Genomic DNA, 277257 nt, shown 5'->3' with positions numbered 1-277257 from the left:
CAACAGCGATAAGACAGAATTCCTCCTCATAGGCTCCAAAGCCACACTCAGCAAAATCAATAACCCCACTCTCACCATCGACGGCACCACTGTCTCCCCATCTCCCCAGGCCCGCAACCTTGGCGTGATCTTTTATTCCACCCTCTCCCTTGAGCCTCACATCCGCCATGTCATTAAAACCTCCTTCTTTCATCTCCGCAACATCGCCAAACTCAGACCCTCTCTCACACCGCCTGCTGCTGAAAGACTCATCCATGCCTTCATCTCCTCCCGACTGGACTATTGCAACTCACTTCTCCTTGGCATCAGCTCCACCTACATCAACCGACTCCAACTGGTCCAGAATGCAGCCGCCCGACTCATCACCCACACCAAATCCTGGCATCACATCACTCCAGTCCTCAAAAAAACTTCACTGGCTTCCCATCTCCCACCGGATCACCTACAAAATCCTGGTCCTCACCTACAAAGCCCTCCACCATCTGGACCCCCATATCTCACTGACCTCCTCTCCCCCTACCAATCCTCACGGTCCCTCAGATCCACATCAGCCGGTCTCCTCTCCATCCACAAGTCCAACCTCCGCAGTTTTGGGGACAGAGCCTTCTCCAGGGCAGCTCCCAGGCTCTGGAACTCCCTCCCCCAACTGATCCGCAATTCCGTGTCCCTCACCATCTTCCAGTCCCGCCTCAAGACCCATCTCTTCACCTCTGCCTATCCTTAGCCCCACGTCCCCGTCCCTTTTCATCTGTGCATTAATTGCCTCATACTGTGTTTTGTATTGAATTCTGTCTTTACTTTGTGTACTGGTCATGTCTCTACTATTTATTTCATTCCCCTTACATGTTTTTCCTCTACATGCTCAATTTTTGTAAGGTGTCCTTGAGACTCTTGAAAGGCGCCCATAAATAAAATGTATTATTATTATTATTATAGAACAGATGTCATCTGCCTCTTGCTCCGCTGTATTATTGTTAAACATTTGTTGCACAGGCAATGTTGTTATTGTACTTAATTTGCCTCTTTATTTCTTCCTTGACGAGAAGGTCCTCTCTGTGTTGGATGCAATTCCACAAATACTTATGGTCCTGGAAAGAGATTATTTAAAACGGCAAACTTTTATAAATGAGTTGAGCTTTAAAAATAATGAAGTAACTGTTTTAACAAGACGTAACCAGATTTAATAAACTTAATTCCCACCATGTTTTGACGAGTTTAGTAAATATCGTGTAGTTTTCCAGTTTAAACCCGTAGACTAAGATTACTCTAAATGACATAAGCAGTGTTATAGACAATAGACAATAGATTTCTTAATTCACCAAGTAAAATAAACCAGACACAATCAGTGAGGATACATGACAAAACAAAATCATTTCAACTTTTGGGTTTTATCTCAGGAGTTCCTTAGGGTAGAATCCCAGGTCTTCAGATGCTTTATCAATTACTTTCCTTCTATCATAAGGGTCAGAAATAGGTATGCAAATCCAGGCCATACTCAGACATGCTGATGTAATAATATGAAGGCAGTGACGTTTTTCAGCAAGAAAGTCTAAATGCCTGTCCTTAATATTCAGAAAGGTATTATTATAAAGTCTCCCACCTTCAATATCTTGAGTCAAAGGTCGTAATCTCATTTGAACCAGCCACATAAGTACTGTGGCTGCAAGAGAAGACCAGAGGCTAGATATTCTGTGATGAGTAACCTGGCATGCTTAAGGAGCTTGACATCATCTTGGACTACATACCCATATGATAGGGACATGCTGGCACAATAGGTTAGTGCTGTTGCCTCACAGCTTTAGGGACCACAGGTGTTATTTATGTGGAGTTTTTATTTTCTCCCTGTGAAGAGACTTCATGCTCCATTTTTCTTTCACCTCACAAAATGAAAGTGAAGTTGATGGGAATTTGTAAGAGAATAAATTATAAATACGCACACAAATATTGTGAGGGAAATGGGAGTAATAAAGTTTACTAGACCAAGTGCAGACCCGTTTGCGGGGGGGGGGGGTGAGGAGGAGGAAACGGGATAGATTTGGGAGGGAAAGGAGAGCGGGGTAGGGGGTGAGAGATGGGGAGAGAGATGTGGGGGAGGGGGGATGGGGAGGAGGGAGGATGGGGGAGAGGGGTGGGGGAGAGAGGGGAAAGAGTGGGGAGGGAGAGTGGAGGGGAAGGGGGAGAGAAGTGGAAGAGTGGGGAGGGAGGAGGAGAGGGGTAGGGGGAGTGATGGAAGAGGGATAGGGGGAAGGGGGTGGGGGGGAGAGGGAAGGGGGTGGGGTAGAGAGGGAAGGGGGGTGGGGGAGAGAGGGATGGGAGAGGGAGAGGGGTGAGGAGAGGGGGAGGAGAGAAGGGGGAGAGAAGTGGAAGAGTGGGGAGGGAGGGAGGGGTAGCGGGAGTGGTGGAAGAGAGATGGGGGAGTGGTGGAAGAGGTACAGAGGGGTAGGGGAAGGGGTGGGGAGAGACTGGAAGGGAGAGGAAGAGAGAGGGGTGGGGGAGGGAGAGGGGTGGGGTAAGGGGATAGAAGTGGAAGAGTGGGGAGGGAGGGGTAGGGGGAGTGGTGAAAGAGGGGTAGGGGGAAGGGGGTGGTGGTAGAGAGGGAAGGGGGGTGGGGGAGAGAGGGATGGGTGGGAGAGGGAGAGGGGTGAGGAGAGGGAAACAGAAGCATAGAAATTAAGTGCAGGAGTAGGCCATTCGGCCCTTCGAGCCTGCACCACCATTCAATATGATCATGGCTGATCATCCAACTCAGTATCCTATACCTGCCTTCTCTCCATACCCCCTGATCCCTTTAGTCACAAGGGCCACATCTAACTCCCTCTTAAATATAGCCAATGAACTGGCCTCAACTACCTTCTGTGGCAGAGAGTTCCAGAGACTCACCACTATCTGTGTGAAAAATGTTTTCCTCATCTCAGTACTAAAGGATTCCCCTTTATCCTTAAACTGTGACCCGCTTGTCCTGGACTTCCCCAACATCGGGAACAATCTTCCTGCATCAGACAAATGTAATTCAGGACTTTTCTCTTCACAAGCAAAGTCAGAATGACGGTTAGTGAAGAATTCGAATAATCGCTGAGCGTTCAGATGCTGCGCGCGCCTCCTGCACCAAAGGGGGGGGGGGGGGGGGGGGAACGTGTGTCGTCACACACAAAGATCTTGTAGCGGAGAGCTCCGCTATAAGATCTTTGGTCACATACTAAGCACGCGCCTCCACAAACAGATGAGCGTCTTCTTGAATGGAGAGCGCGTGGCCGCCTCCACAAACAGTCACACACACTGAGGACCCGCCCCCACAAAAAATATTTTGTGAGGAAGGGGAGGAGGAGGGTGGAGAGGGAGGGGGGGAGGGGGTGGAGAAGAGGGGGAGGAGAGGATGGGGGAGAGAGGTGAAGGGGGGGGGGGGAGGGGTTGGAGCGGGCGTGCATGAGTCGAGAGAAGAGAAAAGGGCAGAGAGAGAGAGGCTGGTACAACAACAAAAACGCTGGATAAACACAGCGGGTGCAGCAGCATCTATGGACCGAAGGAAAAGGGCAACGTTTTTGGCCATTCAATTCGCTCCATAGATGCTGCCGCACCCGCTGAGTTTATCCAGCTTTTTTTATGTCTACCTTTGATTTTCCAGCATCTGTAGTTCCTTCTTAAAGACAGAGACTGTGCACGGTAAGGGAATGAGGAGGGAGAGGGGGAAGAGTGTGGAGGGAGGGGGAGAGTGGAATTGGAGGGGGAGAGGGGTGGGGGGAGAGAGAAGTGGAAGAGAGGGGAGGGAGGGAGGGAGGGGGAGAGGGGTAGCAGGAGTGGTGGAAGAGGGACAGGGGGAGTGGTGGAAGAGGGACAGAGGGGTGGGGGAGAGAGAGGAAGGGAGGGGTGGTGAGGGAGGGAGGGGTGGGGTAAGGGAAGAGAAGTGGGAGAGGGAGGGGTAGGGGGAGTGGTGAAAGAGGGACAGAGGGGAAGGGGGCGGGGGAGAGAGGGAAGGGGGTGGGGTAGAGAGGGAAGGGGTGGGGGAGAGAGGGATGGAAGAGGGGTGAGGAGAGGGAGAGGGGGAGGAGAGAAGGGGGAGAGAAGTGGAAGAGTGGGATGGGAGGGAGGGGTAGCGTCAGTGGTGGAAGAGGGACGGGGGAGTGGTGGAAGAGGGACAGAGGGGAAGGGGTGGGACAGGGAGGGGTGAGGGAGGGAGAGGGGTGGGGTAAGGGGAGAGAAGTGGAAGAGTGGGGAGGGAGGGGTAGAGGGACTGGTGGAAGAGGGACAGAGGGGTAGGGGAAGGGGGCGGGGGGAGAGAGGGAAGGGGGTGGGGGAGAGAGGGATGGGTGGGAGAGGGAGAGGGGTGAGGAGAGGGGAACATTGAAACATAGAAATTAAGTGCAGGAGTAGGCCATTCGGCCCTTCTAGCCTGCACCACCATTCAATATGATCATGGCTGATCATCCAACTCAGTATCCTGTACCTGCCTTCTCTCCATACCCCCTGATCCCTTTAGCCACAAGGGCCACATCTAACTCCCTCTTAAATATAGCCAATGAACTGACCTCAACTACCTTCTGTGGCAGAGAATTCCAGAGATTCACCACTCTCTGTGTGAAAAATGTTTTTCTCATCTCTGTCCTGAAGGATTTCCCCCTTATCCTTAAACTGTGACCCCTTGTTCTGGTCTTCCCCAACATCCGGAACAATCTTCCTGCATCTAGCCTGACCAACCCCTTAAGAATGTTATACGTTTCTATAAGATACCCCCTCAATCTTCTAAAATCTAGCGAGTACAAGACGAGTCTATCCAGTCTTTCTTCATTTGAAAATCCTGACATTCCAGGAATCAGTCTGGTGAACCTTCTCTGTACTCCCTCTATGGCAACAATGTATTTGAGCATTGGGCATTGTGACATCACACGATGGAACGTTCACCAGGGGCTGGGGCTCCTGCAAAGGCATATGTAAATGGATCCATTCCGATTGGACATATGTGAACATTGGGCATTGTGACATCACACGTTGGAACGTTCACCATGGGCTGGGGCTCCTGCAAAGGCATATGTAAATGAACCCATTCCGATTGGACATCTGTGCGCATCAGGCATTGTGACATCACACGATGGAACGTTCACCATGGGCTGGGGCTGGTGCTGCTTCTATGGGTGAGAAGCCAGTTTATTTTTGAAATATTGGGGGGGGAAGGATTTGATTAAAAACGTGTACTTAAACACGACGAAATGTAATGGGGAGCGGATACTTAGAAAGAAAAGTGAAATCTCTACCGAAATGGAAAAGATGTCGGCGATTCTGCGTCTGGTTTCGGAGTTGCAGTGCATCAAAGGAAGAAATGCAGCCGGAAGCCGTACATGTAAATGGATCCATTCCGATTGGACATCTGCGAGCATTGGGCATTGTGATTGGACATCTGCGAGCATTGGGCATTGTGACATCACATGATGGGAACGAATCAAAAGGCAGAAAGGCAGCCGGATGGACGGCAGGCGACAGGCACAGAATTTTATATGATAGACAGACAGACAGACAGACAGACAGACAGACAGACAGACAGACAGACAGACAGACAGACAGACAGACAGACAGACAGATAGATAGATAGATAGATAGATTTCCCCCCTGTGAACTGGCAAAACCCTGAGGTGCAGAAGGCCTTCTCCAATCCTGTTATGTGTAGCAGGTGCCACCCTAAATATTTATTCCCTCTACCATAGGTGCACATTTCTGTAGGGTATATCAATAGCAGAATGCACTGTAATTACTTGTCAGGGCTCATTCAACACTACTCTCCAGTCTCCTAATCGTTGCCACGAAGAAGGACAAGAGCAGTAGGTGCATGGGAATACCACCACCGACAGGATCCCCTCCAGGTCATGGACCATTCTAACTTAGAACTAAATTGCCGTTACATCATTATTATTGGGTTAAATGCTGGCTTCACACCAAATAGCACTTGAAGAACCGTCACCAGAAGCATCGCAGCAATTCAAAAAAATGGCTCACCACCTTCTTTTCAAGGGCAACTGAAGTTGGGCAATAAATACTGGACTTCTCAGCAACATCCTGAAAAATATGTAATACAAACTTCTTATTGTCTGGGCATTCCCTTTTAACTGATAATTAAACAAAATTTGATAAAGCGTTGAAAGTACATTTTCTTCATTAGGAAATTAATAACACGTTGAACACCGTCACTTCCAGGTATCCCTCCAATTTGTGCACTATCCTGGCTTATTTATATTTGACATGGAGACAATAAATTACAAGTGGTGGAACCTTGAGCTGTAAACAAAGTGTTGGAAGTTACTCAATTTGTCAGGCAGTATTTGTAGAGGGAATGGCAGATGACGGGACATTTCTTTGGACTTATACTTTACCGTTTTACCTTTGTTACTTAGGCAAAGTTTTCCAGTCCCTTATACTTATACAGTAATGGGAGAATCCTAATCTTAAGAATGTAGCAGCTGAAGGAGCAGACAGAACCAAATTCTAAGGGCAGCTGGTGATAATCAAGGAATGAGGTCTTAACAGCAGCACCCACATGCTGATAATGAATAAATTACAAAAAGTGCATTCCTATGCTGTGGCAGTAGATGGAGCTTCTTCCCCTGTACCATGGAACACGTATGTATTGGATACTCTTAACAGGAACAGTCATAAATTCGCTACCTCACGTAAATGATTTTCCTGGTACATGTATTGTTTTCAATGGACTTCAAATTGTAAATATCCTCTGAATATCCTATAAACTTAATTTGCGCTATTAACAGCTTTCCCTTTTGGCTGTGATATGGCAAGGATTTTATCCTAGAATCTGTTTTAAGATATATGTGCCTCATCACTGACACTTAAAAACAGATTTTCTTTCATTTTATGTTTGTCTTTTTATCATGAAATCTAATTTTACTTCTCTGATCTCTGTGCAATCCTGGGTTGCGCTTTCTCTTATCAGCTGTGCATCAAAATGTGTAATGTGGGACTTTATCTCGTATTCCCAAACTATATCTCTATATCACCGTCTATATCTCTCGTTTCTCTTTCCCCTGAATCTCAGTCTGAAAAAGGGTCTCGACCCGAAACGCTACCTTTTCTCCAGAGATACTATCTGACCTGCTGAGTTACTCCAGCTCCTACAATAATAGTAAAGTTAGCTCTTTCAAATTAGCTGGAATTTTATGTCAGCAGTGAGATTTTATAAAAGGACCAAAGATCTAGGAGTATTTTTTTAAAGGTTGACCAATTAAAATGCATTAATTCTGCCGTATTCCAGATTTCAGTTAGAAATTCAGGACACTGGAATATATTACAGTGACTTCCAGATCTCCTCCATCATTTATATCCATACTTCTCTGCGAAGAGAAATTTGAATATTCTATCTCGGAAAAATAATCTTGTTGATATCAATGAAATACATATCCCCATGGACTCCTCTGTTCAAATGATAGCTGAGACAGTCTCTTTACTTGACGAAAATTCTTTAATCTTGGCAGCATTGCGGTAATTCTCTCTTGTATCCTCTTTTCTTCTCCAGTCCAACCATATCCTTAAAGGTAGTGTCCTGAACAGCATGCAGAGCGCTAACTGTGATCTAACTTGTGTTCCCTTCTTTTAAACCAACAGTGTTATGTTTACTACTATGGCTTGGCCAAAAAGTGAACGTATCTTCTTAATAATCTTTCTCTTCTGCCATGCTTGTCCTCTGGGAACTGCAGACATAAACTACCATTTACTGCATATTCCTTTGCTGCATTTGCTCTCCCTAAATGCATTATCTCACAGTTCTTCAGATCAAATTCTTTCCCACCTGGCCAGTCAATTGATAATTTCCTACAGCATTCTTCCTCACAGCTAGCTTCTATATGATAAGATTTTGTTTTAAGATCTCCAACGTTTCAGAGTGATACGGTAGTGGCCTGGTACTGAGTCCATGGTCAAGTTCCTTCAGTTACTAATACCCAAAGGCCTTTGCTTCCCACCTCAGAGTCAGTTTTGGATTCCTGCCTTCAGTTTTGGATTCCCACCTTCAGTTCCTATGGATCACTTTTCTGATCATTCTGCAAAGGGGACTTGACAAAACGCATGTAGACTACATCACACATATTTCCCTAATCAACCCTATTTGATACCCACTAAAAAAAAATCAACCATTCGCCAGATATAGTTTTCCCTTAATAAATCCAAGCAGACTGCATTTAATTTACTGCATAAATCTGAGAAATGTTTCCAATAATTTCTCCACACCAGAGTTCGACTAATGATGTGTAGTTACTTAGTCTATTTCTTTCCTACTTTTAAAACAACAGTTATGTTAGCAATCTTTCAGTCCTCCAGCAAAACACCTGCAGCCAAAATTAAAATTGGAAATTAATAGTCGGTGCTTGTGCTATTCTATCACCTTCCTATCCACCCCCTCCCTTGCTTATCTTAACAGGCTGGGGTACATATTTTCTGGACCTGGTGAATTGCCTCATGTAAAAGAAGCTATGGTTCTGTATATTTCCTTTGTCATTATGATATGCTCAAATATATGCTAGATTACCATCTTTCTTAAAGGCAATATTTCAACTGTTTGGTTCCATTCACTGTTTGAAGATATTTATCTGTTAGTCTGTCTTAAGTATCTTAAAATAGTAAGTCTTTGAAGAGAGAGTGGCTTCAGATCACAGACACTGAGAAAAAGAAAACTATTTGGTAAAAATAACATTTTTATGATACTGCAGCAGAACTGCTCCAAGCTGTATTATTTTGTATTATAAATGGAACTAACTGAATTTAGCAACTGGTGTAAAAATATAAATTGTGTTCCAACTTCTATTCTTCATCAGATTATGTAACACCAAACACAAAGTCAAAGTGTTAATCTGTAGCTTTCTGAAGAAGAGGAAATGTCAGATTGCACATTAAAACCAGCAGTGAAGATAAAGTGAAAAAATATTAATCCTGTTCCTAGCGTGATATACTAAATAGTTGGAATGAAAGCTCAACTATAAATACTGAAATTGAGAAACCAAAAATATTCAGAATACAATGTAAGTGAACTCCGAAAATAATACAGGCCTTTTTGAGGAGATGGAACAATATAAGATAAAGCCATGTCCCAGGCTTTCTGTTAAATCCAAAAGCAGGGTATCTGCGTTAAGGGTCAGTAGTAAAAATGACAGATATACATGCAAAACTCAATTTTGCTTGTATCTACTGTATGAACACTGCAGGATTAGAACTACCTGAAATGTTTCCATGCAGAATATTTTGCTTTGCAAATGAATTAGCAGATTTAACCAGGATTGTTTTGATAAAACATTAGCTAAAATATCACTTGATACAAAGAAATAATTTAAAATTCCAGCAATATATAATTAAAAAAGGAAAATGTAGAAACAGAAACTAAAAACACATAAAGCATCAGGTTCAATAACAGTCAAATATACCTGTAGTAGAAAAATATTCAAAGGCCTGCAAAACAGTTTCAATTAATGAGTATAATGAATAAAGTTATTGGATTAAAAAGAATTATTGCCTGTGGCATAGGAACATTTTGCATATTTTAATGTTGGGCCACCAAAAGGTTAACCTTTATTCCAGTGAATATGTTCATGGTATATTAACAATTGTTTTATTAGTCTGCATCATTTTCTCTTTTTGCTAAGACTTGGTAGCTCAGTAGTAAGCGACTTTTAACTTGATGGATAATGAATGAACCCATGTAAAAGCAATGCCTGGCTTTCTGCATATCTGTATTCTGCTGGAAGCATTGGATAGATGGGACAGAGGTAGGAAAAATGACTTTTGTGTCATTATTCTGCTAGTAAATATTGCTGTTCTAATGTCAAGTGTTGATTGGCAACATGAGTGGCATCACAAACCATCTCCTCTTTTTCTGCTTGGAAGTGCAGATGACCTGCACTTTCTGACTTGTTCTTCCCACGGGTCAAACCTTGGTACTGTACCATGTTGTATGGTATGTGCCATGGTCATCCTGCAGTCCTTGGGCGGTGCATACTAAAGAGCATCTTAAGATTTGTCTGAGTATGTGAAATGCACGTTGTTAGATTACATCTTCGGTCATTTGACTTTCATTACAAATGTGTTAAGATTCATTGATCAGGTTTCTGGCATGTGATCAACCAAATTTGAACTGGATTCCCCTACCAAATATAAGTCTGTTTGCAGATCTAAATAGTTTGCAGACCTTGAATTTTAGCTAGTTGAAAGTCATGGAGACCTGCCCAAGAATTTAACATTCACTGGCAGAAGTATATTTTTGTGATTGTATACCAAAATGCACATTGATGGAGAGAAGTCCATTGTTGTACATGAATGTTCACAATTGAGCCAGAGGTACACAGATTGCTACCGATGTCAAGATGTTGACATACTGCATCAATTGGAAGCCAGCCAGAGGGAAAACCATTTGCTCCCTGTTCCTTTCACCAGCGAAAGTGATATAATTGCCAGTATTGGCATGTCAATAATAATCAATGACTGGCAGAGACAATAACTATCACCTTTGTTATAAGCAATGGTGATATGGAGGGAAGGAGGTGTCTGTTAATATGGCCATCCATTCAGCAGAAATATTATTTTCTTCCAGGAGGCTTTAGCTGTCCTCTGCTATCTGATGTCACCTCTGACGTGTTGAAGAAATTCAACTTTCACCCATGTACCCTTGCAGCTTCTCCTTCCAACTCTATTGTTCAGGAGCAGGAAAAAATGACTTATTTCTATAGTACACAAATCCAAATTTACAGTTTCTTCAGGTTAAAATATACCTTTGAAATTGTAACCCTGATCTTTTGTTCTTTTCTCAATAAGAAGAGGAGACAGCACAAAATGTTGTCGTAGTTTCACCAGATGGCAAATTTCCTAAATATCCAATGATGGCACAGCTGTACCCAACTAGATTACATAAATAGAAACATCTTTCAGTCCATTTTGATACCATTGGCCTTTCATTATTTTGCTAAACTTACACAAGTAACCCTGGAGCAAAATGTACATCCTGTGGCAAAGGGTAGGAATATGAAAAAAAAAAGGAGATAATGTGTGACAGAAAACCTCTACGTCTATCGTGGGTTGATTCAAGTTTTATCTTGATCTGGAACTCAGCCATACACAGACTCAGTTCATTGCTGAAAGCTAAAGTAGTCTTATATACATCCTTCCCTCCAATGCAAACATCTGTGTTTTAACCACCACAAATGCATCATTGTATCCTGTTTTAAGATTATCTTCTCCAGAGAACACCCAGAACCAAATAAAATATAAAGTGAAACCAGCTAATTTCCTTAATAATGTTCTGTCCCTGTACTGTTAATGTTTGCTTCCCTGATACTTCCCTATGGTGGTAACAAGTTGCATGCCTTCTGCTATCTGACCTGACCAACTGAGTCTCTCATGAGGGAAAGTAGTAAATGAGTTGGTAGTTACTCATCAAGACTCAATAAACTTCTGTATTCAAGTATTTTAAATGAATTTCCATTTAAATGTCTACTTTATCTTCTTGGCAAGTTGAGCATGATTGGATTAAAATGTCTATCAATTACCCAAAGATATTGCTGCATGTTGGGAGAAAAAATAGATAGTTTATGAGGTAGTTTGCCTCTGCTAATACCCTTTTCAGAGAAAATACACATTTCTTCATTAAAGTGGACAATACAATTTTCATTATTTAATTGGTCATCTGGTACATTTCTTGGCCATCCAGACTGGGAGCAACGGCACTTAAGTGCTGAAATTTGCAAATTAATACAACCCTTACAATAAATTGCACTCTTGCTCGGATATAAAATGATTATTTAAATAATATTTGTGAGCTTACACTGACACTAATAAAGTCACAACAGGAGCATGACGACCTTGAAGTGGTCCTTTCATGAGCTCAATTCTAAAGAATTATGCTAAATGAGACCATTTAAATATAGATTATGCATGTAATAGTACTAGTGAATTTATTTTTATGGCCAGCTTGATTACATTTCATAATGTGACTCCTTTTTATACAGAAAGCATTTGCAAAGGCATGATTGATGAACATTTGCTGGATTCCTGTCTTAATGATTTGAAATTAATGCAGGGAATTGTCTCTTTTGAGCTAAACTTAATTTTTACAGCTATTATGGTCTCAGCATTTACAGAGTGGGGTTGGGCAGTTTGGAGGGGCAATGGGGAAGCCCTTAATGACAGAGGAACCAGTTACAGCCGGGAAGTAGTGCTAATGGTCTTTCTTTTATTCTCTTTCCTATCCAGAAGTCGGACAATTAGGCAGGACGTTGTGGTTGGCAATCCTGAAGTCATCTGCACAAACATAAACTCGGTACAGGTATAATGAACATTTTGCTTGCAGTAACATCATAGGCATACAAACCCAGACAACACACAAAAACATAAATTATACATAAATTATTCATAAATCAGACATAAATACTGCAAGAGTGAAAAAAAATAAAACAACGACTCCAGTAAACCATTGTTATAATGGACCATGATGGTGGTGGTGGGGGGCTACGATGAAACCATCCTCACAGTACATCTGTAGAGGTTTGTTGGAGTATCTGACGGCATGATAAATATTTTCAAACTTCTAAGACGACGCGCCTTCTTAGTCCTTGCCTTCTTCGTGATTTCACCCATTAATTTGGAGGGACGGGATGTAGATTGGTACTGGGAATTTGTGGGGATCTAATGGGACTGGCTCGAGATTGGCTTGGGGAGCCTTGGTGTGGTTGGAGAGAGGGAGGGAGGTTTTGTCTTCCGTTCCACTGCTGAAAAAAGCACTGCTGATATCCAGGACAGAGGGATCTATTAATCAAACCTACTTCTTAGCTCCATGCAAAGGAGGGCTGACTTACAAACAGTGACGCGATTCATTTGAAAGAGGTTGCCACACCTCTCAAAAAAAGTATATGTGGGTAATTGAATAATTAAATAGTTTTATATTCAAATTATATAAATATCTTTTAATAGTTCTTAAATATATCTGGTTATTGACCATATCCTATTTAAATGCAGTAAGCTGGTACTGTTAAAGCAGAGGGCATTAGCATGTCTTAAGATTCATTCAGATTAAGTATTTTTAACAGCACAATTAAGTAGCAGGTCAATATTACTGGGTAAAAGATTGCAAAACAGCCCAACAATAGTTGGTAACTCATTCTGAGTTAAATAGTTAATTATTTTAATATTGAAAGTATGCAGCCTGTCTTGCTATTGTCATGATTACTCCATTAACCAGGTAACCTGGGTCCTGGCATTCCAACAGCTATCAGATCTGCCCTCTGATTGAACTATTGAGGAAAGAACTCAGATCGGAGAGATATAACCACTGATGTTACTTGTCTTCTACAATATGAATCATCTCAGGTAAGCACTATGCTACAAATTTGTTTTAAGTTGCTTGTGAGCAAGGCCAGCATTTGTTGTCCATCCTTAAATGTCAATGAACTAAGCAGGCGGTTAGTTAGTGGCAGTGACTCACATGCAAACCAGACTGGCGAAGGATGACACATTACTTCGCTGAAGGGCATTAATGAACTACATAGCTGTTGATGGTAATCTTGTAATTACTGTGGGGATCATAAAAAAATGTAAATCATGAGTTATTTAATCATTTAAAAAATTCCCTACCTGTTATGATGGGATTTAAACTCAAAACTCAGGCTCAATGGACCAAATCATTGGGCATTAACCACTATTCAACTGCAACCCCTCAAAATAGACAAAAGTTCCCAAGCAGAACCAGGTGAGTTCAAGTTTCTTGCAGCTTTGTGTAGGAGTATGCTGCAATAATAAAAAAAATAATAAAACATTTCATCCTTACTTTGATGTAAACATTGTAGCACCTTACTGAAATGCTATGTACACATAACTTTTTCCTATGTGGGAGGATTTGTTGTTGCTAAAGTTCACTGTTTGGTTTTGTCACATCCTGTAAAAATGCATGATGATGTGTGTCCCTTTCTGTGTAGCTGATATTCTTTCGAGAAGATATTTAAAAAATAGATAAAATAATGTAAAGCAAGAGATCATCATCTGTATTTTGAGCCAGTGTAATAGTATTTCCTTGGTGGTTTATTTATGCAACTGTGTCGAATTGTCCATAAAGTAACTAACACAAATACTTTTTCCATTACATTATTGAAATTTACATAGATGTAAAAGCTAAATGTGTGCTATCTAAATGTGAATGGTGAGCTTGGAAATATTCTCATAATAGGTCACGGAAATCAGAAAGAAATGTCATTTTGGCATTGCCAGATAGTTAAAATGCAGAGTAAATGTGAAGTTGCGAACAGTCCACATGTAAGAAAACCTTAATGTAAAATGTTTATTTTTCTATCATATGTTTATTTAGCTTTGTATTGACTAACTCCATGCCAATTGTTTCAACAGCTCCCTGTGCTAGCCTGTTCCACATTCTCACTATAGCCTGAAGACCCTTTTGAATCTATCGTGATACATGATAATCATAAACTACAAACTCATGCTTCACAAGTAGAAATATCTTATTTACATCTATCTTATAAAAATCTCAAATGGCAGATGATTTGAGATTGCCCTTCAACATTCTGAAGAAGCTCAGACAACTAAGACTTTGTAACCTCTGTTTTGTTTCATTATAATAAGCCAAGTGAATATTGATATTTTACTGTGAGGAAATGGGATCTAAAAGTGGGGAAGTCTTTTGACAACCATTTTTGGAGAGGTGACACTTAGAGGACTGTGTGCTGTTTAAGTTGCTTTATTTAAGGAGGGATGTGATGGAAGTAATCCACAGACGTTTCACTAGGTTGATCACTGGGATGAAGGGTAAGGATTGTCATATGAGGAAAGCGGATTGGGCCAAACTTTAAATGGCTGAGAGAGCTGCCAAGTAGATGATAGTAGTGTGTTTCCCATTGTGCAAGAATCTAGAACCAGGTGGATCATTTTGGAATAAGAGATGCCCATTTAGAAACGTAGAAAATAGATGCAGGAGGAGGCCATTCGGCCCTTCGAGCCAGCAACGCCATTCATCGTGATCATGGCTGATCGTCCTCTATCAATAACCCGTGCCTACCTTCTCCCCATAATCCCTTGACTCCACTAGCCCCTAGAGCTCTATCTAACTCTCTCTTAAATCCATCCAGTGACTTGGCCTCCACTGCCCTCTGGCAGGGAATTCCATAAATTCACAACTCTCTGGGTGAAAAAGTTTTTTCTCACCTCAGTCTTAAATGACCTCCCCTTTATTCTAAGACTGTGGCCCCTGGTTCTGGACATGCCCCACATTCGGAACATTTTTCCTACATCTAGCTTGTCCAGTCCTTTTATCTATATTACTAAATCTCTGATCTTGACCGCTTTTGGCCGACTGTGCTGCAATTTCCGAGAGAACACCGCCACCTACGGCCGTCATTTTGGCCACCTCGCTCAGAGCCCCCCTCCGCTGTATGAGTGCGGAGGATTTTTTCCGTCTAGGAAAAATGAGAGAGATATTAATGTTTTTACAAAATTCCCCATTCTCTCTGCTCCCCCGCTGGCAGCAGGGGGAGGGACTATAAAACCAGGAAGTGTCGTGCCTCACTCAGTCTCTGCCAGACCCAGGAAGCGAGAGGGTCACGGCTCTCTGACCTGCGAATAACACTGAACGCACGTCTACTCCACGGTGAGTCCCCTCGATGCGGCTGTAAAGTGGCTGCAGCCCTTTGTAAAAAGTTTGTGTTCACAAAATGAATTTTGGTTGTCGGGTGCCTGCAGCCCAATTGTTTGCCTTGTCTTTTTAACAAGTTTGTGTTCACAAAATGAATTTTGGTTGTCGGGTGGCTGCAGCCCAATTGTTTGCCTTGGCTTGGCTTTTAAAATCGTTGCAACAGTTGGATGCCTGCCCAAGCATCCATACGGCCCACAATGTCTATACTAGCCCTCTGGAAACCAGTACCTTCAGCCCGCAACACCCATACTAGCGCAACAGACAGCCCCCCCCCCCCCCCACTGGCGAGCAGTATTGGAATTGGTGGAGAGGTGGAATATTGCGTTGGTGACCAGCCCTCCCGTGTGATGAAGGCCAACATTCCATTAGCTTTCTTCACTGCCTGCTGTACCTGTAAGCCAACCTCCCCCTTACCTAACCTAACCCCATTGAGATAATAATCTGCCCCTTGTTTTTGCCGCCAAAGTGGATAACCTCACATGTATCTATTATACTGCATCTGCCATGCATCTGCCCACTCACTCAACCTGTCCAGGTCACCCTGCAACCTCCTAACATCATCTTCACAGTTCACACTGCCACCCAGCTTTGTGTCATCCGCAAACTTGCTAGTGTTGCTCCTAATTCCCTCTTCCAAATCATTAATATATATGGTAAACAGTTGTGGCCCCAACACCGAGCCTTGCGGCACTCCACTCGCCACTGCCTGCCATTCTGAAAAGGACCCGTTCACTCCTACTCTTTGCTTCCGGTCTGCCAACCAATTTTCTATCCATATCAACACCCTATCCCCAATACCATGTGCTCTAATTGTAGTCGCCAGTCTCCCGTGCGGGACCTTATCAAAGGCTTTCTGAACGTCTAGATACACTACATCCACTGGCACCCCTTCATCCATTTTACTTGTCACATCCTCAAAAAATTCCAGAAGATTAGTCAAGCATGATTTCCCTTTCATAAATCCATGTTGACTTGGACTAATCCTTTTACTGCTATCCAAATGCCCCTCTTTAATAATTGACTCCAGCATCTTTCCCACCACTGAAGTCAGGCTAACTGGTCTGTAATTCCCCGTTTTCTCTCTCGCTCCTTTCTTGAAAAGTGGGATAACATTAGCTATCCACCAATCCACAGGAACTGATCCTGAATCTATTGAACATTGGAAAATGATCACCAATACGTCCACTATTTCTAGAGACACCTCCCTGAGGATCCTGGGATGCAGACCATCAGGCCCAGGGGATTTATCATCCTTCAGTCTCATTAGCCTAGCCAATACTATTTCTCGCCTAATTAAAATTTATTTCAGTTCCTCTACCCCCTTAGATCCTCTGTCCTCCAGTACATCTGGAAGATTGTTTGTGTCTTCCTTAGTGAAGACTGATCCAAAGTACCTATTCAACTCTTCTGCCATTTCCTTGTTGCCCATAATAATTTCACCCGTGTCTGTCTTCAAAGGACCCACATTTGACTTTGCTACTCTTTTTCCCTTAACATATCTAAAAAAGCTTTTACTGTCCTTCTTTATATTCCTGGCCAGTTTCCCTTCGTACTTCATCTTTTCAGCCCGTATTGCCCGTTTTTATTCCTTCTGTTGTCCAATGAAAGTTTCCCAATCCTCTGGCTTCCGGCTACTCTTTGCTGTGTTATACATCTTTTCTTTTAGTTTTATTCTATCCCTAACTTCTCTTGTCAGCCACGGTTGCCTACTAATCCCCTTAGAATATTTCTTCCTTTTTGGAATGAAATGATCCTGCGTCTTCCGGATTATGCCCAGAAATTCCTGCCATTGCTGTTCCACCGTCATTCCTGCTAGGATCCCTTTCCAGTCTACCTTGGCCAGCTCCCCTCTCATGCCTTCATAGTCCCCTTTCTTCAACTGCATCACTGACACTTCCGATTTAACCTTCTGCTTCTCAAATTGCAGGTTAAAACTAATCATATTATGATCACTACCTCCAAGCGGTTCCTTGACCTCGAGTTCTCCTATCATATCTGGTTCATTGGACAACACTTAAATCCAGAATTGCCTTTTCTCTGGTCGGCTCCATTACAAGCTGCTCTAAGGCATTCTCGGAGGCATTCTACAAATTCTCTTTCTTGGGATCCTGAACCAACCTGATTTTCCCAGTCTACCTGCATATTGAAATCCCCCATCACCACAGTGGCATTACCTTTGTTACATGCCAGTTTTAACTCCTGCTGCAACTTACACCCTACATCCGGGCTACTATTTGGGGGTCTGTAGATAACACCAATTAGTGTCTTCTTGCCTTTACAATACCTCAACTCAATCCACAGTGACTCTACCTCATCAGTCCCTATGTCTTCCCTCGCAAGGGACTGAATTCCATCCCTCACCAGCAGAACTACCCCCCTCCTCTGCCCACCTGCCTGTCCTTTCTATAGGATTATAACCCTGAATATTAAGTTCCCAGGCTCGATCCTCCTGCAGCCACGTCTCAGTAATCCCCACAATGTCATTTCTACCAACCTCTAACTGAGCCTCAAGCTCATCTACTTTACTTCTTATACTTCGCGCATTCATATACAATACTTTTAATTCCTTACGCATCTCACCTTTCACATCGATCCCTATTACACTTGGCCATATTCTCCTATCCCTTTGTGAGCTCCCTTTCCCGTTAATTCTGGGGTCATTAACTATCCCTTTACTCTCTGTCCCTCCATCCTCGACTATCCCATTTGACACCCGACCCCCCTTATTCAGTTTAAAACCACCCATGTAGCAGTGGCAAACCTGCCTGCCTGAATGCTGGTCCCCCACCTGTTAAGATGCAATCTATCCCTTTGGTACAGTTCCCCCTTACTCCAAAACAGATCCCAGTGATCTAAGAATCTAAATCCCTGCCCCCAGTACCAGTTCCTCAGCCACACATTCAGGTCCCTTATCTCCCTGTTCCTGTTCTCGCCAGCACGAGGAACTGGAAGCAAACCGGAGATAACCACCCTGGAGGTCCTGCTTTTCAGCATTTTTCCGAGCTCTGCAAAGTCACGCTGCAGAATATTCATCCCCTTCTTTCCGAAATCGTTTGTGCCGACATGCACTACCACTTCCGGCTGTTCACCTTCGCCCTTGAGGATTTTCTGCACTCTGTCCGTGACATCCTGGATCCTGGCACCAGGAATGCAGCACACACATCGAATCCCGTCTGTTGCTGCAGAAACCCCTGTCCGTACCTCTCACAGTGGAGCCTCCAACTACAATGGCAGAGATCAAGAGGAATTTCTTTACTTGGGGATCCTTGGAAATTGCTATGCCAGAGAGCTGTGGTAGCTGAATATATACAACAATGAGATAGACAGATGTTTCATCTGTAGGAGAGTCAAGGGATAATGGAAACCAGTTTGAAAATTGAACAGAGGCCAAGATCTTAATAAATGGTATGAGGCCTATCCCTGCTCCTATTTCTTATGTTCATTGCACACCAGCAGTGCTTCTGTATACTTTCAGATGGTTTTGTACAATTGATTCACAGGAGACTGGCAATGTGAGTGAGAGAAGGATCATCTGGCGATGATACGATACGATAGAACTTTATTTATCCCAGGAGGGAAATTGGTCTGCCAACAATCATAAAACACACCAAGATACATAAAACATGAAATTAAAGTGATGAGTGGAAAGTCCAGGATTGGGAATGTATAAAAATTGAGGTGGGGGGAGAGATGCGAGTCAGTCTACCCCACGACAGAAGGGGAAGGAGTTGGACAGTTTGATAGCCTCAGGGAAAAAGGATCTCCTGTGGCGTGCTGTGCTGTGCTGCATCTTGGTGGAACCAGTCTGTTGCTGAAGGTGCTCCTTAGGTTGACCAGTGTGTCATGGAGGGGGTGAGCTGTATTGTCCATGATGCTCCGACAGCGAAGAAGATGCCGCTGGCCACCACTGATTGACAGAATGTGTTAATGTGCAACTTGCCTGAATCATATTAGAAGACCAGTCACAATATATTTCCATGGTCTGTGAATTGAAGGACAACTTGTTGATGTCCCTATAAATTCTCAGTTTTGAAGTTGCTGTTGAAAGAAACCCCGTCACAAATTACAGGATTGAATCTTGTAAATAATATAACTTGCAGCTCTAATGAACTTGTGGCGGAGGAGGCACAAGTGTGGTGAATGGGCTGATCAAATTGAATGCTTTGTCCTGGATGGTGTGGATTTTCCTGATTATTATAGGTGCTGCACTAATTTGATTAGAAAATAAGTTTGTAACTCACGGCAATCTACTTAATTTATAATCTGTTCCTGAAAGTGCAGTATTTATGTATTATGTGGCAGGTCCGTTAAAGATTCTGATCAATTCATATCCTTCCTAGATATTGATGGTGGGAGACTTGAACATTGTAAGGTTGTTGAAAATCATTGCCTGGCACTCGCATGGTGCAGATATTACAAGTCATTTATCAGACTATGACTAAATGCCATCCAGGTCTTTTTACAGCCTGATTTTTTAAATGAAGAAATAGGAATGCAAACATTCATATACATGTCTACATCTGATCTAATGATGAGGGAAAATAATGTTATTTCACTTGAACCCCTAAGTTTTACAACACTCCCCGAAATACAACATCATGCATTTATCTGAATTAAACTTCATCTGCCATACCACAAGTGTGATGTGTTGCACTTTGAGAGGTCAAATGTAAGGAGAAAATATTCAATTAACGGCATGACCCTTAACAACATTGATGTACAGAGGGATCTTGGGTTCCAAGTCCATAACTCCCTGAAGGTGGCAACACAAGTAGATAGAGTGGTAAAGAAGACATATTGGATGCCTGCTTTCAAAGGTCTTTTATTGTCACATGTACCCAGGGGTAGAAATCGCTATCAAAACATGCGGGGGACCCAATTACCTGGTGGCCGCATGCGCTCGCGCGCGCGCACACACACACACACCACACACACACGCACACGCACACGCGCACGCGAGGCTTCGGCTGTGGACGATAACATCGGGAGCTGACCTGGTTGGTGACAGATTCCGAACTCCAGAAACAGCAGCTGAAACCGAATCGTGGGGCTTCAATCGGCCCGTTTGTGGGGCCTTTCATCGCCCGGCATGGCTTAAAACCGGCCACGGGATCTTCCATCGCCCGGCGGGGGTTTCAACATCGGGAGCCTCAATCGCCTCGATGCAGCAATTTGACCGCGGGTCAATGGAAGATCCCGCGGCCAATTTTAAGCCACGCCGGACAATCAAACGCCCCGCGAACGGGCCGATTCAACCTCTGCTCTATGATCTTTGCTACACCAGGACGTCTCCCTCCAATCACCGCGCTCTATCCTCAGTCCCACCCCCCTACTTCCGCCTCTCACCGACACCTCCCTCCTCCAATCATCGTGCTGAATCATCATGACCCCCCCACTGCCAGCTGACCGACGTCTCTCTCGTCCAATGGGCACCCTCGATCATCAGTCCCACCCCCACTGTCTCGCGGAAAGCGGAGATTTTTAATAGATTTTTTTTTCACCGAATTTCAAAATCCAGATTACAAAACATGGAGGGGGGGATTATCCCGCGGCCGGGATAATCGTCCATGCATGTACCAATTAAGGTACAGTGATATGCGAATTACCATATAGCCATACGAAAATAAAGCAACAAGACACACAACTGCATAAAAGTTAACATAAACATCCACCACAGCGGATTCCCCACATTCCTCACTGTGATGGAAGGCAAAAAAGTCATAGGTCGGGGCATTGAATATAACAGTCAGGAAGTAATGATGCAGCTTCATAGGACTTTACATTTACATAGGACAGCATTGGGAGTATTGTATGCAGTTCTGGTCACCCCGTTACAAGAAAGATGTGGAGCTTTGAAAAGGGTGCAGAAGAGATTTAGCAGAATATCTGGATTAGTGAATATTAGCTACAAGGAGGGGTGGAAGATTGCAACCTTCACGTGGTCCGCCCTGTTTTGACTAATGCAATCAACTAGACGTGCACAAACGGAAGATCAAATAGAACAAGTTGTCCAACAACTTTAGGAGAAGAAGGAGAAGAAGGAGAAGAAGGAGAAGGAGAAGGAGAAGGAGAAGGAGAAGGAGAAGGAGAAGGAGAAGGAGAAGGAGAAGGAGAAGGAGAAGGAGAAGGAGAAGGAGAAGAAGAAGCTGCTGCTGCTGCTACAAGGAGAGTTGGACACACTTGGATTGTTTTCTCTGGAACACCAGAGTTTGCGCGAGACCTGAAAGAAGTATCTAACATTATGGGAGGCATAGATAGGGAAGACAGTCAGAACCTTTTTCCTAGGATGGAAAAAAAAAATACTAGAGAGCTTAGCTTTAAGGTGAAAGAGGCAAAGTTTGAAGGAGATATGTGGGCCGTTTTCTTTTACAAGGGTGGTGAGTGCCTGGAACATGCTGCCATGAGTGGTGGTTGAGGCAGATACAATAGTGGCATTTAAAACCCTTTTGAATGTACATATGGATATGTAGAGGATGGAGGGATATGGATTATGTGCGGGCGAATAAGATTTGTCTTGGCATCATGTTTGAGGCAGACATTGTGGGCCGGCCCAGTTGATCGAGGTTCAATTGCAATCTTAGATGGCCTACTACATTGCCCACCTGTGGGTCTGGGTTTAAGTTATAAGGAGAGTTCTATAGGTTTAGTCCTTTATCCTGGAGCATAATAACCTGAGGGCTGTAAAAGCACCCTTGTCAAAATGCCAAAAGTTAAATTTCAGCCACTGAAAGTATGTTTACTGATTATTAAGCTTTAACTTTAGCTGCATTGTTCAAATGGGTTGTGATTTGAAAGGGAAATGATCGTGCTAAGTACCCCGTGGGACTGGTCATCTTTTGTTATGTTCAAGGATGGCCTGCAGAGAATCATTGCAAGATACATGTATCATGACAGTTGGTTGGGTGACCTGAACAAGTTAAATATGTCTCTTTCTATTATTTCAGCAAATCTACACTATATGTATTAGTTCTTTCCTGTTCACAAGGGCATCTGAATAGTGCTTGGGTGATTTCAGGGCAGCGCGTTTGCTGTCAGTTAAATTCTGGATATAAGCTATTGTTAGAAATTGACAAGTTCTTGTCGAGTAACTTGCTTAATGCATTTTCTGCAGATGGGGAGAATTGGAACAGAGCATATTTAATATAACCCATGTTAAAGAAGTCTCTTTCTGAAGACCAGAAGGCCGGTTGCAAAGACTGACGATGTCAGCTTACCTATTCAATTCAATTCAATTCAATTCAATTCAACTTTATTGTCATTGCACAAATACAAGTATAGGTACAACGAAATGCAGTTTAGCGTCTGGTCATAGTCATAGTGCAAGATAGTAGAAGTAAAAATACAAAGTTGGCATACATTAAAAGTTAAAAAAAATACTGGTTAACAATGTGTGGATTGTGGATGAATTAAAACTGATACATAGGCAGATAACTGTATATAAGTGGGAGAGTCTAAGGATGGCTAGCGTCGGGACTCCGAGTTCAGCAGTGTAATGGTGTTGTTAAAATACACAGCCGCCTTTGATGTATGGCTATTAATCTGGATTCAAGAACTTGACACTGGATCTTTAAACTCTTTGTGCTGCCTGTGGCTTGGTAAGGGCAGCAGTGAATTTTCTCCTTTAAAACAATTTTAACTTTTGACTAATCTATTAGAATCACACCTATATTTTTGGATGCCATTTCTAATGAATATCACTGTACCTTAATTGGTACGTGACAATAAAAACTCTTTGAAACCTTTAATCGCATTCTTTAACAAATTTTTTTTCCATTTGTTTTCACTTCCTCTCACCTTCAGACCCAGAAAATTAAAAGAGGAATTTTAAATAATTGTACTTTCTCTACACTACTTTAAAAATGGCCAAATATTATTATGTAATATAAATATAGCCAAATGTTATCCCAGAAACACTCTTATTCACATTATTAGCATATTCACTTTATTTGTAACCTAAAGTACATTTGGATTTTTCTTCCATAAATAGGATTTTGTGTAATATTGAAAGTTACAATTTTTAAACGATTTTGCTGCCAAAGGTTAAAGCACAGGTGAGGAAGGTGGTGGTGGTGATGCTGGGAAGGGATGTTGGGTGGTGGACTTATTTGAGTGAAAGAGAACTTCTTGTTTCTAAAGCAGTTTAATTTTAGCAATGCATGTAATATTTCTACTCAAATTCGTGCAGACTTCCAGCACCTGGATTTTTCCAAGTGCTACTCTCCTACTGATCACAAGAGACTTCAAGATGGTGGCAGTGACAGATGGAGAAATAGGGTGTTGTCGGTGAGCTAACTGGAGGCTCACCTCCCACATCCTCACAGGTGCTCTGGGTGCTCTGAGGTCAGCTGCGGCAGGCGGCAGTCGCCAGGGCACAAAGGTTAAACAATGGCCACGTGAGGCAAGGGACTGTGTGTTCGCAGTCCTACGTGCCCAGATCGTAGCGTTGGTGGAGTGAGTCACTGGCGGCCCTGCTGCAGCTTGGGGCTCGATTAAATTGAGTGCTGCTCCAAGAATGCGCAGATTGCACATGGCTTGCAGCATCTCAAAGTGGCAGTGGAGGGATTGGACAATAATGCCTGGTCAGACCAATCCTGCAACTCCAATCCTGTGCTGCCTCTGGGACAAAGGGCCAAGTTGAGACTCTAACATTTTTAACAACTTTGAACTTGAAAGATACAAGATGGTGTCAGATTTTTGTGTACTGCCTCAGTGTAATCTACTATTCTTAAATTCATAAATCATAGGAGCAGAATTAGGCCATTTAGCGCATCGAGTCTACTCCACCATTCAATAATGGGTAATCTATCTTTCCTTCTCAACTCCTTCTCCTGCCTTCTCCCCAAAACCTGTGACACTCTTACTAATCAAGAATCTGTCAATCTCCACCTTAAAAATTCCCAAAGACAGCCTCCATAGCTGTCTGGCAATGAATTCCACAAATTCACCACCCTCTGACTAAAGCAGTTCCTCCTCTTCTCCTTTCTAAAAGTACGTCTATTTATTCTGAGGCTATGCCCTCTGGTCCTAGAATCTCACACTAGTGGAAACATCCTCTCCATATAGACCTTTCACTATTTGGTAAGTTTCCTCCTCATCCTTTTAAACTCCATAGAGTACATGCACAGTGCCGTCAAACACTCACCATACGTTAACCCAATCATCCCCGGGATCATTCTCGTGACCTCCTCTGGACCCTCTCCAATAGCAGCACTTTCTTCCTCAGATACAGGGCCCAAAACTGCTCACAATACTCCAGATGCGGTCTGACCAGTGCCTTATAAAGCCTCAGCACTACATCCCTGTTTTTATATTCCAGTCTACCTCAAATAATTGCCAACATTGCATTTGACTTCCTTACTACTTATTCAACTTGCAAATTAACCTTTTGGGAATCCTGCACCAGCACTCCCAAGTCCCTTTGCACCCCCATTTTCTGAATCCTATCCCCATTTGAAAATAGTCAACACCTTAGCAAGATTTTACACTTTGTACGTTGTATTCCATCTGTCGCTTCTTTGCTCACTCTCCCAACCCATCCAAGTTCTTCTGCAGAACTTCTTTCTCAACACTCTATTCTTACACTCATGTACTTGAGTATGATTTACTGAACTGTATGCAAAAGAAGGAATTTCCCTGTACCTAAATACATGGGACAATAAAGTACAACTGAACCATTGGAGGTTCTATAGAACAACCCTGGTCATCTAGTCAACCGGTTAGAAATCTGGAATTTACATAGGAATCTACATTCACGAAAATTTTATTTTCTGAGAAGGTGAGAAGGTTTGGTTGTGAAAATACAATTTGCTTCTTAATCAGCCACCAATCTTGTCCTGGCCTGTTCTCCAGCAATGAAAGGGTGCCAGATGACTTAAATTCAACGATATTTACCTCCAAAGATAGACACACAATGCTGGAGTAACTCAGCGGGACAGGCAGTATCTCTGAAGAGAAGGAATGTGTGACATTTCGGGTCGAGACCCTTCTTCAGACTGATATTTACCTACACTCAGGCTGTTAAGATTTGCCAGTCATTTCCATTCAACTCCATTGTTTCACCAATCTTCGGATTGTTTACCTTGTCGTGGTGAAGAGGCTTGCGTGCCCCCATCATTCCGAGAGCGATGCCGTCGGAAGCACCAGCTTCTGGTAGGGCCACCCATGGCGGCAAGGTCGAGGATGAGGGTCCTGACTAAGAACGATCCAACCTACAAGACCTCAACGGTGGACCAGGCGGACAAAGTTATCTTGAACTCAACGGCTGTGAAGGCGGATGAAGGCTGCAACAGATCTATCACCTCCATTCGTCTTGACTCCCTTGCCATTGGAATTAGTTGATTGATTTGTGAAGGACCGTGTGCTTCTTGGAGTGCAACATCAAGTACACGTTAAATAAACACACGGACAGGCGTCTTTGTCCTGTGAGCAGCACAAAACTTCTCAAGAGTTTCAGCAATCGGGGAAGGGTGACGGGAGCAGGCCACATGATGGCTGGAAGCTCATAGTCTAGAACTGGCATGGAAGCAGCGAATACTTGATTCAATCATTCAACTTTGGACAGAAGCAGGAAAGTTGTTCGGTAGCAGTATTTATGTCTGAGCAGCTCTATTTAGGATCCACTCTGCTCATCCTGAACTGGGAAAGGGCTAGAAAAGGTGCCCTAAAAATAGTCTGCTTCGCCTCGTCCTGTCTGGAAAACCGCGTCCAGAGGGATCACCATAATATGGTCGAAAACTATCAAGAAGCGAAACTATGAAACTTGGAACTTGGAATATATGAACTCTGATGGACAACCCAAACTCAGACCGACCAGAGAGAAGAATCGCCTTTGTTGCTCTAAAACTCCAAAAATTCAGCTTTGACGTCGTTGTTCTGAGTGAGACCTGCAGAGCTGCAGAAGGGCAACTAAAGGAAGAACAAGGTCAATACACCTTTTTCTGGAAAGGCCTTGATCCTGAACAGCCGATGATTCACTGAGTGGGTTTTGCCATCTAAAACAGCCTACTTCAGAAGCTGACAGAGCAACCACTGGGAATCAACGAACGTCTTATGACTCTATGAATCCAGCTCGTGAAGAACCAATACACCATCATCAGTGCCTATGCTACAACTCTGGACACTGAAGACGAAGTAAAGGAGAACTTTTACCCCCAACTTGACGACGTCCTTTCCTCTGTTCCTAACGACGACAAGATCATTCTCTTAGGAGTCTTCAATGCCAGATTCAGGAAAGATCATAGGCTCTGGACCAGAAAAATCGGCAAGGAGTTGGCAAAGTCAACGCCAATGGAACACTCCTCCTCATCAAATGTGCTGAACACAACCTGGTGATTACAAACACCTTATTTCGCCAGAAAAACAGGCACAAAGTCTCCTGGCAGCATCCACGTTCCAAACACTGGCACCTCATCGACTACATCATCGTACAATCCCGTGACCAACAAGATGTACTGAAAACAAGAGCCATTACTGGTGCCGACGAGTGCTAGACAGACCATCGTGTCATCTCGTCCACCATGAGAATGAAGATTTGGCCCAAAAGGAAACATCAAAACCAGAACACCTTCAAGAAATTCATTGTTGACGTCCTTCAAGACATCGACCATGTACAGAAGTTTCAACAAAAACTTCAAGAACAACTGCCTCAACAAATCCCACCATTTGTCAAAGAATACTGGAATCTATTGAAGTCACTTTCAAGTCAAGTCAAGTCACTTTTATTTATATAGCACATTTATAAAACAACTCTCGTTGACCAAAGTGCTTTACATTGGTGGAGGTACTAACGTTATACAACAGTGGTTCATAGATTTACATACATAAATACATACATATAGCCCTCCCTCAGAGGACGTCAAGAAAGGCTTGAGAGTAAAGATGAGTTTTAAGTTTCGACTTAAAAGAGTCGATGGAGGGGGCAGTTCTGATGGGAAGAGGGATGCTGTTCCACAGTCTAGGAGCTGCAACCGCTAAGGCGCGGTCGCCCCTGAGTTTATGCCTAGACCGCGGGATGTTCAGTAACCCCAAGTCGGCCGATCTGAGGGACCTGGAGGTGGTGTGGTGGGTAAGCGGACTTTTAATGTAGGTGGGGGCAAGCCCGTTAAGGGCTTTGTAAACATAAAGAAGGATCTTGAAATTTATTCGGAACGCACAGGGAGCCAGTGGAGAGAGGCCAGAATCGGGGTGATGTGGTCCCTTTTTCGGGTGCCCGTCAGGAGTCTCGCTGCGGCGTTTTGGACCAGTTGCAGGCGGGACAGAGAAGATTGGCTGATGCCAGTGTAAAGGGAGTTGCAGTAATCGAGGCGGGAGGAGATAAATGTGTGGATGGTCTTTTCGAGGTCGTCAAACTGGAGGAATTGTTTTATTTTATCATCCGAAGCTGGAAGAAGGTAGCTTTTACCACGGCATTGACTTGTTTGTCAAATTTCAATGCTGAGTCAAATATCACGCCAAGGTTTTTGACGTGAGGTTTGAGTAATGGGGTAAGGTTTCCAAGTCTGCCTGCTATCGTTTTGATTGAGTCCGAGGGGTCGAGAAGGATGACCTCAGACTTACTCTCGTTTAGTTGGCGGAAGTTCTGGGCCATCCAACACTTTATATCCTCGAGGCAGTGGATAAGGTTGATCGGTTGTTGAGCTTAGCAATGGAAGGAAATGCCGTGCCTTTGAATGACTTGGCCTAAGGGGAGCATATACAGGGAGAAGAGAATGGGGCCAAGGATGCAACCGTTGAAGAACATTATCATCGCAACCTGCAAGGAAACAATTGGGTTCAGGTAAAAAAAACATCAGGATTGGTTCGACGATAATGAAAAAACAACTCCAATAACTCATCGATGAAAAGAGAAAAGCTTTCATCACCTTAGAAAATGACAAACAGTAGGCTACCAAAAGGAAGTGCTATGAGGAATGCAAGGCTGCAGTCCAGAAGAGCACCCGAAACCTGAAAAACCAATGGTGGAGGAAGATAGCTCAGGAAATCCAACAACTAGCAGACGCCAACGACCTCGAGGCTTTTTCAATGCAACCAAAGCCATTTTTGGTCCATCCACTCACGGTCAAGCCCCTCTCAAAAGCAAAGTTGGGTCAACCATCCTGAAGAGCAATGCTGACATCAATTCTAGATGCAGGGAGCACTTTGATGATCTTCTAAATCATAGCGCCTCATTTGACAGGAATGTGATCAACAACATTCCAAAGCAGCCCATTGACGACTCCCTAAGCATAATACCCTCACTTGAAGAAGTCAAGGAAGCCATCAAAACCTTGAAAAACAACCCGGCAGCTGGACTCGACAGAATACAAGCCGAGGTCTACAAAATTGGAGGTAACCTGCTACATTACCAACAGCATCAACTTCTCATCAAAATCTGGATAAATGAAGACGAACCAGGAGACTTTAGAGACTCAGCAATCGTTACCATCTACAAAAGGAAAGGCGATCGATCTGAGACTCCTCCACGATGACATGCTTGCCAGTCATGGCCAGCAACAGCAACTGTGAGCTGTTTCAAGTCAGATCAGGAGCGAAACAGGGATGCGTGATTGCCCCAACACTGTTCACCATCTTCATTGCGACAACCATCCACATCATCAAGGACATCCTATCCCCAGGAATCAAAATCGTCTTTAGATCAGGTGGCAGACTTTTCAAACTTGCCCGTCTCAAGTCCAAAACTAAGACATCTATGAGCTCCCTCATCGAGTTCCAATACGCAGACAATACGTATTGCAGCTCTCTCAGAAAATCATCTGCAACAGATCCCATACACGAAACTTGGACATCAACTCCAAGAAGACTCAGGTTATCTACCAATCATCAACAACTGAGACAAATCGGAAAGAACCATCAATTCAACTTGGCGAAACAACCCTGGAAAATGTGGATCACTTTTCGTACCTTGGAAGTCATCTCTCCTCCAATGTCGACCTTGATGACAAGATCCAACATCGTCTTAAGTCTGCTGGAACAGTTTTTGGACGTCTTCGAACGAGAGTCTTTCAAATCGTGACATTCGAACAGACACCAAAATGTTAGTGTACAAAGCAATGGTGATTCCAATGCTCCTGTATGCATCAGAAACCTGGACAACATACCGACGGCATCTGAAACGTTACATCAACAATGCCTTAGAAGCAGCTTAAATATCAGCTGGGAAGACAGAAGAACCAACGTCAGCGTGCTGAATGAACAAAAACATCTAGCATCGAAACCTTCGTCATCAAGAACCAACTAAGATGGGTCGGTCATGTTGTTCGGATGGAAGACGAGCGTCTACTGAAGCAAACCTTCCTCTCCCAGCTTTAAGAAGAAGAAAAGAAATGCATGAAGAAATGTGAAATCGACATTGACAGTTGGGAAACCAATGCCAAGGACAGGAAACTATGGCGAACCATCATCCAAGAAGGAACAGCGACCTTCGAAGCCAAAAGATGCGCAGAATTAGAAGAAAAGAGAAGAAAAGGGAAAGAGAGGCAGCAACAACCAAAGCCCGATCTGCCATCTGGAATTACCTGTCTTGAATGTCGAAGAACTTTCAAAGCCAGGATTGGACTCATAAGCGACCTGAGAGTCCATAAAAACAATGGAACGTAGACCATCATCCTTGACCATCATCCTTGACCTCGAGGGATAGCCACAACGGCAGTGGACAGGTGCTATAGACCAGCACGGGAAGATAGATGCTCCCGCCCCCACGAGTCTCGGGCAGATGGGGCTCATCAGCCTGGGCAAGGCAGTCCATCTAGGAGAGGGAAAACTGATTTAAAACCTCCACTGCCTTGTGGCCATATCCAGTCATGGAAAAGGCTCCAGGAGTAAACCTCAAGAAAATCCGGAGTCGCAAGCCCCTAAGGCAGTTCGTCGTTGTCTACAACCTTGCTCTGGCAGCTCCTGTGACAGTGCTGGTGCCAAACTGTAACGGCCCTGCTGTTCCTTTGGATCGATCAACGAAGTGGAGAGGGGGGACGTGCTGCATGGGCAACAGCCTGTCCTCCATATGACATCGCCCAGGCTTGCATCCAACCAGGATGCATCACCCATGGCCAGTCATGACCGAAGGGGGTCTAACTACTAATCCTGCAAACAGTGGTCCTTGTCTTTACAATTGCAAAATGTTAGAAATCTATGAAAGAATCAAAGGGTATGGCGCAATAATATAACAGTACAAGTAAGAAGAGAAAAAAAAGACATTTATGGAAAACTAAAATAAAACTAGGGACCGCTGGAATATTCACCAGGTTAGTCAACAGAAGTAAAGAGGGCAGGATTGGACATCATAAATTATTAATAATGTAGCATAACAAATATCAAGAGAAATGAGTTGGAACAGAAGGACAGCCATAGACAAGATCAATAGTACAATTACAGGAAGGTGGCACATGACTTCAAAAATATTAAACTATACTAACAAAATATACTAAATGGCTTTAAATTAATAGAAAATGCTCAAAATACTTAGCAGCTCTTGATGCATTTGTAAAACATTTGTAAAACATAATGTTTTGGTTTGATAACTGATTAGAACACTTGAAGCTGTATCTCTAAACTAAACCTACCTGAAAGACGTTGAAAATAATCTAATTTTAAGATGGATAAAGATGAGAGAGTAAGTGTATGATAGGGTAGAATGCATGAGAGATTAAATTACAAATGGGGTAAAGGTACTAAATGAAGCAAGTGGCTGTGCCTGTTGGATTTAATGTAAAATCATATTGGCTTGAAGAATAATACGACACTGACAAATTGAAATTTTAGGCATGGCTTTGTCAAGATGCTCAGAATGGTGGATCAGTGTATGGTGATGTTGCAGCAAGATACTTTGGGAGCTGGGTAAGGTTACCTGGCCGCCAAGGTATCTTTCAGCCGATTCATAGGGAGTCACAGTCTTTGGAGTCCCTCAATAACTCATTTATAAAAGCCAACCACATTTTGTTTGGAAGTGGAAAGAAATAATAGAAATTGCATTAATTTCAATGTGTAAAAAGAGTTGAGATACTGCATTATAAGTTTGCTGCATGTCATTGTGGTATATATCATGTCTTGATTTAGTTTGTGACTTTATTTGAAGCAGAAATAATATGTGAATGCTTCATTGAACATAATTCCGACGGGTAACTACGCACTTCGTCCGAGCACATTATTGCACGTGTCTCTCTTTCTCCCACCCCAACTGTCGACAAAGTCTGACTGAGAAAATGCTCCCACTCATATTACGGGTTGGCTCCGTGTTTGCCCACTCGTTGGGGCAGGCGGCGCCTCCTTCAAAGAGAGCGAGAACAAGTCCCGTCAGCTGGGGAGTTGTGATCCACTCCTGAGTGAAGCCTCTAGTTTGGCTATGGTTCAAATGGCTGTAAATTCTCATAGTTACCTGGACCCGGCTCCCAACTATGTGCCCTGACAGACTGTAACCTACCCCAGAGGTTAAAGTGATAGCATCTTTATTTAAGCTAACCCAGCTCAAAAGTTCAAATCCAGCCTGTTCGAATCCAATCTGAACTTTCCAACGAACCCCCCACACAGCGCATTCTCATTTCCTTCAATCCAGGAAGGTTGTTTCGATAGGAATGTAAGGACTATCTCAAATTGGTTGACCACACAACTTATAATTTGTGTAAATCAATATTGAATTTGAATGGCTGTGACTCAGGCTAATGCCAGGGATTTGATAATTGACAGGTTTGTTCCAGGCATTCTTGCGTTTTCAAGGCTGGTGCTGTATAGGGATGTTGCACGGCAGTACGGTTGCTACGCTACGCCAAATGGAGTACACGCGATGAACTGCAGGTAAGGGTCACAGTTTAAGGATAAAGGGGAAATCTTTTAGGACTGAGATGAGAAAAACATTTTTCACACAGAGAGTGGTGAATCTCTGGAATTCTCTGCCACAGAATGTAGTTGAGGCCAGTTCATTGGCTATATTTAAGAGGGAGCTAGATGTGGCCCTTGTGGCTAAAGGGATCAGGGGGTATGGAGAGAAAGCAGGTACAGGATACTGAGTTGGATGATCAGCCATGATCATATTGAATGGCGGTGCAGGCTCGAAGGGCCGAATGGCCTACTCCTGCACCTATTTTCTATGTAAGCACTTACCATTGTTTCCAGCGTAGCGGGAATTGTCAATTTTTGCGCTGTAAATAATTATGGAAATCAGGATAAGTGTGAGAGACATTTAGCCTACTTCAGAATTCCAAAAATGAGGTGAAATGACGGTAGAGGCGAGAGCTGAAGGGACAACAACAGCCAGAGTGCTTGGCGAACATTGGCCGTTTGCTCACTGCATTTCATCATCTAAGGCATTATTTTTGTGTTTTCTTGATTCCTTTGGCATCTAAAAAGTTTCAGAAGTAATAAATCTGGCTGTAAATTTTTTAAATCGCCCATGGTTCTCAAGTGTGTTTTTACATACAAAAAGAAAACGCCTCTGAAGCAAAATTTACAGCCAGATTTATCACTTCTGAGACTTTTTAAATACCAAAGGAATCAAGAAAAAACACAAATAATGCCTTAGTTGAAATGCAGTGAGCAAATGCGAAAATTCCCAATATTTTCAATTCCGATATCTGCACTGCCAATGTTCGCCAAGCACTTTAGCTGTTGTTCTTTCAGCTCTCGCTTCTCTTTACCTTCATTTCGCTTCACTTTTGGAATTCTGAAGTTGGGTACATATCTCTCACGCTTGCCCCGACTTCCACAATTTTTTACAGCGCAAAAATTCAACATTCTGGCGGTTTTTAACAGGTAGGAAAGTACGCGTTTCGTGTATTAACAACATATACCGGAAGCTGCGATGTCCTCCAGATGGATTGAGCGGTTCCGTGCGTCAAACCCTATGACCCTGTGACCTTACGTGCAACCCCCCTATTGAGTCAATAATCTAAATAGATACAATTGTGGATTTGTGCAGCCTGCAGTACGCTGTGGCCTACTGCTGACATATTTGTCAGATACATTTATTTATAAATCTCATTGAAATGAATACGCAGGTCTGTACACACACAGCTCTGCTGGCGAGAATATTTATCCCAAATGACCCATGACTTGGGCATGCGCAGTTGAAATACCGAACTCGCTTATTAAGGTGCAACCCGTCCCTTTTGTACAGGTCACCCCTGCCCCAGACAATATCCCAGTGATTTAGAAATCTAAATCCCTGCCCCCTATCTCCCTGATCCTACCCTCACTAGGTACTGGCTACAATCGAGCCATTTTCAGTGTAGATACATGAGGAGGGAATAAGTTTAGTGCAAGGTCGGCGTGGACTCGGTGTGTTGAAGTGCCTGTTTCCATGCTGCATCTCTGAAAATAAATGCTTCATTCATTCATTAATGGCCAGGCATGTGTCACTCACGCTCTGGGAGCGCACTGCCGCCGGCCGCGCGCGTCCGCACTCACTCACTCACTCACTCGCGCGTGCGCGCGCGCCCCTTCCCTGAGAGCGAGAATGCCACGTGATGGACATGCGCACAGGTAGTTGGGAGAGCTGGAGGCGGCCGGGGGAGGGCGAAGCTGCGCGTGCGCGAGTGGAGGATGTTGGCGTCCGTGCGCGACGGGGAAGGTTGGCGACTGCGTGCGCGTGTCCGGCCGCTTGGTGACCTGCGCATGCGCGTCCCTCTGGTCCGGGAGACATGGCGACAGCGGCGGCCTGAGCATCTCGCAGTGTGTGTAAGCCGAGAGCAGAATGGCGCGGCATAGAAATGTTCGCGGGCTCAAGTACGATGAAGGTATTGAGCACTAGGAGTGTCGTGGGCTGATTTGTTCTCCCGATTGCCGGCTGGCAGAGGCTGGCAGAGGGTGGTGGCGGCAGCGGCTCCGGGCCCTGTGTCCGTTTTACTCGAAGTGGGAGGGGAAGCTCGGCCTTGGGTTTTACATCCAGCACTGATATGTGTAATTAAAGCTACCTTAGTGAAATGCTGCAAAGTAATAATTGATTGAATGAAATTATTTATAAAACCTATCATGAGGGGATGTTAAACACATTTCGAACTCGGTTTTGATTTTGTGCACAACAAGTAAAGTTGTAAACCACATTTTCCAAGTGGTGGATACAATTAAAGAATTGCTTGCATATATCACTTTGATAACTAATAGGATAACTGCTTTTGAGTGCAGTTCATTTAATTACTGGATACTCTATTTGCTAATTCCTGCAAAATCTGTTGGGACTTGACAGCATACTTTATTTCTTAATTATGATCCTTCATAGCACTGAAACTTATTCTGATGTTTAAGGTGTAATTTTAAGTGTAAACGCGTGTTCAGTAAAGTGATACTTTACTTTTAAAAAAATGTACTCTGCCAATGATAATCTCAGTGTGGTACCTTATTGTAAGGGTGCTGTGAAGTTGATTACATTTCCACATGTCACACAAATGTTCTTAAGTTTGACTCAACTACTCAAACAACAACCTAAATGAATCAATATGTATCTATGTTTTCATATGATTGCACTTTAACTGATGGCCTTAACATAGGAAGATGTCCTGAATGATGATGATAATGTCCAAAGATGTATACAAGCAGAGTATCTTAGTCAAGAGTGGTTAATTGTCATATGCATCAGCAAAGTAACAATGAAATTCTTACTGCATTTTATAGGTCCAATAATGCACAAGTAAATATACAATAATCAATAACATAATAATAATCGGTAAAACTGAACAACCAAACTGTAATAGTGCCAAACTGAAGGATAAAGTGCAACCAAATCAAAGTCCAAGCAGATCATTGTTGTTGCTGAGGTAGGATTGTGTTTAGTGCTGTGCAATGTTCAAGAGCCTGATGATTGCTGGGAAGAAGAAGAAGTAGTAGTGGTCATGATTATACCTTCACGATGGAAGAAGTGAGTGTGGTTCTTTGATGTTTAGAGATGCAAACTGGAAACAAGCCCCACAGCCCACCAATCCATGCTGACCATTGATCACCCATTCACACTAGTTATCCCATTTTCTCTTTCACTCCCTACTAGGGGCAATTTAGAGGCCAATTAACCTACAAATCCGCACGTCTTTAGGATTTGGGAGGAAACCGAAGTCGACGGAGAAAACCCATGCAGTCCAGGGAGAATGTGCAAACTCCACAGAGACAGCACCCGAGATCAGGATCGAACCTGGGTTTCTGGCGCTGTGACACCGTTACCAACTGCAGCACAGTGCTGCCTACTGTATTAGCTGCCTTTTTCAGGCAGTGCTTCCTATCAATGGTCGGGAGGTCAGTACCGTGATGAACTGTGCAGTGTCTACCACTTTTTGCAGCCTTAGTTCTGAGCGTTCGAGTTACCGAACGAGACCATGATACAACATGTTCTCTATCTTCAGGCCAAGTCCACACACAAGATTAGTTGTTTAGCCAGAGCTGCATACAATGGTGTCTGTCTTGTGCTTCTTGTGCGTGGTGGTGGAAAGGGCCGCGATGTGAATGCTCTTTCCTTCACCCCATGTTCTCTATAATAGAGAAACAAGGAACTGCAGATGGTGGTTTACAAAAAAAGGCACAAAGTGCTGGAGTAACTCAATGGGTCAGGCAGCATCTCTGGAGAAGAAGATAGGTGACTTTTCGGGTTGGGAAATCAAAATGTATTGTCTTTCTCCTGACTGGTTAGCATGCAACAAAAGCTTTTCACTGTACCTCAGTACACGTAACAATAAACTAAACTGAACCAAACTGAACTGGGATCCTTCTTCGGACCGATCGTCTTCAGAGAAAAATTGAAAAGAATATCGGTGCCAGAACCGTGAAAGACAGAAAATACTGGTTCGTGGAAATTTGAAATGAAGAATTCTGCAAAAACCCATTGGCTCAGGTTACATCTGTGGAGTGAAAAAAATACTGAGTTGCATCATAAATAGTCAGGGATTACAAGGCAAAAGGAATCTGAAAAAAAAGTATGCTGGAAACACCAAACAGGTAAAGCAATATCGTCAGTGAGAAGAATAGAATTAGCACTGACTGTCAGTTACTCCAAACACAGGGCTCCGTGATGAAATATCTTTGATCTGAAATGCTGACTATATTACTGCTTCCCAAAGATGTTGACCTTCCCACTAAGCGCACCAGCATTGCCTGCTCTTGCACTGGAACTAGCCAGGTCTGACACTGGAAATGATGGTTAGATGAATTGTTGAACTCTTAATCTCATGAGATGAGATTGTTATTCTTCAAACTTCCTTTGGGATTCATTGGAAAAAAAAGTTAAGATGCCAAAGTTTGGTTCAGAGGGTACATGAATCTCGAATTCTCTGACCTACAGTGTCCTCCATAATGTTTGGGACAAACACCCGTCATTTATTTATTTGCCTCTGTTCCACAATTTGAGATTTGTAATGGAAAAAATCACATGTGGTTAAAGTGCATTGTTAGATTTTAATAAAGGCGGCTAACCAGTGGTTTGCATCTTGCAGTGTAGCCTCTGTATTTCTGTTCATGAAGTCTTCTGCGGAAAGTGGTCATTGACAAATCCACACCTGACTCCTGAAGAGTGTTTCTGACAGGTGTTTGGGGATTTTTCTTTATTATAGAGAGAATTCTTCTGTCATCAGCTGTGGAGGGCTTCCTTGGCCTGCCAGTCCATTTGCGATTAGTAAGCTCACCAGTGCTCTCTTTCTATTTAATGATGTTATAAACAGTTGATTTTGGTAAGCCTAAGGTTTGGCTGATGTCTCTAACAGTTTTATTCTTGGTTCTCAGTCTCACAATGGCTTCTTTAACTTTCATTGACACAACTTTGGTCCTCATGTTGATAAACAGCAATAAAAGTTTCCAAAGGTGATGGAAAGACTAGGTGCTGAGAAATCTCTTATACCTGCATGAAGGAGGCAATTACAAACACCTGTGAAGCCATGTGTTCCAAACATTATGGTGCCCTGAAATGGGGGGACCATGTATAAACATAGCTGTAATTTCTACATGGTGAAACCAAAATGTATAAAAATAGCCTTTATTAAAATCTGACAATGTGCACTTTAACCACATGTGATTTTTTTTTCTATTACAAATCTCAAAGTGTGAAGTACAGAGGCAAATAACTAAATGATGGGTCTTTGTCCCAAACATTATGGAGGGCACTGTATCTTTGGCCTCAAAGATGAAAGGCAATTAGAGCTCAGGACTGTGGAAATGTTCTACAAAGAGTTCATTCAATTCTGTGTTTGGGGGATTTCTCCAAAATAGAGTAAATCACATTGTGAGCACTGAAGCGGAAGGGCTAATGAATCACCCCTTCACCCGTAAGCCGTGTTTTGGTCCATGGATGGTGTAAAGGAAAGAGATAAAAAAAGTCCGGGTTTACATCTCTCACGGTTGCAAGGGAGTGTGCCTGTAGAAGGGGAATGGTTGTTGGCGGAAGTGGAAGAGCGAACCAGGAGTTGGGAAGGAAGAGTCTTTGTGAAATGGGGGGGATGGGGAGGGGGGGATGTCATTGCAAATTTTGGAAATTATTGATTTGCATGTGGAGGCTGATGGGGTGAAAGGCAAGAGGAGATTCTTCTCTTGGTCTAGGTGAGATGAAAGAGGGTGAGAGTAAAAGGTGTGGTAATTTGAACAGACTTGGTTAATGCCCTATCTGGTGGAAGGAGACTCTTTTATAGAAAGCGTTTTCATTAGATCAAATGTGATGGAGCCGTGGAAAATGGAATGGAGTCTTCAAAAGGAGCTGTGTATGAGGGAGTGTCAAGATATTCTAACAGGAAGCAGGGTGGGAGAAGATTACATTAGCTTTTAGTTGCCTGTCATTTTAATTTTCCAACCCACTCCCACTCTGACCTTTGGCTTTCATTTCTCGTACTGTTCCAATGTAAGCACGAAAAATAACAACTCATCTGATGGTGAGGTTTACTATAGCTTTCACGGGTCAACAAATTCAGCTATTTCGGATAATTGTCCTTTCCAGCTTGTTGGAACTGACCCATTGTAGTGTAAGTACAGGGAATGTTGGCAGTTTTCGAGGGATGGATGCCAATTTTGAGAAGGAATGATGGGTTGGCATTTGGGGTCAATTACCTGTTTTGGTGAGTGGGGTCACTGGCTCTGTTTCTCCCTTGATGGATGCTGCCCAGCTTGCTGTGTGATTTTAGTATGTCCCTTTTTTCAGATTTGCATGATGTTGTAGATTTTTGCCTTTCAAACTAACATATGTAACCTGTCCTGCATAAGCTGTATTCTGTATCTCACACATTTTCGCTTGGTTTCCATTTATCACAGACCTTCCCTTTGTCTCTCCACTCCTTTTCTTTCACTGACAGGAAATATACCTGCATTTGTTTACCCAGTTCGGATGAAAGGTCATTGGAGGCAATCTTGCCGTAAGAAATCTATTTTCTTGTTTTATCCGTGATGTGCCTTTCTAAATGAATAATTTATAATTGATTCTAAAAATTTCCCTTCCTCTAAACTAACTGACTTGTAATTACTTGGTTTGATGATTTTACCAGTCGTCCAGTTATAGAACATAGAACAGTACAGCACAGGCAATAGGCCCTTCGGCCCGCCCACAATGTTTGTGCTGAACATGATGCCTAGCCAGGGCTTTCACTTCACTTTTTTTCCCTGTTGCCATCCGGGCAACCTTGGCAGCTTTTTAGGTTGCCAAATGACAGTTTAGGTGGTCATTTAAGACGGCTTGCATGACGCGTGTGATAATGTGCTCGGACGAAGTGCATAGTTACCAGTCGGAATTATGGTCAATGAAGCATTCACATATTATTTCTGCTTCAAATAAAGTGGCAAACTAAACAAATTCACCAATCAAGACATGATATATACCATAATGACATGCAGCAAATTTATAATACAGTATCTCAACTCTTTTTACACGTTGCAATTAATGCAATTTCTATTATCTCTTTCCACTTCCAAACAAAAATCTGGTTGGATTATTCAGCATATAATCAACCTCGATGAGATCAAGTGCAGGCTTGGCGATCGCTTCGCACAACACCTCCACTCAGTTCGCAATAACCAACCTGATCTCCCGGTGGCTCAGCACTTCAACTCCCCCTCCCATTCCGAATCCGACCTTTCTGTCCTGGGCCTCCTCCATGGCCAGAGTGAGGCCCACTGCAAATTGGAGGAACAGCACCTCATATTTTGCTTGGGTAGTTTACACCCCAGCGATATGAACATTGCTTCTCCAATTTCAGGTAGTCCTTGCTTTCTCCTCCGCTTCCCAGGTCTCCCTCAGCCCACTGTCTCTGCCTCTTCCTTTTTTCTTCCCTCCCCACCTCCCCCCCGCACCCTCACATCAGTCTGAAGAATGGTCTCGACCCGAAATGTTGCCTATTTCCTGCGCTCCATAGATGCTGCCTCACCTGCTGAGTTTCTCCAGCATTTTTGTCTACGTTGACAACGTGCAACCCATTCAAACAAGTTCGGTTATCCCACTTTCCTCACCCACGTCCTGCACATTAGGGGCAATTTTACAGCGACAAGTTAACCTACAAAGCCAATGCATCTTTGGGATGTGGGAGGAAACCCACATGCTTGCAGGGAGAATGTGCAAATTCAACACAGTGCCCGAGAACAGGATCAAACTCAGATCTCTGGCGTGTGAGGCAGCAAGTCCACCAGCTGTGCCACTATATTTTATTTTCCAACACAAATTTTAAGTTGATAACTTTGGTTACTAAAAAAAAAGAAACCATCCATTTTCAGTCTTAAATCTCTAAGTGACGCTATGTCCCCCTTTACAGCTACTGTATGTTTTAATTCAGTTCAAGACTATGGGGCAATACATAGACCATAAAGTTGCGGCCTAAAATTGCCAGAGACCCGGAATTGTACTGAATAACACCACGCTCCATTTCTCATCAGTCCAATCTTTATATTTCAAGGCACATGGGTGTCCAACACTTAAGTTGCTTTTTTCATCGGTCTGGCTATACAATTGGCTTCATGGTCTCGACCCGAAACGTTGCCTATTTCCTGCGCTCCATAGATGCTGCCTCACCTGCTGAGTTTCTCCAATGAGGCCCTGGTGCATGGTGCTTGAGCTTATTGAGACTCCTGCTGCCTCAATCTATTTTCAGGGCATCACTTGTCTTACTCAGATCCTTACTTTCTCGAATCAGCAAGGCCTAATCTCTTGGCGGTGTCTTCTTTTGCATCTGATCAGCCCATCCTCTTGGGCATAAGTGATCTGGTTTGATCCCTTGCATGACAGCCCTGGATACAGAAGCTTAGTTCGCCCCCACCAAATTTTTCTATTTCTGTTGGGATTCCTTCATTTACAGTGTTCTGATTTGGTGCTGTATTATCTACACATTACTAAAACTATCTGTTTGCTTGTGTGCGTGAGTGACGTTGCAGAACTCCGCCAGAACGGTACACGATAGCGCTACAATTTTTGGCCCACCTTACTTGCCGTTGTCCTGGGATGTAAAAGAGACAAGTTTTGTTCGGATTGATGTTATATTTTACACGTTATTGACAATTGAAACTTTACAAAAGCCACTTTTCAACACTTTTCCACTTGCCATGCCCTTCAGCCGCGTCACAATGACGTCACAATGGGATCCCGAATCTCATTTACTTAAAAAATCTCGATTTCCAAAAAAACTCAGTTTTAATCAAATTCTTCCATTTTCATTCATGTTTTGGTTTTTAAAGAAAAAATGCGATTTTCATTGAGAATTCCATTTAAGAAAATAACGTGATTTTCATTGTGGGTAGGTGGGATAGGGGGGAGGTGAGGTGTGGAGGAGCAAGAGGATAGAGGGAGAGGAGGGGGTAGGGAGGGGAGAGGGGTTATGGAGGGAGTGACTGAGGGTAGGGGAAAGGAGAAAGGATGAGGGGAGGGAGGATGAGAGGGAAAAGAAGAGGGAAGGTAAAGAGGCCTGGCATGGGCCGACCGCGCCTGCTCAGTTAGGTGAGTGTTACTGGGGGACTATTGCGTTGGGGAATGGGACCCCGTTAAAAAATTAATAAATACTAGACCAAGTGGGCCAATACTAGACCTGTTCCCCAACGCGTCCCACTTGGATGATGCAATCTTGCATTATTCATCCAACTGAAGTGAAATTTCACATCAATCACTGGTAATGAATACCGAGAGAATGAAAAATGACTACAAGAACTTTGTCAGAGAAGTTTTTAGAGATTCAGACAAATGTAAGAATAAATGGTAGGTTTAGGAACTCATTATATGAAAAAAATAGCAACATCAGCCTGTGTTTCAATTAATTTGTACAAAGATGTATTTGTATAGACTCAGGATCAGTTCCTGTGGATTGGAGGGTAGCTAATGTTATCCCACTTTTTAAGAAAGGCGGGAGAGAGAAAACGGGGAATTATCGACCAATTAGCCTGACATCGGTTGTGGGGAAGATGCTGGAGTCAATTATAAAAGATGAGATAGCCGCACATTTGTATAGCAGTAACAGGATCGGACCGAGTCAGCATGGATTTACGAAGGGGAAATCATGCTTGACTAATCTTCTGGAATTTTTTGAAGATGTAACTAGGAAAATGGACAAGGGAGAGCCAGTGGATGTAGTATACCTGGACTTTCAGATAAGGTCCCACATCGGAGATTAGTGGGCAAAATTAGGGCACATGGTATTGGGGGTAGAGTGCTGACATGGATAGAGAAGTGGTTGGCAGACAGGAAACAAAGAGAAGGGATTAACGGGTCCCTTTCAGAATGGCAGGCAGTGACTAGTGGGGTACCGCAAGGCTTGGTGCTGGGACCGCAGCTATTTACAATATACATCAATGATTTGGATGAAGGGATTCTAAGTAACATTAGCAAATTTGCAGATGACACAATGCTGGGTGGCAGTGTGAACTGTGAGGCGGATGCTATGAGAATGCAGGGTGACTTGGACAGGTTGGGGGAGTGGGCAGATGCATGGCAGATGAAGTTTAATGCAGATAAATGTGAGGTTATTCACTTTGGTAGCAAAAACAGGAAGGCAGATTACTATCTAAATGGCGTCAAGTTGGGAAAAGGGGAAGTACAACGGGATCTGGGTGTCCTTGTACATCAGTCTATGAAAGTAAGCATGCAGGTACAGCAGGCAGTGAAGAAAGCGAATGGCATGTTGACCTTTATAACAAGAGTAATCGAATATAGGAGCAAAGAGGTCCTTCTGCAGTTGTACAGATCCCTAGTGAGACCACGCCTGGAGTATTGTGTGCAGTTTTGGTCCCCTATTTTGAGGAAGGACATTCTTGCTATTGAGGGAGTGCAGCGTAGGTTTACTAGGTTAATTCCCGGGATGGCGGGACTGTCATATGCTGAGCAGCTGGGTTTGTACACTCTGGAGTTTAGAAGGATGAGAAGGGATCTCATTGAAACATATAAGATTGTTAAGGGCTTGGACATGCTAGAGGCAGGAAACATGTTCCCAATGTTGGGGGAGTCCAGAACCAGGGTCCACAGTTTAAGAATAAGGAGTAAGCCATTTAGAACGGAGACGAGGAAACACTTTCTCACAGAGAGTGGTGAGTCTGGAATTCTCTGCCTCAGAGGGTGGTGGAGGAAGGTTCTCTGGATGTTTTCAAGAGAGAGCTAGATAAGGCTCTTAAAAATAGCGGAGTCAGGGGATATGGGGAGAAGGCAGGAACGGGGTACTGATTGGGGATGATCAGCCATGATCACATTGAATGGCTCGAAGGGCCAAATGGCCTACTCCTGCACCTATTGTCTATTGAATAAGGATACCTCTCATTCTAACTTCAATAAATACATATGTGATCAGTATGTCCAATTGGTTATTTTGTTAATATTTTATTGGATTGGATAAACAATGAGTGCAGCCCAAAAAGTTCGAATATTCGAAAGCCTTTTGCTTCTTTTTAACAGCAATGGTGTTTGGATTTTTCATCCGAGCTATATTGTATGTTCATGTAAAGTGGCAAATGTATTTCTGGGACTAACCATTACTGCTAGGAAGGTGATGCCATTACATCAGCTATGGTTGTCATAGGTTGGTTGATAGCCCTTTGGCCTTTTGAGTCAAAAAGTTGTCGACTTGAGTTCCACATCGGATGCAGAGGTAGAAATATCTGGTTTGACACTTCTTCACTGAAGGAGTCCTGTACAGTGAAGGTGTCATTTTTTATGACATCTTAAGCCCCATCTTCCCTTGGGTAGTTATAAGTTCCAATAACACTCTTTGAAAAATAACAAGGATTTATCTCCAATTATGTAATTATGTTCTGGGTCATATTTATCTATTAATGAATTTACCCCCAAAATATTGCAGTGATTATTATATTGTTGTTTGTGCAAACTAGCTCCGGTCCTTTATTTCCGTGCAGCATTCACAGAGGCCATTTCAGGTCATCGCGCCTATATTGCCTCAAAGGTCAACCCAAAATCTGCTTATTTTCACAATAACATTAAGAGTTTCATTATTCTGTGTTTGGTTCATATGACAATTCATTACTCTTGACTCTTTTATCTCTATATTTCTTTCAACTTTTTATTGCCCATCCCATATTCCACCACCCCATATGTAGGGATAAATACAGTGGTGAATTAATCAACCACATGTCTTTGTGGAGGAAACCCTTGAGATCACAGGGAGAAGATACAAACTCCATGCAAACTTCACAGCTCAGGTTTGTATCAAGTTTGTGGAACAGAGGCAGCAGTGTTCCTCCCTTTGTTGTTTTGTATCCTGTCTCTCTACTTTTGCTTCTTGTATTATATCTAAGGCTCAATCATGGCATATTATGTTCCTATACTCTGACACTACAAATACAAAAGCAGATTAAAAATGTACCATATTTTGTGGGAGTAATATTGGAAAAGACAGTAACTATAAGATGGAGAATGATGGGAATAAACATTTGATCTTTCAGCAACTATAAAAGGAAAAGTCAAATGTTGGGACTGAATTTGAAAAAAGAGAATAATATTAAAACTATTTAGACGTTTGTGTTTTCTGTGGTTGGCAGATTGGTCAAACGTTTTTACCCAATTAAAAAAAAAAAAATTTTGTATCACTTTAGCTTGAAAATTAACCTGCTTATTTTCAATTGAACATTTTGTTCAGCAGTTGATAATACTGCCAGGGTATTTTATTAAAGCTAGATCATAGGTTTAGATCGAATATTCCAAAGCAGTAATTATATAATTCCATGTCAGGATCATTTATAACGTGAATAGGAACCTGCTGGTGGCAGTGTTCCTGCACAACTGCTGCTATTCTCATTGCAAGCAGCGATTGTGGGATTTTAAAGTTGCTGTTAGAGCTGTCTAGGTGAAAAACAGGAGTACGTGGAAGAAGCGAAAGTGCTGTATGGTTGACGAGATAACAGCTAAGTGGACTGCTTTGTCTTGCATGACATTGAGGCTGGTGTAACTGCACTCATCTGGGCAAGTGGAGAGTAGATTGCGTTGTGTGTAATTGCTATAGATATACTAAAATTAGGAAGAGAAAATATATATCTTGGAAGGGGTGTATAGTTGGTGTACTTGTTGGAGAGACCCTATGAAAGGATAGATTGAAGTAGTAGAAATTTGAACGGGGAATATAGATACTTTAGCGGTGGAAATGTGTTTGCTGCTGACAGTTGAAGTGGATAGAAATTGGGAGAAAGTGATTTGATGTTGAATTTGATCGTGGAAGGTGAGGACAGGGAAATTGGTGCATTCTCTTATTTTGGCATATTTGCTGTATAACTAAAGGTGCTGTGGTCTACAGGTTCTTTGGTGTTATCATTGCAGATTGTAAGTCTACCCAACTACAGCATGCTGAGTGGACAGCACACAACAAAAAACATTTCACTGTACCTCAGTACATGTGACAATGATAAACTAAACTAAGATATCCAAGGTTATGTAGATTGTCAGTGGACAATACATTAAAACATTTTCTAATATCCCATTAGTAATTTATTTTCATTTTTTTCCCTAATTCTAGGCTGAGCAACCGGGCATCCTCGTTCTAAAGAAAAATATGGTGCGCAATCAAATTGCTTGATTGCGCACCAGGTTGTTCTTTAGAACGAGGATGCTATGTTCCATGGTATAATATTACTTATGTTCTGGAAAGAACTCTTCACTTTTATTGTTGCGGAGAGGTTCAATTTCTCATGATTCAATAAAATCTCACCTGACAAGAGTTTATAAATTATGGTCTCCCCCGCTCAGCAAACATTATTTTAAAATGAGAGAAAAAAAACTAGAGTACACATCTTCCTCGGGCACGTAAATTTCAGCTTGTATATTTCAGGTTGTCTAAACAAGCACAGTTTGCTTTTAATTTATCCTCACTGGGTGGAAATTCAAGTTCAAGTGAGTTTATTGTCATGTGTCCCTGTATAGGACAATGAAATTCTTGCTTTGCTTAAGCACACAGAAAAATAGTAAGGCATTTACTACAGTACAGATAAATGTGTCCATACACCATGATATAAATATATACACACATGAATAAATAAACTGCAAATAAAGTGCAAATAACAGAAAGTGGTTGTTAATAATCAGAGTTTTGTCCGAGCCAGGTTTAATAGCCTGATGGCTGAGGGGAAGTAGCTATTCCTGAACCTGGTTGTTGCAGTCTTCAGGCTCCTGTATCTTCTACCTGAAGGTAGCAGGGAGATGAGTGTGTGGCCAGGGTGGTGTGGGTCTTTGATGATACTGCCAGCCTTTTTGAGGCAGCGACTGCGATAAATCCCCTCGATGGAAGGAAGGTCAGAGCCGATGATGGACTGGGCAGTGTTTACTACTTTTTGTAGTCTTTTCCTCTCCAGGGCGCTCAAATTGCCGAACCAAGCCACGATGCAACCGGTCAGCATGCTCTCGACTGTGCACCTGTAGAAGTTAGAGAGAATCTTCCTTGACAATCCGACTCTCCGTAAACTTCTCAGGAAGTAGAGGCGCTGATGTGCTTTTTTGATGATTGCATTAGTGTTCTCGGACCAGGAAAGATCTTCAGAGATGTGCACGCCCAGGAATTTGAAGCTCTTGACCCTTTCAACCATCGACCCGTTGATATAAATGGGGCTGTGGGTCCCCCTCCTACTCCTTCCAAAGTCCACAATCAGTTCCTTGGTTTTGCTGGTGTTGAGGGCCAGGTTATTGCGCTGGCACCATATGGACAGTTGCTCGATCTCTCTTCTATATTCTGACTCATCCCCATCAGTGATACGCCCCACGATGGTGGTGTCATCAGCGAACTTGATGATGGAGTTCGCACTGTGGTTCGCTACGCAGTCATGGGTATAGAGTGAGTACAGCAGGGGGCTGAGCACGCAGCCTTGAGGTGCTCCCGTGCTGATTGTTATCGAGGCTGACACATTTCCACCAATACGAACAGACTGGTCTGTGGACGAGGAATTTGAGGATCCAGTTGCAGAGGGATGCGCAGAGACCCAGTTCTGCGAGTTTGGTAACCAGTTTGGAGGGGATGATTGTGTTAAATGCCGAGCTGTAATCAATGAATAACAGCCTGACATATGAGTTTTTGTTGTCCAAGTGGTCCAGTGCGGAGTGGAGGGCCAGCGAGATCGCATCCACCGTTGATCTGTTGTGGCGGTACGCGAACTGCAGTGGGTCCAGGTTTTTGTCGAGGTAGGAGTTGATTTGCTCCATAATCAACCTCTCAAAGCACTTCATCACCACCGGCGTTAGTGCCACTGGTCGATAGTCATTGAGGCACGTCACCTTACTCTTCTTAGGCACCGGTATAATTGATGCCCTTTTAAAGCAGGTCGGGACCTCAGACCTCAGAAGTGAGAGGTTGAAAATGTCCGTAAAAACTCCCGCCAGTTGGTCCGCACAGGTTTTTAGAACACGACCGGGTATACCATCAGGGCCAGGTGCTTTTCGGGGGTTCACCCCTCTGAAGGATTTCCTGACTTCTCTTCTGACTTTTCTGACCAACCATGGTAACTGGTATCCCCAAAGAAAAATAAAGCTTTGCTTGGCGTGAGCATTTGCATAATGATCTTTAGTAATCCTATCTCCTAATCCCTTTGTTATGGATGAAGGCTTGAAGCGGGATAGTTTTTGATAGTAGGTTTATGTTGAACATGTTGAGCTTGATTAAAATCATGTGGGAAGATTAGGTCAGAATGGGATGGGGAATTATTGACATGCAGCTCGTCGCTCAGTGTATGTTTGCAGACAGAGCAGGCCAGAAAGAAATTAAGGGTGCCTCTACGTTTAAATATTTTAAGTGTTATGCTTTGCATGACCTCAAACACCCATTTTTAACACTGACACAACTCTGGCAAAGTATGGAGTCTTATTCCTTAGCATTTTATTATTTGTAAAGATTTTAAAATTATAATTTTACTGTTTACTTCCCCCTCTATTATATTATGTCACTACCTCATTGTTTTTTTATTTGTTTTGCTTTTTGGATTTGAATTACTATTGGCCTGCACTTACATATAAGATAGAAAGTTCCAGGCAACAATTTTCTCACAGCACCAGCTTCTCCATCAAGCGGGTACCTTTTCAAATTCTACCTGCTATACCTATTCATGAAATATCGACTGTGTTGACAAACCTGATATTTATTGCCATCACTGAATGTAGGACCATCTACCTTATTATATTATTAAATGCCTGACCTTGACCACTTCCTATTCTGTATATTGATTTTAGAAAAAAACGCTGCCACTTACGGCTGTGATTTTTGGCCATCTTACTTAGAGTCCCCCTCCGCTGCGCAGGACAAGAGGATTTTTCCCATCAATGAAAAATGAAAGAGTTATTAGTGTTTAAAAAATGTTGAGAATCTCTCTCCTGAAGGCCACGCCCCATCCGGAAGGACTATAAAAATGTTGAGTGCCTCAGTCAGTCTCTGCAAGATGGGGGAGCGAGAGGGTTACGTCTCTCAGTCTGAGTTTTGAATAACACTGAACACATGTCTACTAAACTGAGTGGTTTTACTGACCTGTCAGTGCCCTTAATGTGGTTTGAAAATATGGTTTGGAAATGCTAAAGCTGTGTTGCCTTTGGTTTGGAAATGCTAAAGCTGTGTTGCCTTTGGTTTGGAAATGCTAAAGCTGTGTTGCCTTTGGTTTGGAAATGCTAAAGCTGTGTTGCCTTTGGTTTGGAAATGCTAAAGCTGTGTTGCCTTCTGTTTGGAAATGCTAAAGCTGTGTTGCCTTTGGTTTGGAAATAACAAAGCTGTGTTGCCTGTGGTTTAGAAATGCTAAAGCTGTGTTGCCTAATTAAAGTTGCCTTGCCCAATTAAAGTTGCCTTGCCTAATTAAAGTTGCCTTAACTTCTGTATAATTAAAAGTCTAATCTTGACCACTTATTGTTTGCGCTTTATATTGATTTTAGAAAAAACACTGCGACATACGGCTGTAATTTTTGGCCATCTTACTCCGCTCATCAGCTGCCAATGATTTTTCCCATCGATGAAAAATAAAGGAGTTATTAGTGTTTTTAAAATGTTGAGATTCTCTCCTGTCAATCACGCCATGAAGGCCACGCCCCTTCTGGTGGGAGGGGGGAGGGACTATAAAACCCAGAAGTGTGGGCGTGGCTCAGTCCCTGCAAGATGGAGGAGGGAGAGGTCACGACTCGCTGTCTTTAGCGGCCTTGCACCCTGCTTGAAATGGTATGAAACTGCACTTGAATTTGGTGGCCTTGCACCCTGCTTGAAATGGAATTTCAAGAAATAGCCGTGAGTCAACTGCCAGCCCACCAGCCGTGAGTGAGTGAGCTGCCAGCACAACAGGCTTGAGTGATTGAGCTGCCAGCCCAAGAATCCATTCGGCCCACATTGTCCATACTAGCCCTCTGGAAAGCCCCCCCCCCCCCCGCCACTGGCTGCCAATATTGGAATTGGTGGAGGTGGAATATTGCGTTGGGGGACCAACCCTCCTATGATGCTGGGACCCAACGGATCCCACTTAGTCTAGTATATTACTAAAACTCTCATCTTGTTTTTTTGTTTGTTTGTTTATTCGTATGTATGTGTGTGAGTTCTGGAAACTGCGCCAAAATGGTATTGTCCTGGGGTGTGCATTAGCCAAGTTTCGTTCAGATTGATGTCATATTTTATGTTATTGACATTTTAAAATTTACAAAAAACACTTTTCCACTTTGCCCGTCAGCAGCGTTCAATGTCACAATGACGTCACAATGGGATCCCAAATCACTTTTTTTTAAATTATTGCGATTTTCATTTACATTGATTTTATTCTAAAAGAAAAACCTTTTAATCAAATTCTTCCATTTTCATTAACAGCTAACATTGTGCTTGGGTTATTTTAAAGAAAAATGCAATTATCATTGAGAATTTCATTTATATTTAAAAAATCGCTATTTTCATTGTGGGGGGGGGGGGTGGGATATGTGGGAGGTGAGGAGTGGGGGAGCAGGGGGATAGTGGGAGATGAGGGGGGTGGAGAGGGTGGGGGAGGTGAGGAAGGAGAAGAGGGGATAGAGGGAGAGGAGTGGGGGAGGTAGGGAATGGGGATAGAGGGAGAGGAGGGCAGTGGGGGAGGTGAGGAGGGAGAGTGGGGAGGGTGGGATAGGGGGGAGGTGAGGAGTGAAGAAGCAGGGGGATAGAGGAAGAGGAGGGGAGTAAGGAGGGAAGAGGAGTTAGGGAGGGAGTGACGGGGGGAAAGGAGAGGGAGGGAGAGGTGTGGGATGGAGTGGAGGAGGAGAGGGGAAAGAAGAGGGAGGGGAAGGGAGTGCTGCGGGATGAGGGGGAATGGAGGAGGATAGGGGTAGGAAGAGATGGAGGGTGGGGAGAGGGAGAATAATGGAGATGGGGAATAGGGGATTAAAGAAGGAGAGTGAGGTGCATTCTCATTGATCTTATATTTTAGAAGTTATTGTCATTTCGAACTTTAAAAAAGTTGCAGTCAGGCCCCGACTTGCCGGCCGCGCCTGCGCAGTTGTGGGAGGGTTGCCGTGACCCGCATCACAACGGGGATCTCTGGCGTCACAACGGGAACCCGTCAGCCGTGCCTGTGCAGTTGTGGGCTATGGGTCAGTGGTGGAATATTGCGTTGGGGGACGGGGCTCAACAGGTCCACACTTGGTCCAATGTAGGGGTCGACAACCTCTTCTGCCAAGGGGCCAGGACACGTGTGTGAGCGGATAGCAGGCACATGGATCCCGCCCCGGATGGCAGGCATCATACTCACTTGTTCCTGGCCTACTGACAATCCCGATCCCGACAGCGAAGCCCAGACACAAAAGGTGCGCGGCCGTGCCGGCGGCTTTGCACAGGATGCGGTACCGCCAGAGCTCGGCACTCGTCCATTGTGGCCACCAGCGCAGGTTTCCTTGGGTCACCGCGCCTGGGCCGGGAGGAGGAGCCCGGCCTCACGCAGGGCGATGGGCAGCACTTTTTCAGTGTTTCACCCGACCCTTGGTCCAAAGATCACCTTCCAGGTACCGGAGGTAAAAAAATATGCTGGAGAAACTCACTCCAGCATTTTTTTCTACCTTCAATTTTTCCAGCATCTGCAGTTCGTTCTTAAACATTCCAGGTACTGGAAATGACGGAAGTCTGTGTACCGGATGATTGAGGATAAAAAAACGCCTGCGGGCCAGATGATTTTGGGTTACGGGCCAGATTTGGCCTGTGGGCCGTAGGTTGCGGACCCCTGGTTTAGTGTGTTAATCGAGTGCTGCCCGAAAGCTCTTAACATCCTTGTAATGGCTTCATGAGCATCATCTTTTAGTCTACTGAGGCCGGAGGGGGTGGACTTGTAATTACAATGTCAGAATTCTGGAAATAATATTTTTTTGTCATTGGACTCTTTACAACATTTCTGAAAATGAATGCTGTTTATTTTTAGACTTTGAAGATGATGATGTCTATGGCCAATCAGTGGAAGACGACTACTGCATTTCACCTGCAACAGGTTTGTCAATATTATCACCTATCTTTGAATTGTAAAAACAGGGTAAACCTGATAGTCATTTTTCTTTATAACCAAAAAATAAGTCTCTTTGCTAGCATATTTTCATATGTATGTTTGTGATTACATATCATTTAAGATACTTCTCGTTCTTTTTATTTTGAAAACTTTGATATGAAACAATTGTTGTTAGAACAAGAAATCAGACAGTTAGAGTTGGATAATGCCAAAGATTCCACGACAGATAAACACAATAAGATAATATTACTGAAATTTAAACTTAATCGAATTTTATCGGCAAGAGTAATAAGACTATTCCAAATTACAAAACAGGAACATTTTGAGTTTGGTGACAAACCACATAAGCTTTTAGCTCGCCAATTGAAAAAACAAGAAAAGGAAAATACTATAACCAAAATTAAATCAGAGAAAGGTGAATTACTAATACTACCTAAAGATATTAATAATAGATTTGCCCAATTTTACCAAAACTTATATACATCTAAAATTAAAAGAGAAGATAGTAAAATAAAAAAATTCTAGATAACTGTAATCTTCCAATACTGGACCTTTTGGAACAAGAGGAACTAGGAGCTCAAATTACAATCAAAGAAATAGGTGAAACAATAAAATCGCTGAAAAATGGTAAGACACCGGGACCAGATGGTTTTAATAATGAATTTTATAAAAAAATTCAGGAGATAACGACCCCTTATTTATTTAATTTATACTCCCATGCTTTTAAAGAAAACAAACTACCTGAAACACTAACAGAATCAACTATTACGCATATTCCAAAAAAAGATAAAGATTTAGAAGATCCGGGCTCGTACAGAGCTATATCACTTTTAAATACAGATCAGAAAATTTTAGCAAAGATTTTAGCAAGAAGATTAAGCAAATATATTAGTAAATTGATAAACCCTGATCAAACGGGGTTTATACCTAAAAGATACTCATTTAATAATCTGAGACGCCTGTTTAATATAATGTACTCGCATAAAGTAGAGGAAGAAGATATATCAATTATTTCTTTGGATGCAGAGAAAGCATTTGATCAGGTAGAGTGGCAATACTTATATAAAGTACTACAAAAATTTAATATGGGAGAGAATGTTATAACATGGGTACAATTATTATATGATAAACCGATGGCAAGAATTTTAACTACTAACATGTTATCTCAAAAATTTCAACTATCAAGGGGTAATAGGCAGGGATGTGCACTATCACCCCTGCTATTTGCTCTTATGATATAACCCCTGGCTGAAAGTATAAGAATTCATCCGAATATTCAGGGCTATAATACCAGGGACTCAAAGAATAAAATCTCATTATATGCAGACGATATACTTTTATATATTACAAAGTCACAAACGAGCATACCAAATTTATTAAACTTAATAGAGGAATTTGGGTCTTTTTCTGGATATAGAATAAACTGGAATAAAAGTGAAATCATGACATTAAAACCTCAAGAACCTACACACTTACTGAAGTTCCCCTTTAAAATCGCAACAGAAAATTTTAAATATTTGGGTATTCAGATTACTAGAAAATATAAAGCATTATTCAATGCTAATTTCATACCTTTATTAAATAAACTTAATACGTTGATTAAATTTTGGAAAACACTTCCCTTATCATTATTAGGTAGAATAAATGCAATAAAAAATGATCTTCCTACCACAATTACTATACCTATTTCAATCTATACCGGTATATATACCAAAATATTTTTTTTTAAAATTAGACTCTAATATTACTAATTATATTTGGGACTATAGATCACATAGAATCACAAAAAAACACTTATGTAAACCAAAAGAGGTCGGGGGACTTTCACTTCTGAATTTTATGTATTATTACTGGGCAGTGCATATTAAGAATATGATTTATTGGTTGGATAATTCTACCCAACAGACAGAATGGATAAAAATGGAGAAGGAGGATTGCCATCCTTGTAATATAGGAACGATCCTCTTCTCCCCAAAAAAACTGAATAACACAATATATAAGAAGAACCCAATTATATATGGTACAATAAGAATTTGGAAACAAATAAAATTATCTTTAAAATTAAGAAATCTATCACTGTTAATGCCAATAGCGAATAACCCTTTATTTAAACCATCTCTTATTGATAAGACATATAACCAATGGGAAAGTCTCGGAATTAGAAGGATCGGGGATATGTACGAAATGGGAAACCTATTATCATTCCAACAATTACAATTAAAATTTAAATTGAAAAACAACCAATATTTTAAATATCTTCAGATTTGCGCTTTCGTGAAAAAATATATACAAGGATATCAAAAAGTAACTCCTGACTTATTGGAAGAAGCAATGAATATTGAAGCTGACTCACAAAAATTAATATCATACATATAATAGTATTCTAAATATAGACCTACCATCGACAGAGGTACTTAGAGAAGAGTGGGAACGGGAACTAATGATAAAAATTACGAAGGTTAAATGGGAAAAATACCTGATATATATTCACAAATGTTCAATTAATGTAAGACATAATCTAATTCAATTTAAAATTGTACATGGATTATATTATTCAAAAACAAGATTGAACAAATTTTATCCAAATATATCTGCCACTTGTGATAAATGTCTAGCCCAAAAGGCAACTATAACACACTCCTTAGTTTCCTGCATAAAACTTTATAGATTTTGGAATTATATTTTTGAAATATTTACAAAATTATTCAAGACAAGAATGGAACCTAATACTGAAACGATTATATTTGGTGTAATGGAAGATGGGAATAAATTGAACACATCTCAAAATCTATTCCTTAACTATGGTTTAATAATAGCAAAAAAATTAATACTTAAATTTTGGAAGGACACATCAATACCAACGCTTAAAATGTGGATTGCAAGTATGTTGGACACCGCTCATCTTGAGGAAATGCGATTCCTCCTAATGGATAAATCAGACCAATTCATAACGAGTTGGTCTCCATTCGTCGTTTTTTTGGAATCATATGGTGCAACACAATTGTAAAAAATAACTGTTTCAGGACTGGACGAGGGTTGGTCAAGATTATAAATAATGATCACCTTTTCTTTTTTATTTTATTTTCTTTTCTCTATTTTCTCTCTCAACTTTCTTCATTTACTCGTTTTCTTTTTTCACACACTATATATTTCACATCTTTCTATCCTTTACTATCTAACTTCTTTTTCTTATTCTAATCTTTTTTCAATGTAACAAAAAAAAAAAAAAAGAAGTTGTACATAAAATGTATTATGAAAATATATATTAGGCACTTTGGTGCCATATGACTGTACTTACTTCTAATAAAATAAAATATATAAAAAAAGAAAAAAAAAAGATACTTCTCGTTTTAGAAGTGCCCTGACTAATCTATCTAACTTCAACATATACTTAAAAGTCTGATCTTGGATGTGTGTGTGTGTTTATTTGTTTGATCACATCTTCTCGAAAAAACGACGCACTAATGGTAACATTTTTACATATTCCGGTAGAGATTTTTCCCTTGGAGTCCGAAATCGCCTTATCTGAAAATTTCTTGCTTTATTTCTCGAGTTATTTCTGAAAATGTTCAAAAATCTGACAAAACTTTGAATTTAAAAACAACTGTCTTTCGCTGATGACGTCAAAATGGGTCTGTATGCCCTTCTTCCTCGCGCTGCGAGTGACGTCACCCCCCCTCCGACCTCTCAATCCTTCCCCCCCCCCCGTTATTCAAGACACTGCCCCCGCTCCAAAAGACGCAGAAAGTACGAGCAAGTCGGGCCCGCCCCGCTCGCCGAGTCCATGTCCCCCTCTCTCTGCCCTCATTGAGGGGACGGGACCGAGCTGTCGAGTCCTCGGGTCGGGTCCACTCTCTGCCCTGCTTCTCTCTGCCCTCCCTCTCTCTGCCCTCCCTCTCTCTGTCCCCCCTCTCTCTGTCCCCCCTCTCTCTGTCCCCCCTCTCTCTGTCCCCCCTCTCTCTGTCCCCCCTCTCTCTGTCCCCCCTCTCTCTGCCCCCCCTCTCTCTGCCCCCCCTCTCTCTGCCCCCATCTCTCTGCCCCCCCTCTCTCCCCCTCTCTCTGCCCCCCTCTCTCTGCCCCCTCCACCATCTCTGCACCCCCCTCTCTCTGCCCCCCTCTCTCTGCCCCCCTCTCCCTGCCCCCCTCTCTCTGCCCCCTCTCTCTGCCCCTCTCTCTCTGCCCCCCTCTCTCTGCCCCCTCTCTCTGCCCCCTCTCCTTCTGCCCCCCCTCCCTCTGCGCCCCCCTCCCTCTGCGCCCCCCTCCCTCTGCGCCCCCCTCCCTCTGCGCCCCCCTCCCTCTGCGCCCCCCTCCCTCTGCCCCCCTCCCTCTGCCCCCCCTCCCTCTGCCCCCCCTCTCTCTGCCCCCCCTCTCTCTGCCCCCCCTCTCTCTGCCCCCCCTCTCTCTGCCCCCCTCTCTCTGCCCCCCTCTCTCTGCCCCCCTCGCTCTGCCCCCCTCTCTCTGCCCCCCCCTCTCTCTGTCCCCTCTCTCTGCCCCCCTCTCTCTGCCCCCCTCTCTCCCCCTCTCTCTGCCCCCCTCTCTCTGCCCCCCTCTCCTTCTGCCCCCCCTCCCTCTGCCCCCCCCTCCCTCTGCGCCCCCCTCCCTCTGCCCCCCCTCCTTCTGCCCCCCCTCCTTCTGCCCCCCCTCTCTCTGCCCCCCCTCTCTCTGCCCCCTCCCCCTCTCTGCCTAACCAATTTCCTAATTTGTTTTCCATTTCATAAGTTTTAATTTAAATGAACACTCGTAAGATGAACTTTAGTAATGCGTTCCAAATTGGCACTATGAATAGCTGAAAATCTTAAGGTGTGAATTTATCCTTTCCTTATTCATAAATCTCCATTAAAGATAATTGTGTACGTAATCAGGATTCATTGTTGGAGACATTGATCTGGGAGAGATCGATGATCCGAATGATTTAGAGGATATTTATGAATAGTCATGTGCCACGTGCCTGATATCGTACTCCAAAAATGGACGTTATATTATGAGCCCTGACAGAAGAAAAGGTTCAGAGATACACTAACAACATTGAGAAAGTGCAATATCCTCACTGACTCTTGGGAATTCCTGGCGCATAGAGTCATACAGGACAAGAGGAGACTTACCATGTCCACGCCACCCAATGTATCTATCTATATTATTCCATTAAAAGTTCATAAGTTATAGGAGCAGAATTGGGCTATTCGGCATTTAAACTACTCCGGCATTCAATCATGGCTGATCTATCTTTCCCTTTCAACCCCATTCTCCTGTCTTCTTTCCATAACCCCTGGTACCCATACTAATCAAGAATCAGTCACTCTGCTTTAAAAAATGACCTCCACGGCTATCTGTGGCAATGATTTCCACAGATTCATCACCCTTTGACTAAATAAATGTCTTCATCTCCTTTCTGAAGGTATGTCTTTATAATCTGAGGCTGTAGACTCTCCCACTAGTGGAAGCATCTTTTCCACATCCACTCTATCCACCCCTTTCATTATTCGGTAAGTTTCAATGAGGGGCCCTCTCATCCTTCTAAACAACAGTGAATACAGGCCCATTATATTATTCCATTAAGGTTGCTGAAAGTGGAGAGGGAGAATTCAGGATAGTATAATGTTAGGAGATGAAGCATTCTGACAGTGTGGAACCAAGGATGGTCCCAGTGGCGCAGCGGTAGAGTTGCTGCCTTACAGCGAATGCAGCGCCGGAGACCCAGGTTCGAACCCGACTACGGATGCTGTCTGTACGTAGTTTGTACGTTCTCCCGTGACCTGCGTGGGTTTTCTCCGAGATCTTTGGTTTCCTCCCACACTCCAAAGACATACAGGTCTGTAGGTTAATTGGCTTGGTAAATGTAAAATTGTCCCCACAGGGTGTAAGATAGAGTTAGTGTGCGGGGACTGCTGGTCAGCGTGGGCTGAAGGGCCTGTTTCCGCACTGTATCTCTAAACAAAACTAAAGTTGACAACGTTTTGGGTTTGCCGCTTATTAACATAGAATATAGAAGAACAGAACCTTTGGCCCACTATGTCTGTACCGAACATCATGCCAAGACCATCACTTACCTACCTACACATAACAATATCCCTCTTATCTGCCTATCCTGATGCCTATCCAAAAGTATTTTAAATGCCACTAGCATATCTGCTTCAACCACCATCCCCAGCAGCATGTTCCAAACTCTCCCCACCTTTGTATGTATAATTAAAAGGAAAACATGCCCACACATCTCCTTTAAACCTTTCCCTTCTCACCTTAAAGCAATTGGAGTCATACAGCATGGAAACAGGCCAACCAACATGTCCCATCTATACGAGTCCCACCTGCCTGCATTTGGACTATATCCTTCGAAGAGGAAGAGGCATATAATTTGGCAAGAGGAAGCAGCAAACCGGAGGACTGGTAGAAATTTAGAACTCCACAGACGAGGACCAAGGGGTTAATAAAGAGGGGGCAAAAAGAGCATGAAAGAAAGCTTGCAGGGCATATAAAAACTGACTAAAAGCTTTAGATATGTAAAAAGGAAAAATTAGCGAAGACAAATGTAGATCCCTTGCAGTCAGAGACAGGTGAATTTATAATAGGGAAATAAGGAAATGGCAGAACAGTTAAATGAGTACTTTGGTTCTGTCTTTACTAAGGAAGACACAAACAATCTCCCAGAAATACTAGGGAACCGAGGATCTAGTGGGAGGGAGGAACTGAAGGGAATTCACATTAGTCAGGAAATGGTGTTTGGTAAACTGTTGGGACTGTGACATCTCCAGTTTGCAGATGACACAAAGCAGGGTGGCAGTGTGAGCTGCGAGGAGAATGCTATGAGGCTGCAGGGTGACTTGGATAGGTTGGGTGAGTGGGCAGAAGCATGGCAGATGCAGTATAATGTGGATAAATGTGAGGTTATCCACTTTGGTAGCAAGAACCGGAAGGCAGATTATCTGAATGGTGTCAGATTAGGAAAAGGGGAGGTGTAACGAGACCTGTACATCAGTTACTGAAAGTAAGCATGCAGATACAGCAGGCAATGAAGAAAGCTAATGGCATGTTGGCCTTCATTGCGAGAGTATTTGAGTTTAGGAGCAAGGAGGTCCTACTGCAGTTGTACAGGCCTGGTGAGACTGCACCTGGAGTATTGTGTGCAATTTTGAAGAAGGACATTATTGCTATTGAGGGAGTGCAGCCTAGGTTTATCAGGTTAATTCCTGGGATGGTGGGACTGACATATGATGAAAGAATGGGTCGACTAGGCTTGTACTCACTGGAATTTATTTGGATGAGAGGGGATCTCATAGAAACATAAAATTCCTAAATGATTGGACAGGCTAGATACAGGATGTTTTCAAGAGAGAGTTAGATTTAACGCTTAGGGCAAAAGGAATTTAGCTCTTGGGGCTAATGGAATCAAGGGATATGGGGAAAAAGCAGGAACGGGTACAGATTTTAGATGATCAGCCATGATCATATTGAATAGCGATGCTGGCTCGAAGTGCCGAATGGCCTTCTCCTGCACCTATTTTTCTGTTTCTGAACCTATCTTATCCATGTACCTATCTAAATGTTTCTTGGACGTTGCGATAGTACCTGCAAATGTTTTTAGCAACCATAGAATTATAATCATTTGTATAAAAGTTATAAATTCACTTTTGCTATATTATTGAAAACTATGCTTTTGCATCTATTTTAAATTGCAGCTGCGCAGTTCATTTACAAAAGAGATGACTACAACAACAGAGCCTTTGCAAAGGAGCCTCTGGAAGAAGGTGTAGAGTGTCTAGAAGAAACGATTGAAGAGTCTTCCCACAATAACCAGCCTACAAGCACAGTTGACCAAGGTACATTAAATAGATTTTAAATGTGTTTTTAATATTTCAAATATGAATACTATGTTGTACTTTTAAACATCAAGTTAAGTAAATAAATGAAAATAAAAATGCCATAAGTCTTAGTAATGATACCAAATTGAATATGTGCATTCAACTAAGTTGAAAGCATGGAATAATCTCCACCCTACTATAGTTACCCAACCAGATGCAACTAAATTTAAAGTAGCTCTTTCTTCCCAATAACCCTTTCTGGCTTAAGTCCTCCCTCCACCACCTCCAGTTTAAATTCCATTTGGAATATTTTGGAGGACTTTACACTCTTATTGGGGGATTGGTGTGCTGATAATCTTTAGTGGGGGCTCAGATTCTCATTATATCTGAATTTTATTCTAACTCGTGCATGCATTTTGGCTAGCCACAAGAAAGGAATAGTAGTGGTAAAGAAGAAGGACTATGAGCTCCTGGAGTATACAATACATTCTAGTCCTTCTTCCATTATTTGCGTGGAAACTGGCCCTTCGGCCCAACTTGCCCACACCCAGCTGCACTAGTCCCATCTGCCCACATTTGGCCCATTTCCCTCCAAACCTGTCCTATTCATGTAACCGTCCAACTGTTTCTTAAATGTTGGGATATGCCCTGCCTTAACTACCTCCTCTGGCAGCTTGTTCCATACACCCACCACTCTTTGTGTGAAAATGTGACCCCTCAGATTCTTATTTCAATCTTTTCCCCTTCACCTTAATCCTCTGTCCTCTGGTCCTCGATTCACCTACTCTTGGCACAATACTCTGTGCATCTATCCGATCGATTTCTCTCATGATTGTATACGCCTTTATAAGATCACCCCTCATCCTCTTGCGCTCGAAGGAATAGAGTCCCAGCCTACTCAACCTCTCCCTATAGCTAGGACCCTCTAGTCCTGGCAACATCCCCATAAATCTTCTGTGAACCCCTTACCAACTTGACAACATTTCTATAACATGGTGCGCCGAACTGAACACAATATTTTAAATGCGGCCTCACCAACGTCTTCAGATTCAGATTCAAACTTTATTGTCATTGTGCAGTGTACAGTACAGAGACAACGAAATGCAGTTAGCATCTCCGTAGAAGCGACATAGAATATGAGCAATAAATAAATATATTTACGTGCATTCAGTCATAGTAGTGCAATTATTTTTTTCCTGGTGGAAGGAGTGTCCGGGGGGGGGGGTGCTTGGCAATCATCGAGGTACAGTGTTGAGTAATGTAACAGCCGCAGGGAAGAAGCTGTTCCTGGACCTGCTGGTCAGGCAACGGAGAGACTTGTAGCGCCTCCCGGATGGTAGGAGGGTAAACAGACTGTGGTTGGGGTGAGAGCAGTCCTTGAAGATGCTGAGCGCCCTTCGCAGACAACGCTTGCTTTGGACAGACTCAATGGAGGGGAGTGAGGAACCGGGGATGCATTGGGCAATTTTCACCACTCTCTGCAGTGCTTTCTGGTCGGAGACAGAGCAGTTGCCACACCATACTGTGATACAGTTGGTAAGGATGCTCTCGATGGTGCAGCGGTAGAAGTTCACCAGAATCTGAGGAGACAGATGGACCTTCTTTAGTCTCCTCAGGAAGAAGAGACGCTGGTGAGCCTTCTTGACCAGAGTTGAGGTATTGTAGGTCCAAGAGAGGTCATCGGAGATGTTGACCCCCAGGAACCTGAAGCTGGAAACACGTTCCATCTCCGTCCCGTTAATGTGGATGGGGGTGTGCGTGCCGCCCCTAGACTTTCTGAAGTCTACAATGAGCTCCTTGGTCTTCTTCGAGTTAAGGCCCAAGTTGTTGTCAGCGCACCATGCTGCTAGGAGCTGGACCTCCTCCCTATAGGCTGACTCATCGTTGTTGCTGATGAGCCCAATCGCAGTTGTATCATCTGCATACTTGATGATGGTGTTAGTACCATGTGCAGGTCACGGGGAGAATGTACAAACTCCGTACAGACAGCACCCGTAGTCTGGATCGAACCCGGGTCTCCGGCGCTGCATTCACTATAAGGCAGCAACTCTACCGCTGCACCACCGTGCCGCCATTGAATTGCATTGAATTTTCCACTCCCTTGTCTCAGCTCTCCTTATGATTCCCCTTTGGTCCCCCCATCTTTGTTTTCCCACATCCCATCCTCCATCACCCTTTTTTGTTTCCTCTCTCCCCAACTCCCCCCCCCCCCCTCCCTCCCCACCTTCCCCCATGCCCAGGTTCCATCCATGCACTACCCAGTCACACACTTGGGCTCCTGTACTACCTTCCCCATTGTGGGAGCAAGATGAGAACATGGTCAAGGTGGTGCAGATATTTGTTATCAGTTGCTGTCTTGAGCCAGTGCTTTCCGTAGATCCATTTGGTGGGTAGGTCAATACCCATGATAGAACAGACAATGTCCACCACCAATACATTTTTACTCACTTTTGTATCGAGATGTTCACTTTGCATTATTCTGAAGAAATCCGAACCAGAAACTTTTCTGAACACACTTCTATATTTCAGTTCGTTTGTATGCCTGCCTGGATAAAATGCGCGAAGTTTTGGGAGAATCTGTATTGGAGCAAATAATGGTGGATGCTGTGCTGAAATGTCAGTACGATGCGTGTAAAGCCCTTGACCTTGTACTTTCTGAGGAATGCAAGCCAACCCCAGAAATAAAGAACCAAGTTGCAGCCCCTTCAAAGAAATCCACAGAAGGTATGTGAAATATTGGGTTATTTTAGTTTGTGATTTTTTTAATGAAGTGCCTTACTGACTTAAATTAGTAAAGTACTAAATCGTATCATTAAGTTGTATACCGTGTGATGAAGAATGAAACTGAACTTATTTCAATATGAATATTGTTATCACAGTTAGTGTTATTTCAATGTAAGATTGTGCCAATGCATGCTATATGCAAGTGCATAAAATAGGGAATTAATCATTCCAATTATTTTTGCTCAAATTTCAATTGATTAGATGATTATGATAATGAGCATAGTCGAAGGTAGAGTTTTTGTTACCTAAATCCATACTTTAGCTAAATGTTTTGAATTTTGTTTTGTGGCTCCTTAATGGCAAAGGAGTGTGTTTATACTCTTGAGACTGAAGTGCCATGAATTGGGATCAATTGATGAGATTCAGATTCAGATTCAACTTTAATTGTCATTGTCAGTGTACAGTACAGAGACAACGAAATGAGAAGGGACGTGTAACAGAATGCATGTGTAATAAAGGCAACATTTGAATTTATCAGTCATACAGCATGGAAACAGGCCCTTTGACCCAACTCGTCTGTGGCGACCAAGATGCCCCATCTAAGCAAGTCCTGTTTTGCCCATATATCCCTATAAAAGTTTCCTACGATGACCTCTCAAAGTGTATTTTTAATGCTGTTATAGTATCTGCCTCAACTACCTCCTCTGGCAGCTTGTTCCATATACCCATCACCCTCTGAGAGAAAAAGTTGTTCCTCGGGTTTTAATTAAATATTTCCCCTCTCACCTTAAACTTGGTTGCACTTGGGACTTTGGACTTTATTTTGTTTTGTACCATATTGTTTTTTATTTATTTATTTAACTTTATTTTGTTTCTTTATTATCCACTGAGTACTATGTTTACAAACCTGTTGTGCTGTTGCAAGTAAGAATTTAATTGTTCTATTTTGGTACATATGACAATTAAACACTCTTGACTTGAACTCTTTCTTGCTTAATGATATCCTTCCTACAGCAGGCTGACCAAAATTGAACACATTAATCCAAATGCAACCTCACAAACGTCTTATACCACTGTAACATGATGTCCCAACTTATTTGCTCAATACCATGACTGATGAAAGCCAATATACCAAAAGCCGCATTTACCACCCTATGTGACATCCCGTTTGAGGAATTATGTATCTGTACTCTTTGATCCGCTCTACAACACTCCCCAAGACCCTACCGTTCAACGTGAAGGTCCTGCCCTGTTTTGACTTCCTAAAATGCAACACTTCGCACTCATCTGCAATAAATCCATTAGCCATTCTTCAGCCCACTTGCCCAGCTGATCAAGACCCTGCTGTAAATTTTGATAAACCATCATCACTGTCTAAGATATCACCTAATTGCTTTGAACTCTCACCATCACACTTTTATAAGCATCCCACTATCCCCCTAAACTTATCCATAACTATTTTAAAGCTAATAGAACTGTAGACTTTTACCAACTGCTTTGATATCTTTTAATTTATGCCATTCTTTTTCTTTTAAGGAATTTCTTTAGGCTCAGTACAACTGCGAGTGCATTGATTTTTTTTTGCTTTGGCATAATCATGATTAAAAACCTCACTAATCATCATTAATCAATTTCCAAGATGTTTGCAGATTTACTGAATAAAAACTTGATAGTAATTATTTGTAACTATATTTGCAATCAAACATATATTTTCCGCTATTGTTTGTAGTGCAACAATATTATTCAGTTCTCAGTATTAGCCATCAGTTTCTGACATTTTCCAGGTGTTTCATTATGTCAATGTTGCCATTGGGCATCAATTAGCTTTTAGAGAGAGATTTGCAGGCTAATATGCAAAACTTTGTGTCAGAGCACAAGTGTGTTATCAAATCATCAATATTAACACCACACTTCAAAACCCTCACAGATACTTTAAAGATGGCACCACCAACATGACATCAAACAATTTTCTTAGTTGGACCTTGTTTTGGAAATATTTGTTCTATTTGAAAACTTTGGCACTTACACCATTAGTAGTTTTCCAAAAGTTCCCAGTTCTAGAGATCTAGAACATAAGTCTTGACAAGCTTGCAAGTTGCAATCTTGAAATGTAATGACAAAAGTGAAATAAATATTTCCAGTTTCTATTGAATGATAGTGGGAGCGAAGGTGATGACTTGTCATAGCTCGTTTAATCTAAATAAATGGGTGGACAATAAAGCAGTTAACTTTTAAGATTGATGAAAGATCATTCATTGACTTAACTTTACAATTTTGGCAGATGATGTCTGACATGAATTTACAGCATTTTTTAATTTACATTGGGCACATGAACTTGGATTCTGAGTAGCACATTGTTAGATTTGCAATGAGCAGAAATTCATTGAAATGTTGTCATGTCATTTTCTGTAGCATACTTCAAATTTTCACTACATTTAAGAGACCAGGGCCTCATGTTGCACTTTTTAATTAACTCCGAATACAGATTAGTATAAAAATGAAGCAGTGGAGTGTTGCTTTACAGTTGAATCATTTCATTGTATCATGTATGTCATAAAGATCGACTTTTATGTATTAGATGGTTGTTCATGATTTTTGTGTGTAAAACCATTACAAGGCTTTTATACTTGGGCAGTTACTGAGAGTAAGCCTGCATGTGTTTTCTGCTATAGGCATCCAAACCATTAAAATAGTTGTCTTGAGTTTTTGCTTTTCCTTTGTTGAAGGCAGCTGCCTGTTATGAGAACTTTGGTTGTTCTGCATTTGGTAGATATTATTAACTGGGGACTAGGTAGTTAAAATTATTAAGTATTCATTGCTTATATTGATAGGTTGTAAATAATTTTTACGAAGGCTCCAGTCATTGAGGCATTGGTCAATAGAATAAGAAATAAGATGCCACTGTGCATTCACCTGCTTTACTTCAGCACTTTGTTTTTCCTTTCTGGGTAGTTCTGTTCCTTAGTAATCAAGTTTTATTCCTTATTTTGTATATTTGCCTGGAGGGTGGGATGAAGCGGGGATGTTAGCTTCATATTAGAACATTAGATAACACCAGTATTACCAGTGCCCAAGAAGAGTAAGGTGACATGCCTCAATGAATACTGACGGGTGGCACTAACATCTGTGGTAATTAAATGCTCTGAGAGATTGGTTATGGTGTATATCAACTACCTTAGCAAGAACCTGGACCCACTACAATTTACGTATTGCCACAGTAGATCAACGGGTGATTCGATCTCACTGGCTCTTCATTCTGCACTGGACCTCATGGATAATATAAACACATTCGTCAGGCTGTTGTTCATCGACTACAGCTTGGCATTCAATGTCATCATTCCATCCAAACTTGTTACCAAGATCAGGGAACTGGGTCTCTGCACACCTCTTTGTAACTGGATCATTGATTTCCTCATCAACAGAACACAATCGATATGAATTGGCAACAACACTTCCTCCACGATAACCATCAGCACCTCAAGGTTGTGTGCTCAGTCGCCTGCTGTACTCTCTCTAGCCTACTGTGGTAGGTTCTCAGCTCATTTGAGAGAGCAACTGTTTGGAGATTTAAAGATCAGGCAACTGTTAACAAAACAAATCTAGTGATTAATTGATTTTAAATTGGGGTGAAGTTGGTATTTCCATTAAAAATTTTGAGAAATATTCCATAATATTTAACTAAGTTATATGTGATAACAGAATGTTTTATATTTAATTGGATTTTAGACTTTTTTAAATACTAGATTAATAACAAATGCCTTTTCCTTTTGCTTCCCTTGTGGCTCCATCTTCTTCCAATCTGATGAAATTGGAAATTGCCATTGGGCTTCTGAATTCCTATTGGGTTTCTTGTCCATCTGACCATTTCTGGCTATCGTAAGGTAAGGAGACCTATTTCACTCATCAAAATTAGTAGCTCAGAAACATTCAGATTCATGTTTACCAATGACATTATTAGATGATACTGATAATTCTTCAACGTTTGTTACTGATAATTCTTCAACTTTTGACTTGAGTATTCTACTATCGACTCAGTCTGAGCCAAGTTATACGTCTGCTCCCATGATTGCTTGCGAATCTATTAATAATGAAAGTGCAAATGAGGGTGAGGAAACCCGAACACAGAACATTTCATTATTGGAAATGATCAAAAAATCCCCAAATGTGTTGCAGACACATACAAGGGCACAAAATGGCCCATTTGCTGACCAGACTACAATAAATTCACACCAAAGGGGTATTAATCTTGCAGACCTGATTAAAGATTGTGAAGGTAATAACAAACAAAATTTGAGTCCAACTATTTTACCTGTAATGCCTAATGTGATGAACTCTGTTAAGCCTGTCACAGACATTGCACAGTTGTCTTTTTTGGCACAAAGTAAGACTGAAGGAATCTTGCAACCTTCCCTCACAGAATTGCCTTTTAAAATAGTGGATCCAAATTATAGCCAATCTAGCTATTTAACTTTGTCATCAGAAAACCTTGGCAATCTACCATCTTCACTTGAGTGTTTGCATCTAGCTGAACAGCTAAACCAGAAGAAAAGTAATGATCTTCATGATACACTTGATACAATAGATCAAAGCAGTCTGAAAGGTGTAGTAGAAAAGCATAAAAGCTTGTCCTTTCATCCATTTGGAAGTCCTTCACTAGCAGATCTCATCGAAGAACATAAAAAAAGTAGTTCAAGCATTTCTAATTCTCCCTCGGTTCCTCATTGTAGCTCAACGGACAGTGTAATATTACCATTAGGGTCTTTATCATTAGCACAGTTAGCCGGTGAAAGTCAAAATAAAACTGCTGGGCCTTTGTCATCTTTAATAAAATCGAAACCTTTGAATACTTCTGAATTGGGAAATATGTCACTCTTTGATTTAACAGAAAATATTCAACAGGTATCTGAAAATTCAAAAACACAATGTGTTCATTTTAGCTCATGTAAAAGTCAGCAATCTAAAGGAAAAACTATTGGGCAGCAATCTACTGATTCAAAGGGGATCGTCAAAAAGAAATCCTTGAAAACTACACTTATTGAAAACTCTACACTCCAAAGTAAAAAAACAGCAAATTTGTATAAAGCATTCAATGGGAATGTGAGCATTCGTAATCGTAAACCTTCAAAGAGGACAAGGACCACTTCATGGACAAAACGTTGTTGTGCTGAGCCATCTTGGTTTGCTCTTGCTATGTGTTTTCAGAATCCTATGAGGAAAAATAAAAATTCATTGCTTATTCATAAATCATTTTTATATAGCAGACAAGTTCCAGAAAGAATAGGAAAAGATCAGGATACTTTATTAGAAATACAACCATTTGACTTCAGTACACCTTCTCCAGATGATATTGTAAAGGCCAGTCAGAAAAAATCTTTCATTAGAGAATAGGATCAGCATAACGCTGCCTCACTTTGTATTGATATTGAATTGTGAACTGAGTCATCAGAAGGAAAGATTTGAGCATCAAATGATTACTTTTGATTCACAAATATTGGCCATATTTCAGGATGTTAATACAGATTGAATAAATTTTCCACTGTAGAACATTGGATGTTATTGGAAAATCTTCCGAATAGTGAATTCAACCAGTAGTCATTGCCTGTACACAGTGTTGAACGTTACCTCAAAAGCTAACAAAGTTTTAAAGTAAAGCTTTGTTCTTCTGAAAATATGGTTACATTTCTCAAGACCAATCTTTATGAAGCTTAAAAAGTTTGTTTTTATTTTTCTAACATTCTTGGGCATATATTACAGAAGTGCAGTTTCTATGTATTTTTAATCTTTGTATATGTTCAGTTTTTTATTGTAATAGCAAAAAAGTTTCCCAATTTTCAATAATTTATTTGGTTTAAACTGGCAATAATAAGAAAAGATAGACTATTATTGCAGAAAGTTATTTGTAGTTGCTTTTTGTATCAAGAACACTGCATCAGACTTTAATTGAGCTATTTATTTATTTAATATTTTTAAACTAAGTAAATAAAACCAGCCAGAAGAGTGCAGCTTATGGCATTTTTGGTGATGATAGTGAAGGGATGAACTGGTTGTGTTTTTCTGTACTTTTCCTATTTAAATAGGATTTTTCCTATTTATATTACAGCTGATGACCACGCAAACATATTTTCACTGACAGTATTTTCTATGCAAGTCTAGAGTGGTTATTTTTAAGATCATCACTTAAATTTGTGGCAATTACTGTCAGACTTTCAATTCTAAGATGACTGTCACATTGTCATACATCTTGTGCTCAGTTTGAGATCATATTAAATATTTCGTTTTATATCGGTGCCATTTGAGCCTGTAAAGAAAATGCTGGTATATGTACTATGCATGTCCTAGCTTATACCATTAAAGAGAGATGAATCTACTTATTAGTAACAGTGATCTAGCCTTCTCCTGTTTCTCTCCAGTCAATTCTTAAGATGTAATTATGGGTGAAGTAGATTGAGCTCTTAAATGTATGATTTCCTCCTGTAATGCTGTGTTTACTGCCACTTTTCGTATGCCATATGTCATTCCACTGCTTAAAATTCTCATTGGACCTAATGTATTTGAACCTGAAAGTTATTCCAAACCTGAGATTTTAAGCTTCAACTCTTTTTCCTGCTGTTGATCTGAGCATATGTTATGCTTCAGTCTTAATGTATTGACAAAAGGAATGACTTTTGATGAAAATTGGAAAACTAAGAAATAAATATTCATAGAACAATATTTTTAAATACATGCACATTTGAAAAGATTTATTTCACTTGCTAGTATGTGTATATGTATATATTGTGCATTTATAAATGTTAAATGAGTAAATTCAGATGGTGATCTTTTTCTTCTTTGCATTTTGAAATATTTTAATTCTAGTGCAATTGCAATCAGCCTTTTTAATTCTGGATTGAATGAATAAATTCAATTTAAAAGAGAACCAGCATTTGTGTGGGAATAACGATGAGGCTAACAGTAGTTATTGTTTTATCTGGTGTGTGTGTGTGCGTGTGTGTGAGGGGGGGATTCAAGAATCAAGCCATATTCGTACAAATAAAGCGCTGCTGAGTTGCCAACAGGTACTCCAAGCAGACACCTCATCAATTGGATGTAGAAGAAATCTGTATAAATCTGTGGTACATAGCAAACGTAGAATGAGTGCATGTTCAAGAAGGCTGGAAAATCGAAGGTAGACAAAAATGCTGGAGAAACTCAGCGGGTGCGGCAGCATCTATGGAGCGAAGGAAATAGACAATGTTTCGGGCCGAAAACCTTCTTCAGACTCTTCTTCAGAATTCAGATTCAGAATGAGCGCATCCGTGTAAATGATTTTTAAATTGTAAAAACAATTACAACTTTCTGGTCCTGAAACTTTAACCATGCAAGTAGAAAGCCTTGTTTCTTGAGAACGTAGTATTGGAGATTTAACAAACCTTTCTGTCAATTTGTTTCATTTTTCTTTTTGACTTCTTGTTTTACTGATCTTTATTTCTCTTTTCATTATATGATTTATGTCTGGTTTATAATTAGTTTGGAGTGTCAGTGTTTATGATTAGTTTGGACAGTAAATTTCCTGCTAAATGCATATGCCACTGGCCCCCTGTAGATAGTGTTGTACCGGATTAGTGAATCAGTGCTTGCAAGAATGAGAAAACACTTAAATAACTGTCAGTGTGATTTATCTTGTATCTACTCTTCTAATACCAAGCTATTGTTGTTTGGGGATTTTGGGGATGAAATTCCTCCTCCGTTGTATGAGCTATACGTCGATTGCCATAACGAGATGTGCCTTTTGCTCCGCTTCTCAAATTCACTTCCTTTGGCTTCAGTGGAACTGAAATTTGTTGGCTGAATTCAATGCACAGCTGTTACTATATTTCACATTTACCATCAATTACTAATTTTTTAGTTTCAACTATTAGTTAACTAAGAAATTTTTTTTTTTTTAAAAGCGACTTTGTATGAGATCAAGGACTTGCGTATATGTAATACACTACCAGGTACAATGAATCATTTCAGGAAGGCAACCACCAACTCCACCTCAATGAGAATAATTGCCAACCCCCAGTTACCCACATCTCAGATAAATAAATCTCAAAATGCATACCTAACAGATTATGTGTATCTCAACATTAGTCTGTATAAAGATTTTGTAGATTGGTTTATTTCCAAGCTGTTTCTAAAATAAAGAAAAACAGGTGCCCTATATCACTAGCACAGCATAAATCAACGTTGTTAAGCTTCTAATGCAGGGGCCTCGAAACTTTTCAGCATGAGGGCCACATTAAATATCTGGCGCATTTTTGCAGGCCGTAGGAATAAATAAAGAGATCACACGCACACGCTCACTCACAGACACACACACAGACACACACACACGCACACACGCACACACACACACACGCACACACACACACACACACTGACACACACACACACACACACACACACACACACACAGACACACACTGACACACACACAGACGCACACAGTGACATACACACACACACACACACGTGGACTCCCACATACCAAAACAGACACAGAGCCGCACACCGACACCAACACAGACACACAAACACAGATTCACACACAGACTCACACAGATTCACACATACAGCCTCTCTCACACTTTATCTCTCTCTCCCTCTCATACACACACACACATGCACTTTGATCACCCCTCAGGCATATTAACAGACCCACGCATGCATAATGCTCACCCATCGGGCACACACTCACAGAGCCAGCTACCGATCCGCTGATCTCCGCAGGGCTGGCGAGAGAGAGGGAGGGAGGGAGAGAGAGAGAGGGGGGGAACGACAGAGATGGGGTGAGAGAGTGGGGAGGAGAGAGATATAGAGGAGGGGAGGGCAGGGGAGGATTCCCCTGGCCGCACCAGCACGCGTCGGCAGAGACCCGGTCAAAGGGTCCAGGTCAGTGTGTCGCCCCGGAGCGGGAGCTGTTCACGGGTCACCCTCATGGGGGGGGAGACCGCTACACGCCAACTAGCTCACCCCCCTCCCCCTTGCTCCACTCCCCACCCCATGCTACCACCTCGCACAACTTGCCTTTGCAACACAGGAGCAGCAGCACGGTGGTGCAGCAGTAGAGTCGCTGCCTCACAGCCAGAGACCCGGGTTCCATCCTGACTACGGGTGCCGTCTGTACGGAGTTTGTACCTGCATGGGTTTTCTCTGGCTGCTCTGTTTTTCTCCCACTTTCCACGTTTGCAGGTTCATTAAATTTGGCCTGAGTGTGTGTGGGATAACGCTAGAGCGTACAGGCATTGCTTCGATGGGCTGAAGGGCCTGTTCCCACGCTGTATCGCTAAAGCTGCGCTACTAAAAAAAACCCGCCCGTCGCACAGAACGTGTTAAGAGCTTGCTGCAGGAGCAGGCCAGATAAAATCTCGTGGCGGGCCGGATGTGGCCCGCGGGCCATAGTTTGGATACCACTGCTCTAATGGAACAAAGAGAACAAGGGCATCATATATAATTACATGGCATTATTTGTTTGTGTGCAAATCTTTGGTTTCAACAAATATTTACTTTCCAATTGAGAATATTGCATGTAACATAACACTAATAGAATTTCTAACCAAAGAAAAATAATTCAAACACAAAATAGGTGTCTTTAAAACAACTGTCCATACATAAATATGAATAAGACAGTTCCTTGAGGAAGTTGGAGACCAATGAATAAGTAAGGGAAATTAAAACAAAAATTATTCGGCTTGTATGATCGTGTACTAAACTTTTCGTAAAAGCTTATATTTATCATGAAGAGAGATGACTAAAGGTTTAGCATGGAAAAAATGAAAGTAAACCCCAGAAATGTTGAGTTCTGGTGTTTTAATTGTTATACTAATTATATTTAAAAATACCCAATGTAATATTTGGATTTCTATTCATGTGATAAGAAATCACAAGTTAAAAATCGCTTTGTTGAGCAAATTTGTTGAGCAAATCCTAGATTTTCCTGAATTATGTTCATTTGCTGTTGGTTTCCGAATCCATGTAATTTAAGTGTATTTTCGAGAAAGAAAAAGCTGCTGCAGCTTGCATTTGATTACAATGCTTTCTCTGACTTTTTTGTATTCCCAATCCTTGTCATTACCTACCTTCACCCAATTGTGGCAGCTCTGGCTCACTGTCCATTCCTTTTATTTTCCATGTCATTGGAGCAGAATTAGGCCATTGAGTTTACTTCACCATTTGATCACACCTGGAGTATTGTGTGCAGTTTTGGTCTCCAAATTTGAGGAAGGTCACTCTTGCTATTGAGGGAGTGCAGCGTTGGTTCACAAGGTTAATTCCCGGGATGGCGGGGCTGTCATATGCTGAGAGAATGGAGCGGCTGGGCTTGTGTACTCTGGAATTTAGGATGAGAGTGGATCTTATTGAAACATATAAGATTATTAAGGGTTTGGACATGCTAGAGGCAGGAAACGTGTTCCTGATGTTGGGGGAGTCCAGAACCAGGGGCCACAGTTTAAGAATAAGGGGAAAGCCATTTAGAACGGAGATGAGGAAACACTTTTTCACACACAGTGTTGTGAGTCTGTGGAATTCTCTGCCTCAGAGAGCGGTGGAGGCCGGTTCTCTGGATACTGTCAAGAGAGAGCTAGATAGAGCTCTTGAAGATAGCGGAGTCAGGGGATATGGGGAGAAGGCAGGAACGAGGTACTGATTATGGATGATCAGCCATGATCACATTGAATGGCGCTTCTGGCTTGAAGGGCCGAATGGCCTACTCTTGCACCTATTGTCTATTGTCTATTTTTCCCCCTCAGTCCCATTCTCCCCGCCTTCTCCATGCAATCTTTGATGCCCTTACTAATCAAAAACCTGTCAATCTCCACTTTAAAAAATACCCAGTGACTTGGCCTCTACAGCCATCTCTGGCAATGAATTCCATATTCACCACACCCTGGCTAAAGAAATTCCTCCTCATCTACATTCTAAAGGTGCATCCTTTTATTCTGAAGCTGTGCCCTCTAATCCTAGACTCTCCCCCCCCCACAGGAAACATTCTCTCCACATCCACTCTTATCTAGGCTTTTCATTATTCGGTAGACTTTAGGGAGACCCCCTAATTTTTTTCATCTTCCCCTCAATACCTTTATTCTCTTCCTCTAGCACTTTTTATTGGACTGCTTTTAAACTAGTTTGGCACGCAGATAAAAGCCTCAAAGGGAATTCGGGAAGGAGAAATGCAAAACTGGAAGGGGAAATTACAAAAACAGTAACTGAAAGAAACAAATGATAAAAACAAAGAGGGTGAAGGTGCAATAAAATGTTGAAATAGTTAGCATTTAAAGAAATAATGCATGAGTTGCAAAACAAAATATATTTAAGGCACAAGAACTAACATGTTACAGTTTTGGGTCGAGACCCTTCTTCAGACTGATATGGGGGGGTGGGGGGGGTCAGGAAAAAGAAAGGAAGAGGCAGAGACAGTAGGCTGTGGGAGAGCTGGTGAGGGGAAGGAAGGAGAAAGCAAGGACTACCTGAAATTGGAAAAGTCAATGTTCATACCGCTGGGGTGTAAACTACCCAAGCAAAATATGAGGTGCTGCTCCTCCAATTGCGGTGGGACTCACTCTGGCCATGGAGGAGGCCCAGGACAGAAAGGTCGGATTCGGAATGGGAGGGGAAGTTGAAGTGCTGGGCCACCGGGTGATCAGATTGGTTAGTGCGAACCGAGCGGAGGTGTTGGACGAAGCGATCGCCAAGCCTACGCTTGGTCTTACCGATATAGAGCAACTGACTCCTAGATCGGATGCAATAGATGAGGTTGGAGGAGGTGCAGGTGAACCTCTGCTTCACCTGGAACGACTGCTTGGGTCCGTGGATGTAGTCAAGGGGGGAGGTAAAGCGACAAGTGTTGTATTTCCTGCGGTTGCAAGGGAAAGTGCCAGGGGAGGTGGTGGTTTGGGTGGGAAGGGACGAATTGACCAGGGAGTTACGGAGGGAGCGGTTTCTGCGGAAAGCCGAAAGGGGAGGAGAAGGGAAGATGTGGCCAATGGTGGGATCCCGTTGGAGGTGGCGAAAATGTTGGAGGATTATCTGTTGCGTACATTTGTTGAAGTCAATGTATTTGCATGTATATGAATTGGAAATGAAGGACTGGATTTGCACTAACTGAAGGATTTTTTTAAATTCACAATAAAAGTAGTAAATTATACACAAAATTAGCAATTTCAGATGCGAGTGCTTTGCTTGGTAGTAAAATTTAAGTGACAATAAGCTGAATCTTCGGTTCAAAACTAAACAATCTATGCCACCACCCTCTTTAAAAAATGAACTTGTTGAGCACCTTTATAAGGTTTCCTGCTTTAGTCAGAGGGTGGTGAATCTGTGGTCTTTAGTCAGAGGGTGGTGAATCTGGGATTTTTTGCCAAGTCAGTGGATATTTTTAATGCAGAGATGGATAGATTCCTGATTGGTACAGGTGTCAGAAGTTATGGGGAGAAGGCAAGAGAATGGGGTTAGGAGGGAGAGATAGATCAGCCACGATTGAATGGCGGAGTAGGCTTTGATGGGCCGAATGGCCTAATTCTACTCCTATTCCTTATGACCTTATAAGGATTTATTTTATTTCAAAGAGAATAATAGAGGAGTGCACAGAAGGATAGCCAGTGATCCCATGGAGATTGTGCTGCTGCAGAGGAACACGTTTTGAGGCTGTATTATATTCATACCTAGTGCAGGAAAATGGCACTGACTTAAGAGATAATGTGATCTTTTAAAATGATAGACCGCTTCGCTCTTACCATTGCTTATTTTCTTTGATCTATTATGGAATTGAGGTATATGAATTATGTGCAGGAAGAGGAGATTAGTTTATCTTGGTATCATGTTCGGCACAGATATTGTGGGCCAAAGGGCCTGTACCCATGTGTACCTTTCTATGTTTTATATTCTGTACACATTCATTCACTGCAGACATTATCTTGGAATTTGATTTGCAACGTGCACATTTTGTACAATGGACTATTGCATGGAACCAGATTTGAATGGTCTTTAAAAACTGAAACAAATGTAGAAATGTTATGCATTGTTAAAATGCATTTGATCAAAATATTAATATCAATTTTTAATCTCTAACCATTAAGTAATTTATGCTACTCATTGAGCACCAAATGTTCTAAGTAATTTCAGTCTTTGAATCCAAACTATCGTGTCATAATGTTAAAAATAGGGTAGAGCAAAGCACATAACTATTTTTGCACAATCAGTCACACTTCTGATTGTTATTGCACAATATTGCAAGATAATTTCGGGCTCCTCCTCCTTTTTCCTTTCTTCTCCCCACCCCCCCACCTCCCATCAGTCTGAAGAAGGGTTTTGGCCCGAAACTTTGCCTATTTCCTTCTATGCATAGATGCTGCTGCACCCGCTGAGTTTCTCCAGCATTTTTGTGTACCATTGCAAGATAATTGTTTAGTTGGTAATTAAAACCTTTCAATTCATATTTCAACTTCCACATAGTTTCTCTTTGAGCATACTTGAATTAGTATTTCATTTGTATTATTTTCAGCTATGTAGTGTTGTAACACATGCTACTTTATTGTTAAGTGACAGAAATCAGCCCTCAACCCTCATTTCTGAACCAGATTGACAGAATGTTGTTCCTGTCCGGAAATTTGGCCACAAACTCATTTCATTTCAAGTGAAAGAGTAGGTGGATCTTATGGGAAACATAGCAGTGGTTATTAATTTATATGCTGGGCCTGATATGGACTTCCATTTGCTGTATATAACAAACACCATTCTGGTTGTGCACACATTGCACCGTTCCCATGATGAATTGCCACTCCTTCCTTTCTGTTCTCCAATTCGTAGATCCTTGGCTGATGCTCTCACGTTGGCCAGCTGCAAGTATTCTGCAGGTGTTTGGAGTCAGAAGTCTTTTTAGGTTATTAAAAACATGTCCAAAAATATCCTTTAGTGTAGTTGCTGGGACTATAACAATTAGATCAAAGTGATAGGGCTCAGTAGAACTGTTCCTCTTAATGTCGTCCAAAATTGTACACTTCTGTTTATTTTGCTGGAAGGTGAAGGTAACATCTCTGTTCTTCATTTGCTTGTTCTGCTGTGCAGTGGATCCATCTTTAGCAGACCACTGATGTTTACCCTTATCTGAGGGGGTATTACAACTTGGGCTCTTCTGATTGTTAGGTAATAAAATGCTTATTTAGTAAAACACAAAACGTTTTGTTCTGGGAATGTTTCTCGCTGGTCCGGCTGCAACTCTGGAGAATATGGATGGGCGGCGTTCCGGGTCGGAATCCTTCTTCATACTGCAGTTCCTGTGTCTCCAAAATATTTATGTACTTGATCTGACTGACATGTTCTTTGTTGAACAATACACCCTGGTGTGAACAATTTCTTCATTATAAAATTGTCCAAACTATGTTACTGTAGATAATATTTTTCCCACCAGCATCTAATAGTGAATTCTCAGTTGCTGTATGTGTCATTTTTTAAGGTTTATGTCTTAAGTTCCTGGGCAATTGATTTAGCACAGCAAGGTGGGAGAAGGCAATGGAATTAATTGAATCTTGGTGTTCAGCCTGTCTGGGTTTTTGTTCAGGAAGTGGTTCTTCAGATTCAAAGAAAAAAAAGTATGCCATTGACACATTGTCACTTTACTTTTTTACACCTACATCGGAAAAAATGTAACACTAATTTTGGCTATTTTTGGAAAGAAGAAACAACTGACGCAGACGAGGTCCTTTTATGAATCCTTGTACAAGGTTTGTTTTGTTGTTGTACTGGAACTGCACCACTGAATTCATTGGAACTGAATTGATCTTAATCTGCTCAGGAACTATGTTGTGGACAACTTAGTTTTCACTTTAAAGTCATAGACACAGAATAATTCCCCTGTAAGATAGGATCTGTTAAAAGTTGAACATAAAACTTCCGTGTGTTCAATTTAAAAACAAAGCATGCAATCTTAGAATATACTATGCAAAGAAAAATGAAGCAAAGTGTGAAGAAGGAGCTTGACCCGAAACGTCAACCACTCCTTCTCTCCAGAGACGCTGCCTGAGTGGCTCCAGCATTTTGTGTCCACCTTCGATTTGACTCAGCATCTGCAGTTCTTTCCTACACAAGTAGATTTTTTAAGTTCTTGGAAATGGCACCGCACGGTGAGATTTTTATGCCGCCAAATACAAAAAGTGTGTGTGCTGATATGCCAGCTAGGAAGGTAGATAATATGTTGGCCTTTAGTGGGGAGGGCTTGTCCCCGAACACAATATTCCACCACTCACTCATAGGTCCCTATACTCACCACTCCCGAGAGAGGGAGGGGTGGTAGAGAGGGAGGGGGGTGTAGAGTGAGAGGGGTGGAGTGTGACGGGGGTAGAGAGGGAGGGGGTAGAGAGGGGCAGAGGGAGGGGAGTAGAGAGGCAGGGGGAGGGGGTAGAGATGGAGAGGAGCAGAAGGAGGTGGGGTAGAGACCCTATCCCATCTCCCTCCTCATTTCCGTCATCCTCCCATCTCTCTCATTCCCTGCCCCAGGACCTACCCAGGTCGTAGAGCATTGCCAGGGCCTAGAACTCGGCCTGGTTCTCGCACTCGACCCGGCTCGGGCCTGGCTGTAGACCCAGGCTCGTCCTTGGTTCCAGCAGCAACCTCCAGCCGTCAGCTCGGCCGCCGCCTGGGCTACAGTGCAGATTCCGACTTCACCATCTCTGACCCTGGACCCAGGCTCGTCCTTGGTTCCACCAGCGGCTTCTTTCTCGGCCCCGGTCACGGCCCCATTCCATGCCCCGGGCTCGGCCCTCACTTCAGCTCTAGGCTCGGCTCCAGCACAGGCCCAGTCGCTGGGCCCGGCCCCGCGGCAGCAGCCTCCCCACCAGGCACCGGGCGGCCGGCAGCCGCCTCCAATCCTCGTTTACTGTGACCGTTGGAGTGCCACTCCCTCCTGGAGTGTCCCGTCCTGCCTTGCGAGTGCATCGTGATGTCAATCGGGTTTTTTTTCCCTCAAAATGTGTGGGTTTGGGCTGTTCAGAAATATAGGTGGAGGTGCGACAGGAAGATGTTTATCACACACACACACAAGAAGAGTTTTAGTAATATGCAGAGATGCTGAGAATGTTTGTTTAGGGTCGTAGGAAAAATACGGCTGGTCACTTGTATGACATCACACTGAAGCATTATACACTGAATTTTAAAAAGCTAGAATGTTCATATCTTTAGCAGACATGCATTATAGTTCTATAGGTAGGAAAATAGCAATGAATAAGATTCATCTTTTACAAGAAGTTTTAATGTTGTCTTTTCTGGTCATTTCAAGTCGACTCATCCATATATCAAAATTCCCTTTATCTTAATTACACAATATATTTTCCTCCTTTCTGCAGCTTTGGTGCAAATGTATCTGCAGCCTTACCCAAGGACATAAATTTGTACAGATGCCAAACTTTTTATTTTGCAATGCCCCACTGAAATACTTGAGATGTTTTACCATGTTTAAAACACACTTAATACACTTTTTTATTGCTGTAGATACCACACGCCTGTCCCACTTAGGTGATTTTTTTCGGCGACTGTCAGCGACTGTCACATTCGTAGCAGGTTGCCGAAAAAATGGCGACTGGACTACCCCCTACGACAGTGTCTACGACAACCTACCACCTAGTCGACGGCAAGCTACCGACAAGCGGCGACCCAAACATCGTGACTTAGGACGTCCACCTACGACGACCTACCACCACACAGGCGACAACCTACCACCACCGAAGTCAACCTACTTCCACAAGCTACAACAAGCAACGACTGTGTCGGCGACAACTGAAGACAAATCAGTCACCGGTACCTGCCGCCGCTTGACGTAGGTAGTCGCCAATGGAATTCACTGAAGTCAGCACCGACAACCAACGTCACCTGGCATCATCCTGGCGACAACCTACTACAGCACCTACGACAGGAGAAGACAGGCAACGTCAAGCCCACTGTCGCCGAAAGGCTTTGAACATTTAAAAATCTAACGGCAACAAGCAAAAAGTTACGACACTTGAGGAGACAACTCACAACAATACAGGCGTCACCTCGCGACCATGTGGCGACAGCCTATTTTCCGGCACTCACCTAAGTTGGATAGGCCGTTTATGTTCCCTATCACACTGATTTAATAAATCATTGTTGTGTCAAACCCAGTACGGCTACAAAGTGAACACTAACTATCTTAAAAAATATGTAAATTGATTCCAACATGTTTTCAGCCTTATTGCAACAAATTAGCCGCTGAATTTCATTGACGTGGGAGAATATGCTAAACACTAAAATGCATGGCAATGAAATGCATGGCAGGTCATAAAACTAAAATATCTCTTTCTTTGAATATTACTGAAGCAGAAAGGATGATTATGATCCATTTAAAAGGCTGGTGAAAAATGGTCCATTTGAACAGGCTAAGTTGAAAAATAGTATTGGTATTACTTTATTATTGTCACGTGTACTGAGATACAGTGAAAACGTTGTTTTGCATGTTATGCAAATCATACCATACATATAGTAGGTAGTGCAGAAGAGAAAATAAACAGTAAAGAATATAGGTGCAGGCATAAAAAGTATCAGGGCCACTGTGAGCTAGATTGGAAGATCAGGAAAAGATACTTTGCCAATGAGAAGTCTGATCAAGAGTCTTTAAAAACAGGGATGAAGCAATTTTTTAATCTGATGGTATGTGCTTTCAAGATTTTATATCTTCTGCCTGACAGAAAAGAATAGAAGTGAGAATAGCTAGAGTGTGAGTGGTCCGACATTCTGGCAGGCAGGTTTGCTGGTGCTATTCAGGTGGGTTTAAACAAAAACGGGGGGGGGGGGAAGAGTGCAGGAAAGGTCACGATTAAACTAACGGGGCAGGGGGATGGGACCCAATGCAAAGAGACAGAAGGCCATAAAAGGAGGACAGAAGCAAAAAGTAGAAGGAAGAAAAGAAAAACAAATATGAAAGCTTTGTGCCTTAATGCGAGGAGCATTCAAAATAAGGTGGATGTATTGAATGCACAGTTAGTAGTTAAGGGATATGATATAGTTGGAATTACGGAAACATGGCTCCAGGGTGACCAAGTCTGGGAGCTAAACATGAAGGGGTATTCGATTTTCAGGAAGGATAGACAGAAATGAAGAGGTGGGGTGGCATTGCTGGTTAAAGAGGAGATTAATGCAATAACAAGGAGAGACATTAGCTTGGATACTGTAGAATCGGTATGGGTAGAACTGCGGAATAGCCAAGGGCAGAAAACGCAGGAGGGAGGTTGGGGGTAGCATAAAGCACAAAATTAGGGATTTGTGTAACAAAGGTACAGCAGTTATCATGGGTGACTTTAATCTATATATAGATTGGGCCAACCAAATTGGTAACGGTGCTGAGGAGGAGGATTTCCTGGAATGTATACGGACACTGGATTTCCTCACCAACAGACCACAGTCTGTTAGGATGAACAACCTCACCTCCTCCACTCTAACACTGAATACAGGGCTGTGTGCTCAGCCTTCTCCTCTACTCCATACTAAGTATGGCTCCAACGCCATCATAAAATTTGCCGATGACACCACGGTGGTAAGACTGATCAGCGACAACAACGAATCAGCCTATAGGGAGGAGGTCCAGAACCTGGCAGCCTGGTGTGCCAACAATAACCTCGTCCTCAACTCTAAGAAGACGAAAGAAATAATTGTTGACTTCAGGAAGAACAGAGGGGGCAGACATACCCCCATCCACATAAACGGGACTGAGGTGGAGCGCGTCTCCAACTACAAATTGCTCGGGGTACATATCTCAGAGGATCTGTCCTGGTCCCTCAATACCACCAAATTGATCGAAAAGGCGCAGCAGCGCCTTTACTTTCTGAGGAGGCTCAAGAAAGCTCACCTGTCCCCCCAGATCCTGTCCAACTTTTACCGCTGTACCATCGAAAGCATCCTGACCACCTGCTTCACGGTATGGTACAGCAGCTGCACCACAGCTGACAGGAAAGCACTGCAACGGGTGGTGAAAACCGCTCAGCACATCATCGGTGCCCCGCTCCCTGCCATGGATGCCCTCCACCGAAAACGGTGACTGAGACGGGCCGGGAAAATCATCAAGGACCCCTCTCACCCTAACCATGGACTGTTTGCCCTCCTCCCATCAGGGAGGCGGTACAGGAGTCTCAGGTCTCGCACAAGCAGGCTGAGGAACAGCTTTTTCAATAACACCATTACACTGCTGAACTCGGAGTCCCGACGCTAGCCATCCTTAGACTCTCCCACTTGTATACAGTTATCTGCCTATGTATCAGTTTTAATTCATCCACAATCCACACATTGTTAACCAGTATTTTTTTAAACTTTTATTGTATGCCAACTTTGTATTTTTATTTTTACTTCTACTATCTTGCACTATGACTATGACCAGACGCTAAACTGCATTTCGTTGTACCTATATTTGTATTTGTGCAATGACAATAAAGTTGAATTGAATGTCTACAATATGTAGAGGAGCCGACTAGAGGGCAGGCCATCTTAGACTGGGTATTGTATAATGAGGAAGGATTAATTAGTGATCTTGTTGTGTAAGGCCCCTTGGCCAACAGTGATCATAATATGGTGGAATTCTGCATTAGGATGGAGATTGACACGGTTACTTCAGAGACTAAGGTCCTGAACTTGAATAAAGGAGACTTTGAATGTATGAGACGGGAATTGGCTAGGATAGACTGGCAAATTATACTTGGAAGGGTTGACAGTGTAGATGTAATGGCAAAGATTTAAAGACCGCATGGATGAGCTCCAGAAATTGTTCATCCCTGTCTGGATAAAAAATAAAACAAGGTGGCTCAACCGTGGCTGACGAGGGAAGTTAAGGATAGTGTTAAAACCAAGGAAGAGGCATATAAATTGGCCAGAAGATGCGGCAAAACAGAGGATTGGGAGAAATTTAGAACTCAACAGAGGAGAACAAAGGGGTTAATTAAGAGGGGGAAAAAGAGCATGAAAGAAAGCTTGCGAGGATTATAATAGAAAATAGTTCCAGGAGTAGGCCATTCGGCCCTTCGAGTCAGCACCGCCATTTAATGTGGTCTCACTAGGGCCCTGTACAACTGCAGAAGGACCTCATTGCTCCTCCACTTAACTCCTCTTATGAAGGCCAACATGCCATTTGCTTTCTTCACAGCCTGCTGTACCTGCATACTTACTTTCATTGACTGATGAACAAGGACCCCAGATCCCATTGTACTTCCCCTTTTCCCCATCTTGGCACCATTTAGATAATAATCTGCCTTCCTCTTTTCGCTACCAAAGTGGATCACCTCACATTTATCTACATTAAACTGCATCTGCCCACTCACCCAATCTGTCCAAGTCATCCTGCATTCTCATAGCATCCTCCGCACAGATCACACTGCCACCCAGCTTTGTGTCATCTGCAAATTTGCTAATGTTACTTGTAATCCCTTCATCTAAATCATTAATATATATTGTAAATAGCTGTGGTCCCAGCAGCGAGCTTTGTGGTACCCCACTAGTCACTGCCTGCCATTCTGAAAGGGACCCGTTAATCCCCACTTTGTTTCCTGTCTGCCAACCAATTTTCTATCCATGTCAGCACTCTACCCCCAATACCATGTCCCCTAATTTTGCCCACTAATCTCCTGTGTGGGACCTTATCGAATGCTTTCTGAAAGTCAAGATACACTCCATCCACTAGTGGACAAGTGTACAAGGCTCTCCCTTGTCCATTTTCCTAGTTACATCCTTAAAAAATTCCAGAAGATTAGTCAAGCATGATTTCCCCTTCATCCATGCTGACTCGGACCAATCCTGTTACTGCTGTCCAAATGTGCCGATATTTCATCTTTTATGGTTGACTCGAGCATCTTCCCCACAACCGATGTCAGGCCAACTGGTCTATAATTCCCTGTTTTCTCTCTCCCGCCTTTCGTAAAAAGTGGGATAACATTAGCTACCCTCCAATCCACAGGAACTGATCCTGAATATATAGAACATTGGAAAATGATCACCAATGCATCTACGATTTCTAGAGCCACTTCCTTAAGTACCCTGGGATGCAGACCATCAGGCCCTGGGGATTTATCAGCCTTCAGTCCCATCAGTCTACCCAGCACCATTTTCTGCCTAATGTGGGATTTCCTTCAGTTCCTCTGTCACCCCAGATCCTCTGGCCACTAGTACACCAGGAAGATTGTTTGTGTCTTCCTTAGTGACGACTGATCCAAAGTATCTGTTCAACTCATCTGCCATTTCTTTGTTCCCCATAATAAATTCACCCTTTTCAGTCTTCAAGGGTCCAACTGACAGTAAATCGTTTCTTTAGGTATGTAAAAAGGAAAAGATTAGTGAAGACAAATGTAGGTCCCTTACAGGACGAGACAGATGCATTTATAAGGAATTGGCAGAACAGTTAAACGAGTACTTTGGTTCTGTCTTCACTAAGGAAGACACAAACAATCTGAAATATTAGGGGTCCGAGGATCTCGTGGGAGGGTGGAACTGAAGGGAATCCACATTAGTCAGAAAATGGTGTTAGGTAAATGGTGGGACTGAAGGCAGATAAACCCCCAGGACCTGATGGTCTGCATCCCAGAGTACTCAAGGAGGTGGCCCTAGAACTCATGGATGCATTGGTGATCATATTTCAATATACAGTTAATACAGAAAATATACAGTTAATAGCAAAACCCTTAACAGCTTTACAAACCTGAAACATTAGTACAGAGGAATCTTGGGTCCAACACAAGATGGAATTTCTTTAGTCAGAGGAATTCAGTCAGAAGGCTGCGGAGGCCATGAATGGATATTTTTAAGGCAAAGATGGATAGATTCTTGATTAGTACAGGTGTCAGGGGTTATGGGGAGAAGGCAGGAGAATGGGGTTGAGAGGGAGAAATAGATCAGCTATGATTGAATGGCGGAGTAGACTTAATGGGCCGAATGGCCTAATTCTGCTCCTATCACTTATGAACTCCATTGCTCCCTGAAAGTGGCAATACAAGCAAATAGTGTGGTAAAGAAGATATGCTTTTCTTCATTGATTGTGGCATTTGGTATAAGGGTCAGGAAGTTATGATGCAGTTTTACGGAGCTTTGTTACGCTGCATTTGGAGTATTGCGTATACTTTTGATCATCCCATTACAGTCTCTGGAGGTTTTGGAGCGAGTGCAAAAGAGGTTTACCAGAAATCTGTCTGGATTAGAGGGTATTAGCTTTTAGAAGAGGTTGGACATACTCAGCGTCCGAGTACTAAATGGCTTTATTTCTCATTCTAAAACTGACTTCAGGCTCTTGTCTCATTAGTCAGCGCAAACATCCTTGTTCAACCAGCCTATTGATTCCTGTAAGAATTTTGTACATTTCAATGTGATCTCTCTTTAAATTCTGAAGAATGCATCTTGTAACAACATCTCAGATATTATAGGAAACAGAGGATGAATAGAAAGGGAGAACTGAAGGATATCAATACTGACCAGCTTGATTTTCTTCATCAAACTCACCATTTTCGCAATCAGTTTTGTAATAAAGGCCGTCACACATTTGTCTTCCTGATCACTTGCTGACGTGGACGTTAGCTCTCAGTAGTTTGCTTACATCAACGCTTGGTCCCTTTGTATTTTCCAATCTCTCGCCATTTAAAGAAAAATCTGTTCTGTATGTCCTTGGCCTAAAACTCGGTTTATTTGTATACTCTTGAAACTACTTCACATTATCGCCTCTCTCATACAGCGTGGAACCTGACCATTTGGCCCAACTCGCCCACACTGGCCAACATGTCCTAGCTACAGTAGTCCTACCTGCCTGCATTTGGCCCATATCCCTCCAAGCCTGTATTATCCATGTACCTGTTAAGCTATCTCTTAAACGTTGTGATAGTCCCTGCCTCAACTACCTCCTCTGACAGCTCGTTCCATACACCCATCACCTTCTCGCCTAGTTTTGTGTTTGCGTTACATATAACCAATACATAATGCAATATACAGAACAAGGTGGTCCTCAGCTAATGAATCAAAGCTCTTCAATCCTTCAACATTGTGTCATCAGTGATGGTGGACAGTCAAAGAGCTAGTGGAAAAAGGTGATTCCAAGAACATTCCCAGAGCTCATAGTAGATCATAGTTGCAGAGGTACGGTTATGGTTAGTATCCTGAGTGTTAAAGAGCCTGACAAGAAGTTTTTCTTGAATCTGGAGGCCACACTTCTTGGGCTCCTGTTCTTTCTTCTTGATGGTAGTAGCAAAATGGCTTGGGTGAAGTGGAACTTTGTTGATATTAACTGCCTTTTTGAGGCAGCCAGTGCCTTCTGTCTATCCCCATTGTTGGGGAGGTCAATAAGCATGCTGGACCAGATAATGTTTTCTACTTTTTACAGTCTCTTTCATTTTTACATTTGATGAATGTGGTCACAAGGAACCCTAGTAAAACTAAAGTCAGTAGGCCTCAATGGTTGAGGTCATAACTCAAAAAGGAAGATATTTATGTCAGCTATTCCAGACCCAGAATTTCCGAATTTGCTCATGATATTGTTATTCACCTGCTTCATCAAGAACCTTATCATCATCATGTCATAAAGTAGGAGTGTTTGTTAGTGATTGCACAATTATCATTTTGAGCACCTCTTAAGCAAATGAGGCAGACCATACTTGCATTACTAAGGGCCAGACTACCTCAGGCACAATTTCCCTGTGCCATTTCAGCCAGGTCATTACCATGTACAACAATACACAATCTCACCACCCACAAATCGGTCACCCCCTCCTAATCATCATCATCTGTGATGATGAGAGTGTGTTATCATTGATCAGAAATGCAAACGGACCAAGCTGCATATATACTATAGGTACACAAAATTGCTGGGGAAACTCAGCGGGTGCAGCAGCATCTATGGAGCGAAGGAAATAGGCGACGTTTCGGGCCGAAACCCTTCTTCAGACTGCATATATACTATGGCTACATTAGCAGGTCAGATGCCAGGAAACATTCAGTGAATGTTTCACCTCCAGACATTTTAAAGTTTATCTGTAAGGCACAAGGATGATCGCTTCTTACCTGGATGAGGTGTTGGAATGGCTTAATCAGGTGTTAAGCTTTTCTGTGACAGTTTTTTGGGATGTAGCTTATTAAATCTCCCATCTCCTAAACCTGGATAAAGCATCATGTCACTTATATTGCAAAAGCAATCATGCTGTGCAAGGCCTCATTGTAGCAAGTTTGGGTTGGAGAAGGAGGTCAAAGTCAGAAGTCAAAAGCATGCAATACTGAAACATCATTCCATTTGTCATTTATTTTTGCACTTCAGTCTGTTGATATATTCGACAGTGTGTAACTTCCTCAACTTAATCATACTGGCAATTCTCATAAGTATTATACAAATAGTTGATTTATACAATGATAACTGTTGTGTAGCAGTTAAATTATTGTACCTATAATTTAGAAGTCTGGCCTTAAAATAGGAGGTATGTTTAAATTAATTTGCATAATTAAAATTGAGCTTCAATAATTTTGAAAATGCCAACACCACTCAGGACAGTTTGAATAAGGGTTTCGGCCCGAAACGTTGCCTATTTCCTTCGCTCCATAGATGCTGCTGCACCCGCTGAGTTTCTCCAGCATTTTTGTGTACCACTCAGGACAAGACAGGAGTCTGAAGAAGAGTCTCCACCCGAAACGTCACCCATTCCGTCTCTCCAGAGATGCTGCCTGTCCTGCTGAGTTACTCCAGCATTTTGTGTCTACCACCCAGGACAATGCAAATAACTGGATTGGTACCTCGACTATTAATCTAAATATTCACTCTCACCTTGACTCTACTTCCTATGCTGCAGTGCTGCCATCTAAAAGATGTATAGTAATGAATCACCAAGGCTGTTTTGACAACATCCTAAACTTGTTCTACATAGGATAGCAATAGTAGACACAAATGGCCTCTGCTACCTGCAAATTCCCCTCTGTCACACACCATCAAAACCATGCCACAGGTGAGAATTAGGATATTTGCTGATTTTTTGAGTTAGCGTGTTGCTCATCTATTTCTCCAGAAGCTATATCATTTAATTTTATTCTTCACTTTGTTCCATTTTCTTTGCTGCCACCACTTTGTAGTAGTACAGCCATTAGTATAATTCAAGTTTCTTCTTAAATACTTATGCAATTTCTGATTCAATTGTTGGTGTTTAGATCATCCAAACACCATATTAATATCTTTACTAGAAAGTTTAGTGTAGTTTACACTATTACACCTTCAGGGTTCTCACTTAATTTTTTTTCCCTGTTGCCAGCCTGGCAACCTAAGCAGCTTTCTAGGTTTCCAAATGACAGTTTAGGTGGTCATTTAAGATGGCTTGCATGACGCGTGCGATAATGTGCTCGGACGAAGTGCGTAGTTACCAGTTGGAATTATGCTCAATGAAGCATTCACATATTATTTCTGCTTCAAATAAAGTCACAAACTAAACATATTCACCAATCAAGACATGATATATACCACAATGACATGCAGCAAAATTATAATACAGTATCTCAACTCTTTTTACTCAATCGCTCAGACCCTTCGTCACCCCGCACCTAGTATCTTTGCCCCGCAATACAGCCGCCGCCGACATGAAACGTCACGTTCCTTTTCTCCAGAGATGCTGCCTGACCCGCGGAGTTATCTTTGGTATAAACCAGCATCTGCAGTGCCAAGCCGGACAAAATGACTCGGCGTTTAGGTTGCCCGGCGGCACTTTAGGTGGTCATTGGCACCCGGGCAACCGCTAATTTCGAGCCCTGACCTTATACAAAACGGTATAAGGTACACTAAACTTTTTAGTGAAGATCAAAATACATTTTCTCACTGTTAACTGCTGAGGCAAAGTGGAAGAATAAGATACAATTCGAGTATGTTGTCAAGCTGGAAAGGGTACAGAGATGTTTTACGAGGATGTTGCCAGGACTGGAGGGTCTGAGCGATAAGCAGAGGCTGAGTAGGCTGGGAGCCTATTCCTTGGAGCGCAGGAGGACGATGTGTGATCTTATAGTGTATATGATCACAGAGTAGGTGAATCGAGGACATAGGTTTAAGGTGAAGGGGAAAAGATTGAATAGGAATCTGAAGGGTAACTTTTTCACACAAAGGGCGGTGGATGTATCGCATGGGTGGAAATCCCGGGCGGGGGTTGTATCCCCCTCATGTTTTGAGAGGTGGGGGACAATCCCCCCCATGTTTTCTTGTATGTCGAAAAGTAACTTAGGCCTATTCTCTGGCCCCTTTACCCCCCTAAGCGCTCACACCCACCATGGAAGGAAGCTAGCGCTATACTCTTCCCAATTAAGCCAGTGCTAACTGCAATTACCGTATCGTACGTACGTATGTGTACATCAGAGGTCTCCAAACTATGGCCCCCCAGCCACAACAGGCCCGCCACGAGATTTTATCCGGCCCGCAGCAAGCTCAGCGCAGGACGGAGCGTGTGTCAGGCGTCGAGTTGATGCGAGTCGGGGAGCACGGCGGCCTGGACGTGCTCTTAGTGTTGTTACCGGGTAGGTCCCTCGAATTGTCAGAGCCAAGCCGTCACAGGGCCTCCGTGAAGAAGGGTGCAATGTGGGGGGGAGGGGGGGGGGGGGTTCGGCGGCGGCCAAAATGGGTCGGCGGTGGGAGGGGTCGTTCGGCGGCGACGGTCAGAATGGGTCGGCGGCGTGTTATAATGTGTGATCGTTCCTCTCTGCCCTCTCTCTCCCTTCTATGCCCTCTTGCTTTGTGTCTCCCCCCCCCCCCCCCCCCCCCCCCCCACATGTTTTCAAAGCGATTTCCGCCCATGGTATGGAACAAGCTGCCAGAGGAGGTAGTTGAGGCATGGACTATCCCAACATTAAGAAGGGGTTAGAAAGGTAGTACATGGATAGGACCGTTTTGGAGGGATATGGACCAAATGCTGACAGGTTGGACTAGTGTAGCTGGGACATGTTGGCTGGTGTGGGCAAGTTGGTCCGAAGGGCCTGTTTCCACATTGTATCACTATGACTCTATGTTGAAGGCGAGTGTCGTTGCAAACAGTAAGGTTTTTAATGCACATGTGTGTTTTAATTTTGTAATGAGAAAGAGAGGCCAAACGGTACAAAAAAGCAGTTCAAGTCCATGTTATCATGACTACTGCTTGGGTGGAAGTGTGGATCTAAAGACTTGTTTCCAAGCTGCTATTTCTAAATAACTACACATTGTTTAAACTTTCTGATATGGATGTTTTTGCTGTTATTTATGGTGAATGGTAGAAGCAATGTGTAAGCATCCATATATTGTATTTTAAACAACAGGAAAGATTATTTACCAGGTGTCTTTTTTAAATATTGTATATATTCTCACAACTATTATCTTGCCTATTCAGTTATGGTTGGATTTAGCATGGCCTTTATGATGGTAAGGACAAATTCTGAGGACTTACCAAATTGCTGACAGGGACAATAGTCTTAATGCGTCATAAATGTCATAATTTTAATTGTTATTTGCCAAGCTCAAAGAATGCAATTTGTGAGGAATCTTCCCAAGGGGGCCAAACTACTGAAGGAGAAAAAATTAAAAATTCCACAATGAAATTGCAATCTGAATGTGCATTTGGAAATTATCTTTCTTGTTGATAATTATAAAAAAAGTGCTCGGTACAGTTAGAAATTTGTAGATTCTATGCGAACAGTATGATTGCAACTTTATAGGAACTGAAATTATTTTGGGGGAACTAATTAAACAGGTGTAGTGATAAAACGGAAATATGTGTGGTGTGGTTTGTCCATTTCAGACTTATAACCACCCTTATGTAAGGTTTGTAATACTATTAAACGGAGATGTGTGTTTAAATCTCCAAAGTTATTTATAAGCATATTTAACAAGCTACAGAAGGTTTCTGAAGGTTTGTTTTTAGTTTCTCCCAAAAGTATTTTCATTCTATAGACTTCACCTGCTTTTTCTGGCATAATGATGTGGAAAGTACTCATTCAAGTTTTTTTAAATTCATTCCAAGTACAGAGTAAATGGCATTTGTCTTTTTTAAGAGTAAATGCCTTTCGATAGACTTGAGTGTAGATTACACCTGATGTTCAGGAACAACACCTAGGGTTTGCCATTTCCCTCATAATACCATCACAGACAGGCCATCGAAACAACTCTGGTCCAATGAAAAGCACAAAAGGCTGTCAGGTGAACCTTTGGAAAGCATCTGGCCCTAATCATATTCCTGACCGCATTCTTAAAAGCTGCGCAGAATAAATAGCTGGAGTTTTTACAGGCATCTTCAACCTCTGACTACTAATGTCCAAGGTCCCTACCTGCTTTACAAGGAAATTCATAACCAAGAAGAGCAAGGTGATATGACAACTGATAAACTCAAGATGATATTTATGGTGCTTTGAGAGGTTGGTTATGATGTATATTAATTCCTGCCTTCATAAGGACCTGGACCCACTATAATTTGCCAATCACACAACAGATCAACAGTGGATGCGATTTCACTGGCCCTGCACTCTGCACTGAACAACTTGGACATAATAAAATGCACGTCAGGCTGTTATTCATTAATTACAGCTCAACATTCAACACCATAATTCCCTCAGCAAAGAACTATTATGAACTTTGTTTACGTTGCTCTACATACTTCAGTTTTGCACTATAATGGTCTAAAAACCCTAGTATTAATTTATTATATCTTTGATCATTGTACATTTATTTGTGTCATTTGCATTAATGGGCCCGTGAAGGTGCAGCAAGGAAGGATTCCATTGTTCCATTACCTAGTAGTAGTAGTGCGCCCCCCTCGGTCATGACTGACCATGGGTGATGCATCCTAGTTGTTGGCTGCTTGCTCCAAACCTTGGCTAGAGCAACGTCGCTTCTGGCTGAAGTGTCATTTGCATTAATGGGCCTGTAAAAGTGCAGCAAGTAAGAATTCCATTGTTCCATTACCTGTATGTATGACAATTAAACACTCTTGACTTGATCAATATTGTCAGGTACCTGGTGAAATCGCTACATAGGACTTGCTTGTGTGCAAAAGCAACATGTACAGAGCTAAAGATTCCACAACCGTCAGACCAGCCATGTAATATCTAATCATCTAATCATAAATGGTAATGCAAGAGACTGCAGATGCTAGAATCTTGAAAGAAAAAGATCAGTTTGAAGAAAGGATCCGATTCAAAATGTCATTTTGTCCATTTCCCGCCTGACCCATTGACCCACTCCCCTACAGTTATTTTTTCAATCGCAAATAGTGATGGACTGTTAAGCAACTGATAGGAGGAGGTTGTTCCACAAATAACCCCATTCTCAACAATGTTAGTCAATGTTAGTGAATGAGAACAGATAAAATAGCTGCGGGATTAAGCCACATGGCCTCTCAAGCCACCTTTGCCATTCATCAAGATTGTTTGCTGATCTTTACCTTATCTCCAGTTTCCTGTGCTATCCCCATATCTCCTGATTACCTTAATATTGAGAAATCTATCTGCATCTGCTTTTAATTGACAATTTAACTGAATATCATAAGGAATAGGAGTAGAATTAGACCATCCGGCCCATCAAGTCTACATTCAATCATGGCTGATCTATCTCTCCCTCCTAACCCCATTCTCCTGCCTTCTCCCATAACCTCTGACACCCGTACTAATCAAGAACAGGTACTATCCATAGCTCTACAGGACAGAAAATTCCAAAGACTCACCACTTGTTGCATGTAAAACAAAATCATCTTGGGACTTAGCAATCTTTCCCTTATTCTGAAACGTTTTAACTGTTAGTATACACTTCAGCCAGGGGAAACATCCTTACAATATCCAGCCTCCAATGTCTTGGAAGCATGTTGTCACTTTCAGTGAGATATTCTCTCATCCTCTCAATTCCAGACAGGCCAAATCTACCCAATTTTCTAAATGCCAGATTTGCCAGCTCTGAACCCTGCTAGTGCATTGTTGCAGCACTCCCTGTTTGGCAAGTATATCCTTCATAGGGAAGGAGCCAAAAACTGTCAATAATACTCCAGGTGCAATCCCACTCTCAGTTATCAGGAAAGTGATTGAAAATGACCTTGACTGTGATATCAACTGGCATTGATTCACAGATAATCTGCCTATTGATGCTTAAATAGGACTTGCCAGGACAACTGGACACCAAAACTCTTTGTAGCCTCAGTGCAGTGCCCTAGCTCTTATGTAGAGGTTATTTGTGTCTTTTGTAATAAATATTCTGCAACTCTGCATCATTGATGAAACATGCAATAGTTGCCCATCCTGAATTGTCCTTGAGAAGATGGAGATTAATCACCTTTTTGAACCAATGCAGTCCATAAGATGAATGTGCCCTTACAGTGTTGCTGGGCAGGGAATTCCAGGATTTATACTTGCTATCTTTGTTCCAAGTTATGTGTTTCCAAGTCAGGATGATGAGAAACCTGGTATTAGTGTTCACACTTGCTCGGATTAAACCCCATCTGCCATTTCTCTACCCATTTCTGTAGCTAATTTATATCCCGTTGTATACTATGACAGTATCCACCTGTATACTGCTTGTAACCACAATATTTATATATTTTGTCCAGTTTAGTTTCTGGTCAACGATGACCTCCAAAATATTGATGGCATGGGATATGAAAATGGTAATTCGTTGAATGCCAAAGTTAGGTGGTCTGATTCTTAATTATTGGAGATGGTCTTTATCTGGCATTTTGTTGTATGGATATGCCACTACTGTTGTTTAGGCCTTTTTGCTGGCAGGCATAGGCCATGGACTTGCAAATACAACAAATATATGGAATTGAACAAGTGAATTGAATATCCAGTAATGTATATATAATCAACACTTAAACATCCAAAAGGTTTTATTTTGAACCACAATAAAGATTATTTAGCCACAGCCTTTTCTAAATATTAATAATTGTTCCCTAATCTCACAACATTGGTCTTACCTCTCCAATTTTGTTTGCATAGCTTTAATAATGATAAGGACAAAGTCCAAGTATTTATCAAATTGCTGAAAGGGTCACTGCAGAGTAGACTACTTGGAAGGGTAGATTGCATGGGACCCAGGGAGAACTAGCAAACTGGATTTAGAATTGGCTTCACTGTAACTAGTAGTGTGCCTCGGATCAGTGCAGGCCTTCTGCTGTTGGTCATCTAACTCAATGATTTGGATGACAACAAATAAAGCATGATTAGGACGTTTGCAGATAACGCTAAGATAGAGGGTATCGTTGACAGTGAAGATGGTTAGATTAGATTAGATTAGATAGCCTTTATTGTCATTCAGACCGAAGTCTGAACGAAATTGAAGCAGTCATACATACAATACAATACAATAAAAAACAACAATAAACACATATTAACATCCACCACAGTGAGTCCACCCAACATCTCCTCACTGTGATGGAGGCAAAAGTCTTAGGTCTCCAGTCTCTTCCCTCCTCTTCTCCTTCTGCGCTGAGGCGATACCCCCCGGGCGATGTTACAACTGTCCCGTGGCTCAAACACGGGGTGGTCGAAGCTGCCGCTCACCAGTCCTGCTGACGCACCTGCTGACGCACCTGCTGGCCCGCGGCCGAACCCCGGACTCAGGCCACCGCCGCCAGAACACCGTGCAAGCCACCGGAGCATCGTTCCAGCCCCGAGCCATCAAGAATTACAGCGGGATCTTGATCAGCTGGGCAGCTGTGGAGTGTCAAATGGAAACTAATTCAGGTAAATACGGGTTGCTGCATTTTGCAAAGTCAGGCCAGGGCAGGACCTTCACAATGAATAGTAGGATCATGCGGAGTGTTGTAGAACAGAGTGATCCAGATGTCAAAGTACATAGTTCCTAAAAAATGGCATTGCAGGTCGATAGAGTGGTGAAGAAGGCTTTTGACACACTGCCCTTCATTAGTCAGGGAATTGAGTACAGAAGCTGGGCCTGTACTCGCTGGAGTTTAGAAGGATGACGGGGTACCTCATTGAAGCTTACCAAATAGTGAAGGGTCTGGATGGAATGGATGTGGAGAGGATGGATGTTTCCACTAGTGGGAGAGTCTAGGACCAGAGGGCACAACCTCAGAATAGGATGTACCATTATAAAGGAGATGAGGAATTTCTTTAGTCAGCGGTGAATCTGGAATTCATTGCCACAGACAGCTGTGGAGGCCAAGTCATTGGTTATTTATAATAGACAAGAGACAATAAGTGCAGGAGTAGGCCATTCGGCCCTGCGAGTCGGCCCCTGAGCCCCTCAATGTAATCATGGCTGATCATCCACAATCAGTACCCCGTTCCTGCCTTCTCCCCATACCCCTTGACTCCGCTATCTTTAAGCGCTCTGTCTAGCTCTCTCTTGAAAGCATCCAGAGAACCAGTCTCCACCGCCCTCTGAGGCAGAGAATTCCACAGACTCACAACTCTCTGTGTGAAAAGGTTTTTTCTCATCTCCATTCTAAATGGCTTACCCCTTATTCTTAAACTGTGGCCCCTGGTTCTGGACTCCCCCTGAAAGAGCTAATAGTCAAATCTAATAGTCAAATCTAAAATGGAGTCATTCTTCTACAAAAGCATGGACTAGTAGAACAAAAGAATGGCTCAGTGCCAAGTCTGAATGACTTTGTAAATTGAATGAACACAATATGGAGGACAGGTTATCTTTTCAATAAAGACATTAAGATGGCAGCCTGCAGTAATAACATGTGCTTCTTTTCAAGGCCATAAAGAAGCCATTATTGAAAAAAATAGCTGACGCTCCAGAAATAAGTAATAACTTGTTATTGGATGAGCTTGATTTGGACCCAGCTTTCCTATTTTGTGAAAGGCTACAGAATCTTTCAGTCATGCCATATTCAGACTTCGCAGGAGTGTTTTACTGATAAGAAAACATTATAATTGTGCTAACTAGCCTTTGTTCTGAGAGTGGAAGCCTGAGAAGCACCGAGCAACGTTTGTGCTCATTATAGATCTATTGCCACTCCCGTCTGACAAATCAATTAAAGATTGCCATGGTTTTACCTTTAACAGTTTTTGTTGCTATCTGCTTTTAAGAAACAAACTTTGACATTTGGCTGGAGTCGGCAGGGATCTAGGTGGGACCAGCAACAGATGACTGAGTAAGAGGGTGCAGTTGACTGGGATCTGAAGGGGAGAAAACTGAGCTCTAGTTGGACCCTTTGAGTCTGGCCTCCCGAAGAAGCGCCCGGTAAAAAAAACTAAGGTCCCTCTGAGGTTGGCCTGGTTCCAGAAAAGATCCTTAGAAGCAGACAGCGAAGGTAAGACCACGTGTAAAGGATTGGCTTGTGTGTTAGAAATGAGTAAAGGATTGGCTTGTGTGTTGGAAATGATTAAAGGATTGAACACGGCAGACTACAAAGTTTTTGTCACTAATGTGTATTGGAAAGACGAGGTGTCTTGAAAAAATGTGTATTGAAAAGATAATGTGTCTTGAAGAGACAGTGTTTTGAAAAGACTTGTGAATTTGCTACCAGAGAGAGTAGCCAGATTGGCCTTTACAGACTGCAAAGGTTTGTTACAAATAAAGGATAGGGCTTAACAGGCTGAGAAAAGTTTGTTACAATTTGTCTACTAAATTGTGTACTAAGAAGTGATTGGATAAACATGGAAATAATTTGGATAAGAGTGACGGAAAGACGGCTGTACAACACATGTGTTATTTGTTTCATAGAACAAGTTTTATAGAATTTTGAATTAAAAATTGACCAAACGTTTGAGTAATATGTCTTGACCAGTAGGAGGCATATGGAATGTGGAGACTATTGAAGGCAGAGAGAGAGAGTGAGGCAGAAAAGAAGTGGGTGGAAACGCGAGATAGTAGTTAGATGGATTATGCTTGTAAAAGAGGAATGGAATTGTGGAATAAAGACTACCAATAAAAGAATGGAAAGTACTTCAGATGGAATGCCAGTGGGCAGAGGAATAGCAGATAAGGGCTAAGGCAGAGAAAGAAAGCGCTGATAAGAGTTCAAAGAACAAAGCCGGTACCATTAAGTCTTCTCGAGGTCCTCTCGAGACCCTATGTCTGGCAATGGCGACCCTGTCTATAGAAGAAGGGGGAGGTGGCCAATCAGTTGTACAGGGTCTTGTACTGCAGTTGTACAGGGTCTTGGTGAGACCACACCTGGAGTATTGCGTACAGTTTTGGTCTCCAAATCTGAGGAAGGACATTATTGCCATAGAGGGAGTGCAGAGAAGGTTCACCAGACTGATTCCTGGGATGTCAGGACTGTCTTATGAAGAAAGACTGGATAGACTTGGTTTATACTCTCTAGAATTTAGGAGATTAAGAGGGGATCTTATAGAAACTTACAAAATTTTTAAGGGGTTGGACAGGCTAGATGCAGGAAGATTGTTCCCAATGTTGGGGAAGTCCAGGACAAGGGGTCACAGCTTAAGGATAAGGGGGAAATCCTTTAAAACCGAGATGAGAAAAACTTTTTTCACACAGAGAGTGGTGAATCTCTGGAACTCTCTGCCACAGAGGGTAGTTGAGGCTAGTTCATTGGCTATATTTAAGAGGGAGTTAGATGTGGCTAAGGGGATCGGAGGGTATGGAGAGAAGGCAGGTACGGGATACTGAGTTGGATGATCAGCCATGATCATATTGAATGGCGGTGCAGGCTCGAAGGGCCGAATGACCTACTCCTGCACCTAATTTCTATGTTTCTATCACAATCTGGATCACTGTCCAATCACAGCTCAGACCACTCCTATTTTGAACATTAGCCCACCCACCATTACATTGAACTACTCCCTTTGTTCATTTTTAATTCTCACTCCAACAGAGGACGACTTTTGCAATTTAAAAGCATTGCAAGCCTTAAACCTCCCAGTCCTAGTTCACAAATTCTGCAAATTGGTTCCCATAGAAACAAAGATTCTTTTAAACAGAACGGCTTTTGTCAGATAAGGGAGGGGAATGTCAAATTAATACAGAGAGACGTCTCTAATGTTTTACACAAATTTTTTTTGGAAACGAGGGGGGCTACGCCACTTTGGCTAACTGCTCTCGGATTAAATTTGTGTATTTTGCCTGTTTTTTTTGTACTCGTTTTCGTTCAATGTTCGAAGGGTGGTATGTTTTCAAAACCAAAACCAAATGCTCTCTAAAAAGGTATTTTAAAAGGTTCTTTCAAGTTGTCACTCATCCAAGTTCTGGCTCTTATCTGATTACTCAGATCTCCATGTTCTTTCGAGTTGTCACTCATCCAAGTTCTGTTTCTTATCTAACTAGAGTGCTCAGTGTTCTTTTCAAGGCTATGCTACCAAGATACTAGCAGCTTCATTTTCCTGTGTTCAGGATTTTGCTGTCTGTTTAATTTCTCCCAAAGCCTATCGGGATACTTGACATTGAGTCCCAGGCTATATTTATATATTCATATATATGTCCCTTTTGATGAAATGGTCCGTCAGATGAAATAGGATGTCATTGAATGAGCTTGCAATCTATGAAAATTAATTGTTTATTTTTGTTTTCTCTTAACTGTAAGTTTTTTTTTCCTATTTCTTATCTTTTGAATTCAAATAGAGACCTGAATTCCACAATGGCCACGTGGCATACAGCTAGATGTGTTAGATGAGATTGGAGATGTCTTTATCTCAGAACAAAATCTGTTAATTTGAAATTGTAAATTTGGGGAGATAGATTGGAACAATTGGGAATATTTTAAAAAAAAAATGTTTTTAAAATAATGATCTATTTTTAAAGAGTCAGCCTTCTAGATAGTTAAAGAGTGATCTCACATCCCCCACCGCCCGTAGAATTCTGGATTAGTGGAGGGAATGAAATGGACACTTAAGAGTGTGGAAGTTAGTTATGACCTACAGGCCTACAGCAATGAATTAATTACATATGAACAGCAATTAAGCGCAACCTTGACAGTCTTGCATTGACAGAGGTTGAAAACGTAGAAGCCACTGCCAGTTGAACACAGACGCAGTCCATGCTACTGGGATCGGACAAAATTGGGACTATGTTGGAGGGGACTGTACCAGGTGCTACTACAACACCAACCGCCGTGAAGATTGAAGATTACTCCCGTTGGGGACATCTGATTGATTGACTGTAAATGGAGGAGAACCCAGAAAGGACAATGGGGCTATTGACCCTACTTTTTATCCTGAGGTTGGCCCATGATGGGCTGGACTTGGGGAAACAACCCCTGCACCAAGAAGTCCTGAATAAGGCTGACAACTGTCCTTACGTTTGTAACACTGACCACGATGGATCCATTACCACGGGTTCTTGAAATAACCAGAAAAAGGTGACAGCTTATCCCGGAGCTACAGACCGAGCTGAAAAAGATGAGAAATGTGCTCGCCAATGCCCAGTCTGAAAATGACCATCTCGCTTCCATCACACAGCAGCTGAAGGAGAGTAATCAAGTTGTGGAGGTGAAAAGCCTTGATTTTGGAGTGCAACTCAGTTATAGAACTGAATTGAGGTAAATCCCAGGCGGGATCAAAGCGAGGAGCTGAGTTGGGATGAAAAAACGACTACATTTTTGAAAAGAAGCTACATTTGTGATGAATGTGGACAGACTTTCAAACAGCGGAAACAACTGTCAGTTCACCAAATGCGCCATACTGGAGCAAAAACTTTGCAATGTGAAGTTTGTGGTTTCCAGTGCAGGTAAAGAGACATCCTTGAAATACCACATGACCAAGCACATGGCAGAAGCTGAACTTGAATTTGCTTGTGACCAATGTGAGAAGCGGTTCGAGAAGGCTCACAATTTGAATGTTCAGATGTTCATGGTTCACCCAGAATACAGATAGATACAAACCTATTGAAATTGAATCGTCAGCTAAGTTTGGAGACATTAATTAAGCAGGAACCCAGTTAATAGTTATTCAACAGCTAAATGATGAGTCTAAAAAATCTTGCACCTTTTTTCAATGTCAGCATGACACAAAGGATTAACATGAATAAATGTAATCAAGCCAGGCTCACCTAAAATAGGTAGAGCAAAGGAAAGGTTAGTGTGGAGAACATAGTTCTGAGCATTATAGCATACCAGTTCCAGAGACAAAGTCCCATGTCTGCAATGGGGTGGAGGTGCATCAGGCAGAATACTAGCAATTGGAAGGACTGTTCAGAACTCTGATAACAGAGGGCCACAGTTACATCCTAGACATGCATTTAAATCACAGCGTTATTTTGAATGAGGGACAGTGCGCATCCAGTAGAAATAAGGACTCAAAGGGGGGAAGTTCTGGATGGTTCAATAACCCTTTCACATTGGAATGCTACAGTGACTGAAAATGGTGAGGGTGATAATGTTACGAAGCATCAACCTGTCCCAGTGTTAGCAGCCTTTCAGCCTTGTACATATAATGGAGCCACTTTGCGGCCGGTGGATGTGGACAACTGGGAATCCCCATTGAAGAAGGATATGATCCTGAATATACAGAGTGCTCTTGGGAAAAAGTTCAGGTACAAGATGTAACATCCATTAATTGTGAAAAAAAAAACACAGTTAACTGCAATGAAGCATCTTGTTCTATAAGAAATGATGTTGTGGATGGATTGGAGTCCAGTGATCTTTCTGAAAGGTATTTATCAAGTGAAGATGACAGAGAAACAAAAGTTAAGAATGGCCCTTCATATGAGTCTTTTCAACCATATTGGAAGAAGAAGAGTAAGTTACCAGTTAAGAAGTGCAATATTAAGGATGTGCAGAAACAATCTGGACAAAAACATGTCCGGAAACCAAAGTCAAACTTGGAAAGGGTAGATTTCCCCACCGTGTATCGATGTCAGTATAAGGGTTGTGGTGCTGTTTACAGAAGAGTTGACGGACTTAAGAAACATATAAAAGAGCAGCACGAAGACGTGCGTGAAAGACCTTGCCCCCACCCAAGATGTATCAAGGTGTTTCTCATTGATCGCTACCTGCAGCGCCATGTAAAGCTGATCCATACAGAAGAAAGAACATCTTTACAGATCAGGAGGAAGTGCAAAGCCTTTGGTCACAACTTCGGAAAGGCAAACCACATTTGATCAACAATCTTGAAGCATTTTGAGCTCTATCGTATGAGAGTGAGAGGGTCTAGAGAGTGAGAGAAGCTGGACATTTTGAAACAGATGGACCTCTTGAAAGAGATTATGCCTAATCCTATCCAGGAAGACAATCTCAGACCTGGTGGGTAATCAGTGTGATGACAATCAGGACATTGATGAGGATGGCAATTATGGCATTATTGACGTTTTGTTCCCAACCCCGACCAGATCGATGCCGATGGTGACAGCAGAGGAGACACCTGCAAGGACTTTGACAACAACATCCCAGATATCTATGACATGTGCCCCGAGAGCAGCGCCAACAGTGAGACTGACCTGAGGAAGTTCCAAAGGATACGATACAGATCGTTCCTTACTGGGTAGTGCGCAACAAGTTACTGCAGACCGCCAACTCTGACTCTGCCTTGCTGTCCGATTTGAGGAGTTCAACGCCATCAACTTCAGTGGCACCTTCTACATCAACACAGACTGCAATCTAGGCAGACTTTGTCTTTGGCTTCCAGTCCAGCAGCCGCTTCTACATGGTGATGTGAAAGCAGGCCACCCAAACCTACTGGGAGGAGATGCTGTCCAAACCCACGGATACGCTAGCATCTAGATCAAGGTGATGAACCCACCACAGGACGAGAGGGGAGGGCGGGGGGGAGGAGCATCTCACCTGTGTAACGATCTACGAAGAGACTGGCAACACCCTCGGACAGATGCGAACTTTATGACACAACCTCAATATCAGCCGAAAGGATTACACCACCTACACGTGGCACCTGATCCATTGACCCTAAACAAGCTTTATCAGGATGGTTGTCAATGAAGAGAGTGAGAACTGGTTGCCATACCATTGGTTTGATGGACTTTGGGGTACTATTGAACTGGTAGCCATACCTTTGATTTGGTGGACTCTAGGGTACTGTGATACATTATGGCTCGATCATTCAGCTAATCATTGCTCTAATACTTGGGACCATTATGTGTACCTACCGAGGACTGTGAATGTTATCACGTTTGATAAAACAGAATGAAAAAGCTAATAGTCAAATTTAATAGTCAAATCTAATAGTCAAATATAAAATGGAATCGTTCTTCTACAAAAGCATGGACTAGTAGAACAAAAGAATGGCTCGGTGCCAAGTCTGAATGACATTGTAAATTGAATGAACACAATATGGAGGACAGGTTGTCTTTTCAATAAAGACATTAAGATGGCAGCCTGCAGTAATAACATGTGCTTCTTTTCAAGGCCATAAAGAAGCCAAGATTGAAAAAAATAGCTGACGCTCCAGAGATAAGTAATAACTTGTTATTGGATGAGCTTGATTTGGAACCAGTTTTCCTATATTGTGAAAGGCTACAGAATTTTTCAGTCATGCCATATTCAGACTTGGTAGGAGTGTTTTACTGATAAGAAAAATGTATAATTGTGCTAACTCGCCTTTGTTCTGAGAGTGAGAGCCCGAGAAGCACTAAGCAACGTTTGTGCTCATTGTAGATCTATTGCCACTCCCGTCTGACAAATCAATTAAAGGTTGCCATGGCTTTACCTTTAACAGTTTTTGTTGCTCTCTGCTTTTAAGAAACGAACTTGGACATTCCAATATCGGGAACATGTTTCCTGCCTCTAGCATGTCCAAACCCTTAATAATCTTATATGTTTCAATAAGATTCCCTCTCATCCTTCTAAATTCCAGAGTATACAGGCCCAGCCGCTCCATTCTATCAACATATGACAGTCCCGCCATCCTGGGGATTAACCTGGTGAACCTACGCTGCACTCTCTCAATAGCAAGAACGTCCTTCCTCAAATTGGAAGACCAAAACTGCACACAATACTCCAGGTGTGGTCTCATAAAGTAGAGATTGACAGATTCTTTATTAGTAAGGATGTCAAGGATTATGAGGAGAAGGCAGGGGAATGGGGTTGAGAGGGAAAGGTAGATTAGCCATGATTGAATGGTGGAGTAGATTTGATGGGCTGAATGGCCTTGTTCCTATGATGTATGAGCTTACAAAGTGATCTTGTGTATAAAATCATGATGGGAATAGATAGGTCTTTTTCCCAGGATAGGAGAATCAGGAATTACATGGCATAGGTTTAAGTTGAGCGGGGAAAGATTTAATAGGAACTTGAGGGTCAACTTTTTCACGCAGAGGCTGGTGGACATATGGGATGAGCTGCTGGAGGAAGTAGTTGAGATGGGTACAATAACAACATTTAAAAGACATTTGGACAGGTACATGAATAGGAAAGCTTTAGAGGGATATGAACCAAACACGGGTGCATAGGACTACCTTAGATAGGGCATCTTGGTCAGCATGGGCAAATTGTGCCAAAGTGCCTGTTTCCATGCTGTGTGACTATGGTCACAATATAAGTTGTGGCAAATCTTTACAAGGGGAAGAAACTACTGAAGGAGAAAACTTTTAAAAATTCCAGAATGTGATTTGCAATCTGAATATGCTCTGGAAAGCCATCTTTACAATTAATAATTGTAGAAAACTGCTTTGTAGGGTTAGAAAATTGTGAAAATCTGCAGATTTTATCTTAGCAGTTTGATTGCATCTTTACAGGAACTGAAATTCTTTTGGGGGAACTAATTAAAAAGGTATAGAGATCAAACTGAAACCTCTATGTTGTGTGGTTTGACCATTTCAGACATTACTATCATCCTCGTAGGTACACAAAAATGCTGGAGAAACTCAGCGGGTGCAGCAGCATCTATGGAGCGAAGGAAATAGATAACGTTTCGGGCTGAAACCCTTCTTCCCGAAACGTTGCCTAATTCCTTCGCTCCGTAGATGCTGCTGCACCCGCTGAGTTTCTCCAGCATTTTTGTGTACCTTCGATTGTCAAGCATCTGCAGTTCCTTCTTAAACACTATCATCCTTGTGTATGGTTTGTAATGCCTAAATTGGTGGCCATTGAATTCAGTTTTACAAGACACTTTGATGTTGCCATTGGTCAAATGTAGTCTTGATGCCAGTCTCTAGAATTCAGTTCTCTGATCTGTGGTGAGGTCTGGAGCCAAGTGATCCCGGTGGCTGCCAGCTGGGCTGAGTAGTAGGTTATTGATGTTTAAATGCCACTTGATAATACAGTGGATGCCAGTGTGGTAACATGATTGGAAGCACTTGGCTTGCAGCACTGTTAGTTCTGAAATTCAAGTCTTTGGTGCTACAGCTGGGACATTGCCTGATCCCATAGCCTTTGTTCTATCAACTCTCAACAATTTCTTGATGCCACTCGGAACGAATCAAATTGGTTGGAAATTCTGCTCAATGATGGGTCTCTTTAGAAGAAGCTAAGATTGAGTTTATTGTCACATGTATCGAGGTACGGTGGGGAAAAAATATATATAAATCATCAGTTTGGCACTTCAGACCAAACATAGTTGCAAATCCTTCACCTTTTCTTTGGTACTCAGTTCAAAGGTTCATTTATTGCCACACACCAATTGGTGTAGTGAAATTCAAGTTGCCATTGCAGCACATTAATAAGAATACAACATAACGTTATAAAGAAATTTAACATAAAACATAAAAACATCCCCCCACAATGGTTCCCACTGTGAGGGAAGGCACAAAGTCCAGCCCCCATCCCCTTGTCCACCCATAGTCAGGCCTATTGAGGCCTCCGCAGTCGCCGCTACGGGGCCCGATGTTTCAGGCCCTTCTCGCCGCGTGATGACGCTCCGGCGTCGGGATAATCCTCAGCGGCTTGGGATGCCTGGAACGGCCTCTTCCTTACCGGAGACCGAGGCTTACGAAGCCGACAGGCTGCGCTGGACGGAGCTCCACCACTGGTGATCTCGGCGAGAGATCACAGGCTCCTGATGTTAAAGTCAGCTGGCCGCTCCACAGACCCGCAGCATCGCGATGTTTCATCGACGGTCTCAGCATAAAGTCAGCTGGCCGCTCCAGCACGGCGACCCGGGCAAGGCATCGCCCGCTCCGCGATAGCGCTCCAGTGCTGTGCCGCCGCCGAAGAAGTGGTTCTGGCCAGTACCCTCAGGAAAGGCAGCTCCGGACCCGATGGTAGGCCGCGAGGACGGGTTGAAGATGCTGCTCGGAGGAAAGCCGCCTCTCCGCCCTGGTAGGGATTAGGAAAAGCAGTTTCCCCCTTCCCCCCCCATTCCCCACATAAAAAGACTAGTCCTCCAAAAACAAAACACTATTTAACATACTAAAATTTTTAAAAAGAAGCGAAAAGACAGACAGCTGCAGGCAGGGCAGCCATACCCAACTGGACGGCGCTGCCATTTTACATTGAAAAAATCAGATAGAGATTGAATGACTATATTGGAGATCGTCTCTGTTCAGTCAATATGGGTGATATTAAGCCTCACTGAGTTGAACGTCACTTTAATTCTTCACCCCATTCCCCCTCAATGTAAGCTTGAATCATTTTCTATCTGAGAACATTGCAGCCTTGTGCTCCAATATTGAATAGAAGGGATCCGATCTACAACATCACCTTTCCATGTTCTCCAGAGATGATGCTTGATCTGCTGAGTTACTCCAGCCCTGTGTCCTTTTTTTTGGGATAGAACAACATTTGTTAACTAGCCTTTTCCAGTTTATTTCAGCCTAGATCAAAGAGACTGTCAATGTTTTCTCAGTGTTTCTGTCACAACAGACATTACCAGGTAAGCACTCATGATAAATTGAAGGATTTGCAACCATGTTGAGTATTTCTTACATTCTCTTTCCTCCATTCCCCCCATTTGCACAATCTACATGAACCCTTAACAATCTCTCAGAAAGCACTGACATCATCTGTGTCAGCTGAATTTGCATGATCTCCATTTAATTTCAGACTTTTACTCTGTCCTCTCCATCATACATACAGAGACTTAACAAATGTACGTTTTCTCACTTTGTCCAATTCTGATAAACTGTCATCGACCCCAAATCTTAATTCTTTCTCTCTTCATAAATACTGCATCACATGCTGAGTGTTTTCACCATTTTCTGTGTTTATATCAGTAAGTGGAGATGTTGTCATTCAGTTGTATTTAGCTCCATTATTTGCTGGAGAGAAAATGAAGCAACACGTGTCTGCATGTCGCAGGAACTGGATAACATTCATCAGTGGGCTGATGATTGCCATGTAATGTTTGCATGGCAAGAGTAACAGCAATGTCTGTCTTCAAGAGTAAAGAGTCAAATTTGAAATTATCATTTAGAATTTCTGAGCATCCTGAGCCTCATCATTGCTCATGAACTCAGCAGGCTCATAGTCATGCAGCACGTAAATAATCCCTTTGGCCCAACTTTCCCACGCCAACCAAAATGCTCCATCTACTCTGCCTGAGTTTTGCCCATATCCCTCCAAATCTTTCCTATCCATGTACATGTCCAAATGTCTTTTAGATGTTTTTTTAGTACGTGCCTCAACTATCTCCTCTGGCAGCTCATTCCATATACCCATCACCCTCTGTGTTATTCATTAAATAAATATTGTGGCTGCAAAACCAAGTCATAGCAACGCATCAGATACCCTAACCTTTTCTACCACCCCAGGGACATGATTGAATGCACTCCACTTGCCATGAATATTTGAGGAACTCCATATCACCCAAGCCAAACTAGTCCATTGAATATCCACCACATTTAATGCTTTGAAGAGCACCTCATATTATATTTGGGTAGCTTACAACCCAATGGTATGAACATTTAATTATCCAATTTCAAGCAGTACCACCCCAAACCCCACTATCTTTCCTCTGCTCCCACCCCATTGCGCACACATTTCCCCTACCACTAGTCGCCCTGTTTCTTTATCCTCCACCGAGCACTCATCTCCCATCCCGTCCCATATTAACCCTTTCATCTCCCCCTCTGTCCCTACCACCCAAATCCTTCTAGTTAGATATTAGAGTTTGATATAGCTCTTCGGGCTAATGGAATCAAGGGATATGGGGAGAAAGCAGGAATTGGGTACTGATTTAGGATGATCAGCTATGATCATATTGAAAGGCGGTGCTGGCTCGAAGGGCTGAATGGCCTACTTCTGCACCTATTTTCTATGTCTATGTTTCTTCCCGGGTTATCTGACCTATATTTTTGTCCCCTTTTATCTCGAGCCTATGTCACTTCACTCATCTGCCAATTACTTGAACCCACCTATCACTCGCCAGGCTTTGCCACACCCCTGCCTCAGTTTTCCAACTTCCTCCCCACCCCCCCTCCCACTCCCCCCACCCCCCATCAGCCTGAAGAAGGGACCTGACTCGAAACGTTGTCTGTTCTTTCCCTCCACAGATGCTGCCTGACCTGCTGTGTTCCTCCGGTTTGTCCTTTGTATCACTTTGAACGTTCACATCCTCCTATATTGCCACACCATCTGCAATAGGCACATCAGTTTCCTGTGGATAAATTGGCTGTAGCACACCTGCTGACCCACCATTCAATATGATCATTGCTGATCTGTCAGGCTTCAGCTTCTCTGCTAATTCTCCATAGTCCATGATTCCGCAATCTTTGAAGAATTTACTGACATCCACTTTCAATACCTTAATTTATGATTAGCTTAGTTTTAGTTTAGAGATATAGCGCGGAAACAGGCTCTTCGGCCCATCGAGTCCGCACCAACCAGTGATCTCCGCACACTAACACCATCCTAAACACTCAAGGGACAATTTTACATTTATACCAAGCCAAATAACCTACAAACATGTACGTCTTTAGAGTGTGAGAGAAAACAGGAGCTTCCTGGAAAAACTCACGCAGATCACGGGGAGAACGTACAGACAAGCGCTCATAGTCAGGATCAAACCCAGGTCTCTGGCGCTGTAAGGCAGCAACTCTACCGCTGTGCCATCGCTAACGTCCTAATTTGTTTACGATATTTCGGGTTGAGACCCTTCTTCAGTCTAGACCCGAAATGTCATCCATTCCTTCTCTCCAGAGATGCCCCCTGTCCCGCTGAGTTACTCTGGCTTTTTGTGTCTATCTTCAGTTTAAACCAGCATCTGCAGTTCCTTCCTACACATTACATTAATGTTAATCTGATTGTTTGTTTAATTTGTAAACTATTCCTTTTTTTTAAATTGTGAATCTCTCACTACAAATGGTAAACTAGTAAAGATTTTTTTCTTATTTGGATATAAGTTCATCTTTATGGTTGAATAAAAACCACACGTTAAGGGGGTAAGAATGCAAATATTAATTTTTCCCCAATCTTAATTTTGATTTTTGTTTCTTGCCCTTTACCTGTGAGAGCAGGTTAAAGGCCAGTTAATTGTGGCTTTCAAATTCTCTTATCAAATAATCCTCGGAGTGAAACAGATCATGTCCTGTATCAGTTTAACCTAACAGAAAAATGTGGTTACTTCAGTTAAGCTGAATTTGCATCTTCTATCAACTTGACTCAAAAAATGCATTTGCTTAATTGGAAAGTTTATATTTAAATATTATTATTCTCCTTTTACAGATTAGTCGCTTTAATTAGGCAAGACATTCTAGGGTATTTGGAAAATGTCATTAAACACTCATTTTATGGCAGCCAACTGTTAATTTTTTGATTATCCTCTGCTGTAAACCATTGTTGTGAATAAGGCACCATGTGCAATAGAATAGGCTTTGCCCGCACATTGCACTGATAATCCTATCAAAATCCTTTCTTTTGACTACTCCATGCTGGCAGATTAAGCAGAGGAACTGGGTTATGGTTCTGCATTAAGTTTGGTTGAGGTCTGCAGGAGATGACAGTGGGGGAATATGATCAGGAGGTTTGGTGCTTTATTTGGAAGATGGGAGCAAATTGAGTTGAGGCATCAGCAACATTGTGATGGGCTACCGCAGCTGAACATAAGTCAGCTGCTTGGAGATCAATAGGGTGAGAGAGTAAATCTTGTGAGATCAGAACAAGAGTGGTGTCAAGAAATACATTTGATAACAAAATTGATTTAATTCTGACTCCACAACATGAGACCTGTTTCTACAGGATTCCCTTTTGACGTGTAGAATTATGTCTTATTATGATGACCTCCTTCTACACAAGTGCTCCTTGTTTCCAAGTAAATAAAAACAGCGAACGTGTAATCCAGACAGGCAATATGCATATTCATGGGCATCAATAAGTGAATAAAATGAAAATAGTGAGCTTTGCAATGCAACACTGATTTCAGATAAATTAATAGAGAAAACAATTGCATAGTGCATGTATGTTGCACTATCTGTAATTCTAGGTCTAAATTCCTTTTTGACTACCAAAAATCTAAATTTCCCAAAATCTTAAGAGCAGTGTTTCAAAATAATGTTCCCCTTACGAGGTGAGCTGTTCTTGATTTGGATTTTTCGAATTCTCAGAGTCCGAGACCAGGCTTTGATCCTGACCGTGGGTAATATTTGTGTGGAGTTTGCACGTATTGTCTATGACTGAATGAGTTTCCTCCCACATCCGAAACACGTGCTGGTTTGTGGCTTAGTTGCCCTCTTGTAAAATTGCCCCGGTTGTTTAGGGAGTTGGTGAGAAAGTGGGATAACATAGAACTAGTATGAACGGGTGATCGAGAGTTGGCGTGGACTCGGTGGGCCGAAGGACTGTTTCCATGCTGTATGTTCAAACTAAACTGAGAAAAAGTCCAATTTTGAGGGGAATCGAGGACCAGAGGAGATAGGTTCAAGGTGAAGGGGAAAGGATTTAATAGGAATCTGAGAGGTAACTTTTTTACACAGTGGTGAGTGTATGGAATAAGCTGGCAGAGGAGGTAGTTGAGGTTGGGACTATCCCAACGTTTAAGAAACAGTTAGACAGGTACATGGATATGACAGGTTTGGAGGGATATCGTCCAAGCGCAGGCAGGTGGAACTAATGTAGCTGGGACATGTTGGCCGGTGTGGACAAGTTGGGCCGAAGGGCCTGTTTCCACACTATCATTATACAACTGCTTTCTTGCTTTGTAAGGTTGCTGGAAAAATGAATTGCAGACAATGGGTTAAGTCATAACTGTTGATGAATCACATTTTGCAACCCTTTAGTAACAATATGATATATTTGTTAATAATTTTAGGTTATTTGAACAGAAATTCGATTGTGATAGTTCAATGAGGCTATGGCCTTGTGATTATCTGAAAGGCCTTTGGGTCTTTGATTGTGGAGGTTCTTCATTGGTAACAAGTGGCTTCAAAAGAGTTGTTATCAGTTTATCAACCCCTGCACACCTGTATCTATATATCCCTTGTTAGCTCTTGCCTCACCCTACCTCCACTTCTTTTTCCTGGTTACATTACCTCTACTCTTTCAGTGTAGATAAAGGATATTGACCGAAGATGGACACAAAAAGCTGAAGTAACTCAGCGGGACAGGCAGCATCCCCGGAGAGAAGGAATGGGTGACGTTTCGGGTCGAGATCCTTCTTCAGATGTTCGGGATATTGACCAATGTGTCAACTGTGTACTTCCTTCCGCAGATGCTGCCTGACCACCTGAGTTCATCCAGCTGCTCTTTTTTTCTTTGCTGTAGACTCTAGCATTTGCAGTTTATTGTGTCTCCATTATAAGTAACACATTGTTGCACTTCAGACAAATGAACCAAAGTAGTTAGTTTATATAAGATGTTACACATTTCAAATCTACTTATCCTCTCTTCCATAATTCGCAGCCCAAATTGCCAAACTTCTGATAAACTTAAATTGCTGGAGTTGAAATTAATATTGTCTCTGAGAACACTACCTTTTACATAAAGTTGATGATGCGATCAACATTATCAATGTTCTCTTCATAAAAAGAGAAGGGCAAAAATCTGCAGATGTGAGAAATCTGGAAGAAATGCAGGAAATATGCAACAGAGTTTCTAGTTTGCTGACTTTTGAAAAATACATTGTTTTGAGTTGCAGAAAAGGATATGCACAGTTTAAAATTGCAGACTGACTTTGTAGCGGTCATAATGTCATTTATTTCCCCTTCAAAACAGCTTTTGTTTAATTTTAAATTTACACAACTATTGACTGATATGTGCTCCAATCTGTAATGTTGGCAGTAAACAGTTCCCCTGTTTTGTGCATGAGAGTGGACCTGCAGATTTGCCCTCTCCTTCAAAGTAGTTATGTTTTTTTATATAACCAAGGTGAAGGGCCATATTACAGACGCATCAATGTCGATGATGAAAGACTGGAAGATCAATTCTGAATCAGTGATTCCAAATGCCAAATTCGGGTTTTAAAAGCTTAAACTTCGCGGGAGATAAATACTGCAGGAGGAAGGAATTGTGTGAAGAGTTGAGAGAGACTTGAGAATAAGTTTAGAGGTCTTTGGGGTGGAATTTTTAATTAAATACCTTGTACGTGTATCCCAAAGAAAGAGCAAAGATTTAGGGATAACATTATGAAATCAAGAAAAATCATAGAAGACAATATTTGGAAAGAAACATTTTCCTTTAAACTATATTTGGTTCAGCTGTGTTGGAAAGGTACAAGAAGATACACTTGGGATTTTACAGCTTTTCTGCAGAACTGTGCTGTTGGGGTAGAAAGCAACATTTTGCATAATAAAGGTGACAAACTTAGTTTTTAGATTTAATTAAAATAAGTAATAAAGGAAATGTGGAAATAATAATTTTGTTTCAGATCAGATAAAACAGCAATAGATGGAGAAGAATAATACTTTTAAACATTGCTATAGAATTGATAGTTTTTTTTTTAAACCACTGTAATATGTAGAAGAAACAAGATATTTATTGCTATGTTAACAGCAAAGTGATTTTGAAGATATAGGGTCAGGTTTGATACTATCAGAACTGAACTTAATTCGAGATTAAATAAAGGAGACAGCCAGTTCTACACGAAAGTGAAAAAATTGCTGATAGAGATGTTGTACCTTCCCCTATTCTGGTTTTGGCATTTATATATGTGGGTGTGAATGTGTGATAGTTGTGTGACAGATACCCACTAAACATTGCAGACTGAGTCCAGCCTTTTCACTTGAGAATGTGAGCATTCAATGACATGCTGTCAAAATGACTGCTAATTAATTTCTCCATCATGGAAAAAATTGTTTGCCCTCCCATGTTCTCAATCCTTCGCATTTTAATTAATATTAAAATTTTCTTAATCCAATACATTTTTGCTTATTTATCTCTGTTTATTCTTTTTCAGTGTTAATATTGCACTCTGTACGCTATGTGCTCAATTAGTCATAGTCATACATTGCAGAAATAACCCTTTCACTCAACTCCTCCATATCGACCAAGCTGTCCCATTTAGGTGAGACCCATCGACCCATATCCCTCAATCTTTCCTATCATATAGCTGTCCAAAATATAGCCTTGGTTCAAAAGCTTATGAAGTTTGTGTAAGTTGTCAGTAGTATTGCTGTTGACTGCAAAATTCAGGGTGCGGTATTTATTGCTTGATAGGATTTTGGCATTGTTCCTGAACCACCTAAAATGTGGTTCTGAATTATTCAGAAGATTGTAAATGTTACTATTTATTTGGTGTTGTATGCAGGTAAGGGTGATAGAATTCTTCTTTTAAAGAATTTAGAAAGCAAATTGAAACACTAAATGCCTAAGTAACTCAGTGGGTCAAGCAACATCTCTGCATGGGTGACATTTTGGGTCAGGTCCCTTCCTCAGACTGATTGTGGTGGAGTAGGAGGCTAATGGGGGGGGGGGGGTGGGGGGAGGCAAAGCTGGAAGAGAAAATGGGCAGGACAAAGCCTGTTGAGTGATAGGTGGATACAGGTGAAGGGGTTTCTGACAGGCAGATAGTTGGACAAAGGCCAGAGATGAAAAGATAAAAGATATGAGAAAAGGTTAGAAGATCAGGAAGTATCCCAACCTGAAATGTCACTCATCCATGTTCTCCGGAGATGTTGCCTGGCCCGCTGTGTTACTCCAATACTTTATGTCTTTTTTTGTAAACCAGCATCTGCAATTCCTTTGGTCTATATTCATATTCATATAGTTTGTTACAATTAATTTTGGGGAACAATAAGAATCTTCCTTTGTGCCATCTAACTCCAGCCACAGGAAAGTTTTCACCCTTGATTCCTATTGACTTCAAAGTTCGTCCCGTGCAGCTTAACATTATTTGTTAATATTTCCGGCTTCCAGGTCGGTATGCTAACAGTAACAAGGGTTAAGAGTGAGAGATATATCAGCCATGATTGAATGGTGGAGTAGCCTTGATGGGCCGAATGGCCTAATTCTGTTCCTATCACTTATGATCTTATGATATAAACACTACTTTTATACAGTGGCGGACTAGGTCTAAAAATATTGGTTGCTATGAGACAAAGGGGGCCCACTTCATCAGGAGCCCACTTGATATAGGGGGCCCACTTCATCAGGGGCCCACTTGCCAACGGGCAAGCTGACACCCTGGCCAGTCCTCCACTGCTTTTATATCATTCCCATCTGGGATCTGGCTCTTCTATTCCAGTTTTACCATATGCTGTAAAGAAATGTCAGTTGTATTTTTATAAAACGAGCATGGCTTCTCCTTGCCTTCTGCCTTAAAATTGCTTGTCAAAATCATTGGGCTGCAGACCTGGAGCAGCACCTTCAAGCCTATTTCCCCAGCATTAATACTGAAGAGTTCAGCATGACCCTGATAGACTCAAAAGGCTGGAGTAACTCAGCGGGACAGGCAGCATCCCTGGAGAGAAGGAATGTGTGACGTTTCGGGTCAAGACCCTTCACGTCACCCATTCCTTCTCTCCAGAGATGCTGCCTGTCCTGACTTACTCCCACTTTTTGTGCCTATCTTCAGTTTAAACCAGCATCTGCAGTTCCTTCTTGCACATCAGCGTGATCCAGGACTGACTTTGGACTTCCTGGGAAATGCAGCAGCAGAGCACGTGGGAGGGAAAAAAGCATGTCAATTATTGCTGAATAAGGTTTGGACTTCTATTTTTGGCTGTGTTTGGCAGGTGTCCCAGACTTGTTAGACTTTAAACAAGTAAAAGATCAGTGTTTAAATTCCCCAGCATTCATCAGCAAAACCCTTTGTGTCATAATTGATCTGTCAGTGAGAATTGTTGGTCTTTTCTAGCCTGTTTTGAACTAGGTTCATATCATTAGTGGGAATAAAATCTGATGATTACAATGAATGAATATTTATGTTTGGACAGGCTTGGCTGCCAATGCCATCCACGACCTACAGTGCCATCCTGGCCACTTCCAGGCTTCCAGGCTGGCATGCTGACGCCACCCCCGGCCCGCACTGCTGATTTTCATGCCAGGCCGGGCTGCCGGCACTGGCCTGGCTACTTCCAGACCGGACCCATGATCACTACCGCTGACTCGCACAGCTTCCTCGACTGCTTCCAGGCTGCGCTGACCGCGCCGCCACCAATGCCACTCCCACCGCCGACCCTTACCTGCACTCCGGCTGCTCGTGACCTACAAACAACAACTCTGACGATTCTCGCCTCTCCCTGGCTGCCAACAGGCCGGGTTTGTCGACTCACCTGGATTCCAGGCACAGTTCCAGACCGCGAGTGTCAACCTGAAACTTCACCTTCCATGTTTTCCAGAGCTGCTGCCTGACCTGCTGAGTTGTTCTAGCACTTTGCTTCCTTTTGTGTATAACCAGCATATGCATGTTCTTCGTTTCTACTACTTAGTATAAATATTCCCTTACTCGGTTAGAGCAGACAATTAGCATTAACGGACACCTCCCCCCTACTCCCAACCCCCCCCCCCCCCCCCCATGATCCATTATAATGTGGGTTTATTGTACTGTCAAAAATACTTGACTGGTCGGGCAGCGTGTAGAGCGAAACAAATATTAATGATATAATTACCAAAAAACACAGGGGTCATTATAACACATTAACATTTGTTTAGGTGAATTAAGGAATAATGCTAAAATCCTATCAAGCAATAAATAAAAAGCACACTTTTAATTTTGCAGTCAGTAGCAAACAAGTACTGACATCTTATATAGTCGTTGTGAGCTTTTGCATCATCACCACTTGAGTGTAAATGTCAATAAAAGTTTTAACATGCTGTGGAAGTGTATGGGATATGCTCCACATGGAATCCGACTGAAATTCCACAAATGTACTTTTTGTTGTGGACAGGTTCACTCACATATGATCTTGAACTGATACCTCAGAAGCACCGTCATTTTTTCTTAAACCTATCCTGGTCTAGATGACCATGTTATCCTAGGTCCCTTTTAGCACAAAGCTTATTTTCTTTTCATTTGAAATGCTATGTTCTAATAAAATGTTAACACCTCACACTGCAAATGCAGCTTGACCCGTTGGTTAGTAGGATCAACTCTAGTATTTTGATGTTGTCCTTAAAATTAGAATTTGGTGCAGAAAAATGAGCAAAAATTGTCAGATTTTACTTTTGCAAATAAAACTTATAGATGGGGGAGTGGACAATGAAAGATTGCATAAGTTTTGAGATAGTCTTAGTTCAGGCTTAGCTACTAATGGGGGAGAACTTAGTCATTGTTAGTTCAATTATGTAAGTGGCTTTGATGGTAACTAACATAAGCTGCTTCCATTTAATAAACAGAATTATTTAGTTTACTCAATGAAAGACTTGGATGGATAATGGGGCAGAGTCAATGTTGCAATTCAGGGAAGCTTTGAGCACATCCTTGAATCTTTAATGTCTGCCAGGTAAACTCTTCCAATGACAGAGTTCAAAATAAAATATATGTTTCCGATGTCGGGCCTGCCAAGGATACTGCCTGCCCAGTAGAGTGAACGGAGACCATGTGGGATCTTGTTGCTAGGGTTGTTGACCCTAGCGTGAATGCTGACAATGGTTAATTTTTACTTCTAGTTACTTCGTAGGGGAGATAGCATTGATGTATTTTACAATGCCTTGAGAAAGGACACAAGTGTTGTCTGTCTACTGAAGATCAGCTACAGTCATTTGGGTGACCTTGATTGTCGAATGCAGTTACCATAGACAGTACAGTTTTCCCTTTAGCTTTGAAGAATAGCTTCAATTCCACTGGAAGTATGTTGGGACATTGTAGTGAGAATGATTGAGAAAAGTGTTGGTGCAATGCTACAGCCTTGTATGACATTGGCCTTCACTGAGTTTTGGTACTGTGATAGATCCACCATTTAGTGATTGTGGTTTGTCTACCATTATGAATATCTGTGGGCATGAATTTGAGGAAGTTGTTCCATGGTCCCTCACAGGTCACTGAATCAAAGCTTTAGAAAATAATAGCTCAAGCTTCTCTTAAGAGTTATCGTATTGTGAAGATCAAGTCCATTTTGCTCTGGATGGATAGGATCCACACAATTTTGTGGAACAACTGATATGTGTTATTCGGCACAGAAAAGTTATTTCCTTCGCTCCATAGATGCTGCTTCACTCACTGAGTTTCTCCAGTATTTTTGTCTACCTTCGATTTTCCAGCATCTGCAGTTCCTTGGAATATATTTCTCTTCACTGATGTGGATGAAGAGATTGTGGATCAATGACTGAAACTTTTCTCCATCACAGAAAACCGTTCCCATACTGATCTTTGTCCAGGGTTGCCTCCTTTGCCAGAATGAGGTCACATGCAAATTGGCTCATATTCAGCTGTGCAACCTAGTGGTATGAACATTAAATTCTAAAATTTTAGGTAACTACCTACAAACATCCTTTTTTCTCCTCCCCTCCACTCTCTTCCCCTTCCCTATGCGCCATCTGGCCTCGCACCCATTTCTCCCCTTCCCATCCCCTTCCATCTATATTCCCTCCTCTGGCATCACAATTCCAATCTCTTGTATCCTTATGGTAGACACAAAATGCTGGAGTAACTCAGTGGGTGAGGCAGCATCTCTGGAGAGAATGAATGGGTGCCGTTTCGGGTCGAGACCCTTCTTTTATCCTTATCTCGCACACCTTTTGTATTTTCATCTCTGGACTTTGTTCAACCATCTGCCTATATCCCCCACCTTACCTTTATCTATCACTTGCCAGGCTTTGTCCTACCTCTCCCCTCTTCCAGATTTCCCCTTCCCCCCTCCACCACAATTAGCCAGAAGAAGAGTCCTGGCCCGAAACATCACCCATCCATATTTTCCAAATATGCTGCCTGACTCACTGAGTTACTTCAGCAAGCACTTTGTGTCTTATTTTGTAAACCAACATCTGCACTTCCTATATCTATAGGGAATTATATTATTGTTTGACATCAATCAATAGAGTTGCTGTGTATCTGTAGGTGCAGATGAAACTTCTATTTCCTAAGAATGGTTGTTTTGTCCAAAGCCTCTATTATGTTGCTTTTTAAAAAAACAAATTACAGACTTATCCTTTGTTGAAGCCAAGAAGTCAGAGCTTCTTAAGTTATAGGAGCAGAATTAGGCTATTCTGCCCATCAAGTCTGCTCCACCGACTAATCTATTCCTCTCAACCATATTGTCCTTCCTTCACCCCATAACTCCCAACACCTTTACTAATCAAGAATCTGTCAATCTCAGCCTTAAAAATATCCATTGACGGCCTCTACAGCCATCTGTGGAAATGGATTTCACAGATTCACCAACCTCTGACTAGAGAAATTCCTTCCCATCTCCTTTCTAATGGTACGGCTTTTTATTCTGAGGCTATAGCCTCTGGTCCTAGAAGCTGCCACAAGTGGAAACATCCTCTCCACATCCACTCTGTCCAGGTCTTTCACTATTCGGTAAGTTACAATGAGGTTTCCCCTCATCCATCTAAACTCAAAACTCAAGCAACAGTATACCACAATGATACTGTCTGATACCACAATGTATCAAGATCATACTGTGTAGTACACTTAGTTGCTATATACTTTGCAGTGGTGATTTCTGATGGGTAATTAGTTGGTTAGTGTAGATTGTGGACATTTGAGAAATATGTTTCCTTGATAGTGATGGAGAAGGTGTAGCATCATGCACATTAGTAATACAGGTGGGCAATATTGATAGCCGTTGAAGAAAGGAGGGGAACAGACATTTTAGTTGATCAAGGCCGAAAGCAATTTTATTAAATTAAAAATTATTTAAAAGGTATTTAAAATGGCATTTACAAATTCTTTGCAACAAATTGGTTTTGTGGAAGCATGAAAAATTGTGATGCTTTGGTTTCAATGGAAAATGCAGTGGGATGATTGACAAATAGAAATATGCAAGATTTCAAGAACTATCAAATATTATTGAAGCGTAGGTTTAAAGCAGCAGGTAAGCAGTTATATGTGTTTGAGATCACTAATAGCATTGTACAATTGTTCCCTCAGGTAGAGGCCATTATGCTTATTTACTGGATGCCCAGCGTTTGGTAGAGAAATCCTGTCGCTCCTGTTATTCAAGTGTCAAGAGTATTTTATTGTCATATGTCCCAGATAGAACAATGAAATTCTTACCCATTTCATTTCCCACTCAACTCATTTCCCACTGATTTGCGTGTTATTCTGCTTCAATCCTTTTCTCAATTAAAAGTCTGTCTCCGTCAACTAAATATGCAGGCTCAGATCATACATACTCGATAAAAATGTTTTCTCTCATAAACCGCTTGTATCTATTACCACAGATTTTAGATTATGCATTCTGTTCACAACATAGGAACATCTTCCCTTTATCCTATTTAAAACTTTTTATACCTATCAATTAAACTTTCGATGGAAGAGAAATGGAAAGGTCATTTCATTGTTAAAGCAATGATTGGGAAAGTAATGGTCTTGACATAGAAACATAGAAAATAGGTGCAGGAGTAGGCCATTCGGCCCTTCGAGCCTTCACCGCCATTCAATATGATCATGGCTGATCATCCAACTCAGTATCCTGTACCTGCCTTCTCTCTTGACCGTGTATCCAGCTTAACTCAGGTAGAAATTTCCATTGCATCATTGACAGCACTTCAGGAGGCTTCCTCAAGTTCTGTCAATCTGATATAACCTCAAACTTTTTGTTTGGTGCATTATATTCCTTTCACATTGGGCAGTAATAGAGTTGAGCGGCAGGATAGCTGTCGCAAAATCAAAGAACAGAGTAGATGCAAATAGAATGTTGCAGAAGTATAAATGGTCTCCTGCCAAAAGATGATTCTTTTAAAACATTCAGATTGTCTTAAAATGTTCATTGGCTAATTTACAGAAATTATATCTTTGCCAATTGCTCAGGTATCTTCCATATTTTTTATGGTCGGATTAGAATTGAGATATTATCCATTTTGTAAATCAGAATTTTTATTTATTTTTCAATGAGACGTACGAACATTTGTGCAAATACATAACATATCAATTATTTGAACAAAAATTTGACTCTGAATTTTGCTCAATGTGATGACAATTTAATTGTGTTTTGTCTTATGCCACCTGTTGTCACCAAAACAGTCGCACTTCATCTTTGTTGGTTTTACAAAATGTGCCCTGGATTTTTTGTTTTCATTTTATGCCACCTGTTGTCACCAAAACATACTCTATCAAATTGTTCTATTTCTTCACATAATCCATGTAGTAATGATTCACACTGCAAATTGTTTTTTAAATGACAGTGAGAACAAATAGTCAGGGGACAACTCGCCTTCCTCCACTGACACCAATTAATAAGAAATGAAACCATCTAATTGTGCACCAGTTTACTAGTCTGCTTATCAGGCAAACACAGGAGGATTCATATTGCATCACTCTACTTCAGATGGCTTCGGAAGGAGTAAGAGACTAACATGTAGCCGGCTGGAAATCCCCTGAGATATATTTTGTGTGCAGGAAATAACCTTGTTTATCAGTACCTAATCTTCCCAGTATTTTCTTTGGTTGGCAATAGGGTGTAAGAGGCCTTATGGCCAGTTTAAAGGCGAGATCAAGTTATAGTACTAAGCTAATCATGAAGAATGGAACAAAACACATGCAATTTCATTTTGGACCATGTTTAATGGAAAACATTGTTTTTATGAACCATATCCTACAAATTGCTGCCACCGATGTACATTAAACCAAATAGCAAACCTCTTTCTTTATTGTTTTTGGTGATCATCAAGATCAGTCAATCTGCTACAGCTTTGCAAAAATGCCGTGGAGATTACTATTTCTACATTTACCAAATTAAATTCATTTTTTATTAACACTTTTTCAGGGCAGGTCGGCGGGAGTTCCCCCCGCCACGGGTACCATGTAATCTCGTGCTACCTGCTCCATGGTCGGATAGTCATCGACTAAACCGTCTCCCACACCTGGTTTGCCAGGTGAGGAGGGAGCAGTGGATCCCCAGCAGGACCAAAAACAAGACCTATCAAAGGGCGGATAAGCTTCTAGCGAGCCACCCGCCATCCACACTTCAATAGAAGTTGCGATCACTGTCGTACATAGCATTGTAAGGAAAGATGATAAACAACACACACACCAAAATCTTATACTTCCAGCGGCGGAAGTCCGCAGGAACTGGACGACAGGGATGTGTGGTGCATCCGCCACCGTTCCCATTGGAAACCAGCACCACCGCGTCGCTAATGTTTTCAACGCCGAAAGAATGAATTATTAACACTTCCATAATTAATTTCCAAATATTTTGTTTTAAATAACTTATTGATCAAAATCATGGAACATTGAATTCAAAAGTGTTCATGATGTCATAAATTTCTTAAGTAGTGAAAAGAAAACTCAACCAGTCTGGAAATTTACAATCTTTTGTATATTCTTGTGTAGCCAAATCAAAGGTCCCACTTTAGAAGCATTCTTGATTCACCTTTCTAAACACTATTATAAATTCATTGTTTAATATTTGTAAGATCTTTTGTAATGCATTTGTTTTGCCAAATATACAAAAGTGGTATTGATTGATGTGTGGTTTTGTACAGTTCAAATGAAATAGCACCTCCATGTGAGCATTGAGAGGATTGCTTATAACGTGAAAGCTTCCAGTAGCAGAGCTCTCAACATTCTTTTTAAATTGACAACAATAAATAACTTTCCCCAAAGCATGTGGAATTTTTTTTTCAGAATTTGAAGACAACGTATACCTAATTAGAGATAACATTCTAAGTGAGTTAAAAATAGATCAGCATGGTACTTGAATGTTAACCTGTATTTTTAAATAGATAGACTGATAGCGCAAACAATGAAAATGATAGTTTGTGTACACACTATTTTCTGCAAAACAGTTGTGGTTTACAGCAATGAGCTTTTGTGTTATCTGTGATAAATGAACATATCAAAATAATGAATCTACAAACAACACTTCATAATGTTCTGGTTAAACCTAACTATTGTTTAAGGCTCTAATGGCACATATGTTAACTTTGTTCTGAATATAAGCCAAGGTTGGGATTCTTCACAGGCAATAGGTTTTCAGTGTGAATTTTACAGAGCAAGGGACTCTGTGGTATTTAATTTCCCCCACCTGAAGCATATCTCTAACAACTTTGACCACAAGCCAAGCCTATGCAGTGGTTGGTATTGTGGTTTGCAAGGTGTATGGTAAATTTTTGTGAACCTTGTTACCATTTGAGTTTAGTCTGCAAGTCCTTCCTGACAAGGTGCGTGCAAGAGATCTTAGTTAGAAAAATATAGTTTTCAGAGGTGATGCTTGTTGGAACCAAATCACATAAATTCACCAGAACAGTTTGTACGAGTGTGTTTTGATTCTAGGTTATCAGTATCACGAAGGAAATACGGAATTTAATATGTTTGGCAGGAGCAAGAATCATGATACCATGTATTTAAAATGAGAATCATTAACGCGTTTGACACTTTCCCCCTTTACATCTGTCTGTTTTGGTTTCATTAGTGGAAAAAGCCCCAAATCAGTTGACATTTCTGCATGTAAAATCATGCATTTTGGGCTTCTCGAATCCTAAAGTTGCAGCTGAACTGTGACAAGTATATTGGCTATTTGGATAACTGTGCAGCATTGGCTCTGCTTTTCTCCTTGGCTCAGCACATCCTGATCAGTTGGACATATTGCAGTACCCTGTACTTCAAAACTTTGATGCTCTTTTGTTTCGTATTCTTAGTATTTAACTGCCTTCATGTCGTGCCTTGTGTTCTTTTTCTTCCTCTGTCGGGCAGCACATTGGTGCAGCAATAGGTGCTGTTAAAGCAGAGTTTGTACGTTCTCCCCGTGACCGAGAGGGTTTTCTCCGAGATAATTGGTTTCCTCCCACACTCCAAAGACGTATAGGTTTGTAGGTTAACTGGCTTGGTATAAATGTAAATTGTCCCTAGTGTATAGTGATAATGTGGGTGGATTGCTGGTCGATGCGGAGTCAGTGGGCCAAAGGGCCTGTTTCCGTGCTGTATCTCTAAACTAAACTAAACAGCCTCAATAAAACCCAATCAACTAGATGACCTCCATCACTTATCTTTCTGGCAACTCTGTTTTGACCTACACAGAAATATTCCTAGCCCAGTTTATTCACCCGACCCCCTCACATAACAACAAAAATAATAATTTTTCTCTCTTTTTTCCAATTCTGACAGGATTTCGACCAGTGTTTCTCTTGTCTCAGTGGTGACTGACCTGCTGAGTATTTATAGCATTTTGTGTGTTTTTTCAGATTCTCAGCATATGCATTTTTTATTTGCTCTTAAAACCTGTGAAGCTTTAACCACGTCACTCAATTTTCACCTCAACATTATCCAGAATGTACCCACTTGACAGGCACTCCATCAAGTCTGTGCATGATGTCTCTGACATATCCTGCAGTTCCTCCCAAAGGCTACTCCAACACCACCTCCCAACCCACAACCTCTACCACCAAGATGCTTGGATGAGGGCAATGGATGCTTCGAGCATCACTGCTTGCAGGTTACTGCTTGCAGTTGTACACCATCCTGACTTGGAAATGTTTAGTGAGTCCTTCATTTGTAGGTCTAATTCTTGGAGTTCCTGATCCACAGCACATGGGAGCATGTTGGTTTAGACAAGAAATGCTAGGTTGGATATTGATTAATCCACTGCCACTCAGACCAATCAATACCAATGTAAAAGTTGACTTTTTCAAACAAAAAAAAGCTCTTGAAAATGCCCAGATCTCAAAAGTGAAGTTTAATAGTAAGATTAAACGAGAACTTACCAGTTTGAAGTTTGATCTTTATTTTATGAGGAGTAACGTTGAGGGAATACGTGAAGAACCCCGCTAGGACGCATGCGTGTCATTCTTCAAAGCAGCGGTGTGGAATCACAGATAACTATAATGACTAAACATAGTAAGATTAGAGAGAGATACCAGTTGAGTATATGATCAAGGGTGGGAGCGGAGGGCACGTATTCCCTCAACGTTACTCCTCATAAAATAAAGATCAAACTTCAAACTGGTAAGTTCTCGTTTAATCTTACTATTTTACTTCGGAGTCACGTGAGTGACTACGTGAAGATTTCAAAGCTCTGTGATTTCATGCCGTGGACGAGTCCATGACACACATCTGCCTTGGTATAGGGGAGAAATATTTTCGACATCCATACGGTATGTGGATGCAACAAACAATTTTATTAACAAAAGAAATCATAAAACCCCAAATATTGATGGGGACAAATTATATTACAGAACTTAATATAGGTTTTGAAAAAGTTCCAATTTCCTCCACTGGTTTATTATAAAATTTACGGAAAGTTCCTTCTGATGACCATCCTGCCATTTTGAGGATCTGATCCAATGGAACATCCAACTTGTATGCTGCCGACGTAGCTGCAGCCCTGGTGGAGTGAGATTTAAAACAATTAGTATCTATACTTGCTTTAGTAAGTACTTGTTTTATCCATTTGGAAATGGTCTGTTTTGTTATTCGTTTATGAGGCTGTCTGTGGCTAATGAGCAGCGCCTGTTCTGTGCCTCTGATGGTTTTGGTTTGTTTAATGTACTCTTTGAGATGTGTTACCACACACAGTCGCTCATCTGCAGGGTAGTTATTGAAAATCACTTTTAGGCCTGCCGATCCCTGTCTGTTCTGTTTTACCAGTTCCTGGATGTAAAAATGTAAATTTTCCTGCGAACTGGTCATGGTATCCAGCCTCAATTTGTGTAGGGACTGCGCCCTTTGTGCTGTGACCAATGCCATCAGCATGACCGTTTTTAAGGTCAAAGTCTGTAATGACAGGTTAGTGGCTGGAGTCCAGTTCCTTAGTAGATTCAGAACGATGCCAACATCCCATATATGGGAAGATCTGGCCTTAGGAGGGTTAGCATTGAATATGCCCCTCATGAGCTTGGCTACCAAAGGGTGTGACCCCACAGGCTGTCGTTCCGTTTCTCTCCAGAGGTAGGTAGACAGGGCACTTCTGGCACAGTTGATGGCGCTGTACGTAAGTCGCTCGTCATGGTGTAAATTTACCAGAAATTCCAATACCGGTTGAATGTTTGTAGGTCTGTGGATAATGTTGTTCTGGTTGCAATACCTGTGCCATTTTCTGATATATACTAGGTATTGATTTTTTGTTGACTCTCGCTGGGCTCCAGCGATCATGTTCATAGCTCTCGTTGTTAAGCCCAGGTGTAATAAAGGAGCTTTCAGACTCTACAAACCAAAACCTTAATGTGACGGTGACAAGGATGACTTGTCCTAGTTGCTGGATTTACCAGTAGATCCGGTCTGTGTTGAATGGTGATGTGAGGTTCTAATATCATCTCCTGTACCAATGGGAACCATGGTTGGGTAGGCCAATCGGGTACTATTAAGATACCAGACGCAGAGTCTTGTCTTATCTTACTTAGTACCCGACTGATGAGGCAGAAGGGAGGGAATGCATAAAAGAACAATTTCCCCCAATGCAGCGAAAAAGCATCTGTAGCTGCTGCCCCAGGGTCTGGTTCCCATGATACATATTTTGGCACTTGGTGGTTAAGCCTGGATGCGAATAGATCGACATCTGGTGTTCCGTATCGTGCTGTAATTTCAGCAAAAACTTTTTTGTCCAACATCCATTCGATGTTCTCATTGAATTTGCGTGACCTGGTGTCTGCCACTAAGTTTTGTCTACCTGGTAAGTAGGTAGCTGATATCCAAATTCCTCTGCGGATACACCATTGCCAGATCTTGTTTGCCAGATTGTCACATGATGTCGATTTGTTTCCACCCATGTGGTTGATGTATGCTACCACAGTGGTGTTATCAATTTGTAATCTTATATGCTGGTGAGATAACCCTAAGCAATATGACTTAAGGCCGTGAAAAGCTCCCAACATTTCTAAGTAATTTATGCCCAAAGTGTGTAGCAATGATGACTCCTGTTCATTCCATCTCCCACCACAGCTGGTGATGGAATCCGTGGCACCCCATCCGAGAGCACTAGCATCCGTTTGTAGTGTGATAGACGGATTGCTGATAATGATTGGATTGGAACAATGCCTAATGTTTTCTTTCCACCATTGTAGTTCTAGTATGGCTTCTTTTGGTAGTTCCATAGGTCTATCAAAATGACCTCCATTGTATTTTAGAGCTCTTATTTTTGCCCTTTGTAAATTCTGATAATATAAGGGTCCGAATTGTGCAGCTGGAAAGGCTGCTATTATCTTGCCAATCATTCTCGCCACCTGTCTAATAGATGGTTTTCTTGTGTCAATGATTTTGCCGCAATCCTCCTCGAAGGCTATTGCTTTGTCTTGTGGCAAAGCCACTGACATAAGAACTGAGTTAATGGTAAATCCCAAGAAATCCATTGTTGTTGAAGGTTTCAATTTTGATTTAATTGGATGGATAATGAATCCTAGGCTTTCAAATAATTGTATAGTGGCTGTTATTGTTAATTCTGCTTGTTTTACCCTTTTGCCCAATATAAGTATATCATCCAAGTAAGCCATCACAATGTGTTTATGTTCCCGTAGGAAAGCTAAGGCTGGTTTTAATATTTTGGTAAATAACCTAGGTGCAGAAGTAAGTGCATTTGGTAGTGCTCTGTATTGCCAGAGTTGATCCATCCAATTAAATTTCAAATAACGTCTGTGGTCACCTGTTATGGGTACTGAATAGTAAGCATCTTTTAAATCAATGCTTGCCATATAGTAACCTTTGGAGATTAATAGTTTAGCAGTAGCAAAGGTTTCCATTTTGAAATGAATATATTTTACAAAAACATTCAAATTACTCAAATCTATGATGATGCGGCAACCACCATCTTTCTTATGTTTAATAAAAATGTTGGACATGAATTCTAAAGGTTCATGTTGGGTTTGTTCAATTATCCCCAGTTTATGGAATCTCTGCAGTTCAGCATGTGCTTTTGCTTTATCTTCGCCGTTAAGCCTGAACACTCTGTTCGGTACATGCTGGACTGGAGGATTACGTGGTTGTAAGAACTCTATCGTATATCCCTGGATACTGCTTAGGATATAAGTATCTGATGTCAACTTATACCATGCATCCAGAAAAAAGTGTAATCTGCCACCAACACCCATGCTATCGTTAATAAGTAAGGGACCAGACCCACCTACCTCTATGGTTACCAGTGGTCTTATTTCTTCCCTTGTCCCCGAGGACGTTGAGGCCCCGGTGTCTTGATTTGTGTTGTAGATGGGTGCATCTTCCACGAGGGCCGGCCTGGGCCATGTCCTATAAAAGACCGCTGTTGGATTGGTCTTGCCCTCGACTGTTCTCCGGAGTAGTCCTTGCGACCCATGAGTGCATAGGAGTGGTACTTCTGGGGGTAGCGTTTGGTAGCTTTTATAATTCCCAGGGCTTTGGATTCTTCGTCCAAATCTTTTACCTGTTTTGGTAGGTCCCCTCCAAACAGGTAAGTCTTTTCGGTGGTTGTTTCTGTTCTGCATAATCCCGCAAATTTTGGGTCTAGTACCGGCTGTATACTCTTCTTTCTGATATTATTCAGTTCATATTGGGTATTGCAGAAGAGGGCGAGGGCATCTTTGTGGTGTTGACTCATATCTTCCTCATCCAGGGTTCGTGTGAATGCCGTTATCCCTGCGGTGAGGGTTTTAAGTACTTTTTGTAGTAAGACATCCCTGGTCCTGATGCTTGCTCCTACATGCTTCCAAATACATGCGTTCACGGTTGGGACATTAAGGGATTTACAATTTCCAGGTTGCAAGTGACGCCCCATGGTGTCAATTAGGGCTTGTCCCTGTAGCTGGTTCAGGGACATGTAATTAACACTTGCTGCTAACCTGGCTGGTAAATCATCCCCTGTGAGTTCTGGCTTCGCGAACTGAGCCACCATTTCAAGTAAGTTGCCACTTACCCCTTGCACTGAGTTGTCCATCAGTTCCTGTTCAGGGTCAGTCCAAATCTGCCCCGCTATGCTGTCCTGGGAGGCAATAGACGCTGAATACAGCCCTGAATAAGGTACTGCAGAGGGGCTGAATGTCTGCCCAGTAGAGCCAGACCCCCTCTGGAGTATTGCCTCCATCAGCCGCTCCATTTTCGTCCAGTGCTCTCGGGCACCTGGCTCTTGCGGCTTGTCCTGGACCAGCTGCCGCTCCAATGCGGTACAGAGCTTTCGAGCGCTGCCCGCTCGCGGTCGCTGGTCCCGCAGCTCAAACGCGTTCCAGTGATCTCGGTCACTGGTCGCTTGCTGCTCCTCCAATTCCTTCAGCCCCACAGGCCCCTGAGCGAAGGTGGCGTGGGGCTGTTCGAAATCCGAGTCGTCCGAAAGAACGGCTCGGTCGGTTTTGCGTTTAGCCTTTCCACCCGCCGGTGGTGAGGCTAACTTCGGCACAGGTGCTCCCGACAATGGAGACAGCCCTGCCGTCTGCCGCCGCTGGCTGCCCGTTCCTGCACGGCTCTCCCCCGCCAGCTTTTTTGCAGCTTTGGTCCGTCTTCTGTCCATCCTAGAGGTAAGAAAAAACGTAGATCTCTTACCTGTCTTCGCTGGTTTTATACACCAGCCCTTTAGGAGGAACGTCCTTCCTCCATCGAATTGACTCGTGCAATGCGTGTAGCGTAATGACACGCATGCGTCCTAGCGGGGTTCTTCAGGTAGTCACTCACGTGACTCCGAAGTAAAATTTAGGTTAGAGATACAGTGTGGAAACAAGCCCTTTGGCCCACTGAGTCCGTGCCGACCAGTGATTTGCCCGTACACTAATTCTATCCTACACACAATTTACAGAAGCCAAATAACCTACCAACCAGCATGTCTTTGGAATGTGGAAGGAAACCAGAGCACCCAGAGGAAACCCACGTGCCAGAAACCCATGAGGGAGAATGCTCGAACTTCACATAGACAGCACCCATGGTCAGGATCGAACCCGGGTCTCTGGCACAGATAGGCAGCAATTCTACCGCTGCACCACCCTACTGTCCTATTTAAGAAACATTATTCTGACTATCATGATCCTTTATCTTTTACAGTAATCATTAAAGTCAAAGTATTCTTTATTGTCATTCAGACCTTTCGGTCTGAACGAAATTTCGTGCCTTGCAGTCATACATATAATAAAAATAACAAAAACACACATTAAACACAAATTTAACATCCACCACAGTGAGTTCACCAGGCACCTCCTCACTGTGATAGAAGGCAAAAATCTTAAAGTCTTTGTCTCTTCCCTCCTTGTTCTCCCTCTGCGCTGAGGCGATCCAGGCTTCCGATGTTGTGACCCCGCCGGGTGATGGTAAGTAAGTCAGTCCCACGGCTGAATCCGAGCTCCGCGAACGGGCTGGTTCAAACTCCGCGGCCCGCGGCGGTTGAAGCTGCCGCCCTCCAGTCCAGTGACCGAAGCTATTGTTGCGGAAGCTCCGGAAAAACAGGTCACCAACCTGTGACCTGCGAGCTCCTGACGATGTCGTCCACTGGGCCCGCGACCGAGCCTCCAACGTCGGGACGTCGCCGCCGGAACGCCGCCACAGCTCCGAAGTCGGGTCCGCCGCCGGAACGCCACCACAGCCCCAAGGCCACCAGCTCCGCCATTAGGCCTCAATGCAGATGGAGACGGGGGACACAACAAGAAAAAGTTGCATCCCCCCCGAAGGAAGATACTAAAACAGTGTTTCTCCCCCCCCCCCCCCCCCCCCCCACACATACCCAACCTAATAAACTAAATTTAACTAAAACAGCCAAAAGAAAACAACAACAAAAAAGAAAAAACAGACGGACTGCAGGCGAGCCGCAGCTGCCAGGCAGCGCAGCCACTTCCGGTTTGGCTCCTTATCAAATTTTTTCAAAAAATTCAATACAAAAAATGAAGCCCCCCATTAGTACTAACTTCAAAGAACACTCCTAATTTTTTCAAGCATGATTTTCTTTTTTTGTATCTTATTTCTAACAGTACTGAAATTCATTTTTGCAGGAGGGTGGGGGGGTTGAAGGGGGCAGAGGGGGGTGGAGGAAAAAGGATTGGAGACAATTTTTAAGAAGCCAGAGATACACGGCTGTGAAGCTCGGCGGACATTAACATTACCGGTAGGTTATCCTTGGTTCTGAAAACTGCTGCTTACGTTTCTTTTTCCCAACGAGCCAATGAAGTTCACTGGTCAGCACCGGCTACAACCTACGAGAACCTTCGACCTGTTGGCAACCAACTAGGACCTCCTGGCGACCCACCTACAGCATGAGAATTCTCGCTACTCTCCATGATGGCTTCATTCTGGTTGCCGCTCATTTTTCATCATGTTGAAAAATTTGCGGCGACCATATTGAGGACGCGACTAGTTCCGAGAATGCGGGAACTCCTCACGACCATGAAGGCGACTCCCCAGCAACCACCCGCGAACATGTGGTGACTGCATTGTCTCCTGCAATCGCCTAAAAAGTCGCCTTAGTGTGACAGGCCCATAAGGCTCTGTTTTAGTTATTTATTCAGTTGTGATGGATTTATTCACTGGAGAACATTAGATACTTCTCATATCAAGGATACATTTGGCAATGATATTTAATGATAGATTTTTCACCAAATCTATCATTAAGTTTATTTTTACTCATTAGTGTAAGGATTTAAATATTTTTTAGCTTTGGCAAATTAGTGTTAGGAACATTGTTGCATTGTCAGATAAATAAATGTAGGTTAAACATCCAGAGCAGAAATCCACTGTTGCTTCTGATACGGTAATACTTGACTGGTGATCTTCTTTTGCTATTCTGTTTAATATTTGCCAAAATTACCATGGTGTTGTGATTGCCAGACATATTTCATGTTGGATTATTAAGCCAGCAAACGGAAGATCTTTGCAATTCTGGACTGGATCTGAACTAATCCATTGCCATCCAGACGATCGATGCTGGATATTAATCATAAACCTCGTACACAAAGCTGAAGTGAATTTCACTTCTGCCATTGGGAAGAAGGTGTAGGAGGGTGAAAACTAACATCCAGGTTCAAAAACCGCTTCTTCCCAACAACTATCAGGCTAATGAACACCACAAACTCCAACTGAATTCCAAACTACCGTAATTGCAATGGGGACTTTGGGCTTTGCTGTGTTTTGCACTATAACCATATAACAATTACAGCACGGAAACAGGCCATCTCGACCCTTCTAGTCCGTGCCGAACACGTATTCTCCCCTAGTCCCATATACCTGCGCTCAGACCATAACCCTCCATTCCTTTCCCGTCCATATAACTATCCAATTTATTTTTAAATGATAAAAACGAACCTGCCTCCACCACCTTCACTGGAAGCTCATTCCACACAGCCACCACTCTCTGAGTAAAGAAGTTCCCCCTCATGTTACCCCTAAACTTCTGTCCCTTAATTCTCAAGTCTATGTTGGGTATTTTGTTATTGAACGGTGCGCTTGGTCTCATCGATGTAGAGCAGTTGACACCTGGAACACCGGATGCAATAGATGAGGTTGGAGGAGGTGCAGGTGAACCTATGCCTCACCTGGAAAGACTGCTTGGGTCCTTGGATAGAGTCGAGGGGGGAGGTAAAGCGCCAAATGTAGCATTTCCTGCGGTTGCATGGGAAAGTACTAGGGGAGGGGGTGGTTTGGGTGGAAAGGGACGAATTGACCAGGGAGTTACGGAGGGAACAGTCTCTTCGGAAAGCCGAAAGGGGAGGATGTAACCAGTGGTGGGATCCCGTTGGAGGTAGCATTTGAAATATCCGAGGATTATCTGTTGTATGTGACGGCTGGTAGGGTGGAAGTTGAGGACAAGGGGAACTGTCCTTGTTACAAGTGGGGGGATGGGGAGTGAGAGCGGAGCTACGGGATATATGGAAGACCCTGGTGAGAGCCTCATCTATAGTCGAAGAGGGGAACCCCCGTTCTCTAAAGAATGAGGACATCTCCGATGCCCTGGTTTCTCTTTATCTCCCCCCCTCGACCATCCAAGAACCTAAGCAGTATTTCTAGGTGAGGCAGAGGTTCACCTGCACCTCCTCCAACCTCATTTATTGCATCTGCTGTTCCAGGTGTCAACTGCTCTACATCGGCGCAGGCTTGGCGATAGCTTCGACCAACACCTCCGCTCAGTTCGCAAAAACCAACCTGATCTCCCGGTGGCTCAGCACTTCAACTCCCCCTCCCATTCCGAATCCGACCTTTCTGTCCTGGGACTCCACCATGGCCAGAGTGAGTCACACCGCAAATTGGAGGAGCAGCACCTCATATTTCGCTTGGGTAGTTTACACCCCAGCGGTATGAACATTGACTTTTCCAATTTCAGGTAGTCCTTGCTTTCTCCCTCCTTCCCCTCCCCTTACCAGCTCTCCCACATCCTACTGTCTCTGCCACTTCCTTTCTTTTTCCTGACCCCCCCCATATCAGTCTGAAGAAGGGTCTCGACCCAAAACGTCGCCTGTTCCTTCGCTCCATAGATGCTGCCTCACCCGCTGTGTTTCTCCAGCATTTGTGTTTACAAACCTGTTCCTTCGCAAGTAAGAATTTCATTGTTCTGTTTCGGTACAAAGGACAATAAAACACTATCGACACTTGATGTATATCACAAACAGCAAAGATCCTTTCTATTAGCACGGATCCCTTCAGAATACCACTGGCCACAGAACTCCAACCAGAATCACATTCTACCACCATGTCACTCTGATTCTATGGGTAAACCAGTTCTGAATCCAAAATACCAAGTTATCATGAATCTTATGCATCTTACCACAACTAATTTATTGTGCATATCTGCTGAATAAGTTCACTTTAGGACTTTTGCTCAAACATAATTTATTTTGAAATGCCAATAAATATCAGAAGATATGTTAATTTTTATAATACAAAGGATGCTTCCCACATTTCTATGGTTTCTGACAGTCATTCAAAGGGACTCTCATGGGAGATTAATTATTTTGAAAATGAATAGCTGGTGCCTTAATTATTGTTGAATATTCAGCTTATTTTTTACTATTATTTACAATAATATAGTTTTTAGTTTAGTTTCCTTCCTTTAGTTTTTAAACAGTCTTGTGGTCCTGTACACAGAAAGAAATCGAGCGTATAATATGTAATTTTTCGAAGCAGGTAAGGACCTGGTTCAAGTACCATCTATCATTGTTCCCAGCTGCATCAATGGATAGGGAAGTGCTACAATATGAAAGTGAGATGTTCTTTTTTTTTTGCCCTCGTCCACGATGCCTGATTTAAATTTCACTTTCTAATAGTTTAACAAAGAGATAGTTGTTACAAATAAAACATAATATTTAAGTATTGTTAATTGATATTGGCCAGTGGGGAAATGAAAAGAATCAGATACTATACATTTATCTGTGGTTACTCTTTTTTGGTTTTCCTATGTTTTGGAACAGTATCAATGTGTAGATATACTATATTACTCATGCCAGTGTGTGTAAAGTTTCAAAACAAAGTCCCACATTTCCATGACAGGATTAGAATTGAAGACCTCAATAGGGGGAAATGAAACTTGAAATGGCGGTTTTACAAAGATGACCTAAATCCTTTTTCATCTGAATATGTTCCGACATTATAAAAAATGTTAAGTATGACAAGTTTGCTGCTAAAGTTGAAGCTCATAGTTTTCTAGGAATTCTGCATGGGCTAACTTTTTTTGAAGTTTAGATGGGTTTAAGTAGCTGATTCCTGTGCGGTAAAAGTAACATGCAGTGAATTTAAACAACTTGCGTTAGGTAGGGCATTTTTAATTAAATCACAGGCTCACTTTCAGCTGCAATATGAAGCAGAGTCTCAAGGATAATGAAACTTGCTCAAAAACATAGGTTTTAAGGAATAATAAAGGTGAGAGTTGAAGGGAAACAGAAGTTTAGGGGGATAATTTTGAAGCTTTGGGTAAGGAAAATCATGGATGAGTTGGTGTAAAGTAAAACTGACCAAAACTGCAGGGTAGGGCTGCAGAACTCTTAAGATTCACAACATTGATGCTGGAATCTTGATCAAAACACAACGCTGGAATTCCCGCCACTGAGCCTGCTGACTTCCTCCACCAGTTTATCTTTCAGAATTCTAGTTATATGCGGAGATCGGGACAAATGGGGACATGATCACAAATTGAGGAGATTAATACTAAGGCATTGGCAGATTGATGAGCAGCATTTGTTTCAATGTGGGAAAGGAGTGACGGAGCTTTTGGTCGGCTCAGGCTGCTGAATTCAGTGTGGCAAACTTTGCTGCAGTGATTATTATTCCTGAAGCCCGAACAGTGATCCTTCATGAAATCATGTGTTTGATATTTGAATGTCAGAATTGCCACACACACACACACACACTTGTTAAGGGCGGCTGTTAATTCGTGATAAGAAAAAATTGCAATTCTGTTAGCACATGGAAAACAAAGTAGAAATGTAACTGTTTGAAACAGTTTACCAAAATTTAACAGGTTAAATGAAACAAAATGTTATGTTTATAAAATAAGATCTGGTCATAAATAAGATCTGGAAAGTTAGTTAATTAACTAGATCATTTGATGTATGGAAGAGGGACTCATTGAACCCTCGTTATAATTGACCATTGGTGGGGAGAGGGGGTGGGGGGGCGAGGAGAATGGTGTCTGTTATTACCAATTGTCCGCTCCAACTGAGTAAGGGGTGTAAATGTGTGCAGTATTGGAAAAACAGCCAATAAACTTGCACTGAACAAGACGCACAATAAAACACTGCCGTTCTGTTGATGCTGTTTGTTGCGATACTGTCGAGCCGTGGCTACCACCAGTTACGGTACGCATGGTATATTGTGTGCTAGCACCTCTATAAAGTTATAAACTAAACATTGTTAATATGAGGGTGGCACGCTGGTGCAGCGGTAGAGTTTCTGCCTTACACCTCCAGAGACCCGAGTTTGATCCTGACTACGGGGACTAGCTGTGTGGAGTTTTGTAAGTTTCCCCGTGACCTGCGTGGGTTTTCTCAGGGAGCTCCGGTTTCCTCCCACACTCTAAAGACGTACAGGTTTGTAGGTTAATTGGCTTGGTATAATTGTCCCAAATGTGTGTAGGATAGTGTTAGTGTGCAGGGATCGCTGGTCGGCATGGACTCGGTCGACCGAAGGGCCTGTTTCCACACTGTATCTCTAAACTAATCTAAAAACTAAAACAGTTACTGAAATTTAAAAAAATAATATTTATTAATTGCTCTTCGAATGAATGAATGAATGAATGAATGAATGAATGAATGAATGAATGAATGAATGAAAACTTTATTGTCATTCAGATATACACCTAGACACAGTGCACCTTGAACGAAATTTCGTTGCATTTGACTCTCCAATCAGGTAAATAGTAAAAGTAAAAGTGCTAGGTGCGTCCATAAAAATGCCTCATGTGCATGGTTCTGTAAAATAAATATATATAAAAAGTTTTTAAAAAGTGTCGATATTTAAAAAGTTCTAGCCTCGGTTTTGTTGATTGTTCAGTAATCTTATGGCCTGGGGGATGAAGCTGTTGCAGAACCTGGTTGTCCCGCTCTTCATGCTGCGGTACCTCCTCCCAGAGTTAAGCAGTATAAACAGTCCGAATTGTGGGTGTGTGGGGGCTCTGGTAATGCCCTTAGCTCTAATCAGACAGCGCTTGTACCCCATGTCCATGATTGAAGGAAGAGAAGTCCCAATAATTTTTTCCGCTGTCCTCACCACTCTCTGAAGGCACTTCCAGTCCGCAGCTGTACAGCTGCCGCACCACGTAGAGATGCAGCTGGTCATGACCGACTCAATTGTGCTTCTGTAGAAAGTGGCGAGGATGGGAGGGTGGAGGTGTAAACTTCTCAACCTGCGGAGGAAGTACAACCGCTGCTGTGCCCGTTTTGCCAGAGATGTAATGTTTGTGGACCAGTTTAAGGTGTCCGTTATATGCACCCCCAGGAACTTGATCTTTTTCACCTGCTCCACTGCTGAGTTGTTGATGCAAAGTGGAGTGTGACTGGGCTGAATTTTCCTTCTGAAATCGACGACAATCTCCTTGGTTTTGTTCACATTGAGGAGAAGGTTGTTCCTGCTGCACCAGCTCACGAGCTGTTCCACCTCCTCTCTCTATGCCTGGTCGTCGTTATTGCGGATGAGGCCCACTACTGTTGTGTCATCCGCGTATTTGATGATATGGTTAGTAGTGGACCTGGCGACACAGTCATGTGTCATCAATGTGAAGAGCAGCGGACTCAGGACACAGCCCTGAGGGGATCCAGTGCTCAGTGTGATGACCGAGGAGGTGTTCTTCCCCACCCGCACAGACTGGGGTCTTTCAGAAAGGAAATCCAGGATCCAGTTGCATAGTATGGTATTGAAACCTAGGGGTGCCAGTTTGCTCACCAGATGCTGGGGGATTATCGTGTTAAATGCTGAGCTGAAATCAACAAACAGCATCCGCACGTGGGTGTTCCTCTCCTCCAGGTGTTGTAGGCTCAGGTGGACTACAGAGGAAATAGCATCCTCTGTGGAGCGGTTCGGGCGATAAGCAAACTGGAACGGGTCAAAACTGGAGGGGAGTTTAGAGACCATGTGCTGCTTAATAAGCCTCTCAAAGCACTTCATTATTATTGGTGTGAGTGCTACGGTAATCATTCAGGCAGGTTATTGTAGACTTTTTGGGAACTGGTATGATGGTGGCTGTCTTGAAACATGATGGAACAATGGCCTGGTTCAGGGAGATGTTAAAAATGTCTGTCAGAACCAGAGCCAGCTGGTCGGCAGATCCCCTAAGCAGACGCCCCGGTATGTTATCCGGTCCGGCTGCCTTTCGCTGGTCAATACCCTCCAGGATTTTGTGGACTTCAGCAGTTTCAAAAGACAGTGTCTGTTCTCCTGGTTGAGGCTCTAATTTCCTCATTGTAGTGGTGTTCAGTGCCTCAAACCTGCCGAAATGATTATTTAGTTCATTTAGAAAGTCTGTGTCATCCTTACAAGACATCTGAGGGGCCTTGTAGTTTGTTATGGCCCGGATGCCTTCCCACATGTTCCTGGTGTTGGTATCATCCTGGAAGAAACCCTGGATTTTCTGTCCGTGGGCGCGCTTTGCTTTCTTAATTTCGCGGTTGAGGTTGGCTCTCGCTGTTCTCAGAGCTCCCAAATCACCAGATTTAAAAGCCGCATTTCATGCTTTCAGCATGGCACGCACCTCTGCAGTAATCCAAGGTTTGTGGTTGGCCCGGGTTGTGATGTTCCTGATGACAGTGACGTCCTCCATGCACTTCTGTATGTAGCCCGACACTGACATGGCATACTCATCCACATTGATGTTTTCGTTATGAGTCAACACATAAGATTAGAAGTTGTTCAGCCAGAGCTGAACACACTTCTCCACATCTGCACACAATGGTGTCTGTCTTGCGCTTCTTGTGTGTGGTGGTGGAAAGATTGGTGGAAACAGGACCGCGACGTGAACGCTCTTTCCTTGACCCCATTTATTAAATAAATTAGGCGGTCAGGTCCTTAAGCAGCCAAACCAGCTTATAGTTCAACGATCTGCCAGAGACACCAACAAGAACAATATGCGTGCCGGCAACTTTTGTCCACAAGGCAAGCACTGGCTACTGTATCAAGTGTCCTATGTGTGTTTTTTGACGTGTTAATATCTGTAAAAGCAGAACCCGTTTGTAACCCGGGATGCCCGTGTGGGCTACAAAAGGTGTAAAACTCATTTGCATCCCAATATAGTGGCGGGAGCAACACAAGGCTGCTGCTTGTTGCCTTTCCAACGGGACACTGGTTAAGTGAGGCAGTTGATCTCTGACCCAGTGCTCAGCCTTTGTTTCCGATATGATTGGACGCTTCAGTTGCAACTGATTTTGTCCACTACAACCAAATTCCGTTACAATCAAATAAAGAGGTCTGTAATGACTAGGGTAGACGGTAGGAAAATATCTGAAAGATCAAGGAATTCAGGGTTGAGGGGAACTATCACAGGAAAGTGGTTGAGGCCAATATAGATCGACCATTATCAGCTAATGGGGAGCAAGCTTGAGGGGCCTGGTGGCCTACTCCTGCTCCTTTTTCATGTGTTCTTGTGCATGTAGACGTAGATATAGTATGATAGCAAAATGTTTGTCTTGTTTTTACCTTCTGGTTTAGGACCATTTAACACTGGTGACAGGATTAAAAAATGTGTAATAGTAGTTCATGAAATGTAAAGCTCTTTCAGACCAGGTACTTTGTGATTAAAACAGAAAACGCTGGAAATGCATCTATGCTGGTCAGGCAGCATCTTTCGAGAGAGAAAGAATTAATGAGAGAAATAATCATTACTGTCCTATGATCAGGTGTGAGGCAAATTTCTTTTGAAGAGGCATTGCTTAGCTTGAACGCTCATTAAGAACATGATTCCATATTTTTATCCAACTTTTGTATCAAAAACTATTGAAACAGTTTTGTGATACTGCAAAAATTGGTGTCATAATGGCATCTTTACTTGGTGTGTTTAATTTTCACTACTCCTTTCTGATTTCATTATGTTTGTACCTTAGGCAGAGCAAGGGAGCAACCAGCTAGAGTTGATGCGGACATCATACCAAAAGTAGCAAAAATGACAGTATCTGGAAAACAAATAACAGGCTTCAATATACCAAGGTACCTTTCTTTATTCCCTCTCTTGTACTGTTTAAATGTGCTAAATCGCTGCTCTTGGAAGCGCAGATAACGTGTAGATATTTTAATAAAAATGAATGTTTTCGACATGAGTGTCGTGGGAAGTACAGCACAGCGATAGTTTGCAGAGATAAGTAGTGCTTATCTTGATTAGAGCGAGACTGTTTTTAAATCCGACCAGTCTTGCTGAAATAGTTAACATTTCACTTTTGTTTTTGCTAAAATGGTGTGGGAAGGGATATGTGTAGAAACGGACGAACATCTGAAAATGTACAGAATGTTGTCTGACCTTTTCTTAAAAAGGTAGAGAATAATCGTGCAGTAAAATGTCACAAAAATTCTTCTGAAAGAGAAGTACTCGTTTAAAGGCTAGGGGAGTAAGGGTGGGAGGGCACGGCAGAATATGAAAAGAACCAGAGTTCAAACTTTCTTGACGCAACTAAGTTATATTGTTAATAAAGTTTAATGTACTACAAAAATGTTATGAGCCTTAGTGCTTTTTCATATCTGCAAGACCTATTTCAGTGGTTTTTTGAGGTATGGTAACCGATACTATGTGTTGGCTGCATGGCCAAAAGAAGTACCAGTTTTACTAAGCAGTTATGTGCATTTGAAACACAATGTAAAGATTCTGAATCATGAGTAATATTGAGAAACTGTTGTCTTTACCATCTTCCTAATTGAAGTTGATTTAGTGACCTCATTTTTTTTGTATTTAAAATGTGCAGATTGGTTGCCATGGGCACAGGTTACTCTGCATTTATAGTTACCGTGTAACTAAAGAATGAGTGTAAAACTCAGCATCAAGTCAAGGATAGTCCGAGGTTCCCCGATAAGGTAGACTGCAGTTCAGGACTGCTCTCTGGTAGCGGTAGGATGGATGGCAGCTATCATTGATTAGATTTTACGGGCTTTACCTTGCACTAAATATTATTCCATTATCATGTATCTGTACACTGTGAATGGCTCAATTGTAACCACGTATTGTCTTTCTGCCGGCTGGCTAGCACGGAGCAAAAGCTTTCCACTGTACCTCAGTACGCGTGACAATAAACTAAACTGAAACTGTATTTGTTTTTCATGTGCACAATTACAATGAGATACGGGTACAGTGAAAAGTATTGCTTGCAACACCATTGCAGGCATATCGACTCAGACAATGCATTAATTATACAGAACTGGAAAAAGAAGTCACTAGTGCAAAACACAATTTTATTTTAAACGTCATTGGTGGTGCAAAAGGTGATCTGTACTGTTCTGTGCTGAGGTAGGATTAGGTTTCTGCAAGGAAGTGTCAAGAATCTGATAGTTATAGGATAGCAGCTGTTCCTAAACCTGATTGTATGGGACTTCAAGCCTCTGTCGGGACTTCCTGCCCGATGGTATCAGCAAGGAAAGGGCATGCCCATATGGTGGGGATTCTTGAAGATAGATGCCGCCTTTTTAAGGCTGCATCTCAGAGAGATGCTTTTGATGGCGGGGAGGGCTATGTCTACCACTGTCTGCCTCCTCTTGCATTCCTGTTTAAAGATATGCAAAAAAGTAATGATGGTAAAGGAAACAGGCCATTGTTAGCTGTTTGTTAGTTGAAAACGAGAAGTTAGTGTGACGTGGGTGGGGTTGGGATAGAGAGAGAGGGAATGCCAGGGTTACTTGATGATAGAGAAATCAAGAATCATACCAATGCACTGTAAGCTGCCCAAGCGAAGTATTGCCTTGCTCTTCTTGGCCACCGGTATTATTGAAGCCCTTCCAAAGCAAGTGGAAACTTTGGTCCTTAAGGCTGGTTCTCACGTTGCGAGTTGAGACAAGAGGTACCCCAAGTGAAAGACTCGTGGTTGTGTACGAGATTGCAAGTGTATGATCAAGAGTTTAACCGAGTTCCCACGGGTATAACAAGTTTGCCGTTTACTTGTCATTTCTGCGATGTTCCAAGTTCGTCTCCCGAGTTACTCTTGAGCCAATCCTGATTGAAGGTTTGTTTTAATAAGCAACAGTGTTATGTTTTAATAAGCAACAGTGTTAAAGAAGACCTCTCCATCCTGTGGCTTTGTTTTAAAGATATAATTCAGAGCGGCCGCATCTATTGATGTGACCTACAAAGGGAAAATGCGCACCATCCAGTGCCAGAGCAGTTATACTTATGATTTGTTTGAAACACACAGGTTTGATATGTTTTAATTGAATTTACTGCCATGTCTACACACTGCGGGGAGACGGGAGATTAAATCTTTGAATGTGGACAGATGTGCACATCAGATTGTTGTGAGACGGAGCTCAGGGTTCGCCTCCTGAGTTGCTTCGGTGCCCAGGCGTGAGTTGAGATGGAGGGGGGGGGGGGGGGGCGGCATTAATCTGTCTGGGGTGACATGGCTCTTGGGTTAGGCTGGGATCACTCTCTGCGGGGTGATCTTAGTGCGGGAGACAAGTGTAGGATAGGTGTACTGACTGTGTGGGCAGAACTTTGGAAGTTATTGCCCACCAGTCTCAAAAGCCGCTGTGTCTCCCTGTCCCTGGGATAGTAGGAGGCGATCAAACAGCACAATACCCCCCTCCCCCTCCACACCAACACGAAGGGCAACGATCCCAAGGCTTTAGCGTCAGAAACAGCGGGCAGGCGACAATCACCTGCCATTACGCGAGAGAGATCATGCACTGTTGTAGGTCTCCTTTGCACGTCGGTGTTTCTGTCTTTCTCCACTCATTGTTGGCCCTATCTATCACCACCCCCACCTACACCCCTCTGCTTCTCGGCCATGTGTGTGACCCCTTCCCTCCCCTCTCCAGCTCCCCGCCCATTGCACCGGCGCGGGGGCTTTGCACTGTCTTCACGTCGGCGATGCCAGCAGGTCAGTGCCAGTCGCACCGGGGCAGTCGCTCCCTTCAGTTTCCCAGGGGGTCGGGACGGGACTGGAGTTGGGAGGGAAAGGTGGGTGGTGGGGGGGGGGGGGGGGGTGGGTGGATTAGGTGAGCAGGAGAGTGGGGTTGTTTGCAGTTGCAGAGGGAGGGGGCAAGGGCGGTACAGTTCCCAGTCTCAGCTCCTGTCCAGGGTGGTGGCCGGTGACGTCAGGACCAACGGGACACCGACCCCCAGGCCCACCAGGCCCACTGCAAGCACGGAGAACCCAGAGGCCAACAGCAACTCCAGCCCAGCTCCAACTCCAGAGGAATCCGCTCCCCGAAGGGCCGCTACGGCGACAAGTGGCAGTTCGCCCACAGCCCGAGCTGCGCCCCCTCATCCGCCACCCCAAGAACAAGACGTACCTTGCACACCATCAGCTTCTGCCCCTACGGGGAGCATGTTCCTCTGGAGTTGGAGCGGGGTTGGGCTGGAGTTGCTGCTGGCTGTGGGTCTCTGGGATCTCCGTGCTTGCAGTGGGCCTGGTGGGCCTGGGGGTCGGTGTCTCATTGGTCCTGACGTCTCCGGCCACCGCCCTGGACAGGAGCTGAGACTGGGAACTGTACCGCCCTTGCCCCCTCCCTGTGCAACTGCAAACAACCCCACTCTCCTGCTCACCTAACCCACCCCCCCCTCCCCCACCACCACCTTTCCCTCCCAACTCCAGCCCCGTCCCGACCCCCTGGGAAACTGAAGGGAGCGACTTCCCCGGGGCGACTGGCATCGACCTGTTGGCATCGCCGACGTGAAGACAGTGCAAAGCCCCCGCGCCGGTGCAATGGGCGGGGATCTGGGGAGGGAAGGGGTCACACACATGGCCGGGAAGCAGAGGGGTGTAGGTGGGGGTAGTGACAGATAGGGGCAACAATGAGTGGAGAAAAACAGAAACACCGACGTGCAAAGGAGACCTACAACAGTGCATGATTTCTCTCGCGTTATGGCAGGTGATTGTCGCTGGGAAAGTGAAGGGATCCACAATCTGCTGCTGCCTGCCCGCTGAGTTAAAGAGTTCCCACGGTAGACTCACGATACACTAAGGTAAACGCACGGGCCACTACATTATTACAACGAGTTAAAATGTTTCAATTCTTAACCACAAGAGTAAAATTGACGTGGAAAATTTCAAACATGTTTGATTTTTTGCAAGAGTCGACAAGTTACACGAGTACCTGCCGTTAGCGCCACGAATCTCTAAGTTGCGTCCACGAGTTCCGTACGTTAATCGTACGTTATTACCACGAGTTTTAACTCGTGTTACCTCTTGTGTCAACTCGCAACGTGAGAATCAGCTATTAGTATTGAAAGGTTGAAGATGTCCACAAAATCTCCAGCCAGTTGGTCATGAATGCCTGGACTTTGGGGAGCCCCGCTCTTCACTGCAGGTATGTGCTCGTTTTGATTCTGCCTGCTCTTGCAGCTGAACGGAGAAAAATATAATTTTTTCCTGCTTGTGAATGGATCTTGAATAATTTGCGTATGAAACTGAGAAGTGGCAGTGGCAGTCTGGAATGGTTCTGAGAATAGGAAACTGATTGTGATTATTCCCCTTACCTCCAGGGCAAAGCAGTGGTACACAAGGATTGTATTTGAGGTAATGGATTTCACTGAAGATTAAAAGCTCAATTTGAATGCTGGCACTTTAAGTCGTAGAGTTTAGGGGCAATAAAGGTTACACTTTAGAGACATACAGCCCCTCGGCTCACCAAATCTGCGCCAACTAGCAATTACCCCGTACACTAGCACTATCCTGCACACTAGGGACAATTTACAATTAACAGAAGCCAATTAACCTACAAACCTGTACATCTTTGGAATGTGGGAGGAAACCAAAGCACACAGAGAAAACCGACACGGAGACAGGGAGAACGTGCAAACTCCGTACAGACAGCACCCGTAGTCAGGATTGAACTCAGGTTTCTGGCACTGTAAGGCAGCAACACTACTGCTGCGCCATTGTGCCGTTTATTAATAACATTTAATAAAAAGGTTAAAATTTGGTTTCAGTGTGTAATTAACAGCAGAGGGTTTGAAAAATTTGGATAGATTTTGTATTTGGCACCAGTTGAAATGCTTTGAGCTTGCAAAATGTGCAAGTGTGAACAAAACTCATACAGGTTGGATGCATTTTATTATTAAGAAAGGCAGGCATCTATATATAGCTAATATGATCTCTGAACATCTCAACATTTTACAGCAATGAAGCACTTTTCAAGTGTTGTTTTCCATATAATGCAGGATATGCACAGCCAACGTGATTTCCAAACATGACACGTTACATTTTACATGTTGTAAGTTTCCATCAGTAAAAAGCAATTTACTGATAACCATGTAATCTATTTCGAGATATTAATTCCTAAAATATTGTCCAGATTAGAGGGAAACTTAATCCACCTTCTTTGAAATAGTGTCATAGAACCTTTAGAAACAAGGATGCTGGTTTACAAAAGAAGACGCAGAGTGCTGGAGTAACTCAGCAGGTCCGGCAGCATCTCAGGAGAACATGGTGAAGTGACGTTTTGGAACGGGACCCTTCTTCAGTCTTGGAGATATTATTGAATGTAATTAATGTGAATTTTGTTCACTATCACGGGTTAGGTTGGACTTGCTTTCCAGTCCTCAATGTGCATTAGGTTTGAATGTGTTCTAGAACTAGAAATATGAGTGTATTTGGAAGTGTGTGGTACTAATGCTGTTTACTTCGTTGGTTACAGCGCTAACACGGATGAGAATGACCATCTCCGAAAGGGTGCAGTGCCTAATGAAGTTTTTCCATCTGTAATGCCGGAGGCTTCACCTAAGCCAAATTCTGCATGTCCTGGTCCCTCTTTAACTGAAGAAGCAACAGCGGTTCAGACTCCAAGCAAAGTCTCTACCAAAACGAGACAGCAGCTTGATGTAAAAGTCGAGCTTGAGAAAAGGCAAGGGGGAAAACAGCTGCTGAATCTTGTTGTCATTGGTAAGGAATCCGACATGCAGTTAACTCCTGGAATAGTTGTTGGAAACTTTATTACAAATGAGAATGCACCTTTTCAATAATTAGGTAGAAGGTTATTGTGTTTAGCAATATTGTATTTAACTTTGGATACAGTTGGAGTGTTGAAGTTTGTTACTTGAATTCCAAAAACAATATTTAAGATTACAGTGAGGCTGGAGGCAATTTGGTCTATTAAGCCTGTACCAGCTCCTTGCCTCATATTCTGCTTGGGCAGCATTTTACCCAATGGTATAAACGGTGAATTCTCCAATTTTTGGTAACGAGCTAACCTCCATCCCTTCACCTGACTTCCCATTTTGCATCTCTTCTCTCCTTATCTCGTTCTCTCGCAGCCTCTTGTCATCTCTGACTTTTGTCCACCCATCAACCAATCAAATCTCCCCCTCATTCACATCCACTTATTATTTGCCATGTTTTGTCCCTTCCACACCTCTATTCCAAGTTTCTCTCTTCAATCAGTCTGAAGAAGTGTCCCGACCAGAAATGTCAACTATCTATGTTCTCCAGCTTGACCCGCTCAGTTGCTTCAGCAACGTGTGTCTTTCCTTGCACAGTAATCTCTCAATTTTGTTCTGCTGCTCTGAAGTTATGCAAGATATTTTCTCTCAAGTGCCTAAGCTTATTCTTTCTGTCAAGATGTCTCACTTCCAAATTCTCTGTATTAATTAGTTTTTGCTGTTTGTCTGCCACTTCTGCGTGCCTGTCCATGCTCGGCACAGCGGTAGAGTTGCTGCCTTTCAACGCTTGTAGCGCCGGAGACCCAGGTTCGATCCTGACTACAGGTGCTGTATGTATGGATGTTGTACATTGTCCCCGTGACCGTGTGGGTTTCTCCGAGATATTCAGTTTCCTCCCACACTCCAAAGATACATAGGTTTGTAGGTCAATTGGCTTGGTGTCAGTGTAAATTGTCCCTAGTGTGTATAGGATAATGTTAATGTGCGGGGATCGCTGGTCGATGCAGACTCGGTACGCCGAAGGGCCTGTTTCCACCCTGTATCTGTAAACTAAACTAATCATGCCCTCAATACTATTGCTGCTACCACGATACTATTCAAGCATTAATGTACAGACAAAGAACACATGTATTAAAAGAATACTCATTAATGCAGAAGCTTACTGTAATTTGCAGAACATTCCATTTTGAATGCAAATTTGATTCAATAAATGTAACTCTTGGCTGCATCAGCAGTAATTTGGGAGTTCAATGTGCCAACTCCACAAGGCACATTATATTGTGGTGTCATCACAGGCTCACCAAGATGAGGTCCTTGAGTCATTTTTCTGCCCGGTCAGTCAGATTTGGGTTTTTCCTTTGGAATATCGGTTTAATTTTTTTAAACCTCTTGCATGTCTTCCAGACAGTGGGGACTAACATAAGATCTATATAAACAAACACAGTCATTCTGGAGTATAGCTCGCATAGAGTATAGCATCTTGCATAGTTTATTTGCAGTGACCCATGGTGAAGTTTTCACGCATAGAAGGTTCAGGAGCCTGAAATCTGCAACATCCAGGTTCAGGAACAGCTGCTTCCCCACAGTCTATTAAACACAATTTCAAACAAACTCTGAACTGTAACAGCCTATTGCACTTTATCTGTTTATTTATGTGTACATATATGGTCTATGGTATATAGACACACTGAACTGTTTTTTTAAATTTTCATTTTATTTATTTATTTATTTAGCACATTTTTAGTCAACTTGCATTGACCCCAAAGTGCTTCACATAATTACATCCACACACACAGGCAAAGGTGGGTGAAGTGTCTTGCCCAAGGACACACACAGGCAAAGGTGGGTGAAGTGTCTTGCCCAAGGACACAACGACAGTATGCACTCCAAGCGGGATTCGAACCAGCTACCTTCCGGTTGCCAGCCGAACACTTAGCCCATTGTGCCATCTGTCGTCCCTCATGTTCTGTATTTATGCCTACAATACTCTGTTGTACTGCAGCAAGCAAGAGTTTCATTATCCTATCTGGGACACATGACAATAAACCTCTCTTTTCTCTTGAAACACTGACTGTTAAACAGTCAGATTGAAAATACAGACATGTAATTGTTAATTTAGGAAGTACCATTCCTGCAACCAACACTAATGCAATAAGCTTGAATTGGGTCTGCCTTATCTTGATGCCAATGAATTGCCTACAAACCTCGATTTCTACAGATCACTGCCACAGCAATAGGAAACTTTTTCCATGTCATCCCACTTCCTAAATCCTGGGACGTCAGGACTTTCATATGAAGAAAGACTGGATAGACTCGGCTTGTACACGCTAGAATTTAGAAGATTGAGGGGGGATCTTATAGAAACGTACAAAATTCTTAAGGGGTTGGACAGGCTAGATGCAGGAAGATTGTTCCCGATGTTGGGGAAGTCCAGAACAAGGGGTCACAGTTTAAGGATAAGGGGGAAATCTTTTAGGACCGATATGAGGAAAACATTTTTCACACAGAGAGTGGTGAATCTGTGGAATTCTCTGCCACAGAAGGTAGTTGAGGCCAGTTCATTGGCTATGTTTAAGAGGGAGTTAGATGTGGCCCTTGTGGCTAAAGGGATCAGGGGGTATGGAGAGAAGGCAGGTACAGGATACTGAGTTGGATGATCAGCCATGATCATATTGAATGGCGGTGCAGGCTCGAAGGGCCGAATGGCCTACTCCTGCACCTATTTTCTATGTTTCTATGTTTCTCCTTTGTTTTGTTGATAACTGTCAGTAATGGCAATAAAAAGGATGGGGTTTTTTGCAAGTAAACAAATTTGCACGGGGAAAAAGATTCAGCAGAATTTTCTTGCACCTGGAACATTCCGTGCATGGATTGCATTCAGTCAATTTTACAGACATGTCCATGTAGAAAGTTACATCTGTTGTTACTTAAATAGTAATTTGCTTTTGCTAGTAATGGAAACTGATTCAAATGAAACTTATGGTTTCAGGTACTATTTTTGTATGTCTTCCTTTCACATTTACATTTAAGAAAAATATCCCTGTGTACAACACATCACTTTGTAGTGGTGTGTTTCTAGTAAATGTATATTGTTCACTCATTTAATCTTTTATCGAAGCAGAGATTTGCATTTACTAATTTTGAAGAAAACTTCAAGGATAATATTATGCAATCAAATTTGATACAGAAATGATTTATTTTGTTTAGTTTCATTTACTCTACTGTAGGATAGATTAGATTCCGTAGATTTCAGCCCTCTATATGTAACTATTTCACTGAGAGAAATAAAGCCAAGCTCCCCTTCAGCAGATGTTGGGATTCCAAATTGACAATACAGTCATCCAATGCCCTTTGGTCCAACTTGTCCATGCTGACCAAGATGTCCCATCAGACTACCCCTATTAGCCCGCATTTGGCCCATATCCCTCTAAACCTCTCCTATCCAGGTACCTGTCCAAGCGGTTTTTAAATTTTGTTACATTACCTGCCTTAGCTACCTCCTCTGGCAGCTTGTTCCATGTACCTACCACCCACTGAGTGAAAGGTTTGTTATTAAATCTTGCCCCTCTCACCTTAAGCCTATGTCCTCTGATTTTTGATTCCTCCTACCCTACGTGAAAGACTCATTCACCTTATCCATATCCCTGAAGATTTTATACACCTATATAAGATAACCCCTCAGCCTCCTGCATTTCGAGGAATAGTTCTAGCCTGCTGAGCCTCTCCCTAATGGGCCTTTTTAGGCGACTGCAGGAGACTTTGCAGTCACCACATGTTCATGGGTGGTTGCCGGGGAGTCGCCTTCATGGTCGTGAGGAGTTCCCACATTTTGGGAACTAGTTGCGGCCTCATTATGGCCGCCGAGAATTTTTCAACATGTTGAAAAAATAGCGGCGACTAGAATGAAGTCGCCATGGAGATTAGCGAGAATTCTCGAGCCGTAGGTGGGTCGCAAGGAGGTCCTAGTGGGCTGCCAGGAGGTTGAAGATTCTCGTAGGTTAGAGCCCGTGCTGACCGGTGAATTTCATTGGCTCATTGGGGGAGAAAAATGGTAGGCAGTAGTTTTCAGAACCAAGGAACCGACCGGTAATGTTAAATGTCCTCCGAGCTTCACAGCCGTGTATCTCTGGCTTCTTAAACGTTGTCTCTACTCCTTCTCCCCCCTTTCCCCTCCTCTTTTAAAGGACTTACCGTACACTGAGTTTTAGTTGTCTTAATTACAACGCCAACCTTCCTGTTCATCGCGGTGTGGGCCTGTATCACCTTGGCTTTGCACCGTGGGAATTTTTTAGACTGCGCTCTCCCGCTTGCCCTGGCCCCCACCTTTGCGATGTGTGTGTGTGTGTGTGGGTGTGTGTTCCACTCTGACAGTCGCCTTTCCAGTTCCCGGTTTTTCAGGCGACTGCCGGCAACTTGACAGTCGCCAGCAGTCCGCTGAAAAATCGCCTAAGTGGGACAGGCCCATAAGGCTCAGCTCCTCGAGTCCTGGAAACTTCTTCGTAAATCTCATCTGCACTTTTTCCAGCTCAATGACATCTTTCTTATAACAGGGTAGAACCTAAACTGAAGCTCCAAAGCAGTACTCTAAATGTAGCCTCACAGACGTCGTGTACAACTCTAAAATAACGTCCAAACTCCATCTCTGAGAGCAATCTTAATAACATCAAACGATGTGGGTTAAATCATATGGATAATAAGATTTAGGTTTGAACACAGATATATGGTGCAGTAACTGGCCTGATCTAGCATGGATGAGTTCATGACAATCGGTACATGACTAGTTAAGGAGATGAAAAGAATGGATGGTGTTTCACGGATTATTCTTATCAGCTAAATTTGAAACCTACAAATTGCTCCATTTTTCATTTTCATGTAATTTGCAAAATGTGAGTACAATTAGTTGCCTTTAGCAATGCAAAACATTTAATTTGTTGAAAATAAAAACAATTCATAAATTCAATCATAAATGTTTTCCAACCCAGGTCATGTAGATGCTGGCAAAAGTACTTTAATGGGCCATGTACTCTATCTTCTGGGAAATGTAAACAAACGTGTCATGCACAAATATGAACAAGAATCAAAAAAAGCAGGAAAAGCCTCATTTGCCTTTGCTTGGGTTCTGGATGAGACAGGCGAAGAAAGGGAAAGGTAAATATATTTTTCACATTTATATACATGGACGAAAAAAAAACCTTTTATAAAAGATGCATTTTTCAGACCACTTTGTATGCATTTGCATATGCATTTTCAAAGGATATTTGGCTGCAAGTAACAAACCTTCACTGTTTTCTCATCTGTAACCATTACCATTTTCATTATTTAGTCTCTCCTGGTCTCCCCCATCAGACATATTCTCTTTGTTCTTATCACTCCTTCCCCTTTTATCCAACTGTAAAACATTTTCCAATTCTGATGCAAGGCCATCAACCTGAGATGTCAACTGCTTCTGTTTCCATGGATATTCCCGTACCTACATTTTTCTTTTGTATTTCTCACAGAATAAAACAGGATGAATACTATGACATTGTAGGTCTTGGATGATATTTTCTGACCAACATATTTTGGGAATATGTTTTAAGTCTTATTAGTGTTATAAACATAAGATCTTGATATAATCTCAGTTGTTCTGAAAACATTGAACCTAGTTTTTTTAGGCTCTACTAATTAATACACCTGAAGCAATTAGAACAAAATAAGATTCAGTTTGGACCAGTAAAATGTTATGGCCCAGAGCATTGGCATAGATCATAAATTCAGACTCTGTCCCCTGATTTGCTTAGCTGCTAATTCCAGTTGTTTAATAGTTGCAGATTCCCATAACCTGCACTAATTCCATTCAAAAGGGCACAAAGTAAATCAGACCAAGGTATGTCGAAATTGAATATGTGGGAAGGAACTGCAGATGCTGGTTTACACCAAAGATAGACGCAAAATGCTGCAGTAACTCAGCGGGTCTGGCAACATCTCTGGAGAAAAAAAATAGGTGATGTTTCGTGTTGAGATGAAGTCTGTAAAAGGGTCTCGACCCAAAACATCACCTATTCCTTTTCTCCAGAGATGTTGACCGTTGAGTTACTGTAGTAAGGTACCCAAATGAGCATGAGTTTGTAAATATCGGTAAAAATGTAAATGTCCTTGTTTTATCGCTATTTTAGTTCAGTCAGTTTTTTTTAAATTTGCACATACCATATTTCCCGGCAATGAAGACGCACCTGCGTCGAAGACACAACCCCAATTAAAGTTGCTAAATTTTGAAAAAAGGATGGCGGGCCAGGATCAAGGGTTTGGTTTAGTCCAGGGGTCGGCAACATCGCCTGCATGCCCCGTGACTGGCTGCAGTTTCCAAAACCCCTTGCTTCCCCGGGTCTAGCTGCAGTTCCCAGATCGCCTGCCCCGGAACTGGCTGTAGCACCAAGGTCGCCTGCGAGTGCCGGGTCTATCTGCAGTTCCCAGATCGCCTGCCCCGGGACTGGCTGTAGCGCCCAGGTCGCCTGCCTCGAGACTAGTAAAGAGAGAGAGAGAGAGAGCCCGGGACGGAGCAGCCCGCCTTCCGCCCAGTAGCTACCCGCCAACCGCCACCTCCACCGGTTGCGCCTGTGCCGATGGACACCATGGCTGGCTGGCGGGCCGGCTGGCAGAAGGCGCTGAGGTGGCGGCTGGTTCCGCTGTCTTGTCCCGGCGGTCGCTTGCAGCCACCCGAGCTAGTTCCCTCCCCGGCCACAATCCGGTGGCTGCGCGCCCGTTGCTGTGAGTTGAGTGAGTTGCTGGCATGATCCCCGACCTCCTCCTTCCCAATGCTCCTGCCCTCCCCGCAACTTTACCCCTGGTGGCCCAGCCAATTTGTTCAGCCCAGGCCGTGCTGACCCGGGCCAGACTCCCCACACGCTGTGAAAGGAACGCTGTCCTTTTACAGCCGCTTCCCACTTTACAGCCGCTTCCCATCAGCTGCCAGCAATGAGGGATAGACTTGGCTATATCTCAGTACAGCAAAATCGTTCTTGATGTTGAGGGATAGCCAAGTCTATCTTTACTGGCTAATAACCTAACCTTCAGTCTCCAAGAAGCAGGTAAATTTTCGTGCCTTATTTTTGGGTAAAAAATAGCGTCTTCATTGCTGGGAAATACGGTAGCTTAAGACATTTGTCTTACCATACTAAACATAGGCATTGAATGGAGAATTTTCTCTTGTTCCCATCAAGTTCAGTATTGAAATTTGATTGTGCTGAAGAGTCAGAGCCAATCGTCCTTATGTATTATCAGTCTCATTCCTAGGGGCATGAATCCACAATACAGTACCGGTGCCAATCAGTAACAAATTCACAATCTCAATCAGAGAAGTCGCAGTGCGACCTGTGCTGAAATACAAACTGGTGCAGTTGTGGGTTATGTTCTGGGGTTGTAGTTGAGAGCAGTTATGACACCTGTAAGTATTGCACAAGAATACAATGCCATCCTCCCCATACACCTTGCAACATAGCATTAGATAAAACGTGTACATCGTGATGCATTGTATAGCATTTCAACATTATGTTCACACAAAAGATTGTTTTTAAATGACATTTTTGTAAATTTTAGAGGTGTAACAATGGATGTAGGAATGACAAAGTTTGAAACAAAGACGAAAGTGATCACTTTAATGGATGCACCAGGTCACAAAGACTTTATTCCAAATATGATTACAGGTGCTGCACAGGTAAGCAAAAGTATCTGGTCATACTTTTAGCATGCTGCCATCCATTAAGTTTATATTAAAACTTGCACTGATTTTTTAAAGTTTATATTTGATTTAACCCTTCAAAATCCCAGATTGTTTTTTCTAAAGCTCTTAAGTATTTATAGATTGTTTGCCCTTGCTTGCAACGGAAATAAAATTAATCTTTTTTGATCCAATGATTCCTGTGCTGCTCTGGGTTTTTTTTGCCAAATTAATCCCATGTGATCACAGATTTCTGTCTGTTAAGCTGCAATGTTTGGACCAATGATCCAAAGTGCTCATGTTGCTCTCTCCTATGGGTGGCATAGATAGGGTAAACAATCAGACCCTTTCTCCCCAGGGTGAAAATGTCCAACACTCGAGGCCTTAGCCATAGGATGAGATGGGGAAAATTTAATCGAGATGAGTGGGGTAAAGCTTATTTTTTACTCAGTCATAACCAAGATCCTTTGCTTTTGGTAAAACCGTGCTAGCTTACAGACTTGCTGCTTTGACGGAACATCGCATTTCTGGGCTCACTTCCTTGACGACTTGTAGCATATTCTGTTTGATTAACTTTCCCTCTGAGGAGAGTTTGTCCCTCACTACTATTAGCTGAGACACTCAGTAATTGGCATGAGCTGAGGCAATGTTTTCACCTAATTATATTTTCAAGAGATTGTGCTGGCCTGCAAGGGATATTTTTAAACTATGCAGATTTTTTCCCATATAATTGGAGAACCTGTGTTAGTGTTTTGTCACATAATGTCTTCTACTGTCATATTCCTCGTACACTGCAATGTTTTTTTGGCATTTTGGGCAAATGTTTTTATCAATACAAGGGACATGTAAATATTATTTCTAACTAAAATGGCAAACTTTTGCATGATGTGAGAGTGGGAGAGGGAGAGGGAGAAAGTATTAAATGAGCATGGGAGAAGGCGGCCTGGGAAATGCAAAAGAAGCTTGGGAAAAGGCCCATGGAGCTTTGGAGAGTGAGAGAGAGCGACCTAGTGAGTGTAAAGGGAGGCAGCAGAGATCTGGAAGTATAAGTGAACGTGGTAAATTGACCCTTTGAACATGGGCATTTCTGATGGAGAAAGATGGTGACTGCACATTCAGATTTATACCCATTTTCTCCAGTATGAAAAATAATTCTCTACTAAATAACTTAAACTTGTATTTTATTTTATGTCAAGGAATGTCCTAGATTAACTACTTTCATTCATTACAATATTTCAATATCTCACACTTCCTTTACAGGCTGCGTTGCAATGTTGCAATACAGAGATACATAGGTTTTATTTATGAATAAATAAATTCTAATATTTATTTCCATCATCGTTTGCAATATTGAGTGAGGATCTTGTGCCATGCTGTGAGGGTGCCATTGGCCAATGAAGCAAATTATTTTGAACCCCATTGCACACCTTGGGACTCGCTACCTCTGTTTAAGATGTTTAAGATGATTCAAAATATACTTCAATGATACACTTGCTTTCTTTAGCTAAAGCAACACTAAATCTGCCTAGTAGAAATAAGGAACGACAGGTGCTTGTTCACAAAAGAAGAGAAAAAGTGCCGGAGTAACTCAGCAGTCAGGCAGTATCACTGGCGAACATAGATAGCTGACACCTGCAGTCGGGAGCCTTCTGCAGACTAAATCCACTAAATCTACCCAGATGGGTATAATTTTCATCTACTTTATAAAATGTATGTCAAAATACAGATTTATTATTTTCTGTTCATACAGGTTTGTAGATTGATTGGCTTCGGTAAAGGTTATAAATTGTCTCTAATGTGTAGGATAGTGCTAGTGTATGGGGATCGCTGGTCGGTGCAGACAGGGTGGACCAAAGGGCCTATTTCCGCTCTGCATCTCCAAACTAAACTAAACTAATGTTTTGTTAACTGCAAAATTAAAAGTATTTTTAAAAGCTGTTATAAAGGTTCAAAGGTCTTTTATCGTCACGTACCAATTAAAGGTACAGTGATGTACGAATGTCCATACAGCCATACTAAAAATAAACAACAAGACACACAACTACATAAAAGTTAACATAAACATCCACCACAGCAGATTCCCCACATTCCTCACTGTGATGGAAGGCAATAAAGTCCAATCTCTTCCTCTTTATTCTCCCGCGGTCGGGGCAGTCAAACCATCCATTGGGGCGATCGAAGCTCCCGTAGCCGGCGGTCAAAGCCCCCGCGTCGGGCTGATCGAAGCTCCCTCATTGGGGCGATCAAAGATCCCGCATCGGGGAGGTCGAAGCTCCTGCGGCTTGGAGTTCCCAAAGTCGGTCTCTAACCAGAGACCGTGAGCTCGCCAATGTTAAAGTCTGCAGGCACCCGCGATTGGAGCCCCAAAGTCGATCCCTGACAGGAATCACGAGCTCCGTGATGCTAAGTAGGCTCCTGTGGTGGAGCTCTTGAAGTTGGTATCCAGCAAAGGCCAGCAACTCCTTCATGTTTGGCCGCAGTGCAGACGGAGATACGATATGGAATCTCCGTTGTGGTAAGTGATTAGAAAAAGTTTTCCCCAACTTAAACGTTAAGTTATTAAAAAATGTACATTTAGCTGTTAAGATTGTAAATACATTATCTTGTGAATTTTGCAGAGACTTTGTAATTTCTTTTTTGTCTCCGTTTTCTAGGCTGATGTTGCAATCCTAGTGGTAGATGCAAGCCGTGGAGAATTTGAGGCTGGATTTGAGGCTGGTGGGCAGACAAGAGAACATGCGTTGCTAGTTCGCTCTCTTGGTGTTACACAGTTGGCTGTTGCTGTTAATAAAATGGATCAGGTAACTTTAATGAGTCGACGTCTAGCACATTATCTCGGTTCGGTTTATACCACAGTTTCCTGTATCTCATGAGAAAATGGTTACGTCGCCCAACTGTGACAATCTTTGGTTGATTTTTGCAGGTGAATTGGCAACCTGAAAGATTTAAAGAGATTTCTAACAAACTTGGGCAATTTTTGAAGCAAGCAGGTTTCAAAGTAAGTAATAAGATTGCCATATTGATTTATTTTTTTCTCTCTCAGACTGAAGAAGGGTCTCGACCCGAAACGTCGCCTATTCCTTCGCTCCATAGATGCTGCCTCACCCGCTGAGTTTCTCCAGCATTTTTGTCTACAGCCAATTCCATTTGCTCATTTTGAATAAAAAAATGGTTGGCAGTGCATGAAGCAGACGAGGCAGGGTGGCCAGATGACAACACACTTGTTGCAGTAAAGGCTTCTGTTCCAGAATTAGCTGCACCTTTATCTAAGCAGAACTAATACAGTTACAACAGGGGCATCTAACTGACAAAGTGGAAAATTGCCCTGATATGTTCTGCTCACTAAAGCCACGACAGATCCAATGTGGCAAATGGGCCTATCAGTCTATTGTCAATCATCTGAAAAATGTCAATAATTCTGCCAAGTGCCACTTATACTCCTACTCCCAGTTTAGATTGTGGCAGAACCTCTCCACACCACACTCAGCACGTCACCTTTCCCACCCATGACCAAGGTCACATCCTTGACCTGGTCTGCTCCACAAATCAACCGGTACTCGACCTCCATCCTTGCCTCTTCCCCCTCTCTGATCATAAGCTTATACGGTTCACCATCCCTGCTCCGACACCTCGCCCCCGCTTCCTCCGAGAAATCACCTTCCGTAATCTAAAATCCATTGATTCCCACCATCTCTCTGACCTGCTCTCCACCACTCTCCCCCTGGACTCAACCCCCATCTCACCTGATGATCTCACAAACCATTTCAACTCCACCTTGTCTACCTCCCTCAACACTCTGGCCCCCCTCAAAACAAGAACCGTAACTTTCAACACATCTTCACCCTGGTACACACCTGCACTTCGTAAACTGAAACAGACTGGTCGCCAACTCGAACGACTTATAAAGAAATCATCACTCACAGTCCACCTTGAAGCTTACAAACTCCACCTCACTGACTACAAAGATGCTCTCATTGCTGCAAAATCTGCCTACGTCTCCTCCATATTCACCGATCCCTGCCTAAACCACAGAACCCTCTTCTCCACAGTGGGCAACCTCCTCAAGCCTCGAGCCAACACTCTCCCTACCTCTACTCCGGATCTCTGCAACTCATTCCTCCACTTTTTCGCTGATAAAATCAGCACCATCTATCAATCTTTATCCCCTGTACCCGACTCCGCAGCATCTACTCCACCACCTACCAAGGCCCCTCCTTTCAACATCTCCACTGACCTCCTTACCCCTCCTCCACACTGCTTCCTCTCCCAGTTTGACCTGGTCACCCCTATTGAAATCTCCAAACTCATCAGCTCTTCCAAACCCACTACCTGCTCCCTCGACCCTCTCCCCACTCCCCTGTTGAAGTCCTGCCTCCCCGTTCTCTGCCCCTACCTCACTAATCTCTTCAACTCCTCATTGTCCCCTCCGCTTTCAAAACTGCTGCCGTTACACCAATCTTAAAGAAACCTGGTCTTGATCCCTCCTCTCTCATTAACTACCGCCCAATCTCAAACCTCCCCTTTCTTTCAAAAACCCTGGAGCGTATCGTTGCGTCGCAACTTCATTCCCACCTCCTTGCGTATAACCTACTTGAACCCCTCCAATCTGGCTTTCGCCCCCTCCATAGCACAGAAACTGCTCTCCTCAAAGTCCTCAACGACCTCCTCACCTCTGCTGACACTGGTTCCCTCAACATCCTCATCCTCCTCGACCTGAGCGCAGCCTTCGATACAGTGAACCATAACATCCTGCTCACCAGACTCAAAGACCTCGGCATTGAAGGCTCTGCACTCAGCTGGCTCCGTTCCTACCTTTCCAACAGATCCCACTTCATCTCTCTCCACAACCACACCTCTGCTACAGCCGCTGTCACTCAAGGAGTTCCCCAAGGCTCCGTACTCGGCCCCCTCCTCTTCATCATCTACATCCTCCCCCTTGGTCAGATACTCCGCCACTTCAATCTGGACTTCCACTGTTACGCTGATGACACCCAGATTTACCTTGGCACCAATCCCCCCACAACCCCCCCCTCTCCCATATCAACTCCTGTTTGTCAGCTATAAAAACCTGGATGCAACATAATTTCCTCAAACTCAACAGCGATAAGACAGAATTCCTCCTCATAGGCTCCAAAGCCACACTCAGCAAAATCAATAACCCCACTCTCACCATCGACGGGGCACCATTGTCTCCCCATCTCCCCAGGCCCGCAACCTTGGCGTGATCTTTGATTCCACCCTCTCCCTTGAGCCTCACATCCGCCATGTCATTAAAACCTCCTTCTTTCATCTCCGCAACATCGCCAAACTCACACCCTCTCTCACACCGCCCGCTGCTGAAAGACTCATCCATGCCTTCATCTCCTCCCGACTGGACTATTGCAACTCACTTCTCCTTGGCATCAGCTCCACCTACATCAACCGACTCCAACTGGTCCAGAACGCAGCCGCCCGACTCATCACCCACACCAAATCCTGGCATCACATCACTCCAGTCCTCAAACAACTTCACTGGCTTCCCATCTCCCACCGGATCACCTACAAAATCCTGGTCCTCACCTACAAAGCCCTCCACCATCTGCCCCCCCCCCCCCCATATCTCACTGACCTCCTCTCCCCCTACAAATCCCCACGGTCCCTCAGATCCACATCAGCCGGTCTCCTCTCCATCCACAAGTCCAACCTCCGCAGTTTTGGGGACAGAGCCTTCTCCAGGACAGCTCCCAGGCTCTGGAACTCCCTCCCCCAACTGATCCGCAATTCCGTGTCCCTCACCATCTTCCAGTCCCGCCTCAAGACCCATCTCTTCACCTCTGCCTATCCTTAGCCCCACGTCCCCCTCCCTTTTCATCTGTGCATTAATTGCCTCATACTGTGTTTTGTATTGAATTCTGTCTTTACTTTGTGTACTAGCCATGTCTCTACTATTTATTTCATTCCCCTTACATGTTTTTCCTCTACATGCTCAATTTTTGTAAGGTGTCCTTGAGACTCTTGAAAGGCGCCCATAAATAAAATGTATTATTATTATTATTAATCTTGGTCCAAGCATGAACACTGTCCATGCTAGTAGACGCAAAATCTAGGAACCCCTTATCTTGTAGCACCATGGACGTACCTATACCTCAGAGACTGCAGTAACCCACATACGTTTAGTAAGGCAATTTGGGATGGGCAGTAGCTACAGTGATGTCCACCTTCCATGAAGGAATAAAGAAAATTGCTTGGAATAACATTATGACATTTATTTCTCCCCCTTGTTTGAATATTAGCATTTTTTTAGAATTAAAAATGATTTTCTTTTAGGTGCTCAAAGAAAGAAAAGAATTAGTGTTTTATAAAAATACCTGAATAGGAATGAATATTTTTGTTAATGTTTGTAGGTATTTCAGTTTTGCTCATTCCATCAGAATAGTTATAAGTAAAACAATTGCTTTAACTTGTTTAACTTGTTATTAAATCATAGTATGTTTTTTGAGTGCTAATTCTTCCATAAGTCTTTTGAAAAAGAAGGATGGTATGTTGAACTCTAGTAATTAACGTCTGTACTTCTGTATCTATCAGGATTCTGATGTTGCTTACGTCCCCACAGCTGGACTGACTGGCGAGAATCTAACCACCAGAAGTCAAGTCCCTGGGCTCAGAACCTGGTACAATGGACCTTGCCTGTTGGAACAGATTGGTCAGTATTATGTGATACTGTGACTGCATTTATTCCTACATCCTCGTTTAACTATAATAAAATTACTTTGATAATCATGATCATTTTAGTGGAATAATTTCATTACTACATTTAATTCACTATATTTTTTTCTTTTAGATTGTTTTAAGTCACCTCAAAGACCAGTAGAAAAACCATTTAGATTGTGTGTGTCGGATGTTTTTAAAGGTATGTATTTAAAAAAATAATAGATTGTTCTACCTGGTTATCTTTCGATCTAGTACCACTTTATTTGATGATGCAAGGTCAAAAGATTTAAATTTGCATGTTTCTTTGTTATTAGCTAGTTTGATTAATAAGGGCAGAGTGATCATTCCATATTTATAGTGAGAAGCCTAGGTCTGAAAATTGTATCTTAAATTTTAGCAAAGGCAGTTGTGAAGGTATTTAGACACAGTTGACTAAAGTGGCACAGAGAAATAGATTCAAACAAGATTACAGATACAAGAAGATATTTTAATAATTCTCAAAAAAAATGTATTTCATGGAAAAATAAATAATTTTTTTAATGAATTATTCATAAATGGCCTTCTGTGTCTGACAATGAAAATTAAGATGATATAAAATCCAATGATAGGTTACATAATTGAATGTAGTACTTTGCAGATTCAGTCGAATGCTATGTAAAAGGTGTTCCTCGTGTCACTCCAAATTCTCTTTATTGAACACCTGTGATCTTTACATTAGCATTCAATTCCCTCGTCCATATATTAATGATTTGGACGAGGGAATTGAATGCAACATCTCCAAGTTTGCGGATGACACGAAGCTGGGGGGCAGTGGTAGCTGTGTGGAGGATGCTAGGAGGCTGCAAGGTGACTTGGATAGGCTGGGTGAGTGGGCAAATGCATGGCAGATGCAGTATAATGTGGATAAATGTGAGGTTATCCACTTTGGTGGCAAAAACAGGAAAGTAGACTATTATCTGAATGGTGGCCGATTAGGAAAGGGGGAGATGCAACGAGACCTGGGTGTCATGGTACACCAGTCATTAAAAGTAGGCATGCAGGTGCAGCAGGCAGTGAAGAAGGCGAATGGTATGTTAGCATTCATAGCAAAAGGATTTGAGTATAGGAGCAGGGAGGTTCTACTGCAGTTGTGCAGGGTCTTGGTGAGACCACACCTGGAGTATTGCGTACAGTTTTGGTCTCTTAATCTGAGGAAAGACATTCTTGCCATAGAGGGAGTACAGAGAAGGTTCACCAGACTGATTCCTGGGATGTCAGGACTTTCATATGAAGAAAGACTGGATAGACTCGGTTTGTACTCGCTAGAATTTAGATGATTGAGGGGGGATCTTATAGAAACTTACAAAATTCTTAAGGGGTTGGACAGGCTAGATGCAGGAAGATTGTTCCCGATGTTGGGGACGTCTAGAACAAGGGGTCACAGTTTAAGGATAAGGGGGAAATCTTTTAGGACCGAGATGAGGAAAACATTTTTCACACAGAGAGTGGTGAATCTGTGGAATTCTCTGCCACAGAAGGTAGTTGAGGCCAGTTCATTGGCTATGTTTAAGAGGGAGTTAGATGTGGCCCTTGTGGCTAAAGGGATCAGGGGGTATGGAGAGAAGGCAGGTACAGGATACTGAGTTGGATGATCAGCCATGATCATATTGAATGGCGGTGCAGGCTCGAAGGGCCGAATGGCCTACTCCTGCACCTATTTTCTATGTTTCTATGTTTAGTTCTTGACCCTCCAGCAAAGGGAACCTCCTCCCACTGTCCACATCGTTGAAGCCCCGAATTTTCAATCCTCTAATTTTATATATACCTATCAAATCTCTTAGGTAGACACAAAATGCTGGAGTAACTCAGCGGGACAAGCAGCATCCCTGGAGAGAAGGAATGGGTGACGTTTCAGGCCAAGACCCTTCTTCAGATCTGTTAGTTTAGTTTATTATCATGGGTACCGAGGTACAGTGAAAAGCTTTTAAAAAGTCTCTATCTCTTTAAATCTTTATCCTCATAATTGTAGTCCCCCCACCCCTGGAACAAAGATTGTAATTTTTTTTTTGGATCCTTTCTAATGCTTTCATATCCTTCCTACATAGTGGCAATCAGAATTGAACACACTGCTTCAATTGTGATCAGACTGGTATTTTAATATGACCTCCCCATTTTTTATTTGTCGCTTCTGTTGATAAAACGTAAAATTCTTAAATTGCCCTGCTTCTTTAAGTGATTTGTGCTCCCATCCCCAGAGGTCACACTGCTCCTCAACTTTTGTCAAGATGAGTATCCTTTTTCATTGTATGGACTCTCCTCATTCTCCTTACTGAAATAAATCACTTCCCATTTCTCCACATTATTTTTCATCTGTCATGCATCTAACCATTCCACCATTCATTCATTCATTCATCATCGTTGAAAACATCAGCGACGCAGTGGTGCTAGTTTCCAATGGGAACGGTGATGGACGCACCACAAATCTCTGTCTTCCAGTTCCCGCGGTCTCCCGCCATTGGAAGTATAGGATTTTGGTGTGTGTGCTTTATCATCATTCCTTACAATGCTATGTACGACAGTGATCGCAACTTCTACTGAAGTGTGGATGGCCGTTGGCTCGCTAGAAGCTCATCCGCCCTTTGACAGATCTTGTTTTTCGTCCTGCTGGGGATCCACAGCTCCCTCCTCACCTGGCAAACCAGGTGGGAGACGGTTTAGTCGCCGACTATCTGACCATGAACTACCCTTCCACCAGCCTATTGATATTTTTGTGCAGTTCACACAATACTGCCAGTCTTATGCTGTGTGCAAATTTTCAAATTGTAGCTTGCATTAGAAGTCGAGGGGCTTACAGTACAAAAAGCAAAGGCCCAACATCAACTATTTTATCGCCTCGATTCACTTTACTGCAGTCCAAAACCAATCATGCACTGCAGCCTACTTACATCTGTAAAAGTCAAATTTGGATCCTTGCTATTAATGTCTTTTTTTACATAGAAACATAGAAAATAGGTGCAGGAGGAGGCCATTCGGCCCTTCGAGCCAGCACCGCCATTCATTGTGATCATGGCTGATCATCCCGTATCAATAACCAGTGCCTGCCTTCTCCCCATATCCCTTGACTCCACTAGCCCCTAGTGCTCTATCTAACTCTCTCTTAAATCCATCCAGTGATTTGGCCTCCACTGCCCTCTGTGGCAGGGAATTCCATAAATTCACAACTCTCTGGGTGAAAATGTTTTTTCTCACCTCAGTCTTAAATGACCTCCCCTTTATTCTAAGACTGTGGCCCCTGGTTCTGGATCGCCCAACATTGGGAGCATTTTTCCTGCAACATGTGTTTCATCCTTACTGATAAGCCAGTATGTGGCACCTTGTGTAAAGCCTTTTGGAAGCCCATGCATGAGCCGCACATGAACTGCATTACTTCATCAATTCTGTCTGTTATCTCAGTAATATGTTGTATCATCAGTTAAATGTGATTTGCCCGTACAAAATTATGTTGTCTTTCTTTAATTTATCAATTTTCTGCCAATAATTTTTATTCCCGTCCCAGATCAATGTTTATAAAAGCTATCCCAGTATGACGATTGAACTGACCAGCATGTAGTCGCAGGGCGTTTTCTTACTCTCTTTTTCGACAAGGGAGTAACTTTCACTATGCTCCTGTACTCAAATGCACCTCTCATATCCAAAGAGCATCGGAAGATTATGGTCTGTGCTCTTGCGGTTTCATCACAGGTTCTCTTCAAATACTAGGATGCCCCATGTCTGGTAAAGGCAACTTACCTACATAAAAATTAAATAGCTTAAAAAAAATTATTAATGTACTTAGTGTCTCAACCATTCCTTTCCTTCACTGGTATTTTTGATGCACTGCACCTTACAAAGTGCTCATTTAGGTCGCTGCCCTCAGCATTATGTAGTAGTTCTAGTTTTGTCGTTGATTAGTCCGATAGAATAATGAGAGGGGATGTTATTGAAACATATAAGATTATTAAGGGTTTGGACACACTAGAGGCAGGAAACATGTTCCAGATGTTTGGAGAGTTCAGAACCAGGGGCCACAGTTTAAGAATAAGGGATAAGCCATTTAGAATGGAGACGAGGAAACACTTTTTCTCACAGAGAGTTGTGAGTGTGTGGAATTCTGTGCCTCAGATGGCGGTGGAGGTCGGTTCTCTGGATACTTTCAAGAGAGAGCTAGATAGGGCTCTCAATGAAAACTGAGTCAGGGGATATGGGGAAAAGGCAGGAATGGGGTACTGATTGGGGATGATCAGCCATAGAATCATAGAAATCATAGAAAGTAGGTGCGAGAGTAGACCACCAGGTCCGTCGAGCCCGCACCGCCATTCACTCATGGCTGAACACTAAACAGACACACTTACCCACAAACAGTAGACACAAGACACAGAACACAAGACACTACCCTCCCCTTTATACCGCTATCACCCCTCTCCACCCCAAGAACCGCGTGATCTCCTGGGGGAGGCAAAAAACCGGATAAAAACCCAGGTCCAATTCGGGAAAAAAATCCGGGAAATTCCTCTCCGACCCCAATCCAGGCGATCGACACTTGTCCAGGAGATCACTCAGAATTGAATGGCGATGCTGGCTCGAGTGGCCTACTCCTGCACCTATTGTCTATTGCTTAATGTTTCACTTTGTGTAGAGTTATACAGCATGGAAACAAGCCCTTCAGCCCAACTTGTTCATGCCGACCAAGATGCACCATCTGTAAGAGTCCCACCTGCCCGCGTTTGGCCCATATCCCTCTAAACTTTTCCTATCCAAATTTTTTTTTAAATGTTGTTATAGAACCTGCCTCAACTATCTCCTCTGCCAGCTTGTTCCATATACCCATAATCAAAACCATAAATGTATATATCTACAGAACACATTAATTACCATTCATGTTATCAGCTAATCTTTTCCTGTGTTCTCACTTCTCTTTTTATTATTTTGTAATCAGCCTGGTTCCAGATGGTATTTGCAACCTCATTCTTGTCATATACTGCCTTCGTGTCAAAGATTAGAGTGCATAGCTTTAAAGAAAATATCAAAGAGTAGAGGGCATAGCTTTGAGGTAAGAAGGGCAAAGTTTAAAGGAGTTGTGTAGGGCAGGCTTTTTACATAGGCGCGTGGATATGCAGAGAATGAATGGAAGGATATGGATTATGTGCATTCAGAGGATATGAGTTTAATTTAGCACCATGTTCAGCATAGACATTGTGGACAAAGGGCCTGTTACAGAGCTGTACTGTTTTATGTTCTATGTTTAATATATTTATATTTTCATCTGTATTTCAGTTGTCATCCAAGAATGAAATACTTTCAAAATGTTAGTGATCAGATTGAAGAATGGGAGAACTTTAGAAACCAGATGAGGAAGATTAAAAAATAAAGGAAGACCAGATTTAGAGAGCAAATGAGCAGGAAATATAAAAAAAAGGGGATAAGAATTTCTACATGTATATAAAAAGGAAGAAAATGGCTTAGATAAATACTCATCTCCAAGCACGAAACTAGAGAAATCTGGAAATGGCAGAACTTTAAACAAATATTGTGTATTTTACTTCAATGAAAGAGCACACTTTAACCAGTCTAATTAATAGTGGGGACAAACTAAAGGGGCTAAATTCCTACCAGTCCCTAATAACATGCAAACACGGGTCCAAAGAAATAATTGCAGAAGTTGTGGATACCTTGTCTTTTGATCTTCCTAAATTCCCTAGATTCTGAAAAGGCTTCAGTGTATTTGAAACCTACAGCTGTTTAACAAAGGCAGGAAACAAAGCAGGAAATTCTAGGCTAGTTAATCAAGCATCTGTCATTTGTAAAATGCTGGAGTGCATCATTCAGGAAATAATTATGGGATATTTGGAAAACCATAACACAATTGAGCAGAGTTAATGTTTGTCAACTTTCTGATCTATGAGAATGCAATGACTGGGATGGAAAAATGAGAACTAGTAGCTGTGGTGAATTTGGATATGCAAAAACATTTGTTAAGGTTTCATGTAAAAGGCTGATTATGCAAGTTAAGAGTTCATGGTTATATTCACCTTGAGAGTCATGATAAATGATGCATTTTCAGATGGACAAAACTAACTGGTGAGATCCATAGTGATGAATGCCCGAGTCTTATCTGTTCAGGATATATATCAATGCCTTGATGAATAGACTGAGCGGCCAGATTTGCTGATATTACGATGATAAGCACAGAATACACTGTGAGAAAATAGTATACACTGTGAGAAAAAAAGTATACAGTTCCGGTGACCCCATTATTGGAAGAATGTGGAGGTTTTAGGGAGAGTGCAGAAGAGGTTTACCAGAATACTGAGCAAAAGACAAAATGCTGGATGACCTCAGCATGTTAGGCAGCATCTGTAGAGGAAATGGACAGACAAAAGTTAGGGTTGAGACCCTTCTTCAGACAAATGGAGTAGTGGGAGAAGAGTTGGATAAGAGAGGTGAGGGACGTGGAAAAGCCTGGCAAGTGACACTCAGTCTGAAAAAAAGATCAAACCCAAAACATCACCTATTCCTTTTCCCCAGAGATGCTGCCTGACCTGCTTAATTACTCCAACATATTTATGCCTATCCTGGCAAGTGATAGGTGGATACACATTAGGGGGGTGGGTGGTGATTGGCAGATGGGTGGAGTAAATGAGAAAGGCAAGAGGTGAAAAGGAGACAAAGGCATGTCACATAAGAAAAGAAGTGAAAGAATTACATGTAATGCCGGAGGGATAGATACAAATTAGGTAGCAAACATTTCTAAATACCTATTTTTGCTTTTTTTAATTATGGGGTATTGTGTGTAGATTGATGATACAGGTGCACAACCTTTTATCCGAAAGCCTTGGGACCAGACACTTCTCGCATTTCGGGATTTTTCGGTTTTCCGAACGGAAGGTTTTTAGCGTAGATTTTAACATGTGGCTCAGTGGTAGAGTGCTCGGCTCGTGGCCGCAAGGTCGCGAGTTTGCGCCTCGATCCCGGCAGTTACCCGGTCAGGGCCGGCCTTTAGCCGATAGGACCTATTTCTCCCAATTGGGCCCCGCGCCTAAGGGGGCCCCGCGCTTGAGTAATCAAATCAATTGGAGCAAAGATCTTATAGCGCAAGATGGTCCACTCCTGCGAAATACAATGAACTGACGCGTAGTCCGCACCGGAGCGTAACCTCCGTCATTTCAGTAACCCCGACCCGACTTCAGTTATGCCTCTCGCAGCGTTGCGGGGGAACAGTTTAGGTGTTGTTAAATGTTTTTTAGCACTTCCTTTTTAAACGGCACATGCCTTGTACTTTTTAAACGGCACATACTGCAGATGCTGATTAAACCGAAGACAGACACAAAAGGCTGGAGTAAATCAGCGGATCAGGCTGCATCTCTGATGAGGAATACGTGATAATAGGAGGAAATAGGTGATATTTCGGGTCGACTTTTTCAATAGCTGCCATGAGGGGAGAAGCGCCGGCACCAAGAGCGAGCAAAAGCGTGGACAGACGGACGAAAGCAACGTACATAGAGCGGCGTTGGTAGACATTTCGGGTCGAGACCCTTCTTCAGACTGATAGTCAAGGGAAAGGGAAACGGGAGATATCGGCATATCTTCCATTCACTTGTCCTTAGTACCGTCCATAGCTCTTGCTCCTCTTTCCCCTGAGTCAGTCAGAAGAGGGGTCTCGACCCGAAATGTCACCTACAAAGATCTTTGGTCACCTATTCCGACCTATGATCATTGCTTTTGTCCATTCTGTCCGCTCGCTCTTAGTGCCGGCGTTTCTCCCCTCAGACTCCACCAAACAAACACACACACACACACAGCATGTCCGGCAGATTGCTGCGGGCCGAGAGAGAGTAGAGAGGTAGAGGGGGAAGAAAGGGGTAGATGGGGAGGGGGGTGTGAGGGGGAATGGAGAAGGGGGAGGTGCCCTCACGCTCCCGGGGCAGCTCTCCCGTCCCTCTAGTCGCCGTGCTTCACGCACACAGCCCCGGCTCACGCCCTCCCCCCTCTCTCCAGGAAGACGCGGTGAACAATACACGGAGGGCCGAGGGTTGCAGCAACGTTTACAAACCTCGGACTCAGCTCACGCCCAGACCCAAGCATCCGTTCCCGCCGCTGAACCTCTCCCTCCCTTCCTTCCCTTCCCTCCCTTCCCTTCTTCTCTCCCTTCACTCCTTCTCCCCTCAGACTCCGCCAAACAAACACACAAACACACAGCATGTCCGGCAGATCCTTCCTCTCTCTTTTCCCTTCTCTCCCCTCCCTTTGCCGAAACCCTTCCTCAGACTGATAGGGGGGACTGATAGGGCAGTCTGAGGAAGGGTTTCGGCCCGAAGCGTTACCTATTTCTTTCGCTCCATAGATGCTGCTGCACCCGCGGAGTTTCTCCAGCATTTTTGTGAATACCTAGACCTAGTTCAGTGAGCGTCCACCGAGGGTCACCCGGAGAGGTGACCGCGGAACCTCTCCGGGCGACCCTTGGTGGACGCTCACTGTACTAGGTCTAGGGATTCCTACTGTCCCGGGCAATATACCCTCCCTTTTTTCCAGGACCGAAAATGTCCGATTTTCGGAGCTTTTCGGTTTCCGGAATTTCGGATAAAAGGTTGTGCACCTGTAATAAAAATGAATTTAATCCATTTTAGAATAAGGCTGTAACGTAACAAAATGTGGAAAAAGTGAAGGGGTCTGAATACTTTCTGAATGCACTCTTATGTGTGGAAGGGGATGAAGGGAGGGGGAAAAGAGGGATAAAAGGGAAATATGGGACACCAAGATTAGTGCATACCTGAAAAGAAACAAGGTACAAGGATAGCGGGAGAAATGTATGCACACCGAGTAGGAGGGTGGCAGGGTAAAGAGAGAGAGTATTACTCAAAAACTGGGAATATTATTTTCATCCCGATTGTAGGGATGTGGTTGTTCTTCCAGTTTGTGCGTGATTTAACTCGTAATGGATCAGGCTAAGGACAGAATGGTCAGTATGAGGATTGGAAGGGCAGTTAAAATGTTAGTAACTGGAATGCTGCCTAGTTAAGAGGCTATCAGCTTTAAGAGGAGGTTGGATAAGCTTGGATTATTTTCTCTGGGGCATCAAAGGTTGAGGGGAAACCTGATAGAAGTATATACAATTATAAAAGGCATAGATACGGTAGACAGAACTATTATCCCAAGGTAAAAATGTCAAATAGTTGTGGGATTGCTTTAAGGGTCATATGGGGAGCGTTTTGAAAAATACATGGCAAGTTTTTTTACATAGAGAGTGGTAGGTTCCTGGAAATTACTGTCAAGAATAATAGTGGAAGCAGACACAATAGTGGCATTTAAGAGGCTTTTAGATAGGTAAATGACTGCAAGGACATGGGAGGCTCTGGATCACTGCAGGCAGAGGATATTAGTTTAACTTGGATGCTGAAAATAATATTTTGTATGAGTTGCCTGCATCTCACTGTACTTGTGCATATGGCAACAAACTCAACATGATTCAAGACCTCTTTCCAGCTTAATAACATCATTCCTGTATCTGGTCTTGTACTGTTGTAACATGATGTCCCAACTCTCTTACTCTTTCCCTGAGAGATGAAAGTATGTGTACCAAACACCTGTTTCACCACCCTGACTACCTTTCAGGGATCTATATACCTGCACCCCAGGTATCTGTTCTAAAACACTCTCCAGTGCCCTACTATTTACTGTGCAAGTCCTACCCTGGTTTAACTTTTCAAATGACAACACCGCACTTGTCAGTTAAATCTTGATCTAATTTCTTGTTTTTTTTGCACAGTCTTTTTCTTTTAATTATCTTGTCAAAATTGTGTGCGATGTGTGTGTAATGTATGTTTTTGTGTATTGTCTGTCCATGTAGTTGCAATGCTGCTGTAAGCTAGATTTTCATTGTCACTGTATGGCACCTTGTGCATATGCCAATAAGCTTTGCTTGGTCAGAGGAACTATTTTTGGTAAAGAAGACAAAATCCATATAACGGCTTGTGCAATACTTGTAGGGCGGCACAGTGGCGCAGTGGTAGAGTTGCTGCCTTACAACACTAGAGACCTGGGTTCGATAGTGACTACAGGTGCTGTCTGTACGGAGTTTGCACGTTCTCCCTATGATGGTGTGGGTTTTCTCTGGGTGCTCCGGTTTCCTCCCACATTCCAAAGACGTGCAGGTTTGTAGGTTAATTGGCTTCTGTAAATTGTCCCTAGAGCATAGGATATAACTAGTGTATGGAGTAATTATTGGTTGGAATGGATTTGGTGGGCCAAAGGGCTTGCTTCTGCACTGTATCTCTAAACTAAACTCAATAAAAAGACAAGGATGGAGAATTTGAAGGGAAAAAAACAGATCTTATAGCATAGAGAAGGTTACTTTCAATTCTTACTGATTATGGTTATTTATACCACAATAACTCTAATTTTGCAGATCAAGGATCAGGATTCAATGTTACAGGCAAAATTGAAGCAGGATATGTTCAAACTGGAGATCGAGTTCTGGCGGTGCCTCCAAATGAAACTTGCACAGTTAAAGGTACGTGTTACTGATTTTATTTTTGTTTGGCCCCAACAGGTTCTTTCCTGAGTAGGTAACAATAATAAGCAAATATTTGGAATTATACATGTGCTATAAATATATATTTGTATTGTTGTTCAGGATAATTAACAAATTATGGTAGTATGCTGGGATCAGTATAAATGGACATGACTATAGTTTTTGCTTAAAGCAAGGATGAAATAATGAATAAAATGATTTCTAATTATAGTGAAACTTAATTTTACATTATATTAATACAAATTTTGACAACTGTATGATTAACCCGTATTAAAAGATTAACTTGAAACAATGGCCTCAAAGTATTTTATTTGATCAAATTCAAGCAGGTAATTGAATTTCAAAAAATATGTGCATCTGAGCTTTATAATTTAGCATTCTTGTATGCTTGATGAGCAGTATACATGGCTGCATACTTAGTGCAAGTAATAAGTGTGCAATTGTTTTCTTCATGCAAGAAAATATTCAGTAGCAGGTGTAAAGCACTTAAAATTAATTGAGGTGAAAGGCAAATTATTAGAGTTTTCAAAGGCGCAGATGGATATATGTAATCTGTAAATTATTTAATTTTAACTTAAATCATGGTATCACCTACCTTTTTTTCAAGACAATTGACACTTTGCTTTTCTCTTGATGCTGAACTGTTTTAGCCATGGTTCACCGGAGAATACGATTTGGTGCAGCTTTTCAAACAGTCTCTTAATGTTTATTTTAGCTCTATTATAGTCAAATCTGTAATTTCCTTATAGTAGCTAATTACGTTATGGTGTTGGATTTGTCCTTGTTTGTATATTACTTTCCCTTACATTTCCAACAAAGAGTTTTTGCCTAACTTTGTCTATTTGGCAACTATACCGTTAATGATCAGTGTGGAATTCTGTTTACACTTTGATCAGATCGTTTTTGATCATTCACAAAATTTAGAGCAGACAGAGAGTAAAGTTCATCCTCTGCTATTCATGTGTGCGTTTGCATGGACATGTTTTGATAAGTTCAGCAAGCATCTTTTTTGTCCATCAATGTTAATACAGCATTGAAACGGAACTGTGGCACTGAGGCAAATCCTGATCTTTTCTTTACCAGACATCCCTTATGGGTATGAATCCCAAATAAATGTCAGGAATTGTGCTCTCCAGCCTCTCGTGGCTGAATAGAAACATAGAAAATAGGTGCAGGAGTAGGCCATTCGGTCCTTCGAGCCTGCACCGCCATTCAATATGATCATGGCTGATCATCCAACTCAGTATCCTGTACCTGCTTTCTCTCCATACCCCCTGATCCCTTTAGCCACAAGGGCCACATCTAACACCCTCTTAAATATAGCCAATGAACTGGCCTCAACTACATTCTGTGGCAGAGAATTTCATAGATTCACCACTCTCTGTGTAAAAAAATGTTTTTCTCATCTCAGTCCTAAAAGATTTCCCCTTTATCCTTAAACTGTGACCCCTTGTTCTGGACTTCCCCAACATCGGGAACAATCTTCCTGCATCTAGCCTGTCCAACCCCTTAAGAATTTTGTAAGTTTCTATAAGATCCCCCCCTCAATGGCTTGGTACCTTCTCACATTGTTCTCTGATGTCTGAATACTTCACGGCATTAGTGTTTTTAATTTTGACGGTAATCTAGTGCACACACTGTGAATTCATTGTGTTCAGGAAAACACAGTCATCTCAGTCATTTCCACAGAAGGTTGCACTATGTTAGGTAGTTGGAAGTGGGGAATATAGGCTAAGAAAACACATTTTTTCTTTGCGTTTCATATAAATGTGAGAGAAGTGCGTTGTTATTTAACATCACCAATATTTTCAAATCTAAAATCTTTAGTGGAGTATACATGCATATATGTCTGTCATTTCAGTTCCATTTAGCAGCAGCGATTATATATCGGATTATGTATTCCTTTGTGGTGAGCTGCTGAGTATGGTTGTTGCTGATTCTATAACCATTCTAGGAAGTGTTGATTGTGGAAATTGCTGAACCAGTTGGGGTTAAATCATTGCTATCACAATGCTTAATCAGCTTTCATTATTACTTTTTTTGACGTACCTTTTTGTCAGTTCTATCACAGTTGATTCCATTCATAGCTATCAGGCTGAGTTATCTCAGAATTACATTATTTGTACATTAGAGTTTATTTTAACGAGTAACCTGCTGAATAGCACTTTTGATGTGAAAAATCACCCTTGATTCAATTTTACCACATCAGAACTGTGGACTGGCCATTCCAAAATGGTGATCCATCATTAAATACACAGTTACGGAACACTTTGCAAATCATTCTGGGTTCTATCTTGCTAGTATTTACTGCAGCTTCAGCCTAAAACATGATTGGAATATATGGGTTATTTTCAGGTCAGTGTACTATTCCTAGTCATAGAGTCATACAGCACGGAAACAGGCCCTTAAGCCCAACGTCCATGCCAACCAAGATACCGCATCTAAGCTTGCCCCATTTGGACCATATCGCTCTAAACCGTTCCTATCCATGTACCTATCCAATGTTACAGGGAAGGATGCAGGTGAAGTATAATGTGGGAAGCTGTGATTTGGAGAAATAAAAAATCAAAACATTTTTAAACAATGAAAAGATGAGTAAATGTAGGTGTACAAACAGTCGTCAAGTTTCGTGTCATATGCACGTGCAGTGAAGTACATATACGATGACACTCTTGCTGTGCTGGTTCATGGGGTTCAAAGTAAACGGGTAGATACAACAAGCAGTTAGGAAGGCAAATGGTATAGAGTCATAGAGTGATACAATGTGGAAACAGGCCCTTCGGCCCAACTTGCCCACACCAGCCAACATGTCCCAGCTACACAAGTCCAATCTGTCCTATCCATGTATCTGTCTAACTGTTTCTGAAACAGCCTCAACTTTCTCCACTGGCAGCTTGTTCCATACACCCACCACCCTTTGTGTGAAAAAGGTTGCCCCTCAGATTCCTATTAAATCTTTTCCCTTTCACCTTGAACCTATGTCCTCTGATCCTTGATTGTTGTCCTTAATTGCAAGAGTTGGAGTTGAAATATAAGTCGCATTGGACTTTGTGAGATATCTAAAGAGTACAACATACAGTTTAGTCTCCATACTTAAAGGAGGACATACTTGGCATTTGGGTACTGCAATATGCATCAACTAGACTGATGACTTGGATTAAGGAGAGTGTGTGTAAAATTAGCTTAAACTTGCTAGAGTCTAGAACTTATATCCTGTCAATGAACCATTTCAGATTCCAAGCGGAACTGACAGCGCAGATTGCGAGAGGTTTTTTGCTCTCGCTGAAAGTTATAGTTAGGGCTGTGGTCTCATGATAATTTAAGACTGAAATGAGGAGACATTTCAGTGTGGAGACTATTGCAAACTTTTTGAATTCACTGTTCCTTGGAAGAGTTATTGATGCTTGGCCATTGAGTGTATTCAAGGCTGGAATCGATAATCGATGTGCTTGAGTCGCAGGATCAATGGGACGATGGAGGACTAGGCGATAGACACAGAACGGGACAGGCAGCATCTGGATAGAAGGAATGGGTGATGTTTCGGTGATGCTTCAGTGTGAATATTATAAAAATGGAGGACCCGGTGTGGGGGGATCGCTGTGTGGGAGGGGGAGGGGTGGAGAACAAAGGGGGTACATTGTTACTTTGTAAGCCCCTTTATGGAAGACTATTTTCATACCTTGGGTATGCAAGCAAAGAATTTCACTGTGACTTGTCATATGTGACAATAAAGTATTCAATTCAATTCAATTTTATTGAATGGTAGAGTGGGCCTGAAGTCCACGTGGCTTGTTCCTGATCTAACTCTTATTTTTGATATCCGTAGCAAGCAATGATCATTACACGACATCTTGTCTGCACTGATCTAACGTGATAACATGATTCTCCAGTCTGAAGAAAGGTCTCAACCCGAAACGTCACCCATTCCTTCTCTCCTGCCTGTCCCGCTGAGTTACTCCAGCTTTCATGATAAAAACAAATTGAATTTGCTGATCGATACACAAAATACTGGAGGAACAGCGGGTCCAGTGGCAACTGGGAATGAATGGAAAACAATGTTTGGGGTCAGACTTTTCATCGGTCTGGTGAAGGTTTCCGAGCCATAACATGACTTGTCCATTCCCTCCCCAGATGCTGCCTGACCCTCTGCGTTCCTCCAACAGAAAGATTCCAACATCTGCAATCTCTTGTGTCTCAGATTTGGCAATGTTGCATAATTGTTCCAATATGAATTTGAAACTGGTCCAAATGATTTAAGAAATATGAATGATAAGGATGTGGACTAATCTATCTTTTAGGTGGATAACTGGATTAAAAAGAAGATTGAATAATTCCAGTCTTTGTATGGCAAAATATTTGGAGTCATTTGTTAGCAATTAACGTTATCATAAAGGTTTACACTTCAGCTTTAGTTAAATGTTATTAATTTTCCAAAACAGAATCAATATTTTGCCCACTTGGATTTGAAGCACTTCCATCCAAATATCCAAAAATTATATTATCTGTTAATAATGTAGATTTAAATACAAGTGGATATCAAAGGTACTTACTTTAAAGAGGTTTGCTGCTGGTCTAATAATGGTTAGTGATTAACGGTGTGAGGTTTGTGGTATCAAGTGTGGTAATGTGCACATTCACTTCGTATTAAAAGTGGTGAGCTTTCATTGGGGTTACTCATTTGTACCATAGCTCCATAAACGCGCATTGTATTAAAACGTTTAGTGGTATTTTTTTTACATACTTGGAAGATGATACTTGCAAACAGTTGGCCTGATGAAAAACAGAACAGAAAAGTAGTCTTGAATATCGGCCAGGAAATGCTGCGTAAGAACGACTGAGATGTGAAAAACAGACTAACGAACAAAAAGTGGTTTCACGAACTGTTCAGAATTTGGTAATGAATTTGACCACTTTCAAATTCATATTGGGAGCATTATGCAACATTTGCAAATCCGATGAGCTTTTCTCATGTCAGATCGGAACAGACAGGATGCTGTGTAATGGTCGTTGCATACCTCAATACTGCTCATTCATGTTGAGAAATTATGACTCAGATTGGTGTCAACCAAAGTTAAAAACAATTTTAAATACACGTTTCACTCATATGGCATTCCGTATCATAACTCAAAAAGCTGACAATGGGTGTTACAAATTTACTCACTTCCAGGAATCACCTTGCATGAGGAGCCACTCGATTGGGCCGCGGCAGGAGACCACGTCATTCTCACTGTCACTGGCGTGGATATTATAAAAATAAAGTAAGTTTCTGCTTGATTGAAATTTTCCTTCTAAGGTGTCAATTGTTTTTTTTACTTTGGTACCGCAACATTCCATTTGCATGAACAGTGCAGTGAAAAGTATATATTGGGTTTTTCCTGCTTTCAATAAATGTACACTTTTCTCAAAACTGCATTAAAACATATATTCTAAGAAGCGAGAACAAACAGGACATAAACTGCTGAGGGTCGAACGGCATCTGTGTGGGAAAAGAATTGTGGCTGTCTTGGGTCAAGACCATGCAGCAGGTTCTGGTGCAAAATCTCTACCTGAAACATTGACAATTCCCTTTCTCTTCCGATGCTGCTCAACCCGCTGAGTTTCTCCAGCAGTTTGTTTATCACTCAAGATTCCAGCATCAGCATTCTCTTGTGTCTCCAACAAGCCAGACATGATGGATGAATAAAGAAACAAAAAGCAAGGCATCTGGTGAGAACAAGGCCAAAAAAGGAAAGGGGGACAAAAATGGAAATTAAAAAGTTTTGGAAAGAAGTTTAAATCGTTAGTTTGAAAGGCTTGTTTTTTAACCAGATACAAAAGTGAACATTACATTTGAAAAAAAATCACAAAGGATAGCAAATTACATTTTGCACGGTAACAACAAACATGATGAACTGGATAAATGATTCGACTTAATCAACTTGGGGCGGATAGAACACCAGCTCCTATTAGCAACAACTATCAAAGGGGCGTTGGAACCAATTAATGCAAAAGTTGTCTTGTTATGTCACGTTAAGAACAATATTGGAATCTTTACTCAAAGGTTAACTTTAAGCCATTAGACAGGAACTTGCTGACATCGAACATTGAGTCAGAAAAAGGGTCTCCACCTGAAACATCACCCACTTCTCTTCAGAGGTGTTGCCTGGCCCGCTGAGTTACTCCAGCATTTTGTTTTTATCCAGGTTTGTAGTGACATTGATTGTGAAAATTAGTCTCTGAAATAATGCAAAAGAAACGTCATTATTAAAAACCAAGCAGATATTGACCAGTGAGAAATGCTGGAAATACCCAGCAAGTCAGGTCACAACTGTAGGAAAAGAAACAGTTGACATTTTAGGTTGGAGAACCAACTCTCATATAAACTCGATGCTGGTTTACACCGAAGACAGACACAAAAAGCTAGAGTAACTCAGCGGGACAGGCAGCATCTCCGGAGAAAAGGAATGGGTGACGTTTTGGGTCGAGACCCTTCTTCAGATTCTTTCTTCAACTTTAAACACACCAGCACTTTCATTCTGAGTGTTTAATATAAAGCAGTGTAACCATTAAGTGGGCGGAAGAAGAGTCTCGACCCGAAACATCACCCATTTCTTCTCTCCAGAGATGCTGCCTGTCCCGCTGAGTTATTCCTGCTTTTTGTGTCTTTCTTAAGTATGATAGATGATCTAAGTATCAGTGTTCAGGAGATATAAGGAACTGCGGATGTTGGAATCTTGAGCAAAACACAGGTGCTAGTGTCAGGCAGCGTCTGCAGAGGGAATGAACAGATTACATTTTGGCTTGGGGCCCTTTTAGGACTGGAGTAGAGAGGGAGAATGCTGGGAAAGAGAAATGTGGATGGGACAAAGTGTTAAGGTTTTGTTTTGTAATAATATCTGATTCCTTCCTAAATAAAATCATAATTGATCATAAAATGTAAAATAACAATTTCTGGCAACACATTGGGATAAATTACAAATGTTGTTTGTTTTCAATTGCAGTCTGAGGCTGTCAAGTTCTGCTGACATGTCTTTTATTTTTTTCCCCTCTAGTGTGGGATGTATTTTTTGTGATCAGAAAGCTCCTATAAAAACATGCACAAGGTTTAGAGCAAGAGTTCTTATTTTCAATATTGAAATTCCAATCACTCAAGGTTTACCAGTAAGTGCATTTTCATTTCTTCTGCCACATAAATTTAGAATTTGCAATTTAAAATTGCACCTGGAAGCACAGATTACATATTTGAGGTTGTGTTTTAATCTATATGCATGGGTTTAGTGTGGAAACAGGCTCTTCGGCCCAACTTGCCTTCACCAGCCAACATGTCCCACCTTCCTGCGCTTGGTCCATATCCCTCCAAACTTGTCCTATCCAAGTACCTGTCTAACTGTTTCCTAAATTCTGAGATAATCCCAGCCTCAAATATCTCCTCTGGCAGCTTGTTCCATACAACCACCACCTTTTGTGTGAAAAAGTTACCCCTCAGATTCCTATTAAATCTTTTCCCCTTATCCTTGAATCTATGTCCTCTAGTCCTCGAATCCCCTACTCTGGGCAAGAGATAAAGGCCTGACCTTTGATATACCGATGATAGTTTCTGTTCCCAAGCCTACAGTGTTAACTCTGGTGTTCCTCAAAGATCTATCATTTACCCTACCTTTCCCGCCCTATTCACCCTCCTCTCGCCTTTTTTATCCACCTGCTGCCCTTTGGCAACACCAGGTTGTTTCCACGTATACACTGTTGTCACACAACCTTGCTTTATCACCACCTTTTTTCGTCACTACATAAATAATCAAATTACATGGCATTAAGTGTTGGATGATCAAAACTCAATTCTGACCCTGCAGAGGATGCAGTTTCTAATATCCACTGACCTGGCCTCCACAGCCTTCTGTGGCAAAGAATGCCACAGATTCACCACCCTCTGACTAAAGACATTTCTCCTCATCTCCTTCCTAAAGGAATATCCTTTAATTCTGAGGCTATGACTTCTTGTCCTAGACTCTCCCACTAGTGGAAACATCCTCTTCACATCCACTCGATCTAAGCCTTTCACTATTCTGTATGTATTTTAGTAAGGCATTTGATAAAGTCCAACATGGTAAAATGATCCAGAAGGTTAAAACGTAGGGATTAACAGTGACTTGTTCATGTGGACTCAGAACTGGCTTACTGACAGAAGACAGGGTTGTGGTGGAAGGACAATATTCAGGCTGGAGATCTGTGATCAGTGGAATTCTGCAAAGATCTGTGCTGGGACCTCTGCTGTTTTTGATATTTATAAATGTAGACGGGTCGATTAGTAAGTTTGAAGATGACACCAAGATTGCTGGAGTCATGGACTGTGAGGAAGGCTCTCGATATATACGACAGGATATAGATCAGCTGCAGAAATGAGCAGAGAAATGGCAGATGGAGTTTAATCCAAGCAAGTGTGGGGTACTGCACTATTGGAGGTCAAATGTAATGAATGGCATGACCTTTAACAACATTGATGTACTGAGGCAGCACGTGTAGATAAGAGTGGTAAAGAAGGCTTATGATATGCTTGCTTTCATAGGTCAAGGCATTTAATATAAGAGTCAGGAAGTCATGATACAACTTTATAGGACTTTGGTTAGGCCCCATGTAAAGTATTATGTCCAGTTCTGGTCGCCCCATTACAGGATAGGTCTCGACCCGAAATGTCACTCTCCAGAGATACTGCCTTTCCCGCTGAGTTACTCCAGCATTTTGTGTCTATCCACAGGATAGATGTGGAGGCTTTGGAATGGGTGCACGAGGTTTGCCAGAATGATGCCTGGATTAGAGAGTATTAGCCACAGGAGAGGTTGAACAGACTTGGAATGTTTTCTCTGGAATGCCAGAGGTTGCAGGGAGACCTGTTAGAAGTATATAAAATTATAAGTACTCTGTTCTATGGGATAACAGCGATAGTTGGGATGGGCCTGTCTCCATGCTATATCTCTAAACAAAACTAAATAGGATGTTGGCAACACAAAAGCACAAATATTGAAGCTTAATAGGTGTCTAATTGCCAGAATAAGTCATTTGGAGTCACTCAATCAGAGGTATTCTCATTGTTCTGCCTCTTCCTTCCTCACCTTCTCTGCATCTGGCAATTAGCATGCTTTCTCTCTGATCAAAAATCCTGGACATGAAATATTAACTATTTCTCTTTCCACGGATGCTGTCTGACCAGCTCCGTTTACAGTATTGCTGTTTTTATTATCTCATGATGTGAATTGATATCAGTAGTTTTCTGTTTGTTAAGTCAATTATGCAGACCCTTTGGATATTTATTCAGCATAACTCAGATGTACAAATAATTAAGTCACTAGATTTTTTGAACAACAAAGTTCTAAGTTTGCAGATGACAAAAATTGGTGGGATGTGAATAGCAATGTTTGCAAAAGGTGAGTGGAGCAAAATTTAAAGATGTGCAGTGCAGGCTTTTTACACTGAGAATGTTGGGTGCCTTGAACGTGCTGCCAGGGGTGGTGGCACGATAATGATATTTAAGAGGCTTTCAGAGAGGCACATGGATTTGCTGGGAATGGAGGGATATGGATCATATGCATATAGAGAAGATTAGTTGAACCTGACAACAGGTTGGGCACATATTATTTCTGTGCTGTACTATAGACAATAGACAACAGGTTCAGGAGTAGGCCATTTGGCCCTTCGAGCAAGCACCACCATTCAATGTGAGCATAGCTGATCATCCACAATCAGTAACCAGTTCCTGCCTTCTCTCCATATCCTTTGACTCCACTATCTTTAAAAGCTCTATCTAACTCTCTTTTGAAAGCTTCCAGAGAACCGGCCTTCACTGAGGCAGAGAATTCCACAGACTCACAACTCTCTGTATGAAAATGTATTTCCTCATCTCCGTTCCAAATGGCTTATCCCTTATTCTTAAACTGTGGTCCCTGGTTCTGGATCTATGTAGAAACAAGGAATTGCTGTTGCTGGTTTATTTTTTTTAAAAGACACAAAGTGCTTGAGTAACTCCACTGGTCAGGCAACATCTCAGGAAGATATGAATAGGTGATGATTTGGGCGGGGTCACTACAGTCTGAAGAAGGGTCCTGATGCATCACCTATCCATATCTTCCAGGGATGCTGCCTGACCCGCTGAGGTACGCCAGCACATTGTGTATTTTTGGTTCTATATTCTCTGTTCTATAGAAGGACAGTTTGAAAAAAAATGTTTGTTTTGGGAAAAATAACAATTAAGAGCTTTTTTTAAATGGTTTTAACTGTGTTTTGCTAAAATTAGTTGTAATATTTAAGAAACATTACAACTAATTAAAGATGAAATTCTAGGTATCAGCCTCTGAATGGTCCACTAAATTGCTGATTCTTAAACAGACTTTTGATGGTTTCAGAATTTAAAGGAGATTTTTTTTCTCTCATCTCTCTTTCCCAAAATTAATAAACCTTTGCTTTCATCATTAGGCTTAGACCTCAGTTTCCTCAAATCTTGGTTATGGACGCATTTATGTTTTGTATCATTCATCGTGTAATGAGTTTGAAACCGTGCTTTTTTATCAATCATTGGAAAAATATTGAGTAAACTGAGAAGCGATGATATATTGACTAAAGGCGAACTTCCTCAAATAGAACAAAAACAGAATGCAATGTGCTAAGTGGATAGGAAAGGTTTAGAGATGGGGCATCTTGATCAGAATGGATAAGTTGGGCTGAACGGTCTGTTTCACTGCTGTGCGATTCTATGCTTTTTCTTTCAAAAATATGTATATGCCTACTGCTGTGGGATGAAGTTAAAGTTTACAATACCTTTATCAACAGGTTTTGTTACACTACCAAACATTAACTGAACCATGTTCAATCAGAAAGTTGGTGAGCATTCTGCACAAGAGTTCAGGGGAAGTGCTGAAGAAAAGACCAAAGTAAGCAATGTTTATAATGTATATATTTTTAATTATTATCCCTCACAGACCATTTGTATTTTTCCTGTAACTAGATAAATTTGACAGTCCTGGACTTAAAATTTTTTTTTTTTCTATATTTTTTTCTATTTTAATAATTGGGTAATAGTTAGAATTTCACTGCCTATTAAGAAATTGTACTGTTTCCAACATTAGTTATGAGTCCATTTAATAGTTACCAGTTCTGAAGCATGCAACCCTTTCAGTATCATTGTTGTTAGCAGCACTGAGATTGGGACTTTCCCACTCAAATTAGAGCTGAGGTTTTGGTGGAATAGTGTGCAATTGGAATTGTTCATATAACATTTCATGTAGAGAAGTTAAAAACTGAAGTATAAGTGCAAATTTAACTTGCATTGAATAATCCCGCTGGTACCAGCCATTGTATGCAGATATCTTTGCTATTATACTCGACCTGCACTTTGATTAAAAGACACAGTATGGAAACATGCCCTTCGACCCACCAAGCCCTTACCAACCCTCAATCACCCACCTTTGCATCTACTCCCCATGCGCAGGGACATTTTACAGATGCCAGTTAACCTACAAACCCGCACGTCCTTGGGATGTGGGAGGTGACAGGAGTATTTGGAGAAAACCCACAGTGAATGTGTAAACTCTACAGAGGCAGCGCATGAGGTCAGGACTGAACTCGGGTCTCTGGCGCTGTGATCCAGCAGCTCTACCAACTGTGCTGCCTATAGATTTCTTCCCACAAAAGGAAACAATTGTCTAATTGGAATCATTACACAAAACTGCAGCAAGTTTGGAGTATTTGCATTATTTTCCTCTTTAACCAATTAATTAATAGGATGTCGGCAGAGTCAGTAACTCCACCATTTCTGCCGCATTGCAACAGGATCTTGCTCAAAAGCATTCTTCCATTTTGGTAAAAGTGCAAAAATTTTGAAAAAGGCGGCACAGTGACACAGTGGTAGAGTTGCTGTCTTACAGCGCCAGAGACCCGGCTTCCATCCTGACTACGGGCGTGTCTTTACGGGGTTTGTACGTTCTTCACGTGACCTGCGTTGGTTTTCTCCGGGTGCTCCGGTTTCCTCCCACACTCTAAAGAAGTACTGGTTTGTAGGTTAATTAGCTTGGTATAATTGTAAATTGTCCCGAGTGGATGTAGGATAATGTTAGTGTGCCAGGGTCGCTGGTCGGCGCTGACTTGGTGGGCCAAAGGGCCTGTTTCCGCGCCATGTCTCTAAACTAAAACTATACTAAATGAAATAATCTAGATTTCTACTGAAAATTTTATAGAGTTCATTTACTCTTAATGTTCAACATACTGATATGCAAACCAATAATTTACTTTGACGTGATATCAGACTGCAATTTTTTTGAAAGATTTTATTCTATCAGCAACATTCAACAATGCTTAAGTAACAAGGCTTTTGACTGAGGCTGTCCAATTCATCCATGGTGAAGCCCTGCAGGGCCACAGAGGCATGAATGTACAGGTACCAGCGCTGCTAAAATGAAAAACACAAGCAGACAGGTAGAAAATACATACTGGCCTAGGTGTCAATTATGTCAAAGTATTTGAATGTATCTCTCATTTGAAAAGGTTCCAAATTTCAAAATAAATCAAGCAAAACACTGAGTAAATATTATAATATAAACAAGATTAACTAAGTAGTTACTCCAAAGACCTACAGGTATGTAGGTTAATTGGCTTGGTGTATGTGTAAATTGTCCCTAGTGTGTGTTGGATAGTGTTAATGTGCAGGGATCGCTGGTCGGTGCGGACTTGGTGGACCGAAGAGCCTGTTTCCGCGCTGTATCTCTGAACTAAACTAAACTAAACTTAATTAATTCAAATGAATGAAGACACTTCCCAAGGGATTCCTTGGAGTAGTGAAACAGTTCAAGTACCAACTCCAGATTCTTTGTTGGAGCAATTAAAGTCCAGACAGTAAGGTCAGGACTTCTGCACTTGTGCACACTCACGGGACACCCACATCTGGAAGCACTTGCGCAGGCAATGGCAACATCAGTATTTTCACATACAGCGTCTTCACATTAAGTATAAATTGCAAAATAAATTGGTTTTGGGGTGCATGTGAATATCTAAATAAAGTGTGAGGTTTTGCACGTAAGGGGAGAATACACGATTAATGATTAGACCATTAACAGCTTGATACGCAGAGAGGCCTTGAAGTCCAAGTTCATGGTATGTTATGGTATTTTATTTGCCGCATGTACCGAGGTACAGTGAAATTAATTTTTGTACACAGTTCAGTACGTATCACTATACATAAGCACTTGAATACATATTAGATAAGCATCTCAGATACAGTAAAAGTGTATAGCGGTAGTACACTGAGACAGTACCCAGAGTCACCAGTATGGTGCCATTTTCAAGTCCCAGTTGTTGTAAGTGCAGGGTTCTTCACCTGACCATGAAGGTTTATTGTCCTGGCGGCGTTGCAGGGTCGGCCTGGCCAAGCGTAGCCGTGGTGTCCTCTGCCACTGCTCCACCACTGAAGGCAGTCTGGTTCATGCGTTCGACCTCTTGGAGTGGCGCCCGGTCCAGCCGAGCCCCAGTTTGTTGCAGGGCCTCCAGCAGCCCACTCCACCGTTGAGGCTCTGCTCTCCCTCCCACAGCCGGTCTGCTTACCGGCCCACCAGGTGGGCTGCTGTGAGTCCTCCACGGCGGGTTAGCCGGGCCTTCCAGGCGGGTCCGCGTGGCGGGTTCACCGCGGCGGCAGCTCACTGAAGGTGGCGGTACAAGTAGGGTGGTATAGAAGACGTATGGTATGCGTGCCTTCATTGCTAGGAACATTGAATATGAGTCAGGAAGTTATGATGCAGCTCTATAGGATTGGTTAGGCCACATTTTGAGTATTGCGTGTAATTCTGCTCGCCCCATTACAGAAAAGACGTGGAAGCTTTGGACAGGGATATCCCTGGAGTAGAGGGTGTCAGCTACAGGGAGAGGTTGAACAGTCTTGAATTGTTTCTTCTGGAAATTTGCAGGTTGAATGGGAGGCTTGCTGGAAGTCTATAAAATTATGAGAGGAATAGATAGGGTAGGCAGTCAGAATATTTTTCCCAAGGTGGAAATACCTAGAGGGCATAGCTATAAAGTGAGAGAGGGAAAGTTTAATGGAGATGTGCAGGGCAAGTTTTTTTACACTACACTGAGTAGTGGGGGATTGGAACACATTGACAGGGGTGATGGTGGAGGCAGATATGATAGTGGCATTTAAGAGGCTTTTATATGGGTACATGGAAATGCAGGGAATAGCGTGATTTGGATCATGTGCAGACATATGAGATCAGTTTAACTAGGCAACATGTTTGGCACAAACGTTGGTTTACAAAGTATTACTTAAGTCCTATTAATTTAATTGGAGAATGGTGCTTTCCAGAAGACCATTGCTCCATTTAGACCTCAATACAATGGGTTTACCTTTCAATGTCAATGTGTTCCAATTGTGCAATGGCAGAGGTTCATAATCATAATAATCATAATCATAAAAATACTTTATTAGCCAAGTATGTTTTGCAACATACGAGGAATATGATTCGCCATACAGTCATATCAATAAAGAGCAACAAGACACCCAAATACATTTTTAACATGAACATCCACCACAGCGACTCCCACAATCCTCACGGCAAAAAAAGTTCAATCTTCTTCCCTTCTTTGTTCTCCCGCGGTTGGGGCACTCGAACCTTCCGTTGTCGGGGCGATCTTGGCTCCCGCAGCAGGCGGTCGGGACCTTCGCGTCAGGGCGATCAAGCTCCCGCATTGGGGGGGATCTCAATTCCCCCGCGCCGGGCAGTCGGTCCCCGGGTCGGGACTGGTCGAACCTTCTGCGACTATGGGAGCTTCCCAACATCAGCCTCTACCCGAGACTGCGAGCTCCGTGATGTTGAAATCCGCAGACAATCCATTGGAGCGTCGATCCCAGGCAAGGAATCGCAGGCTCTGATGGTAAGTCCACGGCCCCACGGTGGGGCTCAAAATCAGTCTTGAGCAAGGCCTCCAGCTCCATGATGTTAGGCCACAGAGCGACCGGAGATACAATCCGGAAAACAATTGCATCTCCGGCAAGGTAAGAGATTGAAAAAAGTCCCTTCCATATACTCCATTTACAACTCATGCTGCCTCTGCAAAGCCACCAGCATAATCAAGGACGAGTTGCACCCTGGCCACCCTCTTCACCCCACTCCCATCAGGTAAAAGGTATGGAAGTGTGAAAAAGCACACCTCCAGATTCAGGGACAGTTTCTTCCCAGCTGTTATCAGGTAACTGAACCATCCTACCTACAAACTAGAGAGTAGTCCTGAGTAGTGACTACTATCTACCTCATTGGAGACCTTTGGACTCTCTTTGATCAAACTTTACTGTACTTTTATCTTGCACTAACCCTCATTCAGGTTATTCCTTTTATCATGTATCTGTATGCTGTGGATGGCTCAATTGTAATCGTATTGTCTTTACGCTGACTGGTTAGCATACAACAAAAGCTTTTCACTGTACCTTGGTACACATGACAATAAACTAAATTAAACTAATGATGGATTGACACAAAAAGCTGGAGTAACTCAGCGGGACTGGCTGACAACCTGAAAACATTTTGAATCTTGTTCAATCTTGATTAATGAACACAAAGATCTTATTTCTGATGTCTTACTGTTTCCATATTTTGATTATGATCCTCTTCAGATGTTTGACTAAAGGGCAGAATGCCTTGATCGAGCTGCAGACCCAGAGACCTGTTTCTCTGGAACTCTACAAAGACTTCAAAGAACTGGGTCGTTTTATGTTACGTTACGGCGGCTCCACGATAGCAGCAGGAGTGGTCACTGAGGTAACTATGGATTGAAATTTAAGGATATGGCCTTTTTTACTGTATCGTATTAACATTTATGTTTCACGCAAAGGAAAATCATCTTCATCAATAAGCGTCATAAGTGATAGGAGCAGAATTAAGCCATTCGGCCCATCAAATCTACTCCGCCATTCCATCATGGCTGATCTATCTCTCCCTCCTAAACCCCATTCTCCTGCCTTCTCCCCATAACCCCTAACACCCGTACTAATCAAGAATCTATCTATCTCTGCCTTAAATATATCCATTGACGGCCTCCGCAACCTTCTGTGGCAAAAAAATTCCACAGATTCTCCACCATCTGACTAATGAAATTTCATATCATCTCCTCGGACTAAAGGAACGTCCTTTAATTCTGAGGCAATTACCTCTCGCCTTAAATTCTCCCACTAGTGGAAACATCCTCTCCACATCCACAGCCTTTTTAAGTCTAATTGATTCAGTTCTTCATAGCTGTGGGACTTCCCCTTTTTATTTGAAAAGGAAAGCCTGAGGGCCAAGTTAGCATTCTTTCATTGTTCTCCTCCATACTTGAATCTAGATAAATAGATTGAATCTTTATAAATAGAAATCTGTGCTGTTGTTATGAGTTTGGGCAGCATCTGAGCAGTGCTCAGTGGGTGCTTGTTCACAGAAACTAACTATTGCCTAATTGGTCATAATTTGCAATCTTTCTCAACAGATAATTCATTTTCTACGTGGCACGTTATGGCAATAGGAGATTTAGAATAGTTGATGTTCATGTTCCAAAAGAAAATTGGTGGATATTTGTATGCTTCTGCTAATTAGCACATCGCATTTCACCCACGGAACAGACGTTGGCCTCAGCAGGCTTTTCTTTCCATTAGGTTTCTTACTTTTTTCCATTAAGGTCTTTTTTTCATATCTGAAATATTTTGAGACCTTGTCATATATAAAACTTTAGTTCACTGGTTTTCGGACAAATGTCTTAATTTTTCATTCAGTTTTCTATCCTGGAGAGATGCCTGACTTGTTGGGGTACTATTCTTATAGCTTTAATAGCCTTGTGGCATACAATCTTAGTGTAGAAAGGAACTGCAGATGCTGTTTTATACTGAAGATAGACACAAAGCACTGCAGTGATCCAGCAGGTCAGGCAGCATCTATGAAAAAATAGATTGGGTCATGTTTCAGGTCTTGTCTGAAGAAAGGTCCCGACCCAAAACATCACTCATCCTTTTACGGCAGAGATGCTACGTGACCTGCTGAGTTATGCCAGCACTCTCTGCCTCTCTACACTATCTTAGCGCCTGTTCTTCATACTTGCTTCTAGGCAGCTGAGTCACTCATTCCATTATGTGCAGCTCTTTATTTATTTGTTAAAAGGCTCAAAATATGACATAATTTTTTTTTTTTTGCTTGATGACTTATAACATCCTTATTTGATTCAGTTCTGTAGACTGAAAAGTATTTTCAGTGGTTTTAAAACTGAAGTGGAATTACAAAGTTATAAAATTATTTTAAGTGAATTAACATGAAATAAGTTTTCATTCTCTGTGTCCTTCAGTAATCTACAAGTACAATTTTCTCTCTTTGTTACAGATAAAAGAATGATTGTAGAGCGGAATGTCCTACTTCTCGACCGGCTTTCCATCCTAATTAAGAACTGGTCAATGTGATGAGCTCCTGGAATTCTAAAGGCTGCAGGAACTGTAGTTGACAAAACAAAGTGCAATTTATAAGAATCCAAAATGAACTCCAACGAATGTGAATTAGCCCTTCTGCAATATTGTATTCAAGAAAGCAACTGACGGAATGATCTTCTAAATGTATTGACTCATATTGCCAACAATACCTCCTCAAGCACAGTTGCACTGCATCTGCCAAGCATCTCTGCAGCTCTGCATAATTGATTTTCTTGACTTTTCTCAATATCCTAGAAAATGTGCATAAAATGCATTTTTTTTTTTAAAGTATCGACTTGTTGGCTGCATGATGACCTGGTTGAACATTTAGTGGTCCAGAGTGGACAAATTCTACATCTGTTTGCCTGCCTCCTGTTTGTATCGCCATTAACGTGCCATGATTTCTCAGTGTATTTATGATGATCTGCTGACACTGACAGATTGTCATTGACAGGAACTGTAACTACCGTACTTACAGCCAGCCCTGTTGGGTGGGGGAAACTAATTTGCAGTACATCAGGTAATCCGATGTCATACTCTAACTCCCCACTTTCATATCAGTGGAAAGTGTTCCAAAAATATTTATCAAGGTGCAAGTCATTGAAGCCGGTTCTGAATAAAATATGGTTAAAGCAAAGCATTTACCTCAAATAACGTCTTTTATTCCCTTCTTTATGCTTCCGACAGGATTGTGCAATTGTCGCATGGTTTATATCAGCTCAAAGTATTAACAGTTTTAGCTGCAAGAGGTTTGTTTTTTTACATTGTACAGTAGTTTCATTCTGATACAGATGTCCCTTTTTGATAATAGTACTGATTCTAAGTACCTGAATAGTCATTCATGTAGTGTGTTGATCTAGTCTGGTACAGTAGACTTTCTAAAAGCTCTTGAATTGACCAACCAAGAGCTCCTAAACTTTAAATTATCCATGTAAGGTGCCACTTCATGCACTGTTTAGGCACTTCTCAATTTCCTGTATGGCTCAGTGCTGAAACCCAGAATGTTTGAAAAACATATATTTTGGTCCTCTCCTCCACAGTTGGCTCATTGAGTGTCGTTTAGGTAAAACATACAAACCGGGAATATGCAAAATATGATCCCAGACCTTGTTTTGAAAGAGGGTGGCAATAATTGATCTTGAGGCGCTGTTTGGTGGGGAGGATAGCATTATATACATCTTTGATGGCAATCCACTAACCTCTACACATAAAGGTTTAGTTTATTATTGTCATGTATATCAAGGTACAGTTAAAAGTTTTGTTTTGCATACTTTCCAATCAGATAAGATAATCCTATACATAAATACAATCAAGTCAAACTCAAGTACAATAGGTAGAGCAAAGAGTAAGATACAGACTGCAGTTAGTTCTCAATATATTTTGAACATAGTTCTCAGCATTGTGGCACATCAGTTCCATAGACTGAGTCCAATGTCTGCAATGGGGTGGAGATGAATCAGACAGTACAATAGGCAAAGGAACGACCATTCAGAAGCCAAATAGCACAGGGGAATAAGCTGTTCCTGAGTCTGGTGGTGCGCATCTTCAAGCTTCTGTACCTTCTGCCCAATGGGAATGTGGAGAAGAAGGAATGACCGGTGGTGGGACGAGATTTTGATAATGTTGGCTACTTTTCCGGGGTATTGTGAAGTGTAGATGGAGCCTGGTCTGTGTGATGGACTTGGCTGTATTTACAACTCTACAATTTCTCACCGTTTTGGGCAGAGCTGTTCCTAGAGCAAGCATAGTTTAGTTTAGAGACAAGGCATGGAAACAGTCTACAGAGTCCATGCTGACCGTCAATCACCAGTTCACACTAGTTCTATGTTATTCCACTTTTGCACGAATTCCCTGCACACTGTGGGCAATTTACAGAGGAAAATTGACCCACAAAACCCACACATCTTTGGAATGTGGGAGGAAATGGGAGAACCTAGAGGAAACACATGCGGTCACTGGGAGAACATGCAAACTCCACACATACAGCACCGGAGGTTGGGATCATTCCCGGGTCTCTGACGCTGTGAGGCAGTGGCTCTACCATCTGCAACGGTGTGCTGCCAAGCTGTGACGCAAGCCAACCGTATGCTTTCTATCAAGCATCTGTACAAGTTTGTAAAGGGCCTGTCCCACTTACGCGACCTTGGCTCGCAAATTAGGCGACCTAGTGGTCGCTTGAGGCGTACGGGCACCGTATGGCCGCGCGGGGCCGGTCCCACTTAGAAGTGCGGAGTTGTGCGGGGCTGGTCCCGACATCGCGCAGGGCTCCGAAATTCTGTCAGTGGCCGAAATCTCCGCGCGCCAACGGCCGGTCGGCACGCAGGCGCATTGCGGTCGTACGCAGTGTCTTGACGGCGTACGCATCATTTTCACGGCGTACGCAGCGTTTTGACGGCGTACGCATAGCGTGTGGTGATGCGTGATGACGTCACCGCCCGCCGTGGCGTTGCTTGATGACGTCACCGCCCGACGCCGTGCGACGCCCAAATTCAGTCGGCCCGCCTTCTGCCCAGCTGATTGGTAAGCATGACGCAAATTACGTCTAGGGCGAACTTCGCGCGAACTCTGCTTCCGTTTGGTCGCGCCAAACACACGCAATCGCATGCAAGTGGGACAGGCCCTTAAGAGTCATTGGAGACCTGCTGAATTTCCTCAGTCTCCTAAAGAAATAGAAGCGTTGGTGTAACACCAAGGAACTTGAAGCTCTCGACCATGTCCACTCTGGTGCCATTGATGCAGGTTGGGGAATATATTCTCGCCAAGCTTTCTGAAGTCGATAACTAGCTCCTTCATCTTGCTGACATTGAGGGAGGGGTTAGACACAAAGTGCAGGAGTAACTCAGCGGGACAGGCAGCATCTCTGGATAGAAGGAATGGGTGACGTTTTGGGTCAAGACCCTTCTTCAGAGCGAGGGGTTGTTGCCCTGACACTATACAGTTCTTGATCTCCTTCCTGTACACTCTCGTTACTGTTTGATTCAGCCCACACAGTGGTGTCATCTGCAAACTGCAGAAGGAGTGAGAGCTGAATTTGGCCACACGGTCGTGAGTGTACTGGGAGTATAGTAGGGGACTGACAACAACTCCTTGTGGACCCACTGGTGTTGGGAGTTATTGTGGAGGAGGTGTTGCCACCTATCCTCACGGATTGTGGACTATAAGTCCGAAGGTTATGGATCCAGTGGCGGAAGGGGGTGCTGATTCCTGGGTCCAGGAGTTTGGAGATGAGTTTGGATGTGATTATGGTGTTGAGGGTGGAGCTACCATCGATAAATAGTATAGTCTAACGTATGAGTTCTTAATGCCTGGACATTACCAAGGCATGGGTGAAGGTGGATATAGCTCGGTTATAATTTAAAAGTGCTTGTAAAGCCAAGACATAGAAAGCTATGGGCCATTGTGGGACAAGTATCTAGATGAGTGCAATGAGTGTGGTTGGATAAATGCCCTATTTCTGTCCTGTATGACTATCAGTCTCTATGATGTTCCTTGAGAAGTTCACTTAGTTAGGAAAGAATAAAAACTGACAAAATGATAAAAGGATTTTACATAGAAAGTGGTGGTGATGATCTTTGGAATACTGTCAATAAATAGTGGATCTCGGCCATTTTCTGAGAACAGTCGTATTAGTTTTCATATATAGAGCAAGCTGAGCAAAGAATCCACAATAACTGATTGTCCAATGCAAGTAAACGTAACCCAGCAAACAAGCCAAGGCGTTACAGATTAAGTAATGAACTTTTTCACATAGAAAATACAGTAGTTGCAGGAGTAGGCCCTTCGGCCCTTCGAGCCATTCAATATGATCATGGCTGATCATCCAAAATTAGTACCCACCCCGTTCCTGCTTTCTTCCCATATCCCTTGATTCCGTTAGCCCTAAGAGCTATATCTAACTCTCTTGAATACATCTAATTAAATAAGATGGTGGAAGAGTTGTGAGAGAAACTTCTCAAGCTAATTCTGTGGAAAATGACTAGAAACTGCACTACGCTGTAACATCGTCATAGCAAAACTAAATGTGAAATTTGGGTGTTGTGATAAATGGTAACACAGCAGACCAAAACTTCATGACAAGGAGTGAAGTTCATTCTTAGAATATGGGCGTCATTTCACAGGATGGGAATTTCTCGTTTATCCTAATTAACTTTGAGCAGGTAGTTTTAGACTTTTGATGTTGAACCACTGAACTCAGTGTGGTGAAAATACTCTTTGACAAATGACTAGGTAGGAGGGTACAGTGATGATGAAAGACTGATGTTGTATGTCAAGGCAGTGAAGTGTGTGACTTGGAAGTAATGTTTTACCTCCGACCCTGCTGCCCGAACCCTCTTGAAGGTAAAGACTATGGAAATAGTAGGCTACTCACTGTCAATGTCAAACAAATCTTGCTGAATTTCAGCACAGCCTTCTGTAGATGGTACACCAGTGGCAGAGGAAGTGAATGTGTCAAATGGTGAATAGAAAGCTGATCATACGGATTGCTGTGATCTGAATGGTTTTGAATTACTTTGCAGACTCACTCAATCTGGCAAGTTGAGAAAATTCCACCGCTGCAGTTTCTGGAAATCTGAAATAAGAGAATGATGGTAATACTAGTACTTTAGACTTTGGAGATACAACGTGGAAACAGGCCCTTCGGTCGACCGAGTCTGCAGTGACCAGCGATTACCCCGTACACTATCACTATCCTATACCACACACTAGGGACAATTGTTAAAAAACAATTAACGCTCAAACATGTATGTCTTTGGAGTGTGGAAGGAAACCCGAGCACCCAGAGAAAATGCACGCTGTCAACATACAAACTCCGTTCAGACATCACCCGTAGTCAGGATTGAACTAGGGGGCCACTGTGCAGCCCTAGTTTATAGGGGGCAGAGCATGAGAGTGCTGAATGGCAGGAGGTTGGTGATGCTGCCACTTTGCAGGGGGTGGTGAATGGTTGTAAATTGCAAATTATCTACTAGCAAGAGTTGCATGAGAACAGGAGGTAGAAAAACAATTCTATTTGCTGGCCTTTGTGCAACTATTTGCATCTCTGCTGACAGATCAGCTGCAATTGATTTGCCTTCACAGGCTTTTCTCAGCGAACAACACCAGCATTTTTCATTTAGTTTGTCTGTGATTGACTTTGTTCCCCCCACCCCTACCCTTCCTTTTCAAATTAAAATATGAATATTTTCTAGTTCTGAAGAGAAGCAATTTACAATGTTGATGACATTTCAGGGTTGTGGGTATATAGATCAATAGGAAAGGTTTGGAAGGATATCGGCCAAATGTGGGCAGATGGGACTAGTGTAGATGGGACAATTGGTCGGCATAGACAAGTTGGGCTGAAAGACCTGTTTCCGTGCTGTAGGACTCAAGGATTCTATGACTATGTTAATTTATTTTTTGTCCATTGCTATTACCTGAATCTTCCTTGAAGATGGATGCAAAATATTCACTAAATTTCTCAGCCTTTTAATCAACATTAAAATTTCTTCTGTCTCAGTCTCGGGATCCACGTTTACTTTTACTAATCTTTTGCTTATCTACAGAATCGCTTACAATGTGTTTTTGGTTCATGTAAGTCTACTTTCATGTTCCACTTTCCCTTTCCTTATCAGTGCTTTGGTTCTCCTCTGCTACTCGCATGCAATTCTTGATAATGAACATTGAGACCCCTCAGTTAGAATACATTGTTCTCCTTGCTACTTTATGCTTCAGCCAATACTGATAAGGATTGATTGAACAGCTGAAGGAGGGAAAAGGAAGTTAAATTAACAGGAATGCGTGGCCACATTTTAATTAACAATCTCTCATAAGACACTTAGACTAAAGTTTTGTTTAGTCTTTTACGTTATTATGTGGTTTTCCATCATTGTTCTGGATGTCAGATCTACAAACAGCCAAATATGTTGAAAGTCGGAGAGACCCCTTCTGAAGGTTACCTTTCATGATCAGTATTGAGTTAGAATTGAAAACAACACTTAAAGCATATCAATCAATAGGTGGCTCTTTAACTTCGAAATACAAACCCATCATTGTATAGCGCATACTAATTGTAAGTGAAGCCCACTGCTCATCCACATAACTTATTAATGTTCCCTGAATGTTATTCAATTGAGGGCGGCACAGTGACACAGCGGTAGAGTTGCTGCTGTACAGCACCAGAGACCCAGGTTCGATTTTGACTACGGGTGCTGTTTGTATAGAGTTTGCACGTTCCCCCTGTGACTGTGTGGTTTTCTCTGGGTGCTCCGGTTTCCTCCCACGATCCAAAAACGTGCATGTCCCTAGTGTGTAGGACAGAACTAGTATATGGATGATCACTGCAGGGCACGGATTCGTTGGGCCGAAGGGCCTGTTTCCAAGCTCTGTCTCTAAGCTACACTAAAGTGTTGGTGTAACTGATCTACTGCAGCTAACTTGGATTGACTTGCTTTTCATTCACGTATCAAATAAATTTATAACAGAATTATCAATGCTCAGTTTTGTAGTCAGCAGGGCAGTACTCTGCATATCACCAACTAGGACAATTTAATATATTTTTTTATCGAGCCAATTTATCAAGCCAATTAACCTACAAACCTGTACGTCTTTGTAGTGTGGGAGGAACGAAGATCTCGGGGAAAACCCACGCAGATCACGGGAAGAATGTATGAACTCCATACAGACAGCACCCGTAGTCGGGATCGAACCCAGTCTCTGGCGCTGCATTTTGCAGTAAGGCAGCAACTCTACCGCTGTGCAACTGTGACCCCCAATTTGATTTCTGTCCAATCTCTAGCTACAAAATATTGAGAGCTAGTGTGCATTGTTAAAGCCTATATAAAAAACAGCTTATCACAGGATTTTACACAGCTAAGGCACATACAGTCAGACGCTGTGCAGGCAAATTAGGTGTTTTGGATTGCTTCATTTAAGTGTGCGTTTTCAACGCAAATATATATATTTCAGTTCAGCACAGGAAGTAGTTTCAGACTGGCAGTCCCCTGCAAATATGCAGCCAGTTTCAGGTCCATACCACAATCCTTAAAACAGAAATTTCAGCATCTTTTTTGGATGAGAGTGTATCAAAATTTGAACCAGCTTCGCTATAACTGAATTTCAGTTATTGCCAGCAAAAAAAAATATTTTCGTGAAAAACTTCCCCTCAGATGTTAATTTGCTTCTAAGTCCTTGCTGCAATGTAGTAACTTTCATTGTGAATCCTATCACTGGTCCTCAAAATCATGGCCAAACACAATGGCAAGTTATTCTTCTACAAAACGGTGGGATTCTCGTGAAATACTTGTACAAAAATGGGTCAACGGGCTACAGTTAGTCAGCTTCGGCTCATTTTATTTTGTCATACAAAGAGAGAATGTGAAATGATTCGATCGATAAAGAAAATCCAGTTGGATGCAGGCAAGTTTGTATTGACATTGATTGTGAAAAAGCAGCCTCATTTACAATAATGTAAAAGAAACATGGCATTACTAAAAACCAAGAGAATGTTAGGACCAATGAGAAGTGCTGGACATAGCCAGCAGGTCAGGTCACAACTGTGGGGAGAGAAACAGTTGATATCATAGATGAGAGAACAAACTGGTCTGAAGAAGGGTCTCTACCCAGAACATCACCCATTCCTCTCTCCAGAGATGCTGCCTGTCCCACTGAGTTACTCCAGCATTCTGTGTCTATCTCCAATACTTTTCCGTTCTGATGCAGGGTCTCTGACCTAGAATGTTGTCTCTCTTTGTCTTCCTACAGTTGAGGCCTGACCTGGTGAGCATTTCCAACATTTTCTGTTTTTGTCTTAGATTTCCAACATCTACAGTTTTTACATTTTCATTAAAACGAATGGATTTTGAGAGCACATTTATGAGCTGGTGCAAATCTAATGGTTTAATAGATTAATTACACCAAATCACAAAGCTGCCAGAGTGGGAAATATAATTCACCACAGGGAGCTTATTTCCTCTTTCTCCGCAACTTGGGACTAATATCAGCCCAGGCCAAATGGAAGTTTGCAGAATATTTAAAAACCACACTTGACGTTCAGACAATGTCCATGAGCAACACAGGTTACAGTAAGTTACATCTTATAAATAGCATTTGTAACAAGCAAAAAGTACTTGGAAAAATTGATACAAAAAATCATTAAACACCAAGTGACCAAAATCTGGATCAAATGGGAAGATCTAAAGAACGCGTTGGTCAAAGAGATTTAGGGAGAGAAATCCAGAGTATCTGGAGCAGAGATAGCTCGGTGACAGCTGAGAATGTACAAAAGGTTGGAAGTGAAGATGTTCAGTGATCTCCGTTAGTAGTTGGGCTGGAGGAGGCTACGGAAGCCCCCAGACTGATTTGAATGTAACAATGGTATTTGACATGGTGGTGCTATAGAAGTGTAAGTGAATGCAAGTCAAAGTCAAAGTATCCTTTATTGTCATTCAGACCTTTCGGTCTGAACGAAATTTCGTGCCTTGCAGTCATACATATAATAAAAATAACAAAACACACAATAAACACAAATTTAACATCCACCACAGTGAGTTCACCAGGCACCTCCTCACTGTGATGGAAGACAAAAGTCTTAAAGTCTTTGTCTCTTCCCTCCTTGTTTTCCCTGTGCACTGAGGCGATCCAGGCCTCCGATGTTGTGACCCCGCCGAGTAATGGTAAGTAAGTCAGGCTGAATCCGAGCTCCGCGAACGGGCCGGTTCAAACTCCGCGGCCCGGGGTGGTTGAAGCTGCCGCCCTCCAGACCAGTGGACGAAGCTGTTGTTGCGGGAGCTCCGGAAAAACAGGTCACCAACCTGTGACCTGCGAGCTCCTGACGATGTCGTCCACTGGGCCCGCGGCCGAGCCTCCGAAGTCGGGCCGCTGCCGCTGCCGGAACGCCGCCACAGCTCCGAAGTCGGGTCCACCGCCGGAACACCGTCACAGCTCCGAAGTCGGGCCGCCAGAACGCCGCCACAGCCCCGAGGCCGCCAGCTCCGCCATTAGGCCTCAGCGCAGACGGAGACGGAGATGGGGAACATGACAAGAAAAAGCCGCATCCCACCAAAGAAAGAGACTAAAACCATGTTTCTCCCCCCCCCCACACACACATACACAACCTAATAATCTAAATTTAACTAAGACAAAAGAAAACAACAACAAAAAGAAAAAACAGATGGACTGCAGGCGAGCCGCAGCTGCCAGGCAGCGCCGCCACTTCCGTCTTTTGGTCATACGTGGGTGAGTGGTAAAAGAGGTGGTGCAAAATAAGATAGTTTAGTATAATTTTGAATATGTTCAATTTTTGAAGTAGGAAGGATGTATAGCAGATCATTGGGAAAGTAGATTCTGGGATTGCTGCAGGCGTGGATAAGTATTTCAGCAACTGAAGAGCTGAGTTGGGGCTAGGCAAACATCAATGTGGATTGGAAGTTGACACTTTGGTGTTAGAGAGGAGGTGGGGATTGGAAGCTCATCAGCCAGTTAGGTGAGGTGTAGTGTTCCGAGGTGGAAGATGGAATAAAAGCAAGATTCTGTGGTGGGAATGGGAGAGAAGGCACCTGGATACGCAGAGAATGGAGGGATATGGATTATGTGCAGGCAGATCAGAGATGGTCTGGGCATCATAATCAGCACTGATATTATAGGCCAAAGGGCCTGTTTATTTGCTGCATTCTTCTTTATAATGAAGCTCATTTCTATTCTTGTTTTAGGTACTAAAGGCTTAGAAAACCTGCTGAAGGAGCATTGATTGAGGATACATGGTAGTCTGAGCCACCCTGTACAAAGCATGTAATAGTGCACCGATTAAATCTAGCATGAGTAGTCTACTTCTCCAGCTGGGCTGCTTCCCTTTGAAGAGGCTGCGATGCTTTAAGCGGCAAATGGGGTCCATTGAAGTAACAATTGCATTCAATTGCATTGCACGACCACACAAGATACAGCTGGTACCTTGCTTGCATGTTCATGTTACTAGCAGAAAGCTACACTAGCAAAAGTTCCAATGCTCTCCATAACAACGTGATCAATTTTATTTCCTTAAAAAGCAAGAGACACCTTAGGTTTTGAGTGATGGAGGATCTCAACCTGAAATGTCACCTATTCCTTTTCTCCAGAGATGCTGCCTGACCCACTGAGTTACTCCAGCATTTTGTGTCTATCCTAAGCCTTATTATTCAGAACTACAACACTTTATTACAAAGGGTTTGATTTATTGTAGGCTTCTCATGGTACACTTTCTTGATTTGGCCAATGATTATTTATGTGTGACCTGGTCATTCTTGTTTTGATCCAATGGCAAATGCCAGTTTCACTCTTTCAGGGAATATAAGGAAGTCCAAGAATAGAAAGATAAATGAATGAATGTTGCAGCTGGGGTGTAATTTGGTCATTGTTACTGACCCTTTTATGGGCAGGCTTTCATGATGATTGTCCTATTGGGTGAGAAGCCAGAGTTTAGGACCACTGACCTCAAGACACAAGTTTAAACCACATCTGGTTCTGGGGAATTTAAATTTAAGTAAGTAAATCAGGAATTATGCAGAATATTAGTCTCCGTGATGGCAAACTACTTGATAATGGTTGATGTTTCATTCATATCTATCAGGGGAGAAAATATGCCACCCTTGACCAAGTCCGATTTCTGATCCATCATTGTGGTTCATTTTTAACTGTTAAAGGGGATGAACACCAAGTGTTGACATTATCAGTGACATCTGTAAATGATCATTTTAAAACTCGTACATCATGATAACGGATTTAAGGAGCCTGTGAGATCTCAGGATTCACCTAGAGCAATTTATGTGGTGTGTTGATATTCTGTTCACCTGGTCTGCTGCTCCCCCTAGTGGGCGAACAAGGAGGTAAGGCTGATTCGGTTTCCCATCATCTCTTCACACTTGGATGGATTCAGAAAACAATCTCACTGTCCAGTCTGAAGAAGGGTCTCCACCCGAAACGTCACCCATTCCTTCTCTCCAGAGATGCTGCCTGTCCCGCTGAGTTACTCCAGCGTTTTGTGACAATCTCACTGAACCTGACATGACATTGTGTTCTACAAGTGGTTGATTACCTAATGGTACCGAAATGACATCAGGAATATACAAACCCAAAGGGAAGATCAACGAGTGTGATCTTGGAAAGTCCAACCAATATGCCCCAGCTTAGCAAACCCCAATTGCCTGTGTTTGGCCCATATCCTTCTAAACGGTTCCTATCCATATACCTGTCCAAGTGCTTTTTTTTAATGCTACTACAGTACCTCATGTAACTACCTACTTCCATATACTCACAGCCATCTGAGTGTGAAGGTTGCCCCCATCAGGCCCCTCTTACCTTCCCTATTTATTCCCCTCAAGATTTTATACACCTCTATAAGATGACCCCTTGACCTCCAATGCTCCAAAGAATAAACTCCTCACCAGCCCCTCAAGTCCTGGTAACATACTTCTAAATACTCTCTGCACTCTTTCCAGCTTAATGGCATCCCTGCCACAACAGGAAGACTAAAACTGAATACAGTAACTCCAAATCTGGCCTCACCGATGTCTTGTGCAACTCTAACTTCTCATGCCAGCTAGTGCACTCTTGTTAACACAAGTAGCTCAACAGTGCTCAAAAGTATGACAAATTCTCTCCCCATAACTCCAACTATGCAGGTTATTTCAATGATCAACCTGCAACAGCTAATTGTGGGGTTTCCCCATGGTGGAAATGTCAAAGACTAGAGGCCACAGCTGTAAAGTCAAAGGGGCAAAGTTTGAATGAGATCTGTGGGACACGTCTTTTTTTACACAGAGGGTTGTGGGTGCCTGGAACACACTATCAAGGGTGGTGGTGGAAGCTGATATGATAGTGGTGTTTAAAAGGTTTTAGATAGCCATCAGGGTATGGATCAAGTGCAGGCAGATGAGATTAGTTTATCTTGGCACCATGTTCGTCACAGACATTGTGGGCCAAGGGGCCAGTTCCTATACTGTACTATTCTACGTTAACTATTTGCAGGTTATTAATATTATATCAAGTGTGGTTGCTCCAGTTACATGGGGCTTGAGTTGCTTTCTTTTATTGGATCAAGGTCCCGGTCATCTGGAACCAGTGTGTTATCTGTGCAGAAGTACTTTTTTAATGAACACAAGCAAAATAAACAATTGCACCCAATCATGGGTCACCTGGTCAAACATCCATTGGGCACCCAGAAAACAAGGAGGCCTTGCAGGGCAGGGTCAGCTCCCAGGAGGGGTTGGAGGAGGAGAAGGAGGAAGCCATTGTCCCCCAGGGCAAAGATGAATTGGAGAGTGGATTATTGGATTGCCTGGCACGACATATTATTGAAGGCCTGAATGGTTGCAGGCTTGAGTTCCTGTAGCAGCAAATCACTGACTAATTGGAAAATGTTCACAGATGTACTGTGGAAAGTATTCTGACTGGTTGCATCTGTAGGGCGATTGCAATGTGCAGGAATGCAAGTGGCTGCAGAGAGTTGTGGTCTCAGCATGGTCTCTCACGGCCACAAATCTCCCCTTTGCCAAAAGCATCTGCATGCGGCGCAGTCTGACGAAGGCAGCATCTATTGTCAAAGATCCCCACCATGCAACCATGCCCTCATCTCGCTGCTACCATCAGGCAGAAGATACTGAAGCCTGAAGTGCTGCACCACAAGATCCAGGAACAGCTACTTTCCTACAACTATCAGGCTCTTCAACGGCCTAATCCTACCTGAACAGTGGAACACTACGGACCACCTCTTGCACTTTCATGCGTTTGTTTTCTAACGCACTAATTTCTTGTTGTTGTTTTGCAGTTTTTTGCTTTTCACTCTCTTGTAGAATTTACATGTATCATTTCAGTATAATCAATGTTTTTGTTTGCTGTCCAAAGGACATGTCCCACTTAGGCAATTTTTTCGGCAACTACAGGCGACTAGACTGTCGCCACCTGGTCGCGGGGTGATGCCTGGATGGTCGTGAGTCGTCTTCTCAAGTCGCCTACAGAGTCGTAACGTTTTTCTGGTCGCCACTGGATTTTGAAATGTTCAAAACCTTTCGGCGACAGTGGGCTTGACGTAGCTTGTCTTTTCCTGTCGTAGGTGCTGTCGTAGGCTGTGCCAGGATGATGCAGGTTGTCGCTAGGTGACGTAGGTTGCCAATGGGTGCTGACTTCGGTGAATTCCATTGGCGACTACGTACGTCACCCGGCGACAGGTATCAGCAACTGAATTGTCGTCAGTTGCCTTCTGTTGTCGCCGACAGGGTCATAGCTTGTCGTAGCTTGTCACGGGTGGACATAGGTTGACTTCGATTGTCATAGGTTGTCGCCTGTGACGTCCTAGGTTGTCGTATGTGTCGTCGCAGGTGTGGTCGTAGGTGGACGTCCTAAGTCGCGATGAATTGGGTCGCCAGTTGTCGTAGGTTGACGTCGACTAGATGGGAGGTTGTCGTAGACATTGTCGTACGAGGGGGTCCAGTTCCCGTTTTTTCGGCGACCTGGTACGACTGTGACTGTCGCCGGCAATCGCCGAACAAAACGCCCGTCAGACAGGCCCTTAAGTCTATGTGCCAGTGTTGTTGCTACGTGCATGATTTTCATTGTATCTATACTTCACCGTAATTATGGATATGAGAATAAAATTGCTGAATAAAAGGAGGCGGCACAATGGCGCAGCAGTAGAGTTGGTGCCTTACAGCGTCAGAGACCTAGGTTTCATTCTGACTACGGGTGCTGTCTGGATGGAGTTAGTACTTTCTCCTTGAGATCACGTGGGTCTTCTCCGGGTGCTCCTGTTTCCTCCTACACTGCTAAATCATACAGGTTTGTAGGTTAATTGGGTTTGGTAAAAATTATATAATTGTCCCTAGTATGTAGGATAATGTTATCTTATTTCTGATAGTGTTTTACTAAGGATCCGCGCAGACGGTGGGCTGATGGGCCTGTTTCTGCACTGTATCTCTAAAGTCTAAAGACTTTACAACTTGCCATCAGGCAGGTGCTGCCTATGCAGCTGAGATCTCAGCTGTCACACCATGCAGCACCATGAAGCAGAGTTGGCTCCTTAGGGATGGCATCTGTTCGATACTGGAAAGAATATGTCCTCTTGGATGCCTCGGTGTGGATTAATGACTATTCTCTCATGCCTTCTATTTGCATCGACCATTTTGTAATGGAAACCCATCAACTTCCTTTTCGAAGATTGTTCTGGCCTTACCTTGCTTCCAGTTCCCTCCCCTTTACTTTCAGTCTGCAGAAGGGCCCTGACCCAAAATGTCACCCATCCTTTTTCTCCAGAAATGCTGTCTGACCCGCTAAGATACTCCAGCACTTTGTGCCTATCTTAGGTATGCATACACCAGCATCTGCAGTTCCTTTCTACAAAATTTCCTTTCGCAGCCTGGCACAATAAAAATCTCACTTGAGTTGTGTGCATCAGAACCAGTTTGTGATCTTGTCCTCTGGTGAGCTGCACCTACTCTTTCCTTCCCTTTGGCTGGTGTCTCACCTGCCCTCTATGTTAGGCATTCTTCTTCTTATCGAGTCCACACACAAGATTAGAAGTTGTTCAGCCAGAGCTGAACACACTTCTCGGCATCTGTACAATGGTGTCTGTCTTGCGCTTCTTGTGCTCCTTGTGCGTGGTGGTGGAAAGATTGGTTGAAACAGGGCCGCGACGTGAACGCTCTTTCCTTGACCCCATGTTAGGCATTAACTCAGCACCATTGGCTGAGTCGGGGATGCAAGAGGTTGTGTGGCTCTGCTGAGGTACAATTCTGGTCTCGAGATGGATTATATCCAAGAGAAAGAGGGAGAATTAAAGATGCATGGTTGGCCTTTCTCCAGCCTTTCTCCAATCTGACTGAGGGATAAGTGGAGATGTGAAATGAGAAGGAGATTCAGGGAGATAGATTCTCTCGTCCTCAATGGACAATGGCCACAAACTCTTCCAGTAATGACCAGCACTCTCTCCACCATATATGTAAAAAACAATGCACACCTCCCTCCCCTGATTGTTCCCATTAACTCCTGTTGATGTTTCCTCCTCCAAAAACAAGAAGGAAGTGTGTGAGTGATGTGTAATGTTTGAGTCTTGTGAAATGTTTGGGTGACATGCCTGCCCGTGTTGTGTAACTATCAGAAGACACAGACTTTGAATTGTGGTTTGTGATTTTCATCACAACTAACTCTTGTGTTTTTGTGAAGTTGCATCCATGAATGTTGGATAAGCCCTGTCTGACAGAGATTGATTGTAGGCGAGTGGTGGGGCTGTAAGTACATTTGCTGACCTCAATAATTCTTGTGAGATCAAGAAACATCTTCCTGCACTGGCGACGACAGACGTAAGGAGTGGGTAAGGACGGCAGCAGAGTGGTATTGGCTCCAGTGGTTGCCTTGGAACACAGGCTGGCGGTCGGGTGAGGATAGGGGCGTTGGTTGGTGGGCCAAGCCAGTTGAGGGCGATGGAGAAGGCCTTGCAACAGCCTGGGGCTTAACTGGATCAGGAGTTACCTGGATCCAGGGCATCCAGCATGTGGGCCCAGACTTTGGACGTTTTCTTTTACATTTATAATTTGGGCCAAAATATGGTGACAGGTGACAAGATTTTCACTGTGCAGTGCATAGGTGACGATAAGAAACTGTTGATCCAGATCGGTGAGCTGCATTCCTGGCATTGCCCTCCCCTGTTCTCTCGTGCCACACTCCCTTTAACTACATTCTGGCTCTGCTCAAGATGCAAGTCCTCTTTCCACTTCTTCCATCATTATCTCCAGCGCACTGCCCCACGCACTGCCCCACGCACTGCCCCACGCACTTTCCCATGCACGGCCCCACGCACTGCCCCATGCACTGCCCCACGCACTGCCCCACGCACGGCCCCACGCACTGCCCCACGCACTTTCTCACGCACGGCCCCACGCACACTGCCCCACGCACGGCCCCATGCACACTGCCCCACGCACGGCCCCACGCACTGCCCCACGCACGGCCCCACGCACTGCCCCACGCACTGCCCCACGCACAGCCCAACGCACACTGCCCCACGCACACTGCCCCACGCACGGCCCCACGCACTGCCCCACGCACTGCCCCACGCACGGCCCCACGCACTGCCCCACGCACACTGCCCCACGCACACTGCCCCACGCACACTGCCCCACGCACACTGCCCCACGCACGGCCCCACGCACACTGCCCCACGCACGGCCCCACACACAGCCCCACACACCTCTCACTTCCAGCCACGTTCCTCCACAGTATGATATTCAGGATGATCCCAACACCACTATTAGTCGCCTTACACCTCCTCGTGAATGGTTGGGCCAAGTTTGGGGGTGTTAGGCTTGTGAGGTTACGTGCAACAATGAGGCATGGTTCCGTGCTGTATTTCTAAACTAAACAAAGTACCAAAGGGTGTATGTGTCCATTGAAAAAATGTACCCTTGGCCACCTGTGCTCAAAGGTAATAGTCAATGAGCTTGTGCAAACTATATAAAAATCATTGCATGATAAACCCAAGCAGAACACAGTGAATGGCCTGGTTGATCCATAGGATCCCGGAACAATAGATTCCACTAAAAACAAGATGTTGAAATCACATCGAGGAACAAAGAGAGTTGAGTGGAAAACTGAGGGCACATGAACACTAATGAGAGGCTCAGAAAAATAAAAGGACTTTTCGGAGCAAAAATAAAAAATGGTGAAGAAAAGAGCAACTATGAAATTATATAATCAAACAAACTAAAATGTAAAATATGCTATTGCCATATCAATAAGAGGAAGAATTTCCAGATAGGATAAGACCTCTAAGCATTGCACAAGGTAGGTTTGTGTAAGTACAATTGTTATTGTTCCGTTTCGGTACATGGGTGGTGGGTGTATGGAACAAGCTGCCAGAGGAGGTAGTTGAGGCAGGGACTATCCCAACGTTTAAGCAGCAGTTAGACAGGTACATGGATAGGACAAGTTTGGAGGGATATGGGCCAAACACAGGCAGATGGGACTAGTGTAGCTGGGACATGTTGGCCAGTGTGGGCAAGTTGGGCCGAAGAGCCTGTTTCCACACTGTGTGACACTGGCACTATGTGACAATAAAACACTCTTGAGCCTGGACACTCTCCGTACTTAGTGACAAATGAACAGCAGAAAAACTGTAATGTGACTTTACTTCAGGTATTACAGGAGTGGGCATGACATTAACGGAATTCAGAATGATGCCAAGTCTTTTTCAGAATTGAATAAAAATCGATCAATGGTTATGGATGAGTGGAAAAATAATCCTTAGTTTGGACATCTGTACGTGCTAAAAGTTGCTACTAAGGGGAAATCGAATTTCACTGTACCTTAATTAGTACAAGTGACAATAAACAGACCTTTGAAACCTTTGATAGCAAGAACATTTTAACTTTAAAAAAATCATTAAAGGATACTAAGGCATCAGGAGAATGATGGACAGGTACTATTGGTCCCTTATTTTAAATTGGAGCCAAAACAAGCCCAGTGAGGTATAAATCAGTGGGGTTAAGATGATAGACTCTCTATCCAGAGACGTTATAGAAAAGGGTCCAGAATGTAAAAAGCTAAGAGGTTGGCATGGATTTCAAAAGGCAGGATAATGCTTGTTGTTGAATTCTTTGAAGCAGTAATCGAAAGAGAAAATAAAGCTAATGCAGCGATGTAATTTATTTGGACAGTAAGAGTCCTTTGATATGATATTGTATAGTGGACTCTTAGTAAAGCAGATAGTCAGTGAATAATGAGCAGGATGTATGACAAGCTGCCAAACCAGAATGGCGAGAGTAGGCATTATGTGTATGAAGGAACTGCAGATGCTGGTTTACACCGAAGATAGACACAAAATGCTGGAGTAACACAGCGGGACAGGTAGTATCTCCGGAGAGAAGGAACGGGCAATGTTTTGGGTCGAGATCCTTCTTCAGACTGAGTCAGGGGAGCGGGAAATACAGAGATAAGGTGTAGGCATTATGTGGTTAATGTGAGTGCCTGGACGGAGTGGGAAGTGGTGAGTCACAGACACAGCAGCTGGGATACTTCTTTTCACCTCATGAACCATTGGAACAGGTGATCAACGGTCAGCAGGAACTCAGCGGGCCGAAGGGCCTGTTTTCATGCTGTATCTCTATACTAAGATAAAGTAAAGTAAAGAGTCATTGAATCATGCAGCACATACTCAGACCCTTTGGCCCACAGCCACTACCTTAAATTACATTTCCTTTTGTAAAGAGTTGGTATATGTCTTTGTATTTGTGGCACATATTTTAAACTTCACTCTTGGAAGTGTGGAATTAGCAGATGACGACAAGCTAGAGAATTTAGTTGAATTGAAGGAAGTGTGCAAGAGCATAAAGAGACATTATAATAGAATAGAATAGAAGAGAATAGAATGCCTTTTATAGTCATTCAAACAGCTTGGTTTGAACGAAATTGCACTTTCTACAGTCTTAACAATTACAAAAAAACCAAGACACACACTTAAACAACAATGAAACTCCAACACCTCCTCACTGTGCTGGAAGGCAAAAGTCTTATCTCTTCCCTTGTTTTTCTCTCCTTGTCCAGCAGTCCAACTGCAACGTCGAGGCGACTGGGGCTCCCGATGTTAAAGCCCCCGGCGGGCGATGGTAAGTCCCGTGGCCATTATGCCGCGCCGTGCGATGTTAGGCCCCCGCTCCAAGTCATTTCACCCCGCGATTCCAGCGGGAGAAGTTGCCGTTGCGGGAGCTCCGAAAAGCGGTCTCCCACCAGGGACCTGCGAGCTCCCGATGTTACCGTCCACCAGGCCTGCGGCCGGAGCCTCCGAAGCTCCGAAACCGGGTTGCAGCCGCGCGCCACCACAGCTCCTCCCGCTCCGAAGTCGGCCAGCTCTGCGATGGCAGGTCCGCAGGCTCCGCGACTGGAGCCCTCAGGTTGGTCCCGGCCAGAGGCCGTCGCCGGCTCCACGATGTTAGGCCCAACGACATCGGAGACCCGACAGGGAAAAAGTCGGGTCCCCGAACAGGGAAGAGATTAACGGTTTCCCCCACAGCCACCCCTCACATATACACAGCTAAAAAAATAATAAAACTGGAATCAAAACATACATTTAACGAGACAAAAATTTAAAAAAGACAGACGGACTGCAGTCGAGCCGCTGCCGTTCGGCGCCACCACGCCACGCCATCATAAGTTGCAGCAAACATATGTAAATAGCAAATTAGAATTGATAATCATATAGACTGTCAAATTTGTAAAGAACCTTGGTTGGAAAGCATCTGGAATCCTGTGCATAGTTCTGATCTCCAGATTATGGAATGGTTATAAAATCATTTGAGAATGTGGGTAAGGAAGAAATGAAAACTGAGAGATTATAGCTTTCAGGAAAGACAGATGAATGAATGAACGAACAAGTTTATTGGCCAAGTATTCACGTGCAAGGAATGTGCCTTGGGCTCCACCCGCAAGTGACAACATGACATATAGTGACAGTTAGGAATGACAAATAAAACATTAAACTTTAATAATAAAACATTATTGATTAAACATGTGAATTAAACAAAATACCAGAGCAAAAGGATCAGCCTAGGATGTCCCGAGATAAGGGATAGCTTATAGAAATCGTCATGCTAATACAATCATTTTGTTGGGAAACTGTCAAGAAGGTATTTCAACTTGTCAATGGGTGGAGAGTGGGCAGAGTGGAGCTTAAGAGCAGTGTAACATATAGAAGGGAATATACCAACATTTCAAAGGGAAAGTTAATGCCTGTCATTTAACGTAGAGGCTGTGGGCCAAAGGGCCTGAGTCTGTGCTGCATGACTCTATAACTCTATAAAATGAAGGAGAAAGCTGTTTGCACAGAGTGGTTAGAATATGGAACTTGGCTACCACAGGAAGTTGCGAATGTACTTCAGTATTTTGGAAGAGAGAGTGAAGTGGAAGATGTTGTTAGAGTAAGATTAGAGGGAGAGGAGGTTGATTCGGGGCCGAGATCACACTGGGCATAAAGGCCTGTTTCTGCGCTGTGATTCAGTGTAACGTGGAGAGGCGTAGCCATCAGTCAGTCCTTCTGTAAAGATGTGGCTAAGATTAGTAGCTCAACAGGATGAAGATTACAGCCTCGTACCCACATCCAACCACTCCACCTAACAGCTCACCAGTGATCTCCTGTAGTGCCACCAATGCAAGGGTTGTAACCACTTCATGAGAGCACACCCTCAGTCTCTGATCTTCTAACCAATGCACCCATTCACTTTCATCACCCAACTACAAAGCATTGAGGTTATCAGAAAAGGCTGGTTCTGTGCTGCACGACTCGACTCCATAAAATGGAGGAGCTTGTTTACCCAGAGAATGGTTCATATTTTTCACTTGTAATCCTCGGGATGTTTATTTTGAGTATGACTCTTGGGTTACATTAAAAAATCCTACTCCATATTAACTGAAGCGGTGCTCAAGAATGTCTCTATTAAAGCTCCTGATGAGAGGTCTATGAAATCAGCCTGAGAAGAATAATTAAACCTTAACACACAAATAGTGAAACCAACAGGAAAATAAACAGGATGTCTTATTAACATAATTGCATCCACTGGACAAAGACAAGAGATACATCACGGTTAATTTCAGCCATAATTCTGAGGCATTTATTTCCAAATCTATACTCTCCAGTTTATAGCTTGATCTCTTCCAGTTTGTAACATATTTTAGTTTGGAGATACAGCATAAGGATAGGCCCTAGAGCCTACCATCCGTTGAGTCCATGCCAACCATCACACAAGTTCTACGTTATCTAAAGTCAAAGTCAAATTTATTCATCACATGCACCCGAAGGTGCAGTGAAATGAATTTGCCAGCAGCGATACACTAAAAAAAAACACACAATACACAATAGAAAGGCAACAAACTTCAGTCAGTCCTCCTCCTTTGTCTCATTCACCCCCAACACACTAGGGGCAATTTAAAGAAGCCAATTAACCTGCAAACCTGCACGTCGTTGGGATGTAGGAGGAAACCAGAGCACCTGGAGCAAACCCGCGGTGTCAGAAAGAGAACGTGCAAACTCCACACAGACAACCTACAACAGGCATCGCAAGGATAACAACAATGCTATCTCTATAAAATCCGTCAAATTCATTGGAAGGATTGCTTGTGGTTGTCGTTGGAGTGCTGGCTGTAAGCAGAATCTAGCAAGGTATTGAGTCATTGTGTCCCAGACTTTGGACATAAAAGTATCACCTGCTTATATCCCAAATGTTTTCGTGAGCCACTTGCTTTTTTTTAATGACGGTAATAAAATGACTAAACTTGGCAGTGAACTGCATTATGAATGATGGGTGGTGCAGCAGGACTTCAATAGCTTTCTTTCTGTACACAAATGCCATCACAGGCGTAATAGTGACCAAAAATCAAGCGGGTAACTAACCACCAATTAATGCCATAACACGCAAAAATCCTTTATTTTTTTTAGACTTTGTTGATGAAACCTCAAATGGCAAAATTTTGTACAGAACTTGGAATGGAAAAAAGATTTTTATTGCCTACATGTATTGGTTATATTGTAACATGAGAACAGAGATCACATTGTGTGTAGCAATTCTCTCCCTGTTTAATCAATCCGCAGGTGAGATAAAGCCCCAGGCTGATTATGTCAAGGATGTTGTTTTTCTGAAGAGTCTGAAGAAGGGTTTCGGCCCGAAACGTCGCCTATTTCCTTCGCTCCATAGATGCTGCTGCACCCGCTGAGTTTCTCCAGCAATTTTGTGTACCTTCGATCTTCCAGCATCTGCAGTTCCTTCTTGAACAACATGTTGTTTTTCTTAGCAGCTGCAATCTCCTTTACCAGCAGAGAATACTGGTCGGACATATAGAAACATAGAAACATAGAAAATAGGTGCAGGAGTAGGCAATTTGGCCCTTAAAGCCAGCATCGGCATTCAATATGATCATGGCTGATCATCCAAAATCAGTACCCCGTTCCTGCTTTCTCCCCATATCCCTTGATTCCGTTAGCCCTAAGAGCTATATCTAACTTTCCCTTGAAAACATCCAGTGAATTGGCCTCCACTGCCTTCTGTGGCAGAGAATTCCATAGATTCACAACTCTCTGGGGGAAAACGTTTATATATATATATATATATATATATATATAGTAAATCGTACGGACTTAGAGGCGTTAATGCACTGAGGGACCTTGGAGTGTAAGTTCAAAGCTCTGAAAATAGTGACACAGGTGGATAGAGCGGTGAAGAAGGCATTAAGCGTTCATACCTTCATAGACAAGGGTATTGAGCATAGGAGTTGGAGCATCAGGTTACAGCTGTACAAGTCATTGGTGGGTGAGGAGAGGGACATTGGTTCACGGGACGATCCAGTCGAAGGCAACGGAGGAAGGCCCTGCAGGAGCCTGGGGCTGACCAGGAATGGGAACTGCTCCCGTAGGCTGATTGGCGGATGGTCCGGACTTTGGACTTTGGAATTGGCGTCAAAACATGATGGTGCCTGCAAGTGTAAGTATGCAGAAAAGAATGTCACTGTGATAAATGGAGCACCATTGAACCATTGGTTAGGACACACTTGCGGCAGTTCTGGTGAGCACATTTTAGAAAAGATTTTTGTCGAGCAAAAATGAGTGCAGAAGTGATTTTCCAAGATGTGGCTTGGAAAAGACTTTTAATTACAGTGAAAGTTTGGACTACTATCTACCTCTGATGCCCCTCGGACTATCCTTGATCAGACTGCTGGCTTTACCTTGCACTAAACGTTATTCCCTTATCATGTATCTATACACTGTAAATGGATTGATGGTAATCATGCATTGTCTTTCTGCTGACTGGTTAGCACGCACCAAAAAGCTTTTCACAGTACCTCAGTACACGCGACAATAAACTAAACTGAACTAGATAATACTTACAGGAGTGCAGAAGTCTGAGGGTTAACCGTATAAAATTATGATGGGAATGGATAGAAAAGGTAGCCAGTCTTTTTCCAAGGAGAAGTGACTCTAAAACTAGACAACAGGTTCAAGGTGCAAGAGGAAAGATTTAAAAAGATCTGATGGTCAACTTCTTCATACAGAGGATTGTGGAGGAGGTGATAAAGGAAGATACATAGATACATAGACAATAGGTGCAGGAGTAGGCCATTCGACCCTTCGAGCCAGCACCGCCATCCAATGTGACCATGGTTGATTATCCACAATCAGTACCCCGTTCCTGTCTTCTCCCCATATCCCTTGATTCCCCTAGCCCTAAGAGCTCTAACTCTCTTTTGAATGCATCCAGTGAATTGGCCACCACTGCCTTCTGAAGCAGAGAATTCTACAGATTCACAACTCTCTGTGTGAAATTATTTTCCTCATCTCAGTTCTAAATGGCCTACCCCTTATTCTTAAACTGTGGCCCCTGGTTCTGGACTCCCCCAACATCGGGAACATGTTTCCTGCATCTAGCGTGTCCAATCCGTTAATAATTTTATATGTTTCTATGAGATATCCTCTCATCCTTCTAAATTCCAGTGAATACAATCCCAGTCGCTCCATTCCCGCTTCTCATATGACAGTACCTCCATCCCGGGAATTAACCCCGTGAACCCAAGCTGCACTCCGTCAATAGCAAGAATGTCCTTCCTCCAATTAGGAGACCAAAACTGCACACAATACTCCAGGTGTGATCTCACCAGGTGGTACAAAGCAGTGTTTAAAGAGCTTTTGGACAAGTATATGGATAAATAAGGAATAGAGGGATATGTGTTAAATGCGGTAAAATGGGATTAGCATGGAAAGGCACCTCTGTTGTTATAGAGACGTTGGGCCGAAGGGCCTATTCATTCTAGGAGCAATGTGTAAGATGGAACTGCAGATGCTGGTTTAAACCGAAGATAGACGCAAAAATCTGGAGTAACTCAGTGGGCCAGGCAGCATCTCTGGAGAGAAGGAATGGGTGACGATTCGGATCGAGACCTGAAGAAGGGTTACTCCAGCTTCTTGTGTCTACTCTAGGGGCAATCATTTACAGAGGCCAATTAACCTACTGACCTACAGATCTTTTGAATGTGGAAGGAAACTGGAGCACCCACAGAGTATAAGGGAGAACTTGCAAACTCCACACAGATAACCCCAGAGGTCAGGAATGAACCCGGGTGTCTGGGCCTATGACTTTACCAGTTGCTTCACTATGCCACCCAAAATCCATGTATTCAGAGAATCATAACAGGGCAGCCCGGTGGTGCAATGGTGGTGTTATCTTACAACATCAGAGACCTGGGTTCGATCTGACTACAGCTGCTGTCTGTATGGAGTTTGTCCGTTCTCCCTGTGACTGCGTCGGATATTCCTGGGTGCTCCAGTTTCCTTCCACTCTCCAAAGACGTACAGGTTTGTAAGTTAAATTGACTTCAGTAAAATTTGTAAATTGTCCCTAGCATGTAGGATAGTGCTAGTGTACGGGGATCGCTGGTCGGCGGGGACTCGGTGTACCGAAGGGCCTGTTTCCGTGCTGTAACTCTAAGCTAAACATGATAATCTAATAGCAAAAGGTAATCAGCTGACATTTACATCTCAGCCTACAGCTTGAAAACGAGATGATCTCATTGCTGTCAGTGGATCTCACTCTTGTAAATGGTGCCAAAATGGCACCAAAATTGTGCATGCTCGCTGTGACTCATGCACGTGTGACCTATACAGTGCACACATGACCATAAAGCACCATTGAACCAAACGGATCCTCACATTTGCCTGGATCCGAGTGACTACACCTCAGAGTTAATTCTTAGGTTCTGGGATACTTTGGGTCACCTTATGGATGTGACAGATGAAGTCAGGTTCAGATTCAAAAGACGTTATTGTCATTGTGCAGTGTACAGTACAGAGATAATGAAATGCATTTAGCATCTCCCCAGAAGAGCGAAGATTTAATATGAGCAATAAATATATATATACGTACATACAATTGTAGTAGTGCAATTTTCTGGGGGAAGGAGTGTCCGGAGTGGGGGGGGGGGACTGGCAATCACCGAGGTACAGAGTTAAGTAATGTGACAGCCGCAGGGAAGAAGCTGTTCCTGGACCTACTGGTCCAGCAACGGAGAGACCTGTAGCGCTTCCTGGAGGGTAGGAGGGTAAACAGTCTGAAGAAATTGGCTCTTTATTGCCGCTCATTAATCTTCTCTGGAACAAGTATATTGCGGATGCTGTAAAGATCAAATGGTCTCATTTGAAGTGTGTCCACCTGCTCGAACAATAAATCACTGCTTCCATAACCAAAGTGATCAGTCAATTGGTTCGAGTGCAGAAGTAGAGAACCCTCTAACTTCAGAGGAAGTATTCAGGGGATCAGATGAGCACAAGGTAAAATTGAAGCTATTTTTTTCCATGAGAAATAGTGAACCTTAGACTAAAGGCTGACGGTAAGGGTTGATGTTAAACACCCACACCAGTAAAAGGTGCTTACCAAAGTGCCGATGAATGTAAATATTTCTTCTGTAGTGATAAGGGCCCTCAAAATGGTACAATATTACCCCGTGATTGCTTTCCAAACTTGCACTGCTACTCACAGCGTTCTATCACTCATTGAAAGAAATGTGGTAAATGGAGCTGTATTTACAATAGGTTGTCATATGGGCCGCAGGGACAAATGAGGAAGGGTCAGAGGTGATAATACCTACTACTTTGAGAGAAAAGCTTTTGGTGAAACTTCACGCAGAGCATATAGCAGCGGAAAGTTTGAAAGCAAATCGACCTTGGATTACTGATAAGTAAATGAAATATTTGTCAGCATTGCAGTAACAAGTTGACAAAAGCTCCTTTGCACTCATGATCATGACCTATGAGATATTGTTAGAGTGTACATGTGGATGGTGGAGAACAAAGAAATGCCAGTTCCCTGCATCTACAAAGTAGAAACAAACGTTTGAAAAAACACACCACCAGATTCAGGAGCAGTTTCTTCCGTATAGTTATCAGTAGAGCCTGGATATTTAGGCACTAAAAAACTCTGAAATAGGCAGGCAAAAAGGCATGATAAAATTACTAAAAAGGCATTTATTTACCAAAAAAAAGACATAAAAAGGCATGTTTTTTCACCACCAAAATATGGTTAAAATTGATAATATAAAGGTATACAACATTAAATGACCAAAGTTGCCTGGTTGAACATAATTAAAAGCAATTTTTTCAAATTAACTGGTGTTAAACTATGCTGTCTGTCAGACAGAATATGCTTCAGATGTGAAAAACTTCTTTCTACCTCAGCTGAGGTCACTGGTGCATATCCAAAACAAGCTGCAGACTCTATATTCATGTCGATATCTTGTGCATTACAACTACTTTTGAGAACTTTAGCTATGTTTTGTATTTCTTTGTTAGCTAAAATCACTCTCACATTTTCCTTGTATGTCTTTACCTACATCACCAGGAACTTTACAAATATTGTCAGTTACTTTGTTGAAAACTTGCAAGATGTTCACTAATGTTTCGCCATGTTTCTCAAGGGAAGTGGTAGCTTGTGGGAAGATTGCAAAATTGGAAGCAATAAATAGATTTTGGAGAAGACTGAACCAGCGGGCAGCGGCACGAATGAATGAACGACCGACGGTGGCATCCCGGTTTCCCCCCAGTGGTGGAAATGTTCTTGTAATTAACACGTTAATAATAACATTAATATTAGCGTGTTAACATAGAAAATGTCATTGTAATCACGGTACAACTAGAGAAAATGGCACGACCTTTAGCAAAACGGCAAAAAAATGCTGATTTAGGCACGATTGTGAAAAAGGCATTATCTTGGTCATCAAGAAAATCATCAAAAAAGGCATGAAAAGGCACATAGTAAAATCCTGGCTCTAGATCAGATTGCTGAACGGTCCTCTCATTCACTAAAGTGTAGTCTCAATTTCCCAACCTACCTCATTACAGACCTCGCACTTTGATTTTATTTGCAGTTTTCTCTCTAAATGTGATGCTATAATGCTGCAACATTATATTCTGCACTGAGTTTTTAGAGATTAGTTTTAGAGATACAGGGTGGAAATAGGCCCTTCAGCCCACCGAGTCCACACCATCCATCGATCACCCGTACACTAATTCTATGTTATCCTTCTTTCACATCCTACATACTACGGGCAATTTACAGAAGTCAGTTAATCTATAAACCTGCCTGTACAGATCATGTACAGGCAGATGGGATCACTTTAACTAGGCATCATGTTCAGCATAAACATTGTGGGTCGAAGGGCCCGTTCCTGTGCTGTACTCTTCTATGTTCTCTGTTACATAAGCACGGAACATCTGGATGAACCACAGTAGGTTTTGTAATGAAACGCCACCGAGTGGCTAACAGAAATGTTGCTCCATATGATCAGACTTCAAAAAGGCCATCTTTTGACTAACCATGTTGGACTCAATATTAGCCAGCTATAATCATAGCTCTTATACAATTCCAATCATAGCTAAGTATACTTCCCCCCTCCCCCCCCCTCCCCCCCCATTTTTGTTCCTAATAATAATGCAGTTATCCCTATTCATATCTCCTCACTTCTTCTTTCATTACTAACTCCCCTTCCCATCCAGCATTGGCTGCAGCTTCATCTCAAGTCAGGTCGGGTTTATTGACGTATGCACGAGTTCAGTGAGATGCAATGAGAATCTTGCTTGCAGCAGCATCACAGGCACATACATAGGCTTTTCTGTTTGTCCATTATGCCCATTGGTCCACTCCCATCTGATGATGATGATCTTTCACCTTCCCTCACCCACTGCTCCACTTTTCCTGCCTCTGTATTTCCTTCTCCTGACACTTCTCCTAATTTCATCCAGTTTCGACGTGAGGGCAGGACTGCAAAATCTCCCACTTTGTGTTAGCAAGATCCTAGTCTGCAATAAAAGTCTGCACTGACTTTGGATCCTAGTGCCCCTTCCTGCCTGAGTACCTTGGGCACATAGCCAATTTGTATTCCATATTCTTACCTCCTCCAGCTAGTATAAGTTTATATTCATTCTTGTAGTGCCCTAGAGAATGGTGATATTATGTACTGGATAGCATCATTATCAGGCACACCCAGCTTGACTTTTGCCCACGTTAGACCCTGCAAGTTATCCATAATAATCACATAAACATGCTAGCCCCCAATAGCAACCCACATGGACCATTATGGATAATTAGTTTCCATTGTGTCTCCCTGCCCAACATCCCTTGTTATCTGTGTTTCTATAGCAACTTGGTGCAAGCTAAAGTTTTGCCATAAATCTCCTGGGCATGTACCTACCTGGTGAATCCACCTGCATTGCATGAGAGTGTTAAATGTCTTCCTGGTAATCAGTTGGCTATGTCCTGGCCACATCTTAGTCACTTGTTCTGTAAACTCCTCCAACAATCCATTAAACCAGGGATGTTTCCTGCATCATCTGATTCATTATGAGCGATACAATGGATGATTTCCTAAAGTATTGTGATCTGAGGAAATTTATTTTCTGTGAATTTTTGGAGATAAAAATATTCTGTTAATCATTGCAGAACATTCTGATTTGTTGTGATTTATGATTTACAGATGGGAATAAAGGTTTATTGCAACAAGAACTGATCATTGCCCCCTTGAACCCGCTTTGCCATTCAGTGAGATTATGACAGATCTGTTATCTAACTGTCTGATTATTTTAGGCAAACAAAACCTATCAATTTCAGTTCTAAAATTAACATGTTAACTTCCCAGTCATTTCTATGTCAAGCTGACTTTATCACTGAAAGGCCTGGCTCTAAGGTTTAGCCTATGCTACCTAGAGTTCAAGCATGTGAAATAAATGCTCTATTCATCCTGAGCTTCTTGAAGGTTTAGTTTAGAGATACAGCATGAAAACAGGCCCTTCAGCCCACCGAGTCCGTGCTGACCAACAATCACCCCATACACTAGCATTACTCTACACACTAGGGACAATGTACAATCTTTACTAAAGCTGATTAACCTGCAAACCTGTACGACTTTGGGATGTGGGAGGAAACCGGAGCACCCGGAGAAAACCCACACGGTCACAGGGAGAAAGTACAAACCTCATACAGACAGCAGCCGTAGTCAGGATCAAACCCGGGTCTCTGGCGCTGTAATGCAGCAACTCAACTGCTGTACCACTGTGCCATCAGACTAACTCCCTGTATGGTAATAATCTTGCAGATCTGTATGCAAAACAAATATTTCACTGTACCTTGGTACATGTGATAATAAGAAATCAATGGACCATTGAACCATGAAAAGTCTCTGTTAAAACTTCATTTTTTCTTGAAATAGGGTCTGGTACAATATGCATTGTTGGGATACAAATTCTTCCACTGACCTGGCCCCGTACTTATCCCATGCAAGAGTCAATGGAAATTACAGAGGTGCTGATTCATAGCTGCAGAAACCCAGGTTTAATCCTCCGGCGCCATCTGAAATTGATTAATTGAAGGATACAGCACGGAAGCAGGCCCTTCGGCCCACGCTGACCATAGATCATTAGTTCACACTCATTTTGTTATCCCACTTTTGCATCTAGTCCCAATTTACAGTGGCTAAATAACCTACAAATCCGCGCATCTTTGGGATGTGGGAGGAAACCGGAGCACCCTTGAGGAAACCCATGAGACCACTGGGAGAACATATAAACTTGATACAGGCCAGGATCGAACCAGGGTCTCTGGTGCTATGAGGCAGCAGCTCTATCAGCTGCACCACTATGCTGCCCATATTTTAAAGTTAATACTTTATTTCATCACACATTATGGGATTCCATTTGACAGCATCCATGTGTGAAGTTTACATTAAGTCCCTGTGTAGAATTTGCAAATTCTCCCTGTGAATTAATGGTTTCTCCCGGGGTGATCTAGTTTCCTCCTTAATTTAGTACATTCAGAAAGTATTCAGACCCCTTCACTTTTCCACATTTTGTTACGTTACAGCCTTATTCTAAAGTGGATTAATAATTTATTGTATCATCAATCTACACACAATACCCCATAATAAAATAGCAAAAATAGGTGTTTTTGCAAAGTGATTAAAAAGAAATAACTGAAATATCACATTTACATAAATATTCAGACCCTTTACTCAGTACTTTGTTGAGGCACCTTTGGCAGCGATTACAGCCTCAAGTCTCCTTGGGTATGACGCTACAAGTTTGGCACACCTGTATTTGGGTAATTTCTCCTATTCTTTTCTGAATATCCTCTCAAGCTCTGTCAGGTTGGATGGGGAGCATCGATGCACAGCTATTTTCAGGTTCCTCCAGAGATGTTCAATCAGGTTCAAGTCCGGGCGCTGGCTCGGCCACTCAAGGACATTCACAGACTTGTCACGAAGCCACTCCTGCGTTGTCTTGGCTGTGTGCTTCGGGTCGTGGTCCTATTGGAAGGCGAACCTCCGCCCCAGTCTGAGGTCTAGAACACTCTGAAGCAGGTTTTCATCAAGGATCTCTCCGTACTTTGCTCAGTTCATCTTTCCCTCGATCCTGACTAGTCTCCCAGTTCCTGCTGCTGAAAAACATCCCCACAGCATGATGCAAATTCTTAAGGGGTTGGACAGGTTAGATGCAGGAAGATTGCTCCCGATGTTGGGGAAGTCCAGGACAAGGGGTCACAGCTTAAGGATAAGGGGGAAATCTTTTAAAACCGAGATGAGAAGAACTTTTTTCACACAGAGAGTGGTGAATCTCTGGAACTCCCTGCCACAGAGGGTAGTCGAGGCCAGTTCATTGGCTATATTTAAGAGGGAGTTAGATGTGGCCCTTGTGGCTAAGGGGATCAGAGGGTATGGAGAGAAGGCAGGTACGGGATACTGAGTTGGATGATCAGCCATGATCATATTGAATGGCGGTGCAGGCTCGAAGGGCCGAATGGCCTACTCCTGCACCTAATTTCTATGTTTCTATGTTTCTATGCTGCCACCACCATGCTTCACCATAGGTATGGTATTGGCCAGGTGATGAGCGGCGCCTGGTTTCCTCCAGACACTTGGCATTCAGGCCAAAGAGTTCAATCCTGGTTTCATCAGACCAGAGAATCTTGTTTCTTATGCCTTTTGGCAAACTCCAAGCCGGCTGTCATGTGGCTTTTACTGAGGAATGGCTTCCGTCTGGCCAATCTACCATAAAAGCCTGATTGGTGGAGTGCTGCAGATATAGTTGTCCTTCTGGAAGGTTCTCCCATCTCCACAGAGGAACTCTGGAGCTCTGTCAGAGTAACCATTGGGTTCTTGGACACTCTGAGTCCTGGTGTTTCCAAAGTTCTTCCATTTAAGAATGACAGAGGCCACTGTACTCTTCGAGTCCTGCAATGCTACAGAAATTGTTTTATACCCTGACCTGTCACAATCCTGTCTCGGAGGTCTACAGACCATTCCTTCGTCTTCATAGCTTGGTTTTTGCTCTGACATGAACTGTCAACTGTGGGACCTTATATAGACAGGTGTGTGCCTTTCCAAATCATGTCCAATCAATTTAATTTACCACTGGTGGACTCCAATCAAGTTGTAGAAACATCTCAAGAATAATCAATGGAAACAGGATGAACCTCAGCTCAATTTTGAGTGTCATAGCAAAGGGTCTGAATACTTATGTAAATGTGATATTTCAGTTATTTCTTTTTTATTATTTTGCAAAAATTTCTAAACCTGTTTTCGCTTCTTCATTCTGGGGTATTGTGTGTAGATTGATGATAAAAATGAATTTAATCCATTTTAAAATGAGGCTTTAACGTAACAAAATGTGCAAAAAGTGAAGGGGTCTGAATACTTTCTGAATGCACTGTATAGTTTCCTTCCTTTCTCTCTCAGTATGTGTTTGTAGACTTGTAAATGGTGAGAGGTACATGTTCATAGGTTCTAAGAGCAGAATAAGGTTATTCGGCCCATCAATTCTACTCCGCTATTAAATCATGGCTGATCCATCATTCCCTCTCAACCCCATTCTCCTGCCTTTGCCCCATAACCCCTGATCTTCTAATCAATAATCTGTCAATCTCTGCCTTAAAAATATCCATTGACCTGCCCTCCACAGCCATCTGTGGCAATGAATTCCACATCTCCACCCTCTTACTTAAGAAATTCCAACTCATGTCCTTTCTAAAGGTATCCAACACCTTACTCCTAAAGGATTAGGGTAGGATTAGAGTCATAGAGTGATAAGGTGAGGAAACAGGCCCTTCGACCCAACTTGCCCACACCGGCCAACGTGTCCCAGTTACATTAGTCCCACTTGCCTGCGTTCAATCCATATCCCTCGAAACCTGTCCTATCCATGTACCTGTCTGTTTCTTAAACGTTGGGATAGTCCCAGCCTCAACTACCTTCTCTGGCAGCTTTTTCCATACACCCTTTGTGTCCAGTTTTGAGGTCTTTGCACTGGCTTCCAGTCTGTCAAAGAATTGATTTCAAAATATTACTGTTGGTTTATAAAGCACTGAATGGTCTTGGGCCAAAATACATTTCTGATCATCTGCTACATTATGAACCCCCCAGACCTCTGAGGTCGTCTGGGACACGTCTGCTTTCTGTTCCAGTCAGAACTAAACATGGTGAAGCAGCGTTCAGTTTTTATGCACCACATATATGGATGAAACTTCCAGAAAAATGCAGGTCCGCTCCAACTCTCAGTTCTTTTAAATCGGGGCTGAAGACTTTTCTGTTTGACCCTGCTTTTAATTAAATTAAATAATTATTCATTTCTTACACTGCACTGTAACTTTTATTCTTGTATTTTATACTTGTCTCATTCTAGTTTTGCTTGTTTTTATTTTCTATTCGTTTTAATGACAGTTTTAATTGCTTTTGATTGCTTTGTGTAAAGCACTTTGAATGGCCTTGTTGTGGAAATGTGCTATATAGATAAACTTGCTTGCTCAGATTCCTATTAAATCTTTTCCCCCTTCACCTTGAACCTGTCCTCTGGTCCTCGATTCCCCATCTCTGGGCAAGAGACTCTGTGCGTCTACCCAATCTAGTCCTCTTATGATCTTATATACACAAGGTGCATCAGTGCAGGGATGAGTGTCTGCCGGCTCTTGCTGCCTTTGGGCGATTCTCCAAGACTCTGTGACAAACCTCAACCTCTCGCTGAGCTAGTGGGCGACTGACGTTGGCGGCTGAGGGCCGTGGGTCTGTGATTGGAGGCGGCGAGCGTCAGTCAGTGGCTTTTGCAGGAGCCGAGCGTTTTACAGGGGGCGGTCGCTGCGCTTGTCAATGTTGGGTTGCATTGTATCGCCGGGTCGGTGGGAAGCAGCAGCAGCAACAGCAAGGAATCATGCCCAAGATGGCTCACCAGAGGACACATTTAGTGCTGGAGAATTACATTGGAGGCAAATTTGTGCCGTGCTCAAGACACATTGATTCCTATGACCCTTCGTCCGGGGATGTGTACTGCAGAGTACCAGACAGTGGGAAGCAGGAGGTGAGACCACAGCACAGCGGTCGGCACAATATGTCTGTCAGCACCTCGAATATTATTTAATGTAAATCGGAATCAAAATAACCGGCTGAAATGGGTGACTAAAATATCGCATATGATCTGAGAGAGGGTTGATGCAGCTCAGATTTAGCTGATTATTGATTTTTTTTAATGTTGCTGTTGCAATTGCTGTTTATTCCCAGGACGCGTCCAGTCATGTATTTACTTTCCTATCAATGTACATTGAATACAAACTTAACCACGGTGGTATTGCATTCGTGGCCTAAGCGTGGATAATGCAGCTTTCGTTTCAAACATGAACTCGTTTTTCATTTAATGGTGCCTTTAATATGTGAAAACACAGACTCATGGACGGTCAGGCTTATAGTAAAGTTTTGCAGCGCGTCTAAAGCTGTTATTGTTTGGGGAGGATAATTAGCAAAATAATTGCAATCTTGCTGTTTATTTTGTGTTACCAGCGTGATTCTGAGTAGAAGATGTGATTTTGCCCCGTGCCCGCCGTCGTTTTTACTGGTTCGTCGATTTCAGTGGCAACATTCGACAGAGAGGGGGAAAGAAAACTATAAATCGGTGGAGGTGCTCCCTTTAGCATGCACACCTGCTTTCTGGGGCATTGTCAAGGAATTGGAGTCTATGAAAGTAAGCATGCAAGTACAGCAGGCAGTGAAGAAAGCGAATGACATGTTGGTCTTTATGACAAGAGGAATCGAATATAGGAGCAAAGAGGTCCTTCTGCAGTTGTTCAGAGCCCTAGTGAGACCACACCTGGAGTATTGTGTGCAGTTTTGGTCCCCTAATTTGAGACAGGACATTATTGCTATTGAGGGAGTGCAGCGTAGGTTTACAAAGTTGATTCCCGGGATGGCAGGACTGTCATATGCTGAGAGAATGGAGCAGCTGGGCTTGTACACTCTGGAGTTTAGAAGGATGAGAGGATCTCATTGAAACATATAAGATTGTTAAGGGTTTGGACACGCTAGAGGCAGGAAACATGTTCCTGATGTTGGGGGAGTCCAGAATCAGGGGCCACAGTTTAAGAATAAGGAGTAAGCCATTTAGAACGGAGATGAGGAAACACTTTTTCTCACAGAAAGTGGTGAGTCTGTGGGATTCTCTGCCTCAGAGGGCGGTGGAGGCAGCTTCTCTGGATTTTTTCAAGTGAAAGCTAGATAAGGCTCTTAAAAATAGCGGAGTCAAGGGGTTTGGGGAGAAGGCAGGAACGGGGTACTGAATGTGGATGATCAGCCATGATCACATTGAATGGCGGTGCTGGCTCGAAGGACCGAATGGCCTACTCCTGCACCTATTGTCTATTGTCAGTGAAGATGGTTGTCCCACTATCTACCAGATACCCTGTAACCAGGGTTAAGGCAGACGGAGATAATGGACGGACTTCCTAATACAGAAACATAAATCTGAATCTCAGCTTTGGGCATTTCTGCATTTCTCAGTCAGAGTGGTGGTTGTGTTGTGAAGTGAGAAAATAATTCTCCTGCACCCTAGTTCAGAATAAAACAAAATAACACTGATGTTAGTGATGAGGGGGAAAAGAGTGACGGATTGCCCTGGAACAGGGAAAGAACTGCACCTGAACAGTTTAACGCTGATTTTTTTTTGGGAGATGCCTAGTTGAGTAAGTTAAAGTGGGTTTTGTAGATATACGGCCATAGTCATTATGTACCACTGGTGTATGGAATGGACGTTCAGAATGGTAGATGGGACACCAATCACGCTTTAGCCTGGATTGATGTTGATCATCTTGAGTATTAAACATAGAAAATAGGTGCCAGCACCGCCATTCAATATGATCATGGATGATCATCCAAAATCAGTACCCCGTTCCTGCTTTCTCCCCATATCCCTTGATTCCGTTAACCAAATCTAACTCTCTCTTAAACATCCAGTGAATTGGCCTCCACTGCCTTCTGTGGCAGAGAATTCCACAGATTCACAACTCTGGGTGAATTCTCAGTATTCTCAGTGCTGTAATGATCCAGGTTGGAAAGTATTCCAACACACTTCTGAAGGGGCCTTGTAAATGGAGGAAAGGCTTTGGGGATAGACATAAAATGCTGAGGCAATTCAGCGGGACAGGCAGCATCTCTGGAGAGTAGGAATGGGTGACGATTTGGGTTGAGACCCTTCTTTGGATTGAGAGTCATCGGAGAGGGAAACTAGAGATATGGAAGGTTGCAAAGAGAATGCATTATGTGAAAAGGACTGATCAAAGCAGATGTTGATCAAGGAAATGTAGAATGGTTCATTGATGGCTGAGGGGAAGCTGACAACGAGGCATACAAATAGTAGTTTTAATCAGGAGGACAGTGAAACGAGTCGGAGAACTAGGTTGGGGAGAGGGATGGAGAGAGAGGGAAAGCAAGGATTACTTGAGGTTAGAGAAATCAATATTCATACCGCTGGGTTGTAAGCTGTCCAAGCATCGTCGGTGTAAAGCAGCATCTGCAGTTCTTTCCTACACTCTAAAGGCTTTTGGGTGTCAGGAGGTGAGTCTCTCAACATAGGATTCTGAGTCTCTGAGCTGCTGGGGTATCTAAGTACAACATATGTGGCTAGTCCAGATGAGCTTCAGGACACCGATGACCCTTAGAACGTCAATGTGGGGTCTCGGAGATGGTAATATCATTGAATGTCAATGCTCGGTGGTTAGACTCTCTTGAAATGGGGAAATGCCCGGCAGGTTAACAGTGCATGTGTGACTATCCTCTTATCTGCTCATGGCTGAACATTGCCCAGGCCTTGCAGCCTGCCGATACCCTCACTATGTCTTGCAATGAGAGGAAAGCCAGTGATGACTGTACCTGAGCCTAGCACACTGCACTGTAGAACTCTTGCATTGACGTCCTGGCACTGAGATGTTTGATCTCCATCAACCAGATCCATAGATGTATGAGCCGTATCTCCCCTTGATGTCCATCATAAGAAAAAGCAAGAAAGATTATTACAAGAAGAAATTAGATGATAACAAAGACAACATAAAAAGAATATGGAGCATACTTAATAGCATTATCAGAAATGGTCCGGGGAGAACAAATTACCCGAAGTATTTTATTGATAAGGATAAGGAAAATTATAATATGGAAGATATAGCTAATAGCTTTAATAATTTTTTTGTAAATATTGGACCAGACCTGGCTAAACAAATCCCTGATCCAGGGACATCTGGAGAAACTCCTGAGAATTTAGTGGAGAGAAATCCCTGCTCTATGTTTCTTACGGCAGTAGAAGAAAAAGAACTGTTGGATATTGTCAAAACATGTAAAAATAAAAAGTCTACCGATTTCAACGACATTGACATGTCGCTAGTTAAGATGGTCATTGAGGGGATCTCCAAACCTTTAACATTCATCTGTAATTTATCCTTCCAAACCGGTACTTTTCCAATTCAAATGAAAATAGCAAAAATAATACCAATATACAAAACTGGGAACAAGCATCATTTTACAAACTATAGACCTGTTTCCTTACTCCCACAATTTTCCAAAATACTAGAAAAAATGTTTAATAATAGATTAGATAAATTTGTAGAAAAGAATAAATTAATCACAGAAAGTCAATATGGATTCAGAACAAATAGATCAACATCACTTGCAATATTAGAATTAACTGAAGACATCACAAACGCCATTGATAATAAATTATATGCAGCTGGGATATTCATTGACATAAAAAAAGCATTTGATACAATTAATCACGATATCTTATTAAAAAAATTGGAGAGGTATGGAATTAGAGGAATAGTACTGGACTGGATTAAAAGCTACTTAAGTAACAGGCAACAGTTTGTAAATCTGGGTAGTCATAATTCTACATGCTTGGACATTGTGTGTGGTGTACCACAGGGGTCAGTGCTGGGCCCAAAATTATTTATCATGTACATAAACGATATTTGTAATGTGTCCAATGTCTTGAGGCTGGTTTTGTTTGCAGATGATACAAATATTTTTTGTTCTGGGGAAAATTTAAAACAGCTATTGGATAAAATAATAAAAGAAATGGGTAAATTGAAAATATGGTTTGATAGGAATAAAATTTCATTAAATCTGAGTAAAACTAAAATAATGTTATTTGGTAATTGTAGAATAAATACACTAGTAAGTATAAAGATAAATGGGGTGGAAGTTGAAAGAGTGCATGAAAATAAATTTCTTGGGGTTATAATTGACGATAAAATAAGCTGGAAATCACATATTAAACATGTAAAATTAAAATTGTCAAAAAGTATCTCTGTATTATACAAAGCCAAGCAAGCTCTGGATTACAAATCACTCCGTATTCTTTATTGTTCATTAATTTTTACCCTACTTAAATTATTGTGCAGAAGTCTGGGGTAATAACTATAAAAATTCGATACACTCATTAACCATGATGCAAAAAAGAGCAATTCGTATTATCCATAATGCTAAGTATCTGGGTCATACGAATCCATTATTTTTAGTCAAATTTATTAAAATTAGAAGATTTGGTTACATTCAAAACAGCTCAGATAATGTTTAGGGCCAAAAATAAAAATTTACCTGGAAACATTCAAAAATTATTTAACGAGCGTGTGGGGGGTTACAATTTAAGAGGAATATTTAACTTTAAGAAACAAAGAGTCCGTACGACTAGAAAAACCTTTTGTATTTCGGTTTGTGGAGTAGGTGTGTGGAATAAATTGAATGGGGAATTAAAGCAATGCACAAACATGAATCATTTTAAAATGATATATAAAAAAATAATTTTCAAGGGGTACAGGGATGGATGGGATGGTTGACAAGTGGGGGTTAATGTTTATCTATTGCTTTACTATTGTTTACTTATGTTTGGGTACTTCAGATATGAAGTTTGTATGTGCATAATAGTTGTATGTATATATATGTCTGTAGGTATTATGGGAAATTGCCTAGGGTAGTATTATTATTATTAATTAATTGATTTTTAAACATGGTAGAAGTGTTGGGGAAAAGGGGTGAGATTTAATAAGTTATTCTTCTTCTCACTCCTTTTCGAGCTTGTACAGACACATTGGAACTTTGCGTTTGTTCTTTTCATTGCTTTGTAAATATTGATTGTAATGTCCAATTGTTTGATAATTTCGATTTTGTTACTATTAATGTCTTTAATGTCTTTACTTGTTCGGAATAAATAAATAAATAAATAAATAAATAAATAAATAAATAAATTCTGGTTGTACCACAGCTCCTCTATGCCACCCATATGCCCCAGTCCCACTTTTTTAGGCGACTACAGGCGACTAGGCTATGGCCACATGGTCGCCTGTGTGGTCTTCTCAGCCGCCCAAAGAGTCATACCTTTATTTTGGTTGCCGCTGGATTTTGAAATGTTTTAAACAGTCGGCACCCGTGGGCTTGATGCCAACGATTGTAGCGTGACATAGTGTTGTCGCCAGGATCACTTAGGTTGTCGCCAGGATGACGTAGGTTGTCGCCGGTGTCGACTTTGGTGAATTCCATTGGCGACTACTCACATCAATCGTGACAGATACCGGTGACTGAATTGTCCTGCCTTGGCGTAGCTTGTCGCGGGTGGACGTAGGTTGTAGTAGGTGTGGTTGTAGGTGGATGTCCTATGGGTTGTTGGTAGCTTGCCTTCAACTAAGAGGTAGGTTGTTGTAGACATTGTCATAGACATTGTCGTAGGGGGGTCCAGTCGCTGTTTTTTCGGTGACCAGTTACGACTATGACAGTCGCCGAAAAAATTGCCCAAGTGGGACAGGCCCATTAGTCAAATGCTGTCTGATTGCTACTAGATTTCATCGCACCTCTGGAATTCAGCACCCTATTTGGGCCACGGCTATGATGATTTCTGGAACAGTGGTCTGGTTAAAATCTCAGATTACTGCTAAGAGTCCCTCTGTTAACGGTTAACTAGACTTTAAAAAAAAAATCATCTTGCCGATGATTGAGAATTAACTCTTGACAGTCATTAGGAGAAACAAGCAACTGCAGTTGCTGGAATCTTGTGCAAACTACAAAGTGCTGGAGTAATTTAACATGTCAGTGAACATCTCTGGAAGTCATGGATGGGCGATGTATCGGCTCAGCACCCTTCTTCAAACCGATAGGCGCGATTTTGGGTGGGGACGGTTGTTCAGACTCTGATTGTGTAATTACCCAGATTAGATTTGTTCTGCTTTTTTGTTAACAGGAAATACATGAGCAATTTTCCACATTGATGGTTTAGATGTACCTACACTGGAACAGATCACTCATTTGGCAGCTGGTTCTGGAGTGAAAACCTTCAGCACTACAGCTGGTGTGTTCATAGGTTCATAAGCTCTAGGAGCAGAATTAGGCGATTCGGCCCATCAAGTCTACTCCACCATTCAATCATGGCTGATCTATCTTTCCCTCTCAACCCCATTCTCCTGCCTTCTCCCCATAACATCTGATACCCTTACACATCAAGAATCTGTCAATCTCTGCCTTAAAATATATCCATTGGCTTGGCTACCACAGCTGTCTGTGGCAATGTATTCCACAGATTCACCACCCCCAGACTAAAGAAATTCCTCATCTCCTTTCTAAAGGTACGTCCTTTTATTCTGAGGCTATGGCTTCTGGTTCTGGCCTCTGGAGTGTTGTCTGACCCTACAGCCTTTGCCATATTAAATGATCTCAGCCTTTCCCTGATTTAGCATGGACTGAATTAAATTGACAGATTTCTATTTTGGGCTGGATCATGATTTCAAAGGATCATTGTCATAGAGAGACATAGGTTTGAGAAAGAATCCATCCAGAAATGGTCGTAATTGAAACCATGTTTTGCATTGACATGTAAATCATAGCAGGAAGCCCATGATAAAAGTTCTCACAAATACACTGAAAGTCATGGGTCATCTTCATCTACCAAATAAAACGTGTGTGTAGTTTTTATACCTTGCATAAAGGTGGGTGTTTTAGATAGGTTAAAGCTGAATTACTTTATTTTGGCCACTTGAATGACGGCCTTAAAATGTGTATGAAAATGGGTAGGAAAGAACCGCAGATTCTGGTTTAAATCGAATAAAGACACAAAATGCTGGACCAACTCAGCGGGACTGGCAGCATCCCTGTCCTGCCTGTCTGTTTCTGTCTGCCCCGCTGAGTTACTCCAGCATTTTGTGGGTATGAAAATGGTTTGGACTTTACTATTCCAATATTTTTGGCTGGCCTTTCTTTTACTGATAATTCTGCTACCTGTGTCCTAACTTGTGTCCAGTCCCACCATCCCAGTACCTCTATTCTGCTGATTAGTTAAGCAATGCCTTGTTTTTAAAATTCTCACTCGTGGTTTTGAATCGCCCAGTGATGTTAACCCTCCCTATCTCTGTAACCTTTTCCATCCTGACAACCTCCTGACAATGCTCTCATCCAATTGGGATAAAGCGCAGAATGCTGGAGTAACTCAGTGGGTCTGGCTGGCGTGGGAGATTGCAACCTTCACATGGTCCGTCCTGTTTCCACAAATGCAATCAACCTGGTGTGCACAATCAAATAAGATCAAATAGAACAAGTTGTCCTACAACTTTAGGCTGTGCACGCCATATGCAAGAAGAAGAGTGGGTCTGGCAGCATCTCAGAAAGGTCTAAAGAAGGGCCTCAATCCAAAAGTAACCTACTCCTTTTCTCCAGAGATGCTGCCCGACCCGCTGAGTTACTCCAGCATTTTTGTGTCTATCTTCAGTGTAAACCAGCATCTGCAGTTCATCCCTACTCATCCAATTGGCCAGTGTAGTTTAGTTAAGGATAGAGTGCGAAAACAGGCCCCTCGGCCCGCCGAGCCAACGCCAACCAGCGATCCCCACACATTAACACTATCCTACACACTCGGGACAATTTTTACATTTATACCAAGCCTGTACATCTTTGAAGTGTAGGAGGATCCCGGAGAAAACCCACGCAGGTCCTGGTGAGAACGTACAAACTCTGTAAAGACAACACCTATAGTCAAGATCAAACCCGGGTCCCTGGCGCTGTAAGACAGCAACTCTACAGCTGTGCTGCCCCGTTCATTCCCATTTTAAATCAGTTCACCATTGCCAATCGTGTTTTTAGGCTTTAAGGCTTTAAACTCGGAAACATTCTCCCTAAACCTCTGTGCTCATATATCATTCTTTCTAAGGCACTCTAACATTTCCCCCTTTCACAAAGGTTTTTATTTATCTGCTATAATAACTCCTGATATGCCTTAGTGTGAAATTTTCTTTGGTCCTGCACTTGTGAGGTGCTTCAGAATGTTTTTTTTTATGTTAAGCTTGCAAAATAAATGCAAGTTGTTTAAGCAGTAATTAAGTATATCAGCCTTCGTTTCAAGCATGGAGATGCATATTTCATGCTGAATGATTCTGTTATAATAAATGACTGAACTGTGATACATAAATTAGTGTAGATAAATGACTGAAATATAAGCGGCATTTATGACTATAATATTAATTATGAAAAAAATGAAATCATATTTTAATGTTAGATTGCAAACTCAATGAGACCATGTACTTATAACATATTTTGCAAATTATTGACAGAACAAATTTAAGAGAACTTGTCACTAAAGACATCGTAAAGATAGTGAGGATGGGCCTGGAAAGTGTTACCGAATGCAGCTTCCTTCCCTCTTTCAGATTCTGTGAAGATTATAGTGAGAACACCTTGGTCGGGTAAAGAATATTATTTGAGAAGTAAAAATTGTTTGGATCGGAGGATATTGCTGGATATTTTTCATCCAATTTATTTACAGGATGTCGAGTCAGTTACAAGGCTTTGAGGTGCTGCTCATTCCTAATTAGCAATGTGCTGGTGAGTGGTCTCACTGGACTTTGGTGCAGGTACCGTGGATCAGTGGATATTTTTAAGGCAGAGATAGATAGATTCTTGATTCAAGGGCAGGAGAATGGGGTTAGGAGGGAGAGATAGATCAGCCATGATTGAATGGTGGAGTAGACTTGATGGACCGAATGGCCTAATTCTACTCATATTCCTTATTGAATTGAATTGAATTGAATGCCTTTATTGTCATTCAGACCTTACGGTCTGAACGAAATTTCGTGCCTGCAGTCATACATACAATCATACAATAGTAACAACAATAAACACAAATTAACACCACCACAGTGAGTCCTCCAAGCACCTCACTGTGGTGGAGGCAAAAATCTTAGGGCTGCAGTCTCTTCCCTCCTCTTCTCCCTCTGCGCTGAGGCGATACCCCACCGGGTGATGTAACAAACAGTCCCGCGGTTCACCGAACCCCACAACGGGCCGGCTCAAACACCGCGGCCCGGGGTGGTCGAAGCTGCCGCCCTCCAGCCGGGCTCAACCCCGGACTCAGGTCACCGCCGCCAGAACGCCGTCCCAGCCACTGGAGCACCGTTCCAGCCCCGAGCCAGATCGCCCTCACGTGAGTGCCGTTCCTCCCTCGAGCTGGGCCACTCCGACGGGAGTGCCACAGCCCCTCACGGGAGAGTCTCAGCCCCTCGCCAGGCCGTCCTCACGAGAGCGACCTTCACACTGGAGAATTCCAGAATTTTGATCCAGTAACAAGAATGTCTTTCTAAACTAAGATGGTATTTGACTTAGAGAGGGACTTCACGAACGTTTCTGCCTTTTGTTCTTATTGGCGGTAACGCTTGTGGGCTGGAGGCTCCACAGACAAGGGTTGGTGAATTATTGCAGTCGACCTTGCAGCTGTGTCACACCACAGCCAGGGTGTCGATGATGGAGGCAGTGAATGGTTAAGGTCGTGAAGAGGTTGCCATTGTGTGGTGTGAAGATTATGGTATGAAGATTTTGACTTGAAACAATGCAAGCTGGTGATGTTTAGTATTTTGAAAGACAAGGTAGGGCTTGTTGCGGGTGAATATGTGGGCAATAGAAAGTAGATGTGTTGAATTTTACAGAGCGCTGAATGGCTCATGATGGGGGATGAGTAGATGATGCTCTAGTCAATCTGACCCTCGTGTCAACAAAAACTGGGGAACCCAGCTCCCTGTCTTTAATTGTATATCTGATGGTAATCTGATGCAGCAGATCATAAAATCATATGTGATTGGGGCAGATTTAAGCCATTTGGCACATCAAATCTACTCTGCCATTCAATCAGATGTGAGTGTTCCTTTGTGGATAGTTTCTTTGTATGTTCAGTGAACTAAAGTAATGCTTAAAGATAGAGACAAACTGCTGGGGCAGGCCGCATCTCTGGAAAGTAGGAATGGGTGACGTTTTGGGTCGGGACCCTACTTCAGACTGAGACAGGGGAGAGGGAAACTAGAGATATGGAAGGGTACAAAGGGAATGTAAGGTGCGAAATGGACAGATCAAAGCAGACAATGCTCAAGGAAAAGTTAAGTAAGGCTTCTATACTGGCTGCAGACTGGGTTGAAGGCATGAGGCCAGCAGCACAGAGATTGGGGTGGCACAGCTGTTGCATTGTAGCACCAGACTGGAAGGCCAATCCTGGCCTCAGGTGCTGGTCTGTGTAGAGTTTGCACATTCTCTGTCATTGCACGAGTTTCGTCTGAATGTGCCCACATCAAACGGAAGAGAACTATGTGAGTTTAAGTCGTGATACATGTGACAGATTCAAGATTCAAGAGAGTTTATTGTCATGTGTCCCAGATTGAACAATGAAATTCTTGCTTTGCTTCAGCACAACAGAATATAGTAGGCATAAATACAGAACAGAGTGAGTCCATATACCATTATATACATATATACACACATGAATAAATAAACAGATAAAGTGCAAATAAACAGATAATAGTCTATTAATGTTCAGAGTTTTGTTTGAGTTGAGTTTAATAGCCTGATGGCTGTGGGGAAGCAGCTATTCCTGAACCTGGATGTTGCAGTCTTCAGGCTCCTGTATCTTCTACCTGAAGGTAGCAGGGAGGTCAAAGTCAAAGTCAAAGTAGCCTTTATTGTCATTCAGACCTTTCGGTCTGAACGAAATTTCGTTGCCTTGCAGTCATACATATAATCATACATATAATAAAAATGACAAAAACACACAATAAACACAAATTTAGCATCCACCACAGTGAGTTCACCAGGCACCTCCTCACTGTGATGGAAGGCAAAATTCTTAAAGTCCTTGTTTCTTCCCTCCTTGTTCTCCCTCTGCTCCGCGGCGATCCACGCTTCGGATGTTGTGACACCGCCGGGTGATGGTAAGTAAGTAAGTCCCGCGGCTGAATTCGAGTGCCGCGAACGGTCCGGTTCAAACTCCACGGCACGGAGTGGCCGAAGCTGCCGCCTTCCATTCCAGCGGACGAAGCTGTTGCTGCAGGAGCTCCGGAAAAACAGGTCACCAACCTGTGACCTGTGAGCTCCCGAGGTCGGGTCGCCGCTGCTGCCGGAACGCCACAGCTCCGATGTTGGGTCGCCGCTGCCGCTGCCACCGGAACGCCACACCTCCGATGTCACGTCACCGCTGCCGTTACCGTCGGACCGCCACAGCTCCGATGTCGGGTTGCCGCTGCCTCTACCATCGGACCGCCACACTCCGATGTCGGGTCGCCGCTGCCGCCGGAACGCCACAGCTCCGATGTCGGGTCGCCGCTGCCGCTACCGTCGAACCGCCACAGCTCCGATGTCGGGTCGCCGCTGCCGCTGCTGCCGGAACGCCACAGCTCCGATGTCGGGTCGCTGCTGCCGCTGCCGTCGAACCGCCACAGCTCCGATGTCGGGTCGCTGCTGCCACCGCCGCCGGAACGCTATTAGGCCTCGGCACAGACGGAGACGGACACGGGGGATATGACAAGAAAAGTCGCATCCCCCCGAAGGAAGAGACCAAAAACACGTTTCCCCTCCCCCCCCCCCCACCCCACCCACACACATACACAACATAATAAAGTAAAACCAAAAAATGAACTAAAACAGGACAAAAGAACAAACAAAAAAAAGAAAAAACAAACGGACTGCAGGCGAGCTGCAGCAGCTAAGGCAGCGCCACCATCTTGGTGGCCAGGATGGTGTGGGTCGTTGATGATGCTTCCAGTCTTTTTGAGGCAGCGACTGCGATAGATTCCCTCGATGGTAGGGAGGTCAGAGTCGATAATGGATTGGGCAGTGTTTACTACTTTTTGTAGTCTTTTCCGCTCCTGGGCGCTCAAGTTACCGAACCAAGCCACGTTGCAACCGGTCAGCATGCTCTCTACTGTGCGCCTGTAGAAGTTTGACATACCGACTCTCCATAATCTTCTCAGGAAGTAGAGGCGCTGATGTGCTTTCTTTATAATTGCATCAGTGTTTTTGGACCAGGAGAGATCTTCAGAGATGTGCACGCCCAGGAATTTGAAGCTCTTGACCCTTTCCACCATCGACCCGTTGATATGAACAGGACTGTGGGTCCCCATCCTACCTCTTCCAAAGTCCACAATCAGTTCCTTGGTTTTGCTGGTGTTGAGGGCCAGGTTATTGTGCTGGCACCATTTGGTCAGTCGGTCGATCTCTCTTCTATACTCTGACTCGTCCCCGTCAGTAAGACGTCCCACAACAGTGGTGTCATCAGCGAACTTGATGATGGAGTTCGCACTATGACCGGCTACGCAGTCATGAGTATAGAGTGAGTACAGCAGAGGGCTGAGCACGCAGCCTTGAGGTGCTCCCGTGCTGATTGTTATTGAGGCTGACACATTTCCACCAATACGAACAGCCTGTGGTCTGTGAATGAGGAAGTCGAGGATCAAATTGCAGAGGGATGTGCAGAGACCCAGTTCTGCGAGTTTGGTAACCAGCTTGGAGGGGGTGATTGTATTAAATGCCGAGCTGTAATCAATGAATAACAGCCTGACATATGAGTTTTTGTTGTCCAAGTGGTCCAGAGCGGAGTGGAGGGCCAGTGAGATCGCATCCACCGTTGATCTGTTGTGGCAGTAAGCGAACTGCAGTGGGTCCAGGTTTTTGTCGAGGTTGGAGTTGATTTGCGCCATGATCAACCTCTCAAAGCACTTCATCACCACCGACGTTAGTGCCACTGGTCGATAGTCATTGAGGCACGTCATCTTGCTCTTCTTGGGCACTGGTATAATTGATGCCCTTTTAAAGCAGGTGGGAGCCTCAGACCTTGGAATTGAGAGGTTGAAAATGTCCGTAAAACCTCCAGCCAGTTGGTCCGCACAGGTTTTTAGAACACGACCGGGTATACCATCAGGTCCAGGCGCTTTCCGAGGGTTCACCCCTCTGAAGGATTTCCTGACGTCGGCCTCTGTGACTGTGACTGAAATACCATCACAGCGAATGGGGGCTCGAGAAGGCACATCAGTGTTCTCCCTATCAAAGCGTGTGTAAAACGCATTGAGCTCGTCAGGGAGTGATGCTACGCCGACATTCGAGCTACTTCCTGATTTCGCCTCATAGGAGGTGATTGTATTCGGGGCCCCGCCACAGCTGCCGAACATCTGTCTCATCCTGCAGCTTGGTACAGAAGTCCCTTTTGGCCTTTTTGATGACCTTACCAAGGTCGTATCTGGACTTCTTATAAACCACTGTATCATCAGACATGAATGCCCGGTGTCTGGTCTTCAGAAGAGTGCGGATCTCATAGTTCATCCAAAGCTTCTAATTGGGAAACACTCGGAAGTTCTTTGTAGGTAATACAGACACCTGTATAAGCACTGTTGTGCCTGACTTGGGCAATTGGAAGAACACATTTATTTCAACTTGCCTCTGAGTATGCATTGGCCAGATGAAGCATGAATCCAGTGTTGATCAGATGTACTGAAGTTATCAGCTGAAGCAACAAACCTACCTGTACATTTAGAGTGGTGGTGCAGGAACTACCAGCCAAATAGATGGGTCTCGACCTGAAACATCACCCATTCCTTCTCTCCAGAGATGCTGCCTGTCCCTCTGAGTTACTCCAGCTTTTTGTGTTTACCTTCAGCCAAATAGATCCATGCTTTTGAAGAAATGGGGAATAAAACGGATTCATAATGGCACCATAGTGTTGGTGACGCAGCACTAAGACTAGGGCGGCACTTTGGTAGAGTTGATGCCTTACAGCGAATGCAGCGCCGGAGACCCGGGTTTGATCCCGACTATGGGTGCTGTCTGTACGGAATTTGTACTTTCTCCCCGTGACCTGCGAGATCTTCGGTTTCCTCCCACGCTCCAAAGACGTACAGGCATGTAGGTTAATTGGCTTGGTAAATGTAAAAATTGTCCCTAGTGGGTGTAGGATACTGTTAATGTGCGGGGATCGCTGGTCATCGTGGACCCGGTGGGACAAAAGGGCCTGTTTTCCCGCTGAGTCAAAAACAGGAATGTAAACCTGTTTCATTTACTTCCATTTGAAAGATGTAAAGCTGCTTGGAGAGATAAGCACTGAAGTATGGGGTGCCAGGGTAGGGGTGAAATCTACAGGCACCAACATGTTCAATGACAGAGGTGGGATGTTTAGTAGCAGTTTGCAAGGAAGTACAGGTAGGTTGAGATGCAAGTGGTGAGAATGGTTTTGAAGGGGTGAAGGATGCTACTTGAGAGGCAGCTTATCCAACGACAGTTGGCATGGGACCCACAAAGAACAATTAGTAGGCAGGCAGTTTAGTGAGTTAAAGGAATGAGCAGATAGCTCATGGAGGGAATGAGATCAGAGAAGGTACCGAGGGGGGCGCTGTCGAGTATGGCTGCTCTGCCTGCAGCTATCTGTCCTTTTCACCCTTTTTGTTTTTGTTTTTAGTGTCTTAAAAGTTTTTTGTTTTGGAGGCCTCATCTTTTTATGTGTGGGGTAGGTAGGGAGAAGAGGGAAACTGTTCTCCAGACGCCGGAGCTCCATCATCCGGCGAGAGGGCCTGTAACATCGGGCCGCCGTTGCGGCAACTGAGGAGGCCTCAATAAGACCAACTATGGGTGAACAATGAGGAAGAGGACTGGACTTTGTTGCCTTCCCCCACAGTGGGAACCATTATGGGGGGTTGTTTTTATGTTTTATGTTAAATTCTTTAATGGTGTGTTTTATTTTTATTGGTGTGCTGCAAATGGCTCGGAAAACATGGCTGCTGGAGGCGAGAGTGAACGCTGGCGTGATTGGCTGCCGCTGCTCTCTCTCCGATTGTGTATTGTTGCTGTATATGTATCTGTTTCATGCTTGTTTTAATTGTATGGTGTCACGCTTGTTTTAATTGTAAGGTGTCCTTGAGAGTCCTGAAAGGAGCCCTATAAATAAAATGTATTATTAGTATTATTAAGGTCTCCATTCTAGAGATAAAATCCTTGTTGGCTTTTTGAATAATCCTGCAGGAATCGTGGATGTGCAGGTTTTGCACTTTGCAGTCCGCAGTTCTTTCATCAAGGTATTTCCAGAAGTTTGTGGAGGGAAGAGGGGTTTATGGAAATGTTTATTTGTGGAGAAATGAATCCAAGGGGTAGTATCATTTTTCTCTGTCATCTCAAATCAATAGAATCCTAGGCTTGTACACACACAGGAATCAGGCCCTTTGGCCCACTGTGTAATACCGACTTTATACACATCTACACTAATCCTATATATATTATCTGATGAACATGGCTTCCTAGGTCCACTAGCAAAATTTCATTTCCCACCAGCCTGTGGATTTTGAGCTGTTGTAACAAATATCTAATCTAATTCTCTTGCTCCTCCATTTTAAATAATGTTTAATGCAAAAGTAAAAATGCTTGAGTTTAGACCAATAGTATCTGTGTCGTGTTCAATACGTTTGAGTGAAAAGTAAGCAAAAAGTTTTATAATTTGCTGCAGTTATCTGAAATTGTTGTGTAATAATCCATGTCATAATCACAATCATACTTTATTAGCTAAGTGTTTTGCAACATACGAGGAATTTCATTTGCCATACAGTCAAACCAATAAAAAGCAACAGAACACAAAATACATTTTAACATAAACATCCACCACAGTGAGTCCTCCACATTCCTCACTGCGATGGAAGGCGGAAAAAAGTTCAATCTCTTCCCTTCTATGTTCTCCTGCGGTCGGGGTCCTTGAGCCTTCCGTTGATGGGGCGATCTTGGCTCCCGTAGACGGTGGTGTTTGGACCCTCTGCGTTGGGGCGATCAAGCTCCTGCATCGGGGGGGAATCTCAGCTCCCCCACACCAGGCAACGTGACCCAGAGTCGGATCTGGTCGAACCTTCCGTGTCGTATGGAGCTCCGACATCGATCTCTACCTGAAACTGCGAGCTCCTCCATGGTAAAGTCCGCAGGCCGCGGTTGGAGTGCGATCCCAGGCAAGGGATCGGCTCCAATGGTAAGTCCACGTCCAAGAGGTTGGGCTCAAAGTCAGTCTCGAGCAAGGCCTCCAGCTCCATGATGTCAGTCCGCAGAGCGACCGGAGATACGACCCGGAAAACAATCGCATATCCGGCAAAGTTAGAGATTGAAAAAAAGTTTCTCCCGTCCTCACCCCCCCACATAAAACAAACCAGAGAACATTAACACAAACTTTTAAAACACACTAAAAATAACAAAAAAAGATGAAAGGACAGACAGACTGCAGGCGAAGCTGCCATCGTGCGGCGCCCATCGTCAATCGCCCAATCAGTAGGAAGATTAGAAGCAATGCAAGTCTCAAGGTCAATTCCAAACTGGCTGTCTATTTAACTGTGTACTCTGAGGGAATGATTAATTACAAAGCATTGACCTGGTACAAAGGGCCTCTTCTGTTGACTTCAGAAGTGATTTATTTGCTTTTAATAAGTTTGTTATCAATTAAGGTAAAAATTGTCAAAGTAAAAAGCAAACCTTGTAAAATAAAAGTCACTACCTCGGGAGTGGCCTCCATTCTGTATGGTTTTAGTTGGGCATTTGGGAAGATAAGTTTAAAAAACACAATGGAAATTTAGTTGTGTCTTTCGTTTCAAAGTAACTAGAACGCTTTAGTTCAGAAGTCTTACTTACTTTTAAAAAAGCTTCACCAGAGTTCTAGACAATTAGTTAAGCAGTCATGATATGCAGACTACAGTGCACATTTGCCTCCCTGGAATAGTTGATAAAATCAATTGGTAAGAGATGACACAGCATGCAGACTGTGATGTCTCAATTCTGATCAGTAGCCAAGCACCTCACACTGGAGTCTCTTCAGTTAAGCCTTTATCTTACCTGGGACATAGCTCGATCTGCTGGAGCTGACCTGAGCATTTCATGATCATATTGGCTTGGTACCTCAACCATCAATCCAGGGCCTTGTCTAAACTACGGAACACTGGGTACCTCCTGTGTAGGAAGGAACTGAAGATGTTGGTTTAAACCAAAGATAGACACAAAATCCTGGAGTAGCTCAGCAGGACAGGCAGCATCTCTGGAGAGAAGGAACAGATGACGTTTTGGATCGAGACCCCATCACCCATTCCTTCTCTCCAGAGATGCTGCCTGTCCCGCTGAGCTACTCCAGCATTTTGTGTCTATCCTCTGGGTATTGCAGGCTTTCTTTGTGTAAACTCATTGAAAACTTTGCTCCCAATTTTCTGTACTTAACTATTATGTAATATTATTCTCTTTTATCTCGCCTCTTAATTTCTTCCTCTTCCTCTACCCCATATCATTTCACATCCAGATGTACGTATTTTCCTCTTTTGTCTTTGTCAAGATCTGCTCCTGCCCTCTCACTTTTCTTCATCCATTATTCTTCAGTTCCCTTCTGACATTTCCACTCATTGAAGCCTGTTTAATAATAATAATAATACATTTTATTTTCGGGCGCCTTTCAAATCTCAAGGTCACCTTACAAAGATTAAACAGAAGTGAAAAAAAAACATATAGTCGGAGAAAAATAAATAATAAGGACATCATCAATACACAAATTAAAGATAGAAATCGCTCCAAAGACACAAAATCAAAAAATCAAAAAAAACACAATGTGAAGAGAGAGCAGCGGCAGCTAAAGCGCGCCAGCGTCCACTCTCCCTTCCGACAGCCATCTTGGACACAGACTAACAAAGTACCTTACACACAGAAAAATCATCCCCCCACAGTGGATACCACTGTGGGGGAAGGCACAATGTCCAGTCCCCAACCCCAGTTCTCCCAAAAGCCAGGCCTATTAAGGCCACCGCTGTTGCCTCAATGGAGGCCCGATGTTCCTGGCCGTTCTAGCCGGGTGGTCTTGCCCCGGCGTCGGGAGAGTCCTCACAGCGGCTGGGCCACCTGGAACGGCCGCTTCCTAGCAGGGGATTGTCGGCTTCCGCAGCCGACAAGGACGCACCGAGTTGGAGCTCCCAGGCTCCCAATGTTAATGTCGGCGCCGCCCGCTCCGCAGACTCGCAGCCCGGAGGTGTTGCTCTCGGCGGTCCAGCTCACCGGAGCTCCAGCGCGTCGATCCAGCGCGGCGACCCAGGCAAGGCATCGCCCGCTCCACGATGGCGCTGCAGCGCTGTGCCGCCACCGAAGCCGAGGTGCTGGGCGGTCCCCGCCAGGAAACGGCGCTCCAAGCCCGCTGGTAGGCCACGAGGATGGGTCGACGGGCAGCCCAGAGAAAAAGCTGCCTCACCGACCAGGTAGGGACCTAGAAGTAAGGTTACCTCCTTCCCCCCACAATAAGAAGTCCATTTCTCCGAAAAAAACGACGAACAAAACTAACTAAAAACTGGAAAAAAAAATGAATTAAACGGACGGCTGCTGGTTAGCAGCCGTTCCCCAAGATGGCTCCTCCCCCCCTAGAGAGTTTCACCGTCTTGCTCTTCCCTTGTGGGTTCATTTGCATCACCTAGGTCCTGCTCATGCTGGATAAAATCCTGCTGTCACATTGAGCTGAGCCATGGAATCATTATGGTATTGAAGTAGGATATCCAGCCCATCTATTCACTGCAGACTGTTTGTTGAGAAATCCAGTCAGTCCCATTGTACTGCTCATTTCTTGTAGCTGTGCAAGTTATTTTCTTTCTTGCCTATCCAATTTATTTTGAAAGCCCTGAATGACTGTCCTCTTATATGCAAATGCAAATGCAAATGCAATGCTGGCTATTATATCAAGAAGACTAGAATACAAAACAGGGATAGAATGCTGCGACTTTCTAAGGTGCTGGTCAGACTGCATTTATAGTATTGTAAATAGTTTTGGGCCTTGTATCTGAGGAAGGATGTGCTGGCATTGGAGAGGGTCGAGAGGAGGTTTACAAGAATGATCCCTGGGATAATTGGGTTAACATATGAAGAGCGTTTGACGTCATTGGACTTGCGCTCGCTGGAGTTTAGAAGGATGAGGGGAGGCAGAATTTCTTTTGTCAGAGGGTGGTGAATTCATTTCCACCGCTGGCTGTGGAAGCCAAGTCAGTGGATATTTTTAAGGTGGAGATTGATAGATTCTTGATTAGTAGGGGTATCAGGGGTTATGGGGAGAAGGTAGTAGAATGGGGTTGAGAAGCAAAGATAGATCAGCCATGATTGGAATGGCGGAGTAGACTTGATGGGTCGAAATGCCTAATTCAGCTCCTGCAACTTAAGAACTTATAGGCAGTGAGATTTCACCCACACTCTGGGCCTAATAGGGCCATGTTCTCCAGAGATGCTGCCTGACCCTTTATGTTACTTTGTGTCTTTAAAGGGGCAGGTTCATCCTCTCAACCTCCTTTTTCACCCATTGCTTTAAACCTGCCCCCTTGTTCCTTGAAGCTATCACTGGTAGGCTGTGGGCCGAGCATCAAAAATGTGTCTAGAAATAGGATTTCGTGACCCAAGTCACCAAACTACATGACATTTTCACATATTGTGTAAAAAAAATTATATAAATCACCCCTGAAACTCGATATGAAGAAGACTTGCACATTTTTTATTAAATTAGAGAAAAACCGGAAAAATTTCGGGTAATTTTTAGTCCAATCAATGCACGTTTAACATTGAGTTGTCTGCCAGTTGGCCAATCACGCGCTTTGTTTCAGGCTAGCACACAAAATGGCTAAGAGGGCTTCACAGATGCCTGTTTTACTGGAGATTCCGATTTGTTGTTCTGTGGAATAAATGTCATGGAAACTTGCAGCAGGTAATTGTATTTAGTGGGAAAAGCATTAAAAAGGCTGAAGAAAGTGCTGCTAAGTTGAGGAAGTGGAAGAAAGCCTTGAAAGCAAAGTCCCTGCTGAGGTCCTGGAACACAAAGATTAAGACAGTCAGGAACCAACTCTAACTAAAAGGTAAGATCTAAAGTCTGAATTTATGAAAATCTATCTGTATGGAGTTTAATTAATTTAATTACACCCTTTTATAATGTGTATAAATTCATTCATTCACTTACTTCATTCATTCATGAAGTTGAGGGCCTAAACTATATGTTTCAATAACACAGTCAATTAAACATTGTCACTAATGCCAGCCTGTTGTAGAGTAATGTCTTTAACAGCTGATCTCGGAGCTGCCTGCGAAAACTTACCGGGAAAAAGTGCTCCGACCGCGGGACATAGGTACTCGCGGTAAAGTGAAGCCGCGGTCTCAATTAATAAGCGGCCGATTCACGAACACGGAGCCGCTGATCATCTCCACGGGCGGGCGGGGGGGGGGGGGGGGGGAGGCTGTACATAGTGCCGTCTATAGCGGCCGTTTCAGACCCCAACAACAGGAAAAAAACGGAGGGATATCTGACCATTTCTCACTGCAATGGAAGCCTATAAATAGTGATCGATATCCCTCCGTTTTTTTCTTGTTGTCGGGGTCTAAAACGGCCTACCCCTTATTCTTAAACTGTGGCCCCTGGTTCTGGACTCCCCCAACATCAGGAACAAATTTCATGCCTCTAGCGTGTCCAATCCATTAATATTCTTAAATGTTTTAAAAAGATACCCTCTCGTCCTTCTAAATCCAAGTGTATATAAGCCCAGTCGCTCCATTCTTTCAACATATGACAGTCCAGCCATCCCGGGAATTAACCTTGTGAACTTACACTGCACTCCCTCAATAGCAAGGATGTTCCTCCTCAAATGTGAAGACCAAAACTGCACACAATACTCCAGGTGTGGTCACACCAGGGCCCTGTACAACTGCAGAAGGACCTCTTTGCTCCAATACTCAACTCCTCTTGTTATGAAGGCCAACATGCCATTAGCTTTCTTCACTGCCTGCTGTACCTGCATGCTTACTTTCAGTGACTGATGAACAAGGACCCCCAGATCTCGTTGTACTTCCCCTTTTTCTAACGACACCATTCAGATAATAATCTGCCTTCCTGTTCTTGCCACCAAAGTGGATAACCTCACATTTATCCGCATTAAACTGCATCTGCATAATTTGAAGATCCAGTTGCAAAGATGAGTGCTGATAACAAGTCCTGCGAGTTTGATGATAAGCTTGGATGGTATAATGGTATTAAAGGCAGAGCTGTAGTCTATGAATAGGAGTCTGGCGTAGGTGTCTCTCTTATCCAGGTGTACTAGGGATAAGTGTAGGGCTAGGGCCAGGGCGATGGCATTGTCCATGGACCTGTTATGGTGAATGGGTCAAGGCCACTGGGTAGACTGGGTTTAATGCGTTCCATAACTAGCCTCTCAAAACGATTCATGATAGTGGATGTCAAGGCCCCTGGATGGTAGCTGTTGAGGCATGAGGTCTTGCTTTTCTTCGGCACCGGGAGTATGGTGGTCGTCTTGAAGAGGTGGCTACATGAGAATGGAGTTGCGAATGATTAAAGATGTCCGCCAATGCTCCCGCTAGCTGGTTCGCGCAGCTGCTACGGACACGGCCAGGAACTCCGTCTGGGCCAGTTGCTTTTCGTGGGTTTACCCCCCGGAAGGCTGACCTTTTCTACAGTCACCCTGGGGAGAGGCACACTTGAATCTGGTGTCACCGCCCTGTTGGCCTTCTGCTCGAAGCGAGCGTAGAAAGCATTCAGCTCATCGGGTAGGGTCGCGCTATCACCCGTGGTGTTGCCTGACCTGGCTTTGTAGCCAGTTATCTTATTCAGATCGTTCCGCATTCTCACTGTGTCAGAGTGGTTATACTGGGACTCGAGTTTGTCCTGGTATTGTCTCTTGGCATCCTTGATGGTTTTTCGGAGATTATAGCAGGCCTTCTTCTACCGCTCGGGATGTAGAGGGGGGGAAAAGTAGGGCAATAGGGTTGGTGCAGAAGGATGAATGGATGGGAGAGTAGATTGTGCAGAGAGAAGGGGAACACTGAGTTCATTTGGGATGGCAGAGTTCGGATAGATGGGAGGGGAAGAAATCTGAGATTGTGGGGAGAGTGAATCATGCACCACAGATGCTCTTTAACCTCCCACCTCCCTAGACCACCTATGTTTCATGTCAGGCATACTTTGTGCTCAGCATTGCGAGCAACATGCATAGATTACTTTATTGCATAGACATTGCTTTTACCTACAAAGCCACTGAGGGATGGTGCAAGAAAAATGTAGCTTCACTGGCTTTTTTTTGGGTAATTCATTTTGTGTAATTCTTTTTAGTTCCAAGAGGTGGCAGTATAACACCAGAAGCCACTGTGGCATAGATTTGAAGCCACTGTACAAATGTACAAATGATAAAGCTGTAAGGAATAACTGAACAAAGCATTAACCCTTTTTCAGTCACTTACCTCGACGGAGATGCGATTTTCTCCATGTCGCATCTCCGTTCCCCCCTGCGGCCTACAACATGGAGTGGTGCGACCTTCCCGGAAGACTGGCCCGGAGCTTCATGCCGCTATTACGGCGCGGACTTACCATCGCGGAGCCTGGGATCTTTTGGTGAGGATCGCCAGTGTAGGGGCTTCGACCGCGGGGCCTGTGGACTTTAACACCGTGAAGCAGCGGTCTCCGGTAAGAAGCGGCCGACTCGAGAGCTCCATGCCGCAGAGTGTTCCGATCTGTCCCGAAGCCCGAGTTCCCATCATCCCGACGAGAGGGCTTGAACAGCGGATTGTCGGCAACTGCCCCGTTCAAAGGCCCCGACCACGGGTGAACAAAGGAGGAAGATGTCTGAATTTCCATCACAGTGAGGAATGTCGATTCCACTGTGGTGGATGTTTATGTTAAATTTTATTTTATGTGCTGTGTGTATTTTTGCTTTTTTACTTAGTATGGCTGTATGGTGACTCAAATTTGTACCTTAATTGGTACATGTGACAATTAAATTGAATCTTGATTGGCAACTCCTTTAGAATTTGATAAGTTGTCATTTGATTAAAAGTTCCAAAGAAGACATTGCACTTAAAACATCAACACCTCCTTTCTCATCAGATTTGATCTGACTTATTTTAAGTATCTATTGTCCCCTGTGACAGCTTGAATCCATTTTGATGCATTAAAGGAAATGCAGTCGTGACATTTCCAGTCGCTTGCAGTCTCTTGTCTGCAAGTGGAACTCAGCTGTAAATCAGATTTTGTCACCCGGTGGTGTCGGGGCTTGGCTTGGACTTGTAGACAAATGCCTGTAAATACAGGGCGAGACGTAGAGTGCTTGAGGGTCAGCAGTTGACCCGCTGACCACATCTTCTTTTCCAGGAAAAGGATAAAAGGAAAGCCCCAATGGAAAACTCGCTGTGTGTCTAACAATAGACAATCACAATAGCATGTGAATACAGAGTACAGAAGCAACAATAATAAAACATAGCAACACGATGTTATAGTACCTGCCTCAACTACCTCCTCTGGCAGCTCGCTCCATGTTCCTTCCACCCTGTATGTGAAAAAGTTGCCCCTCGGGTTCCTATTAAATCTTTCCCCTCTCACTTTGAAACCCCTGTCCTCTGGTTCTTGACTCTCCCATCCTGGGGAAAAAGCTATGTGCATTCAACTTATCTATGCCTCATCTTGCATGGTCAGCCCCTATTTTGATTTCTCAAAATGCAACTCCGCGCACTTGTCTGCATTAAACTCCGTTAACCATCGCTCAGTCCATTTGCCCAATTGATCAAGATCCTGCTGTAATTTTGACAACTATCTTCGTTATCTACGATACCATTCACTTTGGTGTCATCTGCGAACTTGCTAATCATGCCGTCTACATTCTCATCCAAATTGTTGATATAAATCACAAACAGCAATGGCTCCAGCACTGCCTGAGGGACACCACTAGTCACATGCCTTCAGTCTGCAAAAACAACCTTCCACCCTCACCCTCTGCTTCCTTCCATGATGACAATTCTCTATCCTGTCGGCTAACTCTCTCTGGATCCCATGTGATCTAACCTTCTAGAGCAGCCTACCATGTGGAACCTTATCAAATGTCTTGCTTGAAGTCCATGTAGACTACATCTATTGCTTTGCCCTCATTAACCTTTTTTTGTTACTATGTATAGATGAAATAATGTTAAACTAGTGGAAGTAATGAAAAGTCACGCAACTCAATTTCATGGCATTATCTGAGATACTTGTAGAACCATATAAAATTCTTAAGGGATTGGACAGGCTAGATGTAGGAAAAATGTTCCTGATGTTGGGGGAATCCAGAACCAGGGGCCACAGTTTAAGAATAAGGGATAGGCCATTTAGGACTGAGATGAGGAAAAACATTTAAACCCAGAGAGTTCTGAATCTGTGGAATTCTCTGCCATAGAAGGCAGTGGAGGCCAATACACTGGATGTTTTCAAGAGAGAGTTCAATATAGCTCTTGGAGCTAACGGAATCAAGGGATATGGGGAGAAGGCAGGAACGGGGTTCTGATTTTGGATGATCAGTCATGATAATATTGAATGGCGGCGCTGGCTCGAAGGGCCGAATGACCTACTCCTGCACCTATTTTCTACGTTTCTATGTGCATCCATGGTGTGGGAGCTGCTTTCCAGTTGTAGAATGTAAATAAGAAAAACATATGGTAAGAGGACGGAGAACTAGAGTCCAGTCAGTTTTTCCTGCTCCACATTGCATGCCATGTGAACACAATAAAATATCTCTGGTTAAGAAATCCATACACCTATATGCAGCAGGGATACTTACAATAAATCTCTCCTGCCAGGAGTTAGTGCTTCTTATATTGGTCAACATGTACAAAGCTATCTTAACAAACATGGTGCCTCATTGATTCAAATGAAGTAAATTAAAGGGCAGCACAGTGGTGCAGCTGGTATAGCTGCTGCCTCCCAGCCTCAGAGACCCGGGTTCAATCCTGTCCTTGGGTGCTGTCTGTGAGGAGTTTGCATGTTCTCCCCGTGACTGTGTGGGTTTCCTTTGGGTGCTCCGGTTTCCTCCCATATGTGAAAGACGTGCAGGTTTATAGGTTAATTGATATCTGTAAATTGTCCCTAATGCGTATGTGAAAGTGGGATACCAGAACCGGTGTGAACGGGTGATCAATGGTTGGCATGGACTCGGTGGGCCGAAGGGCCTGTTTCCATGTCATATCTCTAAAATCTCTAAATCGGTTGGCTAGTTGAAGAAAGACAAACATAGAAAATGCACGCTAAAGAAGTGGATTGTTGTTGATTCCTCGTGACTTGGTTTGTTGCTTTAATCTTTCCTCACAGGTGGATGCGGCAGTAAGTGCTGCCAAAGATGCTTTCCCCGGGTGGTCGGCAAAGAGCCCTTTGCAGCGATCGCAGATACTTCATAAACTGGCAGACCTGATAGAGGCTCATCTGGAGGAGTTTGCTCAAGCGGAATCAAAGGATCAAGGTAATCCAATCATTTCCATCAACACCTCAGAGGCACGGTGGCGGCGCAGTGGTAGAGTTGCTGCCTTACAGCGCCAGAGACCCGGGTTCCATCCTGATTACGGGTGCTGTCTGTAAAGATTTTGTACATTCTCCCCGTGACCTGCGTGGGTTTTCTCTGAGATCTTCGGTTTCCTCCCACACTCCAAAGACGTACAGGTTTGCAGGTTAATTGGATAGGTATAAATGTAAATTGTCCTAGTGTGTGTAGGACTAGTGTTAGTGTGCGGGGGTCGGTGCAGATTTGGTGGGCCGAAGGGCCTGTTTCTTTCAGACGTCCCTCGGACCAGGCTTGATCGGACTTTGCTGGCTTTATTTTGCATTAAACGTTATTTCCTTATGTATCTAAATGCTGTAAATGGATTGGTTGTAATCATGTATTGTCTTTCTGCTGATTGGTTAGCACGCAACAATAAACGTTTCACCGTACACGTGACACTGAACTGGTTCCGCACTGTATCTATAAACTAAACCTGGGTGTGCGAAAGCTGAGCTGGAATCATGTCAATGAACGTCTAGTATCATGTCAATGTACAAGCAGAGCAAGACAAGGGAGGAGTGGGCCATGCCTACCTTTGACCTGCTTTACCATTTAGTAGGTTCATGGCTGCAGTTGTGTCTGTCAAATTTCCCAGCCATTTCCCAAATCCCCTGAAAACACTCAGCAGTTCATGCAGCCTCTGTGGAAAAAGGTACAGAATTTATCTTGAGTCAAAGACTGTTATTTTACACTTTCATGTATTTGTAGTGATTAATTTTCATATACCTCTTTTCCCTTGTTCTACCAAAAAGATATGCATGTGTAGGTGAAATAATATTTTCACAAGTTATAGTAGAATTAGGCCATTCGGCCCATCGAGTCTACTACGCCATTCAATCTAGGCTGATCTCTACCTCCTAATCCCATTTTCATGCTTTCTCTCCATAACCCTTGACACCCATTTTATTCAAGAATTTGTCTATCTCTGCCTTTAAAATATCCACTCTTGGCCTCCACAGCCCTCTGTGGCAATGTTCCGCAGATTAACTACCCTCTACCCTTCCAGAAGAGCGCCCTTGAATTCCTTTTTAAAGGAAAAACATATTTTTCACATCCGCACCTTTCATTATTCTGTAAGTTTCAATGAGGTCCCCCCTCCACCTTCTAAACTCCAACGAGTAGAGGCCCAGTGCAGTCAAGTGCTAACCCACTCATCCCTGGAATCTCTCTTGTAAACCTCCTCTGGACCCTCTCCAGACCCGGCATCATCCTTCCTCATATGGGGCCCAAATTTGATCACATTACTCCAAATTCAGTCTGACCAGCACCTTGTAGAGCCTCGGCATTACATCTATGTTTTAGTATTCCAGTCCTCTTGATATAAATTATGGGGTAGCGCAGGGATAGAGATACTGCCTTAGAGTGCCAGAGACCCGGGTTTGATCCTGACTATGGATGCTGTCTGTATGGAGTTTGTACGTTCTCCCTGTGACCACGTGGGTTTTCTCTGGGTGCTTTGGTGTTCTCCCACATTCCAAAGAAGTCCATATTTGTTGGTTAATTAGCTTCTGTAAATTGTCCCTGGTGTGTCGGGTAGAACTAGTGTAAGGGGTGAATGTTGGTCGGTGCGGACTCGCAGGGCCAAGGGGCTAACTCCAAATCCTCCCTCGCAATCACAAAGCACATTTCCCCTCATCAATGAGACACACACCAAAATGTATTGAAGAAGGTTTTCTGAGATACAGTGCATTCAGAAAGAATTCAGACCCCTTCACTTTTTCCACATTTTGTTACGTCACAGCCTTATTCTAAAATGGATTAAATTCATATTTTTATCATCAATCCACACACTATACTCCTTAATATAAAAGCGAAAACAGGTGTTTAGACATTTTTGCAAAATAATTAAAAAGAAATAACTGAAATATCATATGTATTCAGACCCTTTACTCAGTACCTGTACTTTGTTGAGGCACCTTTGGCAGCGATTACAGCCTCAAGCCTTCTTGGGTATGATGCTACAAGCTTGGCACACCTGGATTTGGGTAATTTCTCCCATTCTTCTCTGCAAATCCTCTGAAGCTCTGTCAGGTTGGATGGGGAGTGTCGATGCACAGCTATTTTCAGGTTCCTCCAGAGATATTTGATCGGGTTCAAGTCCGGGCTCTGGCTGGGCCATTCAAGGACATTCACAGACTTGTCACAAAGTCACTCCTGCGTTGTCTTGGCTGTGTGCTTAGGGTCGTTGTACTGTTGGAAGGTGAACCTCCGCCCCAATCTGAGGTCCAGAACGCTTTGGAGCAGGTTTTCATCAAGGATCTGTCTGTACTTTGCTCCTTTCATCTTTCCCTCAATCCTGACTAGTCTCCCAGTTCCTGCCACTGAAAAACATCCCCATAGCATGATGCTGCCGCCACCATGCTTCACCGTGATGAGCAATGCCTGGTTTCCTCCAGACATGACGCTTGGCATTCAGGCCAAAGAGTTCAATCTGGAGTTCATCAGACCAGAGAATCTTGTTTCTCATGGTCTGAGAGTCCTTAAGGTGCCTTTTGGCAAACTCCAAGTGGGCTGTCATGTGCCTTTTACTGAGGAGTGGCTTCCGTCTGGCCACACTACTATAAAGGCCTGATTGGTGGAGTGCTGCAGATATAGCTGTCCTTCTGGAAGGTTCTTCCATCTCCACAGTGGCACTCTGGAGCTTTGTCAGAGTGACCATCAGGCTCTTGGTCACCTCCCTGACCAAGGCCCTTCTCCCCCAATTGCCCAGTTTGGCCGGGCGGCCAACTCTATGAAGAGTCCTGATGGTTCCAAATTTCTTCCATTTAAGAATGAGGGAAGCCACTGTGCTCTTCGGGACCTGCAATTCTGCAGAAATTGTTTCATACCTTTCCCCAGATCTGGGCCTCGACACAATCCTGTCTCGGAGGTATCCGGTCAATTCCTTCGTCTTCATGGCTTGGTTTTTGCTCTGACATGCACTGTCAACTGTGGGACATTATATAGACAGGTGTGTGCCTTTCCAAATCATGTCCAATCAATTTAAGTTACACTGGTGGACTCCAATCAAGTTGTAGAAACATCTCAAGGATAATCAATGGAAACTGGATGATCCCAAGCTCAATTTTGAGCAAAGATTATATCTTTGATTTTGAGTGTCATAGCAAAGGGTCTGAATACTTATGCAAATGTGATATTTCAGTTATTTCTTTTTAATTACTTTACAAACAATTCTAAACTGTTCACATCAAAGCAGGGGACTTTAATCACACGGACTTGAAGGCAATGCTCCCCAAATTCTACCAGCATGTTAAATGTGCTACAAGAGGAGCTAACACACTGGACAAGGTCTACTCCAATATCAAGCTGGGCTACAGGGCTAGACCACTACCACACCTGGGCCCGTCTGACCATATGTCCCTGCTTTTAATTCATGCATATGCCCCCCTCAGGAAAACTGCTCCTACCATCACAAAGACCATCACAACTTGGCCTGATGGTGCCTCTCAGCAGCTGCAGGACTGCTTCGACAGGACCAACTGGGATGTGTTTGAACACCAGGACCTGGAGGTGTTCACAGACAGTGTACTATGTTACATTAAAAACTGCATGGACACTGTCACAGTGGACAAACGCATCCGGGTCTACCCCAACCAGAAGCCCTGGATGACCCGGGAGGTCCAGCGGCTGTTAAAAGAGAGGAACACCGCTTTTAGGTCTGGCGATAGGGTTTTATACAGCACGGCCCGAGCTAACCTGAAGAGAGGCATCAGAGAGGCCAAATCAGACTACAGGAGGAAGATAGAGGACCACCTGGACAGTAACAACAGCAGGCAGGTGTGGCAGGGGATCCAGTATCTCACCAATTACAAGACCAACCTTGGAGCTGCTGAAGGTGACGCCTCGTTGGCAGAGGAGCTGAACCTATTCTTTGCTCGCTTTGAAGTGGAGCCACCAGAGACAGCCACATCACACCACATGGTCCACAGCAGCTTAATCCTCAAGATAGAGGAGCATGAGGTGAGGTGCACGCTGCGGGCCATCAATCCGAGGAAGGCTGCTGGACCCGACTGCGTCTCTGGACGCGTGCTGAAGGACTGCGCAGACCAGCTGGCTGGAGTCTTTACGAGGATTTTCAACCAGTCTCTGGCCCAGTCCACTGTTCCACCCTGTCTGAAGTCCGCAACCATAGTCCCCTTACCCAAAAAACCCCACATCTCCAGCCTCAACGACTACCGGCCAGTCGCACTCACACCAGTGGTGATGAAGTGCTTTGAAAAACTGATCCGGGGTCATATCACATCACTCCTGCCCCGAAGCTTTGACCCCCACCAGTTTGCGTACAGAGCGAATAGATCTACAGAGGATGCTGTAGCCACAGCCCTCCATGCTGCACTGTCCCACCTGGAGCAGCGGGGGAGCTACATGCGGATGCTCTTTGTGGACTACAGCTCTGCTTTTAACACCATCCTTCCCCACAAACTGGTGGACAAATGGGGGACTTGGGACTTCCACACTCCACCTGCATGTGGATAAATAGCTTCCTGTCGGGTCACAGCCAGAGAGTCAGAGTGGGCCATCACACATCCACGGCCCTCAGCCTCAGTACCGGCTCTCCACAGGGCTGCGTACTGAGCCCCCTGCTCTACACCATCTACACACATGACTGCACCCCCGCCCACCACAGCAACACCATTGTCAAATTCGCGGATGACACCACGGTGGTGGGGCTCATCTCTGGGGGGGACGAGTACGCCTACAGGGATGAGGTGGAACAGCTGACAGTGTGGTGTGGAGAGAATAACCTGCTCCTCAACACCTCAAAGACCAAGGAGCTCATAATAGATTACAGGAAGAAGAAAACGGACATTACACCATTAATCATCAGAGGGGACTGTGTGGAGAGGGCGGCGGATTTCCGCTTCCTGGGAATCCACGTTGAGGCGGACCTGACATGGAGCGTGAACACCTCTGCGCTGCTGAAAAAGGTCCAGCAGAGACTGCACTTCCTGAGGGTGCTCAGGAAGAATAACATCACCCAGAGACTGCTGCTGTCCTTTTATCGGTGCTCCATGGAGAGCATCCTAACATACTGTGTATGCGTGTGGTACACCAGCTGCACAGCGGCTAAGAGGAAAGCGCTCCAGAGGGCTATTGACAACGCCCAGAAGATTGTCGGCTGCCCTCTCCTCACCTTGGAGGACCTACACAGTTCCCACTGTCTCAAGAAATCCCAGAACATTATAAAGGACATTTCCCACCCCGGACACTCCCTGTTTGAACTGTTGCCGTCAGGCAGACGGTACAGATCAATGAGGACAAGGACAAACAGACTCAAAAACAGCTTTTATCCCACAGCAATAACTACACTTAATATAGCCACCAAATGAGCGCAGGTGCACTACATACCAAAGGGATTGTGCAATCGACAGAAGAATGTATGGCTGTGTGTTTATGCTTGTTTTTTTCATGTTATTTATTTTAGTTGTTTATTTCAGATATTTCTCTTTTACGTATCGTTAGCTTTTAGATAATGTGTGAATGGTGCACTGACTGGTTGGCATTTTTAATTTTGTTGTACATGTTTACATGGTATAATGACAATAAAGAACCTATACAGGTGCACAACCTTTTATCCGGAGTTCCGGAAACCGAAAAACTCCGAAAACCGGCCATTTTTTCCAGGATGTCGTCTGCACACCAAAGCTCGCGTTTGGCGCCAAACTTGACCCGAAACGACCCACGGTCAACCCAGGTCTGTACCAAAGATCTTATAGCGGAGCTTCGCTATAAGATCTTTGGTCTGTACTACTGTAGCGGCTGCCTCCTCCCCAGAGACCGGGGAGACACTTAAACATCTGTAAATCATTGCTTAAATGTTAGTCAGTTAGTTTGGAGGGCTTTTATGTGAAGGGGGCGGGGGGGAGGGTGAAGGGGGAAACTTTAATTCTTAGTCCCCTACCTGGTCGGAGAGGCGGGGAGCGGGCAATGCCTTACCGGGTCGCCGTGCAGTAAGCTCCGGAGCGCTGTGGCCGCCAACTCCCAGCTGGGGCTGCGGGCGTCCGGCCGCGGGCGGCGCCGGTTGTAGCTCCGACACCGGCAACTCTACCCCTGCCTGCGCGGCGCTCCAAATCCAGCGCGGCCCGCGGCCGGACGCCCGCAGCCCCAGCTCCGCGATGTTGTGTGTCGGTGGCCACAGCGCTCCGGAGCTTACCGCACGGCGACCCGGTAAGGCATTGCCCGCTCCCCGCTGGTATCCCAGCGCTGCGACGCCGCCGACTCCCAACATTCGCGGAGCTGGGGCTGCGGGCGTCCGGCCGCGGGCCGCGCTGGATTTGGAGCGCCGCGCAGCCAGGGGGTAGAGTTGCCGGGGTCGGAGCTCCAACCGGCGCCGCCCGCGGCCGGACGCCCGCAGCCCCCAGCTCCGCGATGTTGGGAGTCGGCGGCCATAGCGCTCCGGAGCTTACTGCACGGCGACCCGGTAAGGCATTGCCCGCTCCCCGCCTCTCCGACCAGGTAGGGGACTAAGAATTAAAGTTTCCCCCTTCACATAAAATCCCTCCAAACTAACTGACTAACATTTAAGCAATGATTTACAATGATTCCCCGATCTCCGGGGAGAGGCAGCCGCTCCAGACTTTTCAAGCCGCCTGCGCTACCTACCTAATCTACGCTAAAAATCTTCCATTCGGAAATCCGAAAAATTCCGAAATCCGACAAGTGTCTGGTCCCAAGGCTTTCGGATAAAAGGTTGTGCACCTGTACCTATAAAACCTGTTTTCACTTCTTCTTTCTGGGGTATTGTGTGTAGATTGATGATTCCGGAAGGGCGGCGCTGCCTTGCAGCTGTGGCTCGCCTGCAGTCCGTTTGTCTTTTCTGTTTTTTGTTTTCTCTTGTCCCGTTTTTACAGTTTATTTCGGTTTATTTAGCTGTGTATGTGTGGGGGGGGGTGGGTGTAACATGTTTTTTGACTCTTCCTTCGGGGGGGGATGCGACCTTTCCTGCCGTATCCCCCCGTCTCTGTGTCCGTCTGCGCTGACGCCTATCGCGGAGCTGGCGTCCTCCAACTGCGACCGACCTCGAGGCTGCGGAGGCAGAGCCAGGACTTACCAACGCTGACTTCGGGGCTGTGGTTGCGGTGCGACCCAACTTCCGACCCGACTTTGGAGCCTCGGAGGCTCGGTCGCGGGCCAGTGGACGACATCATCGGGAGCTCGAGTTCTGTTTTCCGGAGCTCCCGCAACTACAGCTGCCTCCGCTGGACTGGAGGACGGCAGCTTCAGCAGCTTCGACCGCCCCGGGCCGCGGAGTTTGAACCAGCCCGTTTGCGGAGCTCTGATTCAGCCGCGAGACTTACTTACCATCACCCGGTGGGGTCACAACATCGGAGGCTTGGATTGCCTCAGCGCAGAGGGAGAGCAAGGAGGGAAGAGAGAATGACTTTGGGACTTTAAACTGTGTTGAGTGTTTGTTATTTATTCTATGTTATGACTGCAGGCTAAACCATTTCGTTGCACTGAAAAGTGCAATGACAATAAATTGAATCCAATTAAGAAAAATGAATTTACTCCATTTTAAAATAAGGCTGTAACGTAACAAAATGTGGAAGAAGTGAAGGTGTCTGAATACTTTCTGAATGCACTGTATGGTCTGTTATCAGATATAGAGGACATGTTCTAAAACCCAGCTCGGCGGCAAGATTTCATGGAAATTGTCCAATTATCTAATTTCATAAATGTTCATTTTTCCCTTTGCAAATTTTAGGGAAGACTATTACTGCAGCAAGAAGCATGGAAATACCTCGAGCAGTTTATAATTTCCGTTTTTTTGCCTCAACGATCCTCCACAACACCACAGAATGTTCAGAGATGGACCATATGAGCTGCACCCACTTCACCACACGGACACCAGTGGGAGTAGGTGAGGCAACAGAGAATAATCAGATATGCGGCACGGTGGTGTAGCGGTAGAGTTGCTGCCTTGCAGTACCAGAGACATGGGTTCCATCCTCATTTCTGGTGCATGTCTGTTGGAGTTTGCACGTTCTCCCTGTGGCATGCGTGGGTTTTCTCGGGGATTTCCGGTTTCCCCCCACACTCCAAAGACGTACAGGTTCGTAGGTTAATTGGTTTGGTATAATTGTAAATTGTCCATAAAGTGTGTGGGATAGTGTTAATGTGCGGGGATTGCTTGTCGGCGCGGACTGGGTGACCGAAGGGCCTGTTTCTGCACTGTGTCTCTAAACTAAACTAGCACATGAACGATTCCTCTTCATTATTATATTTTCACCCTGAGAGTTGTGAATAATTTAAAAGAGAGTTAGATCTAGGGGCTAGCGGAATCAAGGAATATGGGGAGAAGCAGGCACCGGTTACTGTTTGTGGATGATCAGCCATGATCACAATGAATGGCGGTGCTGGCTCGAAGGGCCAAATGGCCTCCTCCTGCACCTATTTTCTATGTTTCTACATTTTTGAAAGTCCTTTTGTGTGAAAATATGCTGACATATTTTGTTGATATCGGTGAGAAAAATAATCTCTGTCACCCGGAAGAAAATTTGTATTTGGATAGAAAGTGTAAATATTTGTATGTGGGCAGAACTTATTTTTACGTGGGAAAAATCTCCCTCATCCCACAGCGTAGACTAAAAAATATTAGCAGAGAGAAACCACTCTGCAAATATAGCATGAGGAATGAGCTACTCTGCCTGGGGCAGTTTAATCCTCCTCGGCGTCACCAGAAATGTTCTCTGGCTTTTGGTAATACAGGTAGTTACAGTTTTTCACCATTTCAGTAATATTTTTTTTTCACTTATCTATAATTACTGTATGGGAACCAGATAAAAATTACACAAATACAAAACACTCTATTTGCAGAGAGCCAGAAATAAAGATAAAGAGCTGGATATATTCAGCAGATCAGTCAACATCGGTGATGAGCGAAAACAGTTGCAAACAATTCACCAGAAGGGAACCTCTGATTTATCTCCAGAGATGCTGCCTGCTCCACTGACTATTTGCAACCTTTACTGCTTTTGTTAAACATCTTGCATGTTGCCTTTAAAAGATTACATAAAGAACTAGACTAAGTGGAACCCGTTGGGTCCCAGCATCACATGGGAGGGCTGGTCACCAACGCAACATTCCACCTCTCCACCAATTCCAATATTGCTCTATTGCTCGCCAGTGGCGGCGGGGGGGTTGTCTGTTGCGCTAGTATGGGTGTTGCGGGCCGAAGGTACTGGTTTCCAGAGGGCTAGTATAGACATTGTGGGCCGAATGGATTCTTGGGCTGGCAGCCAACTGTTGCAACGATTTTAAAAGCCAAGGCGAGGCAAACAATTGGGCTGCAGCCACTTGACAACCAAAATTCATTTTGTGAGCACAAACTTGTTATAAAGGCGAGGCAAACAATTGGGCTGCAGCCACCCGACAACCAAAATTCATCTTGTGAACACAAACTTGTTCAAAAGGCGAGGCAAACAATTGGGCTGCAGCCACCCGACAACCAAAACTCATTTTGTGAACACAAACTTGTTAAAAAGGCGAGGCAAACAATTGGGCTGCAGCCACCCGACAACCAAAATTCATTTTGTGAACACAAACTTTTTAAAAAGGGCTGCAGCCACTTTACAGCTGCATCGAGGGGACTCACCGTGGAGTAGACGTGCGTTCAGTGTTATTCGCAGCTCAGACAGCCATGACCCTCTCGCTTCCTGCGTCTGGCAGAGACTGAGTGAGGCACGACACTTCCGGGTTTTATAGTCCCTCCCCCTGCCGCCAGCAGGGGCAGCAGAGAGAATGGGGAATTTTGTAAAAACATTAATATCTCTCTCATATTTCATCAATGGGAAAAATCCTCTGGTCCCGGAAGGCAGAGGGGGGCTCTGAGGGAGGTGGCCAAAAATGACGGCCGTAGGTGGCAGCGTTCTCTCGGAAATCACGCCACAGTGGGCCAAAAGCGGTCAAGATCAGACTTTTAGTAATATAGATAGATGGCTGCACCGTGGTAATTTTGGGGACAAAGTCCAGTAATGGTGGTGCCTTGAGTTGGTCCTAGTACAGGGATCATTGTAACAACCACTAGAGTTTGCTGCTCTTTATATTCTGACATATTGTTTTGCAGCTGTGATTTATATTCAACGGTGATAATGGCAAAGGGCAAAGCAAAAGACGCTGTTCAGTATTTTATTCTTGTGGAGAACTGAAAATAGCCCAAGTCCTACTGTTACAGTCATGGAAACAAAGTGCATCACTATCTTTTCACTTCAGTCTTTAAATAATCTAGAGTATGTATCACTGCACTATCAATAATTTTAATAAGTAAAAATAATCTATTTTGCTTTCTTCCTGACATTTTTGATAACTGGAAAGACTTCATTCAATCTCCCTTTAAATTCCTCCGTTCCTAAATAACAAACTTTGGATAGGATGGGTTTAGATAAATATGGGTCAAAAGCAGGCAGGTAGGACTAGTGTGGATGGGGCATTTTGGTCCGTGTGGGCTAGTTGGGTCGAGAGGCCTGTTTCCATGCTGCGTGACTCAATGAAAGCTGATTTCATAAGCTCCCTGCACTACAATAGCATTTTGTTCCAACTATCATTAAAGCCTTGGCGTTTCTCTAAGATCCTTCCTATGGCAAGCTTCATGAACCTTATGCAATGCTCCAGCATGTGGCCGACCAATGCCGTTATATTTTAGTACAATGATTTATAATCATTGTCTGTCTTTACAATACAAAGGATTTGTTTTCCTTTCTATAAAAATCAATTTAACTGAACCCTTCAATCTCTATTGTGCCTCTGTTTAACAATTCTTTCGTGAGGAGTGCACGGCCTTTTTTAATTACAGGATGGGCAGGTTCACTGAGGGAGTTGACTGTGGGTGGTGCTATTGAAAGGATATTAATGTCTTCTGCCTGGGGTCAGGGAGTGAACTGGATGCTCTATCTCTACTTCACTCCGAACCTGGTAGACAGATATAAACATAGAAAATAGGTGCATGAGTAGGTCATTCGGCCCTTTGAGCCAGCACCTCCATTCAATATGATCATGGCTGATCAACCAAAATCAGTACCCTGTTCCTACTTTATCCCCATATCCCTTGATTCCGTTAGCCCCAAGAGCTATATCTAACACTCTCTTGAAAGCATCCAGTGAATTGGCCTCCACTGCCTTATGTGGCAGAGAATTCCACAGATTCACAACTCTCTGAGTGTTTTTTTCCCCCCTCATCTCAGTCCTAAATGGCCTACCCCTTAATCTCACACTGTGACCCCTGGTTCTGGACTTCCCCCACATTGGGGACATTTTTCCCGTGTCTAGCCAGTCCAATCCCTGAAGAATTTTATATGTTTCTACTATAAGATCCCCTCTCATTCTTCTAAATTCCAGTGAATATAAGCCCAGTCGACCCATTCTTTCATGTGGGACTGAGGCGTGAATGAAGGGAAAGGTGCATGGTGAATGTGAGAGAGGATCTGGAGTGGGCAAACCAAAAATTGAGTGTATTCTATAGGTATCTTCTCCATTTTCTGCTAGTTTGATTTATGCCTGATCCACTGTCGAGCAACCAGGAAATAAAACAGTGGATATGCAGAGAATGGAGAGATATGGATCTTGTGCAGGCAGATGAGGTTAGTTTAGCTTGGCATCATGTTCAGCACAGACATTGTGGGCTGAAGGGCCTGTTCCTGTGCTGTACTGTTCCATGTGTATGAAGGAACTTCAGATGCTGGTTTAAATCTAAGATAGACACAAAATGCTGGAGTAACTCAGTGGGACAGGCAGCATCTCTGGAGTGAAGGAATGGGTGATGTTTCTGGTCGAGACCCTTCTTCAGACTGATGTCAGGGGAGTGGGAGGTATATAGATAAGGAAGTGCATAGACGAGGAAGTGAAAGGTGTGAAAACAGGACAAAGGGAATGGTAATCAAGGAAAATGTAGAATAGATTGTTAGTTGGGAGAAGGTGACAACAAACCAAACAGAGATAAGATGGTCGGAGGTAACAACAAAGTAAACACAGTCCTCTACTACATTTTATCTCTGTTTGCTTTGTTGTTACCATCTCCCAACTAACAATGATCTTGTCTACGTTTTCCTTTGTTTCTCCAGCATTTTTTATGTCTGTACTGTTCTATGTTCTATGGTAAGATTGGAGGGAAGGATGTTGGGGGTGAAGTATGAGGCTGTGACTTGGATTTCCTTGATAAATGTCCTTGGTAAATTGGAATGATTGGACTGTTGTTCCTCACAAGTGATTCTGTAGATGATCCATTTGAAGTCATTCTCATATCCCTTCAGTTGCTGGGTTTCTTGTGGTCTGAGAAACATCGCCTACAGCAGTTAAATAAAAGTACACAGCCTCCTTTGAAATATTTCTTTTTGTCAGATATGTCTCCAGGGTATGGATTGTTCACCTGTCCTTTGTCTTTCATGTTAAATCAACATGTGTGAACTCTTAAGATTTTTGAATCATCGTTGCTCCTCTTCCACTACTTCCTCCCCTTGGACTTTATTTCTTGTAGTGCAGGAGGATGAGGGGTGATCACATAGAGGTGTATAAGATCATGCGGGGAATAGATGGGGAAATGCACAGTCTTTTACCCAGAGTAAGGGAATCAAGAACCTGAGAACATAGGTTTAAAGTGAATGGGGAAAGATTGAATAAGAACCTGAGGTGCAACTTATTCCACACAGAGTGTGGTGGATGTATGGAATGAGCTGCCAGAGGAGGTAGGTGGGGCACAGGCATGTGCCGTGAGTAATTACTCAAGGTAAGCAGTCAGTCGGCTTTAAAAAATAAAGCGCATGCGCAGATTGTTCTCTCCGTAAAAATAAAAAATAAAAATAAAAACAGTAACAATTCAATTTGCCCAAGGCTTCCTAGTCTCCTTTATTCTTAATTACTGAATGGGTGGGGGTGAAGGGTGATGGCAGATGGAGAGATGGTGGGAAAAACGGGAAAGTACAGGGAAAAGTTGAATCAGTTGTCATCTTATTGAATGACAACACTTGTTCAAGGGACCAATTGGGGAGAGAGTTCCTTTCACAGCGTGTGGAGAGTCTGTGCCAGTGGTAAAGTTGCGGGGAGGGCAGGAGTGTTGAGAAAGAGGGGGTCGGGGATAATGCCAGTAACTCACTCACTCACCGCTGCCACAGCTCTCCGGACAATGGAACCGCCGCATTGTTGTCGGGGATAGAAGCAGCTCGGGTAGCTGCGAGCGGCTGCCGGGACCCGACAGCAGAACCGGCTGCCACTTCAGCGCCTTCTGGCGGCCCGCTCACCTCTGGCAGTGCTCTCCGTCTGTCTGAATATATTCATCCCCAGTCTGCTGCTCGCCGACTTCGCTCATGTCAGCCGCTTCCCGCAAATCCTTAATTTCCCACAGCCGAGTAACCTCGGGTTGGACAGGCTAGATGCAGGAAGATTGTTCCCGATGTTGGGGAAGTCCAGGACAAGGGGTCACAGCTTAAGGATAAGGGGGAAATCCTTTAGGACCGAGATGAGAAGAAACTTTTTCACACAGAGAGTGGTGAATCTCTGGAACTCTCTGCCACAGAGGGTAGTTGAGGCCAGTTCATTGGCTATATTTAAGAGGGAGTTAGATGTGGCCCTTGTGGCTAAAGGGATCAGGGGGTATGGAGAGAAGGCAGGTACGGGATACTGAGTTGGATGATCAGCCATGATCATATTGAATGGCGGTGCAGGCTCGAAGGGCCGAATGGCCTACTCCTGCACCTATTTTCTATGTATCTATGTATCTATGTAACCTCAATCACGCTGTTGGAATTTAAGGATTTGCGGGAAGCGGCTGACATGAGTGAGGCCAGCGAGAGGTTTTTAGACGGAGAGCTGCCAGAGGTGAGCGGGGGCCGGCAGAAGGCGCTGAGGTGGCGGCTGGTTCTGCTGTCCGGCTTGGCGGCCGCTGGCAACCGCCCGAGCTACTTCTCCCCCCCCCCCGGCCTCAGTGCGGTGGTATTGCACGCCTCCGTGCAAGGAGCGTCGCAAGTGGCATGATCCCGACCCCCTCCTTCACAACGGGGTAAAGTTGCCCTCCCCGCAACTTTACCCCGAGCCAGACTCCCCAAACGCTGTGAAAGGAACTCTACCCCCACCCCCACACCCCGGGAAATACGGTATTTAAAAACATAAAGCACCAACAAATGAACTTATCACATTATCGGTACACAAACTCCATTCTTCTCTCTGTTTCCTAAGATACACTTAAAATAATGACAATCCATATTTGAAAACCCCGCCAAGAAACTGTCGCTGTGCATGCGCAGGAGGCAGCTACGCCTGTGCAGTGCTGCAAAGGCAGAATCTCCGCTGCCTTCAGCCCCGCGTGAAATTGACGGCTTAAAGCAGCGCCGACGGCACGTGGGCTGTACAGACCTTCAAGGGTTACAAACGCTGCGGTTGAATGGCACGGAAAATTATGCCTACCTAAGAGATCAATCTCTTAGATAGGCATAACTCTCCCATGCCTTTACTATTTATATTTAGTAATTACCATTTTATAATTTTAGTCAGGGTAGGCAGTGCCTACCTTCCCTACCCTGACGGCACGTGCCTGGTGGGGCAGGTAGTATAACAACATTTAAGAGATAATTGGAAAGGTTCACATATCAGAAAGGTTTAGAGGGTTATAGGCCAAATGCAGGCAGGTGGGACCAGATAGGGCATCTTAGTCAGCATTGACGTTGGGCTGAAGTGCCTGTGTCCGTGCTGTATGACACTATGACTTTAACACATACAACTACTTGTATGCATCCTCAGAATGTGCAATGCTCAAATTTGTCACCAAATTTGATATTTTTTAAGACCTGAAGCCCTATTTAATTAAACAAAACTGGAACCAAGAGAAATCACAGAATGGAGTCTAAGGAAATAGCATGGCTCTTTTGTTGCCAGCCTGATGTGCATTAGGGCAAAACTGAGTATTGAAAATGTTTCGTCGGTAACTCGGCTACTTGCTGGACTTTAAGGTATTATTAATGGTTCTAATTTCACACATTGTGAAGTGGCTAATCTTAATCTCTTCTTTGTCCCTTCAGCTGGCCTGATCAGCCCCTGGAATTTCCCACTTTACCTCTTGACATGGAAAATAGCCCCTGCCATTGCCACGGGCAACACTGTTGTTGCCAAACCCAGTGAAATGACGTCAGTCACTGCTTGGATGATGTGCAAACTCTTGGATGAAGCAGGTAGAGTGAAGGCAATAGATAGACATGGAATGTCTTTGTGTCTCTTTATGCACCTTTTGTTTTGAAGGGCAATTTCAATGTTTCCAGCTAATGCAGAAGAAATCCATCATCACTGGCATAATTCTGAAGAGAAGTCATCGATCTGAAACCTTAACAATGTTTTTTTTTCACAAATCAATGCTTCTTGACCAGCTGAATATTTCCAGATTTTCCTGCATTTATTCCCAGACTTCCAGTATCTGCAGATTTTGTTTTCCATGACGTTCATTGTTGTGGTCAGAATCATTGGCCTTAGTCCAACAAAGCTGTGAGAGACTTGTTCTACTCCTTTTGAGTTGGTGATATTCCGTTTTTGTGAACACTTATTTCTCTGTAGCCAATTCATATCATGTGACAGTAATAGAATTAGGCCATTCGACCCATCAAGTCTACTCTGCCGTTCAATCATGGTTGATCTATTTCTCCCGCCTAACCCCCATATCCCTGACACCTGTACTAATCAAGAATCTATCTTTCTCTGTATATCCACTGACTTTGCTTCCACAGCCTTCTGTGGCAAAGAATTCCACATTCACCACCCTCTGACTAAATAAATCCCTCCACATCTCCTTCCTAAAAGAACGTCCTTTAGTTTAGAGGCTATGACCTCTAGTCCTGGACTCTCCCACTAGTGGACACATGTTACTGAGTGTCATATTGATTTCCTTCTGTATCATATCTTAAGTCATAAGCTTTTCCCATTCCCATTTGCTATTTAATGTTTCTTTTTCCTTTCTCAGGCATTCCACCTGGTGTAGTGAACATAATATTTGGGAGTGGCCCAAAGGCTGGGGAGGCAATTGTTTCTCACCCCGATGTGCCACTGATATCCTTCACTGGGAGCACACTCACTGCACAGCATATCCGAGAGAAGAGTGCTCCATACTGCAAGAAGCTCTCCCTGGAGTTAGGGGGGAAGAACCCAGCCCTTATCTTCGATGATGCCGACCTTGATGAATGCATCCAAACAACAGTGCGATCCAGCTTTACTAACCAGGTACAAAAAGCTTACCAGGCGCTGATTCATCCCTTGTACAATGGCAGCTGTTAAGGGTGTAAGATTAAGAACTCGTGAATTGACTGCTTATAATTACCCTCTATGAGAAATGTAATTGTTGTTATATTATTGCATTATTTTTCCACGGTCATTGGGATGTATAAATGAATGGTTTCACTGCTTATCCTGACAACTGAGTGGCTTGGGAGCCTAATGTAAAGGGTAGGTCATCCACAGACAATAATCACTGCTGGACCAGACAAGATAAATGTGTTGTGTTGCCTATCCTGAAGGACATTAACGAGCTAATTCAGTTTGTACAATAATATTCGTTCTGGTGATACGTTACAAATGTCCAATTAGGAAATTTTATTCCAAATCATCACGAATAGGAGTTGAATTTATGATTTCCCTTTCAAAAGACACAGGAACAGAATTAAGCCATTCTGCTCATTGAGTCTGCTCTGCCATTTGATCATAGCTGATTTATTTTTCCCTCTCAACCCCATTCTCCTGCCTTATCTCTGTAACCTTTTGACACCCTTACGAAGCAAGAATCTATCAATCTCCGCTTTAAAAATACACAATGACTTGGCCTCCACTGTCATCTGTGGCAATGAATTCCACAGATTTGCCACCCCCTGACTAAAGAAAATCCTCCGCATTTCCATTCTAATGGAACGTACTTTGCTAACCCAATACCATTTACACTATGCTAATCCAAGCAGTGCACAAAATGAAGAGGTGAAATAAGTTGCTTACAAAATGACCAATTAACAAATTATAATTAACAGTTTGCTATTGGTTTAGCAAGTTAAATTTTCTGTTTTCATAGCGAGAGGATTTGAGTATAGGAGCAAGGAGGTCTTACTGCAGTTGTATGGGGCCCTGGTGAGACTGTGTGGTATTGTGTGGAATTTTGGTCTCTTAAATTGAGGAAGGACATTCTTCCTATCGAGGGAGTATTGCAACGTAGGCTCACCAGGTTAATTCCCAGGATGGCGGGACTGATATATGATGAAAGAATGGATCAACTGGGTTTATTTTCACTGGAATTTAGAGCATGAGAGGGGATTTAAAGAAACATAAAATTCTTAAGGGTTTGGATTGGCTAGATACAGAAAAAATGTTCCCGATGTTAGGGGGAGTCCAGAACCAGGGATCACAGTTTAAGAATAAGGGGTAGGCCATTTAGGACCGAGATGAGGAAAAACGTTTTCACCCAGAGAGATGTGAATCTGGAATTCTCTACCAAAGAAGGCAGTGGAGGCCAATTCACTGGATGTATTCAAGAGAGAGTTAGATTTAGCTCTTGGGGCAAATGGAATCAAGGGATATGGGGAGAAAGCAGGAACAGGTTACTGATTTTGGATGAGCAGCCAGGATCATATTGAATGGCGGTGCTGGCTCTAAGGGCCGAATGGCCTACTCCTGCAACTATTTTCTATGTTTACTAAATGCTTGCCATTTTGGGTCTCTTTAATATTTCAATGGCAGAAGACGCTGCTTGTGCTGAGTTCAGTTCATTCTGTACTTTTTCAACCATTGTGGTGGGACTTGTCCACTCCTATAACTTTGCTGTAGTCCTAACCCACTTCCTTGGGATGGGGATTACCTCTAGTGGAGAGTAAATTCCCATCAGGAATTTGGCTGACAGCAGGGAATTGGCCAAATGCCAACTCGGGAGCAGGAACACTGATGCTGCACCAGAGAAATGGTGGGCTTCTGAAAGATTTCTCAGAATCCCGAAGTTAGTAAATTGGTTGTCCTTTTGCCCCATAGTGAGGTTTTTAAGAAAGGAAGAAATTGGAGATTGAATTTTGAGACCTGGGGAATTAATATATTCGGGGTCAATTTGAGATTCTATGACCTTTAGTAAAATTATGATGGAGGGAGCAAAGTGTGTGAGCCTGAATTTTCTCTCCTGAAATTATCATCATTATCATAATTGGGTGGCACGCACGGTGACGCAGCGTTAGAGTTGCTGCCTTACAGCACCACAGACCCAGGTTCCATCCTAACTATGGGTGCTGTCTGTATGGAGTTTGTATGTTCTCCCTGTGGCCTGCATGGGTTTTCGCCAGGTGCTCTGATTTCCTTCCATATTCCAAAGACATACAGGTTTGTAGGTTAATTGGCTTTGGTAAAGATTGTAAATTGTCCCTAATGTGTAGGATTGTGCTAGTGTACAGGGATCGCTGGTCGGCTAGGACAAGGTGGGTTGAAGGGCCTGATTCCATGTTGTATCTCTCAACGAAACTAAAAGAAAGCTGTATACATTCACATGTTACATTTAAAACAAGGTGCGATGGAGATGCGACTTATTCTGTATCGTATCTCCGTCCGCACTGCGGCCTAACATCTTGGAGCTGGCGGTCCCTTTGCTGGGGATCGACTTCGGGAGCTCCAACCGCGGGAGCCTGCGGACTTAACATCGTGGAGCTCACGGTCCCTTGGTTAGGGATTGACTTCAGGAGCTCCAGCCGCAGGTGCTTTGACCGCCCCGATCGCGTGAGCTTCGATTGTCGGCTGCGGGAGCTTAGATCGCCCCGACTGTGGAAGGTTCGACTGCCCCAACCGCGTGAGGAAAGGATGGAAGAAGATAATACGTTATTGTCTTCCATTTGTGTGCTGTGGTGGACGTTTATGTTAGTTTTTATGTAGTTGTGTGTCTTGTTGCTTTTTTGGCATGACTGTACGGCAAATCAAATTCTTTGTATGTTTTTTGTCATTCTTTGTAAACATGGTTAACTAATTAATTACAATACAAATTCCCCTCTGAATTGTTCCCATCTCCTCGACATCCAGCAGAAAATAATTTTAGTTTAGAGACACAGCGTATCGGCCCACCAAATCCACACCGACCAGCAATCATCCATACACTCGTTCTATCCTACACACAATGGATACTTCACAGGTCAGTTAACTGACAAACCTGCACAATACAATACAATTACAATACAATACAATAAATTGACTCTGTCTTTCTCTTCCCTTCTCATCCACCATTCCCCCTGCATCGCCATTAATTATTTAAAACAGATTCTAGCTCATTAATTCCTTTTCTCTTTTGCCAGGGTGAAGTCTGTCTGTGTACAAGTAGAATTTTTGTGCAAAGGAAGATCTACAATGAGTTTTTGGAGAAGTTTGTGGAGAGTACGAGGAAATGGAAGGTCGGCATCCCTTCAGACCCAACAGCCAACATGGGAGCTCTCATTAGCAGAGAGCATCTGGAAAAGGTTTGGTTGCATCATTGCATGCTGGAATTTCAAATAGATAGAAGTGGAATTTTAAAAAAAAATCTTTGCAAAATTTAATTTAAGTTATTTTCTGTCAAAAGCATTCATTTAAATATTGTTCAGCAAAAAAAGAATATAAAATATACTTGTGTCAATAACTCAATATATATTTACATGGTTTATTTGTAAAATCTCCAATCTTAAATATGTGTGGCCTTTATAGCAATGTGTGTGGCAAATAGCCTAGGATTTGGATCTTAAATTTTTTTTAGAAATTCTGGCATATAGCACCTATATTAGGATATTTCTCGTTTTCATGCCGAGCTCTTGACTAAGACACATCTACCATTCATATTTTTACATATATTAAAACCCTTTCTCCTCTGTAGTTACTATTGATCATAATTTAATTTGTAATGCGCTCTGAACAAACACCTTGCCTCTATCAGTCCCAGATCTATTTTAGCTCTGACTTTTTTTTTTCTCACTTCGATCTCACACCATTTATGATAGAGCCGTTAGTTGCTTTGTTCTTGTATATTGTTTATCATAAGGTGATGTGATAGGAGCAGAACTTGGCCATTTGGCCCATCTAGTCTACTCCACCATTCAATCATGGCTGATCGATCTCTCTCCCTCCTAACCCCCATTCTCGTGTCTTATCCGCATACCCTCTGAACCCTGGTTATCCTGACCACACCCACCTTGCCATTTCTGACAATCTTCAGAAAACTCTCAAAATATATTCCTCTTTTTGCTGTGTCTTCAGTCCTTTCCATTATGTCTTTTAATACTGCGTCGTACCTGATCTTGTAAAACACTAGTATATCATTTTATCGTGTCACTAGTACTACATGCATGTACGTTAGTGGTTTCGCAGTAGGTTGGATCGGATGTTTAATGTGAGTAATGGAGTGAAACTTTCTGTTCACAGTAATGTCTCTGTTTCCTGAACAGGTTAAGAGTTACATCAATCTAGCCGTAAGTGAAGGGGCTAAAATCCTTTGTGGTGAAGGAATTGATTCCTTGGACATTCCTGATAAAAACAAGACGGGTTATTTTCTATTGCCAACGGTGATCACAGAAATAAAGGACTGCTCTCGCTGTATGCAGGAAGAGATCTTTGGCCCAGTGACGTGTGTTGTACCTTTTGACACAGAGGAAGAAGTAATCCAGCGAGCAAATGATGTGAAATATGGATTGGCTGCCACTGTGTGGTCACGAGATGTTGGCCGGATATATCGGGTTGCTAAGAAGCTTCATACCGGTATGGTGTGGACCAATTGCTGGCTTATTCGTGACCTGAATCTGCCATTCGGTGGTATGAAAGCCTCTGGAGTTGGCAGGGAAGGGGCCAGAGACTCGTTTGAGTTTTTCACGGAGGTTAAAACTATTACAATAAAACACTGACCCCCCCCCCCCCCCCACCTCATCCCATTATGAGCGACACATTAATTTGCAGTAATTAAAACAAAATTGCAAAAACACTATAGAAATCAATTGAAACGTTTACCATCGGTTGTAATTGTGTGTCATGGAGCACCATTCGTGATGCTTGGAGGCAAAGGATCACCTCTCTGCGAATGTGAGGTGTGAAAGGTGGAAGCAGCCCTCAGTAAATGGCAGCTGGTGAGTCTAGAGTAACATTGATGCGCATGAGTTACTGAAGATAAGTTGATTCCTTCTTGTTTTAGTGACCAAATTGAGGGAACAAATTGGCAGGGATCAGGATCGGGAAAAAGATTGTTATTAAACAATAATTTGTAACTCGTAGTAATGTTTCGTAAAGAGTGATGTTCAGTAATTCTTCAGGAGGAAGTATAGCCTTACACTTGTGATGTACCAGTGAGGTACTGCACTACAGTACTGTCCATACAATGTAAAATGAGACAAAGCCTTAACAGTGTCGTATACTTTATCACTGGAACATATTGATTATTAATATGTTAGAAATGTTAAGTGTAATTTTGAAAATTAAAGTCAATTATGAATTATAGTATCTTGACTTAATTTATTTTACGTTACTTGGTGCGGTGTCTATGAAAAGTTTATCTCACAGTATCAGATATTCCACTTCCTATAAGAGTTGAGATGATTAAAACCTCTTACGAAAATTGCCATATTTGTACTTTTTAATGCTTGCTGTGCATAAAATTTGTTTTCCACATATTTTGAAGTATTTGCACCCATTTTCTGATGGTTTCATTCTTCAGGGAATTGTACTGGAGATTTCCATTGAACAGGCTTGAAGAGAGGGGCTTAACAGCTGATTCCTATTCATAAAATAAAGGCAAGAACAAAACAGTAGGCAAAGATTAGGGCTGTTTCTATTCCGTGTTTACTGTTCAAAGCTGCTGAGTTGTTGCTGCATTTTTTGTTCTTCTTTCAAATTTCCAGCTCGCCAATATTTTTCTTTTGAATTGCTCCTGTTCCCATCTCCGTGCCATCCAACAGAAAACAATTTTAGTTTAGTTTAAAGATACAGCGTATCGGCCAACCAAATCCACACTGACCAGCTATCATCCATACACTCGTTCTATCCTACTTCACAGAAGCCAGTTACCCGACAAACCTGCACGTCTTTGGAATGTGGGAGGAAACCAGAGCACCCAGAGAAAACCTATATTGTCACGGGGAGAACGTGCAAACTCCACACAGATGGGACCCATAGTCAGGATGAAACCTGGGTCACTGCCGCTGCGCCACTGTGCCGTTCTGTGTAGGTAAAAAACCCTGAAAATTTGAAAGAAGTACAAAAACTGATGATAGACTGGGCGGGGAAAAGCAGACATTTAAAACACAGGCCCTGGGTCTTGGGCTATGTTAACACCAAATCACCACAAACACCAGTGGCTAGCCACTGAAAGTAAACAAACACACTCCACTCCAAACCTCCTCAGTATTGCATCAGCTAGTGTTGCATCAGCTTGAAAAGCCTCCTTCTGCACTGTAATTTTGTAGAATCGTAAAGTCGTACAGCATTGAAACAGGCCCTTTGGCCCATTAGCCTATGCTGACCACCATGCCTGCCCATATTAATCTCTATTGCCTGCATTAATTCCATATCCCTCTATGCCCTGCTCATATAAGTACCTGTCTAGATGCATCTTAAATCTAGTTCCTGTGCCTGCATCCACCACCTCCTGTGGCAGCTCATTCCAGATAACAATAATCCCTCTCCTTTAACTCTGGGGATGTAACTGATATACTTGTGCTGAGTACTTCAATATGTGGCGATCATTCTGTTAATTGTCTAACCCACAGTAAACAGTGTTGTACATACTGGTACAAATGAAGGGTTGGACTGCATATAAAGAGCATATAGTGACATGGCAGTTTTATTACTGAACCAGAAACCTGTTGAGGCCCAGACTAATGATTTAAAATCAAGTGCAAATCAAACTGCGTTAAATTGGGCATTCAAATGTAATTGATTCATTACAATTAAGGGCAAGGGTGGCCCACTGGCGCAGCGGTAGAGTTGCTGCCTTACAGCACCTGCAGCACCAGAGATCTGGGTTCGATCCTGACTACGGGTGCTGTCTGTAGGAGTTTGTACCTTCTCCCCTTGGGTTTTCTCTGAGATCTTTGGTTTCCTCCCACACCCCAAAGATGTACAGGAAGTAGGTTAATTGGCCTGGTATATGTGTAAATTGGCCATAGTATGTGTAGGATAGTGTTAGTGTGCGGGGATCGCTGGTCAGTGCAGACACGGTGGGCCGAATAAATCTGGAATTGAAAAAGCTGGTATAGTGAAGGATACCATAAAGCTAACTGATGGCCATAAAACATCACGTGCGGGAGGAACTCAATAGGTCAGGCAGCATCACCACTGAGTTATAGACAATAGACAATAGGTGTAGGAGTAGGCCATTCGGCCCTTCAGCATTCACTGTGATAATGGCTGATCATCCACAATCAGTTCCTGCCTTCTGTTCCTGCCTTCTCATATCCCCTGACTCCGCTATCTTTAAGAGCCCTAACTTACTCTCTTGAAAGTATCCAGAGAAACGGCCTCCACTGCCCTCTGAGGCAGAGAAGTTCCTCCAGCACTTTCTGTTTTGCTCAAGATTGCAACATCTCTCGTTATTTTTGTTGCCAAATTGTCATAAACACTCAGTTCATTCATTAAAGGTCTTAATGGGGCTGTCCCACTTGGGCGACCTAATTGGTGAGTTTAGAAGAGTTTAGGAGAGTTTGAAAAAGTGTCATGTTGAAGACCTCCTTCGACCTCCTTCGACTATGTTGAAGACAAGCTTCGACTGGCTTCGGGAAAATTGGACACCGAATAGTGGAGAGTGAAGACGACCTCCTTCGATCTTCTTCGACCTCCCTTCGACTACGATGAAGACTATCTTCGACTACCTTCGACTACCCTCGATTACCTACGACTAAGATGCCAACCTACTACGACTAAACCTACGAGTAAAAAAAGTGTTGATTTTTTCCATGGCGACCTTTTTTTACTCGCGGGCATTTTTCAACATGTTGAAAAATACACCGTGACCGAGCTGAGGCCTCGAGTACACGGGGACTACTCTCAAGCATGAAGGAGAGTTACAAAGGCCCTCCTACTACCTCGTGTCAACCATGCTGCGAGTATGAGTTGAGGGCAAACTCGCCAGAACGCGCGGATTAGGTCCCCCAAGTGGGACAGCCCCTTAAGGCAAATATCTCCTTGTCTAATCTAGTTTACCTGTGCTCCAGAGCTAGAGCAGTATACTTGCAAGTAACCACCCTGATTTTTTTTTAGTTGGAATTTTATCTAATCAAGCCTAGATAATTATTTGGTGAGCTAGTTGTAAAATTGGGGCTGGAGCAAAATCCTTTCATTTTCTGAGCTCGTGTTAATGTTCACTGTGAATTTGGTGGAAATTAGTTAATGCTATAGAGTACCATTCTGGATTCATTGTCTGTTTGTAAAGTTTCGCCTTGTGCTGGATTTGATGCAAGCCTTTGTTTATCCATAACTTGGGGACTGGAAGGACTTCATTTGAAGGGGAAATATAGATTTTCTTCAGGTCTTTCTGAAGTGTTATTCGTTTTATCTATAACGCCTTTGATGTGCTTGACTGTTTGAAGATTATGCAGTAGCAGTTCCCCACTGTACCAGCTTGTATCTGATAATTCTATCATGCTCACCACTGTGATGAGAGAAAGTGGCTTTTATTGTCTTTCCGATGACTGGTCAGCACACAACAAAAACTTTTCACTGTACCTCGGTACACGTGACAATAAACTCAACTAAACTAATTAAATAGGTGATGAATGGCAACTTTAGGATTAGGCTTAGGGTTATTATTGTCATGTTATGACAATACAGTATAGTGGTACAGTGAAAAGCTTTGCATGCTATCCAAACAAATCAGATATGCCATGGTATACCACAGGTATACCACAATGCCACCATGGTTCGGATGTTAGAGTCGCTGCCTCCCAGTGCCAGAGACCCGGATTTGATCCTGAACGTGGGTGCTTACTGTATAGATTGCATGCTCACTCTGTGACCGCATAGGTTTCCCCCGGCTGTTCCAGTTTCCTCCCACATCCCAAAGACGTGTGGGGTTGTCGGCTAATTGGCCTCTGTAAATTGCCCCGAATGTGTAGGGAAAGTGGGAAAATGTAGAACAATTGTGAACCGGTGATCAATGGTCGGCGTGGACTCAATGGGCCAAACGGCCTGTTTCCATGCTGTAGCTTCAAAACCATACACTAATACAATCAAGTCAAACTCGAACACGATAGATAGAGCAAAGGGGAACTTGTTGCCAGGGATATGGAGAATGCCACGGTTAATTATGAACAGTTAAATTGAGTCCGGCCAGTTAAAAGTGGTGCTCCGGAGTGAGAAAGTAACTTGAGTGACTCTTCCACCATCTCCACAGCATCTTCCACCAAGATGCAGGACAGAACACCACAGGAGATCCTTCTTCCCTGTGGCTATCAAACTGTACAGTCTGGGGTAGACTGAGGCCGATTCCACCCTCCCCCACCTCCCCAATCTTTGCACATCCCCAATCCTCTCCACTCATCACTTTAATTTCATGTTTCATTATCTTGTGTTTTTATGACTGTTCGACGATCAATTTCCCTCCTGGGAAAAATAAAGTTCTATCGTATCGATTAGTTATGCATCGTATCGTAAATAAACGGCTTAAATAATCCTTCTGGTATTCATTTTGTGTGGCGGAAGTATATTTAGTGAGTATGTTGGTGGATTTCTAACATGTTAGTTGTATTTGGTTTGTGGTGCAGTGTGCAGGAGGAGTTTGTTTGCGCTGATGTTTAAGGTTTAGTGGAAGTCTAGGCTTATGCGTACAGTCCTGTGAGTGAATGGTTTTGCTCTGTGGTGCCGCTGTGGCAACCTCATGATGAGACTCTTAGCAAATACTTCATCCGTGTGAGAAAATCAATTTTTGATTCAATCAAAATGTGATTACATCATTAAGTGTGATTAAATCATTTTTTGATTATACACATCAAAAATGTCATGTTCATAAATGATAGGAGCAGAATTAAGCCATTCGGCCCATCAAATCTACTCCACCATTCAATCATGGCTGATCTATCTCTCCCTCCTAACCCCATTCTCCTGCCTTCTCCCCATAACCGCTGACACCCGTACTAATCAAGAATCTAATTATCTCTGCCTTAAAAATACCCATTGACTTGGCCTCCACAGCCTTCTGTGGCAAAGAATTCCATAGATTCACCACCGTCCGACTAAAGACATTCTTCCTCATCTCTTTCTTCAAGGAACATCCTTTAATTCTGAGGTGATGATTTCTAATCCTAGACGCTCCCACTAGAAGAAATATCCTCTCCATATTCACTCTATCCTAGCCTTTCACTATTCAGTAAGTTTTAATGAGGTGTCTCCTCATCCTAAACTATAGCGAGTAGAGGCCCACTGCCATCAAACACTCATAAGTACCATTATAGTTCTACACAGGAGGAGAGATGTGAGATTTGAGTCAATATTTTTATTAATCATTTTGATGCATTATTTTTTATTAATCATGCAAAGCTGCTGCAAGCACAAATTTTATTGTTCCGTTCTCTGTGTGTTACAATTAATTAAATGTTCTCTAGAAACTGGAAATGCACAACTGTTTCATCGCCCTTCCCAATGCTGTCCTGAAGAACTGTGTCCATCCTGAACCTTATGTACAGGTTGCATCAGAGGTTGAATGATATCCACAGTATCTGGGATTTTACTGGCTGTGTGTACATTTGAAACAGAGCTAAAGTAGATGAACTATGTGAGGAATTTGTCTTGTGCAGATGCCATGCCCACTGAGTTACAAAACAATGAAACAAGCTGCACAGTTTTCAGTTTTCGGAGCTTTTATCAGATTTAAATTTGCAGTGTGGACATTATTGGAAGTCTAGTAGGACGCTGCAGTAGGAGAAGAACATTGGTTCAATGTTTTTTACTAAATTGTGAATTTTCTAGATAAATTTACTGATTCCAAGCTCTCAGCTGGGAGTCAGGGTTGATAGAATCAGAGCGTGAAACAGCATCCATGTAAAAATTAATGGTTACATTACTTTTGCTTCCACGCTGTCTCTTCCCTTTCTTTCCTGGATCTCCTTCTTGTCATCTAAAGGGATAAACCAGCTACTTGCATGTATTTCAAGCCTGTTGACACCCACGGCTATCTTCCACTCTCGCCTTTCACCATTTTGCAGGGACTGCTCCCTTTGCGACACCACGGTCTATTTTTCCATCCCCACCAACCAACCAAAGATACAGTGCAGAAACAGGCCCTTTAGCCCACCAAGTTCCTCGCCGACCAATGATACCCGGACACTAGCACTATCCTACACACTATGGACAATTTACAATCTTTACTGAACCCAATTAAGCTACGAACCTCAACATCTTACGATTCGATACAATAAACTTTATTCATCCTTGGAGGGAAATTAATCTGCAAACAGTCACAACACAAAAACTTGAAATTAAAAGTGAAAAACAAAGGGCAAGCAACTGTTGGCTGGCTGCCGTGTATGCAGCGCCTAAACCAGAACCAACAAGCAAACGAACGATCGAACGCAGACTTTGGAGTGTGGGAGGAAACCCACGCAGGTCATGAGGAGAACGTACAAGACGGCACCCATAATCAGGATCGAACCCGGGTCTCTGGCACTGGGAGACAGCAACTCTACCACTGTGCCACCATGCTGACCCATTTGAGTAAAGTAGTGATGGACAAGGACAAATATGAAATTCAATCTACAATAAGCCTCCTCTCTACATCTCTGTACTCAGCCTCTTTCCCTTTGTAGAGTTTATCCGGTCATTATCACCAGTCTCCACAATCGATATATTATTCTCCACAATCTCCACCACCCACAAAGAGATTCCACAAGCAGACTTGTCTTCCATTCTCCCTTCACAACATCCCGGTCCAGTCTTCAATCCCCACCAACTATCCAACTTATTATGACACTTTACTTCGCAACGGCAATCAATGCAACATTTGTCCTTTCACCTCTTCCCTTCCCCGGGGACTTGGATAGTGTTTCCTAGCGAAGCAGTGATACATTTGCACGTCTTCCTTTTCAGCGTCAGCCAGTCAGAGTTTACAATTTGGTTGGATGAACACTTTGCAGGATGCCTGTGCTCAGGGTTGCAAACTTTCTCACTCCCAAATAAGGGACAAAATGTCAAAAAACGGGCCATGGCTGGGTGAATGATGAGTTGGCCCGGGTGCTGGACTGCACACAAAGCCCAGCCAGCGGGCCAGCTGAGGAGATTTGGCCCAGGCGCCCGACTTTGCGCGCAACGTCGCACGGCCTGGGCCAAAACCCCTCAGCTGTCCCGCCGGCTGGGCTTTGTGTTCTGCTGCACGCAAAGTCAGACACCCCATCCAACTCATGAACTGATGATCGGCCATGAGAAAGGCGGTGGTGTCGGCGGTAGGAGAAGGTCGGACAGCTGGCCGGGTTGCTGACCGACGGGGCCATGGGCAAGGCGCTGCTGCTGCATTCCATGGGCTGCACTACATCGGTACGGGTGAGGCGGGACACGGCGCTCTGACGTGCCAGTCCCCTCGACCCGAGTGGTTGCAGTCAAATACGGGACAAGGGCAGTTCCGTATGGGCCAAACCAATTTAGCCCAATATACGGGATGACCCGGCTAATACGGGACAGTCGGCAACCCTACCTGTGCTCAGTCTGCAGGGAAGCCCTAGAGTTTCCTATTGCTTGTCACTTTAATTCTCTATCCCACTCCCACTCTGAGCGATTGGTCTGTGGCCTCTGTTATAACAAGGCCTAATGCAGCATCTCATGCTATATCTGGGCACATCACAGCCCTCTGGTCTCGGTATTGAATTCTACAACTTCAGGTAACGTCATTTCTCTGTCCATATCAATCACTGAATCAACATTCACTCATTAAACAGATAACAGTCAACTCCATAATGTCAGAACATTTTTCCCCAGGATGAAAAGTATCAAATATTTGAGTGCATAGGTTTGTAAGTTTTAAAGGAGATGTACAGGGCAGGTTTTTGTACACAGTGTTGTGGGTGTCGGGAATGTGCTGCCGGGGAGTGGTGGTTGAGGCAAATATGATAGTGGCTTTTAAGAGTCTTTTGGATAGGCACATGGAATGGAGGGATATGGATAATGTGTTGGTATATAAGAGTTGGTTTTCCCATCATGTTCAGCACAGACATTGTGGGCCGATGGGCCTGTTCCTGTGCTGTACTGTTCTATGTTCTATGTTTTATCACCTATTACCTTGTTTGCAACTTATCCCCAGGGGTCACCCAGTGTCACTCTATCAGGTAACATTCCTCTTCCCCCCACCCTCCCTGTCGCTTAACAACCTTCTTTTCTCCCCCTTCCAGTTCAGACAAAGAGTATTCAACCCACAGCATTTTATGTTTTAAGATTTCCAGCATTTGCAGTTTTTTTTTTCTTAGAGCACAATTGTACATTATGCAAAAATTAGAAGTAAGGGCATTTCAGTTCATTTGGCATCTTTTACTCTCCTCCCAGACTAGTATTGGAGTAGGAAGCACAAAATAATGCTGTACCTTGTTTTTGAAATTGAGAGAAAGAAAACATAACATTTCCCATGCTGAGAAGCACCAGATAAAGATGGATATTACAAATTAGAGTCAAACAGTGGGAAACAGGTCCTTTGTCCCGACTTGCCTACACCGACCAACATGTCCCATCTACACTTGTCTGACTTGCCTGTATTTGGCCTATAAACTTCTAAACTTGTCCTATCCATGTATCTGAGTAATTGTTTCTTAAACATTGCGATAGTCCCTGCTTCAACTACCTCCTCTGGCAGCTCGTTCCATACACCCACCACCCTTTGTGTGAAAAGGTTACCCCTCAGATTCCTAGTAAATCTTTTCCCCCACTCTGGGCAAGAGACTCCGTGCGCCTCTCCGATCTATTCCTCTTTATTGAAGATCAATTGCACATGGTAGTTTTGTAGCAACATTGCTTCCTCTATCTTGAAGAATCATGCATGACTGAATAACTGAAAAAACAGTGCAAAATATCATTATCATTGAAAACATTAGCGATGCAGTGATGCTGGTTTCCAACGGGAACGGTGACGGACGCACCACACATCTCTGTCCTCCAGTTCCTGCGGACTTCCGCCACTGGAAGTGTAGGATTTTGGTGTGTGTGCTTTATCATCGTTCCTTACAATGCTATGTACGACAGTGATCGCAACTTCTACTGAAGTGTGGATGGCCGTTGGCTCGCTGGAAGCTCATCCGCCCTTTGACAGGCCTTGTTTTTGGTCCTGCTGGGGGTCCACAGTCCCCTCCTCATCTGGCAAACCAGGTGGGGGAGACGGTTTAGTCGCCAACTATCGGACCATGGAGCAGGGAGCACAGGATTACATGGCACCCGTGGCGGGGGGGGGGGGAACTCCCCCCAACCTGACCTGAAATAACATCAGGAGGTGAAGTTATCTTGCAGGAATGACCCAACATTATTGGAACAGGGTGATCCAGATTGATTCTGTAGCTTTCTATGTAAAATGGGCCAAAGAATTACGGCTGCCGAACTGAAAAGAGGTAATCATTAGCAAATAAATAAATGTGAAGATTAGTCGGTGAGGCACTGTGAATGTAATTACTGTGTGTCCTGTGGGTCCCTGCTTTCCTGCTATGGATTGGTAGAATGTACGATTAGAGAAGAGAGGTTGGTTTTGATCAGCACAGAAAAACGCAAATCAACCAAATCACTGTTCTTGCTGTGGTGTAGTCATTGTAAACCACTTACCCAATATGTTATTTGAAAGTTATTCTGGTATATGTTAAGATCAATGGAGGTGACCGATAATATAGTGGAGTGGATCGACAAAGAGAAGTTAACATTGAACAGAGTGCATCATGTTATCATTGATTAAAACAAAACCACACGTCTCTAGTTAAGTAATTGAAGTCCATCTGATCACTGTCAGGACAGGAGAAATAATGTAACCACAACCTATTTGAAATAAGATTTCATTGGTGGTTATTATGGGTAAATGTTATCCCTCTTGATTAGTGATTGACGATTTGTGAAACTCTGCCTTACGTTGTGACAAAGAATTAGGGAGAAAATGTTTAGTTAGTCCGGTGTTGCAAGGGATTAAGGGATAACTGGACTCTTATTAAATAAAAAGTGAGTTGTAATACTATTTATAAAAAATGTTTGCTTCCAACATTAGAAACCGAGGAACGAATGGGGATTTCATTTAAATGAATCAACTGGGCTTTGCTAAATTGATGAGGTACAAGTTCTTGGAAAAAGTCATGATGAGCTCATGCAGCCCACTTAAAATGCGGGGCTGTGGCTAAAATGCCTTGCGACAGGAAACATTTGTGACTGCATGCTACGGCTTTTATGCCAACGTAAATATTTGTAGTTCTTAGAAATTGGAGCAACTACATTCGAAAAAATATATTTTTCATGGAAAAGATGAATGCTACAGTTATATTAATAAGGAAAGATTATATCTCATGGTTTTCACAGATTATACACAGTGCTGGCTTATGGTTCTACAGCTTTATTGGAAGGAGGATTCCAACAAGCCTTGAAAACACCAAAGGCATAGATTTTGGCTAGTATCTGCAAAGACACATTAAGGTGTCAAATGCAGACAAAAAAAAACAAGGGCCACACTAAAGGTAGTTTGGCATCAGGAAATTTATCCCAAGCGTATCAGGTCCATTCTAGAGTCTGTTAACAGTGCGGGGGAAATGCTGCTCCCAAATTTGGCGGTGCATGCTTTGAAGCTTCTGTATGTTCTGCCTGACGGGGGAGAGGAGAAGAGGGAATGTTTGGGATGTGAGTGGTCCTGAATTGTATTGGTTGCTTTCATGAGGCAGTGTGAAGAATAGGTGGAGTCGAAGAAGGAGACTAGTTTGCATGAGGACTGGGCTGCATTCAGAACTCTGCAATTTCTTGTGGTCTTGGTCGGAGATGGGATGCTCTCCAGGGTGCATCTGTAGAAAATGGCAATGGTATGGTAAAGGAGGGACTGGGCTTGTATACACTGGAATTTAGAAGGATGAGGGGGAATCTTATAGAAACATATAAGATTATTAAGGGATTAGACACCCTAGAGGCAGGAAACATGTTCTAGATGTTGGGGGAGTCCAGAACCAGGGGCCACAGTTTAAGAATCAGGCCATTTAGACCAGAGATGAGGAAAATCTTTTTCACCCAGAGAGTTGTAAACCTGTGGAATTCTCTGCCTCAGAAGGTCCAGAGAGCGAGATGTGAAAGGAGATGTATTGTTGTTGGGAGGAACTGCAGATGCTGGTTTACACTGAAGATAGACACAGACTGTTGGATTAACTCAGCGGGTCAAATAGCATCTCTGAAGAAAAGAAATAGGTGACCCAAAACATCAACTATTCCTTTTCTCCAAAGGTGCTGCCTGACCCGATGAGTTACCCCAGCTTTTTGTGTCTATCGTACTATTGTTGGTTTACTGGTGCTGGCCTGGGATTCTCTGAGGTAACATTGATGTGTTTTGTAAAGCTGCGAAGACCTGACTCTACACAGGTCGACCATTGATTATAACGGATGGGGACGCACCAATAAAATCTAGGCAGAGACACTCAGAATGTTGCATGTGATGCGTTTGCTAATTTCCACATCTTGGTTGTTCGGTGATCTTTCAACCTCAGCATCACCGATGTGGATGGGGAGGTGTCCATTCCCCTGCTGTCTCCTGTAGTCCACGATCATCTCTTTAGTTTTGCTGACATTGAGAGAGAGGTTATTTTCCTGGCACCAGCTGTTTAGTGCCTTTACATCCTCTCTTTAGGCTCTCATTATTGTCTGTGATGAGGCCCAGGATGGTCGTGTCGTCAGCAAACTTTAAGATGATGTTGGAGCTGTGCTTAACAGTACAGTCGTGCATGAACAGGGAGTACAGGAGGGGACTGAGCACACAGCCCTGTGGTGCGCCTGTGTTGAGGGTCAGTGAGGAAGAGGTGTGGAGCCAATTCTCACCACCTGGGGCCGGCCCGTCAGGAAGTCTAATATCCAGCTGCAGATGGAGGTCTCCAGTTCAAGATCTAGGAGCTTGGGGACGAGTTTTGAGGGGATGATAGTGTTGAATGCAGAGCTGTAATCAACAAAGAGCATTCTCACATATGTATTCCCATTGTCCAGGTGGGTGAGCGTAGTGTGAGTTGCCATGGCAGCGGCATCATCCGTGGCCCTGTTTGGTCTATACGCAAACTGAAGACGGTCCAAGGTGTCAGGGAGAGAGGAGCAGATGACTAGCCGCTCGAAGCACTTCATGATGACTGATGTCAGTGCGACAGGACGGTAGTCATTTAAACAGGAGATTAATGGTTTCTTTGGAACAGGAACAATGATGGATGCTTTGAAGGGAGTGGGAATCACAGGCTGACTCAGGGAGAGGTT

General features: G+C 43.1%; 2 protein-coding genes across 6 annotated transcripts; both read left to right on the top strand.

The window, feature by feature from the left end:
• Positions 1-34243: 34243 nt before the first annotated feature.
• hbs1l (HBS1 like translational GTPase) lies at positions 34244-185605 on the top strand. Of its 5 annotated transcripts, none has more exons than XM_033020934.1 (19): positions 34244-34389; positions 51392-51457; positions 59146-59286; positions 61798-61992; positions 65879-66265; positions 136626-136728; positions 142357-142601; positions 147580-147745; positions 150173-150290; positions 152948-153094; positions 153217-153291; positions 156858-156975; positions 157114-157182; positions 167404-167508; positions 172697-172787; positions 174561-174669; positions 178327-178427; positions 183149-183293; positions 184878-185605. In XM_033020934.1, exons 1-19 carry the CDS (start codon positions 34347-34349, stop codon positions 184887-184889), a joined length of 2436 nt encoding a protein of 811 aa, XP_032876825.1. In that variant the 5' UTR covers positions 34244-34346; the 3' UTR covers positions 184890-185605. The 5 variants fall into 5 exon arrangements, with proteins under 5 accessions (XP_032876825.1, XP_032876827.1, XP_032876826.1 ...); XM_033020935.1 differs by having other exon boundaries at positions 34260-34330; XM_033020936.1 differs by lacking the exon at positions 65879-66265.
• A 32440-nt stretch (positions 185606-218045) lies between these two features.
• On the top strand, positions 218046-265336 carry aldh8a1 (aldehyde dehydrogenase 8 family member A1). The gene is made up of 7 exons (XM_033020933.1): positions 218046-218321; positions 243687-243834; positions 251618-251773; positions 258915-259064; positions 259844-260100; positions 263178-263339; positions 264297-265336. Exons 1-7 carry the CDS (start codon positions 218175-218177, stop codon positions 264747-264749), a joined length of 1473 nt encoding a protein of 490 aa, XP_032876824.1. The 5' UTR covers positions 218046-218174; the 3' UTR covers positions 264750-265336.
• The last annotated feature ends 11921 nt before the right edge of the window (positions 265337-277257 follow it).

This window comes from Amblyraja radiata, chromosome 5 (assembly GCF_010909765.2).
Source record: "Amblyraja radiata isolate CabotCenter1 chromosome 5, sAmbRad1.1.pri, whole genome shotgun sequence".
NCBI lineage: Eukaryota > Metazoa > Chordata > Chondrichthyes > Rajiformes > Rajidae > Amblyraja > Amblyraja radiata.
Note: the sequence above shows the minus strand (reverse complement) of the source record. Positions and strands in the feature narration are given on the sequence as shown.

What these genes read in the sequence shown, in the direction of transcription:
- aldh8a1 (XM_033020933.1), top strand. Translation starts at nt 218,175, where the DNA reads ATGCCCAAGATGGCTCACCAGAGGACACATTTAGTGCTGGAGAATTAC. An exon ending in AGCGGAATCAAAGGATCAAG is followed by an intron (nt 243,835 to 251,617) that starts GTAATCCAATCA and finishes TGCAAATTTTAG; the next exon opens with GGAAGACTATTACTGCAGCA. An exon ending in GCAGAGAGCATCTGGAAAAG is followed by an intron (nt 263,340 to 264,296) that starts GTTTGGTTGCAT and finishes TTTCCTGAACAG; the next exon opens with GTTAAGAGTTACATCAATCT.
- hbs1l (XM_033020934.1), top strand. Translation starts at nt 34,347, where the DNA reads ATGGCGCGGCATAGAAATGTTCGCGGGCTCAAGTACGATGAAG. An exon ending in ACAGGCGAAGAAAGGGAAAG is followed by an intron (nt 147,746 to 150,172) that starts GTAAATATATTT and finishes TGTAAATTTTAG; the next exon opens with AGGTGTAACAATGGATGTAG. An exon ending in TTGCCTGTTGGAACAGATTG is followed by an intron (nt 156,976 to 157,113) that starts GTCAGTATTATG and finishes TTTTTCTTTTAG; the next exon opens with ATTGTTTTAAGTCACCTCAA.